The 211,370-nt window shown below is 39.6% G+C and overlaps 5 protein-coding genes and 1 long non-coding RNA gene across 18 annotated transcripts; 2 read left to right on the plus strand and 4 right to left on the minus strand.

The window, feature by feature from the left end:
- The first annotated feature begins 12,217 nt into the window (after window positions 1–12,217).
- Window positions 12,218–148,893, plus strand: lrp8 (low density lipoprotein receptor-related protein 8, apolipoprotein e receptor). Of its 10 annotated transcripts, none has more exons than XM_072684330.1 (19): window positions 12,218–12,393; window positions 13,023–13,142; window positions 74,902–75,027; window positions 92,574–92,702; window positions 106,418–106,801; window positions 111,032–111,157; window positions 111,658–111,780; window positions 114,267–114,386; window positions 114,739–114,864; window positions 124,623–124,794; window positions 128,927–129,154; window positions 130,280–130,398; window positions 131,343–131,482; window positions 134,860–135,001; window positions 136,398–136,550; window positions 138,198–138,611; window positions 140,439–140,507; window positions 143,015–143,205; window positions 144,433–148,893. In XM_072684330.1, the coding sequence occupies exons 1-19, from the start codon at window positions 12,327–12,329 to the stop codon at window positions 144,469–144,471; spliced, it is 2,988 nt and encodes a 995-aa protein (XP_072540431.1). In that variant the 5' UTR covers window positions 12,218–12,326; the 3' UTR covers window positions 144,472–148,893. The 10 variants fall into 10 exon arrangements, with proteins under 10 accessions (XP_072540431.1, XP_072540432.1, XP_072540433.1 ...); XM_072684331.1 differs by having other exon boundaries at window positions 143,033–143,205; XM_072684332.1 differs by having other exon boundaries at window positions 74,905–75,027.
- An 8,188-nt stretch (window positions 148,894–157,081) lies between these two features.
- Window positions 157,082–163,736, minus strand: mier1a (mesoderm induction early response 1a, transcriptional regulator). Of its 2 annotated transcripts, none has more exons than XM_072684336.1 (13): window positions 163,685–163,736; window positions 162,124–162,151; window positions 161,698–161,846; window positions 160,937–161,086; window positions 160,705–160,825; window positions 160,479–160,537; window positions 160,302–160,374; window positions 160,062–160,213; window positions 159,622–159,703; window positions 159,363–159,451; window positions 159,120–159,166; window positions 158,714–158,799; window positions 157,082–158,463 (listed from the first exon to the last, which is right to left on the minus strand). In XM_072684336.1, the coding sequence occupies exons 1-13, from the start codon at window positions 163,691–163,693 to the stop codon at window positions 158,174–158,176; spliced, it is 1,335 nt and encodes a 444-aa protein (XP_072540437.1). In that variant the 5' UTR covers window positions 163,694–163,736; the 3' UTR covers window positions 157,082–158,173. The 2 variants fall into 2 exon arrangements, with proteins under 2 accessions (XP_072540437.1, XP_072540436.1); XM_072684335.1 differs by having other exon boundaries at window positions 160,705–160,828.
- A 1,055-nt stretch (window positions 163,737–164,791) lies between these two features.
- Window positions 164,792–173,000, minus strand: slc35d1a (solute carrier family 35 member D1a). The gene is made up of 12 exons (XM_072684337.1): window positions 172,724–173,000; window positions 172,323–172,356; window positions 172,119–172,205; window positions 170,210–170,277; window positions 169,949–170,020; window positions 169,757–169,825; window positions 169,289–169,391; window positions 168,480–168,572; window positions 166,868–166,935; window positions 166,698–166,776; window positions 166,532–166,614; window positions 164,792–166,426 (listed from the first exon to the last, which is right to left on the minus strand). The coding sequence occupies exons 1-12, from the start codon at window positions 172,831–172,833 to the stop codon at window positions 166,318–166,320; spliced, it is 975 nt and encodes a 324-aa protein (XP_072540438.1). The 5' UTR covers window positions 172,834–173,000; the 3' UTR covers window positions 164,792–166,317.
- A 2,051-nt stretch (window positions 173,001–175,051) lies between these two features.
- Window positions 175,052–177,493, minus strand: LOC140560136 (uncharacterized). The gene is made up of 3 exons (XM_072684347.1): window positions 176,874–177,493; window positions 176,623–176,779; window positions 175,052–176,166 (listed from the first exon to the last, which is right to left on the minus strand). Exons 1-3 carry the CDS (start codon window positions 176,885–176,887, stop codon window positions 175,201–175,203), a joined length of 1,137 nt encoding a protein of 378 aa, XP_072540448.1. The 5' UTR covers window positions 176,888–177,493; the 3' UTR covers window positions 175,052–175,200.
- Window positions 177,494–177,729: 236 nt separating this feature from the next.
- LOC140559512 (uncharacterized) lies at window positions 177,730–178,710 on the minus strand. Its single transcript, XR_011979894.1, has 3 exons — window positions 178,532–178,710; window positions 178,121–178,281; window positions 177,730–177,827 (listed from the first exon to the last, which is right to left on the minus strand). It is a non-coding gene; the product is annotated as an uncharacterized lncRNA (long non-coding RNA).
- Window positions 178,711–184,351: 5,641 nt separating this feature from the next.
- Window positions 184,352–203,763, plus strand: il23r (interleukin 23 receptor). 3 transcript variants are annotated; one of them, XM_072684348.1, is made up of 12 exons: window positions 184,358–184,628; window positions 184,782–185,054; window positions 187,379–187,521; window positions 187,857–188,019; window positions 188,403–188,485; window positions 194,340–194,544; window positions 195,431–195,622; window positions 195,771–195,866; window positions 200,685–200,786; window positions 201,866–201,977; window positions 202,079–202,169; window positions 202,882–203,763. In XM_072684348.1, exons 1-12 carry the CDS (start codon window positions 184,565–184,567, stop codon window positions 203,458–203,460), a joined length of 2,103 nt encoding a protein of 700 aa, XP_072540449.1. In that variant the 5' UTR covers window positions 184,358–184,564; the 3' UTR covers window positions 203,461–203,763. The 3 variants fall into 3 exon arrangements, with proteins under 3 accessions (XP_072540451.1, XP_072540449.1, XP_072540450.1); XM_072684349.1 differs by having other exon boundaries at window positions 184,584–184,628; window positions 184,931–185,054; XM_072684350.1 differs by lacking the exons at window positions 201,866–201,977; window positions 202,882–203,763 and having other exon boundaries at window positions 184,352–184,628; window positions 202,079–202,149.
- The last annotated feature ends 7,607 nt before the right edge of the window (window positions 203,764–211,370 follow it).

A 211,370-nucleotide genomic window follows, 5' to 3' on the forward strand; every position in this document is an offset into this window, starting at 1 on the left:
ACTCCTCAAGAACTGCTGTCATTGCCAGAACCTAGACAAAAACCACGTACCTCTCATTTAGAACGAGGTTCTGAAATTGCTGAAACTTTGGACCTTTCCTAATTCTCTAAAAAAGATTTTATAATAAGTTATTTTGGAGCATTTTTTTCAATTGGTCCATTCAGCCCAATTTTGACAAAATAAAATTAATAAAGAACAGATTAAACTTAAGTCAAATAGTAAAACAAGCTTTTGCCTATTTCCAGCAATATATAATTGCCTATACACATGACCTATATACAAGCATATTTAATATGCACTAAGACATATTTACATTCAATATGTTATATGTTTCAATGCACAATGTGGCCGTGGCCTTCATAGTTGTGTGATATTTTGTTGAAATGGGATAAAATGGCTTTGCTTATCATCTGGATCACTGACCCTTAAGTTATACTGATTATAGCCAAGCTTTGTAATAATTACAGTCAGATAGAAATCAAGAGTATTCAACTATACAGCATCCATAGAAAGTCTTTCTCTCATGTAGGTATTTAATTACTGTAAATCTCTACAAACCTCAGCTGACAATGTTCTACTCATAGGTGACAAAAACAAATCTATGGGTTTTCTGCCCTTAATATGTCTACTTTACTTTTGATGTAGGGTTTGATGCTATTATTGTCAGAATCAGCTGTGATTTAATCCCATTTAGAGTGGGTGGGAGGCTGCCACATTACTCATGTTGTCATGGTAATGATGGCACCCTCTCCACACCCTAGCTGAAAGAGGTTTTTCCTTCTTCTTCTCGAGCCCCAGAGATAAAGCTCAAGGGAAAAAAAAAAAACGTGTTTGCCTGCATGGCCAGCAAGCATAAATTGACACAATGTAAAAGCATGCTGTATATGTCTGTAGAAGAACGGGAACGAGATGTACAGACGTGTTTATTTGCATTCAGTGAGTGCACTGTACCCGCGCAGTGGAGCATGGGTAGTCAAATAAATCATTCGGCTATGATGTGGCATTTATCAACAGATAAGCCTGATGGATGTCTTCCGTGACAGGAAGGTAATCAGAGATTCAGTGAGGAATGAGGACTGTGATGGGGCATCCTGGCATAGATACCAGAGGACCTTAAGGACAATTACTGTAAGCAAAATACATAGCGAACTCCACAAAGCAACAAGACTGGCTGCTTGTGCTGTACATGGTAAAGGGCCTAGTTTTGCTTGTAGTCTTACTCCTTTCGCACTGCAGGAATTGCTATGCTTTCTGAGATGTCGCCAGTAAAACAGAATAAATTCTGCATTTTGAGAAAGCGGGAGCTCTGATTTAGATACAAATCAGCCATTTACATGGTGGATTGAAGAATGCTTATCAATCAAATTCTCTCTATACAGTTTTATAGTGATACTGTACAAACCTTTAAGCTCACTGGTGAAATGAACAGAAGCACATTGCGTACAACTGTAGGGAAAACAACTTTAATTGATATAGAACCTTATCAGTTACATTATATGAAAATTATTCAAGTTAATTAGGTTTTCAAACTTACACATTTCTACACATAAAGTTTAAACATTCAAATGTTTGATTAGGGAACCTAAAATGATTCTTCTATGGCAACCTTTTTGGTAGTTTTTTTAAGTGGAGTCCGGGGGCGAAAACCCCACGTGAACAGACAGTGACGAGAGTGGGAGGAAAGTATAGGGAAATTTGAATGCCAGTCTGATTCCCAAATCAACTGGGTTGGAATGAAATACAGTGGAATTAGGATTGGTGGGATTCAAAAGTGGGATTCTTTAAAGTTCCTAGCCTTGTGGATGTGCAGTGGTATCGCATGTAAAGTGTTCCTCAGATGTGTCCTTGTGAACTCCAAGAACTGCTGTCATTGCCAGAACCTGGATAAAAACCATTTACCTCTCATTTAGGACGAGGACAGTTCTGAAATTGCTAAACTGTGGACCTTTCCTAATTCTCTATATGCTGTTTTTCTCTCTCTTTCTCTTTTACCAGAGTCTGGATAAGGTATTGTCTCTAGAGGAGACATAAAGTAGCACCTTATTGTAGGATCTCTCAGGAAATTCTCAGTTGAATCTACTGCACACACCATCTCACACTTTCTCCAGTTGCCATTTAGAAGTGAAAAGTCTACAGGGATGTTAGGATCAACCTCAGAAACTGGAACAAAACCAAAGTGAGGACAAACACTGCCAATCCTGCAAATGTACGATGATCATATACACACAAAGCAATTTATTAGGAAGACTAATAGTCCATAGGGCTTTTATTTTACAAAACAGCCCTAATTATTTGTTGCATTCATTTTTTTCCCCAAAATCTTTTGTGTCACATAATTGCTGAAGATTTTCAGGAGCACTTTTATCCTTGTGAATCTCTTCTTCTACCACATCCCCAAGGTGTTCCATTGGATTCAGATCACATGACTGGGAAGGCCACTAAAGAAATACTGAACTCACTGTAAACGGTTTGAGCTAACTTTTGCTTTGATATTCATTTGATGATTGGTTGGTATTAACAGACCCTAAGTGTGCCAAGGAAGGTTGGGTCCTTGGAGTTATGCTGTTTGGGCCAAATCCTGACCCTACCATCGGTGTGCCTCAGCAGAAATCCAGATTCAACAGACCAGGCTACATTTCGCCAGTCTTCAACTGTCCAGGTTTGGTGAGCTTGTTCCCACTGCATCCTCAGCTTTCTGTTCTTGGCAGAAAGCAGTAGAATCTGATGTGGTCTTCTGGTATTATAGCCCATCTGCCTCAACACTTAGCCTTTCTGTCAACTCAACCAGTACCGGCTAAATACATCATAGAAATTATGTGAAATGAGCATAGAGTACTGACAGATTTTTAAAACTGGTTTTGGTCAAATACGTTATTATAAAATAAAATTGTAAAGTGTTCTGAGACATTATATACAAAAAAATCAGAAGAAAAGATCTTTGTAAATAAAAGTTTAAAAAAAACTTGAGTAGAAATTTACAACAAACCACTTTGAATAGCTTTGTTTACTAAACTGATAATGTTGATAACTGAATTATATGGACAAAATCAATGTAATTCTCCTGTAGCTCAGGTTTAATGAAGTTGCAACAATAAAAATATAACAAAATGTCATAAAATGTAATATACTGCACAGCTACATATTATTGCTATTTTTGTACTGTGAATGGGTTATTTTTTGTCATTGTACTTGTAATAAATAGATTTCCTTTAATGTTCTTACATGTTGTTTACATGTCCAAAAGAATGACACCAATGTCAAGCCCTTCTTGACCCCATTTTCCATGTCTTGATTCTCATTCTGAGCCATGTGTTGGTCATCTTATCATGGGACTAAGAAGGGGCTCAGAGAAATGATCTTCCACAAGGCTCTTCCCACTGCTTCTAAGCTGTTTGGTAATCCCTCTCAGTATGAGAGGCATATTACAGAGATCCCCCTTCCCACACACACAATCACCTTCTTCTTTTTTATATTCTTCTGTGACCTACTGTGTCTGTCACTCGTATTCTTATTTTTCTGTCTCCATCCCCTACTCTGTTCCATCAACATCTTTTACAGGTACTATCTGGCTCTACATGCAGTAGTGTCCAAAACACCATTCAACACATGTGACCTTGAATGATCATCTATCAGATGATTTGTTTCCCTAAATCATCATTTCCTTGTCTGTACACTCCAGACCCATACTCATCTCATGCCTCTCTAATGATCACTCCGTTCTATTGCCACATTACTTACTTTTTAGATATTGCTAAATCAGGGACTTCTGACTCAGTCTCATTGACGCAGATCAAACAAAGAAGCAGCAAAGAAGTGTTCTCAGAACAATAGATCATCCAGTCCAGAGTCCAGGGTGGACACAGTAAATTTGATCTTATATTTAGTTGTTGAGGCTTTTCTGCCATTTTCAGGATGCTTATTTCCTGATGCTAAAAATAATTTCTTGTATTTAATCACCATGCTCACTGACTTTTGCATAGTAGTAGATATCATTACTTCTTTGAGAGATACTGGCGGAGGTTAGTTGATGGCGTAATTGATGGAAGAAAAAAAAAGTCCCAGCTTTTGAAATAGCTTTGAATCAAGCACAGTAAGATGTTTCCATAGTACGCACATCAACTAAAGGATGTGAGCTCCACCTTTTTCCTGTAACAAGATTCCCCATAACCTTAGATTAGACTCCTACAGATTCTTACTGTAATTCCACTTAACCTCTCTACTTGCTTTGTAGTCTGGCTCTCCAATGGAATAGAACACTACAGTGTACTCATGTTTCCTAAACGTAAAGAGAACACATAGAATTGCTCACTAAACCAATAATTTAACCTCGTTACTAAAAAACTAAATAAACAATAGATTTTGTAGGGCTTTCTTGTGATGTCTCTGCATTCTCTTTCCATGTGTGTATATTATTATCATGTTTTGAGGCATTCGACTTTGGTCTGTATTGTTTCCATATAATTTTACCATTACTACAAAGTGACCCATTATTTCTAGTTAAAGACTGTAGCATGATGGATCTGTGCTTGCTTTTGGTCTGCTTTCATTTTGGGCTTTTTGAAATGGGGACACTGCTAACTCACAGCATGGGAAAATCCATATCCTCTTAATAACACGGGTGCCAAGCTTATTTTGGTTTCCTAAGTAACCTTTCAATGAACAGGTTTTAGAGACCTAATTTTGTGTATGTGATGTAAAAGTGTGAAAAGCCTTTTGAAAGCTTAAATCTTCAAACAATGTAGAGGTTCTATACCTATTAAGGTATTATTTTTTTTGTTTTCTGTATAACTGTACATCTAGGCAAATAACTACCACACACAGGAACTGAGAACCACATACAGCAGCTAATATTACAGGTATTTTCCAGTTAAAATCCATTTCAAAATTCTATCTTGCTGTTTTTCTAAGCACCTAGCTTGATGGTCAGTGGTGCATGTAGTCTGGGGCACCATATAGGACAAGTCTATAAGCCTGTGTCTGACAGGGGCCATAAAAAATGTGTTTTGGCAGAATTACCTTTTCATGTGGCCCAAAATCCAGGGCAGTGCCCCTGTATGGTGCAGGGTTTGGACTCAAGTGCAGTCAGAATTTGTTTTATTATGATGAAATGAAACTACCTCTTATGGTGTGTGCTTAGTGACTGTTGGGCTTGAACTACCAACCCTGGTAATGGGAGCCCAGTGTATTTCCACTGTGCCACCACGGCTGTGAGGGGTGACAGTAAAAACACTTATCATAAGCAACACAGAAAACGGCAGGAAAACAAACAAAGGAAAACCAGGAGTGATGTTAACTCGAACTAAAGACAACAACTCAAATGCTTTTCTCTTCTTGCTTCAGCTTTTCACTGTTGCCAACTTAAACTTTTCTCTTTTCTCTTCTCAACTTAAACTTCTCTTTTCAGTTCAAACTGTTCACTTTTCAGTTCAAACTGTTCACTTTTCTCTTTTCTGTTCACAACTGTTCACTTTTCAGTTCAAACTGTTCACTTTTCTCTTTTCAGTTCAAACTGTTCACTTTTCTCTTTTCTGTTCGCAACATAAACCCACTGTTACCGTTCGCCCCTCTACAAAGGTGCGACAGGGAAGTGTGTTTGGCTGGGTTTATTTATACCGTGCCACACAGGTGGGTCTGGTCAGCGTTTATTCCCGTTGGGAATTCTGGGGCTCCAACCCCACCAGCTTTCCTACTTTGCTGGCCGGGCCCCCTGCTGGTGGCAGGTGGTACATGCTGCCTGCTCACAGTATGCACATGCATACAATTGATGAACAGTTACCTAACTAACACATTTTTATTCTGTTACGCTATTGAACATACATTGATCAACCATAACATTAACACCACTGATAGACAAAGTAAAAAACATTGATTGTCTTCATCTACAGTGGCATCTGTCAAGGGGTGGGATATATAGGTAGCAAGGAAGCTGATGTGTTAAAATCAGGAAAAATGGGCAATCATAAGACTCAGAGATGACTGGGACAGAGCATCTCCAAAACATCAGGCAGGTCTTGTGTTTTATTTTTGGTTTTTTTGGTATGCAGTGGTCAGTATCTACTGAAAGTGCTCAAAAAAAGGACAATCAGTGATCCGGTGACAGGGTCATGGGCATCTAAGGTGCACTGATGAGATCCATGGAGGTCTCACACAACACAAGAGGATTCGCTGCTAACGTATTGGTTTCAGACACCACAGCACTCCTTCAGAGGTCTTGTGGAGTCTGTGTTTCGAATGGTCAGATCTGTTGTGGCGGCACAAGGGGGACCTACTGAATATTAAGCACTTATTAGGTACTAATGTAATGGCTGATTGGTATAGACATTTACAGTATATTTGTGACAGGTCTACTAGTCATTATAGTTTTACCATCACAGAAATATCACTACCCATCTTGTATGTAATGCTGTGGATCGTTATGGTTTTAGAGAAGGGCCTAGCAATCATAGCTTTTCATAACTTGTACCTAATAGGATTTGTGCACTCTTGGGTTGAACATAGTCCAGTCTGGATCATTTCCACAACCCAGAGTAACTCCAGCCCGACTGAGCCAACAATGCAGGGTTATATGAATAACCCAAAATACTGGGTCAGTTACCAAATATTACTAAATATGTAACTTTGGCCCAGTGCTGGGTTTATTTTTACATTCTTTTTTTTAGTTAAGTCCATTCTCAGTATACCTTTACTACGGCGGCTCTAGAACATACCAAGAAGTTAGTAGTTTCTCAGATGCAACAACCCCTCGCTTGGTACCCTTTTATCATGTCATCAGACCTCAGTCAAATCGCATCCTTTGCCCATGCTTTGCACTCTGCTACAAATGATTAGTGTTCGTGCTCATGTACACATGCAGTAAACCCTGTCACGTAGCATCTTTGATATCCTGGGCCATGTCCATTCCAAATCATGGATGGTCATAATATTCTGATATGACTGTGTTTTCCTTTATTAATAAAGTTACGTACTTACTAGTCTAATAATAACAAATGGTTAAATAATGACAAATGGTTGCATTCAAAGCTAATCTTTATTTCTGAATCAACTCATGAGTGGTAGCTTTACTCACAACCTCACTTCATTTACCAGTTAGTTAAACAGTACCTACTTCTCCTTTTTAATTCTCCTTGTTCCTTATTAGTACACACAAAGTTTGATGTCGCATCTAAAATATTTTGAAAAAGAGCTGCTAAATGACAGATAAAATAATCCTTGCTACTGTTTAATAATGTGGTTGTCATGGCAAATAATTATCGTAGATGTTTTTGTAGTTAGCAAGCCAAATATTTAAACTCTGCTGGTTCACTGGTCTGAAATATAACCCAGCATTAGAGCTTTATCCTCTAAACAGTTAAACCTTGAGGAAACAACCAGATGCGTGATGTGAAATTATATCCAATATGCTGAGGAAATCTTCTTCTTATGATTTGCATTTAGACGAGTTGATGATTATTATGCATTATTGTGAAGATGGGGAAGGTGCCACAAGAACTGAGAGAATAGTCGACATGTTAAACGATGTGTGTGTGTGTGTGTGTGTGCGTGTGTGTGCAGGTCCAACGAAACGTGTCTTTAGATCACATTGTTGCTGTCTCAGATTTGAACTCATCTAAATAATACCACAAACTGGATGACTTCAAATGTTTGCACAAATCCCTAGTTAAGCCTCCAGGGGCTGTGCGAACATGACCCAATGTTACAGGCTTTTGTTGTTACACTTGCAGTCACATTTGCACATAAACTCAGTTATTTTTTTGTCTCTTCATGGCTCCTGACCTACATGCAAACCAGTTAACCTCTCAAGGTTAGTAAGTAGTGGGCGTGCTTGACTGTCTCAGAGCTGTAGCCAAAAAACAACACCAAAACAACACAAAATGAAGCAGAAGGTTGTAAAACTTCTAACCTTGTCCCCCATTCAAATAAACTTTGGAAATATTGTTATAATTTGCAATTAAGCTACACATGTTACGTGACAAATGAGGTCTTTTAAATATTGATACATACAGAGAAGAACAACACAAACACAATGTGAGCATCTGGCTGAGACAATAGGATGTTTTGGAATTTAATTTGGACTGTAGAGAGCTTAAGTGTGAAATTGCTTTGGATGCTTCAGAGACAAGGAACAAAGAAAAAGCACAATGACTGTTCCATTTCTGGTTGATCATATTTTTTTAAAGATTACCTTAGAGCAGCTTCAATGGTTCAAATGAACAAGGTCGATCCACACTGTGTAACTAACTCTCCTACATTTACATGCAGTATCCTAAATGGACTATGTAGATGTTGTAAGGAACAGAGAGTGGTAACAGCTAAAACCCACTTACATTTAGATCGTGTATAACTGTCTAATGCCTTGAAAGCTATGAGCCTTGACAACGCAATATAGTTACAGCACTGCTGCAAATAGTGAAGATATCGGGCACATAGTGAGGTTGCAGGAGAGAACAAATCCCCTTTGGCTGGCATTTGGCAAAAGCCTATTTCAAACACTTCTGTGTTTGGTGCAGAAAGCTTGAGAGATTATCAGTGCTGTAAATACAAACCACTCAAGATGGCCTTTGTACTCACTCAATACAAAGCATCCCACACATCATGATGTTAATCTGTCTGTTATAGCATGTAATCCTAAATTAAAGTAGGCCTATTTACCCACCACAAGAGACTAGTCTGGTAAAGGAGCCAGTTCATAACATACTTGGAGAGAGAGAGATGCAGGGGAGAAGGTGCACATCATTGCTAGAGAAAACCTGCCATTCAGAACAGTTGAGCCAAAAGAGGGGCCATAGGCTGGGCTAATTGTAACATTTGCTAGGAAAATATGGCAAGTTGATGCAAACAGTTAATTTAGTTTAATTAGGCTTGAAACTCCCAAGAGATCAGCCCATCTGGCACCAACAATTGAGTTCAAAATCACTGATATCGCATTTCCCACCCACTGTTTTCATGGTCAATTTGAACATTAACTCAACTACTAGCCCATGTCTGCAGGAATTCACAGGAAGCCACATGTTTGGATGAATGAGTAGGTGTACAGATCTTTCTAATAAAGGCCCAGCGAGCATACATTACAATTGTATCTGTTATGCACAATAAGAAGCCTTTGTTACCCTTTAAACTGTATATGTGTATTACTGATTCTCATCAATGACGTATGAGAGCACCATTTTCAGCTCAGTCACCTAAAGGCTTCTAATGTGCTAGTAGCTAGATCTGAAAATCAGTTAAATATTAACTAGTTAGGTAGCTATTTTCCCCACTGACCTGTTGCTGTCTAGCTAAAGTAGTTATTGTGAATGCAATTTCTCTTTATCTACTCAGCACCACACGTTTCTCTTCTTGTCCATTTGCGCTGTTGTATGTAGAGACATGTTGTGATGCTGTACAGTAGCTAAGCTAACTCAGCATTTTGTGCTATAGCAAATGTACACACCTTTGTTTACTATGTGTACACTGTTTATTATGTGTTTTGGCTAAACTAAGCTTTTATTCATGAGCATTTTCCACTTCCACTCCACAATTTAAAGGGAACCAAAAATTAAATTCCAATGCCAGCATCAGGCTTCATTCATTGGGGTACACAGGGGCCAAGAGGCAGGTTAGGCAGTTTGTTTACATCCAAAAGCACTTACAGGGATATTGCTCAGTTTTCCAATAGGCAATGATTATCTGCAAGCTCCCAATACATTTGGGACATATTTTTGAATATGTGACTAAAAGGCCATTCAGGATTTTTACAATGTGTACTAAATATACTTGGTCGCTGTGCATGCAGAAATCTAATGATCTGAAACGAGGATGTTACAAAGTAACAAGTGTTATTTTATTACCTGGACCTGCACCTAGACACCTAGATATACCTAGTTCTAGATAGATAGATACTTAAACCTGAACTGGACCTACTACACCTAAAGCTAATTCTACAATTTCTTTTGTATAAGCTCCACAACGGAGAAAAGCAGACTGCTGCGTTCTCTTGCTCTTCCAGTAGTGCTAATTTTTTAAAGCTAAATCTTGTAAAAAAGCAGATGTCAGCATTACAATAATGCAAAAAGATGATGTAAAGCATGTTCTACTCTACTACAAGTTAAAAACCCTCATGCACAGTGCACTGTAATACACACACTAGAATGTGGCCGTGGTTTCTTTCTAGGTTATATGATCAGGTATGTGCCCACATATTCCTACTTATATGATTTCGCTGATTCAGTTGGTCAGTGAAAACCATCTTAATGTGCCTCACCTTTTCATAAGTCAGTGAGCAGCTGATTCACTCAATCAGAAATATGACAGTCATTGTCATGCTTGACTGACAGCAAGAAATTACATATGCTAAGAGAAAAAGAGGTGCAGCAAGTGAAGGGTAATAGGAGCGATTGCACTTTCCAGTCGGATTGGCAGAGATGAAGGCATGCATATCTATAAAGCCTGCCTTCGCATATCAAATGAGAGGGTTTGAGTGTAACACTTTATTGCCCTGTAATCACTGGAAACTCAAACTGGAAACTGGAATGCATTCTTACAAAATGCTGCTGTATGGTCAATATTTGTGCAAAACCGTGGTGTGTCAAGTTTTAACATTTAATGAAAAAAACGAAAATATCTAGATGACTATGATTATGCACATTGATGGTATAAATAAGGGCCTAATAAATATAGGCCTACAAGTCCGAGTCGAAATACATTAGAATTGTCTAAAAGATCCAGGACATTTAATTCTCCCACATTACTGGATGAAATCATGCTCAAATCTCGCTTCTCACCACAATATCTTATGGGCAGAAAGCCAACTATTGACCAAATGTTTCTTTGCTTTTTGGGTCAGTGGCTTGGCAGTCAGCCGTTTCGCCTGCCTAGAGAGTGAGAAAGTGCTGATCAACGCCTCTCTCTCTCTCTCTCTCTCTCTCTCTCTCTCGTTCTTGCATGTTCTGTTGCACAGTATGCCACAAAAGGGTTGAGCATTCTGTAGGAGCTTTTAAAAGAAAGTAAAGGTGGCAAAGCTAAGCAGGCCATTTGGATGGAATCGTGAATAGTCCCCCACACAGTTTCTAGATCTAACGATGGAAATGGAGTATTTTTTTATTTTAAGGGAATGTAGTGCATTGAGTACTCCACTGTGGAATTCAAGCGGATTGCATGTGAAGGTATTTTTAAACACACAGCACATTCAGCTTCAATGTCACTTTTGTTTATTTTACAATGTTCACAGCACAGGTGAAGCCATGCTATTTCTGAGTATGCAAAAGCAGTAATTAAATTTAAATGAATATAAAGTGCACCAGCAGAGTCTCCCATCAGGACAGCTCACTGGTCCAAACTTTAAGTGTACAGAGGAAACCGCTCATACTGTCCTGCATATGCCAAACTGAAACAAATAGATAGTGAAAGCTCTGGAGTCTTAAAATGGTTGTATGGGGCTGGCTGCATGTAATGGCACAGCGAATATGCGTGTGAACATTTTTCCAAGCTTCCAGTTCGTGTCACTGAAGCTGCTGGCTGGGGAGTGAGGTTGCTCAAGAACTGCCCTTCTGCTCCAGTTCATTAAACATCCCAGACTGATAAAATTACACAGGAGAATAAGATGTGACCCCCCCCCACACACACACACACACACACACACACACACACACACACACAGCCACATACACATACATGCAAGCATTGACATCTTATTTTATTTTAAAGTTTCTTTACAGATGTTATACACTATCTTTATTACTAAATACTGTCAGAACAAACCTTTTATGTCGCCCATGTGACTCAATGGGTCTTAGGATTGTGGGCCCACTCACGTTTTTAACTTTATCTCTTATTTAATCTTCTACAGACTATTTCAGTAACATCAACCCACAAATCATGGTCAGACCTGGATGTAATCATAACTGACTTGTGCCTTGGTGTTTTATAGAGTAAGTCCCAGCCTTCATCAGATTATTTCTACTTCAGTATTTTTTACAATACAGGTCACAACGCCAGCTGCCATGCATGTAGGCCTGCTGCTCTCTCTGAGCGGCTTCCCGAATCATATTCCATCAAACCACGCCCCTTTGTGCTCGGATTGGCCACTATAACCCGCCTACCTACGGCGACCTGCATGTGTAGGTACTACTGGCCAATCGTAGAGCAGGAGGGAGGCGGGGGAGATAATGTTACTGCAGACTTGGCCCCGCCTTACGAGCGGTGACATCACCAATTCAAATGGAAAGCCGTGGCGACTCCAGCGAGAGACAGCGGCGCACACACTGGCTCTGGGAGCAGGAAGACGGAGTCTGTCATTCCTTTTTTTTATATTTCGTATGAGCACACGGACCCCCCCGTCATCTTGAAGCATGTGGACGGGAGCAGGAAGGCTGCTGCTCTTACATTTGTTACTCGCGGAGGCTCTTTACGCTAAAGGTGGGTCGCTGTCGTCAGAAGTTGGGGGAGAATATCCGTCGTTGTGCGCTTGAAGAGCACGGGGACGAAAGGCTGCTTGTCGATAGCTAACAATATGTCATTGTGTCGAAGAGACGGCAGTCCCTTTTTTCTCATGTGGTGTTTCATTGTTCACCAAAAACGTTCATTTTTGGTTTGATAAATGGAGCCTAGGTGGGCTGACACCTCGCCAAGGTTGTAGAGAGACCGACCGTTAAACGTACAGTAACGGTCACGGTATTGCCTTCACGTGCGCTGTGCTGCTTCACCTGAAGGGGGGGGGGGGGGGGGGTTGGTGTGATGTGTACGTGTTAACGTGGCGCTACCGGGACTCCAGGAAGGCAGAGTGACATTTTAGTGCAGGCTGCTGTTTGTTTATTTTATTTTATTTTTTTTTAACACAGATGTGTTTTAACCAGCGTGGCCAGGCGTTAGCTTGTCGTTTATTTAAAACAACAGTGTCCACATCAGTAACGTTGGTCTGAGACATACGCTTGAGTTAGCTAGATAGCTTCTGACAGACGGTTGGCCACTGTGACTGTCCATGTTATTGTCTGTGCAAACCTGACTTAACGGCGCTGCTCTCCACTAAAATGTTGCTCTCATTGCAGGGACCAGAACGGATTGCGAAACTGGACAGTTTCAGTGCAAGAACGGCAGGTGTATTCCCACGCCGTGGCGATGCGACGACGACGATGACTGCTCTGACAACAGCGATGAAGAAAACTGTCGTAAGTCCTCTGCTTCTTCATAAACATGCCTGGAGTTGAAGTTTCACCTCATTTCTGCTATTACAGGGGTCTACGGCAGGTCTGGCCCCAACAGTGGTTCTGTGAAATTTGCTCGTTATTGTGGAGGTCAGTGTGGATTGAGGATGAAAGTGAGTGACAGAGAGAGCCACAGGCAGTGACCCTGTGTGGAGGTTACTGCAGCTTAACTCCCTTCAAGGCTGTTATGATTAAACTTTTAAAGAGTTTAAAGGATTAAATGTTGCAGGAGCAAATGAGAGAAAAGTGACTGATTTTTTTGTGTGTCCTCATTAAACAGTGCATTACACTTTCCTTAGCTCTTGAAAGCTCTTCCTTAACTCTCTTCTCACATGCATGGTCTCTTGAAGGGCATGGGCTGGCATACTGGCAAGTAATACATGAGTTGCATGACGGGTTGCCAGTTTGTTGCCCAGTGGGCCCGTGCCTTGCTGCATGCCAGCTGCCAGCACTCGTGTTTTTTTCATCCACTCAGAGCTCTGAATTTGGCAGATTTGAGAAAACCGAGACTACCGAGAACGCATGGACATGCCAGGTTGCCCTTCAGGTTCAGCTTTGTTGCCTGCACCTGGCACACTGCTGGCATCGGTTATGTTAGTTAACATGGAAGTACACTGGGTGACACGCAGCCTTCCTTCACACCGTATCTCCAGCTACCAGGATGTCTATGGGGGTCTGTCTTCGGTCTAGGACCTCCCTCTCGGGCTGTCACTGCCATCAAATCCCCACCCGTTTCTCCTGGAGGTATTCCTGGAGACATGAAATTAAAACAGTTCCTCAAGGATTGGGATTTTTCACTGCTTTCCGACACATTTTGCTTGGAGAAAAGGGGATTCTTCACTAGTTGCCCATAGAGACGGCAGTAGCGACACTTCAGGACACAGACACATGCGCGCACACACACAGGGAGTCCCTCCCTGTCTCTTTCTTTTTCCCTCCGTCTCTGTGCCGTTCTGTTTTGGCACGCTGTAATTACGCTATGTTGTGTCTGAAGATATTGTTGTTGCTTTTTGGGAGGGGGTGGTTGTGTTACCTCATGGCTAGTAGATTATCCATCAGAGATCTAGTATTCAGTGCCTCTATTGGGTAACAGTATATTAATTGTATTCTTTTTTTTGTGGTCAGGCTTGTCAGACTGTGTTTCAGGAAAGCCAGCACTAATAAGGGCTCTTAGTGCAGAGGTGGCTAAGGGTGTAAATGTGCATAAATCTGTGAACATATAGGTGATTTATGTATTAGGGGTTAGGTTGTTGTTTGTCCCCTGCTGCCTGTTTGACTGAGTGCGAGTGAGAGTGAGTGAGTGTTGTAACTTGAGATGCTCACCCTCATAGATGAGGCATCACAACAAATTTCATGCTTCTCTGTTCCTCTTAAGTCCTCCGCTTCACACACCCTCAGCACAAATCTAATGATAGACTGCTAGAGAAATGCCCCAACTCACTGGCCCCCTCACTCCCCCATCCCTTTCCGGATTTCTCCTTTTTCCCTTTCTGTCTCCGTCTTCTTTTCTGCTCTCTGTGTCCTCTCTCTCTCTCTCTTTCTCCATCTCTTTCCCAAAAGAGAAGTCAAATAGGACACATCCTACAGGGTCAAATGTCAGAGACTTAATCAATTTCCTTTTCTACTGTGGAATGTTTATTGAATCCATTGAAATAATGAGTTGAAGCATTTGTCATGGTCTGGGTGCTACAGAGAAACAGCAGAACAGGGAAGCATTTAGGCTTTTAATCTTTTTTTATTAAACAAGGTCAGAACTAACATAACCGTTCTGTCTTTGTGTCATGTATTGTTACTGTCGCTATTACACAGAGCTCTTGTATTACATACAAGGCATTGCTTTGGGAAACCTAAGTTGTAGTCTAAAGATTAATTGCCCATTGTGCCAGTGAATCTTCAGACCAGCAGTGCTGTCTTTCCAATCTTTTTTTTTTTTAATCTTTCTCTCCTTTTTATTGGTGTAGGATAAATGTCCCATCAACTCAGTAGCTACTTTTATTAATGATAATGTAACATTTGTGGTCAGAGGTTTACGTACACATTATGTACACCATGGACATGAATGTTATGGAAATATTGGGCCTTTAGTCATTTTTTATTGTAGGGCAGAATGAGTGTACAGCAAATATCTTTAATAGAACATTTTCTTTTGGAGGGGAGTTATTAATGAACTGAATTGATCATCTAGGTGGATGTATATTTTTGAGCCTGTATGTATAATTCTACCGTTGTGTTGATTTCAGAAAACCTCTACATATGCTGTATTTTAAACTTGATGAATGAGGGATTGTCACAATGGGATTTACAAATATGGATTTTGTCAACAAAGGTTAAATTTTGGGCTGCACACTATATCATTGCAATGTGGGCATACGCAGTAGATACACAGAGTGCGTTATTCATATGGTGACATGTTGGATCATCGACGTCTGCTGAAATCTATTGCATGCTGACACATGACTAAAATGTTTTGCAGAAGGATTTGTTGTATTATAGCTTAAAGGTCTGACAGTGTGCACACCATAAATGAGCTATTTGCATGTTATTAGTATTAAATCTACTCCTACCCCCACCTAAAAAAAACTTAAAACAAAACTAAAAACGGGCTTAATTTGGTATGGTTTCATTAATGTGTTAAAGAACAGAAATGTATACAGTCTAAAACGGCAGTCTAAACTTGCCATACCCATGGTTTTCCTTTTAAAGTGCTGTAATATATGGTATAGTATTCCACTCAAGTGGCCTGGCAAAACAACTGGAGCAAGTAGCATTTTTATTTGATAGAGAATTGTTTTCTGCAAAGTTACGAAGCATGAATGTATGAGGGAATAGGGTCCTATCAAAAGTGCTGTAGTAATTATAGCTGAGGTCAGTTATTGCCGCAAGGTATTCTAAGAACGATGTTTGAAGACAAAAGATAGTCCTCATTGACATTCCCTGTGGTTGAGAGGGGTTTGTGTACATGGGTTTTTGGTACCGAACCAAATTCCTAGGTGAACATGAGGCCCACTTCTATAATCTTAGTTCGATTAGGATTGAGTATATCTGTGCTAAAGTGAGGGGTTCATAAAAGGTTTGTGCCCATCTAAGTTTGATGTTGGGACAAAATCTCAGGATGCCATACACTTCCCTCACATCTGAGGTTACAATGTTGTAGATTCAGTGCTGCAGTCATACATGCTGTGAGTCTTTCTTAACTGTTATGCTTAAGCCTTCTTTGAACAAAGATGCATTTATCATCAGGAAGTATTATATCTTTCTGTCTGTCCTCTGCTGAAACACACACATGCTCACACACACACCAATACAAACCTTAAGATAAATCAAGTCTTTTCGGAAAGCATGTGACTCTCTGACCAGCAATTGATTTGCATTTGGCTATTATGGTAATTTATTGCAATCAGAATTTATGCATGCTGTGTGTGAGAGAGAGGGAGAGAAAAAGAGGGGCAGAGAAAGGGTTGGTGAGTAAGGGATTCATGATTTCACAGGTTTTATAGTTCATTCTTGTCGAAATGAGATATCTCCTCATATGGAAGCCTGAATCTTTGTGCTAGTGCCTGGGGGGATGCAGCGGGAGTGAGAGAGAGAGAGAGACGAGAACACAGACAGTACCTCCAGCGCACTCACCAGCTAAATGCGAAAGGCATTTTTGATAAAACCTACATTTTGTTTCATTCCTCTCTTTCTTCTCTCACCTCTGTATTCCCTCGCCGACAAGCTTTTCCTTTCTTACTTATCATGGTAGGCAGGGTTCATTTGGGAACAGATAGCGCAAGAGCAAGAAAGAAGGTGTAGAGGTCTACACCTGTATACCTGTCAGAAGAAACATAGGCTAGGTCTTTTTTTCCCAGTAGCACAGTTCTACTGAAGTTAATCCCAGTTCTGTTTGATCCTGCCCCTGTGCCTGGCGAGGTATCACCACTTAATCCCTCGCAAGATTAGAGAACTATCTTCGGGAATACTTCTTTATTTATTTACCTATAATCCATTCTCTCAAGTCTAGATGTTGTTTGTCACTTGGCGGAATGTATTCCGAATCACAGCTCATGGATCTTTGCGATATGTCTGAGCTGAATGTTTTATTCATGGCTAATACATAAATACCGGGCTCTCTGGTGTGTTTGTGCAAGTGTGTGAAGAGTATTGTTATTCGGAAGTTAACAAACGGCAGAAGCATCCTTCTCATTAGTTATCAGCATCCTTTCAGGGTGGCTTAGGCTGAGCCTGCTCCCTTATCCAAGTAGCTCACCAGAGATGTTGAGGTGAGGATGCTAAATCACTCCAAAGTTGTACTTTACCGAAGGAAAGAAGCAGATTTTCTGATGCTGTTCTTGCTCCAGGACAAAACATTCACTTCAAGGATTGATGTCCTTAGAGAGTCTTGGCTTATTGGTCTCTGTGATCTTTCAGTGATTCTTAATCATGCTCACTGCCACATATAAACAACTAGGATTGCAACAATACAGCGTATAGTAGAGTGCCGTTCAATACCTGCCTCTCAATTCAATACACACTGGCATTGAACAAGACGTTTAGCTCTAAACCACATTAATTTAAGGTACATTTTGAGGCATTGTTCTAGTAAAAGGTGTTTTGAATTGAGACTAGTTAAAATAATACTGACAATTGCTACAGCTTAATAAACATGTAGTCTTTGAATAGAATCATACAATAAATAGCATATAATCACGTGTGTGTGTGTTTGTGTGTGCGTGTGTGTGTATGTGTATATGTATATGGCCTTAGCATTTGTTTATTTACCAAAAGACTGGCTGTAAATTTTAGGTCACATGTTATCGACTGTGGGTCTTTGTTGTCTCAGTATGGCTTTAATTTAATGTAGTACTGTCAAAATGCTCTGTAGAGCATTGTGATGCACAGAGGAATTAAAAAGTGCTCACAGTTATTAAGCACCTGCGTGTTTTAATGCTCTGTGCCGGCATCTGTTTGTGTGCCTCCAACACAAACAATGCTTTCAAATTTTTGAATGTGGTGTGACGCACAGGATGTGCAACAGCTTTGTTACACCTTTTTAACCTAAAGCTACCTTTCTATCTTCTCTCCTTTCTCGCTCTTTATTTTTTTCCTCCCTCATGTTGAGGGTGTAGAGTAAGACTGACTTGGGCGTCCTCAGATGTCTCCGGTTTCTGTATTCAGACATTCACACTTGCATCTCTTTTATGTAAATTAATTCTTTAGTGGCATTGTGAACCTCTTGTGGTACCTTTTACTTGTAAGGGTGTTTTAGTATTATTGACGTCATACACTGTGTCCACACCCCTTCTAATGACTGCATTTAGTTACTTTTCTTTGCACCCACACCCATTAGTGACACAGGTGTGTAAATCCACACACATGCATCGTCGAGTACCTGTAGAGGAGTACTATAAATAGAATAGGACTCTCTGGAGCAAATAAACAGCTGGGGATGTATGTGTAACGTGGTGTAGTAGTCACCAAGCCTGTTCTTTGTCTAATGTTGCTAATGTTTTGGAGTTGTTATTTTCTTTGATGTTCTGTAATTGTTATCTGGGACACATGGTGATATGACCACACACACACACATGCCTCGCACATACGTTGTCACTAGTGCCAACAGCTGTGACATGAGAGGGAAAAAAAGAAAGAGAGAGGGACCGAAAGAAGGAGAGAAAGGAAGAGTCTGGGCCTATATTGCCCCAAAACGAATAGGGTGCATCAGTTCACTACAATAGTTGTTCTTATACCATTTTTTTGGTCAGTGAGTCAGCATGCTTTGTATATATTATATATTATATATTATATCAGGTTAAAAAAGATTGAAAAATCAATTTGTCACCTCCAATAGATTGTGTAGGCTGCACAGATTAACTCTTAATCTCCCAGCATTCTGATTTAGTATCAGTGGTAGCAGAGAGAGTGCAGGATTTTTTAAGCCACCACCTGGCAGTGGTTTGGAGTAATGTGAGTAAATGTTAAATGTGCTGTTGTGGGTTTTGTGTGTGTGTGTGTGTGTGTGTGTGTGTGTGTGTGTGTGTGTGTGTGTGTGTGTGTGTGTGTTCCTAAGAGTTCCTAAAGACTAAATGTCTGTTTTCATTTTTCTCCTTTTTTTTTGATTTTTTTAAATTGCAGAATTCTTTCTTTGCATGAATATTTGATTTATCTGAGATTTTCGAGATCAAACATACAATTAGGGACATTTTTCATTGTTGTTTTTTGCTCATCTTTGTCTAGGGGGGCAATTATTTTGAAGCTTATGTATGTAGTATCAATGTGTTTTCTCCTTTCCTCAAAACACATTTGCCATTGCACACCCCTACTTGCTAAAGTACTGTATTTCAATATGTTTCAATTTCAATATGTATTGAATATGTATTCAATATGTATTTATTTTTTTGTCCCCCACAGCCAGGGTGTGGGTTCAAATGAAAGACTGCTGTTTGTTTCTATTGATTAGGTCAAGGCCATGCAAGATCTAACAATGAGTCGTCCTACACAGACAGTGTACTACTGAGAGTCAGAGGGGCTCATGAGGCTGTTTTTTTCCATCAGAAGTCCACTTCACTGCATTTCCTCATCCACTGTGACTTTTCCCTACACTTCCTCTCTTTTTTTTTCTTGTTCTAAGATGCTACATCTCTCCCCCCCCCCTCTCTCTCCTCTCTCTCTGCATCTCAGAGTCTCAGATTCGGTTCTTAGTCTCTTCTAAGGGCCCCCTGCCTCCTCTCCCGCCTTTCTTTATTTTCCTGTCTGTGTAAGCGTTCCTCCTGTTTGCAACCACGCTGACACTTCCTCAATAGCCTTGTCTCCATGCAAGATTAGTGTGAGGCCCCAAGTTCCCAGCGCAACGCACACAGCTGACTTGAGATTCACTGTGTGTTTGGGTGTTTATATTTCACTGTGTTAATGTTTTTGTGTCTGAGCCTGTGTGCGTTGTGTGTGTGCGTTGTGTGTGTGCGCGTGTGCAGATTTATACTTTTTTGTTTTTTTTAACATCTTTCCTGATACTTCTATAAAATGGTACTTGTTTATTCCCTATAGCTGTAGATGATTGTTTTGTGTGGAAAACTACTTCTAAAGCTGAATGAAACATTTACGCAATACCTGTTGATCTGCTTAAAACGCTGAGTAGTGCACCTGATCAGTTTATGCAGGACTTAGAGCCTTAAGCTGAGTGTCTTACAGCAGGCCTCTGTTAACTTTTGCTTTTGCTCCTTTATTGATTGATGTGTCAAACACTGGCATTATTTATGTTGGGTATTCATTGTGTTTGGGCCTGGCAGATTTAGCCCTAAGAGGCACTGGGGCAGGATTTATTTTAGTTGTATGTGTGTGTGGGCAGAGGGTGCATTTGCATTGGGTAACCAGGCCAATTCATCCATCTCTGATGTCTTTGTTGCTGTCACAAAATCCTGCACACAGTCCGTAAGCACCATTTAGCATCTTTTGATTGGTCTCGCTAGGCCTGGCTGTGTGAGTATTTGTGTGTGTGCGCTTGTGTGTCTTTCTCAGAACAGTGAGGCGGATTTTGGGAGTGCAGCCAGAGCGATGAAGAATATCTTACAGCCTAGCATGATTCAGCTCTACGCTTCATTTCTCTCTCTCTCTCCCTCTCTCTCTCTGTCTCTGTCTCTCTCTGTGCCTTTTTATCCTTCTTTCTCTCTCTTTCTGTCCCTCTCCATACTTCGATATGAGTGTAAATGGTAATGGCATACTGGGAGGCATGCTGATTAAGATATAGAGGAGCCAATGGCTCAAATCAATTCCATGAGCTGTAGCTGCTTTGTGGCCTTAGTCCCAAAGACCAAGGATTGCATTGTAGAGTTTGCTAGTTTTGGGGCCAGATATGACTGTTTAAAATTCAAACCTCTTCTTACTATTTAGAAACAGTAATAAGCAAATACTTAGTGAAAGTATTTTAAGGATGCAACAACTAATCCAACAGTTAATCAATAACGCCAATAAGAACAAATGAGTGATTATTGAGTAATTAATTGATAAGTTGTCTTCCTGTCGGTTGCATGTCCCATTTACATTACACAACTAAAGCTGGGAAAATACACCCTGGCAGAAATGGCAATGTAGAGTTCTGCATGACTCAAAAAGTGAAAACATTTGGAAACGCTTTACTTTAAAGTTTTGCTATAAGATAAGTGTACACATGACTGCACAACTGTCCTGCATGAGCATCTGGAAAACGCCTATAGCATGACACAACCTGGCAGTAACTGCTGAAACCACTGTCAAACTGTGGTAAGTAGTTCAAAATTATGTTATGGTAAATAAAATAAATAACATTTATTGTATGGGCTGCGTTTTTGTCTAAATTGCAAGTGACTAAATGCTAAGGATGGTTCTGCTAATAGCTGCCAATGCTGCTAGTCAACATATGATCTGGAAAAGTATAAACGCAGGATTTTTTCACCACCCAACCACAGAAAGACAATGTTTGAAAACCAAGATGCTCTCTGAGGGATGAGGGTGTTTTTTTTTTTTTTTTTTTTTTTTTTTTTTTTCTTTTCTGTTTTTTTGCTTGACTTTGCATTTCGACATGGCTGATGTCTCGCTGTTTCTGTGTTCATTAATGTCAGATTTGATTATGGAATGTCACAGACCACTCAAACTATTTTATTTATCAGTACAAGTAAAATGGATGAAATAAAAAAAATTGTATTTAAAAGAGATCTAAACAAAAAGATGAGCAATCTAATATTTGTATGAGAAATAGTTAGTTGACAGTTAGTTGACAGTCTAATAAGAGCTCTCTTCCTTTTCACAATTGATCAGTATTATTCTAAGTAATTGATTAAAACAGTTTATTTATAACATTTTAGAAGGCTTACAGTTTAATGTTTCCTCAGTGTAATATGTAGCCACACCATAGACAAAGTGCAATGCAACTGATTGGGTCCAAGCATCTCAATGTGAGTTTATTGTGATTGATTTGGCTTTAAAGGACGTAAGCTTTATAATATATGTTTTCAAGTGCTGTGGAGAGGCAATATGTGAGTATTACCTAGTGCTTTAGGGCCCAGTGGGTGAATTACAGAGAGTGTAGTTCCTGCTGAGATGGGTGAGGACTTCCTCATTTCAGGGTCAGCCGGCAGCCAGGCCAGGTCGAGCACTGTCTGATACGACCGTTAGTGGCTACATGCTGTAAATCCTGTCATTACCACGCATTAGAGGTTGGCAGAGCTTCCGTTTGTATGTGTGTGTGTGTGTGTGTGTGTGTGTGTGTGTGTGTGTGTGTGTGTGTGTGTGTGTGTATATATATGTGAGGGAGAATATGAACATCCTCCCTCAGATTCAGTGTGTGCTCAGTGTGTCCTAAAACCTCTACAGATAACACCAGTCCACCTTTAGACACTCACAGCTGAAAAGGACTGAAAGAATCAGAGGCGACGTATGTCTGAAAGGTGAAGACCACTGATCGCTAATCTCTCAGTTCATTGCTGTCCTTACCCATCCTGACCCCCAATAGAAAAGAGATAACATTTGTATTTTCAAAATATGGTGTCTTAGGTCTGAAGATGGTTTGCTCTGTTGAAACAGCTGAAATCAGTAGTGGGGTAAAGAAATAGAGACACAAAGGTTTCCAAGGAGCCCTCAGACAATGAGACTAAGCAAGCATGTGTACATAAGTCTGTGTGTGGTTTTGAATATAAATGTGTGTGGGGACTTGAGACTTAATTGAGTTTTTTTCATTCTTATACCTTAGACATTTCTTATACATTTTACTAGTGCATTTGTCAGCTGGTTTTATGCCAGTAAACAAACTGAGCATCTCACAAACTTTTATTGTATTTATCAATATCACCTTCTGTTTGATATACCTTCTATTACTGACATGATTTCTTTAAATCTAGAAATGTTACTTACCTAATTTACTTACTAACATAAATGTAGTTTTAGTTCAAAGCTTAGGACCTCGGCTTTCCACACACTTTCTCTGCTTATTTCAGTGAGCTATGCATGTTAAATAACTAAACAAAATGTAAGGCATGAGCAGGTTTATACAACATGGGGATTTAGGAGAGTTAATGGCTTGTGGTGTCACCATGTGATAAAACCATGTCTTGAACTGCTGTGATAATGTATTGCCTACAGTGGGCTATTGTGTTCACATTTCCTGATGAGTTTGTCTACATTAACCATATTGGTAGAACTCTAGTTCCAGCCTTAACAGTCACACTTCATTAGTTTTCAGTGGTAGTTGATTTGGAGAGTAAATCTATAAAAATATGGGCTCTTTAGTATTACGTTATTGTCAGATTTTTCTCCATTCAACATTGATTTTGTACACTGTAGTATTGCCTGAATCTTCTACAAAGGCAAACAGAATCAAACTTAACGATCTTGGCATCGTAAGATATGTAATAAGCCTACATAAAACATATGGGATATCAGCATTAGCTCAGAAAAGAAAACTTTTAAAAGTTAATTGCAACTGTTCTTTCAGGAGTATTCTGTTTATAAATGTGAAAAGTGCTGTTTAAATAAGAAACACTACCCTTGTACAGCATTTGTCGAGCTCTGTGGGTTAAAGAGCTTTTAACTAATTGTCGTTTTTCTCACCATTTACTTTTTTTGTTCTTCTATTGGCAAAGATGTGGACTTAGCAAATGAGCAAGAACTCCTGCACTAATTAAAATTCATCACAGTTACTCTGATTAATTATTTTCCCTCCTGCTTTCTCTGCTGCTCATAAATATTAAATATTGCAAAATATCTTCCTGTCAGACAGTGAGGAATCTTATACTGCTTATTCACTTTACATTGTCTTTTTTGTTGTTCTCCAGGCTCCAGGTTGATGTAATTGTAGTAAATGATTCAAACTTCCAACTTTCTGAGTACTTCTTCACCCATTTGGAACTCCACACACCTGCTGTATAGTGATATCAAAAGGCAGCCGTGCAAGCCTCAGCGAGTGACTGTGAGGCAGCATGCGAGACAGGATGATCTGGGCTGTGAGGTTGCAGCGTGAACGAGAGCTGACAGAAGAGGACGTTGGCTTTGGAAAGCAGATGAAACGCTGTGCGCGAGTGCTTCGTCTTCCTGCAAATGAGAGTGGAAAGCTAGTCAGAGTTTTTTGGAATGTGACATTAATTTAGGGAAACGAGCTCATTGACCCTCCTGAAGGAGCATCTGATCAGTTCACCAGAGGAGTTAAGGAAAACACTGCAGGACTATTGACCTTTGATTGTCTTCAAAATTATATTTACTGATATTGATTATTATTGATGGTCAAATTATAGGCCTCTCATAGGACGTTTAAATCCTTTGTTGAAGAGTAATGATGTGTATGGAAGATAGCATCAGTTGCATAGTGGAGCAAGCAAGCAGAAAGATGCTTTTGTGTGCTTGTCACCCTTCACAGACTAACCGTCTGGACATTCAGCTGATCAGACTCTGATGGATGTTCCTAGAGCTTTTGAGCATCAAAAACAATGCACTTTGCACTGGACAATCTGCTGAATTCCATAAGTGTAAAGAATCATGTGTAGGACTTTACCACAGCCTACCACTATAAATATACCCCTAGCAAGTTTCCTTTGTTCAAACGTTTTATCCCAGTGTTCTCTTTTTTTCTGTCCATATTTGAAGGTCTGACGACATCAGAACATAACTGATGGCATGGCTCTGTGAGCTACCACTGTTTGCAGACAGATGGAGGATTTTGACCCAGGACGCTGAGTGATATTAAGAGGCATGGTGGGCTAATTAAATTAAATTAATGCAAAGGCTTACAAAACACTTATTGAATTACCCGCTGCAGTGACTAGAGGGGAAGCCAGACCCTGAATGGTGGCTGACTCTGGGATCTGTACAGTCAGTGTTTTTATAATAAGATTGATCCCCTTCACTCCTTTCACACCTACATGATAAACACAGGGAATGTGGGTTTGTGTTGGATGGGAGTGCATGCTGAAGGAGAGGATGTGCTAGAAGAACAAGAAGAGGCATTTATTTAAATGTGATGCCCGTGTGAGCCATGTCCTCAGTAATCACAGTGAAATTTATGCAACAATGCCTTGAGACTCGGATCAATAGATAACACTCGGCTCTGTGTATGTGCTGTAGAGATGGTGTGAAACAAGATCATTGGTTCTGCAACACAAAGCAAGCCTGTATAATTCACTTCTCTGCTACAGTATGCAGGCTTGTTGCTCCTTGAGCTTACAAACATTGTCCCAATATTTCCTACAGCGTTTTAGTATTTGTGTGACGTTTCTGGTATCCTCTAGGCAGTATTTGTGAAAAATAATTTGTGCAGTTTTTCAGCCAGTTCTTTTAAGTCTTGTGTTTTTAGCCTTGAAGCATATGTTTAATCACAGTGCATTTTATTTGCTGTGTTGCATAATATTGACTAACTGCAGCATAAGTTCTTAGAATTTCTTGAAAATATTCCCTGTTTTTTTCCCCTTATGATTGTTGTCTGTTTTTTCTATGAATGAAAACGAGGCAGTGAGTCAGCAAAAGTAATGTGGCTTGAACTGTGTGGCATGGAGTGATGTATCAGTTCCCCCACTGCTTTTTTAGTCAACTGCCCCTCTTAAGAAAGAGCTGGTGAGGTAGTATACAAGAGAGGAGTTAATGTGTTTAAATGAATAGATGAGGCACGAGTGAGTAAAGTAATAAAGGGTCAGCAAATGCCTTCATTTCCTGACAAATCAAACTGTCAGCGGTGGCTATGAGGTAGCCAGGTGCTTCGCTGCCTTGTGTGCATTAAAAAAAAGTCAATGACTGTTAAAAAAAACAAAAAAAACAACAGGTGCTGTGACGGGGAGTAAGCGAGAGAGCGCCAACAAGCGACCACACGATTTGTTTAAAGACTTTCAGTGACATGAAATTGCTCTCTGTAGAGTCCTTAAACCCTGGGACATCATGGACGTTAATCCAAGCCGGCCTTTATTTCGGTGTAGAGCTTCAAATGGCCATTGATTGTGGACTGTGGTGTGTGGGGGGTGTCGATGGGCAGTGACTGAGACCACATGCTGGTGCAGGGCCAGGAAGTCGATGGCTGGGCCTGGTGGACTGCTCGTTCTCTTCATTATTTTTCCGACTTCCTGCTGGGTGTAACCCCAATGTCAAAACACACAGACTGGGCTAGCCACTAATGAGACCCTTTGGGTTGAGGGTAATTACGACTAGACTACACTGATACACAGATACACAAACTGTACAATAACAACAATATGACTCTACACTCAGACTGCCCTGTGAGCCACATAGACACAGAATAGCAGTGTTTGATCTGCTGGAGGACTGTGGTTGGATTAAGGCATTAACGTGTAAACAGAGGGCTGCTGTTGATATGAGAAAACCGAAGAATATTGGCTTTTACATCAAATCTCAGGGTTATATGAGACTACAGGACTACAAGCTACAAATAGCATGTTTATATGTGTTTATACAAGATTAAGCAACAGTAAAACACTAGATTTCTAAAAGTCATTGAAAGTATACACTTCAGAGCATAATACATCGAATTCTTTACAGTGAAACGAATCAGTGCTGTGGAGATTATGCAAGTACGCAAGTAGAAATAAAACTGTAAAAGTCCCCATAGGCCCAAGTCGTTATGAAGGAAGTGTGTGTGTGCATGTATGCTCTTTGTGTGTGTATTACTGTACTAATATATATTTATATCAGATACTTTTGTACTAATTAGTCCTTTGAGAATGGGCTGTACGTACAGTAGCAGTGTGTTTGTCGGGGGAGGGGCACAAGCTGACAGATGTGCTGTAATGAGCTGATGTTATAACAGCACAGTCAAGTGGAAGGCTAATGAGAAAATAATTACATTTCTCTTTACTGCATCTCATTCTTCCTGTGTGTCAGTATTTGCAGTGTGGATATTATAAGAGTGTTCACATGCACAGTTATGTCTCCGTATCTCTCTTGTCTTGTTCTCTCTGTCCGTTTCACCTCTTTCTGTCGCAGGTGATTTGTACAAAACACAGTGAGTGAAAGCGATGGGCTGGAGGGTGAAAGAGAGCAGGTGAGCAGAAATCGAGCAGAGTAGGCTGATAGGTGGTGGAGGGAAAACGTGATGGGGGATTCTCGTGTGTGCTGCAGGTGTGTGTTGAAAGCAAATGTGTTCTATTTTAAACAGGTTAGCACGCAGGGCATGGTGACGTTTACCGGCGCTCTATTAGAACAGGCCTGGAACAGAGAGGAGTGGTGGGAGGATGGAAGAACAGAGGAGTGATGAGCGTGACTAACTCTGTGGAGGAGGGCTTTCTCTGGTCCTTTGACTCTGTCCCATAGCCCTGTGCATTCTCCATCATCATGACTCATTTCTCACAGTCTCCTCCTTCATCCTCCACCTTCCATTACTCCTTCTAACGTATCCCTTTGTTATCTATGCTGCCCCTCCAGTTGTACGTTTTCTTATTGTGAAGCCCTGATCTGATGAACCAGTTTAGCATTAATTCTTAACACCACATTTACCATTTTTTCCTAATTCAGTTTAGTTTTATTGTCTTTATTCCCATTTTGAGTCTTAGTCAAGCCTTAGTCTCTCAAGGTTCTTCCTCTCGACCCGAGGGAGTTTTTGCCACTGTTGCCACTAGCTTGCTCAAAAGAGGCTCGGACCCGGATCTCTGTAAAGCTGTTTATATATATATATAGATATATGTATGTGTGTGTGTGTGTGTGTTTATATTTGGTGGTCTCTTTTAGAGGGCGCTGCACTGTTTAGGAAGCACTGTATCGGGAGAGAACAAGAGGGATTCAGGCATACCCAGTCTTTGCCCTTTGGCAGGGAGACATGCTGGTTCCAAGCCAAATGCTGCAGCATTTCTCCCTTCGTCTGAAAAAAGGACAGGGGGATTGAAAGAAGGAAAAAGAAGGACAGAAAGAGCGAGAGAGCGAGAGAGAGAGAGACAGTGAACAATTTGCTTTTTCTTTGTTGATGGTGGACTTGGGATGCATGGCCCCTAGTGACCCAGATACACAACTCTTTCTCCATCGCACCGCTCACCAGCCAAACCCACTGGTGCGCTTTAGTCAGGAGGAGGGAGGGACATGCAGGGAGGATTTGAGCAAGAAACGGAGCGATGCTATATAAGCACTTCACTTAATTTAGGAATGAGTGGGAATTGTCTTGTTGTGTGTGTGTGTGTGTGTGTGTGTGTGTGTGTGTGTGTGTGTGTGTGTGTGTGTGTGTGCATGGCATGTGCCCACATACACCTGTTTACGGTCAACTGCCTCCAACCTGGAAAGGCCTGTACATTGGTCTGATCCATAGCTTCTGTGGTTCCATCTGCTTGATGCATGATTATGTGTGTGTGTGTGGGTGAGTGTGTTTTGTTTGTGCTCTGTCTCCATGGCACTGAGCTGGAGTGCTTTGAGCTTGGTGTATTGGTGCTTGGCTCATGCATTTGGCTGTTTCTCATATACTGCCAATTCTTTTTCCTCCTCTTTCCACTTCTCCCTATCCCTTGCTCCAGTCTTCCTCTTCATACTAACCCATCTGTCGCTCCAAGAGAGAGTGAGAGAGCTCCAGCGATGCACACAGTTGGTTTAATCAGCCGTCGTTATATGTGTGGTGCCTGTGTGTGTGTGCCCTGCTACTCATCCATGCTAAACCTGGTCTTGTGTTGTGCTCTGCGTAGTGGAACTGTACTGTACTGAGAACAGCTGGGTCCTCATGTGCCCCGCAGCAGAGAAATACAGCGTAATTTTGCCACATTCACCACAGTGGCTTTCACTGCATTATTTTTACTTAGGGGTGACTGATGTAGAAGTTGGCCAGTTATAGCTTCTAATCAGCTTGCTAAACCAGAAATCGATATGTGTTTAATATCACAATAAACAGACACCCCTTTGCTATTTCTTTCTTCACAATCATTTGCAAAAGAGGTTAAAATTGTGTATAACAGCGTTATAACACCTGAAAAAACATTTTACTTAAATAATGACCGGTGAAAATATCTATGCCATTTCCAAGACTGTTTTTCAGTATGGGTTCACCTAGCACAGTAACAGAGCCACAGCCAAACTGAAGTAAAACCAGAATAATAAAACAATTATAAACATTTTGATACAAGACTTGGGATCTGTTTATTTTTGAGCTTGAACTGTAGCCTGTTGGCCAGTAGTCCGTTATCAGAATTTAGCGGTCTGGCTCCAATTTCCACATAGCACCCTACGCAGCCAGTGCTTTCTGTGCCCATGGCTAATGCCTGCCACAGCACAAAATCTGGTGATCTTGTGTGCTTTTTTGTGGAAAATCAGTTTTACTTTAATTGTGAGTTTTATCTCAGATTGTTGTCGATCCATCAAACATGTGTTTGGTATTGCATGGAGTATGGTGGACTGTATAAGTCCCAGCCTCTAATTAGAGTGTGTGTGTGTGGAGGTTAATGGTATGTGTGTCAGCTGGAGAAGCCACTGTGAGCATTAATATATACATGTACATATATATAGTTAAGTGCACTTACAGCCATACCGTACATTAAACGATGTTTGGGCACAAAGACCCAAATACATGTACGCATGCTCTGTTTTCCAGATCTGTATGCGCATGCCAAATGCGGATTGGCAAGCAGGCACACACGCAGACTCACTCAGAACCAGACTCATGCTCAGTCCAGCCAATGACAAAAGAGCACTAAACATGAAGTATAATGCCTTATAATCCCAGTTTTGTGGTGATTATGGGCAAATAGCCATTTTTTTCTTTTTTGTGTATTTTCTGTTATTGAGGATGACTGAGTATCAGCATATTCCCTTAGCTGCTGTATTTGTAGAAGGGGTGGCTGGAGTGGGTGCGGGGAGAGGTTAGCCAATTTGGGTTTAATTATTGATAATTCAGAAGAATGCAAATGGGCCGGCTTCAATCCAATATGGCAGCAGTAACATAATCCTTCTTGCTCACACGCATGTGTGCGCACACACACACACACACACACACACACACACACACACACACACACACACACACACACACACACACACACAGTCTCTAGTCCTTCAGGGGGTCATATCTAAGTCTGTGTCTTGGCTTTTTAACTGTCTGCAGCTTCAGGCACAAATTTGCCCACAATAGTCCATGTTTAGAGCTAAAGAGAGGCATGTGTGCTTGAAGAGTTTTTTGTGAATGTATACATGGCTTGAGCACATGCATTATCTTTGCTTATATGAAAGCATGGCATGTTTCAATTGGACTCTCTTTAGTGCTTCAGTGCCAACTCGAAACATCATCACTCTCATTGCCTGATCAGCTAGGATAGACCTCTCTGCTTCACCAGGTGTGACAGTGCATATTAATGGCAGCTTTTAAATTCTCCAATGCGTATTCTAGCACACACTCACACACTCGCTTCCTCCACCATTTGGCGCTAGCTGTTGAGAGTAGTGCCAGGTGAAGGGCAGACAGAGCCAGTGTTTGCCATGGCACACATCATCAAAAGGAGATGAAGCAGACTCAGCCATTTGCATTCTTGTGTTGCCTGTGTTGCCACTCACCAGACGTGCATCTCCCACTCCTTTTTTTTCCCCTCCCTTTTTGATTTCATCTCTCTCACTGATCTCTCATTATGTCTTAATCCTACACGGGCCCCTTTGTGTGATCCTCGGCTAGTTCAGTCGCAAGATCAGTGTCCCACGCAGCCTTATGGTGCTGCTCCTGCCATACATTAGAATCGCAGCTCAATAAGTGAGGATGAATTATCTCTGTTGCCATGCGTTGACATTTAATGTATGTCAGAGAGCATTTGGATTTTGTTGTATAGACTGTGCTATGCAGACTAAAGCAACTCCAGATTGCAGCTCTGGCTTTAGCTCTGCAATCAGGCCATTCGACCTGGACTGAGTTGTTCATTATTATCCATTTGTTGCTGCCATATGACACTTCTCAAATTGGCTGTGTTCTAAAAACCAAAAGGGTCAAATCGGTACATTCATCTGTGACCAAGACAAGGTTCTTGCTCTGTTAGAAGTGTAATAATATGCACAAGTTCGATAAAACAGGCGAAAAAAGATAAAAGATAAAGCACAAAGAAAGAAAAGACTGGTCGTATATGTGTCACTCTCTCTACGTGTAGCAGTTTAAAAGGAGAGACAACTTACTCTGATGAAATCACTGCATTTACCCTTATAGCACATACGTGTGTTGTCATGGTATGGACTGTGATGTATGTACCGTAACCATTCGGTTTGATTTGGTTTTACCCTTACAGCCTTACTTACAATGCATGCCGGTTGCATTAACATTGACCTGTTGTACAATCATGTTATTACAATTAAAAAGGGGCCCTAGAATGGCATAGTTGAATAATAAGAGTTTGGTACATATAACTGACATATTGTGAATCTCAAACACTATCCTTCAAAAGAAACCAAAACAGAGATGTAAACTGGGCCAATTCCAGAACCCCACTAGCAAAATATGTAAAAGGGAGAATATGGTGTTGTTAATACTTAACACTGGCCCTTATGACTGTAGCTTTTCCTGTTTTTCATTCAAGGATTTTTAAATGATGAGTTGGTAGATTGCTTAGTTACTAATTTCATATCATTCATATCCCAATTATGTGACCTCCAGCTGAGAAAAGATAATGTGGTTATGCTATCTTAGTCAAGGATGCTAGGTGTTGGAGGCACACATTCTGCTCCTGCCTGTGGCAGCTCAGATGTATTTTTGGCACAGGTCTGTCTGCAGAGAACAGGAAAAGAAGGCAACACTACACTCTGCACCTCGGGCAGATCTGTGACACAGGATATGTTCAGAACAAGATACTGAATTCTCCTCTCAACACCATGACTCAAGCTGTCTACATTCATAATTGATAGTCAGTGACTAGTCTGTCCAAGCTTGTTGGTGTTGTCAAGGACCATGCCTGTGGCTGAGTGTTTGTCTCACCTCATTAACACACATTGCTGAAGGGCTGTCTCTGTTAAAACAAGGATATGATAGCATAGTTAACAAATCACAACAAGCAGTTCGTTGAATAGTAAAGTAAATAGTAGTAGAGTTTTTAGCACAGATTAGCCACCTTTTAAATTCACAGGACGTACACCAATCTGGAAATTGTGGGTCAATGTTCAATATTCAATATTTTCCTTGTACATGTCTGCCGATACATAAATGTTATAAAATTCAGAATGGCTGAAAAGCTGAAGATATCATGAGAGAAATATTAAAAACAGTGTTTGAAGTCGTACATATAATATAGTTATAGGCAGTTGTTTTTTAAGGCCTAAACTTGTGTCTCATCATTAAAGATATTGGCTACATTGTTTTTGCATTTGTTTTTCCAAACCATGTCCGAGAAAGGAGCATCTAGTTCAAAGACAAAACCCATTACTTTTTTATTATAAAATAGGTAATTTGTAAATTTGTGTTTACATTGTTGTTTGATTGTAATGGGTGCTTTAATTATAGTAAATGGGTAGCTATTTTCACTTAAATAGTCAATTGAGGGCATGCTTTTGGTGCATGAAATTATCAGTTTCATATTATGTGAAGTGGTGAGGTTTGCTTTTTGCAGAAAAGCTGAGGAGAATGCGGACCAGGATTGACCTTATGTTATGCATGTGGGACACTTTTATACAGTACCTCGTTCCTATGAATACTCTGACCTGTAATTTGATTTTAATCTAGATTGAGTTGGGATAGTGAAAACAGGGAATCCACTGATTAAAGAGATATGTTAAAGCCATGGTGTGTCCGTTCTGCAGGATTAGCCCTCTGCTCTCTTTAAACCCCTGGTGTCCTCTTTTAACCAAAGAAGCAATTAGGTTGAAACTGATCTACATATGTTGCCTATACGAACCTAGTTCCATCCATTCCCTGAGCTTAGTACTGATGTGTGATATGGCAGTTCCTCTATATAGGACCTATGTAGTATATTGTGTGCATTGTTGCACCACAGTGGTTCAATTTCGGAGATTTATGACCATGCTTTCACATTATAGATATCTGATAACCTCTGGTGCCTGTGAAAAGCAAACTCCGATTGCCTGTACCGCTACTCCCTCCAACACCAAGCTGAAGACCTGGAACAGTTTTGAATTAGAGCCTGTATGTGGGCTGCCATTGTGTTTTTTTTTTGTTTGTTTGTTTGTTTTTTAGGCCTTTGGATCCATACTAAAACTGAAAAGTCTTGTCCCATCTAAGGTGTTAATGTACAACAAATAACCTCTTTTTATTTTAACCCATTGGTCATTTTTCTCATTTATAATAATTCATTTATTATTTTCCTTCTGTTTTTCTTCTGCTTTTTCTTACCTATGTGGACTGTGCACCTTGTTCTAATGTTCCAGCGTTCAGTTTAAAGGCAATTTAGTTTTCAGTGCCATATTGCAATTTTTATTGCTCCAAAGAAGGTGATTATTCAAGGACAGAGGCGTTGCAGGCCTTCCTGCATCCTAATATCCCACTGTAGGCATTAGGTCTTATTAGTTGCTGGTCAGAGGACAACCAGTTATTAAAATCCATGATGAATTGGTTTCAAAAAGGAGCTGGGTTCATCACAATGGACTATCTCTTCATCCAGCAGTCAATTCAAATGTCAGCAGAAGAGGTACAAGCAAACAACAGCAATTGTACTCTGAGCAGTGAAGTCTGGAGCAATTATTGAGAGATTGTCCTTTATTAAAATGCCCTGAATCCCACAGGCAGTGTTAGAATATACTTTGGCTAACTGACAGCAGACAAGGGCCACCTCTTAGACCGCTTGAGTAAACACTTGAGGAGATGTACCAGAAAAAACCTCTGCAGATCAACATGGTTTGCTAGTATTTGGTAACTTCTGTGAATTGATGAACTTGGTTTAAATTGTGTTCATTAGCTTATTTCACTGTGATTTGTTGTGTCAAGAACATAGACACAACATTTGTTGTCAACATTCTCTCTGGGGTGTTTCTGGGATGTGCTGTGCATGCAGGCAATGTCAGCATTATAACCTGTTATCATATTCGGCAAATGAAAAGCAAGTTTCATTATGCTCATGCCATGCACCATGTACGTGTGTGTGTCTGTGTGTGTGAAACTGGCCTGATACTTGCCAAGGAATGCATCATATTTAGCAACAGCTTTTTACACATTGACCTAGTACATTGATTTTTATTCAAAAACTTCTGCATTCCATCCAATTCACCATGACTAATTACACTCTTTGTAATGAAATATGCAGTTGGTTGGAGCACTTCAAGCACAAATATCCACAATATGGCCAGAAACATATATAGTATATATATATGATAACTTTTATCACAATTCAATAAAAATTGTCATATTGCCCACCCCGACAGTGATCCTGTTTACATATGCTGGTAATGATTCGGTTGATAATTCATCTTGGATAATTTACTAGGAATGTCCTGAGGTCATCCAGCAAAATCGGTTGTTTATTACCAAGTGTTATTATAGTATTCTAAGATCTCCCTATGCTGGATTAAAATAGATTTGATTTAGAGTTTTGCTGTGACGTTGATTAAGAATTCAAAATTTTACAAACACAACATCGTTACCATCGGTTTGAACCGCTTCTCATCAGCCTGTAGTGTAGTCGGCCTGTGCTTCTTCTAAACACGTGATCTGAGCTGTGGCTTTAAATTCCATGGCTTAAGCTCTGCATATTGTGCTGGCTTTAACAGCTTGTTGTACAACGTGGCCTGGCAGAGGCTTGACTTGCTAGTGTGCACTGGTTTAATTTGACCATGGTGTCCTGTGTCTTGACTTAGGCTGGCAGTCTCAGCCTTCATTTCCCTTGAGTGATGTGGCATGCAGAGCTGCTCATACTGAGCGAGGCTGGCAGCGCCACCTTTATTCATTCTTCTCAGGCCTCATTCTCGACATCACCCTGACCGCACTATCACCCGGTTCATGGCAACATTTGCGCCAAGCCCACATCAGGCCTGGGTTCTTTGCCATTGCCTGTTTCTCCATGGTGGCAGAGGAGAGATGAAGGAGAAAGGAAGGGCTTGTGAATGTATGGCCAACCAGACGTCACTCTTCCCTAGGCTCGCACTCACAAGAAAATGTGCCAGTGTGACGTCCCCCTCACTGAGGAAATGGCATTACTTGGGACCAGCTGTCATAGTGTTGGCCCTCCCCACTAGCCTGCTGCTTGCCTAATGCCACTAGCATACCACCCTTTAACTACTTCTGCTGATGGAGCAATGCAATTTAGGACACACACACATACACACACATTATTTCTATTTTGCTCTCTCCCATGCTAAGATTGTTTTTCTTTTTTCATTTCTGCAGAGCTGCAGAGCTTGCATTTCTAGGCTTTGTGAATTTTCACCCTGACTCTTGCGTTAATATGCCTAATGGATTAAATAAATGTGTGTTTGTATGCGCAAAAGAGGGAGGGAGAGAGAGAGGGAGAGAGAGGGAGTGTCTGAATCGTCTGCTCTCTAATGCACTAAAGCCAGCATATTAATCGCTAAACCAACATGTTCTCTCAGCATGTTCTGCCACTGACTGTGACCCAATGACTTCATGGCAGGACTGTTTTAGCAGGGACTTTGTGCCTGGTCTGAGATTTCTGTGTCACAGTGTGTCCTAGTGTGTTGGTGTTAAGGGTCACAATATTTAAAGACGTCCACAATGCGCAGTATTTATTGTTAAATCCCATATTTAGTACAGTGATATTTATTCAAAATGTGTTGTTCTGTCCTGTTAAACAGGGTTAATTACCTTGTTTGTAATGAAATGTGTTACTGATGATAATCCACAATATCTTTTGAAAAGCGTACTGATGTATTAAAAATATCATGATACAATACACCCAATATTGTCATATTGGCCCACCTCTAGTTAATGTGTTAATGTAAGTTGGATCTATAGGTTTATTAGTGTTAACATCAGCTTTGTTGCATGAAATTAATTACCAAATGTATACTCAGCACTGCACGATTGCTCCTCCGGGTTGCTGGGTTCCCTCTCTGTAGAACAAGTCCAGTAATGACCAGTGCAATCTATGAATCCATTCAGAGAAAAACAAACTATGAAATATACCAAGACTGTCATGATTATTTAACACAAAACATCAATTAAAATGTAATCTCTTGATGAATTGCCACTGATTTGTGAACAATTTGCATGATTGTGATGCAAATGCATCATAAAAAAATTGTTTTTCCAATGTAAAACTGATCATTTGAGCAAATTAATTGGTGGCCTACACTGTAAAAAGTGGAATAGATCAGACATTTACTTGTCTGATCTATTCCATGTTCTATGTTACTGGGGTTTTAATTGATGCATGAAATATTGCGTTTGAGTCATTTAGTTTTGCTGTAACAGTATGGTTTCTTTGTAGAACATTTTCCTGTTGATGGGTCATGTTATAAAACTCTGCATCCTGTTTTTGTTTGTACAGACCAATTTCCACTGGGTCCATTTCTGAAGCCTTTTTTAGTCACATGTGATGGAACAGGTTAGCTTTTTTCCATTTGTGCAAAGCTCCAGTCAAAAAACACATTCAATTGTTCTTCTATTTTTTCTACTTTAATAATAGGAGCTCGTACTGGAAAGAGCAGAAATGTAAATGGAACATGCCCCCCCCCGTCACAATCTATCTACAAAAGATAGAGCAAACTCGTGACTGATATTGCTGTTGCTTCAGTTCACCAAGCAGCTTGTGACGCTAATGCCCGTGCCTAGATTGGATCCGATAACTTCCCCTCAATCCCTCTGCCTTGCCGTCCTGCCCAATCCTTTTTACTGCAGTACCTTTTGCCCACAGGCCTTGGAGACCATCTTCAAGATGTGATCTGCTTTTCTGCCTTGGCTGAGCTCATTCCTGTGGCTTTGGACTTCTTAGCTGTGCCCCTGCACATGTAAAGAGGGCTTTTCAAACCTAAGATCTGTTCATGCTTTTCCTGGAGCAGGATGTGCCTGGGTGCATAACACAAGGCTTCTGACGGATAAGGGATAAGGAGCTTACAGCTGGGTGCTTGAGCAAACAGCCTTGGCAGAATAGGGTGGTGTTTAATGGGTGAAACAACACCAGATGTAATGGGTGCTGCCAGAAGGGGTTAATTAGTCTAGTAGGTAGGAACTGCCATGTTGAACCATGTGGTGAGGCCATTTCACTGAATGCTTTTTGCTCCATGCACTGGTTTTCTTATTTATTTTCTCCTCACTTGGTATAAAGCTGTTTGGGATAAAGATCAGAAATATTTTTTATAATATTTCTTCTCCCAATCTCACATTGGGAAAAGAATGTGTTCAACACAAATGGTGAATATGATTGTCTTGTCTTTCAATGACCTTGGCCTTAATGAATTTATTAAAAAGTACAAAAAAAAACCTCTCTTTAAAATAAAATAAAGAACTAAATGCTGCACCAGAGTAAGTGTAAACTGTCTGACTTTTCACCTCCGGACATATGCTCTCCTAGGCTTCTCGGTCTAGCCACTTAGCGTCTTGGTTGTGGCTCTCATGTGTAGTGGTAACGTGTGCACCTGGAGATGTTGCTGTTTTATAAAAACTTCACAAAAAAACCCAGACAGTAGTTATGTTGTACTCATCCCCTGACTTTTGTGTTTCAATAACCTTCATGGTGAATTTGTGGTTTACCAGTGACTGGTACCTCCCAGAGAGGTGTCTTTCTTTTGCCAGTGTCACCTTGGCTGAGGACGAATTCCATTGATGTCCAGCACGAATGGTGAATATTGTTTTCTTGTCTTTCAATGCACTTGGCCTGAACGGATTCATTAGAAAAGAAAAGGAGAAAAAAAATGTCTGACTTTAATTTTCAGTTCCGGAAATGTGCTCTCTTAGGCTTCTCTGTCTATCAACTTAGCATCTTTATTGTGGCTGTCATCTGTAGTGGTAAATGTATGCACCTAGACGTATATTGTTGGGTTTACCTGATGATAGAAATGAGAAATGAGAAATGCCCTCATGAGGTTTTAATTTTGCAGTTTTGGTTTTTAATGGAGGGACTGTAAGACTGGCTCTCTGATGTTCTGTCACTCCTTCGGAATGCATTGACAGATCACTTACACTGCGCCTCTTCACCATCTGATGTTGGCCTCCTCCAAGGCTCTTTGCCTGTTGTGATAAAAGTAAGCTTTAAAGTCAGCTGTATAAGAGAGAGGAAGAGTGCTGTGACCACATGAGAGAGAAAGAGAGAGAGAGAGAGAGAGAGAGAGAGAGAGAGAGAGAGAGAAAGGAAGATAGCTAGGGCTGGGAGAGCGAGCAAGAAAGCTGGGGCTGGGAGAGCCAGCAAGAGAGCTGTGACTGAGAGAGGGAGAGCTATGGTTGAGAGAGATATGCTCAGGTGTCTTATGATGCAGTTCAACGCATTCTCAGCTAGATCAGGCAGATTGCCATGTGAGAATTAAGTCTCTATACTGTGCTCAACAATGAAATCCTCCACAGTCGCTGCAGCTTAGCTTCCTGTAAAATTGCATATTTTTTATTTCTTACTTTAATAAAAGCAGGATTAAATGGGTGATGGCTAATGCTGCTTGGTGATATTGTACTGCTGTACTGCTGTGGATCAGAGCAATGTATGGCAGATCTTTTTTTATATCAGAAAGGTACAATCCTCTTTGTTCCCCCAAAAAAGAAAGAGGGGGAAAAAAACCTCCACCATATAACTGCTTGCATCTTTGCATCTTTCAAGTTGAGTAGATTTGAAAGTGTTATGCTGGGGTTGTAGTTTGTGCTGGCTGTTTTTGTTGCTAAAAAGTAAATAGCATAGACAGTGCCATGCATTATACTACAATGCTATTCCCTATGTGAGTTATTTTCTCATTAGGTGGTCTTTAGGCTTTTGAGTCATGCATGTTACGTTTTTTCTTCAGAAAACTTCTTTAAAACTTGGGTTTGCTGCAGTAAACCTAAAAGGTAACCAGTTCCAACTCTGCTTTTTGTGTTTACAATTGAAGTTAATTTTTTTTGTGTTTTAAGTCTTTCCACCCCTCTTAATCACAGATGAGATCTCAGATCACTTTCTGTTCAGAACTCAGACTTCACTTGGATGACACTAATTTACGGATAGTGTTTGTCATGTAACAGATCTGATTTACTGAGCCAAGTTTACAGCCCTGATTAACAAAAAAATATTGCAACATGCTAAAAATCACTATGGCTATGATCACTATGATATGTAATGTTAATGATCCTGATCAAAGTTTATTGTGCTGTATTTTATTCTATAGTAAGTTTTATTGTTTGTTGTTGTTTTATGAAAAAACATCTGGGCAGTAGTCATGTGAACATCCTCTCATCATGTGAACATCCTCTGACTTATGCTTTTCAATAACCTTCTTAACCAGTGACTGAATCTCCCAGAGAGGTGTCTTTATACTTCAATCACTTGAGAAACATTCACAGCACTCTCCATTTCGCTAATTGTGAAACATAGCATCAATTACCTGGACCTCTGTTTAATAAGTTCAGTCACTTTAAATGGGGTTCATGTTTATGCTGTCACCTGTTTTATATTATATAAAATTATATATTAAATTAAAGGGTTTTTTGTCCTTTTTGTTTTTGTAAATGTTTTGTAAAAAAAACAAAAAGCCGAATAATATGAATTTCCAAGGAGGTGAATACTTTTTTATAGATACTGTAAGTGTACAGCTATGTAAATAGCTTAACCCTAGTAATAAAGTGATGTTGATGCCTGTGCCGCAACATACCTATTTCTAAAGAAATTGATTGCCAACAGGTTCTAATTATCGGATTATTGGAATTTAGTGGTAAACAAGTATGTTGCCTTGCTTCTGTTGGTACACATGCCAACACATTGTTGCAGACTGCATTATTGTCATATGCTGCATGATACTTGCTTTTTTTCAGCACTGTTGCCAGTGATCTGAGTACTGAGGCCATTAGTTCTTATTTGTTGTGTTTTTTTTATGTATCTGTAAAAGGCCCAGTTTGACTCTCAGCGGAGATCTGTAATTGAACTTCATTAAAACGTCCCTCAACCGAAAAATTTCCTTCCGTTCAGCATTTCTCATGCTGAGCTGGCTATGGGTTTTATTGGATCCAGTCTCCTTGGGCATTCCAGTGCAGCTGTCCCTGGAGCACTTCATTTTGGCTCTTTCTTTTTCGCTGTTGTAACTGTCTCATGTTACACAATACTCAAACTAAAGCAGCCAAAAACCTGTCTTGCTTTAAATTTTAATCTCTGTGGTGAGAAATTAAGGAACTAAGAGGCACACTGTTCAAAGACACTGTATGGGTCGGAAGATTTAATCTAAAATGAGGTTGATGGCTCATGACAATGAACTAGGTTTAAATAAGAAATCTGTAATTTCTCATTACAGAGAAAATATTATATTTTTGTTGCATAATCTACTTGTAAGCCTAGAGGTGGAACGAGTGTGGCACAGTGAAATAACATACTGTTGAGTGTTATTGATAGGTATTGGTTGTTTGCAAAATTAATTATTAGAATGACAAAGAATGTTTGTTATTTACGATTCAGGGATAGAATTTTACATTACAATGTCTTAATTAGGCCCGTCATGTGCTCTCTTGTTAGCTCTGAGTCTGTGATCAGCAGCGGCATCCATCATGTAGTAGTATAATAATGAGTTTAATAATAACGTGATTTTATATTTTTATATATTTGATAATGATAAATATGATATTTGTGAAAGAATTAATCATGTGGAATTTGGGGTTCAGGGGTGTAGACTGTGTCTGGACAAGGAAGATCTTTTGGCGCATGTCAAAAATAAGCATATGCAATTTGATGCTGGTTAATTTTTTAGGCCATATCAGGTAAGAAACACAGAAAAGTGAAAAACATAAATCTTTATAGCTTTTTTAACAGGTATGAGACCATTTTACTGAAAGCAATATATTGAGACAGAATTGCAGTAGCTGTTGAACATTAAAAATGGTAATTACTGGGAAAACACTGCTTAGATCTTGAAAGTGTGCTTGAAAAATGGGTAGTAATAAGCAGACTGTGCAGGATAGTGGGGATAGTGCTGCCTTTGCACTTCCATATACTAAGCCATAATTAGGACTGCAGGTAGATTCATCTAAGCCTGTATCTCACCATGTTCTTTATAATATAATGAAAACCCAATATTTATTTTCTAAAAAGGGTAGAGAAAGTCTCTCTCTCTCTCTCTCTCTCTCTCTCTCTCTCTCTCTCTCTCTCTCTCTCTCTCTCTCTCTCTCCCCCCTCTCTTACACACTCATACACACACCACACACAGTGACTCTTCAGAGGCCCCAGTAAACTGAGTACACTCTGCTGTCTTGATTCATTTCTATGTGTGACAGGCCCTATGGATTCCTGTCAAATGATGCTGTCCTTTTTATTCTTGACAGTGAGTGGAACGTGTTTCTTTATCTGTGTAGTCTTGTTTGGGGGTTGGGTTACATTTCTAAAATTTTATCCAGGTAGGGGATTCTAACCGTTTTTGGTGTAATTTGTCACCAAAGATTTTTGGGAGGTGATTTTTAGGCTTTTTTTCTGACATGCTTTTTTTTTTTTACTTCATGGCCAACCACTTCAACAAGATATGAAAGCTCTATAGAGCTGTTGTACATGCGTGCACACACGCTTTCAGATCTGCCTGTACTGACGGGATGGAGCAGGGCTTGGGTGATGGCATTGAAGCCCTTTTGCGAGACCCCCATGAGCATGTGTGTAGTTCAGAGGCTGTGTAAATCTGGGCTGAACAGTCTGGCGGTGGCCCTTGCCTCCCTGTGCTTCTGTTTACAGGCTTGACAGACAGCAGGAGGTATTTTTTTAACCAGGCAGAATGAGCGGGCCTAAGGGATAGAGCCAGGGTCTGGTGGATGGGGCTTTGCTGTCTGTTGAAAATGATATTATTAATCTCATGATGGGAATCTGAGAACAGTTGTAGAAGAGTGACAGATCTGTCTTTGATTTTGACTATTGGATGAACTATTGGACTTGAGGATATCAAGGGTATTGTTAGCGCTTAATAAACACTGTTCAACGGCAAGTTTCATTATAAGCAGTGTAATTAGACTGGTTTAATTAAAGTACAACAGATGTTGAATTAAAATCGCTGTGCTCACTATAGGACAGCATCTGAATAGTTTTTGAGAATATGATGATACTGATGTATTAGTGTAATAGTGTTTTTTACCATTTCGCCCAGCTCTACTTGAGATTAATTGTCCTTTACAGATAATTGTGTTTAATACTCACAGTGATGAAACAGTGATGAACTATCTGCACTCTCAACTATCTGTACTCAGTAACTCTGTTACTTAATACATGTGTATTAAGTGGTTGGTGTGGTGCAACCTGCCATTGAGCTGTGACACCACATGGAAGACTGGGGTTTGATTCTAAATAATAATTGAATGCATGCAATATGTACTTCTGTTATCTCTGTATCTCTGTTACCCTCGTAAGCTTGTGTGTTTACAAAACAAGAAGCCAATTTTTGCTTTTTGTTACTCATTAGCCATCCATCCTTGAATTAGAATTGGAAATATTAACACCATACAGACAATTATAGACATCTTGATAGGACCACCCTGCAATTTCAGATTTGGCAGTTTGAGATTGTCCACAGATTATCACCCCCCTTAAACTCTAAATCTAGACTGATACTTTTCTTTAATCTCCAACATGTGCATGAGTTGGTCAGGCTCTGTCTGGTACAACTCTTTAGGCATTTATGTATCAAACTGGAGTGAGTAAGGATTAGGAGTCTTAAGATCTCTTTTAGAGCCTAGTAGTCCCATAATGTCTGGACATTTTGACAGAGATATTAATGCTAAAAATTGTTCAGGTCTTATATTGAATACTGATGATTTTTCTTTCTTTATTTATAATCAGAAGAAACATATGCATGCATTATACATACATGAATTATCTGTAGTAATAGTTGGTGAACGCAGTTTTTAAAAACTCTACTTAAGCGTTTTGTCTGTGTTGTGATGGAATTTAAACTATATAAGTGTTTTTATATAATAATCTTTGCCATTTCAGTCACCCCTAGTTGGTCACTGTTCTAGAAGTTCTGACAATATCCACAATATGCTTGGATGATTATGAGAAATATCATTATATTGCCCAGCCCTACCAGAAACGACATGACTGCATTGTCATTACTTTCCAAACCATACTCAGCCATGTTGTTTAAGTGGATACCTATTTAGCTTAAGATCTAATACTTATGTATTCAAGTTTAATGTGCAAAATACAAGAAAGCGGTTGCCATATTTGTCCACTTGCAAAGTTAATGCAGAGTTGTATTGCAGTTCTACAGAGCTTCATTTCACCATCCTCCTATCGTTTGCAGGGAGTTGAGCTGAGCACAGATTGCTATACCCCTGCCTCTCTCACCAAGCTGTAATCACTGTGCAAATGACAGCCTCCAGGAAGCTCACTCAGGCATGGCACCCCCCCACCACCACACACACACATTCACATAAATATGGAGGGAAAATAAAATGTGTGCACAAGCAATTTGTTATTAGATTGAGACACGGGATAACATCTTTTGTATTCATTTCCTTTCTCTGGGGTTTCCATAGCTGTGGTATAGTTCTGGTTCTGCAGATTTACATACATTAAATAACTGCTATTGAACTCCTTCTGGCAATCAGGCATATTGGACCTCTGCACATTTTCAGTACAACTCGAATGCATCACTTTGTTTGCAGATGTTCTGTGAATTTCTTTGTGTTAACTGAAGCAGACTGTATAATAGAGTGATTAAGGAACTGAAATGCCTTCAGAGTGCTTGCTCTGGTACCCAATCAGTTGCTGATTAAAAGGTTGCTCCTACAATGAGCAATCCTGCTACTTCTAGGATTGGAGTGTGTTACAGCCACCCTGCATCATAAACAGACCTCAGACAAGAGCCCCTCAAATAGAAATTCAATTAATTCAATAAATTCAATTAGGACAGACATTAAAATAAAAGAAATTACATTACATTTTCTGTCCCCAAATAATTTAAATAGTTATATTTATTTATGTAATGTGTGAGTGTGTGTGTAATGCTGAAAAAAGGTCACTGAAATCAATCAATCAATCAATCAATCAATCACTGATGGGGAAAATATGTGAACCCTTATAGTATTTAAGCTAGGGGTGCCTTCTTTATTGGCAGTAACCTCAACCAAACACTTTCTGTATCAGTCCTATGTAGTGGTTTTAGGTCATTTTGTTTTTGGGATATTTTGACCTATTCATCAAAGCTGATACAGCTTTGAATTGAGGTCAGGAATCTGATTTGACTAGTATTGTCTGTTAGAATCTGATTCTTGTCTCTTCTGTCTTCGCTCTGTTTGAGCTTTTTGTTTTTTTATTTCTCTGTTTACCATCATTGTTATGTTACATGATGCAATCTCTTGTGAGCCTTAGATCATGGACAAAGGCACTGGCATTCTTTTGTAGCATTTCTTGATACAATTTTTATTTTATTATTATTTCAGGGCCCTGAAAATCCCTATCACCATGCTTCATTTTGAGTTGTAATGTTTTTCTTCTTTTAAAATAACACCACATAAGCAATCAGTGATTGGATTTTCAAAGAAGTTCTCATTAGTTCAATGAACATTGTTCTGGAGTTTTAACCTCCTGTAGAACATCAGGTGGTCAGTAGATGTGTTTTGGATCGCAGTGGCTCCTTGCATAGTAATCTTTCATGAACGTCACTCTTAAGTGTTTTTGTTATGGAAGGCTTTCGAGTACATCCAATTACCCTCTTTTCTTATCTGCTTTTATCCTGGAGGTTCACACACATTTTTCTTCAGTGAATTAGATTGTGCAAGCTGTTCAATTAAGATATGCTAACTGTAAATGAATGTGATGTTTATTTATTATTATGGCTTGAATGAGGATCAGATCACAGTTTAGACACAATTCATACAGAATGCTAATACATAAACGGTTTGCTGGTCCAAGTTGTGCTTAGCTGATGTACGGACACAGTGGCCATTTCTTTATGTACTTTCTATTTTATAGTTCTTTCTGTTTTATTTTGTAATTCTTTTTTTATTATATTGAAATAAATAGAAACATAATAACAAAGAATGACAATTAAAGTTGCATTCCATCAACCACTTTTGACCCTTAACGAGTATGGTCCCACCCATGGGATCCGAATATAGAGCTTCTAAAATGACAGATTCATCAAATCTTGTGAAAGGGGTAACACCCTAAATATAACACAATTGCTTTAAAGTCTAATACAAACAAAATATAAAGCACATAGACTTTAAAACCTAATTTCAAGCCTTAATTAAACTTTTTTTTTTTTTTTTTGCTTCCAAAGGAACAATACAGCAGAAAAGTTATCTTGCTAAGACATGTCAACTGTATGTGGGTTTGGTATTCATGCAACAAGAAATACATGTTACAATCTGGGTCCACAGGGCATCCTGATTTCTGGATATGAAATAAAAGAGAATAAAAAGAACGGATCGTTACCACCAGTGAGCTCACTCATTCTCAAAAAGGCCAGATAAAGACCACTTGGAAGCACCAGTGCATTGCCATCAATAGAGAGAATAAGCAGTTAAAAATGTCTGCAGACTAGGCTAAATCAGCATGCCACCATGAATTGCTTTCTGTCAGTATGATTTTCTGGCCACCGCTGGCCACTGTCCTTATGATGTACTGGCAATTATTTGGCAGTTAATAATAATAGCATCTTGTTTAACCCTGATATTCAGTATTAACGGTACCCCAGAACCAGGAGGCATGGAGCCATGAATCTACTAACTGCTGGGTCAAATCTTTTGCCTGCTTTATTCTCTCTCATTGTGTAGTCTCCTTTGGGCACTAGAGCCAAAGTTTATGCTCATATAAAAAGCTTGCTGTCTAGCTCTCCCTGAGGTCCTCCTCCACCTGTAGTCTGATTGGCATGTGGAAGGTGCACACTGCAGGCACTGTATGAAACTGCAGCTTGGCAAAAAGGGCTGGATGTTTCAAAATAATGACCTGATATACTGCCTACACGCAGCCTGTTGATCTTTGTTAAAAGAAAAATGTTCTGTTCAATGAAATCCAGGGCTATCTTAGAAGCACTAGGCACAAACTGAGACACATAAGACATTTAAGGAACAGTATTGATTGGCACCCTACATAATGGACTGGAAGGAACAACTGTGTCTGCAGCAGACTGGCTAAGCTGATCTTAGCTGAACACTCGGTTCTACGTGGCCAAAGCTTTCGGTAGAGCTGCCCTCGATCAATAAGCCATTAGCAACCAGATGAGCAGACACAGTGTACAACCTTAGCTCTGGCTGTCATTTCAACATTTTTATCTTTCAGCCTTTGATGTCCACCTGGACATCCTGATAGTTCTTCAGAAAGCCCCCCCCCCCTTCTCCGGGACGCATCGCTGCCTCAGGTTTTACAAACATGGCAGCCAGTCGTGAAATGAGATTTCAGTGCTCTCATTGTTCAGCTCCAACCACCTCGCTGCGCTAAAGAAGGTGCCTTTCCTTAGTGTCTGCTTTCACCAATTCTAACAATCAGAAGGGCAGATCAATATAATTGAGAGCTGCGAAGTGGTGTCACAGGAAATATGATGCAATTAGTACTGGACACTACCGCCATGACATGGATGAGGATTTAACTAAGTGTGACAAAGTGTGATTCGCTTAGTAAAGTGGTGTTTACAAAAGTTTGCAAGGAAAGCTTTGATCTTGTAATGCTCTCTGTAGAGAAAGAACATACGAGATTTAATTATTTCTTTCTCTGACAAAAAAAAAAGAGAGCTTGGATTAGCTTGACACCACAGACATCAAGCTCTTTTTTTAACCCCTGCACATTGATTAAGCTTCTTTAAACAATAATTCAAATACAATTGCAGGCATCCACTCTGTGGGATTGATTGCCATGTCAACAGTTAAATCAATTAATAGCTTGCATTCCTTCGATTTCTTTATCGGACAGCTTCCAGAAAGACAAACTCGTATATGTTCATGCAAGTTTCATGTTTCAGTTTGTCTTTGAAACCTCTTTATTGAAACTGGGGAGCAGTTTTCTCTTTATTGAAACTGAAATGAAATCAAAGGCCTTTACTCTGCAGTAAGATGAACAGTTTAATATTGCCTATTTATTTACACTGATTAGCCGTGACATTAGCAGCACCAACTGGTGAAGTAAAATGCATTGATTATCTTCATCTACAGTGGCATCTGTGGAGCAAGTGAACAGTCAGTGCTGTGAGGAAAAAGCTAAAAGAAATGGGCAATTATAAGAATCTAAGACACTTTAAAAAGGGACAGACTGTAATGGCTAGAAGACTGGGTCAGAGCATCTCCAAACCTTTAGGCAGGCATTTGGGTTTATTTTTTTCTGGCATGCAGTGGTCATTATCTACCAAAAGTGCTCAAAAAATAGAGCAGCCAGCAAATCTGTAGCAGGGCCATGGGCACCTAAGGCTCATTAATAATGTGGACAATGGAGGTCCCACCTCACAACTTACAGAACTTAAAAGATCTGCTGTGTACTTCTTGGTGCCAGATACCACAGGACTTCAGATGTCTTCGAAAGGTCAGTTCTGTTGTGGTGGCACAAGGCAGACAACTCTGTATTAGGTAGGTGGTGTTAATGTTATGGCTGATCAGTGTACCACACCTGCACAAAGAATATATGAAAATGAATAACATGAACAATATATTTGTATAACCTCAGAAAACTTAATAGAAACATGTATTTGTGCATGTAATTGGGAACACTAATAACAAAACCACAAAACCATTGTGGCAGATTTTTCATGGTCAAACTCAAGTTCTTTGTTTTGTTATTGATTTTATAAACAATTGTGGAAGTTCTTTTGAGAAAAAAAACTGCTTTTCAAAGGATGAAAGAGTAAAATAATGAAACATAGATGTTGGATTATTTAACATGGGATCCTCGATAGTGCAGATTTGCCAAAGGCCATGTTTTACTTCAAAGCCCCAACTGTCAGCCTTGAAGCATACTGCTGATATGTGACTGGAAGCTGAGATTTGAGTGCCCTCCAAAACGTGATCAAAGCCCAGTGTTTCAGAGGAAATGACAAAGAAGTCATCTAATTAGTCCACAAATACAGTAAGTCTGACTGTTGTGGTTATCTGTATTGTTTGTGTTAGTGCTGTCATTATAAGTAAAGGTTATACATGCAAAGGATTGTGTTAGAATTTGCTCTTCCTCTCACGACCCTTTGAAATGCTACAATTGAAGGAGTTCTATGTCGGGGCATATTTACACAATTAAATATTTTTATCCACAAAGATAAAGACAAAATATACCAAAGTACAAAGTACCCTTATTTGGGAATGTGATTGCAATTCAGTTCTCTAGCTTGCAGCTCTGTTTTACTAGCTGCTATTTTTGCTTAGTATCAGTTAGAATTTGTTAATTATTATTGCTGTATTGGCCTTTGCGATACTGCTACCTTCAGGGTTCCAGTATGTAAATGAGCCAATGAATCACTTATTATTTGTGTGCTTTGAGCATCCTGACCAACCTCTAGATTTTCTGGAGACTGAATGATTATTCTAATGACCAGATAGTCTAAGGACTTGACTCAAGGCATTTGCTTGGTCTGACAAATGGAAATAATTTTGGCCAAAGTAATGCAGCCCAGGCTTTACTCATGTCACATTAGAGGTTTGCTGATGTGTTTTTGTAACACATTACAAGCATATTAACATAAAAAAATGTTATTTTTGTTGCGCTTTCTTTGCACTAAGTATCATGATTTGAAGGACACCAGTGACCCTGCTGCTTTTATGGCGCTAAGTGGTTCAGTTGTCAAAGCACAGTTGTGCCATTCCTATAACCTTTACGACCTCACTTTATGCTGATGCCCGCACTGAAGATGAGTAAGCTCATAGAAATGTCAGTACATAATTACAGCTAAATGTGGCTTTCACAGTCAAGCACAATGTTGCTATTACATATTTATGCTTTAGGGTTAGCATTAAACTGCTCTTAACACAGAAGAGCTGCTTTTTCCATGTAATCTGCATACTTAGATTTACACAAAAAGCAAGCAACCTTTGGGCTGAGGATATAATCCAGATTAAGTCTGGGATATATGCAACAGGCATGTAGAAACATGTAGAAAATGGCTAAGACACTATAGGCGTTAAGTCAACACAGGGAAATTTTGATGGCAGGAATTTGCTTCTGCTAACATTAAATAATTCTCTGCAAGAACGCCACTTCCCAAACATAAATCAGCTCACATCATTATTCAGGCCAAACCAAAGATATTGGGTTTTTATGGACCAATTAGACCTTAGATAACGTTACCGATAGTCTATTTAGCTTTCTCACATTCACATTTCTTCAATATCTGTCTAAATGTGGGTGGAAGTTTTATTTGTGCAAAAGATCATTAACAACCAAGCTAATATTTACTATGTCATAAAATCAACACATTGATTTCTATAGACTGTAGTATGTGCTATGAGAGCTGAATGTCTATACATTACATTGCAAGTACAAACCAGCGGGGTCCAAGCACTGAGAGCTATAATTGAACAGATGTTAACCAATTGAAGATGTATAATGGTTTTAAATTGGTATTATTTAAAATATATGTGGGGTCTCAAAAGAAGGTTTTTGTAATGTAAAATCACTGAAGTGTTTTTTAATTAATTATACCGCCAGACACCACTATAGGGGCTTGGCTTCTGAACTTCACCTTTTTCATTTCTCATGAGGCTTCAAATCTGTTTTTGGCAGGAATTGCAAAACAGTGTGAAGGATCCTCATTAAAAAAGAGCCTCCTTACATGCCTAGCAGGTGTGGTTAAGCACCTTAACGCTCCTAATGAGTAGCTGACCACAGAGTAGTCTGTGGTAGAACTCCTAAGAGAGAAGAGATCGGCAAACGGTCAATAAATATTAAACTCGCAGTGATCAAGCGGAGTTCACCATCAAACGCACACTCCAAAGACCAAAACCGGACTGACATGAATTATACAATAAAAATACCTCAGACTTTTTCAAAAGTAACATCTTCAAACACATGCCCCTTGGGCTATTGTGTCTTTCATATGGAAAAGGCTTTGAGGGTGAAGTCTTGTTCTTCACACTCTTGTTTACTTTGAACCATAGCTCAAGTTCAAAGAGTGTCTTGGTTTCTTTGCTACTTGCCATTCCGAGCTAATTGGTAAAAAGCAAAGCACTTGAGGTTGAACTTTTTAAGAGTACTAAAACATTCTGCAGTTGTTTTTGGAGATATTACTTTGTAGCATCCGTCCATTAAAATGAATAACTTGGTAAATCTTAGATATTTTAAGGTTATGGTATCATAGACAAAGATTTGCATAGCATATATTACATTGCTTAGTATGTAGAGAGGTAATGTGTTATTTCATATGGGTAAATGGCAGTAATCATGTTGGATGCTGCTTTTGAGGAATCAATTTGTGGTATCATGGGGGTGTTTAGCACCATGCTTCTGGCTTCCATAGGTCATTAGAGCTCCACTTGCATTCCCCAACACAGAGCACCTTATTCTCTATAGCATGCTACTGGCCAGCACACTTCCCCCACCATGAAGAACCGGCAAACTGGGCGCCTGGAAATCTCTAAATTCTACAATTCTCTACAATTAACCAAATAAATATTGGCCCTGTCACATGAACTGAGTGTAGTGTTTAGACTCAAGACCACATGGTCTCTTCAGTGTTTTCTCTTTAGAGGGTTAGTTTGTGCCTAAGCACTTGTTTTTTCTTGCATGTTCAGATTAGGGGTGTGCTAAATTTGATGGCATACTATACATTTTTCACATTTCTTCTAGTTCTAGTGCATGCTAGTCATGGGGTAGTACATAAACATAAACCTATGCAAGATTATTATATAGTGAGAGAAATCAAAGACTATGATATATGCAGGATACTTTAAACCACAACACACCTGAGATCACTGGCAAGAAGATTATAGCTTTTATTTTATGTGTAGCACTTCCCATCTTCCCATCTGCCATACCACATCATATGCTTGACTGACAGTACTGGGCTAAAGATCTTTATGTCATGTTCCTGGTGACAGTTCTTAGTAGATGTTCCTGAAGTGTTTAGGCTTGTTCGCTCTCTCTCTCTCTCTCTCTCTCTCTCTCTCTCTCTCTCTCTCTCTCAATATTCTTTTTGCGTGGCTCGGCAACCATCATCACTGGCACAGGGACAGAGTTCCCCATGTCTTTGAGGTGTGAAAGACTGATTCAACCCATTTGCTACTTTATTGTATCTGACCTTGACATTTTTGATCAAAGCTCTTGTACCACTCCTCTGATTCACTTGAATTACACTGTATGTCCAAACATTATCTAGACATTCATTTTATTAAGAAGCTGCAACTGCTCTAAGTTGTGCCTGTTGCTGACACAGACTTTTATTTGTATGTACGCAGCTTGTGTAATTTCAAATGAATAATAAGGCACTGCCAAAGGAATGGAGACAGATTACTTGGATAGGTCTTTGATCGGTGGTCTGTGTGCTTATAGTGCATTATTTGGGTGCAGACATATGTAGTTCACTACAAAGGGAATATGGAGCCTTCTCAGATTCTCCCATTAACGTTATAGAGTCACCCTGTGAGCTCTTAACAGCAACAAAGTAGTAGTACATCTGTTCAGTTAATGTCCTTCATATATCCATGATCTTTACATTGTGTCATAATCAATGTTATTCACTTCATAAGGTCATAAAGTAATGAAAGGAGAAATGTTGAGAATTTCAGTCCACTTCAGTGTTTTGAAATGTTGAGTTGAAATTGACTGATTGCTGCTGGAAATTAGATCATTCAGGTGATGATTTCTGAGCCCTCTATTGAGGAATGACTGACACATTAACGTAAACATCATCACAGCCCATTTGCAGGGCAATAATGGATGTTCATTTTTGATTTATGCAGCCATTTTTATTGTATTGTAATAGTTTATTGTACTACTCTGTAGCTCTGCTTTATTGCTGTTTTAAAAGTAAAAGCAGCCTTTGTTTATGACTGATAGAACATGCTTGCAACCATGTGTGAAATGTAGCCATGTAGTCCTTGGGAGTACAGGGTCTATGTGAATTACAGAAACAGCTTTGTCATGCATTAAATTAAACTCCACTCCAGTTCCTCTGAGTGTATTTTTCACCTTTAGGCACTTGTTTCTCCACAACTAGCAAATAGAATATAGATTTCAATTATTTATCATATTTACTCTTTGTGCAGAGACCTGCATCTTATTCATAAACTTTTGTATTGAGAAGCTAAGAGTTTTAATAGCTTTGATTATTTTTATAGCATTATTTTGTGCCACCACAGAGCCATACCTTTCAGGAAAGTGCATTACATAACATAGTGTTAGGTGTTGTGAAAAAATATTTTTCCACTGTATTCTTAGCCCAAAGGGCAAGTGGAGGGGAGGTTGTTGCACTTGAAGTACATTTCCCATGCTCACTCAGTCTAATGAGACGATCTCTTTTTTTTTCCAGCGGGAGAAAATGTGCTCTTCACAGGGTTACCTACCCAAAGCTGCTTATCTATCAGAGGAAGCATCATCATTAATACCTTTCAAAAGTGCAAACTTGCTTGCGGCTGCTTTCAAATTATCTTTGGGAGAGTTTGCGAATGAGAGATTGGGTACATTAGTTCAAGTGTCATGCTTGGCAAAGTACAAACAATTGGGACGGAGGAAATGAGAATCGGGGTAGAGTGGGGAAAACACTGGTGCTTGGCTCGGGAGGGGAGATGTTGACTTCTCCGCTTGGCTGTGCCCACTTCATGATGGATTCTGTGAAGCACAATGAATGTCACTCAGAAGAGATTGATGACAAACATGCAGCGTGCCATTAGAACCTCTGAGCAGTAGTACAAACTCCTATGTGGTCTTGCATACAGTGAAGTGTTCTGCTGTCTCCTGGTTTTAAGATGGATGGATTAAGTGTCAGGAGAGTGCTTTGCCATCTTGGTTTGAAAAAACAAATGTACAATATTTATTAGCTAAGATCTGAGTGTGGTTGAAATCATTTGTTACTGATTGAATCTATTAGACTCCTGCATTAGGTCATGGTGTAAATCCTTTTCCAATATAATGAACATCAAATAATTTAAATAAGTAAATAAGTATAAAAAAAGAGACTGGTGGATGTGGTTGGTCAGTATTGTAAGGATCAGTGCAACCACAGTGTTTATTCAGAGGCGAAGGGACGTAGCCTGGCATTGCTAGCTAATGATGCAGAAAGTTCGCTAAACGCCATGCCAAAGAGAGAGACTATTAGGCAGTGTGGTTAAGTGAAGGGGAGGTCTTTATGGAGTGTGTAAGTCGCTGTTGCTGACACAAGAAGGAGCATTAATCTTTGGGTTCAACCCTTTAACTGTCTCCCCCATCCATGGGGGGCAGAGGGTCCTGCACAATGGCCTTCTGCACAATGGGCCTGTGTTTTAGTGGAGTGCACACGTTAATCAGTGATCAGCTTGTCAATACTGCTTCACGCTTTTCCGCCATGTGTCTTCTTTTATTTATTACCTCGTTTGCGTTCATTGTCTTGAGCCATTTTATCTTCTGTGTAGGTCTTCATACTAATGAATCACTTCATTGATGCCCTTTTTTTTTACATTTTTTTGCCAACCAATAATTCCTGGAAAAATAGAGGATATTTTTGGTCCTTTGTTTGTTTGTTGTTGTTTTTTTTTTTTTTTTTCAATTATTGTGTAATACTGGAATTCCATTCAGGTCCATTGTCTTTTGTTCTCTGTTTCTACTCTGTAGTCTGTTCTCTCCCTCTCCCTCTTTCTCTTCACTTTAGTTTTTCAGAGACTGTAGATAAATGCTTTTAGACTTTAGGGCGTACCTGACCTTGGGATACCCAGGCATATTTAATAAGCAGCATCTTCCTACACTGTTACCTTTCCTGAGTAAAGATGTGAAGAAAGGCAAGGGCTCAGTCCGGACTTACTCAGGGCTGCGCTCCACTTAGCCTTTATGCTTTCAAGTTTGACACAAAAAGGTTAAGGCTTAAAAAAGCAGAGAATTTGTAAAGTACTTTGTGAAAGAAAACAAAAAAATAGAAAGAAAAAAAGGAAACACTGTTTGAGTGAGTACACGATTTGATACACTGAGGTACTGTTTTTAATAAGATTATTTTAAATTACAGTGTCCAGTTAGTCAGTCAGTGCCTGTAGACTTCCCTTGGGGTCATATTGACTAACCAGAGACTGTCCTGTTGACATCTTAAAATCCTTTTCTGTTTGATCGCCTCTGGTTTTCCTTTATGCTCAAAATTCCTTTCCTCTCTGTCTCCTTCTCTGCCGAAGCTGACCCTCCCTCTCTCCCTCACCCTCCTCTCTCTTTCCTTCTCTCCCTTCCATGTAATGGGCATGATCCTCTTAGGCACGGACTAGCATAATGTTCACTCTTAAAGCAAATTATCTTCAGAGTGCTCTGGGATTACGCTTCCTTTCATTAAATCAAAATTCCCTTCCCATTCTGACTTTTTCCACCCGTCCCTTATTCCCTTTCCCTCCATACATACCACAGTAATACAATTAAGATCCATAAGCTCTAGCCATTAACAAAGCGAAGGAAAGGGTGGGATTATTCCATGCCTCAGTGAGGGCGGGAAAATCACCTGCTGCTTATGCTGTTCTGGATGCAGACGGGAATGTCAATGTGCCAGACCCCCCTGGTGTTAGAGCCCCCAGCTTACTGGGCCCCAGACAGAGGGGCAGAGTGACACTGCTGGACAAACCCCAAGCTCCTTTTTATACTTCTCTTAGGGTGGCTGTTCTCCTCAACCTTGAGTACTTGAATGTGAAAGCTTGTTGTCTGTCTGTTCATGGGTGAATTATATATTTTTTTTTTTTTTTTTTTTTTTTATATCAGTGATTACATTTTTTTGTTACACTAGAGTGCTATATAGAACCCTTTTAGCTTAGAATGCAGTGCACCTGTACCTGTACACCTAAAATGTTTAATAAGATAATGTAAGAACTACATTATCATCCAGATAAGTTTACATTTCAGATAAATTATATAAGTATGTCATGCTGTTATAAATGCATCAATTTGTCTGAATATGTTTTGAGCAGGTTGATAAATGTTTGGTATGTATTTACACAGATGAGATGACCGACTAAGTCCAGTGTTTGTCAGATGCAGACTGACTGCATCTGGGGTTACTAACAAATCTTGTTCTAGTCAGCATAACTACGCTTTTTTCACTTGGAGGGATATCCCTTTCTTTTGATCTTGGATCACAAAGATTGCCCATTACCCAAATAGTGTTCATTGCAATAAGCCAGAACTAAAGAAAAAAAAAGACATACCTAAGGATTCTGAAAGAGCACAACAGCGAGCATCTACATTACTACACTACAAAGTAACCTCATAGTAACCAGCATTTCATGTTGTGGCTCTTGTGTGCTGAAAGTAGCAAGAATGGTAGAATAAACTTTAGAAAAGTGGTTTTGGATTAGGCACAGTGTGAAATTGCTCTTTTCTGAGCAATATGTGGTGCACATGGCGGTGAGATTCCTCATGCATGTCTCATTATTTGCAACAACTTGTTAGAAAAATATGTCTTAGTAGTCTTCCTTGACAAAGTGAAGTTCTCTGATTAGCAATGCAATTTGATTTCTTGCCTGCCTCGCTTAATGTTTGATGTGTTTTTCTCTCTCTCTCTTTCTTTCTCTCTAACTGATGCTTTTAAGCCACGCTGTCTCTTAAGCGGTGTTGAGCGGGAGAGAATAATTGGCTTTCGTTGAAGCAATTTCTTCTGATGCAATTGAGCCAGTGTGGCACAGGGGTTAGTGGTTTATTAGGCCAGAGACAAAATGCAGGCCTGAAAATAAAGAGGGAACGTAATGTCATATTGGATTCCCTGCTGACAGTATGAGCAGGCCATATCAGTGCTAATGTGTAAAAACAGATATGTGTGGACAGATATGGCTGTCCAGTGCTTCAGCATAAGCACTGAAAGAACATGCCTTAAGACCTGCCTTACTTTATATACATACATAGAAGCACCTGTTTTTTGGTATCGGCTTTGTAGTTCTTCTTTTTATGCTCATCGTTTAACAGGATCTTTTTTGTTTTTGTTTTAACTAATCTTGTTCTGTTCTTGCGGAAGCTTTAGTGGTAGGCATTGTTAGGCACCAGCACATTAAGACTCCTTTAGATGGTCCATAGTTTTGTTCTTTCCCAAGTTTCAGCACATAAATGTATGAAATATAGTTGTTATTGCTAAATATTGCAGTTTGGTTAGACATTGCAGTATGTTAAAATACAGTAGTAAGCCATTGAGGCATGTGGCATGATTAAAAATTTGGCCTATATTTATTTTAACCACAAACAGAAGTTCGGAAGGGTCAAACATATGGACCATCTGATTGTCCCTGAGGACTGCATTGGAAACATAGTTGTAGAGAGTGCATTTAGCTGCACCGAAGCAAATTAAGTGTGGCATGGCTCTAAATTATTCCCACAATACGCTTAAGCCTTTCCAAGCCTTGCTCTCTGCCTCCATCAGGCCAGCCTTCTCCGCCAGCCTGGGCTATATGTCAGTGGGAATGGTGCTCTTAAGCACGAGATGCAACAGCACCCGCGAGGGGGTGGGGGGAGCACGGGCACCAAATGTGCCGTTAATGTGTTGCTCCAGAACCCTCGTTCTTATTCATGGGGTGTCAGAGCCAAGCACAGACACTCTGTGTTCCCGTGTGAGCGATCCAGAAGCTGGGACAGAGGCCCATGAGGATGGTGTTGTTCATCAGAGGGTTGGCTCATCTCTCTCCTCTCCTTTCTGTGCTCTGCTGCTGTGCTTTGCTCTTTTATGTCTCCACTTTATGCTGAGTTCTACTTCAGTCTTCTTTTCTAGAGTGCTGTTCCCTCTTCCAGACGACCCTTGTTGAGTTAAGTGGAGCAGCAGTAGCTCTGAATATAGGCTATATCCACAATCTCTCAGTTTTACTATATTTGTTATATTTCTGTGGCCCACAGTTCCTAGTATGTCTCGGGTATAGAGAAAACAGTATGTTTTTTTTGTTGTTGTTGTTGTTGTTTTTTTTTTTTTTTTTTTTTTTTTTAAGCTTTCAGGAGTCAAAAACTAAGCATGTAGACGACATTGTGTCTGTAGTGCCAGGCATTGGCTTCGTGAAGCTAAGAATGGTACACATTCATACGAGAAGTGTCAGGTTTTGTTTGTCCTCCTTTGAAAGCCTGCCTGCTTTTGTGCTAACCTTGCACTTTGGGGCCAGATGGAGGAATAGTGTTGGCTCTAAAGAATACTAATGAAACTAGACATATTCTATAGAAATTCCACTGGGAGGACATGTAAAGATGTTACTGCATTTGTTGTGATGCAAGGTCTGGAGTGGTTGGAAGCCGATAATTTGGGTCATAGCATTTAAAAGACTACCCATAGTGGTCAGCTTTCAGCCCTTTTTTAAGCATCTTTTCTACAGCTACGTATTTAAAGTTAGGAACCTACAAGCTAAGAACTAGACTGAAATACACTATGTATGTGAACCCCCTAATTGTTGATTTCAGGTATTTCAGCCACACCCATTGCTAAATAGTGTATAATAAAATATACATGCTCTGGCAGTAGAATGGATCATACTGAACAACATGGCACGGTCATAAATTGCAACACTTGTAACAGTGGAAAACTGACAATCATATCAGTCAGTAAAACGCTTTCACTAAAAAGTATTGGAGTTTAAAATGAAAAGACAATATTGGCGGATATTATTTGGATCACAAATAATGTTATATTTTTTGCATTAAGTATCCCTGACTGGAATCTGCTATGCTGTTTATCAGCAGAACAGTCTAAGAAACCCAGAGTTTTGCAGAGGATAGCTGCAGTACTAGACTCCTCAAACACCACAAACGTATTTGTGCAAGTTATTTATTCTGATCACAAAGCATGGGCTGCTTAAACATCTCTCTGAGCATTTTAGCAGGTCATTGAGCATGTGCAGCAGTTGATTGAATTACAACGGGGTCGGTCTGGCTAGCCCTAAGCAATCTTAACTGAGTGGAGAAGACCAGGCGGCTAAAATATTAAAGAGGGTTCACAGAGAGAATCCCTCCTAGAGCTGGTTGCTTTGATGCGGGCGCTGCCCAATTTGACCAGACCCATGCGGTGCCCCTAGAGAACATTATATCAGAACCATACTGACGGGGTGTCTCTCTGTGTAAAGGAGGGGGGGTCGGTGGGTAGAGGTCTTCTGTGTAAATGTATGGTAGGTTTACGTATTTTTCATAGTTTTAAATTTTGTTCTATACATTTTGTTCCTGTCAAACCCCAACCCATTTGCTTTGCCCCACTGCTAGGTTGTGTCCCATAGCCTGGTCCTGTCATGTCCTTTCATAGTTCCCTACAGAATTAAACATCGCTGAACATGCCTCCCCCTGTTCGGCCAGAAAAACACACACATGGAGTTTTAGAACTCCTTCCCATCGGGAGCTTTCTGTGCACCACTACAGCTCAGAATTGTGTTTACCCCCATGTCAGTTGCTTCTGAAGTGCAATGAAGGAGAAGTCAGCGAGCATAGGGAGGTGTGTGACATTGTGACAACCACAGAGCCCGGGTAGGGGGTGTCCATTTGTATTCTAATGGGAGGGGTAGCCCTGGATACGCTTAGGTGACTGGAAAACATGCAGGGGAGAGGAAGTGAAGACATTTGCATTCGGTCACTGTGCGTATACCCACGATGGTTTAAACCGTCCTGAACAATAGGAGGTAACTCCCGGTCATTTTTGAGAAGAAGGAAAGATGATCTGGACTTTTTGTCTTGTAAAAAGTCCAGATCATCTTTCTCTTTTCTCAAAACCACATATTTCCCATGGGATATCAAAACTTGAGCTTTGTGGAAACAAGGCAGCTTTGATGGGAATGAACTTGGTCTCAGGCTCAACAGAGTGTTTGTATAGAGAATACTGCTGGGCAATGCTCAGCAGGAAACCCTTATTCTGCTGAAATCAAGGACTTACTTCTAACTGCTTCTCTACCCCTTAAGAACATAACATGCTGGTTTAGATTCTCCAGAGCCATGGAATATGAAACTTGAGGGTTGCAAATTCTTCAGCTTCCTCTTTCAAGCAAAACTTCAGCTTTTGTTACTTGAGCAAGCACCTGTTCTTTTCTTTTCATCTTTTGCATTACAGCTATAAAGGTTGGTAAATGACAGAACCCACCAAACACTTTTGACATTCCCTTCATGCTACAGTATGTTCCATAGACGCTACCAAAGCTAAAACTAATTTCATTGTTTGTTTTTGAAGCTGAATCTGGTACTTTCGGAGAGGTGTCTTTGCCGCCGTGTGATCATCTGACAGACGCAGCCTTTCTCAAAGCTAGGCGTTTCAGAGGCATCAACACAAAGATGTCACATTTTCATTTTCTCTTCCCACGAAATAAAGCTCCTTTGTAGCGCTACAGAAAAGCGCTAAGTCATTGTGTGTTCCTCCCACATAGCATAATGATGTTCATGAGAGCATGAGAAGGCTTAGCTGGAGAAATGCGATTGTCTTGACAGTTAGTGAGAGGCTGGACGAGATGTGTGTAAGTTAGCTTCTCCCCATTCTCTTGGGTTCTGATAACAGAGCAGCTGTCTGTGATGATGGAGAGGGCTGGGAACACTAAACAGCAGCTTGCTCGGGCTGCAGCGGCTAATCAACATTGTCAGTAATATGCATAATAAAAAATGGTGAAGGACGCATCATCAGATTAGTTGACTTGTACATACTTTACATAACATTACAGAAAGACACAGAAACACACACTTGTTCATTCACACTCACAGCAGAAGCTGAGTATGCTAACATGGTGAGTGAGAAATATCAAAGTCATATAGTTTGCCATCGTCCCCTTTCAGCTAACTCTGTTTACTCTTAAAAAAATTAAGGTGCGACAAAGCGTTATTTTAGCGATGCCATGAAAGAACCATTTTTTGGTCCATAAAGAGCCATTTTTGTTAAAGAGGTTTGTTTTTGAAGAACATTTGAATGGTTTAAAGAAGTGCATGTAATGGTTCTTCACCAGTTCACACACATCTTTACATGAATGGTTTTTTATTAAAACCAAAAATAGTTCTTCTGTGGCATTGCTCATATTTTTAAGAGTGTAGTTTAGCGAATAGAATAAACAGTGCTGCCTGAAGGGATAAAGTGCACAGCGTAATAATCCGCTATAAGGGTGTCAGGTTGGTTGCTGCTAATACTCACAGACTCTCTCCGATACCACGTTTTTCTTATGTGTTTTGATGTCACATCCACATGACAATGGAGCTTCATCGCACTAAAGGTGGTTTAGAATGATTTGAAAAATGTTTTAAAATGCCAACATCGCAGCTTAGTTATAGCTCTTTAATGTTGTGTGGTATTTGTGTGGTGATTAGACTTTACTTGACTGATCAGTGTGCTGTTTGCCATTACAGGAGAAATAATTCGAATAGCAATGGAAAGCTCTTCTAGAAGCTCCATAGTAAGCGGCAAGTAAAAACAGTGCAGTTGATCTGTAGTCCTTTTTGTTTGTTTTTGCAGATTTCATTTACGCTAATCAGATATTTAAAATTGATATACTTGAATAATTATGTAAAACGTTCTACAACATGCACACACAAACTGGACACACACAGGAGCTGCTTTCCAGTCTGGTCTTTTAACCTTGAAGTGCATCTGTGGCCGTATATTGCTGATTACAGCTCTAATGTCAGACAGTAAAACACAATCTGCTCAGGCAAGATGTGTGAAAACATAAAGAGGTGTGTGTGTGTGCTTGTGAAAGAGAGAGAGAGAGAGAGAGAGAGAGAGAGAGAGAGAGAGAGAGAGAGAGAGAGAGAGAGAGAGAGAGAGAGAGAGAGAGAGAGAGAGAGAGAGAGAGAGAGAGAGAGAGAGAGAGAGAGAGAGAGAGAGAGAGAGAGAGAGAGAGCTCCTCCAGCTCTGCTTCGGAATTGCTTTTAAGGTTGAACCAAGGCAATGATGTACCATGCTTAATCAGGGCTCTCCATCCTTCACTGTCAGAGTGTGTGTGTGTGTGTGTGCTCATGCGCTAGAGTTTGTGCATGCTCTTGTTTGTGCATTTGCGTGTCTGTGTAGGACTGGGTGCACATGTTTGCTTGTTTGCTGATTGAGTTGGCTGGGGGAGCTCTAACCCAACCCCCTTCAACACACACATACATGCACAAACAGGGTGACTGGCATTAAAGGATGATGGGTCTGTGAGAAGAGTGCTGTCGCTGCAGAAACACCAAGACCAAGGCAAACACAGACTGACTGGATATAGAGAGGCAGGACAGAGTGATGGAATGGAGGGAGTGAGGTAGAAAAAGAGACCTGAAGTAGGGTGAAATGTAACAAAATAAGAGTATAAAGAAAACTAACACATTTTTTTTTTTGGAAACACCAATAATAATAGTTATGGTTGGTGTGGCGCAACAGATAACACCACTATCGGCCACTGAGCTACCACACTACGTGGGAGACTGGGGTTCGATTTCTGGTCTGGGTGACTATGCAGAGCTACACCAATAAAAGTCCTTGGACAAGATCAGAATCAGCATTGAGGGGTAAAAAAGATAAACTTGGTAGAGGACAGATTTGACTGGTATATCAATCCCATGTTTGATGTATTTCATTGACTGTGACTGTGCTGGGCTACTGTGCAAAAAGAATTTGATTTTGTAATTCTGTTATACTGATCCAGGTGGATTTAGTCCCAATTTTAACCGTTTATGTATCGACATTTGCATCAGCATCGGGAAACTTTATGTACATATCTGTCAATGAATCAATTCACTTTTGAATTAAGTAAATGCGTCACTTTTCAAACAAAAACTTGTCTCCCTGGGGGGTTGACTGCCCACTGCTCCAGCTGTGTGCTCTTACTGCCCTAATTACTAGTTTGAGTGTGTGTGTTCACTGCCACAGATGGGTTAAATGTGGAGGTTGGATTTCGTTGTACTGCTGTTTAATGTCTGTAAAGTGTGCTTAATATTTTTGGGATAAAAACAATCAACAATAATAAATCATAAATTATAATTCTGTCCCCCTCTCTCTTTGAGGGATACAGCACTCAACAACTACAGGTTTATTTGTAGTCGAAGATGTGATATCCAGGTCAGGACCACAGCAAAACAACAGAAACAGAAATGAGTGTCCCTGCTAGTAGGGACATGATAGCATGATATTGAAAAAAACTGACATTGCGACATTTTATTCTTCTGCGATTTATTGTGAGATACTAAAAAAATATTTTCACAACATTTCTCCAGAAGTCAAACAGGTCCAGCAGGTCATGATATTAATAATGCCCTCTGTGTATCGGAGATTGGAGTAAAATTATTTTGGCGTATAAATTATATTGGGCAAATATGATCTGCCTCTGGTAGATCTGTCTTGGCAAATGAGAACAGGGTACTCTCTTTGTATCAATATGGCTTAATTCAGCTAAACACTGACAAAGGGAGGTGCCTTTCCTGAAGACCCCTTTGAACATTGGGAATGCAGTGGGCGGTTAGTATATGGATGGGCTGGATGTAGGTATTAGGTGTGGGCTTATTTTTTCTGGTTTTGTAATATTTCATTATACAGTACAGTATTTTATTATATTTTTTTCATGTCATGTGCATTTAATCAAAAGCATAAAATGGTAGCCCAGTTATTTGTTCCACTGTTTGGCAAGGTATGCCTTGTTTTTTTATTTCAGACAGGATTTTTTTATTTTTTGGGGGGATAAAACACAGTATAAAATACTGTAAAAAAAAAAAAAAAAAAAACTAAACTAAAATCCATGGTTAGAATGAAGCAAATGGAGTGTGTTTGTGGACGTGAAAGGCACAAAGGAATGTTTTAAAGAGAGCTAGTTTGTGGAAGCTCAGAAAGTATGCCTGTGTAAGATGTGTTTGTACACTGATAACAAAACACCATTACTGTCTGAAAGGAAAGAACGAAAAGCTGTCTCACAGCAATTCAGAGAGTTTGCTTTTTGTGGCCATCTTTTTTTTTGTGGGGAGGGGGGGTGTAAATGTATTGTAGCCTTCATGTCCCCATGTCGTCCAGATTTACCCCCTTCATTTATTGAGCTGTTCTGAACGTCAGGGTTTAAAATGATTTAAACCCAGTGGGGTGACTTTGTCCATGTTTTGCCCATTGGGACTTCTCTGCTTTCTCTTTCAGCTTCCAGTCCTTTACACACACACAAACCCCCCATGCACACACATACACACAGCTACCCACACACACACTAAAGACACTGACACACACAGGGGTTTGCATTAATAAAGCTGAAGGCAATTTGTCCTGAGGTTGCGCACACACTGTGATGATAGGACATGAGTGGGCACTAAAGCAGATGTTGGAGTGGATAAATCCCACAAAGACACACACACAGACCATGTGTGCACAGACCTCACACTGAGATTGGATGTAGTTTATCTGCACGCTATCTCAAAGTAGCGGTGTTGGTTTATTACTGGCATGCAGGCCCCTGTTGAGTGCATCAATCACTACAAGTTCATAATCATCTGAGTATTGAATCCACAGATTATTTTCAAGGCATTCAGACAGTATGGATGATACCTCAGTCAGTTGTATGTCTTAGGTGATTTGATTCCTCATGTGTGGTGGGTGGAGGCTTTTTAAAGTAGGCTGATCAGCTGTGCTCAGATATAATAGACTTGGTAGATGGTTAAGTGTGTGTTGTCATGCTGTGATTAGTAGCAGCTGCCTACATCTCAGCAGGCTGCAGTTTTCCATATTGTCAGAGTGTGCGTGCATGTCGGGGCATGTATTTCAGCAGCGGGTGTTTACAATGGCTTTTGTTAGTTTGGCTTTTGTTAGTTACTAGTCGTTGTTGTTTGTAATTGTGTGGTTGTTTACATGCTTAAATCTTTTTCATGAGACATGTAGTTGTTTTTAAGTACTGATGTACTGCCCATGCTGTACTCGGAAAAGCTTATCTAATTTATCTCAGTTATTCTAATAGGGTTTTCTGTGCTTAAACTGTTATATGAAATGTGCCATTCTGGAGATACTTACCAAGATACAGTTGTGGTGATGGGAACAAAATGAATAAGGTTTATTGTTTATTGCTTCTAAAAGCTATGTTACAGAAAGTTATGACTACAAGTTATGGTTACAAATATGGTGACTGAAACATTGTTACAATGAAACAATGGTGCAGTTTTGGCCATTTTTTAATTTTTTTTTTTTTACATAATTTGAATCGGGAACATAATATTTTTCTTTCTCCTGTAACATTGTCCATTTGGAGATACAAGGTTTTTGCATGACAGCAAGAGAATATTTTCATGTTGGAGAACTTGTTGGAACTTATCAAGGAACTTTATTTAATATGGTTTTACCACTGTTTTATAGGGATGTGCATAAGTACTCAAGTACTTTGTTAAATATTTGATATGCCAGTATTCAAATACTAAAATACCTGCCCAGGCACTTTTTTACATTACATAAGCAGAACAATGAGGAAAAATACAGACTTACAGAATTTGCAACACACTGTCAAGTAAAAACAAGTACACAGCATAAAATGTCTTTTAATTCATTTGTAAAATGTAATTCTGTGATAAAAATTAGGACACTCTCACAGTTATTTCTTCCTAAAATACCTAACATTAGAATCAGGTGCAGCACATCAGTTGCAGATGATTAGAACATTGTTAGAGAGGATTTTGGAGGAGCATGTTGTATTTAAACCTTGAATATTTATATTAGTTTGCTCTTGAACTTGAGCCTTCAAAAAGAATGTTGTAAATATGGAAAGGGATTAAAACTATCCTGGAACACTTAGAAAACAGCCTAATGGACATCCTAGGAAGTTCAGCCTATAAGAAGATCGCAAGATGCATTAAGAACTCTCTGCCAATCCTAAAATGTCATCATAAGTCCTGACACAGTTGAAGTGTCAAAGTTCATGCATCTACAGTCAGAAATTGACTGCTCAAGTGTAAGTTTCATGAGAGGTGTGTCAGGGGGAACGTCTTGGTGTCAAAAAACACCAAGACAAAAATCATCAGGGCCAAGTATGTATTTGATGTGTCTTTTTTTCCATCCTTGTCTCTGAACATAACACATAAGCGTGCACTGTTAAGGATGTGACTGAAAAGGCATTGTTAGCAAGCCTCTATCACTAATTAGGCTGATTACTCCAGCTAATGTCCAGAAACTATGAAAATAAATTTCTCTGACAAACCAACAAGTTGACACTGAGGATCTCTTGTTGAAGACGAATCCTTATCAGCAGTGTTACAATTTTAGCTTGCATCTAAAGAGGAAGCATCCCCAATGAGAAGCGAACACCTGCTTGTTTCCCTCAGCTGTTTTTGAATATTTAAACATTTTCTAAAGTATTCCTCTTCTTGCTGTGTTACTTTTTTTTAGGCTTGTAACATCAGGCTATCACCGAATGAGCCTAGATAAGCCAAAAATCCCATGTTAAATTCAGCCAGTACTTTTTTGCCATATTTCCCTTCCTTCCTCCCTAACTAAATACGGATATAGTACTTGCATGTATTTTTAAATTCTAAATTTGTCAAAATTAACATCCTTACTATTTTCCCATCATTCCATAGTAAAATCTTAGAAGACATATGTAGGACCACTGAGAATGTGAAATGGTAAATAAAATGGTTCCATTTCCATTGTAGACATTGTGACCTCTGGGTCGTGTCACCATCGTTATAAAGACATCCGGGTTCACGTTTTGTTTACATGATGTTTAAATTGAGGAATGGAAATATCAATGGAATTCCCCTTCATCATGGCCATTTTTGTCCACTCCTAGCTTCCCTATAAAGCTCTTCATTACACTTGGCAATGTGTATGGTGGGCAATTGGGCCATCTCCTTCTGTACAGACCATTCTGTTTCTTAGCTGGACATTTTAAAGACCATCTTCCTGCCTGTGATCGCTGTCGCTCTCTTTAAGGGAAGGTGTAATGGGCGGCAGTTACAGGAGGTAGATCACTTGCATCACTCAATCTCAGTAAAACAGAGGCAGAGAAGGGAGGGGATGCTGCGTTGGACAGAGAGAAAAACAATGTAAGAAACAAAGAGATATCGTCTAGGATAAGGTGTGAGACAGGAAAAGAAGTGGAAAACTTGATTGCTGTGATTAGAACATGATCGATCAAGGAGATGGAGGTTGTCGGAGGTTCGGTCTTTGTGTGGGTGTGCAAGGTGGTTCGGAGCAATAATGCTGTCTGGAAGAGGATTTCATACATTAAAGGAAGTCAGTCTGAGGTGCCGCTGCATGTTTTGCACCCAGTGACCACATGTGTGTGCCTCACCTCTGAGGAGATAAGGGCATAAATGAGAGGACCCTTATTTTTTCATGGCCTGCCACAAGTGTAAGCTGCTTTTGCACACTTCTTTCAGTATACACATCTCTCCTATAATTGTACCACACAAATTGCTCCCACACACCTGTCCAAGGTTATCTTACAAACACTGTTGTTATTTTTAAATCAAAGCAGTTTTTTCTAGCAGGACCATTTTCATTTTAGAAGAACACATTTCATTTTAGAAGAACACATTCAGTGTTCTTCTAAATGTAAATTGTTGGTTAGTTGTATTTCGTACTCACTGTTGAAACGTAAGTGTTAAAATCAACATCATAGATAACATTCATAAAACTCAGCACAGTAGTCAGCAGCCAGTTTTAGTAGTTGCCGCAAACTGCATGGATGCACAGACTTTTTTTTTTAATTATGCCACATAATTCAGTATTATGTGCTCTGAATTTCCATGATGCTTAATCCAAACAGATCAGAAATTGCCTTTAAAATATATTGGTTAATCTACTGAGAGAGGGCTATTGATGACAGGGTTGTAGGTTCAATACACCGGCTCGGCAAGCTGCCACTGTTGGGCCCTTGAGCAAAGGCCGTTACCCTCTTTGCTACCTGGGCGCCATGGAGATGGCTGCCCACCACTCTGGGCAAGCGATTTCATTGTCATCTGTGTGTGTGTGTGTGTGTGTGTTTGCTGACTAGTGTGTATGTGTGTGTTCGCTGTATGGATGAGTTAAAGGTGGAGACCAGATTGCATTTGTGTCTAACACAAATGGTGAAAATTGCTGTTTTTGTCTTTGTATATGACGTGCATATGTGACCAAACATGTTGCGAACATCACATTAAAGATTTGAAAGTTAATATCTGATATCGGATATTAACCGGGACATTTACAGCCGTGTTACAGGTGCATCAAATTCAATGTTTCTTGATGTTTCAATTAATATCTTTGCAATAATACAATTACGATTTCATATGCCTTTTCAATTACATCTCCAGAAACTTGACCTCTGCCCCTCACCATGTCTAATAAGATGAAGGATTTGTGTCCATCATCTGTGTCTCATATGTAATTGGTAGATTTGTGCAGCTGTCTATGTTTTGTGTGAAACTGACCAATGGAAACTTGTCTTCAGCCTCTTGCCGTTTATGTAGTTTTTTATTCACACATTCCACTGCTTTTATGAAGCTAAGACTCAAAAACAATTCGTCCACATGTGCTGTAGGTCACATGGGGTCTCATTATAGAGAACGTAGATATTATCTTGTAAGCAAGTGTGGCTCTAACAAGACATGCAAAACTATTAACAAGAGTAGATTTTAGTCGTAGCATTAGAATTATTTGTGAGAAGCCATTAGAATCTTTAATGGCTTCTGCTCACGCCTCCACATCTTCTGCTGCAGCACCTTATGTACCGTTCAAAAGCTTTTTTATTTGTCACCTAATTAGAAGAAGCCCTTGACTGTAATGTGTCTTGGCTTTGATACACTCGGACACAATTGGTTTGATTACACACTCCGCTTATCAAAACAACAAAAGCAACTGCTCTGGCTGTTTTCTGTGGCTGCTGTCAGTCGCCCTTGGGTAAAATGCACCAAATAAAACCAAAAATAAATAAATAACTAAATATAACGGGCTGATTATGTTGTTGCCTCCCTCCCCCCAAACTCACTGTGGATCGATTTGTATTGAAGTGAGGATGGCGCCTGAGCTTCGTTACTCCAGGCGTAATGCGATCAGAGTTCAATTCAGCAGCCAGCATAAATTCATGTGCACTAATGATGCACTGCCATTGTGTTTGCGCTGCTCCTGGAGGATAGAAATCGACTGTGGAGTCTGTGGAGGAAGAGAAGAAGTGAGAAAGATGAAATGGGGCTAATAAGAGCATTTGGGTGTTTTTTTTTTTCTTTCCATTGTTCTGTCTTTGTTTCCCTCTCTCTGGGCTGTTCTCAGTTCAGTCAGTGCAGTGCAGCTTTAAGCTGATCTGGGCCATTTAATACCATTCTTATCTACACCTACAGTGCAGACAGGGCTGCCATTGCTGTTGTATTTATTAATTTTAGTCTTTCAGTATAAGCCAGTTTTGCATATTTCTTCACCTGCTCCTGTGAAACTGCTCTTGCACTTCACTGAGACCTTCTGCTTTTGTCATCTTACTGACACTGGGGCTGTTTGTTACCTTCTGCACCTACCAGAGTATTTTTAACTTTTGTAGCTCTTTTGATACAAGCAAGAAATTTAAAATGTCAGTTTCTTGTAGGGATGTTTTTTTCTTATCGTCGTCTCAAAGACTCTTGGAAGCAAGTAAATAAGAAGGACAGCTTGAGAAGACAATGAGGTTTATGAGAATCCACATTAAACCGGCAGATTAACCTGCTTTGTTTAACTGTAAAGTCAGAGAGCAAAGCCACATTCAGAACACTTCATCGCTTCTTGTCCTGTCTGGATTTAAGCTGGGCCTGTGAAATTCACCTGCACTTGGGGTTTAATCTAGCTGCCACCCTAGCTGGCTTGTTGTTTATTGTTTTCTAAAGCAATTCTTTCCTTTTTTGTGAGCTCATCCTGGCTCAGACACATGCAAACTTTCTTTCGGTCTCGTTCATCTACACATGTAACAGTTATATTGGATTAGGACACTGAAAAATTTTGAAGATACAAGAAGAATGTTATGGCATATCTTCATCATGTAACAATCAGCATGTTTTCCTCGCCTACTGCCTGTTTTGCCCCTTCCGAAAACTTTCTCTGGCAGATTCTGGCAGATCTGATCTTCCCAGCAGAAGAACTGGACCACACTGGACCAGGCATTACCGTTGTGAACGCTTATAATTTGCATCTCTACATATATCTCTATACCCTATACGTTATTCACAGTCACAGGTGTAGCCCCCCAATCAGAGTCAGTGTGTAGTCTTTCCCAACATGCTGCCTTTTGCTATGTACAATCTTTAGTATCTTACATTCAATTTAACTTTTAATTCAACGCTTGCCTTGAGTTTTTGACCAGTTCACTATTTCTGTAAGGTAGGCCTATATGCTATATACTAATCTTTCAGGTTTGCACTGTATTGTGGGAGAATAGTGTTCATCGAAACCATGTCTAATTATGTATCGTGGATATTTGAGTATGGTCAACTTTACACTATTCGCGATCACATACTACATAATTAAAAACTAGTTACTATTACTAATTAGTACACAATTAGGATGCACTCATTTTGTATAATACAGTTAAGTGTTCTTTAATTCACAACGCTGTTAACGCCTTTACAAGTTGGTTGCCCATCTTACAGAACTCAACGGCCACGTCAGGATGGAATCTTGTTAACGCCACTGGCATAAAGGCCAACCTTTAATTTCAGTGTCAGTGTTGTTTCCTAACTGGAGGCATACTTTTGATGTAAATCATATGTTTGTGTGTGTGTGTATGTGTGTATATTGCATTAGAGAGCGAGCGCCCCTCTCTCCAGGGGGTCAGGCTGCCTTAACGCTCCATATCCTCACATCTACACACTTTGTAGTTCACTGCCAGTACTTCAAGAGAACCAACTATATGCACACACACACAAACACACACGCACGCACACACACACACACACACACACACACACACACATTTTTAAATGCAGGCATACCTCTCTATTTTTTGCTACTGCAGGTGCTTCCAGTGGTACGTTTTATCTCCAGGAGTTTCAATTCTGAAATGATTTAAACCAATCCAAATTCACCCTTTCTCTGTTTTCCTTTCTCTGTGTCTCTCTCCAGCTTTGACACACACACATTTTCTAGCCCAGTGGGTGGTGCTGAGGAGGGGTATCCCAACCCCCTCTATGATCCCTAGGCAGCACCATGGAGGTAGTAAATCTTAGCAACACGCAGTGGGAACAAAGGACATTACACAGCATGTGTGTTCATGAGGGGTTTCTGGTGGAGGTGGAGTTGTTACCTACTACACCAACCTGATTTAAGTTTGCTTAACTTTCATGTGTTAATTAATAAAACATGTTTGATCATGTCTATGGCATGTGGCAGATGGCAGAGCAGTCCGTCAAGATACAGAGGAAAGCAAAGGTAATGTGGGTGGGAAAGCAAACCCCTGTGTACTGTGTTCAGGGTAACAGGTTTACCCACAAAGCTGTAACACCCTTTTCATAATTAACATTTATCATCATTTCTAACTCGCTAGGTACGATATAATGATGTATGAATACAGTACATTTTCCAATAGAGTAAAAAACTGAACTGCTGAACTGATTTTTAGCATTTTTAGCATTTAAAATCATAAAATTAGATATGTAATGACCATGTAACAGCCATGAACGTATATGCAGTGCAATAATGAAGTTAACTGCTTTTTAAATTCAAATTTAAGAAGCTTTATTGCTGTTTTAACCATATACAAGTACACAGTGAAGCGAAATAACGTTCTATAAAGCAACACTACACAGACTACATTAATTGCGATTATTTACAAACACAGAACAAAAACAGTACAACAGTACAAATACAAAGCACATAGACACTATAATCAGACAGGGCAGCACTCAGTATTGAATATGTGTATTAGGGATAAAGGTGCACAGATATGTAAGAAATTATGACATATAAGGTATTCTGCTGTTAGCTTATAGTATATCGTCACAGTCAGGGAAAAAAATATTTCTGAAAAATATTTATGGAACAAATAATTCCTACCAATAACAAAAAATAGAATTTTGCTTTCACTGTAAGTATTATACCTCCCACTGATATTGCACACCCCTATGTTATGTTTGTGGATGGATTAGACTTTATTTGTAGCTGAAGAGCAGAGAGAGAAGGGGGTGAAAGTCAGGAAAGTCTAGTCTAGTCTCCACTGGACTGTCTGGGAGTGTGCTTTTGGAATAGCCTTATCCTGTAATGAGTGGCTTCCTCTTATCTCAAATGAGCTCTCAGAAGGAGATAAGGCCAGTCAGTCAGTCAGAGCTGCTGAGCCTCCTCCAAAAGCACATCACTGACCTTTGATCACTTTAAATGAATGGTTATGTGCACACCATAAGCATCCCATACCATTTTGAATCCAAAGAGAGAGGGGATGCACTCTGACTGTCAATCAAACACCTCACTGTCAATAGATTTTGAAATGATGTTTCCAGAATGTTGTTTTTCAAGCTTTGCTTCCCCTGGTTCAATAAGCACTGAGAATTTCACAATAAACCATGGTTTACCGCAAATTGATTTGTAACTTCGAGGCCAGTTTTAATACTTAAAAAAAAATTATGTACTTAGAATTATGTAATTATGTACAAAAATAATTTATGTACTTAAATAGAAACACACACTTTCTAAACAATGTGTACAATTTGTAGGTTTGTCCTGCTTTCTGTTTTCTGGTAATTTAAGGCCCATTCTGTATGGCATTTGTTTCTTGTTGTTAGTTGTTAGTAAAAACCTTTTTGGGAAAAAAAAAGTTTTTTTTAAATACAAAACATGAACAGAAGTAGTCCATGTTAGTAACAAATCATGTATTTATTGAATGTAAGACTGATAACCTTTGATACCCTGGCTGTTTATGTATCTCAAATAAAAAAAAAACCCTTTGCATTAGACGGTAATTAAAGATTGCAATGAAGCCTGGTTGAATACATGCCATCACATCTCTGTTTAGCCCATCGTTAATTGAAGCAAATAATTTACAAAGTCATTAATTGTTTTCACTGCAGTTCATATTCTGTTGAATAGAGAGGCAATTCCGATGTTGTTTATTGTTACTTTTTTTTTGTCTTGTTTTTATGCTTCGAGTATTTTGAACCATTACAATCAGGAGTCCGAGACTTCATCCAAGCACCAGGGCTTCACTGCTTTGAAAGCAGCAGTTCTGCAGCTACTTGGACCTAATACCTTAACTGCACCTAACTCTTGATTCTAGCCTTTCATTTCAGTGGTAGGTTTAGAGAAAATAGTGTGTGGAAATTGAAAGAGTTTGACCTTCAGCTGTAGTTGTGTGGCGAGCAGGCAGCAAGGTCCGTGGCATCGTCGAAGCTGACGTTAAGAGGACACTTAGTGCTGGGTAAACATGGCAGACTAGTCGTCCATCAGTAATCACAGCGACCTCTGAAGTATGGACACTACGAAATTTCAGAGCCTTTTTGTTTACTCACACACAAACATACACACGCTGTTCCAGTAGGTTTTTCCAGGATGGACCCATGCCAATTAAAGTATGTCTTCACTGGAATGGAGAAATTCAACTGCTTACACGACTGTCTGTGTGCATGGCTACACTCTGCACGGAGTGCATTGTAGGCTACTCTGGTGGTCTGAAATATTGAATTTGAATGTGCCTTGTGAATAAAAACACAATGCGGGCCAGCAAATTCATACTTGCTTTCCCGAATTGTTTTTTATAGCATATAGACTGGAATACAGTAAGTCATAGTCAGTGCAGCCACTGCTAAACACAAGCAGGCTCTGCTTTTACACCGGGGGGAATTAAATGAACAAAACCAACACTTCTGCTCATTGGTGTTTTTTAAAACCCTCAACATAAGCGCTATTCCCCCACCAGTCACACCAGCCTCTGTGCACTCTCCAAATCAACAGCATCTGGCCACGCTTCAGGCTACGTTTTCTGCTGTTCTGGATAATTAAAAACATATTGCAGCGCTTGTGCAATCCGGAAGCCTTTTCTTAAGAACAGGGCTAATATGTTGGAGTTGAAAGCGAGGAAGGTAGCGGCTTAGCAAGGTCGTCGTCTGGCTTTGTCCTTGAGATAAGACTGGTGAAGGATCTTTGGTAATTAACAGGGGCTCAATGCTAGCTGACCTCCTCTTTCTGTGGTCTAGAGAAGAATTGAACCCCTAACCCTCCAGTCCTGGTTTCAGAGGGAGATAAGAGGGGATAGGAGTGTGATCTCCGTGCTGCGTTTGAGTGCTAAAGTCTCTGTGCTTGTTTCAGAACGCAGGCGATTGAGAGGGCTTAGACTAAATCCTCTTGTCCTGACGAAAGGCTAAGGCCATGGGATTCGTGGGCCATTCAAGAGAACTTAAGAGCATTTTTTACAGCCACATCTTCAGGGGTGTGAAAATGCAGCAATGCATCGATTTTTGGAATGAATAGGTTATATTCAGTGAAGTTTAATGTTTGGCCTAAATAAATTCTCTTGCTATTTTCAGATACAAAAATTTTAATGTTAAATTCATCTGATTACATTTTTGTATTCAGTGTATTTGTGTACGAATACTTACAAGACCTTTCAAACACCCCTCATGCCTGACTGAATGCTTTTCTAGAGTAGATGAACTAAGTTTTAGGTTAAGTACTCAGTTAACTGTTCAGTGTGCCAGTATCACATTGCGAGAGTTCATTGCTTTAATCTCAGAAAGATTTATGAAACAAAAACTGTTGTCTACTCTAGTTGGTTTAGTTACATGTTGTCTGCTTTAGCTGATGTTGGTTTAGTTGTGTACTCTAGCTAAAGGGTTTAGATGTTGTCTACTCTAGCTGACATTAGTTAGAAGTCTGCTTTAGCTGATGTTGGGTTAGATGTTATCTACTCTAGCTGATGTTTGTTGGATTCAGAAACAGTGGCAATATATTTCACAGATAAATTAACACGTTGACACATCGTCCACCAAGGAGAATGTATCTTGTGTAGAAGACGTTCTTATCAGAATCCATTTTATCGTTTAGCTTTGTTAACTCATTAGCTTCACCATTTTAAAGCTTAATACCACTGCTTACCTAAATTTAGCTCATCCTGCAGTTAAATAGAAAAATTGTTTGTTTTTTACAGGTCCACTGTTGTGTACATCCTTAATAAGTGGTTCTGTTTTTTTTTTTGTTTGTTTGTTTTTACTCACAGTCTTACACACAGGTCTAAATCTCTGTCATGACGGAGTACTCATATATTGCAGCACACACTTCATAGCAGACTTATACACTCTGGCAGACACACTCAAACACCAGTAAGGCTTTATGGATTCACCATAATGTATACCTATGCAGGTGTAATGGCTCCCAGAGGTGTAATCACTCAGTTCAGTGAAAACCTCTTCTCACATACCAGCTTTCTTGCTAGCAAGCAGCAATGAAGCAGTCATTCCCCTGCTAACCTACATTACAGGCCCGGTGTTGAGTTTAGTGTGTGGCAATGTATGAATAAAACTCAACATGAGGGAACAAGACAGTTAAGGAGCACTTAGCCATGTAGCATTTGTCATCTGTAATTTGGAAATCAAGCGTGAGGAAGAGATATGACTTCTACTGTACAAGTTTCTTCCACTTTCTCACTTTAGCTCGGGACAGCTATTGTCAAGGGAATGTAGCATTCTCTCGACCAGTGAGTTTGTGAAGTGTTTCAATTTTCCTGAGGTTAAAGAACCCACAGAGTGGATTATCTAAAAAAAATGTGGAAACATGGTGCATAATGGAGGATAGAAATCCCTCTTTTTTTCTAACTTATTATGTATTGTGCCGTGATTCTGTGAGTTTGGCAGCGGAGAAATGTTGCTATTATTGATCATGTTCTTATATCCCTCTTCTTTGTTTTTTTTTTCTTTTGGAGCAGCGAAAAAGACATGTGCTACGACAGACTTTGCCTGTAAGAACGGACAGTGTGTGCCAGCTCGCTGGAGATGTGATGGGGAGCCTGAGTGTCCAGATGGATCTGACGAAGCTGACTCTACCTGCAGTAAGTGATGTAAATGTGGGAGTATGTATATGAGTGCATGTAATAAGGTGTTTTTTTTTTAAACCTTAACCTTAACCTTTAATAAGGTGTTGCAGAAAGAATACTGCAAAGAATACTGTGCAGGAGTGATTTGAGAGTACTGCTATTTTAGACAGAAAACATTTAATTAGGAATTTTCTTTCTAGTTGAAGTTTTACATTTTTTGGTCTTTGTAACATTTTGCAGTGTTGACATAAAATTTTTCATTAACAGGCAAATCTACCATCTAAAACCCTATTTTGGTATTAAAACATGACGGTAGGCAAAACAGAAGGGTTACTGTTTTTTTGTACCTTTTTCTGATTTTGATTTACAGAGACTGATATTAAATAAATAGGTGCCAAAAAGTTGTTAAATACTTTAAATTGTACCTTAATTTTGACTTACTATGATAAGACATGAGCTCATCCTCTCTAAAAATTATTTATTTATTAAAAATATATATAAATTATATTTTATTATATTATAATTTAAGAGATGTACATGAAACAGATATTTCTATTGCACTTGTGTTAATTCCAGAGTTTCATTTGCATGATAGTCTTTTGTAGATAACCAACTAAATGGAACACACCACTAACACAGTGTGTCTATAGACTATTGAGCTGTGAAAGCTGTATAAAGAAGCTTAAATATGTTCTGTTAAAGGATCAGTAAGTAACCAGAATGCCTTGGTATTTCAAAAGCTTCATTATGGCTCAGTGGAACTTGTTATATTGTACATTGAAATATACTACTGTATATTGGGCCACAGAGGGTTCTGAGTGTAACATATGATGGTCTGTAGAGCTATAGACTATTAGCATAAGTCTATCCTTTGTTTGGCCGAGGCAAAACTAACGTGTGTGGTCTGCAGAGCTCTGTTGCTCCTCTGAATCAGGGCTATTATCAGCACTGGACAGCACTCTTCTTTATGGTGCTTGGCTTGCACAGAGTCTGCTTATTGTGTTGTGTTCTGCCTGTAATTGGTGTTGGCAGTTCTCTTTCCCTTCCAAAAATGGAGCATGCTCACTCATCTTTGAAGAGAGGAAATCATTGTCTAATCACATTCCAGTTCCTACTAGACTGAATCACATTTTTGCACCTTTGTTGCGTTCCACTGACTTTGACATGGCTGATGCTTGATTAGGGAGCCAGAAGGACGACTTCTCAAACTTCTGTATAAATGCAGACTTCTGCTTCAGGAGCTGGAAGATGCAATTCAGAAAGGCTGGCCAGGCGTTAGCAATACACTCTTATCTTGCCCAGTGATCCTGAGCAGATATGAAGGCATGTGAACCAAAGATTTTCTTCATTTCTGTTTCAGTGCATAGATACAGTATAATCACGTGGCTTAAAACAGCACATTATTTAGATGAGGCTGATGGAGCTGACACCTGCATACTTAAGGGCACATAGGTTATCTTGAATGTTTGCCCTACCAACAATGATGCCTTATGGTATTGACCTCTGCAGCCAGACATCAGGGCATGCACAGGCATCCTGAAGAGTGTTTCAGATGTGTGTAGGTTTGGGTTTAAGAGCTATTGCTCATGTGTTTGTTTTGGATGTCTCTGTCCCCCAGAAACCATTCACCCAATGTTCGGATCAAATGCTTGGTGGCAAAATGAACACAAACTTCTCATGCACACACACACACACACACACACACACACACAAACACACACAAAATAAAGGCAAGTCCAAGGTCACTACTTTTAGATGGCTGTGTGCGCACTGGCTAAACATGTTCCTCAATCTTTGTGGTCCCTGTGTTAGATTGCTTTTGAAAATTGCTCTTAGCTTTGTTCAGGCATGGCTTGCTTCACAACCAGTTGATACTATGACCTAGTCTCAGTCCTCTGGGTCCTTTCATATAGGTTATTGTACTTCACACATAGTCTTGTTAGTAATTTTCACAAAATCCACTCCAAATGTTTCTCACTCTGTGGTAATGGAGAATTGACTGACTGCTGTGGCGGTACAGCAGACTATCACGCTGTGCTCAGCCCGGTAATAACAGGTGAATAATGGTGAAAAATGACTGCAGCTTAGCGGCGGTGCTGCGTGCCATCAATGTCTTGATCAATAGGGATGGTAGCAGAGTCATTATGGTTGCATTAAAAAGTAATAAACAGTTGCGTATGTACATGACTTGGGCGCTTATACAAAACCAAGAGCCCGTATGGGTCATGTGGCAGCATAATTATGAATAATGAAATAGAGGTCCTACCTCAATTGTACGCTAATTTGTCAGTGTGATTAAAATAATGCATGGAAATGCAATTTGCTCTGACTCCCACAAGCATGTTTTCTTTATGTATGTGTCTGTGCTGTGTGAGTGTGAGTATTAACAGGAAATGCCAGTGTTCGGTGCTTTTGGGACAGTTTGGGGGGACTACATAAGCTGTGCATGTGACTGCTTACCCCGTATTAACTTTACACCAGATACATTGTTGTTTAGAAATACTGAGCCTGTGCACACACTCCCATTTTAATAACTCATGGCTTGTTCTTTCCATTATCTCACTATAGCAGACCATTTGTTTTACTGCTATTTTGTTATCTATCGTGCTATCCTGAGTCGACCAGAGAAGGATGGGTCCCTCTTTTGAGTCATTGGTTCCTTTAATGATTTCTTCCTCTTGTTCTGAGGGATTTTTTCCTTGCCACTGTTGCTATTTGTTTTCTCACTTGGGACTTGGATCTGGATCTATCTAAAACTACTTAAAATATTTTTTAATTGAATCATATAAGATCATGCTGTACACACAACACAATACATGTACAGCGTTTTTTAGAAATGTTGTGTGTATGTGTAAAAAGTAAAGCTTCTTAAAGTTCTGTATACATATTTAGCACTTTTGCTGTAGGATTTCTATTAGTTTCGATGTCAGGAAATGATGCAAAATGGGAGAAATGCAGAAATGCTTTCTGCAAAACAAGACAGTTTCATATTTTTCATGGCTCTGAACTTGAGATTCTGCTGTTTTCAGAGAATATCTCCATGTTTTAACGAGCTACAATTGAAAAACAATGTAATATTAAAATATAAAGACATAATTAATTGTGATAATTGCAACTTCCAAGGGTTAACACAGGTTGCCTGACTCCAGCTAATGAAGGTCATATAGCTACTTGTTAGTAATTGTCCTACTTCCACACCAAGCTCTTTAAGCAGTTGAAGTTCACTCATTATTGTTTTGTACCTCCTGTGATTTTAGATGTGTAATATAGTTACTCTTCTCTGATGAGTGTCCAGTTCGCCTTTGACACAGAGGTCAAACGTCTCATTTGGGGTTCCTGCATGCTTACTTTACTGCCCATGCTTGTTTGTACATGCAGAATGCACACAGCAAAGTCATTGGCATTCCACGTTCCTCCGAGATCTCTGCTTCTATCTCGTTATCTCCAATCAAGGTCAGGTCAGAGGTACTGGTTCTCCCAAGTTTCTTTCAAAGACTAATCAAGTGTTTTTCTGAGTTACGTCAGTTTCAGATCCCTTTTCATTTCTATCCTGTTCAGCTTTGATTACTTTGCAATTAACACTCCTCCCTTCCTTCTCCACGACCCTCTGAAACGTATCCGTCTCCATCTCTGATCCCCAGTCAGTTAAGTAATGCATCTGATTGAATTGATTTTCTTCGTAAGGAATCAATGGCTTTGCCCAAGAGACTCCTTCGATCAGATTAAAGCAAAGGCAGCAGACGCTGCATCAGGAACCCTAGTCATTACTAAATTTCAGAGTGAAATGCTTTCAGAGAATATTTTTTGGGGGGGCAGAGGAAGGCAAGTTGGCCTCGTTAGCGTTACCGCAGCAAAGAAACCTCTACATACACTTTGTGGTACAAAGAAGACACTGCTGACCTTGAAAAGCCAAGCATTTATCTTTGGTAATTTAACAAACAGTTCCTGTCGCTTCATGCCTCAAGCCAGAAAAAATGCATGTGCTGGTCTGCTCAGCAAAAAATATGAAACCTGTAAATAATTCATGCTCCTGTACGCCGTGCCAACAATGTAAGGGCATAATGGATTGTTTATGATCGGTTTATGGAATTGGTACAATGTGAACATGCTAATAATGTCAGCATTATCTACCACGATAATAATGCTAATTTCTGATAGCTGCCAAACACGAACATTTTACATTTACAATAGCTCCCCAGGTCATATCTTCATTACTTTGTACAAAAAGCTTTTTCATTGACTGTTATAAAGATTTGATTTAAAAATCCTGTTTCTGAATATTAGAGAAGGTTCTTAGCCTGGGGTGTCGCTGTGGATTCATTCCAACAAAATGATGGCACAACCTGATCAGAATCCACCTGATTAAACAAGTGGATTCTGGCATGCATGGGCTTGTTTGGAATAAAAAAAAAACCATTCAGCTGGCCCTTTTCTGACTGAAAAAAATTAGCCTCATGCATTTCTTCTCTAATATGTGGTTACACATCCGTTTGCCTAAATGGCCACGCCAATCCTGTCAGAGAAGGATTACACCAGTCTCCTGAGATTATTCAAGCAGACACAACACCAACACTCATTCCAGGCTGATGACTGCAGGGTGTCTGCGTTTGACCGGTTCAACAGACATGATGGAACACTGTGACACTTTTGAGTGACCAGAAAAAAAATCACCAGACCTCAGACTGAACACTTTTACTGGCATGACTTTCAAGAAGATTGTTATCCATCACAAGAAAAAAAATCTGTGCAGTGACTGTGCAACACCAGTTACTGTACATTTTAGAACACAAAACATTTTAACTGAAACTGTTTGAGTACAGTCAAACCAGTCCACCATAAACTTTTATGTTGCTTAAAGGACTTCAAATCACTGGTATTACAGACGTAGAGCGTGATACCATGGACTGCTGTACAATTGACACATTATTGGTAATCAAGCAATCAAACAGCAAATAGCTCAGTTTTAGGTAAATAAACACGTTAGTACTTTAGTGTAAGACCCTGAAATAGGAATTGTTCAGTCCTGAGAATTGTGCCCTTTTGACAGATCAGGCTATATGAAATATAAGCTCGTACTCATTCAGAAGACAAAAGCCTGAGTCTATTATACAGTAACTTTGCATAGTAGTTTTGTTACTTAATTATTTTGGTATTAGGCAGAAATCCAGTTAGATGCACCGGACGGGTTCAATTTCATGCTTCAGGCAGCGGTTCCCTAAAGTAATTTCCCATGTGGCCGCGCTCCGCCAGAATTCTGTGGCCTGCAGGCGCTCGACCAGTTCCCCGGCTGTCCTCTCCTGTCCTGCCGTACAGTGTAGAGGTGTCAGTGCTGCCTGATTGTTTCTTAGCCACGTGGCCGGGGCGAGCCGTTTTAATTTCACTCCCATCAGAGCTGGTTTCCCTCACTATCTGACTGAGCTCAAACAGCAGAGTTCATCTGCTGACTACAAGAAGTTTCCTGCTCTGCCAGCACCCATGCTTTTCTGAGTACATCCTTTTTGCCTGACTTGTCTCTTTCTTCTCATGCATGCAGGAGCGTTAAGTAGAAGAGTGCTAAGTACAAAGTGTTAGCATGTCTTGCATGACAGGAAGCACACAATTAGTATTTTGTGACAAACATCAAAGTGAAAGTTGCGAAGACACTCTCGACTACTGAGGTTGTTAGAGACGACTAATTAAGACTTTCACTTGTTTGTTTGTGTGCTTTTAAGACTTGCACTGTAATTATGAATGGATTTAAGTGACTGAGCTATACTAAGCCTTTTGATTTTTTTTTTTTGTTGTTCTTGCTTTTGCTGCAGCGTCCCATGAGGACTGATGAGTGCTATCAAAGTGACTGGGCTTGCTGAGAAGTGCTCAGCGGGTTGGGAATGAGCTGCTGCTGTTGTGGGAAGCACTGCTGGATTGGGTCAGAGGCCACTGTTCCTTAGAGGCAGAATTAATTGACAGAAGGCCCAGAGACACGCATTCTCTTTCACTCTGCTTAGACCTCTTAGTGCTTGGCTATCCGGTAGAGTCTAGACATAGAGAGGGCATATGTCTGTGTGTGTGTGTGTGTGTGTGTGTGTGTGTGTGTGTGTGTGTGTGTGTGTGTGTGTGTGTGTGTTTTGTTAGTGGGGTTGAATTGATTTTTGTGTGTGTGTGTTCGAGTGGTTTTGTGGTTAAAGATCATGAATAATTTAACTGGGATCTCTGTTTAATGTCACCTCTAGAAGTTTGGATGAAAAGGCAACAGAACACCCAGAGACAAGAGGAACTTTTTGAAGCCTCTTGAGGCTTTAATATGTGGAGTATTCATTCCACTGCTAGATTGATTTGACGAGTAATTGACGGCATGCTTTGCTGTATTGCACTGGGCACAACTTGGATGGAAGAGATGGATCTTAGATGCCTATCTGGCCTAACAAGCGATTTCAAAGCATTTCTGCTATGATTCCATCAATTTCATTTTTACACTCAATTAGTGACCCCTGATCTTCCTGTTTGCTATTGATCCACGGTCAATGGCCTTAGGCCAGTGCTAGATCCTGCTACTCCCTCCACCTCTTACTGGCTTTGCTTTACAAGGGCATTACAGGAGATTGCTCATGCTTTGCTCATGCTCTTGCTTTGTACAGATATTATGTTACATTGGTCTAGTATTATGGTCATACTTTGAAGCAGCTTAAGGACTGCAATTATGACATTGCCTTTTTCTCAAAGTTAAAATGGTCCAATAGGAGTAGTCCAAATGGCTTAAAACAATGTCACATTTACTTACAGTGCAAGTTAGGGATAATTTTTCTTTTTATATAATGTTACTGTCTCATGGACCTCCCCTGTGACTTACTTACTTGCTACTTTGCTCTCTCACATTTAGCAGGCAAAACTTTCTACAGAAGGGCTCGCTGTTAGTATTAGAATAGCTTCTGATGTGTGCCATCTTATCCAGAGCGACTTAAAAAAGTGCTTCACTGTTTACTCAGCTATTCTCTTAGATACCTAAATACAAAAGTCAGTATGGATACCAGAACACTCAACATACACTACACTTTATACTCTTGGAAGAAGTAGGTCTTCCGTCTGCATTTGAAGGCAGCAAGTGACTTTGCAGTTTGGACAACCAGGGGAAGAAAAATTGCTTGTCTTCTGTGGATCTTAAAGGATGGTGCACTGATTTTTTTTTAATTAATGAATTGTGAATTGCCTATTGTAATTGTAACTGCTGCCTGACATTGTCCCCAGGGGAATGTTTACAGTGTAGTTCACGGTTTAAGTAAGTCTTCTTTGTCCAAAACAATGCCATTATCGATGGCATTGATTTGAAGAAAAAAAAAACTAGCTAAACGGTAGAATCAAAGAGTGTTTTTTATAGTAACCAGAAAAGAGTTTCAGTTGGTGCGCAGCTGCATGTCTGTTTGACACATTTCCGGACAAAACACAAACAGCCATGGCACACCAACCCAGCATTTGTTTTTGTTCATGTTCGTCTGGTCAGTGTGCTCTGGCCTTAAAACATATTTCACTGTCACATCACCTGTATATGCACCATAACACATGAAGTAAATTAGCCTGCTGGAGAGAGGTTGCCCTCCTCATTACACAAGCCTTTGCTCTCTGATGAGATGCCCTCTGAAGACTTCAAAGAGGGGAGAACAGAGCTTAACTCTTCTATTAAAATATCACAGGGAAGGGTTTGCAGCAGATTACAGCCTACAAAGGATGTGCTTGCCTCCATTAATTCATGGCAGATATACATAATCCCAATAAGATTAGGGGACTTTGAAGAGCGTTTCGTCCACACGTGTGCACAAATTTACCAAGAGGTTTGTTAATTATTAATGAGTCATCAGCTGTGTCATTCACAAAATCAGACCTCAGTGTTCTACTAATTTAATTCCTGCTCTGATTTAACTTAAGTAATGGTATTCCCTGCTCACTCATGCAACTCGCTGCTCTAGTTTTCACAGCCGTGTAAAATGGGGATTCCTCCATCTAGTCCCAGTGAATAATATATTAATGATGCCATGCTACATTAACCAATCATTGCACGTGTAGGAGGCACACACGACTGGACATTGTTCTGAACAGTATGGCTAAATCTTTTTGGTAGCTGCAATGTATTTCCTATCAGCTGCCCTGCAAACCATGTCCAATAAAAAGGAATATAAACATGCACACTCATTTTATATTTCCAGATGCAGACATTGATAAACAAGACAGTCCTCAGGCTGCACACTTTAGAATTAGGTTTTGATCAATTTGAGACTTGACTGCAGCTGCCCTGTTGACATCAAAGTGGAAGATTGGGTCTCTTAGCAAGTAGCCCTTTGGCAGAGAATGAAGAGACAGAACGTAGTCAGAGTGTCAAGGGACGAGGAATTGCCCAGCACAGAGCACAACAACGTTTACTACGGTGCTTTGATGTAGAGAGGGGGATATATTTTGAAAGAATTAGGCCTTAAGGGACTGGGCCATACTGCTTGATCCATATGAGAGGGGTGACTCTTGAGGGATTTAATAAGGCAGGGATTTGTGTTTATAAACAGAACATGAGGGACAGTGACACTCAATCGAAGTTGAGTTGTTAGACTTGCAAATCTTGACCGTTTGATTAATGTGGCATGAACTATGGACATTTCTGAGAGAGAAAAAAGGTCAGCGTTCTATATGTGCTTGTAACAGCAATTTAGGCAGCTGTGCTACTTTACCCCAGAGGTTGCAATCAGTTTTCAGTTGACTTGTTTAGTAGTTTACAGTATTACAGCTCACAGACCCCCACAAACATGTTAAAAATAAAGGCAGGTTAAATTTGTACTTCTGATGGTTATTAGTATGTTTGAAACGTATGTTGTGACAATGACATAAATATTCTGCAATTTTAGAGAATAGCTTTTTAAGAATGGCTAGAATTCCTAAATCCTTGAATTTTTTAGTAATTACATATCAAAAAGCATATCATTGCAAACTGGTTGAGCTGGAATTCTGATATTTCATTGCACAAAGGTGACTGCAGGATATAATAGGTTGTATTCCAATATTCTACTACTCTGTAATCAGCAGCTATTTGCTGGTCATTACATTGCTTCTTTCATTGTAATAAGAACAATAAGGGTGTAAAACTGTGCAAAAAGTGCTACAGCAAGTTTCCCATAATTTTAACTTGAAATCAGGCTTGTTGAAGTCTGTTCTGGTTGGCTGTAGTCTAAGGGTACATCAACTCACTAACAAATGTTTCTTGCGCTAACTAGGAAAGGTTCATAACGCACATGAACTGTGGATTATTTGCCTAGAGTTTAACAATAACAGTGTGGAATAGAGTTTTACTGCCACTGTGACTTTATACAGTAATAATTCCCTAATTACATCTGCAGTGAAAACACTGAGCAACTGTCGGTCACTTGAACAGAGCATCTCAAGAGCCAATAGGCAACACATCAAGACAGTGATACAGACAGATCTACAGCTGCATCCCTCAGGTGTGTGAGTGGAGAGCATTGTTATATTAGTGTGAAGCGTGGGAGCCTCATATAGACACAGGCTGAGCATAAAAAGGAGAAATCTTCAAGTATGTCAAGCAGAATGATGGACTTCACTGTTAACTTAAAAAAAACATTTAAATGCAAATCTGCAATCACATGTGGTTCCATAGAGCCTAAAGGGTTAAATACATATTTTAAATACTTTGCTTCTCTGTAAAGAAATATTTAGTTATGAATTATTATTATTATTGATATTTGTTTTGAGCCACTGTGTAATTCTTCAAGCTACAGTTAAGTGGCAGCATCTTGTATTAATACGGCTACAGGACTGCACCTGCTAAAACTCACATGTTAAACATGCTCATAGTGAAACTAATGCCAATGCAAGGTGGTGTTTTGTCAGCTACTGACTAGGGCTTTGGTTTTTAATCTTTCTGGTTCTCTTTGGAAATAATCCTATTTGCCTTCTCATCATTAAGATTCCCTTCAGGATGACAGGTCAGTGGAGGGCAGCTGGAGAGCTAGAGAATGGGTAATTAAAGCAAGCCTAAGTACATTGATTAGAGCGTATAGAATTCCTTGTGTGTGTGTGTGTGTGTGTGTGTGTGCACAAACGCTTGCTTGAGCAGACATGAATGCAGGCCCGCAAGGGGCTTATTTATCTGACTGTTCACATGTGATCGGTGTGTATCCTATGTGTGTTAGTAGGCTATTCCCTCAGGTGGCTGTCCAGTACCTCCCAGCCTTAAATCTGCCTCTAAATCCTTTTGCTCTCCATCTCTCATTATGACCTGAATCTGACCTCTCTCATTTTCTCTGTCTCTCTCTGTCTGTCTGTCTGTGTGTGTGTGTGTGTGTGTGTGAGTGTATGTCTGTGTCTTTCTCTCTCCATATCTCTCTCTCTCTCTCTCGGTCTCTCTCTTATCCTTCCTCTCCCTCTCTCTCTCTTTCTGTGAGAGCTAATGAAGCTGTAAATCTGGCCAATGCCGGTATGTGGCATTTATGTTGCATCAGCACTAACGCACTCTCGTGTGTCATGTGACCCACTCCAACTGCTCTTCACCTCCCTCGGTGTGCAGACATGTCCACACACTCCGCACATCCCTCTCTCTCACGGTGCTCTTTGTTCTCATTTTCCCCACCACAGGGAGTTCTTCCACCCCTCACCACAAGGAGCTCTCTCCCGTTGATTCTGTAGGAGAAACGATTGCGGTTATGATATTTAACAAATCACAGACGGTCACAATCTGAGCAATAAAAATAAATCTGCTGCATATTCCAACCTTGCATATAAGGGAACCACTGCCTTTTATTTTATTAATGTTGCCTGTTTTATTTTCACATCACAGAGCAGCCATGCCTTTCTTATTCTCATTCGAGAGCACACCCTGTATTACAGTATCCTTTATTCAAACCAGTCGAGTAGGTTATCTAATGAATCAGACTGTAATATAAATGAATAAAAGGAAAGCAGTTATGGCACTATCCCAAGCTGTAGTTTATTGTGCATGGTTTAAAGCATTGATCCTTCATCTCATCCTTTATCTTTTCCTGCCTTGCTGTCTTTTTTTTTATTTTATTTCATTTTTTTAAAGCTTTGTTCATCTTACTGCCGTCCTTCTTAGCACTCTTTGTGCACTCTTTCTTTGTGTGCTCTCTCTCTCTCTCTCTCTCTCTCTCTCTCTCTCTCTGCACTCTTTTTCTTTGTATTCTCTGAGACTTGTGCCCCAACAGGTTAAATGTTACATTTTTCAGCAGCGGGCAGGTTTTATTAATATAAATGGAGGCTTGCCTCATGTTTTACTGAGCAGGTTGTCCTATGTGATTAAAGGTTTATACCACATAGAGAGGCGCATCCACATGGTGCATTCATCTTCCATCCTGGGCCATTTATTAGTTGTTGTTTTAACACTTATCTTCTCTTTATTACCATCACATCTTCCCAAGCATAACTGATGACTTTTTTATTGTTAGACTTACTTTTCCTCATCTAAACACACTGGGTCACAAAAAGTTCCTGACTGATGAACTGGTTTATTCCTTAGGCTATTTTTCCTTTTTTATTGTCCCTGCTTGAGCAAGGCAGCTCATTAACTGTATATGTGGAGATTATTGGTCTTAAATTGTAAGTTCTAAAATAATAATAATAAAAAAAAAAAAAAAACAATCAAGGTCCAAATTTAAACCCCGGGGTGATTGCTCTGTTAGTGTGGTTCCTTAGAACGCTGATCTATCAACGCTGCCTTTCAAACTCTGGTGCACACAAGCAGGCCTTTGCCTAGGCGAACTCTGGTGCATTTCATGACGAAGTATGATGAACCAAAGGCATCTAAACAAACCACAAGCAGAGTTGTGCACGAGCATAGGATCACTCCTGCCCAAGAAATCTAGTAGAGACCCTGCCCGCTCACATGTTAGTCTTTGTGCAGACCTGACTTGTTTCTGTGCTTCTTCTGTCTGATGCTTTAGTCTAGTGTGGCTGTGTCCCGAACCACATACTTCCACACTGCACAGTGTTTCAAAACTAGTCACCATTAGAAGGATGTGTGTTCTGATGAAGCTACAGTAACGGTTTAACGTACATTGTTCTGTGAACAAATTAGAATGTGTACATTATCAAAATCATAGATTTTTACTGATGTTAATGCAATTTAATAAGCAGGTTTATGGATACAAGGGTTAGTTTTAGTTTTGTCCCAATAGTTATTGCGTGGATCACCTAGGACCCAAAAACACACCTGCCTTGCAGCCTCTACTCATCATACGTGCGTCATACATTAAAACTTAAGTAAAATTTTCTTGCTTTGTCCTGAACTAAGGGAACCTAACTGCAAGTATAAACACAGCCATAGTCTGCTCATGGCACAGGCGTTTAACCAGTATGATACTGCAGAACCATATAACTGCTGAATAATCCTTCTCTATCCACCCAAACACTATCGACTGTGCATTGATTTTCTGAGTTGGGATTAATTGAAATGCTGCAGAGAGTCTGAGCTCTAGCTGTAAGAGTATATGCAGAAGCCAGTGGCTCTAGTTCAGGCTCCTTTTTGGATAAGAGCGTAAAATGATGACATCCTCTGCGCATATTCTTCAGCATGTGACCGGGATTAATAACTCCTGTTATTAGTAGCCCTCATTGTTTATCATTGTTAAGTCAACGCGCAGTTTGATTATCATAGAATTAGCCTGCCAGGCTAAGGGCACAATCAATCACCTCCAGCGTAAGCTGTTCACCGCAGCTAAGCAGTGCACATGAAGTTCTGAGCCTGCGTTATGTTAAACATGTTAAGCTATGTTTCTCTCTCCCTCCCCTCTCTCAGCAGAGCAGCATTAGGGAGGTACTTAATCAAAAGCGCATTAGCATATTATACAGGCATCCCATCTTATCGTTGTCTTGCCCCACTGCAGGAACGTGGCCAGAATACCAGAAACATGCCTTCATTCCCACTAATGGGATCTGTGACTGAGGTCTCTGGATAGACAGATAGCAGCATGCTGGAGGATAATACACACACACATTCACACACACATTTGCTATCCAGTCCTACACGGTCGTGTTAAAATGAGAATGTCCTACTGACAATCCGTAAATAGACCATGGCTCTTAGTTCAGTGGAACAAGTGTGGCAATCAATACAGTGAGACAGTAGTTGATGATAGTGATTCCCCACTGTGCCCGGTTATGCAGCCTTGTATACAGTACTGAGGGTGGGATTTCTTTATGGTCTCTCTGGTTGTTTGATTCCAGTTTACTCAGACTGTCTTTGGGACAAATAAAATATTCAACCTTTACAAAGCTCCATGCACTTGATGTGTAGTAAGGGTAGCCCACTGACATAGTAATAATAAACATGATAAACAAGTATATGTATATGTGTGTAGCTGTGATTTACGTTTGACACTAGCCCTATTTAGGCATGGTATAATTTTGTTTGTCCTCCTCCTCCTCTGATAAAATTATAGGCTGAAATAAGACGGTTTGGCGTTGCCATCAGCGGCCGGAGTCTGAGAGAGCACAATTGATCTTTGGCAAGCATTGCTACTAGTAGAGGGAGTTACGAATGGGTGGCTTAATTTGCAATACAACATTGGGAGAAAAGGGGGGAAATTTGACACCAAATGGAAAAATAAATTCAGTATTTTACAGATATTATTAAACAGTTGCAGGATTGTAAAACAAATATTTAATCACAGTGTGAAATCAAAAGTTTTTTTGAAATAAAAGCGGGTGTTCCTATTTAAAAGCGGGTTTTGACTATTTAGATGTGAATGTTGTAAATGTGATCATGTGACCACATAATGCAACCATACAGGCATTAGAAACTCACTCATCCTGTGCTAATTTTACTGCCATCCATATACAAGGGTTTTATCGCTGAGGAGACTTTTTATTACAGACGTCCCCCTGCTAAACTCCAATTCAAATAGGTCTTATGCTGAGAAACTGAAGAAAAGGCAGTAAACCTGTGGTGTTTCAGATATAATAACTTTCATTACTCACAACGAATATGCTGAAGGTCCTGCTGATCCTGCCTCTACATTTTTAGACTGGATCATTGAATCAGAAAGGCTTTCCAGAAAGATGTCAATAAATACATCGATACTCGTCCTGTCTACCAGGCTTAGTGTCAGCTTTCTTATAAAGAGATATCCAGCTCAAAGTTCCTCTGGTATCTACTTAGAGCAGCACTGACCTTCATAAGGACTACCTACTAAACTTAACTTCCTGCAGGTAGCATTTTCATCTCCTCTTCTGACAGGATCAGGACACGCTCCTGTAAAGACCCAGATAGGAACTGATGAAATGTTTTACCAGTGCCCCCTGTGCCCTGGGTTGGCTTTTAACTAACAGTGATTATTGAGGGTGAAGTTTGTGGTCATATTAGTGTTACATTATAGGGTTCTGACAGTTTAGAGTTCATGGTGGCAGCCTACAGGCTGTTAGTGCTAGCATTGTAGATTTTATTATTTGAGCAGATTCATTTACCTAGTATTTACCTAAATATAAATTGTGTATATGGCATGCATGAGCTGGAACTCAGCTCATACCTTGTAAGTGATGCTTTTAACCCCACCCCACCCCCCCATTCAATCTGTAGCTATGAAATCAGCCTCTTAAATGTTATTTGTTAAAAGTGTCTCTCTAATATGATCTGGTGCAGGGAAGTAATGATTTCTGTTGGCTTATCCATGTGCATCTCTAAAATTTCATTTCCACAGCCGCTATTAACCACATTCCATCAGTACCCAGATGACGGTGATTTGTATTATTAGATAAATATGATAATCTAATAACCTCCCGCTTTCTCTGGTCTTCTCATAACTTTATTCCCTGAGGAAGAATTGAGCTGAGGACAGAATGAGTTTGACTGGGTGCTAGATTAGACTGTAGCCAGTGCAAGCACATTTTGGATCTATCAACAGAACTTTATTCTTCCTTTGGAATGTGATGCTTTCCATGTGAAATGATCTGTAGAGATGTGCAGTTATAGCAGTATCCCTCCTTTCTGAGACAAAGAGAAATGGCTGCATCAGAATGTTTTCATTTTTTTGTCATTTGTAATTTAGAGATGTTTTTTAGTTGGAGAATCATGGGTGCATAAGCAAAACCAGTTTGCTGTGCGAGACAGGCTAAGGCTGTTTCAAAGCGCATCACTTTCACACCTGCTAGCCATCCCTTTTCATTCAGCGCTGAACTCTGGCCCTTCCGCTGCCGGAGGCGTCTTTTTTCCAATTACACGTGCTAACCTCCTTTATCCATCTGTCACATAGAGCAGTGAGATGCTTGCTGGAGGGTCCAAGTCTTACTGTAGAGTTCCATGCTGTGAGAGAACCTTCAAACCCAGGGTAGGTAGAGTAGTAATTATAGTCGAAGAGTGGAAGCAGTGGTTTAACTGCTGTTTGGGTAACACTTCATTTTAATGGTCTCTTATCTTAAAAAGAAATGTTTCTAAACAATTTTTGACTTAAACAGACACTTCTGTAAAAGGTTTGGTTTTTATAAACAGTGATTTTATTCAGTCATAGATTTAGCTTTTGGACAAAGATGAAAGGCTCTCTGTTTTATGTCATGTTTACTGATTTGAGCCCATTTTACTACTGACTACAATGTCAGAGTTGACAAAAAGAAAGTTAGAGCTACTATGTCACATTAGCTACCAGTTACACTAACACAGCTGCACAGCCTATACTGTAAAGCCTGTCTGGGTCTTGTATAGTCAAATAATGCTGCATTTACAGTATATGACTAATGCAGCTGTCTGCACAACATCTTATCAGGAGTTTTTGAGTTTTACCGTCAGCCACAGCAGTGAAATAAAGTGGATGAAAGCTCATTGTTGAAGTTGAGGATTCGCCAGCAATTGAGAAAGCAAGATGTTACAAAACACTGAAAAACATGAGTGTTCACAACACATGCAGTAGAACGTCAAAGACTGTTCATGTTCAGTGTTTCACTGAAAATATAATCGCAGATGATGTTTCTGTTCCACCTTAAATGATGCAGCTCTTGTATATTTAGGCACCTCTATATATGTATATACAGCAGTTGCACTTCACATTTAAGGTGAAGGAGAAAATCTGAATAAGAAGACTCAACTGGTCGGTACTACTATGGACACCAGGCATGATTTAGATTATTTGCATAAATTACAATGCTATTTTTCATCATAATTCACATTTTGTCATCATGAATTAAAATGTTTTAAAGAACATTTATCAACACATTGTTGTTGCCATTGACATATTTGTTTACCTTTTTGTCATTATTATATAGGAGGAGATTAATTTTGAAAAGGGCAATATATGACATTAATTGGTGCAGAGCCTTAAGAATTTTTCACGCTCATCGGTTTACAATGTTAAGGTTCTCAAAAGTGTTTTTTTTACCTTAGCACCACTCAAAAGACCATTTTTGGCCCCTTCATTTCTAATAGTGTACTCTAGGTGCATTGCACGCTCAACTGACTAAGTGACACTGAATATCCACCTGATCCCACTTTACTTTTTCCCCACCACTCCAAAACCAAAAAACTGTTTATCAGCCGAAGTTTGCAACAAACTGTGACGATTGATATAAAACAGGGCCGTTGTTTATACTAGATTGATGACATGTTTAGGTGGCGTTTAGTCTTCAGTCTAGCATAAAAGTCTAGTTAAAAGACCTGCAAGGCAGTTATTTAACAATGGTTGAAGTTAGTTCTATCTGAATAGCCTTGTGGGTTACGGTAGTGCTTTGAGAAAAGATTTGAGGGACAGGGAAGATGAGATAAGAGACAGCGTTTCCGAAGAGGCCTCCCTATCTCATGTAGTCAGCCAGCCAGCCAGTCACAATGGGCCATTCTGCTCATTTAGCTGCACACACGCACGCACACACACATTGAAAATCACTTTTTACGGGTCTCCTACATAACCCTGCTTTTTCTCAGGGCAGGTAGGCTAGTGTCCTCCTACTCTATTCAGCTCCACACCACAGCTCAGATCCAATATGGCTACTGGAGATGAAGGCTGTAAGTCCATTTGCAGAGCCAGAATGACTTTCTGCTGATTTTGAAATATCTAGACTTTCTAGTCATTCACTACCACATCTTTCCCCCCTACATTTCCTTGGAAAAAGCTATATTAAACGAACACACGGCGCAAGCTGTACCACCCATGCTTAAAGATGACTCCTGATATGCTTGGATTACAGCCGGAGGTCTGCTCTGTTCTGTGGCTCAGAATAGAATTTTTTATCTGTCAAGAAACTCATAAAAGGAAGATTAAGAGGAAAGTTTGAGAAATAAAAATCTGATAATGTAAGGTACCAGGCAAGCACTACTGAACTGCACTTCCAGTTAGAGATGTATAATTGATGGAGATGATTTCTCAAGTTTATTTTCAAATGTGCTGCGATCTAATGATGAAACCTCTGCCAGGGGGCTTATTTTTACTAGGTTGGCAGACAGCTTTCCTGATTCGTAAAAATGGTATAAAAACCTTGCAGCACTGTGGAAAAGAGTCTTGACGTGTACATTTATTAGCTAAGCTTTGTAATATCGGTCTGCCTGATATTTACAATTTTTATTTATTATTATTTTTTTTTTTTATTTCTTTTAGGTCGGCAAACCTGTCCCCCTGAGAAGTTTGACTGTGGTGGTACAACAAGCAAGTGTGTGTCACTGTCCTGGCGCTGTGACGGAGAGACAGATTGCGAAAATGGAGCAGACGAGGAACAGTGTGCTGCTGGTAAGGAGGTGGGACGGTGGGGTATTGCAAACACAAGGCTTGGATGGCTGAAAACAACAGCTTATTTATACATGTAGCCACAAAGCAGCCAGTGCCTCTATAAGCCAATGTTACTTCAGACAAGGAGCAACACAGAGTTAAGTGCTTTGTTCCATGCCACAACAGTGACAAAAGGAGATGCAGAGAAGTGTTAGGCCTGGTGTGTTCTGATCGCTTTGTGTTCCTTTGTCTTCTAAATGCTTTAGGGCCCTTATTCACCGAACCATTGATACATAACCTTACAGTAGAGCCGGGCATAAATTTGGTAATCAAGACAACAATATACTTTTCTAAGCATATAGAGGATACTGTAAGTGCTTAATAAACACTGAACAGCTATAGGTTTTATTACTAACAGTGTGATTAGATTGGATTAATTAGATGATTACTGTACTAAGTACAGGAGAGTATCTGAATGGTAGTTTTTGAGGATCTGTCACTACTGATATGTGATTACATATATTGTGATAAATATTGTGTATGGCAAAAAAAGCCTTTAAATATCGTGATATAGTATTTTTACCATATTACCCAGCCCTAGATTACAGTGACATCAGTACCTTATGCCCCCTTTTGCTGTTTATTGCTGCTGTTTTGTGATGTTTGGGTGAGGAGACTGTGAGGCCCATTCCCTAAGCTTCAGTTTTTGTCTCTTAGAAAATGTTTTTGGGATTTTGAGGTGTATTTTGGATCAATATCCAGTTGTAGAAGCCATTCCAATTCCAACTACAATCTTTAAAAAGCTGCTTTGACATTTGCATCCAGGAGCTGTTATTTTTGTGGAATAGATTTTTGCCAGCAACCTTAAAACATGTTCCTCCCTAATGCTTCACAGATAGCAAGGTGTTGTTTTCATTAAAATGGAAAAATTGTACTCAGAAAGAAAAACTACACTTTTACCAGTTCAACACGCACCTACACACTGCTATTGTATTTGCATCTCTGCTGTTCCACAACCCAAATAAGGTCAGTGGTGGTATTATGACAGCCCCTCTCCAATGATAGATGGGGTGGAATGTGGCTGATAAATTGTAGAGTCAGTAACTGTATGCTTACAAGGTGCACCTATAAATAAATTATTAGAATGGCCATTGAGTGTTGGTATAGGGTAATACACTGGCAATCTAATAAACTGGCAAGTGGGTGTGCGTGCATGTATGTGTGTGTGGTAAGAGACTTTGAGTTCTAGTTGAGTTGACGCATGAACACTTAAATCAGGTCAGCACAGGTCTGACTGTGAAAACTGGCATTTTCAGGTACTGTACACGAATATCATCTAAAATACTATTGATTTTGCTTTGCGCCAGACATGTGACCTATAGAAGCACTGACTCTCACATTTCCTCCCAGCTGCACATAGTATGTATTATGCATTTGGCCTTTTAAAGGCCTTCTGAATCTTTAATCCAACGACGTAGCGAGAAGAAGAGATAGCGCTATGGGGTTTAGGGCTACAGGTTGGAAAGTGAAAACAGCATTTTTATGGTGAATTGTGACATAGCTCACCAGTTATGAAGCGTTGTTGTCAGCTCTGTCAACACTACTTTGTTTTGCATCATCACACTTGTGTTGAGCACCAATGGGATGCTGAACCTCTTTATTATAGCATATCTCACCATATTTGTTTGCAGCATGTACAATAAAGTAATGTTTTTTTTAAAAGGAGAAGGGCACAGAGAGAGACATTGTGTCCCTCGTTTTGAAATAACACTGGCCTGTAATAAAAATATACTGCTGTTTTTATGCCTGATTGAGGTGCATTTTTAAGATTCATGGAATCTCGCCGTTCCATAGACCCAGACCCAGTTTCTTAGTGAATTTTGTCCCGTACAAATTAATCTTGTGCGAATCGACATGGGTGACACAATCTATTTTTCTCATGTATGGAGGAGCTCGAAAAGGCATTTAGTCTTGTCGTGCATGGCACAGATACCGCGTGCCGTTTGAGTCTGTGGCAAACCTCAATCAAATCCAGTAGACGAGCCAAAGGACTCGCACTGGCCAAAGGAAGCGCACTGCTTCTGGCAGCTTTAGGCAAGCCATTGTGTAGCATAGCCTATAGCATACATACGTGTTATTAACATATTGTTGCTTATTTTCAAACTCATTATGGTAATTTCCTGTAAGTGAGTTTTAAGATTGGTTATCATAATCAGTTTTTCTTTAGAGGTGACAGCAGGGTGTTATTTGAGTAGCCAGTCATTTATGCTGAGGTTTCCTGTGCGAATCGGTCATAAATTGTACAGATGTCTTGTAGTTAAATTATCTTTAACTACTAAGTTTGACAGACTGCTACACTACAGCAAAGTTTTATTTCCTAACATTTTCTGAGAAGATTCTGAAGCTGTCAGTCTCTCTTCTTGTCACATAATAAATATGTTACATGATAGTGTTCTAGTAGTTGATTTTTAAATAAAAATAAATAAGTAAATAAATTATATAGGCTTATTCACATGAAATTTACAAATGCAATACTGTTCTCTTGCATAGTCTTCGAAACAACATAGTGCACAATTACCCCAATTACACTGAATCCCCTGTTTTCATGGCAGAATATTGCTGTATTTGTACAAAAGTGAAGGGCCAACACAAACATCTTTCTCAAACTTTTTGTAAATAAAAAAAGGAAATTCAAGGTGTTTGTGTGACAGTGATGATGATTGCTATCATAAAAATTCCACCTATTGATTATAGTCCTCCATTACATTTTGTATACATATACACAATATACAATTGTGTATACAAATACACTCTTCCCACATAAATAAAAAATAAAGACTGCACTGTGTTTTCTGCTGCAGTGTACTTGCTGTTTGACAATATTCCACAATACCACATTGATTCTACTTGGGCACTTCTCCCTCCATACATATCCGTGATGAAGTGAACAATAAGAGCTCTAACATCATAGCAATCTTTCAACCTTCTCTTTATGATAATTGATTTCCTGTTGCTGGGTGTCTGTTCCAGTGAGTTCTATTATCTTTTCTTTACAGTTCTAATAACCTGTAGGACTGCTCCTTTGAGTTATAATTGAAGGTGCATTGTGAAGCTGATGTTGATGAATGCATGGGGCCTCCAGTTAAATATTAGTATTAAATAACATAAATCAAATAGTTTTCCCATCACTCATATCAATGAAAACTGTTTATGAAACATATTAATATAGTACTTAATGTACCGGCTGAAAGGTGTCTTGGATAATGTATAAAGTAAATGTATAAAGTACTTTTATCTGAAATTAAAAAGCTTTTTTTGTAATGTTTTGGTGGTTTATGTTTTCAGAGTAGGGAGAGGATATGTTTCCTTCATGGTTCTAGTCGATCTGATAAGCACCAGTAAGCAGACTGTAACGAAATTCAATATAAAAACATCTGGTAGAAATAACACACAAACACACACAGCAGCCTGGGATTAGAAACAGTTCAGGGAGTGAAAACAAAGAGTGAAATTCACCTTCTAGTGCTCTAGAGATTAAATGTTATTTAGATTTGTGCTTTTTCCTTTCCAGACTTTTTTTTAGTGATCTGACCTGAATTTCTAAAGGAAAGGGCCACGCATTTCATGTAATAGGCATATACTCTAGTCATGTGATCTGCTGTCAGTAAGCATGGCATACAGCACTAAAAAGCACCACATACCCACTGAATGCCTAGAGCAAGATTTTATGCTGTGTTACTGCCTTGACATTGAGCTGGAGAGGGAAAAAATATGTTATTTGTAAATAAATAAAAGCATACATATTTAGATATTGTACTGAAAGGTTGTTATTAATAGTGGTATTATTATTATAATACTAGTAATAATAAATAAGTATTACTATTATTATAAGGTTATTATTATTACTAGTAGTAATAAACTAGTATAGTAGTGGCTCTTTTTTGTGCTCGATAGAACCCTAAAATGTAAGAAAAACTGACCTATCTACAAGAGGTTTTTCTTTTAACCGAAGAACCAACCAAATATCATTCAGAGTTCTTTAACTTATTAAGGGTATAATTGGAATCATTAGCTTTACTAAAGACATTTTCTACAAAAAAAAAACAATGTAGTAGTAAGTAGCAGTATTAGTGGCGGTGGTAGTAGAAACTGTACTATGTATTTCATTCTTATAATTATTATTATTTTTTAAATTCTTTTTTGGAATGTAATATTCGTTCGCTTTGCTTTCTCTTTTTGTTGTGAGAAACATTTGGTTTCCGCATCGTATGTTTTAGTGTAAATATATTAATGAATCCAATTATTTTTACATTATTTTAGTGTACCAACACGTTTTCTACGTGGTGCCCACTAACCCCTTTACATCGGTCTTAACTTAAGATGACCTTAGAAATCAGACATGAATAGTAGTTTCTCCACTGTCATATAACCACTCTTTACATACCTTTCCAAATCATGGCCTCTTGTTTTTCCTTTTAAACTCCCTCCATTTGTTGTTCTTTTTATCCTCAGAGCTAAGACTATTAGCATTGATAATAGTTGCTAATTGACTGTTGCATTAGCCTGTATTATAAATGCTCTCAGCACTGGCCCATTTGCTCTGTGTTGCCAGTTAAGCTAATCCCTGATTGTGTGTAAAGTGCAGCTGTAGAGGTATATAGGGCTTTGCTGAGGTGCATCTGGTTGGAGAGTGGTGTTGGTGCTTATTGTGTGTCATGCTATCTGAATTTATTTATTTAAACCCTCCCCAACAACACTATATTACACTATTTCACTACACGAGACACCATAGTTCTTGATGGAGTGATTTGACATCTTATGGTGTATATGAGGATGAAACTGATAATTGATTATGGTATTCAGGAGCCTTCATTTCATGTGAGGTTAGCAGACAGACAAAGCAGTGCAGGCAGAGTGACAAGCAGGCTTGACTATAAACTATATATATAGTTGTATTTAGTTTATATAACACATATATGTGTAGGACTGCCTCATTCCTTAGCTGGTGGCTCTCTGCTTTAAATATATTTTCCCCCTGTTGTCTGTTTATCATATTTGTATCATTTTTATCATATTGTTCAGTATTGTTGTTTTTACATGGTGCTACCTAGTTGGTGCTACCTAGCTACCTGTCACCAAAAATAAAACGCAAGCAACCCAAAATATTTTCCATGCACTTTCTGATTTTCATACATGATATAGAAATAGACTTGCAGAGAACAATGAATGACTTGATGTGAAAAGCCTGTTATAGAGACAAACCTTTATTCTCCTACACTAATAAAGTTACTAATAAACCCTTACTACTAAAGCCACATTGGAATGGTTTAAAAGGAAACCTTTAAATGAATGACCTATTCATTGCCCAGATCTCAATCTAATTGGAAATCTGTGGCACGACTTGCTGTAAACACAACTCTACCTTGAAGGAACTAAAGCAGTTTTGCCTGAAAGAATGGGCAAAAATCCAAGTGGCTAGACATATCAAACTAATAGAGACATACACTATATGGACAACAGTATTGGGACACTTGCTCTTTCATTTTCTTCGTCCAAGATCAAGTCACAACATGTGGACCTGTAGTGTAACTCAAGACTTGCAGCTGTAATTGCAGCAAAAGGTGCAAAGCTTATTAACTTTTTGACACTCAGGATTTCACAATAGAATATCTTTTGAACACTCACAGTGACAAGCCCCTAAAGCTATAAAACAACAAAACAGGAAAGTCACTGTATATTCTTACATCAGTGCTTTATATTCTTACATTGCACTTTTCTTAAATACATTCCTGACTGACCTCTACAACCTTGAAATATTGAATTACTGTTATTTAATAACAATTAAGCGAAAATGGAAAGAGTACACCCACCTAACATATTAGGAAGATGAATTGCACTCAGAGTGTGTGTGTGTATGTGTGTGTGTGTTACCGACTCACCAAAATGTAGCTTGTTTGTACCCTTCTGTCTGTAAGCAAGTGTGTGGGTGTAATAGGTTTAGTCTCTGAGGCTGCTGCACTCCCATCTGTTAGCACTTGTGACTGCTGAGAGAGCACTGTGGGCTTCTCTCACTTTCACTGCTCCTCTTCCAGCCACCCACGACTCTAGCAGCGCATCCACTTGCAGCCTGCCACCGCATACGGGTGTGCACTTAGATCCATAAAGCGACTAAGCTAGATTCACTGTTAGATATGCTACAACTATCAATTATCCTGATAATATCAAAAGAGACTGGATTATAACTGATCGGGAATGTGATTACAATAAATTAGGAGACTGTTTTCCAATCCATGTAAAGCTCAAAATGATAATTATGAGTGGGGATGCAAAATTATGGGACTTTTTTTTAAATTGGAAAATGTATCATGGGAACTAACGGGTAATTATGGAAATAAACGGGAATTAATGAGAACACTGAAGGGATATTAAGACCACAGCCCCTGCATACACTGTTTATTCTTCCATTACATGTATATGCCCAGATGATTTCTAGAAACCTGACACTCACCACTACTGAAGGCACACATTTAGACCAAAGGACTGCCTAAAGCAACTATTAAATCAAGGTGTAATCTCACAGTTGCTGTCTGGTAAATCAGAAAAGCTTAATGAGCAATTTCATGTGAGACTAGTTTACCAAGGCTAGCAGGCTAGCCACCTATATTATTTTGCCACAACAGGTTTCTGTAACCAAGAAATAGTACTTATGAATTATTTATTTAACATTTTTAAGACCAGGAGTTGCGTTCTTTTGATAGATTTTAGACTGAACTTTTGCTTGTTCAGTGAAAGAATTAAGCATTTGTAAAGTTCTGCTTCTAACTGTGTCATAGTTTATTGTTGTGCCTTCACATCTGCTGGTGACAATAAATGGTACATTGATCATAGTGTATGATATAGTTCCTTTAAATTATCATTTAAAATATATATATATTTTTAATTATCCTCTATCATTATCAATAAACATTTCCTAATAATTCCAATAAATGTCCACAAATTCCCAAAGTTCCCTAAATTTCCATGGAAAGTTTACATTTTGGAATATTTCCAAAGTTCCAGAGCTAAAGTTCCCATGCAAAGTTACTGGAAATTTATCTAAAATGTTCCACCCCTTTGCAACTCTAATTGTGAGGCATGGTGAGGCAGTATCTGTAAAACCTGAATCAATGAGCTTAATATGGCCACTTTCACTGTATAGCTAGCATAGCTGAAAAAAGGTTACATACGTTAAACATAGGTGTAAATGTTTTTTTTTTTTTTTTTTGCTTGATAGAAGAATCATTTGTGGTTCTGTAAATAACCATGTTTGTAATAGAGATGTTTGAGTGTGAAGATGCTTCATAATTGGTTAATAACCTTCATCAAGTTCACTCTCACATCTCTATTATAAACATGGTTCTTTATGAAACCAAAAGTGGTTCTACTGTCCATCTTAAGCACCTTTATTTTTGAAAGAGTTAAGGATGTTTTAAAGATTAGTAGTTGGTAGCATTTTGCTGTGAGTGCATCTTTTTCTAATCCTTTATTTATCAACATGTTGCTAAAATGTAGAAAATCACCAGACAAAGTGCTTGAAATCTGAGCCTACCTATTTGGAGAGCTTACCGTTTCCATGTGAAATAATTTCCTGTACTTCATTTTAGAAGGATTATTGATGGACAAGATAAGACCCTGCCTTTCCAAAAAGAGCAGGAAATATGCTGTTATCATATGACAGTGATATTCTTATTACATCTGTGTGAAATTAATGTTGCTCAGCTGCTTTCTGCAGAGGCTGGAAGCCTTTCAGCTTTGTTCTTGCTGTTCCTTTTGTATTGTGCAGCGCTCTGTCCCTAGTGAAATGCCTGGAAGACTGTCTTTGGAGAAAGTGGCTTGAAAAGCACATCTCCTACAGACTTCTAAACTAGGTTTCACTGTGTCTTTGCACTCTTGAACTTGCATTTCAGGACTGAATGCATTTAAAGTGTTTGCTAGTGGTTTTATATGCATATGTACGTGTGTGTTGTGTCCCTTAGATTGTGCCCGGATTTGTATGTCTGTGTAAAGCATCTGTGACATGCTGAACTTCTTCTGTTCTCTCTCAGCACCCTGATATTTCCCTTTCATCTGAACTGCCATTTGCTAAGCCTCCCACAGGCAGTGCTATGGCCCCCTGTAAACGTCTTGCTGCACTTTAGAGGCCGGGAAAATGGCTTTACCCCTCTGTAAACAGCCTGCGGCGTGCTGGGCATCGCCTTGTCCCAACTGCCATGTTGTAAATGAATTTGTAGTACAGAAGGGCCACTGGTTTCCTGAACAGCACTGAAGTACTTTAACTCTCGATCTGTCATTAACAACATTTCCCATAGCTTTCCCTTAAGACAGTTTGAGCAGAGCAGGCGCCCCATTTATAAATGGCACATACACCAAAAAAACGAGTCTGTAATGTACTCAAGCAACCTCCTACGCAGAGCCCAAGACACTTGGCTGCAAATAGTGTGTATATTTTTGGAAGCTTTTAACCATGTGTTCACTCCTGAAGAGATTGTTGAGAGTGTCAGAAATGTGGGAAATTATGACCAAAGGAACAAATGACCATCCTAATATAGACTACTTTGTCATAGAAAATGTTACATCAGATACCTGACTCCTCATTTAAACAACTCAAAACAAATTGTAAGGACCAGTTGCAGGCAGAAATGCATTCTCAAATTATAATTCCACCAAGAAGCCAACACTTCATATGTGTACACTTTGTATGACAAATAAAAGACAGTGAAGTTAGCTACTTGGCTAAGCGCTGCAGCACACTGCCCACCTCCAGATACTATTTTTATACATCTCAGTATGTGGGCAGCGCATGTTCACTCAGTTCACATGATTATGTGATCTTGGTGTGGGCGGTTTTCTGCTAGCGTTATTTTCAAAAATGTTGTCAATAATATGAGCCACTATGCACTTTTTTGACAACAATTCCATAAAATTGTCAAATTTTCTTCAGGTAATTAATATTATTTTTTCCCCTCTGTGGTGGTAAATAAGGAGAATTTGTCATCAATGGTTTTCTTGTCTGCCTTTGGGTTGGGTTAATAAAGCCTAGTTATAACATTTGTATTTTAGTTTGTATTGTATTTGTATTTTAGTCACCACCTATCAGCACAGGAGGGCAATACTATCATGCCATAGTATGACCACAGCAAGTACTAGGCCTGGAAAATAGTGACACATAACTTGCTAACTCACTGGCATTAGGGATTATCTTAAACCCTCAGACTGCAAAACTGGAAAGTAACTTCCCACGTTTGAGTTCACAGCATATTATAAAGGTATTTTCTGTTGATATAGTACAGGGACTCAGCTATAGAGGCATGTTCATCTAAACCATCAATACAGATAATGCTGAGAATTTACTTTAGGCAGTTTTTTGTGCTTCCATACAGAGATGGTAGTAAATTTATTCTCCCATAGCCTAATGGCCAATTGATGCCCGGTATGATCCAGTGTTCCTTGATTTTGTAGCACACAGCAGCCAGGACTGTTGGGCATAATCTTATTGTGTGTTTATTAGGACTTTTCTTAGTCCTTTTCTTTTTCAATGACCGGGATCCATGGATTAAAAAAAAAATGACATGAACAAATAACATGAAACACAGCTGAATCATAGACGTCTTCAACTCCTCAAGTCTCTTGAATATTGACTGATGCTGCTACAACACTGATGTGTTGTTTACAGTATATGTTACTAAGAGTGCTCCTTTCTACTGTTTTCATACTTTCTATCCTGACCTCAGCTGATAGCATCACACTAAGGACCACTCTGAATAAAGTGTCATCAGATTATTATTTCCAGACATATTTAATTGGTCAGGTTTAGGCTAAAATAAGCTTGATCTATGGTAGTTGTTCCCTGCCATAAATGGACAGTATTCACAGCCTGAAGCAGTGACTCAGCAGTGACTGAAGCAGGTTTTTAGAAGGTAATGTAGTGGTTGCATATTAACAGTTTCCATGGACAGCTACCAAATGCAAATTCAACACCATACCTTTTATCTCCTTGATTTATCATTTAAAATAAAGAGGGAACAGAACCACACGTGGCCATGAAACTGTTTATCAATCAGTTGACTAGTTACCTGTGCTTAATCAAGAGCCAATGTAAAAATGGCTGTAATTTCTGAACAGTTAATACAATATTTGTTAAACACCTCAAAATGAAGCTGAAAGTCTACATCTTACATTAAGGTGGAGTACAGAGGCACAATTGTCACTGTGAAAGTGGTTATAGTCCTTACTGTAAGTTAATAGAAAAGTCATTATTCCTTGTTACTATAAAATTATGTGGAGCTCTATTAATGTGCTGTTTGATATAAAATAAAAAATCCCTTTTCTTGTCCAGTTTCTGATACACTACATTGTGGCACTGGTGTAGAAGCAGCTGTTATCCAGACAAAAAAACAATACATGACAGTAACAAATCTTTTTCAACTGACGTGTGCATTAGTGTACAATGTAGAGAATTCTGTATAGTGAAGGGGAGCCATGTCCTGAGCTAACCTTCAGGATCTGAATTGCAGTGGAATTGACCTCTTTACAAGGACAAGGTCAGTGTGTGCTTTGACCCAACTCCACTACTTCTGTCCTCCTTTGGTCTCTGTTTGTGCTGCTGCGAGCTGCTTTCTCACTCTCACCCGTAAGCACTGCTGCCAGACTGCCCAGGCTTTCCACAGGAGACGCTCACACAAACCACCTTAGTGCTTAGCCGCCTCACTTATCCTGCCATGTCTCTTTTCCTCAGCCATATACATCACAGCTGCAGACTTTCTCGTCCTGCTACCCACACTGGAGTCCCTGGAGGAGAGCCATGTCTCTGCTGCTTGTTGCCGTAACATTATTAAGTGTAATGGTCATGTTTTCCTGAACGCTTTATTAACTTGCTGGTTTTGTACAGTAGCTCTGCACCACAGGGGAAACTCTGTAGCATAGCATGCAGCGCTATGCTAGGGCGGGTCCTGAAGACTTATTCTTAAATCGGGCAGATTTTTTGTTTTGTGTTGTTTTGTGTGAACCTTTACCTTGTATTAACAGAACACATCAGTATTCCCCTCAGCTCCTTAGTAGTACAACAGATATAATACTCATCAGCTATCTTTCCATACCAGCAACTCCTGTCGTGATGTGCTAAAGCAGTGCCTTATTCTTATTCATTATCATGCTCTAAAAAACAATCTGCATGAATCATAAAAACGTATGTGTGTGAGAGAAAAGCATGAGAATATAATTGTCTGCAGTAGAATGTATGTGTATGTGTTGTCCAAGGTCACTGTGATTGCACTAATTTCAAGCTTTATCCATTACCTGTCCATTAGTTCAAGAATTACACAATGTCTGCTTGTAGTCATTCCCCTGGTTTCCGTAGTCATTTTCTGCTGTTTTCATACCTTCTATCCATCACTCCTGTCCTCTTCAGCAGATAGCATCACACTAAGCTGGCAGCACATATAATTTAGCTGTAATATCGCTGTAAATGTGTGTATGGTCACGTGATGTATGCCAGAGAGACACCAGGCTATGCTGGTCTTTTGAGGTAGTGTTGCCGTATTGATGCTGAATCCCAGGTTATCTCCTCTCTGATGTCTCCTCATGCTCCTCTGGCCCTCAGGGGATACGCGGGGTCAGCCAATTCAATATAGCCCTGCTTAGAGCAAACACAATCTGCTTCCACATGCTCTTCATACACCACCTCTCAGTACACACCAACTTTTGGAGTCCTATTAAAAACATGCCATGTTTGATGTCTGCCTTGCCCTTGCAGGCAGAGGAATGGTGCAGCATACATCAGTTCACCACTGTAATCTCCCAGCGACAGCATCATGTCAAATTTGCTGGGAGATTACGAGCCTTTATCCCAGCTTGATATGTAATTCCATCAGTTCACCTTGGTTGTTTGGCAGTCATTGTTGAGTCCTGTAAGTGATTTGTGACATTAGGAGAGTACTTAGTTTTGTTGTTTTGCTAATAACGGTTGTTGATGTGCCATTAGCCAATTAGGACCTCGTTGGCTAATCAGCTTTGTGAAAATGAAATGAGCAACATGCCCATTGGGTCATTATTGTAATTGGTTTGAAAAGCCGGAAGCGTTGGAGGGGAACAATGAAGCACACATCAGCTAAAATGCAGTGAAGGACAACAGTGACCTTTGTGTCAATGGCACAAATCACATTGACTCTGAGACCAGCATGGCAATTTGATAATGCCACTGTTGTGATGGAGAAAACATTTTGTGAGACGTCGTCTACCCTTTGCAAATGCTTTACGATAAGCCCTTTGTTAAAGTATGGGCACATTCGTGTACACGCACACTTACGTCAGCATGGGTAGCATACGAACAGACTCTTTACTTTTACTTCGCATGCAAATCCTTTTTTACCAAAGCAGAATGAGACATAATGTAAAAATCAATAGCTTTAAATCTCAGAGAAGCATATGCCTCTAATAGTAACCCTAATAATTAAGGATCCTTAAAACTGCATGGTTAAGCCTGGTCATTCAGCAGGCCCAGCGGACAACAGTTCACTTCTCCACTATGATCCATCTGACTCCAAAAGATCTCCATCAGGTTTCTTTCTGTAAGATCTCTTTTATTTTTTTATTTGTTTGTCAATTTTTTCTTATTTTCGTCCAATGTAGTACTGCCAGTTAACACGCCCATTTAATGCTCCCCCTATCACTAGCAATGCTCCCGACACTAGGACGGTAAGGACGCATGTCCACTGATACATGTGAAGCCAGCCAGCGCCTCTTTTCGAACTGCTGCCAACGCGTTCTGAGGAAAGCACCACGTCCCCAGCTCCGCCGGGAGAGAGCACGGCCAATTGTGCTTTCTCAGACTGTGGCCGCTGATGGCAAAGCAGCATGGCTCAGGACGTTTAACTCACATTTAAACTAGTATGACAGAAATGTTCATGGCTAACCTCAATACAAAACACCTTATCTCATCCCAACCTGACTACATTGGAAGGGACAGAAACCCATCTCTGGCTAACCATTAAGAGTCACTGTTGGCAGATCAAGAATGGTGGTCTTTCGAGGCAAATGTGGTAATGCAGCATTGTTTTTTTGGTCTGCTGTACTGTGCAGGGCTGAGAGATGGTCTCTCGAGATCCAGTGGGTATCCAGTTAGTGGCTTTGAACATCTTTATTTGTATTATTTGTAGTTTTATAAATTATACAAATATGTGAGTTTAAGTCGGATACGGAGCCAGACTGGAGGCATTCACTTGGAGCTGACTTCAGTGGGTTTTCGGCAGTGAGTGATGTCCGCTTTGCCATCTAGCTGTTGAATGAGGACCTATGACCTGATCTTGTGACCTTGTGCAAAGCTGCGAGAGAATGCTGCAGCAACTCGCAAAATATGGATCATGCGATACGATCTGACCAGTTCTCAAGATCGGCAATATTATTGCCCGATCAACAACCAGCCAGTCGATCCTTCCATCTCTAGTTTAGAACATTAAGCAATACTATTCAGTACGAAACGTCAATGTAAAACCTGTACGTTTTAGGAGTTTAAGAGTTGTATATATGTCTTTAAGAATAGACCTGTCCCTGTGAGGGGGTCAGTTTATTTGACGTTTTGCTTAAAATGCATCAAAGACTACTAGCATCCATAGCTAGCTGATATGTGTCATATTCTTCTACATGGTTGATGTGTCACTGGCCCTAACAGTATCTTATTATTTTATTTGTCTCCTCCTCAGATGCCAAGGCCTGCCCAGCTAAGGAGTTTCAGTGTCGTAATCGGCTATGTGTGGCGCCCACATTTGTGTGTGATGGTGATGATGACTGTGGAGATGGCAGCGATGAGGAGAAGTGCACAGCATCCACAGCCAGCACTTGTGGCCCGCATGAGTTCCGCTGCAATGACTCTGAGTGCATCCCGGCTCTGTGGAGTTGCGACGGAGACCCTGACTGCGGAGATAAATCAGACGAGTCACTTGAGCGCTGCAGTCGCAGGACCGAGCCACAGAAACCCCGGTGTCCAGCTGGGGAGTTTCAGTGTGGCAGCGGAGAGTGTGTACACTTTAACTGGAAGTGTGATGGTGATGCGGACTGCAAAGATAAATCAGACGAGGCAAACTGTCGTAAGTATTGTCATGTCTTGAGTGTATATGTTTGACTGTATGCGCGTGTGTTACCACTATATCCTTAATTCCAAAGAGGATACAACATTAATTAAACATTTTAAGAGCAAAGAGCATTTTATGACATCCTGATATACAGTGCCTTACAAAATTGTTCAACCCCTTTGAAATCTCTCTGGATCTGGACATGCTTTGCTTTGCTAAAGATTGTAAAGATAAAGGATAAACATGTACTCAAAGCACTAATTATTGAGAAACCTGCTTATTCATAGTTTCATTCAAAATCAAGGATATTCAAAAAAAAAACCTTTATCCTGCTTTTGTTGGATTCACCTTCTCTACTGCCCAGGGAAGGCATTCTACTAGATTTTGAAGCATTGTTGTGAGGATTTCATTGCATTCAGCTACAAGAGCAGTAACAGGGCCAGGATATTGTATGATCACCACTCATCCCTGCCTATGCCTGGCATTACACATTGTGCCAGTAGGTTCATGATTATCTGCTCCAGAAAATCCTCTTCTATTAACAGTACATTTCTACAGGGACTAGACAAGCTCTGTGTGTGTGTGTGCATTTGCACATCTGTGTTGGCAATAGGAACAACTTAAAATAGCTAAATGCATTATTTATGTTCCCACAAAGACTTGGACATATAGCAAATAATAACCAAGCTATGCAAAGTACACAATATTTGGTAGAGCTGCCTTTTACACAATATTGGCTCCAAATGTTTGGGTGACTCTGCACTAGCTTTGCACTCTGTTTGGCAGTGTTTTCTAATTTGTCTTCTAATAGGCTTGTAGTAAATAGTTCAAGTTGGTAGAATGGCTTCTGGGCTGCATTTTAAGAGGTCTTTTAAGAGGTTGAGGTCAGAATTTGGATTAGGTCACTGTAGGGCTTCCCCCTGTTTCTCTTAAAGCTTTGGCTTTTTGCTTGGAACCATTGTCCTATTGAAAAGTGAACTTTCTCACAAGCCTCAGTTTTTTAGACATTTAAAGCAAGTATTTTTTCTTTGCACTTTACTTTGTTCATTCTTTCGTCAGTTTAAACAAGATTTCCTGTCCTTGAAGATAAAGTACTTCGCTGTAGGGATGGTATTTCTTGAGACATGGGTGGCGCCAGGTTTGTGCCTCCATGAGTGTTTTCAAAGTTGACCACAATGAATTCTTTATTCCTTGGGTCACTCTTAAGCTTTCTTGCAAACAGACATGTTTTTTTTCCTAAGTAATTTCTTCATTCTTGCCACACAAGCCAGTTTTATTTAGAGCACACCTTTACTTTTCCTCCATACAGTGAACTCCGTAGCTCATTCAATTGACTGTGGTGCTCCTCATGAGAGCTTTTGATACTTTTGTTACACCAAAAAACTTTCAGACCATTTTACTGTTGCAAACAAATTTGCCAGTGTAGAAATAAAATCCTGCAAGTTGCAGCACGCTCCCGTCATCTCAGTTGCTATACGGTGGTCCGGATACCTGTCTTAAGTCTTTTTCTATTCTTGACGTTTATGGGTTTTTAGTCCTAGCTGATGCAAATTGCATCCAAAAGTAGCTCCTGTTTCTGCTCCCCTGTTCAACAGATTCTCTTCTTGTAAATTTCCACCAGGAGCCTGATAGGAAATAATCTTAAAGCAGTCTAGTTGCAGTCTTGCAAATAGTGACCTGGCCTTTTTTTTAATTTGAGTAATGACAAATTTTAAGTGTCCTCTAGTTCTCTGTATGGCCAGCAAGTCAAAGCTAAGACAAAGTGAGGTTAGAGCAAATGAGCTAATAAAAAAATGTGAACCAAAGGCTGAATATGTTGCGGTTAAATATCTTTCTACATAATATAATACTATTACTATACACTGTATAAAGTGATATTTTGAACCAGCGCACCTCTCCCTCACTTACTCCACATTCAGACATTGAACTCTATAAGCACATACTGTACATTATGTGATTGACCTTCAAATTCTAGGAACTCAATAATTCTAAGATGTATAATGCCATTTCCAGAGGAAAGCTCTCTGCCGAAGTGATAAATGATACCTATTTATCAAAGTCAGTGATTTGCATTTTGGTATGTCTCCACAAAGCAGAGTGTAACATAAGAGAAAGAAATGCAGAGTGGGAAAGGAGTATGATGGATGCATTGTGGGTAATTGTGGTGCCTGATGTGGCATATTAAGCTGTTTTTTTTTTTTAAACCCACTCATCTAGAATTGTGTTGGAATATTATGCATGTGTCTTAAATATTAATAGTCTATATTTAACAGTTCAGATATACAAGTATATATTTAGACATTGCCATTTGAGAACATTTCTCAGCTCTGCTTTCTTCACAGCTGTGCTGTACTTTACCAAAATATTGCTAGGTTTAGTACACATATTTGACTACAGGGCAATACCCCTCTCTTAACTACCTCACTCTTAGGTCATCATTATCATGCATTCAGTTGGAACAATTATAACTGCGTTAAACAAAGAAAATTAAAATCTGTTAACAAGGGGAGACTTTCCCATTTCCCGGTGCCCCTGGCCACAAATTTTGGCCACTTTCACAGCTCGTAATCTTGGGAGCTTGGGATCCCGAATGCCACAGCAGTCATACCATCAAGAGATTGTCTGTTTAAACCCCAGTGATTCCATAGCCGGCAGTCCTAGACAACGTAATTGGCCTTGCTCTCACTGGGTAATCATCATTCAGCACCATACTAGTCAGTGTGGATGTCTGTTAGCAGATCTAACAGAACAGACCGTTAGATTTTGTTGGGATTCACCAACTGTAACATTAACTTAACACTGCTAATGTGGTGCAAATTGACAGCTTTTTCTGCAACTTGGACAATATCATGAGGACTGAGTTAGAACAAAATGCATGTACTATCAGTGGCAGTGCTAATAACATAAAGGAGGAACTGGGATAACAGTGAGGGGAATTTTGTTTTTAAAAAGCATTCAGGACATTAGATAGATGTTTAACACTTTTTCCTGGCGTTGTATTTAGTTATTGTCAATACAATGATGTATATCAGAAAAAACATGTTTCTTTAATTGTGCCCACAACACCTGATTGGTGGCCAGTGCAAATTTTAACTAACCCCTCTCAGTTGTCTAGATCATAGTTCTCATCATTCTTTGCTATAAACATCACATGTTGATATCAAAAATGCTGAAACCCATGTGTCTCCATTCATATTGTGTGTGTGTGTGTCCTTTTAAATGCATGTGTATTTCTAATCTATGCGTGCACGTAGACTGTTCCTGAATACGTATGTGTGTGTTTGACAGCGTTGCAGAATGTGCTCTTTTGACACGGTTCTCAGCTCAAAGCCATGTAAAGCCGTGTCGCTGGTTGAAGTGCCAAATTTAGTGTGGTGCCATGCACCAATGTCCTGTTAGTTGCTTAGTAACCATGTGTGTGTCAGCTTACAAAAGAGGCCTCTTGAGTTTAAGAGTCTGTTCTGCAGTCTTCTTGGACCCACATATTTCTCACATTATTTTGTTTCAGTTTTGGAGCATTTGCAAATGCTTTTCCAAAACCAATCACAAACCAGAAGTTTGTCTCAGCATTTATCTGATCCGGTCTGATCCAACTTAAAAATAACAGACCTTTTCAAACTGCTTAGTAAACACAGCCTCTGAACTGCTCTGCTTTGACAGTCTTTGCCTTATCACCTTTAAATGATTACTATTAACTCTGGTAATATGTGTTTTTTCTATATTTTAATCACACTTAGTAATCTTCATATAGAATGTTTTATTATTTACTTGTTGTTCCATTGATTTAAGGGGTATTTTTTACTGTGTGCACGGCTGTGTACTTTTGTGCATTGTGTCTTGGCCTACATAGATGAGCTATAACTGATGTGGCATAACTTGGCTCTGGTGTGCTGAAATTGATCATCATTGTGTCTCGTCTTTCTGCTGCACTTCTAAAACCCAACACATGAATAATTAAACATGCTTTAAAAAGATGAATGAGAAAAATAACATCTCTTTGCTCAAACAGCACAAATCACACAACCTACCACTTTCTTATATCCCTATTTCCCTAAGGCATTCAGACAGTGACAGATTGGTTTCAGTGCAAGGCATTTAGGGGTTAGTGTGGTTGTGAATGAAGGATTGCTGTAGAATTTAAATGCACTTGGTGTTTGACTCTACTGCAGGTGAAAAGAAAGCTGTTAGTTAAACTGTGCTTTTCTCTAAAATTAGTTATAAAGGTTCACTTTCTGTGTGTTTCAGCTCTATTGACCTGCAGGCCAGACGAGTTCCAGTGTGGTGATGGATCCTGCATTCATGGTACTAAGCAATGTAACCGTGTGCATGACTGCCCTGACTTCAGTGATGAAGCAGGCTGCATCAACAAGAGTGAGTCCTGCTATTATACCTCTTAATTTTTTGTGTGCAGTTTTTGTACCTATCTATAAATAACTACAGGTTGTTTAGGCATGAGAGACCTTTCTCCAACAAGCTTACACATTCATGGCATTTAGCTGATGCTCTTATCCAGAGCAACTTACAAGGTTACTTGTATTACAGAGGCGAGCCAAAGTAGTGTTAGGAGTCTTGCCCATGCATACTTATTGGTGTGGCACAGCATAGTAAATCGACTGGGTATCAAACTCCTGTCTGGTGTTGTCCATTGTGCCACACCAACCACTCGTTTTTGTGATCGTTTTTGGCATTGCTTGAATAATTGACCCAAAGTAACACATTTTGCTGTGTGAAAATCACATAAATCACATGAAACCTGCATGTTGATTATCTAGTAGTTTAACAAAAGATGTGTATTCCTGTACGTAAGACTATGAAAATTGCTGATGTTTAAAAAGAAAGGGAATTCACCAGCTGTTTGTGTTCTCTTTCAGCTACTAAGTGTGATGGACCTCTGAAGTTTATGTGTAAAAACGGAGAGTGTATTGATGGTAACAAGGTCTGCGACAACATCAAAGACTGCAAGGACTGGTCAGACGAGCCGATTAAGGAGTGCGGTACGTGTGCAACACAGAGATACGCATACGCTCACAATTTCTAATGAAAAAACATACAAAAAAAACCAAACATTTGAGACCTGAAAAACTCTGTTGCGCAAAAGTAACTTTAGAAGCCCACAGAGGAGTGCGGTCAATGATATTGAATTATTCAAAATGATACAGATCTTACATTCAGTGCAGACATGCATGTTTAATAAATATACAAAATGTTGTCTGGGCAATAAAGTAGTAGGCTATCATGTCTTATAACAAAAAGGTTTTTAGGTTAAGAAATCTTCTCCTTCAGATTAGGTAAAGCTAGCATTATAATAAATCAAACATTGAAGCTAGTTGAAGCGAATATGTTTGGGGGAATGTTAGCAAATTAAATTAAACAACCAACATGACGACATGCAAATGACTGCATTAATAATCACAGAGAGATTGAATCTCAAATGAAAACACTGTACAGCACTATAGTCCAGTTCAGTCTGATTGATTCATTAAGTTAACTTTAACGATCAACAGTTAATGCAAACTAAGCAGCATGAAAGCTAGATGACTGATTTCAGAAATTCAGTTATTTATCATTAGACGTTTTAAAAATACTTACAATACTAGCAAATATAAAACCCCAGAAAGTTTAACTTACCATAGTGTCATCATAAATATGTCTGTTTGGAAGTTTCCACAAAGCTTATATAAAATAAAAAAAGAAAAGAAAAATACCACCAGAGCACATGTTTGAACACCACAGCAACCGTTTCAACTCTCGTAGCCTAACCATTTAGCTTGACTGACAAAGGAATGTTTAGAGACAGTTGTGAGTGGCTGAGAGGCCTGTGAATCGTTATTTTGCTAGTGGTCAATTTGCTCATTATGTAAACAAGTGTAAGACGTCCCCAAGGTGCCTTTAGTAAGAAAACGTGCCTACATTACCCATCAGCCTACACACAGAAACTACCCAGTGTTCAATGACCTATAATTACCCCCCCCCCTTCTTTCTCTGAAGAAACCCTGTCACCCTCAATCACGGAGAGTAAACTAAATTGATCAAATCAGACATGCTAAGCCAGAACACTTAATCATTTTCAGTTATGATATTTTACCTACAGCTGTGACTGCAGTGGCCCTGCGATAATGTTGTCTCCATAAGAGAATTTGATCAGTGTGCTCTCCATCTCAATTCAGCAGTATGTTAATTGAGTGCATATGACATTTCCAAAAGGCCATCTTGTGTTTGTAAATGTTCCTGCACAAACAGCTAGCTAGCTCTTTCGCGCACTCTCTCTCTCTCTCACTCTCTCTCTCTCTCTGCCTATTTCTCTCTCTCTCTTTGTCTCGAGCCTATCTCTCCCTGGTGGTTTATCCACAGTTTGAATCTTTAATGCAAGATATATAATCAGATGGCTGGTGTTAATTTCCCAGAGGCTCCTGCTCTGCTCTCTTCGCCCTGCAAATGAGATTAGAAAGAGCACCTGGTTTGCCGCACCACCCACCCCAAACCCCAGTGCATGCTGGGCCACTTCCAGGTGGCCCACAGCAGCACAGAGTGCTCTACCTGTGGGGCCAGATCACAGATTTCACTTTCAACACAGTCCTGCATGTGTCAGTTAACTATAATACATGATGTACATTTGTCCAAACTCGTATGTCATCTCCCACTGCTCTCAACCCGATCCCTCCTGCTCGCCCATTCATCGCCATCTAAGTTTTTCTCTTTCTCTTTCCCTCTCTCTAGGCTTGTCTGCCATTATACTGACCTTAGAGGCTCTTACTTGTTCTCACACACACATAATCACCCATGTTCCTGCTCATTCTACAAACAAGCACAACCATTGCAACCATACTTGCATCTATAGTCATTTATAGACAGACAGTCATCCGTATACGCACGCACAGCATGCAGACTAATTACTGTGTACCTCACAGCGTTTCGTGAAAGCTTCTTGAGGTACTTATGATAATGAGCATAGTTTCAGGGTTGTGTCTTGAGGCAGGATGTTACTGCATTTCCATAGCTAACTACAGGGAGTAGAATAATATGTTGGTTTCATAGCAATTAGAAAGTAAACACATTTGTACGTGAAGCTGCAGTGTGTGTTTCTGGCTCCCTGCAGTGAATGGAGAGTGTTTTAAAAAGCCATCATCAGACCCCTGCTCAGATGCAGACATTGCTCAGATGTTTTCACAGACCTTTGCTAGATTCCTTTTCACTAAAACCCTCACAGCATTCGTTTTTTAAGCATTTAAAAGAAGTCTCTCACCTTTCCAGCTCCTCCCTGTGCAAGAGAGGAAGATTTCACTCTGCTCATCACTTTCTCATAAGGTCCTGGCACGAGCTGGAGACTCCGCTGAGAAAATGAAAATGAAACAACTCGCCTGTCAGTTGCTGTCAGGTTGCCATGGGCACATTTCACACACCATCCAATCCCAGCTGGAATTACTGACCTTTTACTCATCCTGCCCCCCTTCCTCCCTACCCTGTCTTTTCTCCATTTTAGGCCTGAACGAATGTGCCAATAATAATGGCGGCTGCTCTCACATATGCAAGGACCGGCGGATAGGCTACGAGTGCGAGTGCCCCTCGGGTTACAAACTGCTGGATAAGAAGACCTGTGGAGGTAAAGCTTCCTCTTAAGCGTGCCATTGCCATCCTAGAACTATAGTATCTTCTGTCTTAGGAAAATTGTATGTTACAAATCACAGATCTTGATAGTTTTACTTAACAATGGTAGGTCCATTGCGCATATCATGCTGTATTTGAGGACAGTGTGGAGGTGTACTTTAATGTATGATAAACTTACTCTGTGAACCATGCAACCATACCTATGCCTAAGTGATGAAAGTGTGTAATTTGTCGACTATGGTGGAGGGGATATGGTAAAAGCAGCACGTAAACTCAACTTAGCATCATTCATCTATTCCTGGACAATTAAATACACATCTGTTCACCCTTTTCCAATGCCTTTCCAGACATAGATGAATGTGAGAACCCAGACACCTGCAGTCAAATCTGCATCAACTACAAAGGTGACTACAAGTGTGAATGCTACGAGGGTTACGAGATGGATCCAGTTACCAAGACCTGCAAGGCTGTGGGTAAGTCACCACCAACTTCAGATCAGTCTACTATCTTCTACCTGTGTTTTCATTCTGTACACTTAATTATTATTTTTTAATTATTTTATTATTATTATTATTATTATTATTATATTTTTATTATTTATTATTTTTTTAAAAAATGAAATGGCAAATCATCTGTTTGATGATTACCACCCCACCTCATCCACAACTCCCAACATCCCAAAAGTACTGGATACAGCACTATTATTTCAGAGAACACAGTTCCGCTACTCCACAGTTCAATGTGTGGATATTGCATATTATACCCCTGTAGCCCACGCCTGGCATGAGGCATAGGGCCAATAGGTTCATGTTTTTCTTCTCCAGAGAGTCCTAATCTGTTGGCAGTACCTCTATACAGGGACTAGACAAGCTGTGTGTGCAATTGCATGTCTGTGTTAGCAATGGACTTAACTTAAAGTAGCTGATTGCACTCATTAAAAATGGTGTTCACAAACATTTGGACATATAGTGTATATATAAATGCAAGCTTGCAAAACAGAATGTTTATATTTAATTCCCTAAAGCTCATTATGGTAATGCAGGTTTGTTTTGGTAGCCATTACTGTTTCACACATTTAACACAACTCTGGCAGTGAAAGTAATGATCACATTTGAGATATGTGTGTGCTTTTTCATTGGCTCTTCAGTTGAGAGGTTAAATCAGTCGCTTTCCACAGTGAAGACCAGGGTTGAGCCCCCTCAGGGAAGCACAGGGCTACCCTAATGACACATTCCTGCCAATCTAATTACTCGATCGCTGTGTGCGTGTGTAATGTAATACCATCTGTTCTGTCACTGCAGTCCTTAATGATGTATCTGTCATAGAAACTCATTTTGCAATAATGATAAAAATCTGATTAATGATGCAGACTTACTATGGATCCCACAGCAAGAAATAAACAGTCAGGTTTGAGCTTGTGTGGAAAAGCAGAGGAAGAAACTCAAGCAACACCTAGAAAACACGCTCTTGAAAGGCCTGTTTGTGTTTTTTAACTGTGTCATTACAGAAGACATTGTGTTCTAGTCACTGTGTTTAGGCTTTGTGCTTCTTCCTCAAAAGATGTCCTGACAATAAGAATAAGCTGGATAGGGTGTGTTGGATCAGAACTATAACTTTGTTGGATTTCTATGAGATTGTTAGAAGCACTGGGGCCCAGTCCTATTTGTTTGTCTCATACAGCACACAAAATGTATTTTCACAAAAACATAAGTTTATCTAACATTTGTTTTTATTTTATTTATATAAAATGTCATGTTTCACCTAGCACTGCAGCAGTAGGCATCAGTAGCCTTTTTTTTCATGCTTGCTTTTGTGCACAGATTGGACTGTGAACTAAATAATTATGCAGATCTGTAAATGTTTTGTAAATTTTCTTATTTAGCAGATGCTCTCAGTACAAAAATACATTTATTCATTTATATTTAAACTCTCCATCATTGCTCTCCCATTGAGATGTGGCAGAGAACGATCACTAATATGGTCATTGCAAGAAAAAAACGTTACATGAGTTAACAAACAAATAAGGCAAAAAGAATATTGCCCACATCACGTCATGATGTTTTGAAGTTGCCAAACGATAATAATTAGAATTATTACGAATTTTCGAACAATGCTGAAAAATGCTGTTGCTGATTATACCACAGTTAGCTTCAACCTGGCAATGTGATTGTCTGAGAAACATTTAATGAGTGTCAATATCTTGTAATAACAGCACTCCAAACACATCTCTGTCGGTATGTGTCCACTGCTTATCTATAATGGCCAGGAAGCAATTCAGTTACTTTTGTCTCCACCAGCTACAAAGCGCCAGTTTTGATGAACGGCCTGTATGTGTATTTGAAGCATGATACTGATGTACCATCCTAACAAAAACACTGCAGTGAAAGCATATGTCTGAGAGAATCACAGTGAAGAACAGTATTGCTAATGCATTGTCACTTAACACTTATTCTGAAAGCTTCAGCTGGCCTCAAAGCTGACTGACTATAGCCCTCAGATTATAAAGCCTTAATCAATCATTGCTGCAACATAACTGTTTATGACATAGTTAGAGCATTACTCTAAATGCTCAGAGTGCAAAACTGCCCAGCAGGTTGCTGCAGTTTCCTGATGGGGCCTTAAATGTATCAATGTCAAGGCTAGTGGGCACTCAAGGAATTATTTGCGATGAGGCATTTAAATAGGTTATTAGCTCTAAGAGGTCAATACACCTTAAAAGTAGCAGAAGAGGCAGGTAAGAGAAGGACGAAAAATGAAGTCCCAGGAATGTCTCAGTCATTAACTACGAACTCACTAATAATGAAGATGTGGATACAAGAATTGGTTCCGCTTAGCTCTAAATGGCGTGGAAATTGCATTGATTACCGCAGTCACAGGCAAATGAGTCTTTATTACCTCCCCGGCAAGAATAAGTCTGTGCCATCAAAGAAAGGAGGGCATTTATTTGCAATGTAGCATGCATGCAGTCACACAGTCTGGCCACACAAGCTCCCTTAAGGAGTGAAGTGATCTTTTGCTCTGAGTGCACTGGTGAGACAAGGGAAAAGCTATTATTCAAGCTTCATCTTATTTGATTTGAAAATGAAATGCCATTTCCTGATAAATACGAGATGGCTTGCTTTGTGATTGTGAGGTGATGTGGACTTGATAAGGTTTGCCAGTTTTAGAGACTACACTGTAGAAGATTCCAGAGTGTTCCGGTGTCTCTGTGTTTATAGAGTTTGTCAGCTGGAGGGACACTGTTGTTAGGCATATTGTGCCACCCTGAGCTGGAAAAGACACTGTCTCAGGCGAAGCAGTATGCACAGCATTCTGAAATATTTCCTGTTTCACTAATGTATCATAATGCTTACTGCAAGACTTTACATCCTGTTTTATTGTCTGTTATTAAATCAGTGTTTCAAATAGTATTAGTTCTTTTTCATTTTAAGTGCCATGTCCTACATATTTGTGCATTTTGAAATTTTGAAACATTTCTGGCAGAAACCGAATAAAATTAAAAGCTTGTCCAAATAACAAATACTGAACATAAAACACATTTTTTGCAGGTTTATATAAGTATTGGCACCTTTTTCACCATTACATGAATATATAAGTATATGCCATTCTTTTGTCATTCTCTGACACTTTAAAATGCTTCCACATAGCCGGTATGTTTGCTGCATTAAAAAAAAAAACGTACTCCTCCCTGGTTACGATTTGATTGCATCAAAAGCAACTTTTTGATTGCATCAAAAATGCAATGGTTCTGTATGAATTTTTTAGGCTTTTCACTTATTCATGAACAAAAGTGATTTGTTTTTTATTCCGAATAATTTCAGTTACCGAATATACAGCTATCCCTACTTGAAACGATTATTAGAAAAAATGTACCTTCTTAATTTGATGTACATTATATGTCCAGCCGTTTTTAGACACTCCTTCTAATGAATGCATTCAGCAACTTTAATTTGCACCCATTGCTAACACAGATGTGCAAATGCACACACATACAAGGTGAAGAAAAGTACTGCCAAGTGACATTCTGGAGCAGGTAAGCATGAACCTATTGGCATCATGCCTAATGCCAGGCATGGTCAACAGAGGACGAGAAGTTACCTCCTACTACAGTTTTGACTGGAAGTTAGGCAGAGGTGGTGGAAAGGTGAGGGAATATATTCAGTTATATTACTGATTAATATTACTGATAAACTAAGATGCTTCCCATTGTCATCATATACATAAGCCCAAAAGGTCAAATGCCTTGTCACTGCGGTTCAACCAAAGAATATAGAAATACCATGGGATGTGCTTAATATAAAGATAAAGATATGAACTATCAAGGTTTAAAAAGTCTATTTTGATTTCAGGTTGACTTCATGGTCATCTTTTGCAGGATGTTATTTGTGAATGTTTATGGACCAAATCATAAACCATAAAACATTCTTATTTTACCATTTATTTATAACCTCCATCTATCACTTAGAATTAAAGATGCTGTTTTTGTTGCTGTAGCTTTTAAATGATCTTTGGTCTGATCGTCAGCCATGTTCTGCACCTCATTTAAAATGTTATCCAGGCTAAACCACTCCTCATAACTGGGACATAAATAGGCTATAGATTAGGGAGTGAATGGACTCCCCAATCAAAATGCTTTTGGAGCTTCTTTGATGTTTTCATGGTTTTTCATATTTGTTCTTTAAAAGTATTCTTATTTCTGAACTGAATTTTTCGGAATGTGCTCAGATTTAGTAAACCCGTTGTAGTAAAGCCGTTTGTCTCTGAAAGAGTTCCTCCTGCAACTCTGAGCAGTTTATCCTTTTAATCCATCTGTCCTTCATCTTTCCATCCATCCACCACTGATCCACCTTCAGCCTTCTTCTATTACCCACATGTGCAATGAAACTCCATGAAATTATTGTGATACCACAGATGTATCTTTCATGTGAAAAGAATGAGTTGCTCTGTGCTCATCTGCTCATCACCCATTCATAAGCATTAGCAGTTGAGCTGAGAGACAGATAAGAGACTCATGCTTTGACGCAAAAGGCGGCCGAGCGTTATTTTTCCAGAACCCATTTCTCTGCTACAATAGGGACTGCAAACATGACCTTTGGGTTGCAGTATGACGGGTAGTTTGAATAGCAAGGCTCCGGGAGTGGCTAATTACTCAAAACAGTATGCAAGCACTGCATGACCCAGCTACTTTTGTCTTTTACAGATCATTTGTTACTTTTATAGAGTGTGCTTTAATTTGGCTATCAGTGGAAAAAGATAAGCAGCACCTCAGGCACCATGTTTCAGAATTAATTACATTTGAATTACATTTTACCCTCGAATTGCATTAATTAAATAATATATTGAATTCATTGTTTTATGTATTATGTATTGTTTTAAAAGCTTTTGATCTTGTAATACTTTACTTTATTAAACTACACAAAATCAATATAAAAATGATTTAAAAGTGCTGACTAGGCCTAAAAGGAGAGCATTATGCATATCTTAAAGCCTGTGACTGTAATGGTTAACAATGCACTAGACCACACCTAAGGACTCCAAACTACCTCTTATGAACTAGTAGGATCTCTCAGATCCTGCTGGTCTTCTTTTTTAGTTGTTATAGGAAAGCCCTTCGGTACACGTAAGAGGGGAATGTAAAGTAAAGTTTGGGTGTGAATGTAAAGTTAAAACCTATTTGGTGATGGCTTTTATGTAGTGCTCTACAAATATATAATTTATTCTGTTTTGTTTTGTTTTGTGTTTTTTTTTTTTAAGTTTATTGCAGGTTGGTTTATTTTTTACTTTGCGTAATACTTCATTATTTCTACTATCCATCCGTACTATCCATAATCATTCATTAATTATAATTGAGGTAAAATATTCAGATAATTGTGGTATTGATTAGAGTTTACATTGCCCAGTCCTATCTAATACTATAATATATTTGGGAATTATATGATATAAGCAGAATCTGCTTGGAACAAAACAAGATTAGAACTGGTACCACCTGTGTGGTAGAGGTCAGTTATTGACTGATCATTCTGTATGTCCCTCAGGGGCCTATTTATACTCATGATCTGTTGCCACACATGGCAATAATCCATGCCATCAATAATTACACTCTACCCATGTGTTCACAAGTATGTTTTAAGTTTAACAAATAACAGCACAATGTTGTTGAAATGAATTAGTTAGATCAGCACGTACAATGAACATGTGTTTTAGGACACTTCGTTAGGTAACAAAAAGTCCTTTCTGCAAGGGCAGTGTTGCAAATGAAGCCTTGAATTTTAATGAAGTACTTGACTGTCACTTTAAGAGGCTGTCTTTCCCATTGGGCAATAATCCAGCCGAGCAGCTCCTCACACCTTTAATTAGTTGTGTTTGTCAGAGACAGGAGACAGCACTGACCTGACACTCACTGCAGTCGCTCTCCACTGGGGCACACGCAGCACTGGGCGCTTAGCCACCCAAAGCCACTGCATTCTCATTAACAGAATGAGCTGTGCTATAGTCTGCTCTGCTGTATGTTGCTAGTTTGAACTATGTAATTTGGTTTTAATGAGCAGGTGAGCAGCAACTCCAGGGCTGTAGGAAAGGTGCACCGTCATCAGCACACAGCTTGGTCTGCAGGTTAGGTTCTTTACTCATGACACATTATTTCTCTCTCTCTATAATAGGGTCATATTTTGCTCTCTCTCTCTCTCTCTCTCTTTCTGTATTATGGCTGTTTATATGTTCCCTTGCTGTCATGTTACAGTCTTCTTCACTTACACCTGGCTTTCACCAACCCACAGCTTCCTCTCCTCCTCACTAGATCTCAGCTGGAGAAAGATTTTAAAAGGCCATTTTTCTCAGCTTTAGATTTATGTACATGCTGCACTGTAGCACTCATATTCCTCTGCATTTCCACCAACAGCTAGCATTTACCTAATGATTTTCACAAAATTGGGTCATTTACTATATCTGTCAGAGGGCAGAGACAACCAGCTTATGAATGCTTCTTTTACCTCTAAGCAGTAAGTCTCAGTATGTTTATTTACCATATACGGTGTATAAGAAATATACTGTGAAAAAACAAGTTGAGATGCATGTAAGTGGATATGAAAAAGCTGAAAAGTGTGTTCACTACAGCGTGATGTGAGAAAGATGTCTGTAAAGGGACAAAACATGCAAAACTGATAGAGATGGACAATTTAGGTCCAGAAAGTGAAAGTTTGTTCCAACTGCCGGGCCGCTCTGCTGATTTTTACTTTCTGGACCAGAATTTTTCATCTCTAAAAAATGACTTTCCTTAATTGAAACCAAAGAGCAGAAAACAGCTGCTTTTTAATTCATTGTTGTTTTTCTGATTAAGGACCAAATCATTTACATATACCCACCTATTCTATACCCATCAGTCTTAAAAGCACTGTAAACACGTCTGTTTACAACAGCCTTATGACAGAGTTTGGAAAATGGTCATGAGCCCACATATGAGCACACACATTAAAGCCCACATAAGTCATAAGCAGACCACAAGGGGAGGAGAAATTATGAAAAAAAATGTATTGTATGTACCCTTCAAGTGATAAATCTTATTGTGACCATTCTGTGTGAAGCTGGAGACGTCTTACTGATTTCTTTCGATCCACTTAAAGTGAATAACTGTTCTGTTAAGCTCATCTCATGACATTACTCTCCCCCTCTTTCTTTCTCCTACATATACATTCTGGAGGAGGGATGTGAGATTGATGACAGCAACTTCAGCAGATGGGGGAAATGATTGAATCTTGACTTGGGCTGAAAATGAAAATATTTGCTCACAGTGCAGCGGCCCATCAGGGGCATTTGAGAAGGGGAATGAAATACCCCCCCCAAAAAGTCTCTTTTATTATAGTGAGGCCACGCAATCACCCTCTAGCCCCCTGCTCAGGCCTGATCACTAGGGTGACTGAAAGCCCAGCTAAACCAGCCTGGCTTTACCCACATCACGCTTTGTGATATTGAAAGCTTGGTGGGGAGGGACAAGAGGGGGTGGGGGCATGGTGGAAGGAAAGGAAAGGGTGTGTATGAAACCCCATCTATCAGCACCACTCATCTCTCTTCATCATTGTGAAACCTGAGTGCTCTTCACACTCTTACAATGACCTTTGATTGTGTGACGTGTGCTGTAAATCTCTCTCTCTCTCTCTCTCTCTCTCTCTCTCTATCTATCTATCTATCTATCTATCTATATATATATATCAGGCTTAGCTGTACAGACATGATTTGTAATTAACAAAGTTGCTAGGCTTGTATAACACAAAAATACACCCCCACACACATTGTATGACAATTTGTAGTCAACTTGGACAGAAAAAATGACATTTTTGTATAGTAATTTAGTATTATTTGATCATTCATTTAGTAATATAATAGGATTAATAGTAGTAGAATAATGAATACTAGTGGTAAAGTTTGTGTTGTTATTATTGCTATAATAATACTAAGTGACCATGAGTACACCTTCTCTACAGAAAACATACACATACACATAATGCACAATTGCTGTTTCCTTTGCTAAATTTATAATAATGCATTTGACCAGGGTTGTCCAAACTATGTGTAAACCTGTGTGGCTTTTCTAATAAAATCTAACCACATAATCAGGAGACACTTTATTTAGAGTGGTCCATTTTAGGTTTAATAAATCATACTCTCAGTAACACATCAACAACAGGGGCAGTGATGAGTGTCCTAGTTCAGTTTTCTAGATGTTTACCTGAGAGATCATAAAACATATGGTCTAATGCAGATCATCCCAACATCCTCAACAAGCTGTGATAGACATGCTTGACACCAGTCTGACACTGGTTCTTAGCTGGATTAGACTGAGATTAGGAGGCCAGGGTGAGGGTTAGGATTAGGTTTTGGGTTGAGGTTAGGGTTAGGGCTAGGACCAGCATGATGGTTAGGGTTAGAGTTTGGGTTGAGATTAAGGTTAGGAGAGGGTTAAATTTACTGTAAGGCTGGGTTAAGGGATTAGGTTTTGCCTAATTGAAGAACATGAACATGTTTTTTCATCTTATATTTACATTTAAGTCTACGTGATGCAACATACCATCAGTAAATCTGCTTAATGTTAGCAATGCATCAACAGGTCATTTTCAGGACATTTACCTCAGTGTCTTCAGATGCTTATCTGCTGCTACTACACTGATATGCATTGATGTGTTTACAAAGAAGCACTCAAAAAAATGCATACTTCACAATTTGCAAAAATAGCAATTAACTGACCTCAAATATTTTTAGGAGAAGAAATGTCAGGAATGCAATATCAGAGTTTCGTCATTCAGTAATGTGCAGTAATTTGCTGTCCCAAACTATCCCCTCTTTCTCCTCTTTCATCTTTCACATTCTTTAACCAGCAAGCCTAAAAGGGATCTTAATTCACTGTGCTTCTGCTGCTGATTACTACCTGCTCCTCTATTCTTTTGGAGCATACTGATGGACAGGAAAGGATAGAGAACATAGAAGAGAAGAAATGAGCATTCTAATGCTAATGCAGAAATTCTGGTCGTAGAGCGCCTATTAGGTCTGGCCATAGAGCCCGTATTACGAATGAAAAGGCAAATGAAAGTTTAATGGAGAGAAAGGGAGGTAGAATGTAGGAAATGAGGGATATGGGCTGAGTTTCCTCAAATGAACCTTTTTTTTGGAAATTGGCAAGTAAAATCTTAAATTATTTTAAAATCATCTTAAATTATGGAGCTGAATGTAGTGGAGTTGCTGATGTTGAGAAGGTAAAAGTAGTGGAGTCACAGGTGAGTCACTAAGCCACTCTGACTGAGCTCCCCTAAAGTAGACACACACTCACTGCCACACACTGTAGGCTATTTACCTGGACACACTACAACGGGTTCATGCCCACACATGCAAACCTTTTAAGACAGGTAGATAACCTTGAAACTTAATTCAGGTTCACTGCTTGTACACTGCACAAGCACACATAGACCAATAACTAAAAGACTTTTAATTATCCAATTATCCATTTTATATTTGTTAATATTATGCATATCAACTGGTGTTGTTCAAAAGCACTTACATATATTTTCTTATTTTAAAGACTATAACCAGACAAAGGACCAGTTATCCAGTTTTCAGTTGTCATAGTTCTATGCGCAATCTTTGCCTTTTCTAAAGAACCTGATTCCCAAAACCATTCAAATGTTAAAACCATTTCTGATGTTAACCTGTGTTGTCTGATGCATCCCTCTGGTCATCTTTATAGGTAAGAGCCCGTACCTGATGTTTACTAACCGCCACGAGATCCGTCGGATTGATCTGGTGAAGAGGGACTACACCCAGGTGGTGCCCACTCTAAAGAATGCTGTCGCACTGGACGTGGATGTCACCACCAACAAGATGTACTGGTGTGATCTCTTTCATCGCAAGATCTTCAGGTATACATAGTTAGAAGACTATAGGTGGAACAACACATTAAGTTTTCTGCTAAAGGCACTTTTCACAACTATTTTTTTTTTGGAGTGAGTGCGTTTTTGTTACAATTAATTTTGAGCCAGATAAGGTTACCTTAATGTGTTATGTGTAAGATATGTCAATTTGGCACATTTCATTTTGACTACAAAGCAAAAAAGGAAATTTTAGCATGATAAGATAAAATATGAAATGATCAAATAAATGTAGGAGGATATAGACTTCTCTCTTTGTTTGTTTGCGGAGGCTTAGTTGTTACACCTTACACTGTATGGAAGCTGTAGCCTGGTTAGCTCTCACTTCTAAATATATACACAACTCAGTGTCTCAGTGTCTATATATTCAGTTCTTAGGTTGTATCTAAATCCTCTAGACCTACAGTCCTCTCTAGGTTGTACTTTATACAGTAATCCTGTTATATGCCAATTAAACATATTGTATTAGGGGTCCTTTATTAGTATTACTATTATGAGACCCTGTAGAAGCTATTTTAGCACAAACCCGTTCTTCTCCCTTCCTCTGTATCTCGGCATCTCCCTCATTTGCAAACTCACAGCCAGGCAGTCTCTTGATGAGCAGCTTGATGGTTGTCTAATATTAACGAGGGTATGATCGTTTGTAATTAGAGTTAATTGCCCTGATAGGCCTAAACGAGGCCGTTTGGCTGCTGAGTGCTGAAGCTGAAGCCTCCTCACTGTGCTCTTCAGCTCCTCTCAGTTTCCTCCCTCCCTCAGTTCCAGCCACTGTTTACAGCATTTCAAACACTCACTATCATGGACTGGAAATAGACACACATAAATCTGTGTTCTTTACAAATGGGTTCTCTCATTTTCTCACTATCTAGGTTTTCAGCTGGTTAACTATTGGCTGAGTGTTGGTCCTAAAGGCTGAGTGTTGGTCCTTAACACACTCCTAAAAACCCAGAGAAATGTGCAGCGGGTTTACAGAGAAATATTGCATTTTGAACGGCTTCTCATTGCTGTTTTGTTACTGTATTTTACATTAGAAGAGAGCAGATTGCACCGACAAGCATGACGACTCGAGAAATGTCCATTGATCATCTAGGCACCTTACATCATCGCGGTCATCTCTTTTTCTTTACTAACAGAAATAGACTGTTTAATCTCTTTATCAGACAGCAGGTACCTGCTGCTTTCTGTCACGCTTTGAAGCCACGAGTGGGCAAAAAAAGAAAACACCTGATCCGTCAAATTACTATGTGCATTACATTATTTATTTCACATCAGAATTAATTTTATTTTTTCATCTAAACAAACCTTTATGCACATATTGGTTATTCTGTTTGATGTGTACCGTTTCTGTAAATGTATGTGTGTGTGTGTGTGTGTGTGTGTGTGTGTGTGTGTGTGTGTGTGTGTGTGTGTGGAAAAATGTGGATGAAAAGTCTAATGGTTACTGTCTTTTTTAATCAGTTATTGAAACTCTCTCTCTCACTCTCGCACACACACACACCCACACTGTCCCTCTGTCATTCTCTCTTGCTTTCTCTGCATCCATCTTTCTCTTTTCCTCCCACGCATGCATTAATTATTTCAGATCTGCTGAATAATACTTACAGAAGCTCAGAATTCTCTCTCTCTCTCTCCCTCTCTCTCTCTCTCTCTCTCTCTCACTCGTTCTGTGCATGTGTATTTTTGTTTAGTTCACATTTTGTTCAAACATGCAACGATGTGCCATTTAACTGACAGTTCCCCAAAACAATTAGTCTAGTCTAGTCTAGTCCTCTAAAGCAGTGGAAGATTAAGTGTCAGGATGCCACTGGTAAAGTCCAAAGTCATGACTAGTGATGACCACTACCACATCCGTATCACAAATCTAATGAAAAATAATTCTAAAAAACTTTACAAAGCCACATTTCTTGGCAGTTAGTATACTGTTCTGTAGATTTTCCAAATGAAGCATCTGGACTTTTTGGAAGGAACAAAGTAAAATATTTACGAAATTTGCAAAAAAGCAGTTCTAAAAACCGATTAGCCACACAGAATACAGTATTTGGTGGTACACTGCAGCATAAACAGTTTTTGCACTTCACACACACACATTCCACCTTGCATGACTTAGACCTACTCTCTCTTCCCATGTCATCCTGATTCCCATCAGTCTCTACAAAAACATTTTAGCTGCACCATATGCTGCCTTTAATTCATTCCCATCTTTAATATGCCCCATTACTCATCTCCTATTGCTCCCTGAAAGTCTGTGGGTAGAAAGACAGTTCACAAGTCTTCAGAAAGTATTCAGAGAACCATGTGAAGCTTTCTTACTCCTCTGTTTCATGCTGGTCTGTGCATCCTGACATGAAAAGTGTTTTTTTTTTTTTTTTTTTTTTAGGAGATTACCTTTACAGTGTAATTTCCCATCACTTGGAATGTGCTGGTTTCTGTTGGTGGTTATTTGGACACATGTGGGCTGATTAGCAATTACAAATCTCTATCAAAATATGGCTGTTTTAAAATGAGGGCCACCTGCCTGATCCAGTTTAATTATGAAGTTAAGCCTGAGTAACAACTGGATTAATAGGAAATTATAAAATCTTATTTATTGACTCTTGGTGTACTCTGTGACTTGTTCTGATGCTTAAAGGTTTAGTTTAATGCTGTTTTCAGAGTGGGCAATCAGTGTTGAATCTGGACTTTCATAAGTCATGCCAGTGTTGTCATTGGCCTAATTCATTCAAATTAGCATATTATTAGCAAATTAAATATTAATTTAATAATATTAGCAAATTATTGGCTTTGCTGTGCGTTCTTACTGACATTTTTACTAGTTTTATTAATCTGGTGCTACCGTCTTTTCCCTCATTTGCATGTGCTGTTAGGAAGTCATTACATCATAGTGAAAGAATCTAAAAGTTAATTTCCCTATAAAAAGTGAAAAGGAATTTGATGATCTTATCTTAAATGCTTTCAATTATTTTTGGTTACACAGGCACGTTGTGAGGCATGTACATGCTCACATACTCTCTAACCAGTATATTTAAAACACTCCTCACTTATTAGAATTTGTGGCTCTGATTCTGGCCTATTTTGACACTGTATGTTCTGTTTTTGACAGGTCGTTTCTGAGGTCACATGAGAAAATACAGCAGTGTTAAGAAAAAAGTAGCTCAATGAGAACCTCCACCATAACTTTATGAATAGAATTTAACGTGCGGCACATTTTGTGTGCAGTAATGCCATTATCGCAGAGTTTTATGAATCTGGTTTACTGAGGTCCAATACTACTTCATGTAAAACACTTAAATTTCTTGGGTAGATGTTTTGCTTAACCTAATGTCTGCGTCCATGCTGTGCTTTTAGCATGTGTATCAGGCTTGTCGGGTTGTTACTGGCTGAAAACAGTGTCATTCTTTATTCTTGAGTCTTCTTTCATAGTCACTTCTTTCATTCTCCTTGTTTGGTGTTTTTGTGTGTCAGCTGGATTAGAAAGGGGCCAGTACACCTGCTCCTAATAATAGAATTCTTAGCTAAGCTAGAGTGAACATGAGAGAAATGTTTCCTGACCAAGTCTGCCTCTGTCCTTGAGATTCTTACAGCCGCACCGCATGACAAGAGGCCCATTCTGTGCGCTAGCGCTCAATGTGGGGCAGCATCTGTTAAAGAGCCATTCATTTAAGAAGCCACAGATGGAGCATTACTGGGTTGTAAAGTTCTACCCTAGTAGTGACAAGTAACATCACATCAAGATGATGAGTTGCTTTGTAATGAGCCTGAGAATGCAGTGACTCAACTGATCATAGCCTGCCATTCACATCAGCTGCCATCATGCCTCAAAGTGAATTCATATAACATTCCGTAAATGTCCTTAGCATCGGGTTAGTGAGCAAAAACGAGTAATGCCTAACATTTACATGGTCGTAGAGTCATTATTAGAGAAATGGACAGATGTTGGCTGCTTTAATGTCTGTGAATGAATATAGACAACAACTGGGTGTGTGAGGTGTCATATATAAAAACTCACTCACAAAGAGGTTGGGAGATACAGCCAGTACATTGCGATTGAACATCAACAAATTGGTACCATCTGGTCCTAAAGGCTGTAGACTCATGTGTATGTTTGTGTGTGTGTGTTTTTCAGTGCATATATCAACAAAGCCAGTAACTCATCTGAACAGAACACACTTATTGACTCAGCACTACATTCCCCAGAAGGCATAGCTGTGGATTGGATCCATAAAAACATCTACTGGACTGATTCTGGACACAAGACCATATCTGTTGCTACTAGTGATGGAAAGAAGAGAAAGGTGTTGCTTGACACTGAACTAGGTGAACCACGTGCAATTGCTGTTGACCCGAGACAAGGGTAAGAGAACAGAAGAATCTATTTTTCTATAAATACACTAGTACAGCAAGGCAGTACATTCAATAGCATTCACTGAACTTTAATTTTCTATCAGTACAAGGACAATGCTTCAGAATTGTCAGTGTAATCAATATCCTTACAGCCTGCACAATAAACTTTAATTGAGATTTTTTTAAACTTAATTTGATTGAAAATTCACTGATTGTGAAAGAACTATTATACAGCTTCCAAAATTAGCTTAACCTAATTTATGTGAAAGCAGTTTTTTCTCCATTTTACTTCTAGAGTACCCTCCACCTACTAAGCTTGTGCAAATTGCAACACTTTCATTTAATATTTGCTGTTAAAAATATAATGCACACTCATGTCTTCAGACCTCAGCATTCACAACTACATTTCCTCTCAATGAGCTTCTAAAATGTTCGGTCACACACTTTCTTCGTCATGATGGCTCTATTCCCTTGAGCCTCTTTCCAACAAATTACTGAAGTAGAGAAGCCTGAAAAACATGCAAATGAGCAGGTCTACATGAGAGCTAATTGCTGCCTGTGGACAAAGTGCCTGCTACTCTTGGATGTAGTTAGGTCTAAGACGGCTTTTGATTAACATATACTTATCTGAACTCCCCTTAAGTCTCGACAGGTGTTGAGTTTTTTTCTAGATTTAAAAAGAACAAGATTGCACATACATTTAAACATGTGGGTTGAATTTCGGTTTTAATTTGCATTTAGTTTATTTTATTACTTTTTTAAGTATGTTAGATTCTATAACTTGAGCAAATATGAGGTATTAGAGGCATTCATTTACATCTTTTTATTTGAGAAAGATGTGTCTTTGCTTATTTTGTATTCTCTTTTATTGTTTCATGTAAGTTCCTAGTTGTGCTAGTTGTGTGACTTTGAATCTAATATAAACTTTGACCTAATAGAAGTCATTTTAATAACCAAGTTTAGGGTGTATTTCCAGTATATTTGAGTGATATTAAGCAATAGTTGACTTCTCACTGTTAGGAAATACCAACAATACTAACAGTACCAACATGGAAGTATGTACTTTTCAGGTTGAGCACATCATTTTGTTTTTAGTTTTTATTCATGATTTTTAATTATTTTCTGATCTTTTTAGGTTCATGTATTGGTCAGACTGGGGGACACAGGCCAAGATTGAGAAGTCTGGGATGAACGGGGTGGACCGGCAAGTGCTGGTCTCAGAAAGAATTGAGTGGCCCAATGGGATTACTCTAGGTAAAAAAAAAAAGATGTATGAATGTTGAATGGCTCATGACCTTGTAATATGGAGTCACCTTTGTTGGCTTGTGCTATTAAGAAGCAGTAAACAAACAAGCAAAAAAACTTGAAGACCAAGCACTTCCACTATAATATATATTTTATACTATACAAACTACAGGTTAATTTACATTCCATGCAAAATATGCTTTGGGAGCTGGTTGTAGTGGTAGTATTTTTTGCGACCAGTATTACTGACAATAAATAAAGTCATCAAATTTCATTTCTGAATCAATTGCTGAGTAATACAGCTATGATTTCTACTGGGCCATTTCTGATCTGTGTTCTGTTTCGTAATTAAGAACAGGAGAGAGACATCTGAGAGAGAGAGAAAGAAAACAATAAACCTAGCGCAGAGATGTAGAAAGTCTGGAGAAGGAAAGAATACTAATAATAGGGAGCAGTCTCCAGTGACCGGCAGGGCTTTGAATCATTTACAGTCTCTGCTTTTCATCAATCACTAGCGAGTTTAAGAAAAAGTAAATGGAATTACACAAGCAGCGCTGTCGATATTTTCATTATTTGTCTGACTCGCTAAAGTAGAAAGCCTTTTGAAAAAGCATTTGTGGTAGATGGATAGAAAAAGAGAGTTGCCAGTGAAAGTGTGAAATGGAGTGTTGCTGTGTCTGTCTGAGAAAAAATTATTTTTTCAAAGGAAAAATAGAAAGTAATTCTCTTTCATCTGAAGTGTAAGAGGAGAGAAGTGTAACCCCCTCCTCCCCTCCCATTTAAGTCATTGATTCTGGGCACAGTGGAAGATCTGATTATTGTGTTAGAGATGTCAACTGCAAAATGTGAATTATTTTAATGTGCCTTTCTGACCAGTTCAGGGCAATGGTATGTGAATGAATGCCTGCTTTATAGCCTTTATGAGAAGTAAGAAGTTTCAATATTCTCGACAGATTTGTCTAGCAGACGTCTGTACTGGGTGGACTCTAAGCTTCACCTTATCTCCAGTGTGGACCTAAATGGAGACAACCGCAGAGTTCTGCTCTCCTCTATGGATCATTTGGGTCACCCTTTTGCTCTCACCCTATTTGAGGTAAGCTTTAATTTAATATTACAAAAATAGAGATCATTTCACTCCAGTTCCAAAATTAATGTATTTTTCTATTACAGCCTATCTCTCACTTTCTTTCTCTCGGTGATTGAGTGTTAGGTGCATATGTGCAAAAGCCGGTGTCATTATATTCTAAGCTGTCAGAATAGACATCTCTCCTAAAGGATGCTGTCTCCAAAGGATGATGGCTTATATTAAGCAACCTGGTTGTGACATCTCTGAATGGGCTGGTGATGGATATTCAGAGACAGATGGTGCACCTCTTTTATCAGGCCTGAAAGCTGAAGCCCTGTGCAGGCAGATGGGCTAGGGCTTGTGCATCTAATAAGCAGAGCGGTTGCATGTCAGCTTCAGCTGGTTTTGTTGTAGCTCAGTGGATCTTGTACAGTGTACAGGTCTCTATACAACTCAAAGCTGTAGAGATGTTAATAACTGGGGTCTGGACCTGTAGCTGTTTCTGAGAAAGCTGGGTTGCAGTGATGTGTTTTACAGGTGTGGGGCCTGTGGAGTCTGATACACTTGTCACGGACACCCTGTGACATTGAAATAGATTAATGCAGTCTGAATGTCGGAATCTAAATATAAGCAGACTGAATCAGGAAAAAAAATTAATACTTTTTTATTGTAGCATGACCACCACTGTTGTAGCTTTAGTATTAAATGTCACTCTTTTCTCGCTCTTCACTCTTTTGCTTTCAATCTCTCAAATACAAAATATCCACAGTATACTGGCACACGCACACACACATATACACACACACGCTCATTGTGAACAGCATGCAGTGGTTTGAAATGTTGTTGCTCACTGGGAGAGCACCGCAGCCCAGTAGATGAATGGCCTTGGGTTGTTGGCAGCAGCTAAAGACACAAACCAAATTAAAAAGCCTTTACAGGCAAGCAGCTCCAGAGAAGCTGTGAGGCAGGACTCAGCCCAGGCCATACATCAGCCTCTGCCCCCGACAGGCCAGTCGATGAGCCTGCTCAGCACAGGGGCACCCAGGGGCCAAGCCCTGCAAAAAAGGAAACAATGTGTTTTCCTCTTTTTTAAACTTTTGTCCTTCATACTTGAGAAATGAGGTGCCATGCTGCGGATGCACCCTTGAGGCTGCTCCTAAACTACTGCTAAAGTTCTCCACTGGGTCGTACCCTGTTGAAGATTTGCAGCAGTGAAGAGGTATTCTATCGATAACAAGTGTTCCTGCTGGTTTTGACAGTCTTTAGTTTTTAATGTTTTGCAGATGAGAAAGATATGTTACAATCCCTGTTGAGTTGAGTCCACTGTCAACATTTTCTCTTCAAATACCAGTTTATCTTTTCTTAAAAATAAATGTGAAACAGCATTTTGACATTTTTTTTGCCATATGTTCAGTAACAATAAAAACATTTGGTTATTTACAGTAGTCTGTTTTACTGTGTTCCAGTTCAAATTCTGGTTCATTCAAATTACTGTCTCTCCAAAAGGGGATGCTATCTGCATTTAAAGGAAGGAAAGAATATCAACATAAAGTGGAATTTGACAAAGGATATTTATATTTATTATATTCAGCCATTTTATATTAAGTTAGTACAAACTCAAAAACCTGAAACACACCCTATGTTGATACACAGACCCGATTGGAGGAACAAGACATCATCAGAAATAAAGAAAGTCAGAAAAGCACTAGGGATATTTAGCAAGTTCCTTTTTTATTCCCTCAATTAATTCTCATGGTCAGCTAGCTAACCCATGATTCTTCACTGACATGCAGGAGCCGGATGTCAAGAAGCTCTACAGACTTAATGCAAAGAAATAAATGTGTTTAAAAAACATTTTATCTATACAGAATAAAAATAAACACTAAACATTTTGTATGACATTTAGTAATAATTTCATCCACATTCCATTCATTTCTGAATTAATATGTTGTCTGATATTTGTTTTTTATATTTGTAAAATGCATTGAATGAATTGGTATGCATTTCTGTTTGGTACACTAGTCATTCAATGTTCATACAATTAGAAGGAAATCTGAGTTTTTACACATTGCAAAAAAGAAAACAATAGATTTACAAAGTTTGATATAACATTGACAACATACATACCCTATATTAGTTCTGTCTCAGGGTGGTTACTGGTACAAGCACCTTCCAGTGATTTGCCTCTGCCTTGCATCACCAGTAGATTTTTAGTCCTGTAGTAAAAAGCTGAAGGATCTGGATCTTAATTAAAAGCTGACTTTCCTAGCAAAGGTTAATCCTGCATTCATGAGAGGATGAGAGTGAGATTTTTTTTTCTCAGTGGTAGGCCAAGGCTTCATTTGAAGTGTGATGAAGAGAGTCCCGCTGATCAGTCATTGAGAGCAGCACCTGCTGAAGCTCCAGAGGGATGCACAGCGTTGACCTTTCCAAAAGCAGCCCCTGGTAAACAACTTCTAATACAGGGGCTCTGAGCAGGCGTCCTGAGTTGAGAGTGTGTCTCTCAGCCTCGTTTTCATTCATACTCCCTCACGCTGCCCGGATCATCTACTTCCAAATCCTCTGCAAAAAAAAATAAAAAAATGGTGTGAATGTCTGGTAGTCATAGTAACAGCCCCGTCTGTGCTCGGGTTTGTGGTATCTCAGATGAGAGCGAGAGAGAAAGACAGAAAGAGACAAATAGAATAGGAGAGAATGGCAGAGGAGGTGTTGTTTCTCAGACAGGCATGAGAGACTCTTGTAGATGTGAGTAAGAGATAGCAGCATAAGCTCTAATTAGACTGATGAAAAACTTGTGGCGTGATCAAAAAGATTTTTACTATGGAGCCTCTTTCTCATTCTCTGTCTCACACTCAGACATACACTCCTGACCATCACACACACAGCACTCACGCACACACACGCAGCACTCACGCACACACACACACATTCTTTCACTCTTCTTATTAATTTTGAACCACTGTGTGTCCCTCTGTATTGTGTTTTTTCCCTGATTGCAGCATCTTCTGCTAGGTGCCTGCATTCCCATCATTTCCCCTGCATTCCACCCCCCTGTGTCCATTCTTTCCTGTCTGCTCTCTTGATGTTTCTAATCAAAGCACCTGTGCCCTGTATGAAAAAGCTCTATAATTTCTCTTATTTGTACTGCAGTTCTAGCCTGGGGCTAGTCTGGTGCTAATGACATCAGTTGATGTATTTTACTTAGTAATATACAATCAAGAAATTTTTTACTTTCAAGAAACCACTGCATTAGATTAGTAGAATTCATAGGAATATTGATGCTGTCATGCTAAAACCTTGTATCTCCATTTTTGTTACATACTTTCATGATAAATAGTCCAATAGACATGCTCCAGAATGACTTGGAAGCCAATCTTTTTACATTGACTTCCATTTTTCTGCAGGACCGAGTGTATTGGACAGACCTGGAGGATGAAGCCATCTACAGCGTTAACCGACTGACGGGGCACGATGTGGCCATGCTGGCACAGCACCTCAACAATCCCCTGGATGTAGTGGTATTCCATGAGCTTCGGCAACCCAAAGGTCTGACTCACTGTCCCCTCGCTAGAGCTCACTGATTACTGACAAACAGGTTTTTATCAGACATTTCCGGATGTTGTATTTATCAGAATTTCTAAATTCGGCAAACTCATTAACTGTTCTAGCCTTTCATTATTCTACTGTTGTTTTTATGCTGATGTGCACTTTGGATTACTGTTTTAGACTTGATAATCCACAACAAAAGTGTAAACTCTGTGCTCTGTGCACATGTGTATAAGCCAAAGTGCGACAGTAAGAAATAGAGAGCAGCATTTGAATCCTATTTATTTTCATCTGCTCCTCAGACACTGTACAGTGCCTGTTTCTGTCATAAATGCACAAATAAAAGTTTTATTCATTTTACTGCATGTATCGGTTGCTATAGTAACAATATAAATATGTTTCTCCACAATGCTAATCAAGGTAGAGCTAGTCCCAATATATGTGTCAGTATCTGCAGAGAAGTACATAAAAACTATAGGATACCGGCATTTGCCTACAGTTGCTTTATGAGTGCATGTTTAATAGCAGTAACACTCTATCAGTGAATGAATATACAATTCAGCCCTTTCACCCATGTGTGTTCTGGTAGATCAGGGTGTAATATTCATGGACCACAGCCCGTACACGGGGAATACTTAATGAAGAGCAGAGCCTCCTCCTGAAATATTACTCAATAAGAACGCACACACAGCTCAGTGCAAAATAAAGTAATGCTCATATTTCCCTTCCTCCTTTTGCGGATAAAAGGAGGATTTACTGTTTGCGTATTTCCGAATTTGAATCTCGTGCTGCTTCCACCGTCTCTCTTGTTTCTCTCTTTTATCACTCACTTCCTCTCACACTTTGATGGTACAGTATGTTTTAGTGTGACAGGGTGTGTGTGCTTGTCTGTATGCTGGCATATCAATGCTGAGGGAGGGTGTGAAAGTTTTCTGTTTTCATATTCTGAATGCTGTGAAGCTGATGGATTTAGATGGAATCTCTTCATTACCACACTTTCTCTGAGGATTTTGCCTGACTATATTTAACTGCTTTCAAAGCAATCAAACCCTGCAAGGTCTCTGTGCAGATGAAAGCCTCTTTGTTGTAACTCAGTCCTGAGAGCCCTGTGAAAAGAATAAGGAACCCTCAAAAGGGTCAGCTATATCTCACACAGATTGCTAAGAACATTTAGCGGCTGAATTACATTGCGGCACTGCCAGCGGTGCCAGCAAACTGTTTATTTAAGCACAGAGTTGCTGTAACGGTGGCCTTTATACTTTCTCCATATTCCTGCTACCACTCCAGCTCTTTTATGCTGATGTTTAATGATGTGCTCTCTTATGCTAACAGTGCTGAGCGCACAGTTCCCAAGGCTAATACAATTAGCACATGCTCTGGATTTTTTCTTTCCCAGCTCCAGATAGCTGTAACATGGGGAGTCTACCCAACGGAGGCTGTGAATACCTGTGTCTTAAAGCTCCTCAGATAACCGAACACTCACCCAAGTACACCTGCGCCTGCCCCGATGATGCAGAGCTGGGTCCGGACATGCGCCGCTGCGTCACAGGTAAGCACATCGAAGAGCCTGATGTGAGGCTGCTCTCAAATAAAAAAGGTTTTAAAGGAACACACAGTGTATTGTTTTCTCAAAGTATCTAGGTGTCCAGTTAAATGCTTTTTGTTCATTTTATCATAGCCAGTGTATTATCATTTGCGTTGCAGGTATTAGTAGCTTAGTGTATCAGTTTACTATTGTTCATTTCATATGGGGCACAGATTAGGTTATTTGCATTGCAGTGTGAACAGTAAAGAAACATTTTAAATTAATATTATTTATATATATTATATTATATTTGGCCACTTACATATGTGGTAATTAATCCGATATATATCCAGTACCTCTGTCTGAACAGCCAGAGTTGAATTTGTGTAACTTTTGTTTCAACCCAATCCAATCTTCATCACAATTTCATGCACACAGGAACAAACCCTTTATTGCACCCTTTATCATCAAAGTGTCTGTTACTATGGTTACACTTTGCATCTTTTGTAAAGGAGTACAAGTGAAAGAGTGCAAAGCATTGTAAATAAAGAAACAAAAAAAATATGAAAATATTTTGAAAAAGAATCAAAGGAGCAAAGTAGCTACTTCACGTCAGTTGAGTCTCTTTATCTGGTATACAGCTTGAGTTTTGAATGCAAGTCGATGTCCTCTTTTCCGGTCTTCTCCTTGGCATGTAAACAGAACAAACGGTTTCCACAATTATGACAATAATGTTTTACTCTTTTCTGTGTCTATTCATCATGGGGATGGATTCTATTGACACCTTGCATTAACATGGATTTTTGGTCAGATCATGTTCAAATTTCACTTAACCACAGGAAAAGCCAAGTGTAAACACGCCCAAAAAATTCTCATCTGGTCACACTGGGAACGCATTTTAGTGAGAGTGTGGATCTCTACATCCACATATTATCCAGCTACGAAACACATGTTAACAGCATTTCATGTGGGGCACAGATTAGAAAGACAGAAGACTGTGTTAGCTGTATTAGCTTTTTTATTTAGATCCATCAACATTGGTTACTGATAGATTTCTTTGAAATGGTAATGTCCAAAAAGTTTAGCTAATTAAAACAAAATTTTTTTTTACTCTTTGTTCACACTTTGAGCTTTTAGTCTTTGACTCTTTCATTTTTTGTCATCAAATGGAAATGTTATTAAAGTGATACCTCCACCATTCTGTTATTCTGATTTATCTGACAGCTCTGACAGCTACTAGCTCCAAATTGCAGACACGCTATTAGTCAGTGTTATTCACTCTCAGTCAGACATCAGATAGAGGAGGAAAAAACGTGGGCTGAGCGAGGAGAGGAGTTTTTTGGGCACTGCAGTGATGCTGTGGAGTTGGGGTGGGAATTGCAGAGTTGACAATTTGCCTTTCAGGAAGAAAGATAAAGAACAAATCCAGGCCATCTGACTGCCTGCAGTGCAGCCTCTGAGAAACATGAGTGTGCGTCTGCACAGAATTTAGAGTTGTACATAGCGGCCATGCTGACCGATTACTAATTTAAGTGCATTTGCATTCAGAAAGTGTTTGTGAAGTGGTTTGTTGACATTCTTTTTTTGCTTGAATTTTAACTTAAAAACGAAACATGAAGCAAGCAAATACATTAAACTCACATACCTATCCCCCATTCCTGCTTTCTCCAGTGGTCAAGCCCAAGACTACAACTACTACACCCTCCACGACTACCATGATAGAGCCTACAACCACCACTCCTGTCTCTACTACCTCTCCTATGACCACTACTACTACCACCAGTACCACGAGCAGTACTGCCACTTCTACTACTCTAATCACGACGACTGCTGTTATCACATCTACTCATACAACCACACACAGCACCATACCTCCACTTGCATCGACCACACAGCCTTCTACTACAACGCATTCATCTCCAACTTCGTCCTCCACTACAAGCAGCACCCAGACCAGCACCACACAACCCTGGCAACTGCATGCATCCACCCAGAGACCTGCAGACAGCAGTCAGACTACTATCACCACCACCGTATCCCAGAGCAACGGGGCGAGGGGAGAAAACACAAACCTCTCACACCGTGGTGAGTGTATATGTGTGTATGTGTGTTTTCAAATTGTAACTTCATAACTACCAGAGAAAATCAATGTTCATAATGCTGGTAAGGTGTTTTTCACAAACGCTAGCACTAGCGAATTGCTTGACAGTGCTCATGGAAGACCTGTGGATAAATCAACAAGAAGCAAACTAACCAAGCAACAGTCTTTTGTTACAGCTTGTAGCTTATGGGTGAAGATTGAAAAACAATCTTCTGTATGTGATCCCTACAAGGGGTAAAAACAAATGTGTGTGCAGATGAATATGTAGTGAAAGCATGTCTCAGTATTTGTCTTTGTGCTGTTTGCCTCTAAGTGTGTTTGTATGATTCCATTTCCCCTCTTTTTCTCGCCTGAAGTTAAACAAACCTCCAACTTGTTCTGTACATTAGATATGGAAATGAGATCGAGTTCCTGACTGAGCTGCGTTCCCTGCAGCAGCAGAAGAGAGTCCACTGCTTCTGAAAGTTAATGTGTGTGGGAGAATTTGCTTGCTGAGCAGTGCTTGGGCCACTTGAGGGTGATAGATTAGGCTGTGGCGGTAGTTGTAGGTAGCAGCATGCCTCTGTGCTGAATTAGGACAGGCAGTGGAGTGAGAGGAGCAGCCAGGCTTGACTGATGAACACTGCCCTGGGCCCTGTTCCCCTGCACTCCCCTCTCATCCCCTCCACCCCTGCCCTGGTAAGTGGTCCTACCCTGCTACACTGATGACTGGACCCAGCAGGACAGGGACTGCCTCCATCAGTAAAATTAAGATGCAGAAAAGGCTGCCTCAGAGATTCTGTATGCAGTAACTGTTGAAATTTTGATAATACATTTAATACATTTATTGATTGAAAATGACATCTAGTCCCTACTCTAAACCATCACTCTCTTACAATTTAGTAGGATGAAGAGTATCATATGCTTAACAATGTGGAACATGGCATGAAGGACCAAGTGTGTGAATAATATGTGGATTGTTGAAATGATGTTACAACTGTTATAAATGTGCTGTAATCCTAAGGCTGAGAATATGGGGGAGAAAGGCCAAATGAATAGTGAAAAACTATAAAAAAAACTATATTAAAAAAAGTTTTTGCATCCACCTATCTCAGTTCTAAATTCTGAGTAATTGTGTAGTAACCTCTTCTATGCCCTGAATATAGTATATCCTTTACTCTGTACGCGTTTTCATATGCCAAGCACTTTCTAGTAGGCTTATCAGGCTTTATCGGTATGCTTGTGTCGTCCCCTCTAGTTGTCTTAATCTCTGAGCTCAGACTCCATTATCAGACACTAATTGCGCTTTAGCTAATGGTGACTACATGTTCTAATTGAGGGAATTATTTGCTGGGCATCTGTGTTTTGCAAAAAGCTAACTTAGGAGAGAGGAATGGGAATAACCATCCCACAGTAACTGTGTGTGTGTAAAAAGATGTGGTGTGACCAAGAGATTGAGATTTTGGGATTTTGCCAAAGCAAATGGCTGCTGCACTTTGTGGAGTGAGGGGAAGGATGCAGCTGTCCGACAGAGCGGACAAAATTAACGACCTGCTCTTACCTCAACCTCTAAATTGCTCTACTTTGTCCTTCCTGTGCTGTTAATGTGTCATCCTGTTTTCACTGTAATAAAAGTAGGCATACTTGATTGCTGGGACTGTGCACAGTGTAATGCTTTTTACATAAATTCAGAGTTATGAGTCAATTAGGCTGTAGATAATGAGTGCTCCCATCAGTTAAGGCATAATGATATGACTGCCCCCGCCCCACCCTCCCAAAACCAACAGCGCCAATAGCACACTCTTACTCACTCTCTCGCTCTCTGTCTGCAGCAGCAAGTGATCACTTCCTCCTGGGTAACAACATAACTGTGGCAGTTCTTGGTATTGTCATCCCTATAGGTACGTATTGATCCTCAGTGTAAATCCAGCTTGTGGTTCTATTTCACCCCTGCAAATCTCCTGCCTTTGCTCTGTGTATCCCACATGCTTTAGTGACATTTCCTTCCGGAGCGTTCTAAGTAGCCATTCATAAGAAGCTGTCATCAGCTGTAGTGCAATAAGTCTGTACATTGCTGGTCTATAATCATTTTAAATGGCTGCTTTGGACTTTTCAAAGGGAAATTTTGTGCATGCATTACATTGTCATTAAAGTGAAGATTGGATTTCACTTTAGTTCTCTTCCAACTGCACTGTCCTTGACGTGAAGGAGTTTTTTTTATCTTTCAAAATGATCCAATAGTAGGAGTTCACTGTTTCAACTGGAGAGATAAAAAAGTGAGACAAAAACTATCGCCTACTGTCTCGCTGTGTGTGTGTGTGAGGGGGCTTATTCTATAGTGATATTGCATACATATTAGGATACTTCAAGAACATTACATTATATACAATGTATATGTGTTCCACTAAATCCAAATAAACAGCATTATGCTTAGTTTCTAATTAAATTCGCAGTTAGTGTTGAGAAACCATACTGTGACACTTAAGCTACCTATTTGCAAGCTACTCAGAGCTCTAAGGTCCTGATCATGAATTGCTCAGCCAAGATAAACTTTTTTTCCAATCTACATTTCCAAGTTCTAACTGAGGTCAGAGGTCTACTGTTCGGTTAACAAAACTAATTGATACAGAGTGTTGGTGCTCTATTACTTGACACTAATGCATTAATTTCTATCTTTAATTTGAGCATGTAGTTTGGTCACTGAAAGTGAAATATCATTCCTCTAAAAACAATACTACAGCAGCTTTAGTCTTTCAGCTCTTTTCTTATCTTTTTGATTATTGTAGGCTGGAAACAGATGGCTAGACAGAAGCTGCATTCTAGCTGTGTGAAGCAGGTCTATAGGAATGGGGGAAAAGAGAAAAACACATCATGAGGAGGTCTCACGTGTCCCTCAGACAAAAGAGCAATTAAGGGGGAACTTCCAGGGGACTAACACGGGCACTGCTGATCTTTTAAATTAGGAAAGGGCCTAGCCAGCCGCCGCAGTGTAGCCAAGCATGGTTATCGCTTCCCCCTGAATAGCAATGTACTGCAGCCCCCCACACATAAACACACAGAGCCCACTCTCATCTCTCTCTTTCTGTGCCTTCAGGGCCTCCAGCATGCAGCCCCCCTTTCCCACAAAGCCATAGTGAATGTGCATGCCTGTTTGCAGCGCTGGCACTTCTTTTTTCTAAACTCTAGTTTCAGAAACTCTTTGACCACTTATTCTAGGAATTCTATTTTTGTACAGTTTTTATTGGTAGAATTAATCTGAATATTCTTCAGTGGGATCTCTATCTTCTGTATCTGTGGTGTAATGTCACTTAGTTCAGTTTGGTAGAAACTATACTTATAATAAGTAGCTTTGAGTAGAGACTAAAATCTCGAAATAAATGCTAATGTGAAGCATATGTATGTATTTATGTAGAACACTTTAATGAACATAATATATAAATATATAAATGTTCATTTTGACATTGTTAAGAGTATTATTATAATTAACTTATTTTTATACAAATTCTATTAATATAAATTTGTTTATTTCCTGGAAAAAAAAACAAAATAGATCTGCGTTAGCATAATTTGCCAGTCAAATAAGACTAGATACAGTAATTTAATTTAATACAAAATGTCTAGAAATAAGTTCATTACTGCAAATTCGGAATGAGAAAAAGACATTTAGGTTACATTTAAGATTAATTAATTTGCTAAAATGTTTTGCAGTGATATTTTCCAGCACAAATATTCATTAATTAAGCTGGAAACATTAACGAGTGTTACTTCACCCAGAGGGAAGAATCTGTGGTCATTTGTTACTAGTTAACTCTTTTAGAGTACACTCTTTAAAATACAGGTGCTTGAAATGGTTCTTTGAGCGATGCCATTAGGTTCCATAAATAACCATGTTTGTAATACAGATGTGTAAGTGTAAAGAACCTTTAAATGTCTAAAGAAACTTCACTTGACACTTCACATTTAAGTGCATTTTCTGCTGGCAACACACCTAATTAGGTCATTAAAAGCCCTTCAGAGTTGCAGGGTGTCTCCAGGACCAAGGTTGAGAAATGCTGCTCCATTTGAAGGGTGGATACTAGAAAATCTTCAAGTTTATGATGATACAACACAGATGCAGTAGATCAAGATTTGTTTAGAAAAAAACACTGAAATATATATATATATATATATATATATATATATATATATATATATATATATATATATATATATCTTTACTCTTTAAACATCTTTAAGCTGTCCAGTCACAAAAACGCTGAAACCAAAACTCAAACACTTTGAGTCATGTATGCCAAGCTGCTGCGTGTTTTGAGTGTGTGTGTGTGTGGGTCATAAAGCGCTGCTCAGTGTCCTCTGGCTGTGTTAACGCCCTCGCCGTGTCTGTCGGCTGTGTGTTAAACGCATGCAGTTCCTATCCTTGCCACAGTGGTCATCGGCCTGCTGTGTACCGGAGGCTACCTGGTTTGGCGCAACTGGAGGCGGCGGAACACCAAGAGCATGAACTTCGACAACCCAGTGTATCGCAAGACCACAGAAGACGAGGACGACGATGAGATCCACATCGGCCGCAGCGAGCAGATCGGCCACGTCTACCCAGCCGTGAGTGGTAGCGCCAGACAGCCCTTCATAGCCCTGCCCCTAGGGGGCAGCATTCCTGATCCTGCAGCTCACTGGTACTCAGGGGCGCCCATGTTAACAAGCACCAAGTGAAGGTAGGGAAGGTGGCTTAGTGGGTGCAAAAAGAGACCAGGGCCAAGCCGGGCATGGCCAGCACATGCGGTTTTAGGAGAGGAGACCATGCTGCAGCACTAGATACGCACATTCTCATATTTCTGATACACACACACACACAGTCACACAAGTACACATTCTGGCCCCATCCTTCATCCACCACATAAGAGAATATTTTCTATTCACACCTCACAACATACATTGTCATTCATACATTGTGTGTTGGAACTGAATCACAGTCCTGTTGTGCTTCCATTCAGAAGCATAGCATTTGGTTCTTTGTTTGGTTCTGTGGCGGTACGTGTCTGAGCATGATATTTCTTGTTTGATGTTTGATAACTTGGATGTGGTGATCCTCCTGGAGCACTTGAGTTGCTTTGTTTATTCAGTGTGACTGAGGTAGGGATGGGTAATGAGCACCTTAGATGACTGGACAATCTTTTTGAGGAAATGTTTTCGTTGTTTGTTTCTTTTCTGTAGGTGTTGGTGTGTATTTGGTTGGATGTTATGGTTCATTCATACATACTTTGATAGTATCTTAGTAATTGAAAGCCTGACTTGAACTTTGCAAGGAAGGAAGAAGGAGATGTAAAGGTGTCATTAAGACTTTTAGACTGAGTGATAGGATTGCAGCTCTTGCCAGTCGGATATGGTAAGATGAACAGGGACAGGGAGGAAGGCTCCAGTGTCAACATGACTGTAGTCTTAGCTCTAAAGCCCAGTAAAGGGGGATTCTGAGCAGAGTCGGAGCTGAGATAGAGCTGTCAGTGGGACTAGGGCTATAGGATTGCTGTCTCGGTGACTGAACAGCAGAACAGGATTCCCTCCAGTGGAGATGTGCTGGGGGGCTCTGCCTATTGGAAGTCTCTAAGCCTGTGACTCGTCTTCCACTGGTTTGCCCCAACACACAGACACGCTCTCCCCTTCTCTCTCTGTATATTTATATTTCTTTACAATTTCTTTTTTCCCCTTTTTTCCTATTTCTTTCTTTCTCTCCTTCCTTCCTTCTTTCCTTCCTCCACCCTCTCTCTAGCACTGTGTGTGTGTACGTAACAGTATTTCTTTTGTTTGTGTTTTTTTATCTGCTCTCTGCAGCGCGTGGCGCTCAGTATGGAGGATGATGGATTCCCCTGAGGCCGTTTTCTCCTCCCCTCCTCCCCTCCCCCCTCCCTGTGTCCATCCATCCTCTCGTCTCGGGCCCGTGGTCTCTTGGGGAGACTGCAGCACTACACAGGGATGCACAGAGAGAGAGAGCAGAGGACACATTCTCACACACACTCGCTCTCCATGACTGAGTGCTACCGGACAAACTGGGTTTGTCTTAGTGTCTGTGTCTGCCTATAGCCTATTTCATTCAGAATCAGCAGTAGTTACAGACTAACAATAACCTCTACTTCCTTTTAGCTTCTTATAGCGCTACTCTTACTACTGCATCTGCCCATAGAACAGTGGTAGTGAATGCTGCTTCATGATGACTAACCTTACAGACATGTACTACTTAATCTCCTGATGGAGGCTGCTGCAGCATGCACCGCAGGAATGGCCTGCTGTGTTTTATTAATTAGTTTTTTGTTTTTTGGCTGATGTAAACATGCTAAGCCTGTTTGGGGCTGAGCCGTGAAGGCAGAAGTGGGTCTCCTCGCGGGCATGACTGTGCCGGAGGGCAATAACACAGCAAACTGCGGGACACAGCTCAGGAGAGGGGAGGGTGGCTAATCTGCCCTAATCTGCCCTATTGGCATGAATAGAATTGTCCATAGACACTGAATGGTGATGGAGGGCATGGAATTTACATATATAATGTATTTAAGAGTCTGACAGTCTTAAGATGCTTGGTCTCAAGCTGTATCTTCTACACCTGAAAAAATTCATGGTGCATCAGTTTAAACAGGACCAGGTAACCAGTGAGCAAATCATAAGAGGTAATGTCAGCAATCTTCCAGTACCACATCAACTGTACTTAGATGTCTTCCATACATAATGGATCCAGGCGCAATCCTTCATGATTATTTAACCTGTCGAATGAGGATGTGGAGCAGGGAAGGAACGGAAGACAGTTTCTTCTACTGTACATGCGTCTCTTTTTTTCAGCACACCAGCACTGGGTCTTCCATGTCCCAAAGCTCGCTATTCCTGAGCTCTTCCCATCCTCATCATCAGCAGGGATAAAAGCAGACTTGCATCTCCTGCATAAGTTTTCATTACCAATTCAAGTGTGCGATTTTGTTTTGTATTTTACTGCTAGAATTTCAGTTCTAAATTATTGTGCACCGAGTTGACCAAGCACTGGAGCATATTACGGCTGATCATTAGAAAATCATCAGTGAAGCACAGTCCTCCTCCTGCCTCAAGTTTCACTGTAATATTCAGCATACTGAAAATGACACAAATTACCCTGTGGGAGGACTAAATTGTCCAAAAGATTAATCACAGATTATATTCTCGAACTCTGTTCTTTGAGCCAGGCGTATGAGCTTCCTGTTCATATCCAGGTCCTTCATGTTGAACCCATCCGGTACAGTCCACAAGATGAATGAGTGGTCATTTATCTCTGTACCACTTCATCTCTGGGATGCTGCTCAGCTGATTGGACACCTGTAAGAGACAGATTATCAGAGACAAATCTGTCCTGATAATGTAATGAAGGCCTGTAATTAAGAGAGTCAAGTTGGCAAACTGCTATATGTATAGAAACTCTTCAAAGTGTCTTTGGAAGACCTACGCATGTTTGAGCCATGCTGTCATGCTTGAGCCATGCATGACAAAATCTTCTCATAATTACCTTGATATGCTAAGAGCAAATTGGTTTGATCTGTGATTGATCAAAGAGGTTTCCTGCTAGGTTAAAACAGGACTTCACATTTTTGTGAAAAATCATGTAAAGTTTTTTTTTTATTATAATTTTTTTTTAAAGATTTCTTAAAGCGATCTTTAAGCGATTGGCAAACAGGGTATGTGAGACTGGTGACTCCTCATCATGTGTGTGTGTGTGTGTTGTGGTGCGCAGTGTGTGGGTGGCCTTGCATCTGGAGTGCCTGTTTGTTCTCGACCCCCTCTGCTATTCTCTCCTGTGACATGTCTAGTAAAACAGAGCTTGTACAACATCTTCGATGTTTCAAAGAGAACTCCTCCAATAAGCTGCTGTATGTGTACTAGTGTAGGAGTCAGCCGGTCAAGGTTCTTTCGGCATGAATTGTAGGAGAGCGGGAGAGAGGGAGGTGGGTGCATATGAACCATGCTCTCTAATTGTGCTGGGTTGTGTGTTTTGCTTTAGTGTAGGATCCAGGCTGGCTATGCTGGCATGGGCCCCCCACTTTCGTTATTCTTGCAGCTTTCCATCTTTGTGGATGGCAGTGTTGATCTGAAGCTGGCAGATGTGTCCTTATCATAGTTTGCTTTTGTAGGAATCAGTCACTGTTCACAGGCGGTGCTGTTTCATGTGGACCTGTTTGGAACACAGTGTAGGAAGCTTATTTGTCGCTGTCATATCAAAACGCTTCTTATGTCTTTTTTCTTTTTCTTTCTTTTTTTTAAAATGCCAGCTGCGCTTTACATTGCGTGAACATGTCGCGCGAAGTCCCAGAATACTGTTACATAGACATGCATTCGAGTTTAGGATTTTCCTTCTCCTGAACAGTTGAAACAATGTTTTGTTACGACAGCGACGATTTGAAATATTCCAACCGAAACTTGTTTGATAGTAAAAGACATTTTGTAACATTGCTACAGTAATAGACTAGATTTGTATTGTTCCGATGTTGCATAACTTACTTCAGCTACTTCTTTGACACCAGGTCTAATAATGTGAACCACATAGGTCTCAGATTCTTACGAATCTCAGACGAGCAATACAGGGTACTATTTGTCTTTATCCAGACTAGGTCTGGGTGTTTTTTGTGTTTTTTGTATGTGTACATATATGTATACAGTTAGTGTTTCTGCTTTTAGAGGTCAGAGTTCTGCACAAACGTCCTTTTCTAAGTCACCATGACTCCATAACTTCATGGGTTTTATCAGGTGCTGCGATCGCTCATCTTCAAACACTTTTAAAGGGATGCTCTGATGCTTCCAGCACTCTAGGTATCAAGGTTTTTGAAGACTAGATGAGTTCTAGAAGTATGGGATATGTACACACGTTCTTGAGCGCAATTAATTGCGCAGTCCCATAAAGTTTTTTAAAAAGAAGCTTTTCGTGTCTGTCAGCTGATACTCAACCTCTCTGTAGACAGCTACCAGTGCTTTAGCGACCTTTCTGCATTCTTACTCTATGCATATATAATGGTGATCCCTGCCGTCCTATGGTGCAGTGCAGGGTTGCACCGTGCTGCTTCTCCATCTCTAGCCATTGTGACTAACATCCATTTTTAACCATCTCCAACCTTCTCACCATCTACTCATTCTCAACTCGTATGCATCCTCCTCATGGCCCCACAAAGTATGTTGTGTTTGAAAGGGCTAGCTTTTCCTCCATATGGGGGGAAAAAATGAATAAACAAAACACACGGGACAAACTGGACAAATGAGCCAGATGCTCTCCTGGAACTGTACAGCACTCCCTCCTCAGTGTCATGGACTTCAAGAGCAAAGCCCTCCCAAATGATTTGACTTGTTAAAGGTATATCTGGTGACTTACCTGTAAAGCTTGGTCCTCCTCACCCTGGTGACATTCCTATCGGTTCGCTTTGTGATCTGTGGATATAATGACCTCCATTTTGATTTCCCTTGTGAGATCGTGTACTACTTGAAGAAATGTCCAGGCTAATATATTTCTTTTTTTCCTTTTATTTTCTTCATATGTCAATGTATAAAATCAGAAAGCTGGAGGAAGGGGTCTTTTATTTTCATTCAAGCAAACACGTCCATTCCACTGCTGTACCCAAGACATTTTCTACACTGTTTGTTGCACAAACTTTTTCGAGAATCCTTCTGCACTGTGTAAATGATTACATGGGGGGGAAGGGGTGACAGGAGCTGTCCACTGGGTTTGAATCATGATTTGTAAATACGTTTTCATACAGCAAGACTTTTGATAATGTTTTGAACATTTCTTTAAAAGGATATGTATATTAGCCTCCTGGAGAAGAAGAGAGAGTGTAGACCATATATGAATTTATTTGTACACAAGAGATTTCTGGATTTCTTTACTACTTGATTGTAACTAAAATTAATCTGCCAAAGTGTTTTTATTTTATTTTTTCTGTCTTTTTAATTTAATTAGCTTTTTAACAGTAAATCAATTCAGAAATAGGCATTTGTGATATATTTAATTCTATTTAATAGATTGTGTTTTTTGTTGAAAGAGAGAATTATCAGTTTAATTTATTGGTGCCTTGTTTGTGTTTATGTATTTTACTTTTTTCTGTGTTTGTGTCTGTGTAGATTTTTTTAGTTTTATTATTATTTGTTTCTTTTGGGGGTGGCTTTTAACTTAGTGACACTGTACTTAACATGGAATATCTGTACTGTATGCCAAAATGGTCTCACTCACGTTTGTATGAAAATCGAGCTGTTGATAAATATCTCTATATATTGATATATTAAATTGATAAAAATCAATTTGGGTCTTTGAGTGTCTTTCAGTTTTAGTTCTGCCAGTCTTACAACTACACCAAGATACTACAGGTCAGGGTGTAGACTTATGTGCATTGTATGCTTACAATGCCTAATACCAGAATCAGGTGCAGTACGTCCGTTGCAGATGATTAGATCATTGTTAGAGAGGATTTTGGAGGAGCCTGTTGTATTTAAACCTTTCATGTTCATATTGGTTTGCTCTTGATTGTTGAAGTAAGTGATATCACCATGGAGCTCTCTGAGGCCGTCAGGAGGTTGTAGATGCAAGTGAGTCTGAAAAGGGATTTTAAACGATCCCAGAACAATTAGAAATCAGCAGTTTCACTGTCCACAAAATAATTTACATGCGAAACGACTGCCAACAAGTTTAGCCCAAAACCACAAGATATATAGTCTCCAACAAAAGCCGCTTTCCTCTATGAAAAATTGCATTTCTATTAATTACACTTAACCAATGATTTTAAAAGACATTTCTTCAGTTTCATGTGTTTAGTTAGATCGCCTCCATCTCTGTCTTTTTGAAATGATTAAATATCCATGTTTAAATATGTCAAAGACAAAGGTTTTCATGGGGTGTGCTATTTTTTCACCTGACTCAATATGTAGACAGATAACAAACCCCTCCATCAACAAAAAAAGGAAATGCAAGGCTTTGTTCCAACAGTGACGATATCAGTGCAGTCTGCTCGCTCTGGACTGGCAGTGCGTCTCCCCCTGTGTGTGTTGTGTCTGGCTCCCCAGAGATGATGGTGGTGGTGTCTTTGTCTGCTACTGTCAGGAGGAACTCCCCCACTGCACGGCATGCTAATTTGGTTAATGTCTCTATTCTGTACTAGCGTGTGCTGAATGAGAGACAACAGAATAGACCCCAGTGGTCCCTCCCCCCCTCTCACTCTGACAGCAGCGCAGGCGTTTAATGGATATGATATTCATAAGGTTGCCATGGTATCTGAGAGGAGGAGTGGCTCTGTTATTGTTTGAGGATCTTGTTTCTGCTTGACATCACTGTGTGCAGGATGCAACAGGGTCACTCAACGACATAATACTGTCTAAAAGGAATCTGATAACACCAGTGCTTAGCTGCGCTGCACTGACAGTGCCACTTATCTATGCATGGATACAGGGTGATTTCATTTCCCCCCTCAGTAATAAGCCTCTGCCATGTTGAACCATGGCTCTTCTCTTTGCAGTTATAACACGTCTGGCTTTTACCAGCTTGTCTTAAAGGAAAGATTTGCTAAATGTGTTACCTCAGCTAATCATGACCAAGTAAAGCTACAGTGCAAATCAGTCATGCTAAATATGTACATTTTACTCCCTGCATGCACACATAAAGCAACAGGCTCTTTACTGTTTAGTTCAACTGCTTTTAGGCAACTTCTAATCCAGCACCCAAATGTTCAGTTTGAATTCTGTGAAACATTTGGTTTGATTTAAATTATTTTTCAAAAGATTCAAATTCAATATTTATTCCTTTTATTTAAATCACTTTCAAAAAGATTAGAATCTGTTTAATGGATTAGAATAGCTTTAAAGGATTAGAGTCAGTGTTCAAAGAATCATTAGTCTTCAAAAGATTTGAATTACATTTCAAAAATTATCATTCAAAGATCATTACTACTAATCACTGTTGAAGGATTTCATTATTACTTTATTAAACTAATAATACATTTAAAAAGTCACAATTTCATCCCTGATGAGGGACCATGTCAATTTGCAAGTTTTAGGATAAACTCAGCTCCACTACCTTCAACTCAGGAAGGCCTTTTCAATTAGAAGGTGTGTTGGGAGCAGGGGCAGGGACTAATGGGCAGGGGATCCACCACGACCAGGCTTAAGGCCCACCAGAGATGACTGAGGGAGAATGATATGCATGTTAACAGATGGTGGGACAACTGGAACGAGTTAAGCGACTGTCAGAAAATAACATGGCAAAATAAAAGAGTCTATTCAAGAACATCAGAGACAAACAAGCGACACAGCTGATCTTACACAGGGTGACCTGTCCTCAATCCAAACGGGAACGAAGTGAGAAAAGAGAGAACCGAGAGGAAACAGACAAAGCTACCAGACAGACAGACAGACAGTAGCAGCAAATCACCATCACCGTACGAGTACATCAGCACGACACAAGCGCAGTCACTTCTCGCGCGGTATAAGAGAATCCGCCCCATTTCAATACGTCTCAGCGACTGATTGGTGGTCAAAGGCGTGTTCGGCGGTGATTGACAGCTCATTTAACCTATAGGGAAGAGAGGCAGGAGCGAGCAAACAACAAGCTTGCTCACACTTAAACTGTTCATAGGATCCAAATCACTTTTTTGAGAAAAACAAAATGTATTTTAAAACTTTTATATCGTATATTTTAACACTCAAACTTCTAACACTCAAATTCACAGTCAGCCACTTCACACCCGTCGAAAAATTAGAGCTTTCCCACCTCCGATATGACATTTAACCCCTAGTTAGGCGCCATTCAGGAGCATTTACTAAAGCATACATAAAGAAGATGAAGGTGAAGCACGGCTCACAATTTCTACTCAAGTAAAAATACTTAATATAGTTCAAAGGAATAGTAAAAAGACTTTTAAAGACACTAAAAAAAATAAAACACTTTTTTTATATCCTGTTCACCTACCCGCGTTTTTTTTTTTTTTTTTTTTTGTTAAGAGTATTTGTAGACATTTGTAGTTATTATTACTGTAAATTACTCAAGTAAAGGTATCAAATGTTCACGTTTTTTTCATTTGGCTTTCTGCTACAGTCGTTGTGCACGGATGCTCTCTGCACACTAAGCAACTAACTAACCCTGTACTGCCACCAGGTGACCTACTCCACCCATCACACTAAGCTGCATGGCATTACCCATCAGCGTGCTCATCTTTTTATAAGGAGACGTTCATTCCCCAGAAGAGAGAGAACTGAACAGAGGACGGGATCTCAGAGTGGGATATTCCGGGTTTGTGGAGAGCAGTGCTCCCTCTGTCCCTGTTCTGTTATTCATTCATTTCTGCGTGGAGCGTGACCTTTACCCCTGCCTTCCGCGTGGGGGAATATCACCAATTATTATGCAGCCACCGCTGAAATGTGGCAGGGGGCAGTAGAATCGGGGGGTGAGTGTGTGTGTGTGTGTGTGTCAGTGAGGGTAAAGCGAGGAGTTAATTGGTGTTAAAACCCTCTCTGGCAGCAGGGAGCGCTGTGTCTGCAGGTGTGTTCATTCCTGATTAGAAATTAAGAAGCGGGTGAAGCGGCTCGTGGGGAGATTTAGGAGCCTCGTAATCTTTCAGATTGGACCTCCCACCGTTATTTAGTGCTGAGTGCTAATTAGATGATGACGTAGGTAAGACCCTATGTGCTTTTCAGCTCTGTGGACCAGGTGCGAGGAACCGAGGGTAGGAGTCCAGCACAGTTTGCTGATCTCGCTGCTCTAACATACCGACACGGACGAGCACGAGACCGGTGAAAAGTTGCCTTTTTTGGGGGTCTTTTTGCCTTTTGCGCTGAACTGCCCCTCTGGAGGCAGAAGCAGGGGTTGTTTGTTGCTGTTCTGGCTGGATACTGGCGTGATACACACTATTTAATGGCTAAAATCAGACCAAATGAATTGAATCCCCATCATCCAAGCTTCTGTTACTTTTAATCAGGCATGACTCGGTGGGGCAGTGGCGTCCCGTGTGCTGCCCTGCGCCCAACGTCATGTCCTACCTTACTTTCTACTTACTGTAGTCCGAATCACCAGACCCCATGGATATGTTACACACACACACACACACACACACATTACTACCAGCATATGCTGTTCACACACTGCACACAGGGTGAATAGAGTCGCTCATTAGAAAAGTAAGGACTACCACTTCAACAAGCCCACAGAGGAGCTCAGAGGAGCCCCAGAGAGCACCATGAGCCTCACAGTGGAGGTTTGCAGCCAGGCTCTGTAACGGCCCATTTGGGTGAAATCAGACCCGGTCAGAGATCCAGCGACACCATGACTAAAACCTGGGGCGACACATTTTAACCTTTTTAACAATAAAAAGCAGTTTTTATCTTTTTAGGTGCGACAGGCAGCAGAAGGAGAGATGTGTGGCCTAAGGCCATTCACAGAGAGACGAGCTGGGAGCAGTTTTCTTCACGATCAATAGAGCAACACTTCATCACTGGAAGGTTAATTATGTTAAAGCCAGCGGTTGTAAAGTCAAAGTATTAAATGTTTGAAAAGGACAGAACAAAAGAAACCCCCTATTTAATGTTCGACTGTAACAAAAGGGTTAAATTAACTAAATTAGCTCGATGTGTTTTGTTAAAACAAAGGTAGCAAGTGATCCAGCTTTACCTGCTGTTCCCTGATGTTACAGTTTCAGTAAGACTAAAGGAAATCAGCTCGTAATGAATTCGCTGCAATAATGACATTGACTCCAACCCTATTCTTATTTTAGGCTGCTTCACAGCCCGGTCCTGTTGAGGGGGGAGGGGGGGGGTGGTCTGCGCGAGCTCTGGGGAGTTGTGCTACCCATCGGAATGGCATACAGCTGTTCTGCGCATGCGCGGATTTAGAAAATTTAGAAAAATTAGAGCCTCAAAATTAGACACCGACTGTATTCTTATTTTAGGCTGCTAAACTGTCAAAGATTTTGTATTTAATAAAAAAAAATATTAAGGCTGCTTTCACCCAAAATACCCGGATGCGGTGCTCTCCTCTGTACCCCAGTCGTGTGAGTGTGTCTGAAACTGGAGGTAGTTCAGCTAGCGGACCTGCCTTGCCGGAGGTCTCAGCATCTTACTGGCGGATATGAGCGCTCAGCTTTCACCCAATAAACCAGAAATCTGGACGACCTGCTGGACCCATATTGTCTCATTAGTGCTGCGATAAACAGGGGTGAACTGTGTTTAGTTTACTGAATAGGAGTAATACTTAATATCTACTAATCAATAGATCAGTACAGCGTTAGCAACAGAGGTTTCTCATCAGAAAAGAGGGGGAAATGACTGGGCTTCACATCCAGGTCTGCATTAACCTGCAGTCAGACCTCCCGCTGTGTGGTGGGCAGCAGTAAGTTAATGCATTAAGGGTCTTTGTGTTTTACTGTGCAGAGCTGCTGCTGTTTCTCCGGGGAGAGTCCAATCAGTTTCCTTTTAGTTAAAGAAACGCTGATTGTTAGACCCTTTGGTTCATTCAGCTGCTGTAGAGACCCACTGTGTTCACTAGAAATGACCGGGGACTGAGTGAGTCAGCCTCGCCTCTCGGTCACTACGACCGAAACGACGCATTGGATAAAGCCCAAAAACGCGAACCGGGATCAGGTCCGGTGTCCTGACACATCCTATCCCCCCGCTAACAAACCGCTAACAAATATTAGCAACAGTTATCTACATCCTACCCCCCCCCCCCCTGACACGTCACCTCTCCTGATTGGTCCATTGGGTGAAATTGTCCACGTCATTAATTGCTCACTCACGATTAAAATAAATGGAAATAAATGTTTTTATTATTGTTTTTTTTTTATTGACAGTGTTGCTGTTTACTTTTTCTGCAAGGATGACGTCAGGGGGGCTAGGATGTGTCACGACCCCGGTCACAGCCCGGTCCTGTTGAGGGGGGAGGGGGAGGTCTGCGCGAACTCTGGGGAGTTGTGCTACCCATCCGTATGGCCCACTTGGCGGTTCTGCGCATGCGCGGATCCACATATTATATTAATTATTATATTAATTATATAATATATATTATATATTATTATATATATTAATATTTTGTTTTCTTTTCAGGCGCTTCATACAATCTGCGCTTACTCTTAATATTTACTTAAATGTTCAAGTATTCAAGTAAAAATACAAAAACATTTGTATTTGCATTCCTCTTTATTAAGTCTGTTACCTTACATGTTCTCTGATATAGTGATTAATGTCCTCTAAACATATTTCTTCTACGATATGATGTTTTTAGCCTAACTAAATATCCGACTTCCATACTTATGGTATCACAGCTCGACAGCACGGTGCGATTCCCTGAGGAGAAAAATCGCCACGTGTCCTGAACAAAGTCCAATCGTGGCGTTTGCATCACTGAGTGTGAAAATCTTACTAGAAAATACCTTATATAGCTAATATAGCTGATACTATCAGATGAACCAGATGTGGATGATAGAATTAAAATGCAGTGCATGCTGTTGTGCACGACTTTTCAGTTGAGTATTTATTTAGAGTATTTAAAGCAGCCAGCAGACTAACTGGTGAAGCAGTGGGATGGGAATTTCCATATGAAGTAGGTCTGTTTACTCAGAGACATTTAAAATCAGAGGTAGGCATAAATATCAAACACACATTTTAATCGATGATAAACACACAGTATTTATCTACATAGTATTTATAAAGATGAATGGGTTTAAACTTTACCAAAGTAGAGTGTTTTCTGTATTTTACACCATCCGACAATGTCAAGAGCAGGAGTGTGTTAGCAGGACTCGGTCCTCTATAGGACCAGCAGGATTTTAAGGGGATTCCCTCCCACCCTGTCACTAATATAAAGTGAACAGCTAGCATTTCCGCCCTCCACAGGAAATTAGGCGTGTATTCGTGTACACGGCTGTGTACACTGTGTGTTAGTATTAAGAAGTAGGTGAATAAATACAGCTGCGGGTAAATGACAGTCTAACGCACATTAACGAGTCACTTTGAATCATTAATGAATCATCCGGGGGGCTGGAAGAGGGTCGTGCATCACTGGTGTAGTAGAGGCATGAAACTCTGGAGAGTCTGGTGAACGACAGCACTGCAAACGATTCATTTCGCTTTAAACCTCATTTAAAATCGGTGAAATCCCCTTTTAATGAGTCTGATGTGTTTCTGTCCTTTACCTCCTTTCCTGCTCTCTCACACAAATCAGTCGCTACAGCTCGGTGGTGTGTACATGCATGACAGAAAGTAAGTGTGTGTGTGTGTGTGTGTCGTGAGACGTGGAGTGATGGATCCCCGAGAGAGACAGTGTTTTTATTTTGTAAGAAAACTGAGGTGAAGTCTGTGTAGGTCTTCCTCAAATAATTAAATGTCAATAAAATATGGGTTAACATTTTTTTTTTTTTTTAAACAACATATAAGTATAAAACAATATACAAAGACACAAGCTCTCATAGATGATGGCATAACTACACATTACAAGCTATAAGTGCAAAATATGCCACAGCGGGGAAAAAATACAAAGCCATACAATGAGAAGCTTAGAAAAGTTTAGAGTTTATTTTTCTTCAGTTTTTAATCTACATAATGAAGAATAGTATAACTTAATTCATGAAACAGAGGAGAGAGGGCTTGTTTCCCCTCCACGTACTGCAGAGCAGAGAAGGACAAAGTTCATCAACATCAAAAGAAGGAATTTCTAATGTCTGTCCAAGAACTTTGTGTATTTTGACATGAAAAAAGAACAAATGCTCCAGGGATTCATCTCCTAACTTCCAAAAGGCACAGAAATGTCCAGTCTTGGCTTAAGAGGGAAAAAACATCAATCAGGAAGCACCCCAAAACCAACAGCTGCTTTTAGGATTCTGTGAACTAGAGGATCATGAACAATGTTTGTATACCTTTAGGACTCTTGAAGGCAAATGAATTATTACTAATTAGCTGATTAAATGAGTCTTAAGTGCACATCATACATTCAGCCACATCAGACTAAGGAACATGTCTTCAGTGTTTTGGAAAGTGAGACCGCCACCTGCTGGTAGACCAAAGCATTTCTTTTAACACAAATAAAACAAAGGTTGCAATTAACTTACAAGTAAGAGTAAGTGCTAATCATGAATATATTTAATTACCAAATACATTTAAGTAATTACTTTTTATACTAATTTACATCCTGCAGATAAAAGGTAGGCAGTCGTCTCTGCGTCCAAACGACTGTAACACCCGAACAGAAAGATGTTTTAATCGGATGACAAAAACATGAGAAGGCAGCATCTGCTGCCCTCTCTACACTCCCATGCAGTAAAGCAAAAACATGTTCTTTTCTCATTTCAGTGAAATTAGGCTATTACCATCTAATGATCTGAAGAGTCTCCTGAGACTAATTCAGTGTAAATGCATTCAGAAAGAGAGACATATGAGCTGTGGGTGGTTAAATTGTGAGCATTAAAATTGTTTAGTTTACTTGGTGACATTAAGAATACCACACTAGATTCAGCACTCACAGGAATAATAAAGGACTTTATTTAGCCTACAGTGATCACAAATGACATTTAGCATTCATTTACTAATATAACACAGGAAAATAAAAAAATATGAAACATATCAACACTATAGTAGAAAGTTTATACAACTCAAGACATTTTGAACAACAAAAGCGATCCTTCAAACAATACAGGAATTAGTCTATAAACTTCAGAAAACCGTATACAGCTGAAGCAATAGTGCTGAGACAGATACACAGTCACAAGAAATAAATAGCACCATTCAGTCCTACACTGCCCTGGAAACAACTTTACCTTCTGAACTAAACTCATGCGCAGCATTTGTCATATAAAAAAATATAAATAGCTATCAAGTACAAAAATATGAACATACTTTCTTACAAAACCTTTTTTCGCAGTAATAGTGTTTACGGGACGTTTCTAAAATACTTCTCTACGTATAAAATCCACAAGTGAAGTGGTGGACGGAGAGGGGTCAGAAGTAAGCTGATATGCTTTGTTATACTGTGATGCAAAATTATTTAAATCAGTAATAAAAATACTCAGTAATGGGTTTGTTGTTTTAGGGATGAATTATAATATTGGCATTAAAATACAACCATTGGACAACTTTTAAAAAATTGGCCAATATTTTCAGTTCATTGTATTTATTGTACTCAAGAAGAGCAGAATGTTTAGGTGATGTTGGGTTACTTTGTTAAAACATCTGAATTTTACTCATGTTACTGCGTTTGTAACCAAACATAGAATTTCACTGTAATGCCAAACCAAGTAGAGTCACTCCTAATGTCTACATGTATTTATGTACTGTCACAGGCAAATATGTAGAAGAGAATCCCCCAATTTGGTGCCCTGTTTCTTTCATTTACTTACTGATATGACTGTACTTGTATAATTAGGATTTTAAAGAAATGTATTACAAGCTTACAAGAATCTTTGGGTTGCTAAATGCTTTGGGGCATGAGTTACATCAGCACAGCCACGGTGAGCTTTCTTTTTTTTTTTTTTTTTTTTTTTTTTTTAAAACTGAATCTCTGAAATTCAGTCAAATCTGAACCATCTGTATCTCTCTTGTGTTGCTGCTGGAATTAAACTGCCTCCAACCTGCTGCCTGAGACAGCTGCTGCCATGAGGAGGTCCACCTCAGTCTTCTGCCTTTTCAGGGGGCTCTCTGAGCCCGACTCATCCTCCCTCTGTCTGATCAAACACCTGACGGTTTCTCTGCTTGGGCTGCTGGTGTCAGGTTTGGGGCTGGAGCGGAACTGTTGGTCTGCTGTGTTAAGGTGCAAACTGTGTGAGGAGCCATTTGTGTGGCTGCAGTCACCCGTGTGGTCACTCACACAGGGAAGGGCCTGCTCTGTAGAATGGGAGTCTGCCTCTACAATATGGGCAGACACAGAGAAGACTGATTAGTTGAAGGTCCAGTTTAAATGCCCCCACATAATAATACACCAATAGGGCCTGCTTGAGCTGTTCCTGTAAGCAAAGCATTTACAATTCCTCAGGCTGCAATAAAGTTGTTGTAAAGAAGCTGCAGTCAATACATTCAATGCAATATCAATAGATCAAAATCTAGCCAGCCTAACCAGTGTGTGTGGTGTTGCTGTTTTCACTTTTCAATTGGTTACCATTGCAGCTGGAAGAAGCAGGATGAGTAACTGCTTGGCTGAACTCAGTGCTTGCTGTCTCCCTCAACAGCCGGCCTGTGGAATCCCTAAATACAAAAGCCCCACACAAAAATAGTGTCTTGAAGGAAAGATGTAAAATAAGCATATATTTTGTAAGAAAGTCCGACCACAATATTTAAGAATAAACTGTTACCAAACCCAGCACACAACTACGGAATCATATAGATTTAACAGTGTGGTGCTACAGCAAGGACTTTAATAATAATAATAAAAAACAATCCAAAACAAAGTCAGTGTAGTCACACTATGTACTATGAATACCTCAGGACATGTAAGACCTGACTAAAAATAGATAGAACCAATAAGGGATGCATTGTCAAATGTACATTACTCAATGTCGACTTACGGCACGCCAGGATGAAGGATGCGTTTTCTTTTCCAGAGTTTGATTTGCTGTGCAAAGAAATCAGAATAGTATCCATTAACATTTAAATGATGTTCTTCTACAAAACTAGGACTGTTAGCACTGTGAACACAGAAAAGAACAAATACACTGTTAAGATGAAACATTTAACGTGGTGATTCATTTACTCAATTTAACTGATGCACATTTGTGTTAAAGTATGTGATGATTTTTTTTTTGTCTCACCTTGTCTTCTACGGAGTTTTCATTTCCACAGGTTTCATCTCCTTGCTCAAAATCTTGATGTTCCTCCTTAGTCCAAAATAACAGGTCCTCTAAAAAACATTAATAAGTTTTTTTGTAAAAAATTAGGACATTTGTACGTACGAACACATTCAACACACTGCTATGAGTTTTATATAAATTCTAATATACTCTTTTATAAATTTACAGCATCTCTTAAGTCAGTGGAATATATATATGTAAAAGAATGAGAGACTATTACCTTTAGCAGGCTTTACAGTGAACTTAAGTTTACTTAAAGCTTCTTCCTTGTCACAGTTGCACTGTACTAACTCATACAGAGCCTGTAATATGGAGAACGGAAATCAATCTGGGATTCAGGAACATATCATGATGGAAACCATTGTAAAAGAAGAACTGCAAAATTCAAAGATAAAGGCATTCAGAGTGAAATGGCTCATTGTGGAGAAACTTGATAGGACAGGAACCAGGGGTCACAATACAAATGTAGACATTTAACATACATGTACCTCTCCGCCAATAATGGATTTTAAATGCCTGTTTTTAGAGGCAGTAACAGTTCACACTGTAAGAACAGCACATTTCAATTTACATATTAATGATTTCATTATGCACATTTTGGGGGGGGGGAGTGGTGTTGGCGTTAGCATTTCCCTCTAAATGAGGATCTGATGAAGTTACCTGCTCGTTGTCTTTAATAAGAGGCCTCTCTGGGACGACTTCTACACCAGTCTCACCTTCAGTGCGCTTAGAAGCTTCAGCTAAATATTCCACCACCTCGTTCTCTGGGAGCAACTCCGGATTCCACAAGAGCTGATCATCATTCTCATACACTACAAACAAACAAACAAAAAAACCAGATATAAACGGGTAACTAAGAAGTAATAAATTGCTGCTTAAACTGCTTTTGACATATTATACCTTTTTCATTGTCTTCATATTTGCACAGTCCAGAAGGTGTTTCAGCCTGGAACATCGGCCCAACTTTAACTTCCTGGATGTTCAAAGACACATCAAATGGCTATTAAAAGCTGCATGTACCCAAACCGTTTTGTAAAAATGTAAAAAAAACTGTTTAAAACATTCTTAAAACTGTACCTTCTTCCATTCCTCAGATGGAATATAATCCTCATCTTCAGATTCATCACCATCATTACCTACGGATCAAAAATGGTAATTCAAATTATCTATAGCTAGGCACAAGATACATGTCCATTTCTCATTGTGGGGAAGCACTAGTTTAATTTTCACTGCGGACAGTCTGCCAGGCACTAAAATGTTTTGTATAAACCTGTTGTTGACCATCAACGAGTGTGGAGCATACCATCAAAATAACTGCATGGCTCCGGGCAGATCAGCTGAGCTGTACCAAGTGTCTTTTTGCAGTGTGCAGACTCATCACTGCACGAATGGATGGCCTCCTCCTGATCACACGATTCCCTGTCCTTCTTAAATAAACCAAACACATGGATAATCATGAATGGAATTAGTAAGACCTTTTAAACTCAAAATTACAGTCAAGATACATTTCACTTTTATAAAATAACTTTAATTACCTTGTTTGCCTTGACTTTTCCTTGAGCTGTGCTCTTCTGGTCACTTTCTGGAATATCCTGCTCTTCAGTTCCTTCATCTTCCTCTTCTGCTGAATCCTCCCTACCATAACCATACATCTTGAGCAGCTCGTGGATAGGCATCTCTCCTTCCTGTAGAAAACCCAGAACACACATGGGGAAGTCTTGAGTTTTACAGATCTGTACAATTTGTAAGATTTTAAGTGTCCTGACAGTGGGGTGCAACAGTACACAAAAGTCAACGTCTGGTTCACTTTGGACCTCACAGTTCGATATCCGTAAGGCACAGGGGAACAGGGGGGCGCTCATAAGACTGACAAGTTTATTTTTATTTAAACACTATTAACACATCATTCTCATCCAAGCCACCATGATTTCATGAGCTGAAATGACATGTTAATGTTACATTTTGGTGAAATACAAATCCAAAAGGTGAGAACAATAAAAGATACAAAATAGTCTTAAGTCGCTCTCTCTCTACAAGCTGCAGCGAGCAGGAGAGAAATGGGAGAGAAGGAAGAAGGACAGGGCAGGGCAGGAGACAAAAAAAGACTAGCATAGCAATATTCCTAAATCTCTACAGTTCCCACAATACCATGCAAATCCAACAGCTTGCAGCTGAAGGTTTCCAGGTGGAGCGTGCGCTTGTGAAATTACCATATTCACCCTACTAGTCTCCATAGCGTGACGGTTCGGTACGACTACACATACCGTTACACCCCTATGCAGTAGCTGAAACTCACTCGAGTGAGGTCATCTATCTCAGCACCGAAGTTGGTCTCTCCTTGCAGCATCTCCTCCTCCTCCAGCGTCTGTTCATCATCAAAGTCGTGAACCAGCATGTCTGCAGTCGGCTCAAAATCACCATCCTCATCCTGGACAGCTGAGGCCCCTACATTTTAAAAACAGGTTGTTTCTGTTATATTTTTTTTTCTGATGCTTTGCAATATTACTTTTTTCTGTTGTTACTGTTATGCAATATCCTTAGGTTCAATTATTCTCTTATTGGGTTACCAAGCAATTATGATGTGTGCATGCAAGTTAATAGCCAACAGGGCACTGAAATATTTATCAGGCATGCATAGTGAACAAATACCCTAATTTAGTAGTTATTCTGAAATGATGTGGTTTGCTGGTGTAAAAGTGAAAAACACAGTAATGAGGATTACCTTGTGTACTCGCACCGCTTAGGGAAAGCTGTGAAGAGTAAACCAAAAACCACAGTGAACAGCAGAATTTTTCTACAGCTTTTCAAAATTGCTATATGCATTTTAACAGGCACCCGAGACAAGCCAAAGGATAATGTATGACCCTTTCACAGAGCAGGAGAAAAAAACAACTACATCCAGGAAGACTTTAAACTTAACAAAACTTAACGAGAGACATTGTAAAGTAAGTCGAAAAAATGATGTTGAAGTATGATACATGAATCTGATCAGATTTACAAGAAAACCTTTTCGTTTTAAATTCGACACAATGAATTACATATGTTAAGACTTAGACTAGAATATGTGAAGCCATACAGCCTGAGAAGTGCATTAAACCCAAAATCTCCTCATCACGTGCTTATTGTGTCCTTCTACTTGTGGTTGTAATAATAATGGAGTAGATCACTGTCCTACAGAGCTGCAAGCAATACAGTGCAAAACCTGACCAGTCAACTGCAGCCTGCCAGCTGATCACAGCACCAAAAAACAAAAAAAAAACATTTATTGAACGTTTTACCTAAAATATCCAGTAAGTTGCCCACATTAGCCTCACCTTAATGTGAGCTGCCATTACCACTACTGAACCTGACAGTATTTAGTAAATATTTCAGTTTCATTCAGTTTCAAAAGTGTGGTTTTAATAAGAGACACATTTTAATCAACTGAAGCTCCTGTTGAAGAGTCCCACCTGTTGCCTTCAGGAAACCTCTCCGTTTGTCACTGTTTGTTTACTTATTTTATTTATTTTATTTATTTATTGACACTTCCTCGAAAAACCTCATTGTTTTATTCTAGATCATTAGTAATAACTTAATAAAAATGCTTTAATGAAAGCCGAGCTGCAGCAGAGCTGTTCAAGCAGTCGGAGCTAAATCCTGGCGGAGGTGTTGCTGTCCGGACCTGGGTTCGCCACCATGGCTAACATCCTCAAACGAGATGGGCAACACTGCTGTAGTTTGACAACGAAATTAAATAAATTCAGTGTATGCGTAGCCCGAAATACACCACACACCGTGTTTCTACACGCTACAAAGCTTCAACAGTGAATAAGGGCCTTTACAACCACACAATCCTGACAGGTGCCCGTTTTGGAGGGAAAACATCAACCATCACAACAGAAACTGGAGTTAGCGCTAACTTACCAGACGGGGTTTCCGTGTAGCGCGTAAACATAAGTGTAGTTTATTTAGCTAATAAGCACAACAGAGAATTTCACACGGACTCTGTGTGTATTACTTTAAAATGTTTAACTGTGTCCGAATCCAAGTTTGTAAAAGTTTATCGTATAAGTTGAGCTACGAGCTCGTGAGTGAGTTAGCCAGCTTAGCTCGCGCTAGCTTGTTGTGTGAACTGGCTCGTTTGGCCGAGCTAACGGCAGCACACTACAGGTAGATGTGGAGGAGCTTCGTCTTTAAGAAAACAGCAACAAACACAACAAACACTCCTGCTGTGAACTGCCGGACTGCGAGCTGTGCATTCACTCAGGTTTCACATGTAACAGAAACTGCGCTTTGTTTCTTACCTCCGCCATTATTGATTACTGAGACAGTGGTGAAGCCGGCGGCGACAGAGGACACGCGGATTATTCAACATAAAAGTCTGACTCCAAATAAAAACTAATAAAATATCCAAAAATGCAATAAATATCTAGAGAGGGAGGGAAGGTCGGTATGGTACAAACAAACCGTTTTTTGGGGCTATTAAAGTCCAACAGTTGGTTTACAATAAACGATGATATATTATTAAATCAAGCCCAACACCGCAATTTCTCAGCGAGAGAAATGATACAGAAAATGAATAAACTGCACGATTCTTCATTTCACCAAATGTAATAATGTGGAGAACCGCTGAGAGCTTCAGCTTTACAGCAAATCCAGTTTAAGACATCACCACACAGTCAGTGTAGGTGAAAGGTGTCGAGTATATATTTATATTAAATGTAGGGCACATTGTAGGTTTCTAACGCTACTCTGATCTTTACAGAAGTACAGAGGGCATCATTCCCCCGCTGCAGGGCGCTGTTAGCACGGGCTGGAAGCGACAGCACGAAAAGCCTTCTGCCCCAAATTAAACGGAAAGAAAACGAAGTCCAAATCACTTTATGTCTTTAACAGCACCAGCAGAGACAAACACTGACTGCTCGTACTTTGACACACTTGTCCGGTTTCTTCAACTGGATGTTACTAAAATAATATTTAGAAGCACAAACTCTCATTTTAATAAATCAGATTTTCAAAATAATAATGAAAAAATAAAACAGTTGCCTCAATTTAACTATAAAGTAAATAGAAGTAAATAAATGGTCACTTATTTTAATTAATTAAAAAAATAATGATGCCAAAGGGGTGCCATAGGATGTTCCTAAGTAGAAGGATCCAAATGAAAGTTAATTAAATTCCACAATATCCTGGCTAAATGCCATGAACATTTATATTATTTAAAAAATTAGCTGCTCACAGACAGCAAAATGTAAAACCTGAACAGGTCTAATATCATACTCAATTGAAAAAGAAATGCATCAAATTTAAGATACAAAAATGAAACTGTTGCGAGATTCTCCCTCCGAAGAACATTTAAAAAAAAAAAAAAAAAAAAAAAAAAAAAAAAACACACCACAAACAAAATGGAAAACAATTGAGGTATTTTAATTTTCTAAATGCACACAAGCTCAGGTTCTCACAGGTACAATCACTGAGCCTCTGTAGACATTAACTGAATGGAAAAAAAAAATACTTAAAAATAAAAAAGGAAAAAACTTTAATAGAAAAAGTTAAATAGAAACCTTGTCCATGTCACAATACTCTCAGTGGTCTCGGACTTTACACCAATGACCAAAATAGAACACAATGCACAGTTTGTCAAAACCAACACCTCTTTCTAAGAAATGTTGAATATGTTAAACATCCATGCCAAGATGCAGCCCTTCAACAGACCTAGCCTTCTCACCTGTGTTTCTATGCATACATCAATAGTCAAATGTGAACATTACATGTTGGTGAAAATACATGCACTGCATACATTCACAGTTACAAAGGGTATTCCAGATGTATAACATCCAGATTATACGGACAGAACCCCTGAACATATCGTTACATTTTGAACTGGTTCAAAAAAGTACCAATGATATAAATATATCTCTGTAAATCTTTAATATCTCGGTTATAGTTCTAAAACTAAGGCAGTTGATCTCAAGTAACAGCTTCCTCGATTTGAACCGTGAAAGAACTGTACCTGTAAAGTACCTGTAAACTGTTAAAGTGCAATGACTACATTGTTCACTTTAAAACTTAAAAAAAATAAAATAAAAAAACAAAAAAAAGAGAGAAATGAGAAGAGCATAACAGGGTATCAGTACATATATTCATCCCCCCATCCCCCCCACCCCCCACCCCCAAAAAAAGGTTTAGAGTGAAATGTCCAAAAAATCTCCATAATACTGAGAGCAGGCCTGTGGCACAGTCACACACAAACATAGAAATGTCATAACATCCTCAATTGACTTGGGGAACATTCCTGTGGTTTGACAATAAAATAAAAGACTTGGGTTTGAGTGTGCCCAAAACTGTTCCAAATACAGTATACGTCTCCCTTTTACATATTAAACATACCAAAAAGAAGTTCAAAACTCTTTCAAAAAGATCTGACAATAAATAATGACCTTTCCAACTAGTCCAATGCCTTTCGCGGGGGCAAACAAAAAACAACATGAAAAGAGAGAGACAGTGCATCACAACACTGTACATGAAGGCAAGGAAGGGGCTGAAGGTGATTAACACTGACCACATCACTACTTCACTCACTTCAACAGCAGTCATTCGAGCTTGCTAGGTTCGATTTACTCTTATTTAATTCTTCTGCACTTTATGATTTCAAACACGAAAAGAGATCCTAACACAGCATGACTTTACTCTGAGTACACAGCTTCAAAATTCTTCATTGCTGCAGCACCATTTTGCTTGGTTGCATCCTGCATTTGTGAGCTTGAGATTTTACTGAGCCTTTCATTACAGTGTCCAGTTTTTGTTTCCCCACCATCAGTCAAAGGACAGCATCCTTTCCAGGTCACTGCTGACATGTCTTTTTGAAAAGGCTGTTTTTCCACATAATTACTAATAGGCACAGTTCCCTTGTAGCTGTGGAGTGTTGAAGCGCTGGTCATACAGCCACTTTCCCCTTCACCTCCAGTTTGATGATACTCTCTCCCTGTTTGACGGTCTGCTCCTCTGTGAACGTTATGTAGGAGTACACCAGACTACCAGCAATACTGAGGCATCAAAGACAAGTCATTGAGCAGAGAATGAACAAGCTGTTAACTTAATTTTATGAAAGTTTAGGGTAACATTTTTTAGAGTAAAGTTTAACTTCATACCTGATGTTCAGACCAATGAAGTTAGTCCATGAAAAAATATAATCCCCTCCAAACACCATCCCAATGTAAGTCACTAATATGTTCTGTACAGATAAGAGGAAAGTAATGAATGGCAAACTTAAGAGATCCACATTTCAAAACTAAGCAAATATGTAAAGAACCTTACTTTCAAGCACCCGACAATAGTAGTTGTTAACGCAGAGTTGTACTGTGTGCACAGCACAGTGGAGTACATTAAAATAAACCTAAAAAACAAAGAAAAGAAAACATGAGATCAACAATACTGCATTTCTATAGATTTATTTAGGCAATTCTCAGTTGTAAAATTGAATTTACCCCATAATGCAAGACATGGTGAACTGTCCAACAAAGAGCATATCTGACCAGCCCTCATAATCCAGGGCCTTGAGAGAATAAAGAGGAAAATATACAAAACAATTATTAACAATAATTTACATTTACTTTAGTGACAAACACACACACAAGGTAATGTTGAGGTTTCAGTCATAAATTGGTAAACATCCTGCACTTTAACTCTACAGTGGAGTTTCATTAATAACCCAGTGTGCTACAGCACAGAGCCAAAACACACATAACTGGATCATTGGCCTTATTTTCTTCTGAAATGTAACAAGTTAAGCTTCTGCAAAAGTGTCCACCAGAATATGTTGAATTACTAACATATGCTAGGAAATTATTACTTATATTATTACACACACACACCACACCCACAGCCCTAAAATAATGTACCCAACAGGTTTACGTTCCTAAAACTGCACAGTTTAATCAGTAACTTAAGCCAAACATAATCAGACCTGGGCTTAATCATTTCCACCTGTTTACATCTTTTTAGTTAAGTGTGGTGGAAAAAGCATTTTAATAAAGGTTTTTTGTTTGTTTTTTGTTTAAGAGTTTAAAATAAAAAGTGGTTTAGGTAGTAGTGCATCATGTACAACCAACCACTTCGTCTGTAACATTAAAATATTTAAATTTGCATAATAACTGCACCAGCCTGATGTACGACTACCCTTGAACAATATTTAAGTTGTAAATTTCCACTGCCAGTCTTCAGCGCACTTCAGTACATTAGATGAACACTGTTCAATAGGGAATAAGGAAAAAGGAAAAAGAAATGCCTAGTACCCTGGAACCTTGTATAGCTTTAGTGAGTAAACGGTCAGCTTGGTCATTATTACAAGCATGTCTTGGCACAACACCAAAAGTGGTAAAAGTGGGAAATGAAAGGAAAATGTAAAATTTAGATGAAATAATTAATGAAATAATATGATGCAATGTGTACAAGTTTTTTTTTTTTACAAAAATGTGGATATGATGCAAAGAAAAGGCTCCAGATTGTTGTTTTAAAACTGAAACATACCTTTAAGGCACTTCATTTCATGCACCAGTACTTGAATCCCTAAAGTCATTCTATTTACACTAATGGACATAATGGTGGCTTTGTGTATGAGGCACTGTGGCTCCTCTGAGGCACAGCTTGCCAAATAAACTGGGGCCTCCCTGTGAACAGGCACAGCTATATAAATAAGGCATTCATTGGGCAAGGCCTTGACATTCACAGTTGTGATTTGAAATCTGAGAGGGTATGTTATACTTAAGCTGGAAAAAGGTCCATGAGACTCTAGATTTACTAAAATCTGCTTCTTCATCATGGAACTGCCTATTAAATTCCATAAAATGCACACTGAAAAGCAAAATGAATCCTGAAGTATATAAACTCTGATAATATGTAACCTCTCTGAAGGTCACCTCCATGCAGTCAAGCAGATGGTCTGTCTGAAGCTGCAAGATACCTCGGGGGGTGGGGGTAGGCCTTGCTGGTGGACAAGCACTACCAACAGTAGATTTCAGAATTTGGGCACCTAACTAATAGTTTCAAATCTGTTGTAACTCATGACTTAACATCTAATCCTTAGCACAGCTTTCTTACCTTGTCTATGTCTCCAGTGACATGTGCCAAAAGCAGCGTTGGCAGGATCATAAATAAAGCATTGTAATAGAGTAGACCATATTTTCCCAGCTCCTGGACCGGGGAGAGAGAGGGAGGGAGAGAAACAGACTAGGTTATTTATGTCAGATCACTCCTACATTCCTGCATGCAGATGTCATGAACATCTTCACTTATCTTTCTCACAAACACACACCCACAGACACCTTTGTAGTCACTACACAGGCAAACAGTTGACAGACATGCATCTGTAATGACAGCACTGTCTGGTAGTGATCAAATAGATAGAAATGGAATTAAGGTCTTGCTCATAACTAAAAAATATCAAGCTTCCTATCGACACTGAACTCTGTGTGAAAATGAATACCCTTTGAACAGAATATTTTACAACATGTATGGTTGAAAATTAACCTGGGCAGCAATTAATTCATATCAAAATAAAAACAATAAAACAACAGTAAGAGGAACTCCAAGTATTCTACATAGGAGGAGTTGAGGAACATCACACTACACTCTATATAAAACCTTGCCTTGAATCCAGCACAGCTCATACATTTTAGAATTTTCATAAAAATAAACCCACCACAAAAAAAAAAATAAAATAAAATAAATAAAAAAAATAAAATAAAATAAAAAAAATCACACAAACCTTAAAATATATATGAGCTAAAAAGCAAAAGTTCAAGCACAGGTCTACGACCAGAACTACTTCTTAATCCTCCACTCATGAATGTTCAGTAGTAGTACGAGTGCGGATACACCATGTCTTCAGGAGACAGACATTATCTTACCTTTGAGTCTAGCTTCTGCTTCACAAACGCCCCATTAGCAGCAGTTAAAACATCATTCAGTAAGATGAACACATACCCTTGCATGTCAAAGGACAGGTCAGCACTGGACACAAAATAAACATGAGCATTACTCAAAGCTTAAAGCCAGACTTACACATTTCATTAAATCAATTGTATCATTAGGCGTTGAGTTGGGTTATACTGTAAATCTCTGCTTCATTCAAATAAAGCTTTGAACACGCAGAAGCAAAAATACCCATATACAGTTTCCACTGGACATTTAAATATCCATGAACATGTAGACTGACAGAGTTTAATAGAGTAATACCAAAAAAAAACTAAACAGTGCAAACTGTTGTTCTAAAGCACTAAGGAATGAAGCAGACCGTATTTTCATCCATATGTAGGATATGACATAAAGCTGGCAAATAAATGAAGGACTGTGTTAACATCAGTTGAGGCATTTACCTTGCAGCTACAAAAGCCCCGAGAATCATTGTAAATACAGTGAGCTGAACTGGCTGAGAGAATTTCTTCCTGTTATTAAAAAGAAAAAAAAGAAAAAGAAAAATTGATTAGGACCGTCACTGTGGGGATCACGGACACATTAATACGTCTTAACTAAAACAACATTGCTGTGGTCATTCACTGTTGACTCACTTTAACAACAGGCCCTCAGCAAGCATTGTGAAAAGAATGGAAAACCTCCTCAGGACTGTAAACATTGGCAGGCTGGAGAGGAACAAAATATATATATATATATATAATAATTTGTTAAATGCACTTTTCAAAACACTTTTTAAATCACTTCTCTATCAAAACATGATAATTAAATACATCCACATCTCCACAGAGACAATTTGGCATTAATAACAGCAAATCATCTTTAGAGAACAGTGTTTTTGTAGTGCAAGATCATACTTTAGCCTTTTTGTTCCAAACAGTCCAGTTACTTGATTCCCTACATATAGAAGAGGTAGAGGAAATGTCTGAAATGAAAAGAGAAAATTAGGGAGGTATGGCAAAACCATACCAAGGAAGTAATTTTATTAAATGTCAAGAGTCAGATGCAGCTCTTAACATTGTCCCGCGGTGTGGTAAAAGGGTATCTGAGAGAACTTCCTGTGGCTGATACTTTGAATGTTTCACCATCTGTACATTTCTCACTGAGATGGTCTCTGCTCTTTATCATTTCTTGCAACACTAGACATCTAACTGAACAAATGGCTAACATTAACATTAATTTCTTAGCAGGTTCTTCCAGCACAGTCTCCTCTATTACACATGTTGCACTTCCACAGAAAGGTCCTAAAAAGATGGTCTACACTCTTTAAATCCTGTGCTTCATTAGACTAAACCTACTTCTGTACAATACTACTAAAATTAACCATTAGACATCCACAGAACAGACTGAATATTAGGGATCCTACAAAATTATCTTTTCTATAACGTGGAATAAACTTTTAATCTGTAGGTTCAATGCAAAGGCAACACACAGAATACCATCAACCACGCATTTATTCCAAACTGATTGGCTGCATAGATCCAAAAGTATGGGCTTTTTCATAGCAAATTCTGTGCCTCAACTGGTGAGTGGCTGTCTATAATACATTCCACAGACATAGTAATTAACATCAGTACTTCTCAATTAATCTGTAATAGTCAATAAACACTTTTGTTTCTAGTTCTGGAACAGAGTCAAGTACTGATATATTTATGAAAATGGGGGGAAAAAAGAAAAAAGAAAAAAAAAAAAAAAAAAGTCAGCCCAAGCCATAACCCACACTTAGAATGGCACTGCTCTCAGGGTGTAGTCCTGGTCAATGCATGCTTTGCCTTTTAATAAGAGGGAAAAAAAAAAAGCCCAGATCGAGACTCTAGCAAGTTTAAAAAGAGCACTTCATTATTTCCCTGCTCCCTGCTCCAGACTCAGTAGATGCTCAAAACCACAAAAACTCCTTCACTTTAACTCTCCATTTAGTTTAGCGGAGCTCAAATGACAACATGACACCAAGGTAATGTTGAGCATGAGCTGTTATGAGAGTAAACACAACCATAATAACTCTACAACTTACAATTCAGCCTCATACACAGTTTATACAGTGAACATCACTGATGCTGATCAGTGGTTTTTAACCATGGCCCTGGAAACCCCCTGCCCTGCACAATTGTGAGATTTACTTTCGCCAACACACCCACATCAACTCAGACAGGGCTTGTACATGAGCCCATTTGATCAATGTAGTCTTTAGGAGCTGAAACGAGACCCGCAAGGTTAGAAATGAACACACCGACACTCTTTAGTTGAGCCTGTTTCACCTGGAAATGATCTGCATTCCTTTTTGTGGTTGGAGGCAATAGCATAAGTACTGTCAGACACTGCAGGTGGGGCAACTGACCTGTGGGCATAAGGGGGCTTGGAGAAGGAGGAGGAGGGGGGTGCATTGCAACCAAGGCCTCTCGACTCATGGGAGCCATGATAACACACTTCAACCATTGGCCTTCATTAGCATACCATTAACATTTCTCAGACATAATAATGGTGAGAAAACATCTAACACTTCCCCCCCCCCATGTTCATTATATCAGGGTCATTTTTTGTAAGGGAGCCCAGAACTTACTAGTTACACCACTGGTCTGAGTTAAATATTAAGGTGCTGGTTACAAAGTGTCTGTTAACATATTGCAATTTCCTCCGTACTGCAATTTATCATTACCACAAGTTTTTTTTTCTTTCTCAGTATTACCACACTTAACTAGACAGCTCATTCCTGAGAATGCAGACAGTTATAATTCCACTTCCTCTAAAACCTCTTCCAAGTTTCCTCACCTTCCTAGGTATGCTGAGGTCCCACTCGGGGAAGGTGATTACCCGCAGAGCCTTTCCCACCCATAACACCAGCACGGTGGCCAGCATCTGTGGGGGAGAAGGACTAGTGAAGCCTCAGGAAGGAGAGAGAGGGGGGAGGAGGGGGGGGGGGTTGCAACTGTGCACAAGACTGCAGAAAGTTTTACACCATGCACTTTCTCTTACCTGGCCAATACCAAGACATATCGACGAGGGAAACCTGTGAAAATTGAAAAACTGCGTTAGGATTCAGGATCAGCAGAGCTCACAGACCACTGACCTCCCTTCAGCTGTAAACTACTGCCCCTCCACTCAGTCTGAACAGTGAAATGCATGCTGTAACCAGCAGTGAAATGCAGCTCGTCCAGATTTTATTACACAAGTAACGGACTCGTGCCTGGACCTGTTCACTATAGCCCAGAAAAGCCTCCACTTCAGACTAAAGGTGCTTAATGTCTCCCTCATAAAGTACCAAGACGGAACCGTGAGAGCTGCTTGGGGCTCTGCCTGTCTTTAATCCCTGCTCTGCTCTGCTCTGCTCTGCTCTGTGTGCGAGTCTAACATGAGAAAACTCTTCTTCTTCTTACCTGTAGTTTGTCAGGACACTCTTGTTCACAACAACTATGAGGAAAGAGCTGACGCCGTAGAAAGCTGCAGCCAGGAGCTTGGTTAGGAGTGTTAGCGTTTCGCCAGCCATTCCGGAGCGTCCCTTTCCCCCTCCGTTTCACATTCCTCTACTCCGCTCAGCTCAGCTCTGCTCTGCTCTGCTCTCCTCTCCTCTCTCCTCTCTCACGGCTCTTCTTCTTCCGCCATGTTCAGCCGAGCCGTTTCGTCATGAACTTCTATTAACAGAGAGGAGCTCTGTGTCGCCACCTTTCGGGTAGATGGTCGAAAACACTTTTCAGATTTAGCCTCCATTTATTTAGCCAAGTGTGAGACATATACGAGGGGTTTGTCATGGTGAGACTAAACATGAGCACGGACTGACGGGAGGTATTAGAAATAGATTACTTTAATACCTCTTCTATGGTTAGAGCGCCGGGATATAGATAACAGGGTTGTGGGTTCGATTCCCGGGCTCGGCAAGCTGCCACTGTTGGGCCCTTGAGCAAGGCCCTTTACCCTCTCTGCTCCCCGGGCGCTGGAGTTGGCTGCCCACCGCTCTGGGTGTGTGTGTGTGTGTGTGTACTCACTGCCCCTAGCTCACTAGTGTGTGTGTGAGTGTGTGTTCACTACCACAGATGGGTTAAATGCGGAGGACCCATTTCGCTGTACACTGTACAATGACAAATACGTGCACCTTTACCTTTACCTTTAAATTAGATAGATGTAGCTAGCATATTTAAAAAACCCAAAAAATATGGAAAACATGGATATGTGCAGGACAGTAAAATCAGAGAGATGTAGAAGGTAGCAGTAAAGGTGCATTTATGGGCAGTGGTGGCTCAGTGTAAAGAGCGTTGGGTTGATAACATGGTGGTGGGTTCCCCACCCAGGTCTACTGAGCTGCCACTGCTGGGCCCATGCGAGCAAATGCTCCCTGAGCGCCGCAGCTATTGGGCACTTGTTCTCACTAGTGAGTGTGTGTGTGTGTGTGGTGGTGGTGGAAAGGTGGCTGAGGTGGCTGCCACTAACAGCTCCCACTAGGTGACTGACATGTTGCCATCTGGCCTTTAGGTTACTATTATATGCCAGTGACTAACGTTGCAAATCCTAATCACTGAGCTTACAAAAAATATCAGAACAGTGAAATTGACTTATTCGGGTTAATACAGGCTTAGCATTTAACAGAACAGATGAAACATTGAAGGTTGTGTCAGGTTTTGATTCCCTCAATTGAACCACAGATGCTTACAGGAGAAAGCCATTATAAATACAGACAGTACCCTCAAAAGCTGATGTTGCGCCTGGCTTTCTAAGCAGCCCTAAACAGACTTACACCAAACGACTATTTGAGTGATTTCACTGTGGCAGACAAATTTCCAATGTAGGATCAAAATCATGAGTCTTGCTGGAGTTGCAGCGCGCTCCCGTCATCTCAATCAGTTGGTCTACAGTGGTCGAGATAGCAGTCTTTAACATTTTCTTGTCCTGATGATCTGATCAAATCTACTGTGTTTATTATTATCACGTTTTAGTCTTAGCTCATGCAAATTGTAGGGTGGACTTTGTGAATAAGCAATAGGCGAGCTCTGTCCCGCACAAAACAGGAAACAGCAGAGCTTATTTTCCACATTCTCCAGTTCCTTTTTCTTTCTTTTTCTAACATGCTATTGCACACAGACAGGCACCTGTGGCAAAAAGCTGTTCAACAACCTCTTCTTGTAACTGTCCACCAGGAGTATTGAGCAAAAAACACCTGACAGATCACACCAAGAAATCAATCAGAACACAAATGAAGACAAAATAACAATGCTTAACAAAACCACTACTAAAAGTCCCTTCTCAACTAAATACAAATCCCATAGGCACCCAAGGCATCACATCACAGGAGCACGTCTATAATATAATATCACATCACTGTGTGGGTCAATTAACCTTGTAAGAATGGGCGCCCTGATTCTAGTTTGCGAGCTAGGCAGGCTGCTGCTGTAGACAATGGTGGAATAATTGAGTTTTATTTGGGTACAATATGTATATCCCTTCTAACACCTCGCATTTACCGTTGCACCATGAATTAACAACAATATTTAAGTGCTTAAACCAAAAACTATTCACAAACTATCATAAAACAATATCTCGGGTGTATTTATATGTTCCTCAATTCAATAATATGATTGGTTAGAGGTTGGTTGGGGGGACTTTAAGCAGGATGTCACTTAAGGGCCCAAATGTTCAGAAACGGCCCAGAAAACAGCATCATAAAATGCTGTAAATGGCTATTGCTACCAGAGGAGAATGATGTTTTCCTTACAGTCTCTGTTTTTGCTTTTCGGCCTTGTAAAGTCTGTAAAGTCGCTTTGGGACAATAAAAAATGCATAAATCTGCATAAATCGGTTTCAGGAAGCTCATGCAACTAATCATCTAAATGCAAAATAGAACAGTCTGAAGTGCTAAGTTTTTTTAATTCATACTTTCAACAGTTGGAATTATTATTGGCTGAGGGCCATGCAAAGAGTAAGTAAGCTTGCTAATGTCCTCCTTGCCAGTAGGATCAGTGACCACAGCTCCTGTTTCAGGAGTGAAACAGGTACAGTCTTGAATCCTGTGGTCTACATCGCTGGTTGGTGTGAAAAAGGTCATCCCATCAGCCCCAGAAGTTTCACAGACTGCAGTTTGTGTCACACAGTTTTCACACAGCTCTGTAGGCTCCTTGGAGCAGTCTTTCTTAGAAGTATGTTCTTTGGTGATAATGCCTTTCAAACCATTTTGAGTGTACTTAACTGGTTTAGAGACTAATATGAAATCTGTCTTGTTTCTTGGATAGCTGGCTGTGCTTTCCTGGGTCTGTGGGGCTGAGGTGTGACATCTGCTGCTTAACCTTCTCCTTGGGTTGCCATGCAGTGGTTTAGAAAAGGCTGAGAAGATTGTTCCAGGGTCACAAGTTTGTTTGGGGATCTTGCCGTTAATCACGGGACCAACACAAGTAGATGAGAGCTCTTTCTTTCTAGGCATGACTAGAGGAATCAGTGGACTTTTAGTTGCAGGTTCTAAAATAGACACATCACTATGTTTACGCATAGGAAGTCGACCTAGGTCTGTTGACATGACTACGTTTCCATCCGCCGAGAGCATGCGGAGGTTCACGCGATAAGCCCCCATCTTCTTCACTCTGAACCTTGATTCTAGATAAGGCCTTGAACACTGAAGGTCTTCACTTATCTGTTTTTCTCTCAAACTGTGCAGCATGTAGTCTGCCTGCATGGACTCAGTAATGTGGATGATGGCTGAGTGGATCTTGCTCTTTCGGACTTCAGCGTTCTGAGTCAACGGCTCACAGGGATCCAAAGAGTGAAATCCTGGGCTTCTGAAGGGCTCGTGTTGAGGTTGCTGAGGTCTGTACACCACTGGGTATGTTTCGCTTACTATCTGTGGAGACAAGGACAAATTGAAAACTCACATGAAAAACTTGAAGAGCCAAAGTGTAGTGTCGAGTGTTGTGGTCTCCATACTGACTTGTATTTGGTAGCATCTACACTTAGAAGTATCTTTTGGATTGTAGTCTATTCAAACTAAGGGTAAAGCAAAGCACTTTTGCTTGGATAAGAGCATCTGCTAAATGCCTTAAATGTAAATGTATATATGTCTACGTCTATAACATGATAATGAACTATACTTAAAAACATGGCCACATATGAATTCATGACCTGCCTTCCCAAATATAATGTTCTATGTGTTTGCCCTCTCAAACATAATTATTTAATAAAGATGGCAACTTAATAAATAATATACACATTCATATATAACAATTATAAATAATAGAAATGTAAAATAGTAGGACCTTTAAACAGTGTTTTTTAGTCATGAACCTGAAGATATATTTACCGGCAAGTCTTTATAAACAGGTGCAGGGTAAGATGTGAGCACTTTCACATTTTTCTTCTCCAACTCATCTTCAAAGCTAAGAGAAACTGTCTCACAGAGGACTTCCTCTTTAAATGAAGATACCTGCTCTTGGGTAAACTTTTCATTTCCCCCAGGCCTGTTATGACAGGAAAAGAAAAATGACACAAATGAACTTTAATATAAAATCATGTCACTTCCTCCTTTGACATATGTTAATGGTGTAAGCATACCTTCTGTAAGGCATGCTGGTGCCAGTCCTGGGGACATTCCCTTGCTGACCGTCTTGAGTAACCACATCAGCTAATCCAGGTAATTTAAGTTGTCCATCCACTTTTGAGAGACACGCATATGAGACAAAAGATTATGACTACTCACAACTGCAGTGAATGATTATCATGTAACAATGTGAAGGCCTAGGATATGTTTGTAACTGAACAGTCTGTTCTCTTAGTCGACATGTTGGATGTCGGAGAAATAGGCAGACGTGAAGACCAGAGCGATTTTGACAAGGATCTGCAAGGGTTTAATCAGATGACCATTTTATTTTAAGCCTAAAGTCAAATGATTAGATGTGCTGTATGTTATACCATTATTTAATGAGCTGGAGCACCAGTGAGAGGTGTCAGTGTATCCAAGACTGCTACCCACTGCCCCACAAGCATTTTTCCTGTCTTTGTTTAGTGCACACAAAGAGGGTATGTTCTCTACCTGAAAGGCAAACAATGATCTAACTGCCAGGCATGTGCATGGAAATGTATGTAAAATATTGGCGACAACCACACATTATATCAGAGATCAGGTCATTTAAAACATAACATGCAAAACACTGTTAGGCAAATGTTGGGCATAGAACTGTGCCACAGGTGGTGTTGATATGATAATATGATTGATATATATATATATATATATATATATATATATATATATATATATATATATATATATAATTCCATTGTGAGGAATCAGTAACTATGTAACTATGTATTCACTATTTTGTCTGCATCCAGACTAATGTAAAAATGAGTATTCAGAAAACATAAGAAGGGACTGCATTATTTAGTGGTCTAGCCAATATGACACCTCTTTTGACCACTTCATTCTGTGTGGGGACTGCCTGTAGGGCCAAAGAGACTGTGGATTTTTCAAAGACGTGATCATGAAACCCATTCCCTGTTTCTTTTTGTCTAGGAAAGAAAGCAAACAATTACTGTAATAACTGCAATAACAAGACACTGCAAATCCACATTTGTTGATTGAATTTAATTAGACAGTTTACTTTTTCTTTGGAGCTAAACATCTACGCTCTACTAAACAAGAAAAAAAACTTTCATACATCATCACAATGAACTCAATAAATTACATTTTACACTTTGAGACAAACAACAAATGAAAGCATGAATAAAAATTATCTCCTAAATATTTCTGTCATTTTTATTACTGTTTGGTCTTCTAAATTCCAGCTAAGAGCATTTTTTACCTTGGCATATGGAGTTTCCTGCTGAAGTCAGACTTGTCCAGCAGACCAAATTGTCATTGCTCGTGAACGGACGTATGTTGATTATGTTACTGATACTCTCAGCTGATTTACTGCTGGAGCGGCCTTTCATGTTGGTTGACGGGACTGAAGACTTTGAAAACCTAAACACAACAGACTAGCCTCAGTAAAGTGTGGTTCCTGGTATGCCCTGCAGGGTCACGATGTACAGACCTCCGTGATGAATCATGTCTGCAGCCCGTAATGGCAACTGATTAAAGTGGGGCTTATTCCAAAGTCTGATCCAAAAGGAGGATTGTGTTCTGATTACAAATTTATGTGTAACAGTTGGTTTAGGTTCCTAACACAAAGGCACCAGCAACAGCACAGCTTGCAGTTTCTGCCTTGGGTTACCTGTGATCCAGTGTGTGCTGTAGCTTAGTCTTTTAGGGAGATTGTCTTGTCCCTCACTCACATGTTCAGTACTGGATGTGGTTTTATAAAGGGATGTTCTGAAACTAAAACTAAGTCTGAGCCATAGGCCAGCTCCATGGCTAAGTTACCCTTATGCCTTGGCAGACTTGGTTGGTCGTTGATCTGAAATCAAGAAGAGAAATTTATGATGCAGAATAGGTGGTTTAATTGGTGAGCAAATGTACTATTCATGGATAAAGCTTTTAATAGGCGTACTGAAGAAATCAGGGCAATTTACCTTTGCACGTCTTTCCAGCACTCTGTGGAGTAACTGTCCACGGCATTGAAGGACTCAAGTAATCTGGTAGTCATGTAGTTTACCTGTTCAGAAAAAGGAAAAATAAAAATGGTCGAGTGAGCATCACAGTGAACATTCTCTCTCTCTCTCTCTCTCTCTCTCTCTCTCTCTACCAGTTAAGCTGACATTAGCACCAAGAAGATTTTGGGGAATCTGAGGCCTGATCTATTGAACGGAAACCTGAGAGATGATAGATAAAATGTTGAGGGCCAAACCTTGCATGTCTGAGGTAGTTCAGCAAGCCTAACCAATCACTTATCTAAGTAGGACTGATCTCCTGTTATGATAATATGTTTACATTTACAAATTAATACAAAATGATGGGAAAATGATGTAGCTAGAATTAGCAGATGGTTCCAGCTAAAGATACACCTGGAGGACAGGTTTTATTCCTTTACTCTGACAGTAAAGTGCAGTTTATACACACACAGTAACACTGGTTCATATTTCCCCACACACTGTACCCCTCAATAATAACCACAACAGCTCAAACACCTGATGATAAACGGTGACCAAAACTCCCCTAAGTTTCACCTCTGCACTTTTGGGCTCCCCGGCTCCTAAGCGTCCGTGCTGGCGATCAGTGAACTATCAGCATTATAACTTTCCCAAAGCACGGTCATCTTCATGGGAATGTCCTCGAAGGTTTATCACACAAGGTCTAAACGATGTGTTTGGAATTTAAGCACCAAGCCTTAGTTAGAGAAGTTAGCTATCTAGTGCTAGCTAGCAGCGCTAACCTGTCTAAGGGGGCTTAAGGCTACGTTAGGGGGCTAGTTATTAACTAGGGCTGCTCTCCCCTCACTCACCTGACTCTAACAGGCCTAACGCCAGCTCCTCTTACAGCAGGGTCAGAGTCGAAATCGTTTTCGGACTCCATAGTCATGTAGCCACTCCTCGCTAAACACCAAACAAACAGATGCCACTGGGCCGCCAGCTCGGTCACTGGTGAGTTGTCGTCTCTCCATAAGCAACGACTGCGCAGGTACAGAGAGGCCGGCGGTAACCCTGGAGACGGACTCACCTGGTGCGGCTCTGTACGGATAGACTGGCGATTCTGCTCGGGGTAGAGAGACCAGGGCCGGGTCCAAACTCCGACACGGACACTACTGAAAGTTCTCCTGTGTATTATTTGTGAAAATAAGTAAATATGGATTTAAAAAATATATAGAAATACATCTTTAAGCTGCAAAACATGTTAAATAATGTGGCAACAATTCCCCTGGTTTTACTGAAACTCGAATGATTTTTAGATTAGTTTAGATGAACAAAAGCAATAGTGCATTAATTAATTAATTAATTAATTAATTAATTAAATCTTTATATTAAAAAAAACTTTAAATGAACTTATAACCTGTTCCAATTTTGCAGTGTAGCACTAAATTAACTGTTTTTCTTTAGCGTTTAGATAAATATTTAATTATCTGCTGTTTCAGAGCATTTAGTTCATCTCCTGTGACTATCTGGGCTTGTGTGTGTGTGTGTGTGTGTGTGTGTCAGAAGCAATAGGCAGTAGGAAAAATGAATGAATACCCTACACATTAATTTGCTACACTCATTTTCACTCTCAGGTTAATAGGAACGTTAACTCTCTGATTATAGATTTATATGATAGTTTATTGCTTAAAGACAACACTTTGTGTGGTTTTGCATCTGTGAAGTTTAATCCACAGATCGTATCACTCTTCAAAACATCTTTGTCACTGTGAAGCAAAAACCTTGTCCCATCTCCCAAATGGCAACATGATAGGAGAAGGAAAAATCAATGTAAAAGAGAAGAAGAACTAATTGGTCTAATGTAGACTCCTTTTAACATAAGCACACAGTCCTACACAGTACAGTGTAGTATACCCAGTTTAAGCTTGTTTCACCTGAGTCCACATATCAGATTCATTTTAAGCCATTCATGAGCCGTTCAAGTGCGTGTGCTGTGTATAGGGCCGTCTTTACTCCCAGCATAGGAGTGTAGTGCCTTTCCTGCTACTAAAGTCCTAGACCTGGGCCACCCTGAGGAGATCAAAATGAGTTTACCTGGAGCTTTTGCTTTAAAGAGTGTACTGTACAGTGAGTTCAAAGCATGTGCTGATTTTGTTTCTCCGTCAGAAAATCGAGGTCAGCAGACCACATAACCCATTTCGAATTTGTTGTGGAATCATAAGGCACATGCACAAAGTGGCACTTCATTTGTGAGCAAATGGCGTCCCCCATGTGATAAATTGGTGTGCCGATGTTTGCCGAACAGAAGATGAATGTTGAATAAATGCTGAAATGTCTCATGTATCATTTATTCTCTCTGTCGCAGGTTCTGCATTACATCTGACTGTCTTACACCACAATGCAGGGCACTGTTTCACTGGTGACACGAAAGTTGGTGGGTGAGTTTTACTATAGAAGATTGTTTAGAAGGCAGTGTGATTTTTTAACTTGGGGTCAAGCAAAATTGAAGATGGATACCGTAGTTCATAGATAAAACAGATCATCTGGAAGTTGACTGTGGGGATGAAAAGACTACACTGTTAGTATAAAGAATACTTTGACTTGTAACAATAGTGAAACCTTTAATTGCTACATAGAATTACTTATTCTTTGAAAAACCATACACAAGAAATTGTCCATCATAGAGAAGCATCCAGATGTTCTTCTAGTTCTCATGCATCTATATAGAACCTCTGGTTTAAAGAACTCCCTTTTCTAAGAGAGTAAGATACTGGGATCTTATTTGATATAAGAGAATAGCACCCTTTTAAACAGCAATATTAATGAGTCTGTAAAGATCAAAAGATGATCTCAACAAACCTTGGTGTATTCATCACCACACTTCAAGACCACACTTTCAGTACTGAACCTGGCTTGAAAATGGTCAAGTATTGGTGGATTTCGAAAGAAAAACATGGAGCTTAACACACTGAAAGGGCATCTTTTCTTGGTCATAAGGGAAAAAACGGTTTGTAAAGATAAGAATTGATAGAGTGCAATGGACATTAGTCAAACAATGATCAAAGCTAGATAATCTGTTCCACTATGAGTAATTATAGGGTATATTTGGGTATAACCGTTCAACATATTTGTATGACTAAAACAAAAAGCTTTTTTTCCTGGGGAATTACCCTGGGGAATACAATATTATTTGTATTCTCTAAACTGTTAGAAATACTTAAGGAGAGGCAGCATTTCAGTTCTTTCAATTATAGAGAGAAGAGCCATTTTCATCAAACATGAGGAGAGTCCAGAATGCATCCAGAATGTATTAAAAGCCACTTTGGATTTATGGTGAAATAAAGTGAAGTGAAGTGAAGTTGTTGAGGGTGATCGTTTAGATATTTCAGTGTATTACAATGGTTCATTATTAACCATTACTAAAGAATGAATTTATTTCCATTATAATCTATGTTTATTCTCATAAAGGTTTTCAGAATGAAACTCAAAAAAATGATCTAAATTAAGCCAGAATTAACTTTAACCTTAACTTTATTAATTAAGGTTAATCAATATTAAAATGTCTATGCCCCGACAGCAGCCCGAAAGTGTTATTACAAACTTCTATTACCAAAGAATAGCCGCACCAGTTTCTACAGAAGTCCCAGTAGTTAATGAATAATACGACTTGATGTGTCATAAGCTTTCCTAATAAGCTTCAGGGGTTGAAGTTGAGATCAATTAGAATTAAAGCTGATGATTAAGAGGGGCACTGGTGAGGAAACAGGATGCTCAATGTAGATAATTTAAAAATTCAAAGAACGAACACAGTAATCTGAGAGACTGAAGACATATCACATAGCACCGATCAGACCGCATGACTACAGGAGAACAGGAAAATGATTAAAATGTTTACAACTGAATGAAAAAAAATTAAAGAGTGAAGCGTTCATGTAGAAATATGGACTGGGATTTATTTTGTATACTTATAAAAAATGAAGGTGCTACAAATGGCCATAGAAGAACCACTTTTGGTTTCATTAAGAGCCATTTTTGTAAAGGGACGTGACCTTTACATTGATAAAGAACCTTTACATCCTTCACATCTCTATGACCAATATGGTTCTTTATGGAACCAAAAGTGGTTCGTCTATGGCATCACTCAAATAATCTTTTGTAGCACCTTTATTCTTAAGAGTGTATGTAGCATAGACGTGTGCAGTTGATGCACACATAACGCACACATAAGTGTTTACAGCAGTAACAGTTATGTGGTTCACATTTTCATTTTATAAAGAACTGTGGTTACCACCTTCCTGGGGTGTAGGTCTGTTTTAAGAGTGCTGTTTTACACAACAGCTGATTGATCATTTTACACATTTGTGTCCCATTTTCCATTGTTCCATTCTGGAACTGGAGATTAGACTGTAACTAATTACTTTTCCTGATAAACAGTAACTGTCTATACAACAATTTCATCTACAGGGTTGTGTATCTTAGCAAAACTTTGAAAAACCTTCTGGTGTGGGATTTCCCCACAGCGCCTTTGAAGCAAGGATGGAAATTAGAAGAGAGAAGATCAGAAACGTGGAGTAGACTGGCTCAGGCGCTGTTATGCTCACATGCTCTAAATGGGACAAGGAACACGTGAAGGCATGGTACAGTAATTCTATTTCAGTCCGCAGCTTTTCTTATAGGATTATTCACAGGGACATGTGTCAGTTTGTGATCATATAACTGCTGTATACATGCTCTCAGTACTCTTGCTCATTTTGTTTTTTTAAAAAAGACAATAAACGGAATCCTATCGTATATGCTGGCTGATTACTGCACGCATGTAGATGTCCTGACTGAGAATGTTGTGTTAGAGGTTTTTTGTTACAGGTTTTAAGACGCATCGATCACAAATAATTATATCATATAAGCTTCCCAGATCAGACTGTTAGTTTATGCTTTAATGATCTTCCCTGACCATCTCACAGTATTAACCAGTAAGTTCCCATTTAAAATGTCAATGTTTTTTCTCTTTTTAAAGGCCTTGCGTTGAATTTTTCCAGACATGTTTGTGAGCTTTGATACTTCCCTCCTCAGTGGGCCTTCATAATGACCCAGATGAGAACGCTTAACGGTAAGTTACTTTGCTTATTATGGCTTACTGTGTAGATACTTCTACAGAGGTTAGATCTCATTATGCATCTTAGTGTAAGCAGAAATTCCAGATGTTTGGGTGACACGTTTCTGAATATGTTGAAATGATCAGACAGTTTCAAACATGCCGTTAAAATCCCTCAAACTTATCTTACACAAAAGTGCGATGACTAAAAAAGGAGGTTGATAAAGTGGGACACCCACATGCTCAGACACTGCCTTGAAGTTCCAGCAGAGAGCCGCAAATGTAGGTCATAACCCCATAAAAGAGAACACTAACTCTGAGAAAACAATTTTCATGCTAAGCAAAAAGACATCAGGCATCTGCATTGAGTTAACTGGTGGTCTTGCTTATGGTGTTCTGTCTCTTTTTTCCTGTTTTCTACACAGCGACCAACGCACACTATGCGATCGATTTCTGAGTACAAGTACAGGTCATTCTACAGCAACAATGAGAGACACTCGTTTCATCAAGGAAGGAAGAAGATCAAAGATATGATAAGCTGTTATGGTGATGACCTCTATGTGAATGGTTTAACAGTTTTGAGATTAGCAGGGAAGAGGAGAGACAGAGTAACGTCATTTATGGGTCAGAGCAAAAGAAGCATGACATGGATTTCTTCAAAGAAGTCCTGCAGATTGCCTTTCTTGTTTTACTCTTCTTCAGACTAACAGGTGAGTGAGCCTGCTGTGATGCTCTACGATATTACTGTGTTTTTATTTCATTTTTTTTGTTAAACAGCCATTTTTCTTGGTCAGTGCATGTTTTTTCGAGATTGATATCTTGAAGGTTCTGAGGTTTGAGCTGACTGGTGTTCTGCTCTTTAGACTGCTACAGCATCAAGTGTGTCGGAAATGTGACAGTAGATAAAGATCCCGTTCCTATGGGTTCCAACCTGACTGTGCACTGCAAGTCCGACACTGAGCAGTGTAACAGACTCTTCATCATAATGCTCAATAAAGAAATCGTTCTTCAGGAAAGCAGCTGTTCCAGCGTGACAACACAGCTAGTTGTCAGCCAGCCAACTTTCAGACTTCTCTGCATGGTGAAGCAAGGAGAGATATCTCACCTCGTGTGTGGACGGGACATTGTGGTTGACTGTATGTTGCCATTTTCATTTACTCCTTTATTTTGCATTTCACACACATTAAAAATTCAAGACTCAAGGGCTCTTTGGAATAAAACCATCGAAGGACCACTTAATCTTGTGTATGATTTTGGTTTAATTGTAAATGAGATGTTAGATTGTGAAGAAGCCTTGTAAAGGTTTAATTCCCTTCACATACATTAAAAGACCATATATCCAAGAACGCAGCATTACAGGTCCAGAACAACACTACATAATACTGGGTGAATGTTGTTAAAATGTTTTCCTGATGTTTAGGGTGAATGAGTTTTTTGTGTGTACTAGACTTTGAACTGGGCTCTGCAAGAGGTTAAACAACTAGCAGGAGATAAGTAAACATAATTTCCTAAGTAAACATAATTTCATTTACTATGAAAATAGATGAATATTTGCATAGCTATTTACATGACGTTTGCATATTATATAAACACCTGTAGATAAACATTGCCATGGTTGTCACAAACCAGAATTTTGATTTTAGTACTGAATACTAGTATTGGAAATTCTTGATTTCAGTATTATAAATTTTACCTCCTGCAGGCCGAAAATGTCAGGCCAAAATACTTTAGATATTAATGAGAAACACTGTGACATCTTCACTACTTTTAAAATTCTGAACCAATAACCAACAAAAACGCATTTTGATTAATTAATATATACAGACCACCAGGGGCCCGTTCAGTTTGCTGTGTGCAGTGATAAAGTAATAATTGTAGGAGATTTTAACATTCTTGTCATTTCATTTTGAGAGGGCAGACCACCCACTAAAGAAGGAATTTACATCAATTCTGAATCTGTTGGCATTACCCAAACTGTAGCCAGGCCTACACATTACTGTAATCATACCCTAGATCTAGATACATTACAAGTTAGGAACATTTGTGCCTTCACTTGTAATGTTACAATTTTGGAAATACAGTTTCCAATTTCAGTTGTTCACAGCTATAGCTTTAAACTACAGACCTGTATTCAATATTCAGTTCTTCAAATGTACACGTATTACACACATACACACTATTCAATTAAGAAATGTATTAAAATTGTAATTATTTGCCAAATACTTTGATACTTTTGATACTTTGAACTCTAGCATTAAACTAAGGGCTTTTGTAAGAGCAAAAATGTAGTGCAAAACATTTCCTTCCTAGAAAACATGCTCATGTGGGGCTCACATTTGTGGAACGAGGGCTAGGTGGGTTCCAGGTGGGCATGGGCTCTGAGTGGGTTTTTACATTCCTTGTTACTGAACCAAGTTGGGCTTCCCACATAAGCCCCATAGTTACAGCCCACCTTACTCTTACTCACCTATTTAGGCCTCATGTGGACAACCAAGATGCGGCCCATGCTTAACCCCGCCTGGTCCCGTCACCGACCCTGGTGGGCATCCGTATATGGGGCCAACATGGAACCCGAGGGCAAAACGTTCTGGTTCCTAGTTGGGCTACCCATACAGGCTCCACATACACATTTTAGCTGGGTTATGCTTTCCCTGATACGTGATGCCATTGTACACTGTTAAAAGTGAAAAGTCCTTGAGGAACATTTGGAGGCATCACAGTTTCAAACTGAAGAACGGTTCAAAGGTTCCTCAAGGATCTTATATTTGCATTAATAGTTGAAATTTCCCCTAAATGCTCATAAATCACAGAACTAGGTTAACGTTGCAAGTGCAGATGTAATAATGACGGAAATGAAACCAGATAATGTAATTACTGATAATAATAATAATGATTATACCTTGTTGTTGCACACTGTACATGTTTGACGTAAATTACTGTAAAATCACAAAGGCTCATTTATTGATAGTTCTTTTTTATTTTAATAAGAATGAAGAATATATCAAGTCTATTTGAGGGTGCAAATCAAAATGTAACTGCACCTCGTCTGTTCAAAAAACAAGGTTAAGTTGATGTATTTTTTTCAGAATTATTCAGGTTCACTGACTGACTAATGTGACCTGTTTTAGTCGCAAAACGACCTCAATGCATCGGGTGTTTTCACCTACTGAGTAAAACTGATTTCATATTTGCAACATACAACCCATAACTAAATCCACTGTGTCACTTGATTTAAACATTTGATTCATCAAGTCCCCAGATGTATTGTGGCGTACCCCATGATTTAAATAGTTTGATGTTTTCCTGCTCTAGTTTGGGGACAAACCTACATTTACATTTAAGGCATTTAGCAGACGCTTTTATCCAGATACGATACACTTACACTCTAAACCTGCTTTACAGGATCTCTCAAATATCTGTTTTAAGGTCTAAGGTCATTCTTTTTTCTTTCTTTTTTTAGTGATTCCAAGTGCTCCACACATCACAGACATTGTTTTCACAAAAGGTTCTTTGTCTGCCACTATCCACTGGCAGAGCTCAGACAATATGGAGTTTCTGAAACCCAATCTGATGTTTAGGAGAACAAGCGGATCTCCAGACTGGGTAAGCAGTGGATGTTTTAAATGACTTTTCAGATAAATGAGGGGAAATGTTGGGAAAGGTTGGAGGAGGAAATTGCTGTTGTAATCTGCATGATAGGAATGTGACAGAATTACCCATAGTCTGCCATAGGTTTGCACCAAACAATTCATCTAAAGTATGGAAAACTGACGTATTGTGCCCTTATGTTTCCTGAAGCCAAAATATTTCACCTTTGGCTGTGGTATCACAGTCACACCACCACAATAACTTTTCTCATTAGTGCCATAATCAATAATTCATCAAAGCAGGTTGCTTGTTAGAAACTGATGAAATTACTATTCATTGCATCTCATTAGATGAAGGGAAATGTGATTCAGCTTCACAAAGGAAAACTACTGATGCTAGATGCTTTGGAGCCACTGACCTGCTATGAGTTTGTACTGAACGTGTGCTCAATCTCAGTGGAGCTCAACTGCAGTGTTTGGAGTCAACCAGTCATACAAAACACCCCTGGACAAGGTAAAACTGTCTACTGTGATAGAGAATACAGTCAGAATACTGTACCATTGCAGAGCAAATCTTTTGCTCACACATGAGGTATTAAAGTGTGTTAAAGTGATTTAACTACACGTAAAAGTGTGGAGGTGTTTAGCAAAATGGGACTGCTTTCATAAAAAGGCAACACAGTACATGATCGAACTTTAGCAGAAATTCAGCTCCTTTAAGGTGACCCAATACCGACACATAGCTTGTATAATATTCACAGAACAGGACACTTTGGAGAGTATAAGGCTAAAGCCAAGCTTTAGTGTCAGCTGGAGGGTACTAAAGCCCCCCAGCATGGTGATATTGAGCCTTTGCAACAAATTAACATTTTGTTTCAATCTGATTCTCCTCCTCAGCCCCCTTAAACAAGCTTGATGTGTGGAGAGTCATAATGAGAAATGAAGGGAGTGACACACAGAATGTGACAGTGTTGTGGAAGGTTGGTATCAGGGCCATACACAGAGTTAACCCTTGTGTAGTCTTAACATTCTGTATACTCCTCTTGTCTTAAGGGTCAAAAATGACCTGAAGAGAGTCTTTGTACCATGGCGGTGTACAGTTTTCATTAAGGTATGAACAAAGACGACGTTTCACTTTCTCTAAAGTTGGAGTCACTCTAGGAAAAGCCATTCAATTTCAAGCTGGTGGTTTTCTCTACTGTTAAACATAAATCTTGCTCTGACTATTTTCTTGCGAACCCTCTTCCGCTTTTCTCTTGAATGAAGGATGTACACAATGAGTACTGATGAACTGATATAGACTACTGCATATCTCTTACTTAGTCACTCCACACAAGCATTTTTCAGGAGGCAAATCAGATTTCCTTACTTAAGCAGATAATGCAGATAATGCAGACTTAAAGTTAAGTCTATCAAAGAGGATATGAAGTAGTGGATATTTCTGTTGAACTGTTCACTTTAAAACACAGTTACAAAAAAGGGAACAATGCAATTGAAGTCATATTGTTTTCAGCAGACAGTTTTTCTGTCTGTCTGTTCTGTTACTTTACTTAAGTATTTCTATCACTTAATTATTATTTTAATAAATAAATAAAATAATAATTAAGTAACTATTGCAAGTAAATAATTAAGTATAATTCCAAGTAACTATATATAATATATAAAATGTGTATTGGTGATGCTGAGCTATATCTATTTCATTCATTTGCATATGTCTTATGCATACGTCTTCATGAGACTGCATAGGTCTTAACCTCAGTGTCTCACTTGTGGTAATCAGGGTCTCAATCAGAGTCACTGCTTGTCTGAGCTGAGCAGAAGGTCTGAAACCGTACACAAACCACATATACAGATTTTCATCATGTAGAACAGTTACGAAATGTAACCAAAACGACAGGAATAAGGAAAGAGACGCTAAGGTCCAACTGCACCCTCTACTGGTTACTCACAGCACTACCAACAAAAAAAGGAAATAGACAGTTTAATGTGTTATCTATGAATGCTGTGAAAAAAAAATTATTTGCCTTTGCAACAAACGTTACCCAATACCATCTGGTAATTTCTCAGTTATGATACATTCCAGTTTCGATTTTATTTATTTATTTATTTATTTATTTATTTATTTATTTATTGGCATAACACTACACTACATCTGGTATAAAGCTAACTCTACACCTTACATAAAGCTAACTCTGCGCCTGACATAAAGCTAACTCTGCACCTGACATAAAGCTAACTCTACACCTTACATAAAGCTAACTCTGCACCTGACATAAAGCTAACTCTACACCTGGCATAAAGCTAACTCTACACCTTACATAAAGCTAACTCTGCGCCTGGCATAAAGCTAACTCTACACCTGACATAAAGCTAACTCTACACCTTACATAAAGCTAACTCTGCGCCTGGCATAAAGCTAACTCTGCACCTGACATAAAGCTAACTCTGCGCCTGGCATAAAGCTAACTCTACACCTTACATAAAGCTAACTCTACACCTAGCATAAAGCTAACTCTACACCTGGCATAAAGCTAACTCTGCACCTTACATAAAGCTAACTCTACACCTAGCATAAAGCTAACTCTACACCTGACATAAAGCTAACTCTACACCTGACATAAAGCTAACTCTACACCTAGCATAAAGCTAACTCTACACCTGACATAAAGCTAACTCTACACCTGACATAAAGCTAACTCTGCACCTGGCATAAAGCTAACTCTGCACCTGGCATAAAGCTAACTCTACACCTGACATAAAGCTAACTCTACACCTGACATAAAGCTAACTCTGCACCTGACATAAAGCTAACTCTGCACCTGACATAAAGCTAACTCTGCGCCTGACATAAAGCTAACTGGCATAAAGCTAACTCTGCACCTGGCATAAAGCTAACTCTACACCTAGCATAAAGCTAACTCTGCACCTGGCATAAAGCTAACTCTACACCTAGCATAAAGCTAACTCTGCACCTGACATAAAGCTAACTCTGCACCTGGCATAAAGCTAACTCTGCACCTAGCATAAAGCTAACTCTGCGCCTGGCATAAAGCTAACTCTGCACCTGGCATAAAGCTAACTCTACACCTAGCATAAAGCTAACTCTGCACCTGGCATAAAGCTAACTCTGCACCTGACATAAAGCTAACTCTGCACATGGCATAAAGCTAACTCTGCACCTGGCATAAAGCTAACACTGCACATGGCATAAAGCTAACTCTGCACCTGGCATAAAGCTAACTCTACACCTAGCATAAAGCTAACTCTGCACCTAGCATAAAGCTAACTCTGCACCTGACATAAAGCTAACTCTGCACATGGCATAAAGCTAACTCTACACCTAGCATAAAGCTAACTCTGCACATAGCATAAAGCTAACTCTGCACCTGGCATAAAGCTAACTCTGCACCTGACATAAAGCTAACTCTGCACATGGCATAAAGCTAACTCTGCACCTGGCATAAAGCTAACACTGCACATGGCATAAAGCTAACTCTGCACCTGGCATAAAGCTAACTCTGCACCTGACATAAAGCTAACTCTACACCTAGCATAAAGCTAACTCTGCACCTAGCATAAAGCTAACTCTGCACATGGCTTAAAGCTAACTCTGCACATGGCATAAAGCTAACTCTGCACATGGCATAAAGCTAACTCTGCACCTGACATAAAGCTAACTCTGCACCTTACATAAAGCTAACTCTGCACCTGGCATAAAGCTAACTCTACACCTAGCATAAAGCTAACTCTGCACCTGACATAAAGCTAACTCTGCACATGGCATAAAGCTAACACTGCACCTAGCATAAAGCTAACTCTGCACCTGGCATAAAGCTAACTCTGCACCTGACATAAAGCTAACTCTGCGCCTGACATAAAGCTAACTCTGCACATGGCATAAAGCTAACTCTGCACCTGGCATAAAGCTAACTCTACACCTTACATAAAGCTAACTCTACACCTGACATAAAGCTAACTCTACACCTGGCATAAAGCTAACTCTACACCTGGCATAAAGCTAACTCTACACCTTACATAAAGCTAACTCTGCACCTGACATAAAGCTAACTCTACACCTGGCATAAAGCTAACTCTACACCTTACATAAAGCTAACTCTGCGCCTGACATAAAGCTAACTCTACACCTGACATAAAGCTAACTCTACACCTTACATAAAGCTAACTCTGCGCCTGGCATAAAGCTAACTCTACACCTAGCATAAAGCTAACTCTACACCTGACATAAAGCTAACTCTACACCTTACATAAAGCTAACTCTGCGCCTGGCATAAAGCTAACTCTGCACCTGACATAAAGCTAACTCTGCGCCTGGCATAAAGCTAACTCTACACCTTACATAAAGCTAACTCTACACCTAGCATAAAGCTAACTCTACACCTGGCATAAAGCTAACTCTGCACCTTACATAAAGCTAACTCTACACCTAGCATAAAGCTAACTCTACACCTGACATAAAGCTAACTCTACACCTGACATAAAGCTAACTCTACACCTAGCATAAAGCTAACTCTACACCTGACATAAAGCTAACTCTACACCTGACATAAAGCTAACTCTGCACCTGGCATAAAGCTAACTCTGCACCTGGCATAAAGCTAACTCTGCACCTGACATAAAGCTAACTCTGCGCCTGACATAAAGCTAACTGGCATAAAGCTAACTCTGCACCTGGCATAAAGCTAACTCTACACCTAGCATAAAGCTAACTCTGCACCTGGCATAAAGCTAACTCTACACCTAGCATAAAGCTAACTCTGCACCTGACATAAAGCTAACTCTGCACCTAGCATAAAGCTAACTCTGCGCCTGGCATAAAGCTAACTCTGCACCTGGCATAAAGCTAACTCTACACCTAGCATAAAGCTAACTCTGCACCTGGCATAAAGCTAACTCTGCACCTGACATAAAGCTAACTCTGCACATGGCATAAAGCTAACTCTGCACCTGGCATAAAGCTAACACTGCACATGGCATAAAGCTAACTCTGCACCTGGCATAAAGCTAACTCTACACCTAGCATAAAGCTAACTCTGCACCTAGCATAAAGCTAACTCTGCACCTGACATAAAGCTAACTCTGCACATGGCATAAAGCTAACTCTGCACCTGGCATAAAGCTAACTCTACACCTAGCATAAAGCTAACTCTGCACCTAGCATAAAGCTAACTCTGCACCTGACATAAAGCTAACTCTGCACATGGCATAAAGCTAACTCTACACCTAGCATAAAGCTAACTCTGCACATAGCATAAAGCTAACTCTGCACCTGGCATAAAGCTAACTCTGCACCTGACATAAAGCTAACTCTGCACCTGACATAAAGCTAACTCTGCACCTTACATAAAGCTAACTCTGCACCTGGCATAAAGCTAACTCTACACCTAGCATAAAGCTAACTCTGCACCTGACATAAAGCTAACTCTGCACATGGCATAAAGCTAACACTGCACCTAGCATAAAGCTAACTCTGCACCTGGCATAAAGCTAACTCTGCACCTGACATAAAGCTAACTCTGCGCCTGACATAAAGCTAACTCTGCACATGGCATAAAGCTAACTCTGCACCTGACATAAAGCTAACTCTACACCTAGCATAAAGCTAACTCTGCACCTGGCATAAAGCTAACTCTACACCTAGCATAAAGCTAACTCTGCACCTGGCATAAAGCTAACTCTACACCTAGCATAAAGCTAACTCTGCACCTGGCATAAAGCTAACTCTACACCTAGCATAAAGCTAACTCTGCACCTGGCATAAAGCTAACTCTGCACCTGACATAAAGCTAACTCTACACCTGACATAAAGCTAACTATACACCTTACTTAAAGCTAACACTGCACCTGGCATAAAGCTAACTCTACACCTAGCATAAAGCTAACTCTACACCTAGCATAAAGCTAACTCTGCACCTGACATAAAGCTAACTCTGCACCTAGCATAAAGCTAACTCTGCACCTGACATAAAGCTAACTCTGCACCTTACATAAAGCTAACTCTGCACCTAGCATAAAGCTAACTCTGCACCTGACATAAAGCTAACTCTGCACCTTACATAAAGCTAACTCTACACCTAGCATAAAGCTAACTCTGCACCTGACATAAAGCTAACTCTGCACCTAGCATAAAGCTAACTCTGCACCTGGCATAAAGCTAACTCTACACCTGGCATAAAGCTAACTCTGCACCTAGCATAAAGCTAACTCTGCACATAGCATAAAGCTAACTCTGCACCTGGCATAAAGCTAACTCTGCACCTGACATAAAGCTAACTCTGCACCTTACATAAAGCTAATTCTAAAGTTAAAGCTACACCTAGCATAAAGCTAATTCTGCATCTGGCATACAGCTAACACTGCTAAAGTATTTGGTTTCAGCTTTTTTGGTCTTACAATCAATTAAGTGATCATTTAAAAACATTCAAATGTTGTGTTTATTGCTAAAAAAAATATATTCCTTGGTGTATATTACATTTTGTATGAGGATCTGAAACTATTTTGTGTGACAAATGTTTAAAAATGGAGAAATCAGTGGGGCCAGTTCTGTTCACTTCACTGTACACTGACTAGAACCTGCGCTCTACTGGCCTCTAGTGCTCACTTAGTTCTGAAGAGGTAGATTAGATAATGATTGCATGTTTTCCTTTAAGTGATTCATCTTTGTCGCATGAAGCAGTGTAGGTGTTGGGATGGCATGTTTTACAATGAACTTTCTTGAAAGTTATATTTAATAATACAATTAATCAACAACATCATATGCAAACAGTCGAGGCATCTAGTGCACACTTTAACACATGAACACTTTGCTTTCCTCAGGCTCTTACCTCCGAAGATTATAAAGGAGACTTGCTGGGTTACAAGTTGGCTTATAAAGAGAACAGCACCACACACACTCTGAACTGCTCAGCAGCTACTACTCAGTACACACTCCAGCTGCACCGAGAGGTGATGGAGGTGAATGTAAGTGCTGTCACATCAGCAGGGAACTCCCCGCCAGCTCCTACAAGGCTGATGTGTGCAGGTCAGAACCTTTTATTTACTAAATAATTTGTCCACTTCTGCTCCATATTCTTCCATAGCAACTGTTGCTAGGTCAGACATGTTTTCATAAACATGCTTAAATGTAGAAGGTCATACTTTTTAGATGTTTTACTGTCATTTACAGTTATTTAAATGGGCAGACACTCTTATCCAGAACAACGTCTAGCTTTATATGACTTGAATATATGAATATTGTATAATAAAGGGTATTTTTGTAGAAATGTAGAAATGACATCACCTTTTATACATAGAATGTATATGCCAGTCCTTTGCATGGAATGACTGCCTGTTATTCTGACATCATCATGTGTATCTACCAGTGCCTTGTGGCAGCCATGCAGGCCCAGGCGATTAGCATCACCACCACCATGTTTTATAGATGAGGTGGTATGTTTTGAATCTTGGGAAGTTGCTTTCTACCTCCACTTAAATCACACTAAAACTAATCATTCTGGATCTTCTCTGTCCACCAGACCCTGTCTCAGAATTTTGTAGTAGTAATGTGACCCTGACCATTCTGTTTTTCTGGCCAACCAGTGGTCTGTGTTTGGTATTTCTGTTTATAAAAATCTGAACAGTTTGCCGATCTGTCATTTTTACATGGGCTGAAATTTCTACATGGTAAAACATGGATCACATGCAAATTGTTTTAATATAAATTTAAAACTTAAACAGAGTTTTACAGATTGCAGGCGCAAGTAAATCTAAATACGCCTTTGTTCCAGACATTATGTAACTTATGTAATTATGTTCTGCCTCTGTAAGACGAGTCTGAGGATCATTATCCTTTGCCATAGAGCTAAGAGCTAGAGCTTCGCCAATTATCAGATAAGACAAACAAAACTTTATATATGTGATTATTGCAGAAACACCTGTTCCAGCATTATACTTAAGCCAAACAGCAGAGGGCAGAATTCACCTGGCCTGGAACTCCTCTCATCTCTCATACATCAACATCGCAGAGCAGATGTTGGGTTTTGTAGTTCAGTGGCAAAGAAGCCCATCAGAAGTGCAATGGAAGAGAATTGCAAAAGAAAAAAATTCAACATTCATTGATGGTAAGAGTCAGCAAACAACATCAGTCACACACACACACACACACATGCATCTTATCTCAAGTATACACTATATTCTAATCAAAATATATATATTAGTATATATTCATAGAGAACTACTTTTCTTATTGTTTTTTATTTGCTATTTCAGAAACACCACCTTGTGCAGTGAATATCTCACTGTATGTTGAGAGCATCAAGGGTGTATCGTGTCCTGTTCATGGACGAATCCATCTAAAAGACAAAAGTATGTTCAACAAGCTTCTTATGTACTTACACAGTCATGTATAACACACAAACCTTAGTTAACTTCCTGCACTTTTTATAGAGACATGTGTTATGACACTCTGGAACTAGAACTTTTTCAGATGTAGGTTAATGCGATAACTCACGATGACTGAACACCCTGTCTGAATTCACAAACACGAGGCCCGTTCTGTGTGTCAGTACAGAGTTAATGCTTTTGTATGCAAGTGCACATGCAGAAGTGTAAGTGAGGGGGAGGGGGACGTGTGGGAGAGTGTAGGAGGAAGTGTGATGTGGTGTACAGTTTTAACAAACATCAGTGTACATCATTTATTCACACGCCAACTTCAGCTATATGTGTGCTGTACTGTACGAAGCTCCAAATACCCAAAACCTGTCCTCTAGGCGATAAAATCTCTAGGCAGTGCTCAGCCACATATGGATCATGGAAAAAAGTTTTCTTGGCTTTGGTTTGAAACTCAACAGAAACAAACCCACAGTGTGACAGCAGGTTTTTCCACCATCTACTGAAAAACCTTACATCCACTTCCAGTAACCTGCACCTGTGAATCACCCGCCTGAAGGCAGTGCTGAGTAGTTATGTCTTGTCTGTATGTACACTGTCAGAAGCAAATGGCTGATTTACAGACTTTAAGGACTGAACATGGCCGTCAGCATCTGAAATTGTCATTACATTGACATTAAAGAGCCTATATCATGGAAACATGGAAGAGTAGTCATTTGTTTGATTCTGTACTGTATGTAAACACTGTTAGAGCTTTTCAGTCTATATACAGAAATGAAGCTGAGAAAACAAGGACAATGATGTGACAGAAAACAGCATTTTTTATGGCTTACAGCTTAGTTTTGTGGGTTGAACTCCACCCATAAATACTGTTACATTATAAGGGGTGTTTCAGCTTGGACTGAATGAGGCTTTGAATGAGGCACAATACAGCATAGCCAATCAAAAGAGAGCTCATTTACATATACCGGGGTTAAAGTCAAAGTACCAAAACAGCTTGTTCCATTCTAAAGGTTAAAGAAAGGCTGAGAAATGCTCATGTTAAATAGTTGCTGAGTGTTTTGCTATATTAACACACACATGGACAGTTCTGTGGTGTATAATACAAAGCTAACTTGTTAATAATATTTATAGCACGAGCACTTTTGGAAAGAAAGCCTGTCAATAAGGTTCCATTTGTTTAAAAATAACATTAACCATTATTTTTAGCATGGTTTGGTTATTTTAAACAGGAATATGATTTAAAAAAACTCACACCCCATCGGGACTGGCCCTAGTGTCACTTTGGGCTGAAACCGAAAACAGTACATTGATGGGTCTTGCCTAGGAATGCAGTAAATACATTACTCTAGCATAGTAATGTTTTGGGCCCCTAGTCCAAAAATCTGTGTTTGTGAATAGCTAAACAAGTAAGAGTAATATACAGTATTGTAGTTAAAGATGACCATTAAAGTTAAAGATGATTTCTTTAATATTTTAAGCAAGGTTACTTTCTTTTTTCCCATCTTTTGCAGATTTAAAATAACAAAAAAGGGAAAGGTCCAAAGGTTTGGGCACCCTGCATGGTCAGTACTGGCATGGATCATAGCTTATAAACACTTTCATGGCCAGCTAAGAGTCTTTCGCTTCTTGTTTGGGGGATTTTTGGCCATTCTTCTTTGCAAAAAATCTTCTAGTTCTGTGAGGTTCTTGGGCTGTCTTGCATACATGGTTCTTTCCACTGATTCTCCAATGATGTATAGGTCGGGGGACTTTGAGGGCCATGGCAAAACTTTCAGCTTGCACCTCTTAAGGCTTATTAAGCCTTCATTTTATTGTTTAGTGTGTGAGAAGGTTGCTTAGAGGAGACCATGAGACCATGAAAGCTGTTTGCCGGGACAAGGTTGTCAGGTTGAGGTGTCAGAATATTTATAAATATTCTGGCCTTTCCTAATGTTGATTGTGTACAGGCCATAGCTCTAACAATCTAATTGAGGCCTGAGACCTTGGTAAACATTGTCTGAGACCTTTCGTTTGGGGTGAAATGTCTAATTTCCTGATGCAAATTTTCTTTAAAATTCTACAAAAATAAAAAATAATAATCTTGCTTAAAATGTTAAAAAGAATGCTTTGGGTTCTTTAACTTCAGGTTCACCCTTCTACTCATTTAACTATTGACAGTAACAGATGTTTTGACTAGAGGTACTGTTCCATTTTCTGCATTTGTGGCAAGGACACCTGATCCAGAATGATTTTGGAATAATGTGGAAGTGGTTACTCATTCCTATTGTAAAATGTTGCAGCCTATTGTGTAAATATTTAGAAGACGTATTTCCCATGTAGTCTGAAGATTTTTAATTGTTGGTTCATTTTTGTGAAAAGACTTAAAGGCTTAAAACTAGAGGCCTCCACACTTCTGTCATGATGTTTCAGTGCTCTGTACATGACTAAGTCAGTAGGGTGCTATTTTTTAACATGTGGTTTAACATTCAGCAGGAAGTAGGGGCAACAACGGAAGATGTGTGCCTCTGTACACATCTTCTTTAAACTAAGAGCTATTCCAACCAAGTCACTTACACTTTGCCACAAGCTGGTTTTTGTCTCATTATAAGACTGCCATGAAAAAATACAACAAAGGCCTAGCAGCTTCACTGACACATAAACATCACTGAACTGCAGTGCTTGAGTTTTAGAAGACATCAGTTTCTTAGTACAACGTGTCTTCACCTCTGCATTCCCCAGGGGTATTGTTATGTGCAGAGCGCTACGAGCTACTGCATTAAACCATCCATAAATAGATTGTTTTCAGTTCCTGTATATCTGCACAGAGAAACACTTTCTAAACAGCTTAGCAGTGTGCATGTAAATGCTATTAGAGTAATCTTTAGAGATAACATCATGTATTTTATAAGAGAGAAATGACAAGACATATGACTATTTTTCGATTCAGAATAATTCAGAGTGAGGGGTTTAATTATGTAGAGTAGGGGATCTCAAACCTTAAACCCATGTCTAAAGCTATCACTTTAGCTACTACCAGTGTCTGTTTATGTTTTTTAAAGATTGTTCTTATTCTTGTAGTTTTTTTATTACATATTCAGAGTGCTCTGTAATCAGATGAAGCTTAGCTAGCTTCATGGTATCATTTGCTAGAACCCTGAGGCAGAGTGGTTCTAGCATTTGGTCTTTTATTACTGTTATCACAAACATCATACTTTATGCCATCATTATTGTAGACTAGATGATCTGTCACATTTTTTTTTCTTTCAAATTATATTCTGGCTTAGAAAAAAAGACCAAAGACACCATGGACCCCTGGATGTATCATCATCTAAATGATACATGGAATATTATTTGTTAGTTCCCTCATTTAAGAAATCAATTAAGAACAACAAGAGTGGTCACTGATCCTTCTGATGAACCTTCTTGTAGGTTTCACCTCCAACCCAAATTGAACAGACTTTATTCAGCTAATTAAGGACTTCTGCAGGCAGTACTTAGATGGTGTGGTTGATAAAGGTCAGAGCTAAAGTCTAAATAATAATAAATAATGTAAAATAAGTCACTGCATAAAGATTCACCCCCTTTAAAGTTACTGACCTAATTCAACAGAGGTCCAGACAATTAGTGCTAGTCACAGTTCAGTGCAAGTGAGAATAGTGAAAGTGTCTCAAGTGATTGTAGTATAAAGACAGGAATATTCAGTATTCCTGGCTGCAATTACACCATGATGACAAAATAACATTCCACACATCTCAGAGAAAAGGATATTGAAAAGTGTAAGGCACAGGATGCAAAAATCCAAGACAGTTAAATTCATCATTAAGAAATGGAAGGAAATGGCACATGTGTAAATCTGCCTAAAGCAGGCCGCCCTCACAAACTGAGTGACTGCACAAGGAAACTAGTGAGGGATGTCACCAAGACACCTATGACTACTCTACTCTAAAGTAGCTAAATTGATGCTGCCACCACCATGCTTCATGGTGGGGATGTTACATTTCTTGTGATGTGCAGTGTTTAGCATCCGTCAAACAAAGCATCTAGTCTGATGTTCAAAAAGCTCTATTTTGGTCTCATCAGACCCAAAGAACCTTCTTCCAGTTGACCTAGGCAGATGTACATATGCCATATTCCCTCCATTTCTTAATGATGTATTTAACTGAACTCCAGGGATTTAACTAAACTTCTCTACTCTTCAATAATCTCAGAGTTGCGTTGAGTATTCTTTTGTCTTCATGGTGTATTTGAAGCCAGGAATATTGATTGACTAGACCTTCCAGACAGATGTCTTTATCACTTGCGACACATTCACTGTACTCAGGTGAGCTCCATTTTACTAATTGTGAGCAATAACTGCCTGGAACTCAGTTAAAGTCGGTCTGTCACTTTAAGGGGGTTAATATTTATGCAGTCACTTGTTTTACATTATATATTTCTATTTAGATTTTAGCTTCGACCCTTCACCATACTGAACCATTGCATTTCTTGAACTAACATATAATATTCTTTCTATAAATCCAGTATTCATAATGCCATAATTATATGCAATACATACAGCCATAATGACTGTCATAAGCCTGTATATTTACACATAAGCACTTGTAGCACTTTATAAAGTATGAGTGTGTGATTTTATAAAAACAAGCTTCATAATGCATTGTAATATCTGTTCATAAGACCATTGTACACACTAGTGTTATACTAAAGGTATAAATGCAGCTTCGCAAAGAACATTATTATGTCCAATTTAACATGTGCAAGAAAGACAACACAAGAAAATGCACCACTTCAACTGATCCTGCTTATTTACAGAGAGCATACCTGGCCCAGAGCACAAGGATAACAAAATCTCTGGATGGGTGAATACTGATACCTTTGTGTCTACACGTAGTCCTCCTGCTGACGTGCCTGGCGGTAAGATGACCTTTTGTCTCGGTAGAGGGAATGGAAATCTGGCATTATTCATTAAGCATTCAGAATGGACAAGGATTAGTAACACAGCATTCTTATTCTTATAGAACAACATCCATTAATCTCCATTTTTATAATACTGTTCTAGAAAGAGCACACTTTTAAATCAACAGGCCATCCCAACCATGCAAATCCCTAAACTACCGTCCAAAGTGCTAAAAACACCTGGAGCTACACTGAAGTTGTGGTGGTAAAAACACGTAGAACCAGTTTCCTAGATATGGATTAGGGGATTAGGCCTAGTTTTGAATTAAGTTGCACTACAAATAGTGATTCATCAATAAAAAATCCTTTTAGTCTAGGCTTAGTCTGAATCCATGTACAGGAACCACATGTAGTGTATAGACGTGAACATATTAAAGAATGAAGTCAGAGTCAGAGTGAAAGCTGATGGGAAGCTCATTTGCTGTAATTGAGAATTACAATTGCTTATGTTACAGTTCAGATTGTGGAAATACAAGCTATCATGTTGGACAATCTCCTGTGTTCTGTTATGGAAAATTATATTATAACCACATTATAATTTTATGTTGATTCATAATAGATTCATTTAAAATCCACTCATTCATTGTAATCATGCTTAGCCTGGTGATAGTGTGTGCTAACTATAATCATGTGTTGGCCTTGCAACTGCCTGTACGGCATATGTTAAATCGCTCTTCTCTTTCCATGAAACACTATTGTTTTTCCTAGCATAGATTACAGCTGCATTGGGAGGGCACCTGACGTATTTACAGCCTATCTTAACCTGCTAGTAACCTCTCGACCCGGACAATGTGTCCTCTCAGGCGCCAGCACTCTGATCTATGGGTCACAGCGACCTGAACAATGTATCTCTTCAGACGTCGGTGTGACACGCACACCCTCTCCTCCTCCCTTTTCTCAACTCCCTAATCTATACTATAAATATGTATGTTAAATGTTTTTACCTCAGTCTGGACTGTGGTTTCAAACTGCTAACAGACTCAATAAAACTTTGCTACTCAATGCATATTCTTGTCTGCCTTATCGATTCTTGACAGAATTCCACGACAGTTCTTTTTCAGAAGGGGCAGTAATTGGGATCTGTGTGATGGCTGTTGTTCCAATAGTCATCCTAATAAATCTGTTGTATCTGAAATGTGCACGGAAAAGGTGATGAACTGTAGTTGTATTATCATTTTACTTCATGTTTTTACTTACTGCTGAATGCTCACTGTCTCTCTACTGTGTTTCTATGTTTTGTTTTTGTGCAGATTAAGGAAAACCTGCATGTCAGTGGGACCTGCTTGGCTTTTTCAAACTCTACCAAAACTTGGAAACAGCAATGCAATCAAACTTCTACAGGTACATACGTATGCTACATACTACATCCAAGCTTTTTGCTTTAGGATACCCCTACCTAGAATGTGCTTTCACTTGCTAGGAGTATGCTTGGTCACAAATTTGATACAGATGGAGCGCTACTTTTAATGCTACGTTTTACATTTTTTATTTTGTTTTGTAAAGCCAAAGATTGTACAGATCTACAGCCTACTGTAAAACAATGTGATTCTACATGTATCCCTAACCCTTCAACCAACACCCACCCACCACTCTCAACCCCCCCCCCCCAAGTTGCTCCTGAGTTGTTGTTTATGTAAGATGGTAGTTTAAGGAAATCATGCCATTATGAAGTTGTTGTTTATTACTAAAATTGTGTAGTAAAACAAACACTAGTTAAGTACCTGCTTTCTGTTGTCTTGCATTCTACACTTTTAAAAGTTAAGGTGCTAATATATAATGTTACTAATTTATTACTAAAATTGAGTAGTAAAACAAACACTAGTTAAGTACCTGCTTTCTGTTGTCTTGCATTCTACACTTTTAAAAGTTAAGGTGCTACAAAGGGTTCTTTGAGCGAAGCCATTAAAGTAAAATGCCATTTTTGTTAAAAAAAAAGTGCCTGTGCATGCATGTGAAAAACATTTTCTTCTATTGCTTAGTTCAAAGAACCCTTTGGAGCACCACATTTTTAAGAGGGTATACTTCATAACATGGGTTGTGCTCTTATTTACAGAATGAAAAATGTGGTTCTGATATGTGCTGGCAGTCAGTGGACAGTGATCCACCTTTGTCTCCAGTTGAGGACTGCTCTCCACCTTTGGATCGGAGGGACTCGTATCCTATTACTCATAGCGAAGACACCACTGAGGAGAGAAAGCCAGAGCAGAATTGGGCAGTCTGTCCTTATAAACCGCAAATCTCAGTTGTTTCTCAAAGAGTTGAGTCAGTCTCTGACGCAGCGGACACAGAAGAAGAGGAGCATCCCTGGCCGGTCTTCTCACCTGGCTTTGATAAGTTTGATGAGTTTCTTGCAAGTGAGGAACTTCATGGACCTCTGAAAAGCTGCTTGACTGTGGATGGAACACCAGTATCGGTGGATGTTGTTGATGGTTTCTTCTTTATTACTCAGAGTGCTTTAGAGGAAGACTTGTGGAGAGTGGCAGGAAATGGGGCTTTTGCAGTGACAGGAAATGGTGATGAGAACTCATGTCAAGGCCAGACAGTGCTGCCCAATGACTTTGTGAGGTGCTCAAGAGAACCTTCCTGTAATGTCAAGCCTCACGTAACACAAGGTGAGCTAGCACAGAGTTGAATACCCAGACAACTCTGAAAACCCTACAAGCTGATGAGCAATTACCCATCACTGAATCTCATATTCAGCTACATCAGTCATGCGTGCAAATCTGCAAGCAAATCTGAGCTTGTGTGTGAGGAAAGCAAACTTTCTATGTCATAAACTAAACTTCATGGATGTATGTGGTGCCTCACCAGTGTCACCAGTTCAGTTCAGTACAACAACAGTCACACACTACGTTTAGCATTAATTGTAAGATTTCTGTAAGGTAACGCTACATAGCCCTAAAGGTATTCTATTAAAAAAGTGGCTCACATGCAATTCTGGACATTTTGTAAACTTTTTAAAGTACTTCTTCAGCTTCGCTACTACTTTGTGTAACTTTACCCTGGGGATAAGGCATTAAATTGCTGTGATGGAAAAAGTTATCACATGTAAGGGTTAGAAACCCAGCTGAAACAGCCTAGTTCTTTAAAGAAACGTCTGTGCTGTAAATATTGTTGTAGAACTTTTAAGTGATGGCAAGCACAGCACTTTACCTAGTGGTTTTATGAAACTTAGGGCCAGTATCTCAGGACATTTTTCATAGGCTGTGACCGAAAGTGCTTCCCATTTACACTTTAGTAATAAGTATGTCAGCCATTGTTCCCTTGATCATAAATTAGAATTCACGTTATCTTGAGGATACTTGAATCTCACAATGCACTCGTAATTTATCGTAAACATTAGCTCACATTAATCAGGTGAATGTGTTCCAAAATGCATTGTCAATGGCATTACTAAGCAACAAACAGTGGAACGAAATGGAGCCAAGGATTTTTGCACATATAAGCAAGTGATAGTTAAGAGCCGCTGAAGTTTGTTAATGTTTCTAAGTAACATAACGCTCAAAGATTGTTCAATGAACAGCACAGTGCTTTTACTGACTTTAATTCAGAATTCAGTTTGTGTATGTACAGAGCTGTAAACATAGCTCAGCCACTCAAGTGTTTGTTTGCGTCCGGTGCTGTACCTTGATCATGAGGAAATGTTCCCAGTTCCCAGCGCTACTTAGTACTAATTAATTAGTCTCTCCCTTTATATCTCAATACTAATGAGGGAGCGGAGATCCATTTCAGTCACAATCATAGTAGCACATTAAAAAACTCAAATTGAAAAAAATAAAATAAAATAAAGGTTTCTTGAGTTTGACTTCCCATTTATACTTTTACAAAAGATGTCAAAGTAAACTGATGGACTTATGTCTTATGTCTGTGGATAAAAGTCTTGGTAGGTGTGCTATGATTCTTAACGAACCTTTTTTACCATGCAAACCTTTTTGGCTGCACACTTTGTACACAAGAACGCCAGCCACAGTAACACCACCTGCTTGTTTCTACACTCATTGTCCATTATATCAGCTCCACTTACCATATATGAGCCATTTGTAGTTCTATAACTACAGAATGTAGTCCATCTGTTTTTCTGCATACTTCGTTACCCTCCTTTCACCCAGTTCCTCAATACTCAGGACCCCACATGACCAGAGCAGGTGGTATTTGTGTGGTGGGTCATTCTCAGCACTGCAATGACACAGCGGCACAATGTTAGTGTCACTGCAGTGCTGAAAATGACCCACCACCCAAATAATAGCTGCTCTGTGGTTGAAGAACAGCATTGAAGAACAGGGTGAAAAGAGGCTAACAAAGTATGCAGAGAAACGGATGGGCTACAGTCTGTCATTATAGAGTTCCTATAAATATAAGTATGTATAGTGTGTATATATACTGTACACTGCTAAAAAAATAAAGGGAACACTTAAACAACACAATATAACTCCAAGTAAATCAAACTTCTGTGAAATCAAACTGTCCACTTAGGAAGCAACACTGATTGACAATCAATTTCACATGCTGTTGTGCAGATGGAATAGACAACAGGTGGAAATTATTGGCAATTAGCAAGACACACTCAATAAAGGAGTGGTACTGCAGGTTGGGACCACAGACCCCTTCTCAGTACCCATGCTTTCTGGCTGATGTTTTGATTACTTTTGAATGTTGGTGGTGCTTTCACACTCGTAGTAGCATGAGACGGACTGTACAACCCACACAAGTGACTCAGGTAGTGCAGCTTATCCAGCATGGCACATCAATGCGAGCTGTTGCAAGAAGGTTTGCTGTGTCTGTCAGTACACCAGGAGACATGGAGGAGGCTGTAGGAGGGCAACAACCCAGCAGCAGGACGCTACCTCCACCTTTGTGCAAGGAGGAACAGGAGGAGCACTGCCAGAGCCCTGCAAAATGACCTCCAGCAGGCCACAAATGTGTATGTGTCTGCACAAACGGTTAGAAACCGACTCCATGAGGATGGTATGAGGGCCCGACGTCCACAGATGGGGGTTGTGCTCACAGTCCAACACCGTGCAGGATGCTTGGCATTTGCCAGAGAACACCAGGATTGGCAAATTGGCCACTGGCGGGCGCCCTGTGCTCTTCACAGAGGTTCACACTGAGCACATGTGACAGACGTGACAGAGTCTGGAGACGCCGTGGAGAGTGATCTGCTGCCTGCAACATCATTCAGCATGACCGGTTTGGCAGTGGGTCAGTAATGGTGTGGGGTGACATTTCTTTGGAGGGCCGCACAGCCCTCCATGTGCTCGCCAGAGCACATGTGACAGACGTGACAGACGTGATAGAGTCTGGAGACGCCGTGGAGAGTGATCTGCTGCCTGCAACATCATTCAGCATGACCGGTTTGGCAGTGGGTCAGTAATGGTGTGGGGTGACATATCTTTGGAGGGCCGCACAGCCCTCCATGTGCTCGCCAGAGTTTGCCTGACTGCCATTAGGTACCGAGATGAGATCCTCAGACCCCTTGTGAGACCATATGCTGGTGCGGTTGGCCGTGGGTTCCTCCTAATGCAGGACAATGCTAGACCTCATGTGGAGTGTGTCAGCAGTTCCTGCAAGATGAAGGCATTGAAGCTATGGACTGGCCCGCCCGTTCCCCAGACCTGAATCCGATTTAGGAGCAAGCCCAAGCGTTGTAGGGAGGTCATACAGGCACGTGGAGGCCACACATAATACTAACCCTCATTTTGACTTGTTTTAAGGACGTTACAAGTTGGATCAGCCTGTAGTGTGTTTTTCCACTTTAATTTTGTGTGTGACTCCAAATCCAGGCCTCCATTGGTTAATAAATTTGATTTCCATTGATGATTTTTGTGTGATTTTGTTGTCAGCACATTTAACTTTGTACAGAACAAAGTATTCAATGAGAATATTTCATTCATTCAGATCTAGGATGTGTTACTTGAGTGTTCCCATTATTTTTTTGAGCAGTGTATATATATAAAGATGGAGAGAATATAAGTGCTCCTATATGGTAAATGGAGCTGATATAATGGACAATGAGTGTAGAAACAAGGAGGTGGTAATAATGTTATGGCTTATCAGTGTACACATACTCTCATAAAAATAAAGTGGTTCTGTTATGTTCCAATAACTATGGTTGTAATAGACGTGTGAATGTGAAGGACCTTTAAATTAGTAAAGTTAAGGGTTATTTATACCTTAAAGGTTCTTCAAATTAGCAACAATCATGTTTTTCTAAGCAAATTGGTTCTTCTATGGCATGTCTGTGACAGTATGTGCTTTCTTGCATCTTTACAAAGCCAATTACTTATGACCACTTGCCCACTCCTCTGGTTTGGCCTAGTCATATATGGCAGATATTTACAGCAAACATGTGACTTCAGTTTTCAGGTTTTACATTTCGAAAACTACACAATGATACAGAAAGTGAAATACACAGAAAGAACAATTATATTTCAAAGAAAAGGAAATGAAGTCTGCCACAACCATAACCCCAACCTTTTCTAACCTCTCATACACCGTTATGTACTAACATTCATACAAATATGTTGGGCCAGTTACCTGCCTCATTCAGAACCCTGCCCTTCTCTTAACCAGTCCTGATACTGATTGTCATTTAATTCACTATTTTATTACTACTGTCCAAATGATATGATTCTACTGAACGTAGGATCATTAATAGTTATTATATATTCTGTAATGTGTAGAAGCGATACGGGGAACTGGCTGAAGAGTAGAAATAAATCCATTGAACATTCATTGTAAGATGTAATCTTCGTAACAGCATTTAAACATATCTTGACAGGCCTTTGGGATGGGAGCTTGTTTCAGTACTTAGTTTTAGTCACTTTCACACTTTGCAGAACCACATGCCCCACACGGCTGTTTTCATAGCTTCCTGAGAAAGTTCTCACGCTATCCAGAAGCATGTGAGAAGGTACAAACTTAATTTTCTGTATGCATGCCAATGTTCTGTGTACTCAAACGCAGCAACTGTTTTGCCTTCTCCCACAATACGTTCAGTTATTTAAATCCGAATCAATTGACTAGTAACTCATGAGAAATGTTCTCATCTGTTATCAAAATTGCTTGAGCTATGACGATCATAACATTCACACTGTAATGTCATGTTTAAATGTGATCAGTTGACTCATGAAAACTGAACTTCACAGTATAAATAAATAGTCCTAATATAGCAACACTTGATCAGAGGCAAGATACAGTCCTAAATAGTTGACTGAATCATTTAATACCTGGGAAAAGGTTCACGGAAAGTATATCTAAAAAAAAGTCATATGTAAATAAATAATTACCAAATAATCCCTTGTCTATAAAATCGAGGTAAGACCATGATTATTACTTTGATTTCTTAAATTATTCATTACAATAGCAATGACCAATGACACCGCAATGTGAAACTACAAGTAAAATCGAAAGCCACCAATCAAATCTAAAGATTCAGTTTGCTGATGATACTACAGTCACTGGACTAATCACTGAGGGTGATTAGACTGCACATAGAAGGGAGGTGGCAGACCTGGTGGCATGCATCTTCGCCCTAACATGAACAGTACCAAGGAAATGATTGTTGATCCTTGGAGAGGACTGAGCGACACAGGTGAACACCCTGGGTGAAATTCCTTGGCACTCAAATCAGCAAGGATCTCACCTGAAGGCTAAAGACGTTTGGCAAGCAGACTAAAATTCGTATTAACCTGAACAGGTGTCCCATCAAGAGTATTCTCCCCAGCGGCATCCAAGTTGGGAATTGCTCCACAGGGGACCAAAAGGCTCTTCAGAGGGTGGTGGAAACTGACTGGACCATCACACCTCTTAAGCTCCTCAGAACCACCAGTGGTTCCATCGCACCACCACTACATTTAAAAATGCACTCCTTAATGTGTTTTAGTGCACATGCTCAATACAGCCTGCCTCAATCAATTATGGTTGAAGGTTTACATATATTCATGATGGTCTTGAATGTCCTGGCCTATTGGGCTTTTAATGGTTTCTTTGAACTGTTCTTAATCTGGGGCAGAATGAGTGTACAACATACATCTATAATAAGAAACAAACAAGACGTTTGAAGAACAAACAGGATATTATTATTTCTTTCTGAAATCAACACGTAATCAAAAATATAACAAATAAAAAAATATACATACAGGGTCAAAACTATACATACAACTAATATTTGGCTAAATGTTGTTTAGCAAGTTGCAGCTTGACCAGATGCTAAAACAAAAAGAAGCTTCTGGTAGAATACTGATTGGATATTTGACCATTTTTCTTGGCAGCATTGGTAGAGTTCAAATACATTTCTTGGTTTTCTGGCATGGACCCCGTTTTGTAACATATTTGAGGTCAGGACTTTGAAAAGACCATTCCAAAACATTGGCCTGCTTTACCTAATTCTCTACCATCTCTGATGTGTGATTGGGGTCACTGTCCTGTTCGAACAGCTAATTGTGTTGAAGTTTCAACCATCAAACTGGTGGTTTGAAGTTATGCTGAAGAGTCCTTCATCTCAATGATCCCATCCAGCTTGAGCAGTGTACCAGCAAAGTCTCTCCAGAGCATGTTGCTTCCACCACATTTTGGTTCATCTGACCATAATACTGCTTTTGCCTTTTGTTAGTTGCAAACTTTAGTCAGTTGAAGGTGTTGTTTTTGTTGTGTGTGTGTGTGTGTGTGTCCGTGTGTGTGTGTGTGTGTGTTGGGGGGGGGGGTTGGCAGCCTCTCAGTCCATGGCAATGTAAAGCTTGCTTGATTGTAGAAAGTGACACTGGGGTTCCAGCAGCTTCATGGCAGCTCTGTGACTGTGGTTCTTGGGATGTTCCTGACTATCTGAACTACTTTCCTCTGAGCTAAGGGTGAGGGTTTGGGTCTGCTTCCAGATCTTGTCAAAATGGCTACAGGTCAAAATAACAATAATCAGCAGTTACTTAGCAATGAATAAAAGAGACATTCCTGACTTGTGTAAATCTACAATCATCCTTCTCAGATCTACACTAAACTGTTTGTATGTTCCCATTGTAGTGAATATTGGCCTATCTATCAAGTGCTCTAAAACAAATTCATTTTATGTTTGTGAATCATGATTACTAACAGGAAGTTAAGAGGCCCTTGCCTTTAACTTTATTTTTTTCTATTTAATACATATGTTATACACTCATTCTGTCCCAGAAAAAAGAATAGGAAATAATTGTAAGCCTAATATTGTAATGACAGTGTGTCCACAGTGTGTGTATGTAAACTTCTGCCCAATCAACATGCTCATTAGCTGGGTTCCAGATGGGCAAGGGCTCTAAATAGGTTGGTACATGCATTTTTAATGAGACCTATAGTTACAGTCCACCTTAATCTCTCATGGGTCCCATCTAGACCTTGTATGCAGGGTACAACCTGGGTCGGGCCCATGCCTAACACCTCCTGGTACCATGACTGACCCTGATGGGCATCTATAAGTGGGACCAACATGGAAACCCAGGGACAAAAATGCTGGTTTCTAGGTGGGCTACCCGTACAGATCTCACATGGACATGTTAGCTGTATGTATATAATATGCGTTACTGTCTTATTATTCATTTTATATTTTATTGTTTGTCAGTCTGAATGTTGGATGGAAGAGAAAGCTGAGTGTGCCAGGTTACATCAACACTCTTTAGGGTCTAGTATGAAAAATGTAGACGTTATAATACAGTTTGAATTTGTTGAACACCCTTTTGCTCACTGCACAACTCCATGGTGTTATAGCTATGACATCATCACTGTGGATCTAAAAATGCACAAAATAAGAAAAACTTCTCTTAACTCTTAATAAGGGGGTTTCTTCCAGGGTCCTTTGGTAAGGTAATTGTTATATAGGACCATGACAATGTTTAAATTGATCCTTGCTGTAAAGTTCTTCCTTATGATGTTGGGCAGTATGTTTCAACTGGCTGTGTACATCAGTAATGTTCTCACTTCAAGTCTACATCTACTCAGTTCTAGTATGTTTATGTGTATTTGTGTATGTATGTCTATTTGTGTTTTTCTATATTTTCACAGTTCTACTCAAGACTTCAGTGTCTATCATAATTGGTGCTAACCCCAACCTGGGGGGTGAGGACTTTAACATTTTAATAACAATATGTAATAAAATTATAGTCATTTTCTTTGTGTTTTGAAGGCTACTGGCTGCACTTTTCCCTGCTGCAAAGTAGCAACAGTGTTGCAGCTGTACTCCCCTTCTGGATGATAAAAACACAGCTGATCAGTGTTGTCTGTCATAGCCAGTTAACTGTCATTTGTGTGTCATAGCCAGTTCACTGTAATTAGGTCCTTTGAATCAGTGGGTTATACACTCACTGAAGACCTGTCTGCTAAAATGTATCTGTTAAAAACTATGAGCTAAAAGCTTAGAACCAAAGGATACACCATGAGTAAGCAAGCTAACTCAACTCAGCATAACAACACTGCCTACACAGTGGCAGGTTATGGGTATTCAATTCCTCAGCCTGGCAAGCATACCACGCTACACCAATAAGAATCCTTGGGCAACACTCCTCACACTACATAACTTCTACC

The sequence above is a fragment of the Salminus brasiliensis genome, chromosome 7 (genome assembly GCF_030463535.1).
Source record: "Salminus brasiliensis chromosome 7, fSalBra1.hap2, whole genome shotgun sequence".
Classification (NCBI taxonomy): domain Eukaryota; kingdom Metazoa; phylum Chordata; class Actinopteri; order Characiformes; family Bryconidae; genus Salminus; species Salminus brasiliensis.

What these genes read in the sequence shown, in the direction of transcription:
- LOC140560136 (XM_072684347.1), bottom strand. An exon ending in CTGTTTATAAAGACTTGCCG is followed by an intron (nt 176,167 to 176,622) that starts GTAAATATATCT and finishes TTGTCTCCACAG; the next exon opens with ATAGTAAGCGAAACATACCC.
- slc35d1a (XM_072684337.1), bottom strand. Translation starts at nt 172,833, where the DNA reads ATGGCTGGCGAAACGCTAACACTCCTAACCAAGCTCCTGGCTGCAGCT. An exon ending in TCACTGGAGACATAGACAAG is followed by an intron (nt 166,936 to 168,479) that starts GTAAGAAAGCTG and finishes TATTCTCTCAAG; the next exon opens with GCCCTGGATTATGAGGGCTG. An exon ending in TTCATTGGTCTGAACATCAG is followed by an intron (nt 166,427 to 166,531) that starts GTATGAAGTTAA and finishes TTGATGCCTCAG; the next exon opens with TATTGCTGGTAGTCTGGTGT.
- mier1a (XM_072684335.1), bottom strand. An exon ending in AAGCGGTGCGAGTACACAAG is followed by an intron (nt 161,847 to 162,123) that starts GTAATCCTCATT and finishes TTTAAAATGTAG; the next exon opens with GGGCCTCAGCTGTCCAGGAT. An exon ending in AAAACTCCGTAGAAGACAAG is followed by an intron (nt 159,167 to 159,362) that starts GTGAGACAAAAA and finishes TTCTTTGCACAG; the next exon opens with CAAATCAAACTCTGGAAAAG.
- lrp8 (XM_072684324.1), top strand. Translation starts at nt 12,327, where the DNA reads ATGTGGACGGGAGCAGGAAGGCTGCTGCTCTTACATTTGTTACTCGCG. An exon ending in TGAGCTTCGGCAACCCAAAG is followed by an intron (nt 135,002 to 136,397) that starts GTCTGACTCACT and finishes TTTCTTTCCCAG; the next exon opens with CTCCAGATAGCTGTAACATG. An exon ending in CACAAACCTCTCACACCGTG is followed by an intron (nt 138,612 to 140,438) that starts GTGAGTGTATAT and finishes CTCTGTCTGCAG; the next exon opens with CAGCAAGTGATCACTTCCTC.
- il23r (XM_072684348.1), top strand. Translation starts at nt 184,565, where the DNA reads ATGGATTTCTTCAAAGAAGTCCTGCAGATTGCCTTTCTTGTTTTACTC. An exon ending in AATCCATCTAAAAGACAAAA is followed by an intron (nt 195,867 to 200,684) that starts GTATGTTCAACA and finishes GCTTATTTACAG; the next exon opens with AGAGCATACCTGGCCCAGAG. An exon ending in ATGCAATCAAACTTCTACAG is followed by an intron (nt 202,170 to 202,881) that starts GTACATACGTAT and finishes TCTTATTTACAG; the next exon opens with AATGAAAAATGTGGTTCTGA.